Source organism: Peromyscus maniculatus, chromosome 2, assembly GCF_049852395.1.
Source record: "Peromyscus maniculatus bairdii isolate BWxNUB_F1_BW_parent chromosome 2, HU_Pman_BW_mat_3.1, whole genome shotgun sequence".
NCBI classification, from domain to species: Eukaryota; Metazoa; Chordata; class Mammalia; order Rodentia; family Cricetidae; genus Peromyscus; species Peromyscus maniculatus.
In genome coordinates, this window is record NC_134853.1 from 11,223,947 (window position 1) to 11,497,748 (window position 273,802).

The 273,802-nt window shown below is 38.2% G+C and overlaps 1 protein-coding gene across 4 annotated transcripts; it reads left to right on the forward strand.

The window, feature by feature from the left end:
* Positions 1 to 25,141: 25,141 nt before the first annotated feature.
* Positions 25,142 to 161,372, forward strand: Hnf4g (hepatocyte nuclear factor 4 gamma). Of its 4 annotated transcripts, XM_076563773.1 has the most exons (12): positions 52,931 to 53,096; positions 80,678 to 80,797; positions 92,975 to 93,094; positions 140,747 to 140,918; positions 144,217 to 144,311; positions 146,810 to 146,916; positions 148,450 to 148,605; positions 151,581 to 151,668; positions 155,234 to 155,386; positions 155,514 to 155,750; positions 156,717 to 156,839; positions 161,039 to 161,372. In XM_076563773.1, exons 4-12 carry the CDS (start codon positions 140,773 to 140,775, stop codon positions 161,158 to 161,160), a joined length of 1,227 nt encoding a protein of 408 aa, XP_076419888.1. In that variant the 5' UTR covers positions 52,931 to 53,096; positions 80,678 to 80,797; positions 92,975 to 93,094; positions 140,747 to 140,772; the 3' UTR covers positions 161,161 to 161,372. The 4 variants fall into 4 exon arrangements, with proteins under 4 accessions (XP_076419889.1, XP_042126704.1, XP_076419888.1 ...); XM_042270770.2 differs by lacking the exons at positions 52,931 to 53,096; positions 80,678 to 80,797 and adding an exon at positions 25,289 to 25,419; XM_076563774.1 differs by lacking the exons at positions 52,931 to 53,096; positions 80,678 to 80,797; positions 92,975 to 93,094 and adding an exon at positions 25,142 to 25,419.
* The last annotated feature ends 112,430 nt before the right edge of the window (positions 161,373 to 273,802 follow it).

Below are 273,802 nucleotides of genomic sequence, written 5' to 3' on the forward strand. Positions count from 1 at the left end.
AAGGCGTTAATATAACTTAACAACAGAAGCATCTGCCTGGAAATCACTCAGAGTTCCTCTGCAATGTTGGGGCATCCATTTTCAACCTACAGGCCTAGAGTATTTTGCAGACTTTTCAGTGAAGCAGGAAATTTGAAGGACTGTCCCGCCTTGCATTGCCAAAGTTCATCAATCACTTTCCTCTGTGTCCTGCAGAATGTCCAACAGACTCTTCTGTGAAGCAGGAATCTTGAAGGACTGTCCTGCCTTGTTTTGGCAAAGTTCAGCAGTTTCTTTCCTGTGGGTCCTGTGCGTCCAATCTGCACAGCACACTGTCAAGCAGTCAAGGCAAAGCAGTTTCTTGCCCAAATGGCTAATCTTGCCATAATGAAGCAAACTCCTATGGAGTTACTTCAATGTCCATCATCCTTTTATGAAGTAAATTGGTATTGCCAGAAGCAGATGTGTCTCATTGTCATGAAAAACTTTAGATTAACAAAACACTTTAAATGTCATACTCTATAGGTCTTTGAAGTATTAAGACCTTTTATCTATTTAAGACACACCTGTTTAACTTTGAGAACAAATCTAATGTGACTACAAGTTTGATTATTATAGATTAGCTACTAATCTCATTTCTTTTTTTTTTTTTTTTTTTTTTTGTTTTGTTTTGGTTTTTGGTTTTTCGAGACAGGGTTTCTCTGTGTAGCTTTGCGCCTTTCTTGGAACTAGCTTTGGAGACCAGGCTGGCCTCGAACTCACAGAGATCTGCCTGCCTTTGCCTCCCAAGTGCTGGGATTAAAGGCGTGCGCCACCACCGCCCAGCTAATCTCATTTCTTATTATACATTGCATTTTTAAATGAGCTGCACAAGCACAATACCACAAATAAGAATAGAAACATATATACGGTGTTACAAAATTAACTTTAAATTTGTATCAATATGCCAAAATCCATGCCAATGCAAAATACCTGAGATTAATAGTTGTCTTTTTATCCTATATTCATATATTCCCATAAATTATAACAAACATTGATAACTCACCAAATAACTAAAAATGTTCCACACTATCATTGGAAATGTGGTTATGTTTCCAAACTGTTTCCTATTGTCTGTGGGTGAAGGCATCTTTAGGATCCCAGAGAAAATTTGAGATAATGGCCAAGTTCTGTGAACACAAGCTATAACCTTTGCTGATAGATATCAGCTGTCAAGATTCAGGAGGTCTCCCTTGATCAAACCTGAACAATATTAACCTGGAACGAATACTTGGCCACTTGTCTCCTGGGGTAAAACAAGCAAAACTGTCTCTCCAAAGCATTTTTTATTTCTATTTGACAAATATATTTTTGAGTTCTTTTTATAAAGTTAAGATAGCCCTAAAGTATCTAGGTTGGTTAAATTTTGCAGTCCTGCTCACAAGCTCATGTCTGTCAGCAGCTGTCTTTTGCTCATCAGCATTCAAAAAATTCAAAATCAACACAAAAACACATGTGATCCAGATACCCTGTGTATTTCTCATCTTTATGTGGCTTTTTTTCTTTTATATTACTTTCACTGTCTCTTTAAAGAATTTATCTTTTTAAACTGTTAATTTCTTTCTATAATTGCCTACACGCATTTTCTTTTCTTTTTTAAGCCTATGCACATTGTAAAACACACTGGAACCAGTTTAGAGTTTTGTTTTGCTTTTGTTTCTGTTTTTATTTTTTTCATCTGGACCTCTTTTTACTGAATATCTCCAGTCTTTTTTGACCATGTGAGCAAACTTTAAACTGCTAAGCTGAAGCTGGGTCCTCTGTGCTGCTCTCTTGGCTGGTCCTGCCCATTTCTTGGTTCATGAAAGCCAAGCCTAAAGCTTGTGGCCCAGTCAGAGGTGAGTGACTAGGAAGTGCATCCAACCTTCCTAGCTGTAGGAAACTGATACTTGAGCGGCCACAAGTGGCTTGCCGTTTCTATTTAGTGCTGCCCTGCTGGCAGAACCACAGTGCCTCTCGAAGGGGCCGTATCTTTTTTATTGCTGCTATTCCAGCTTTCTCAGGCCCTACCTACGTGGATATTCAAGCCTCGCCATGTTGGTACACCAAAATGTAGTTGGTTGCTTTTTACTCTTTTGGCTCTTTGCTCTTTTGGGGGGCCTGCCACCAGCTCCCAAATAAATCACACAGAGGCTTATTATTTCCTATGAATGCCTTAGCTTGGCTTGTTTCTAGACAGCTTTTCTTAACTTAAATTATCCTGTCTACCTTTAGCCTCTGGGCTTTTATCATTCTCTATTTCTGTGTATTTTTCTTTACTTCTTTCTTCATGGCTTGATGTGTAGCTGGGTGGCTGGATCCTGATGTCCTCCTCTCCTCCTCTCATGCCTTGATCTCCTTTCTCGCAGATTTCCCCTTCTATTTATTCTCTTTGCCAGTCAGCCCTGCTTATCCTTTCTTCTGCCTTGCTCTTGGCCATTCAACTCTTTATTAGACCAATCAGGTGATTCAAACAGGCAAAGTAACACAGCTTCCTAGTTAAACAAATGCAAAATAAAGGAATGTAACACATCTTTGCATCATTAAACAAATATTCCACAGCATAAACAAATGTAATACCTCTTAAAATAATATTCTACAACACAATCTTTTGTTTTATTTAGTATGTGTAGTCTACTGTGTTTAATGTGGTTATTGCTGTAACTTGATTTAAGTCCATTTTGGTATTTGTTTCCTTTTTTCCCCTGTGTGTTACTTAGTTTTTACTTCTCTTTATTATCTTTTTTTTTTTTAATTACTAGTCCATAAGGAAAGAAAACGTGTTTGGAAGGAATTCAAATAATGTTCTTTTTCCTAGTTAGATTTCTGTTGCTCTCATAAAACATAATTATCAAAAGCAACTTGGGGAAGAAAATACTTATTTCATTTCACAGCTTGCAGTCCATCCTCAAGGGAAGTCAGGGCATGAGCCTGGAGGCAGGAATGGGTGCAAAAGCCATGGAGAAGTGTTTCTTTTTTCTTCCCTTCTTGCTTTTTTTCCAAAATGAGCTTCCATGAAGAATAGAATGTCTCAATGGCATATACATAAACAATCACAATCATTAATACAAGTGTATATATATATATATACATATATATATTCCTAACTGTAATTTGACCCTTAAAGAAAATAAGAGAAGATAGAAGATGTAAAACACAGCATCTTTTTCTTCATTCACATTTTTCATTGTCCAGTCTTCTCCACTCCTTCTGTTGGTTCCAAGGTACCATTTGGTACCATTTGAATTTTAGAGGAGTATTTCTCACTGGCTTATTTGTTTATGACTTTATCAGCTTTCTTTTTGGTAAGGCCTTCACTCCAGGGGTGGTGTCACCCACAATGGACTGGAACCTCCCACACCAATCATCAATCGAGAATGGGCACCAAAAGCTTGCCTATAGGCCTATCTTATAGAAGTACTCTCCTAAGTGAGTCTCTTCCCAAATGACTATAGCCTGGTGTCAAGTTGACATACAACTAACCAGCACACTCTTCTTCATGATTATTCCAACTTTAGTTGCAACAGTTCTGTCATTAGTCTCATGTACATGTTATGTCAGTTAGTGGAAAAGTGGAAAAACCTCGGGCCCAGACAAGAAAGCCATCATGATCCAAGGGCTTCTTCCATATTGGCCTTAACATCTACTGTTCTCTCTTGAAGACTGCTTTCCTGCCTATTCAGTCTCATCCTTATGGGTTCTAGGAATGATCTAGTGATACGAGAAATAGTGATAGGAGAATTTCACATTTGGCCTCTGTGCAAGCAAAATGTGTGGCTCTGCCAACAGAGGGACTATGACCAGCACAGGTGAAAAGCCACTACTGTGCTGAAGATTCTGCATGCTAATTGACTGGTTAAAATATTGATTGTGGAGAGTTGGAATGTTGCAGATTGAAAGGGAAAATTACCTTGAGCTACATTTGTAACCTTCTTACAGCCTCTTGATTTGGTCTAAGATCATTTTGCACATTGGACTAAAGCTTTGGAAGGTGTTCATTTAGCCAACCACTAGTTCCCACCAAACCTGAAGTAAAGAATATCATCAGATAGCACCTAGGCCCCAGATTTCCCTGCCGGGTAAGCCATCCCCATGATGTTCCCACAAAGAAATTTGGTAACACATGTATTTATGCATTTCTTTTTGTCTTATGACCATAAAAATTTCATAAAACCTCTTTCTCATCAGGGCATATCATTCAGGATAATGAGAATCCAGTTTTCCCAGCCATGATCACTCATACTTGGCTCAGGTGAAATTTCCCTTGGAAGAAACGGGGGAGAGTTTACAAAACACTTTTTCTTAGCACTTCACTTTTTGTCTCTTTATTGGATTTTTGACCGTCTGTCTCTGTTTTCAGTGAATTTTCCAAGGATTAAAATATTCATGCCTCACATACTACTTTGAATTATAATTTTTTTTCTTTCTTTTTTTTTATTATTATTATTTTACAACACCATTCAGTTCAACATAATAGCCACAGATTCCCCTGTTCTCCCCCTCTCGCCCACCCCTCCCCCCAGCCCACCCCCCCATTCCCACCTCCTCCAGATCAAGGTCTCCCCCCAGGACCGGGGTTGACCTGGTAGACTCAGTCCAGGCAGGTCCATTCCCCCCTCCCAGACCGAGCCAAGTGTCCCTGCATAAGTCCCAGGATTCAAACATCCAACTCATGCAACGAGCCCAGGACCTGGCACCAATGCACAGCTGCCTCCCAAACAGATCAAGCCAAATGACTGTCTCACCCGTTCAGGGGGCCTGATCCAGTTGGGGGCCCCTCAGCCTTTGGTTCATAGATCCTGTGCTTCCATTCATTTGGTTATTTGTCCCGGTGCTTTATCCAACCTTGGGTTCAACAATTCTCGCTCATATAAATCCTCTTCTTACTCACTAATTAGACTCCCAGTGCTCCACCAGGGGCCCAGCCGTGGATGTCTGCCTTCAGATTCCTCAGTCCTTGGATGGGGTTTATGGCACCACTATCTGGGTGTCTGGCCATCCCATCACCAGAGTAGGTCAGTTCCTGCCATCTCGCGACCATTGCCAGCAGTCTTTTGCGGGGGTATCTTTGTGGATCTCCGTGGGCCTCCCTAGCTCTCTGCTTCCTCCCCTTCTCACCTTCTCATGTAGTCTTCATTTACCATGGTCTCCTATTCCTTGTTCTCCCTCTCTTTTCTTGATCCAGCTAGGATCTCCCACTCTTTCCCTCGACTGTCGCCCTTCATTGTTCCCACTCATGACCAGGCTGTTCATGTAAATCTCGTCCATTTCTCCGTGTCTTTTTTTGGGGTCCCATTTTCCAGGTAGCCTCACTGGTGATGTGAGTAGCAGTCTAGTCATCCTTGTTCCACATCTAGCATCTTCCTATGAGTGAGTACATACCATATTTGTCTTTCTGAGTCTGGGTTACCTCACTCAGGATGATTTTTTCTAGATCCATCCATTTGCCTGCAAACCGTGTGATGTCATTGTTTTTCTCTGCTGAGTAGTATTCCATTGTGTATATGTGCCACAATTTATTTATCCATTCTTCAGTTGAAGGGCATCTAGGTTGTTTCCAGGTTTTGGCTATTACAAACAATGCTGATATGAACATAGCTGAGCAAGTGCTCTTGTGGTATGATTGAGCATTTCTTGGGTATATGCCCAGGAGTGGTATAGCTGGATCTTGGGGGAGATTGATTCCCAATTTTCTAAGAAAGCGCCATATTGATTTCCAAAGTGGTTGTACAAGCTTGCATTCCCACCAGCAGTGGAGGAGAGTTCCCCTAGTTCCACATCCTCTCCAGCATAAAGTGTCTTCAGTGTTTTTGATCTTAGCCACTCTGACAGGCGTAAGGTGGTATCTCAGAGTTGTCTTGATTTGCATTTCCCTGATGATTAGGGAAGTTGAGCAATTCCTTAAATGTCTTTCAGCCATTTGGGATTCCTCTGTTGAGAATTCTCTGTTTAGTTCTAAAGCCCATTTCTCAATTGGACTGTTGGTCCTTTTGATGTCTAATTTCTTGAGTTCCTTATATATTCTGGATATCAGTCCTCTGTCAGATGTGGGGTTGGTGAAGATCTTTTCCCATTCTGTAGGCTGTCGCTTTGCCTTGTTGACCGTATCCTTTGCTCTACAAAAGCTTCTCAGTTTCAAGAGGTCCCATTGATTGATCGTTTGTCTCAGTGTCTGCGCTACTGGTGTTATATTTAGGAAGTGATCTCCTATGCCAAGGCGTTCAAGACTATTTCCTACTTTCTCTTCTAGCAGGTTCAGAGTAGCTGGATTTATGTTGAGGTCTTTGATCCACTTGGACTTAAGTTTTGTGCACGGTGACAGATATGGATCTATTTGCAGCCTTCTACACACTGATATCCAGTTATGCCAGCACCATTTGTTGAAGATGCTTTCTTTTTTCCATTGTACACTTTTGGCTTCTTTGTCAAAAATTATATGTCCATAGGTGTGTGGGTTAATGTCAGGGTCTTCAATTCGATTCCATTGGTCCACATGTCGGTTTTTATGCCAATACCAGGCTGTTTTAATTACTGTAGCTCTATAGTAGAGCTTGAAGTCAGGGATTGTGATGCCTCCAGAAGTTGTTTTATTGTACAGGTTTCTTTTAGCTATCCTGGGTTTTTTGTTTTTCCATATGAAGTTGAGTATTGTTCTTTCCAGATCTGTGAAGAATTGTGTTGGTATTTTGATGGGGATTGCATTGAATCTGTAAATTGCTTTTGGTAAGATTGCCATTTTTACTATGTTAACCCTGCCTATCCATGAGCATGGGAGATCTTTCCATTTTCTGAGATCTTCTTCAATTTCTTTTTTCAGGGACTTAAAGTTCTTGTCATATAGGTCCTTCACTTGCTTGGTTAGTGTTACCCCAAGGTATTTTATGTCATTTTTGGCTATTGTAAAGGGTGATGTATCTCTGATTGCCTTCTCAGCTTCTTTGTCCATTGTATATAGGAGGGCTACTGATTTTTTTGAGTTGATCTTGTATCCTGCTATGTTGCTGAAGGTGTTTATAAGCTTTATCAATTCCTGGGTGGAATCTTTGGGGTCACTCAAGTATACTATCATGTCGTCTGCAAATAGGGAAAGCTTGACTTCTTCCTTTCCAATTTGAATCCCCTTAATCTCCGTATGTTGTCTTATTGCTCTGGCTAGAACTTCAAGTACTATATTGAATAAGTATGGGGAGAGTGGACAGCCTTGTCTCGTTCCTGATTTTAGTGGAATTGCTTTGAGTTTCTCTCCATTTAATTTGATGTTGGCTGTTGGTTTGCTATATATTGCCTTTATTATGTTTAGGTATGTTCCCTGTATTCCTGATCGCTCCAAGACTTTTATCATGAAGGGGTGTTGGATTTTGTCAAATGCCTTTTCGGCATCTAGTGAGATGATCATGTGGTTTTTTTCTTTGAGTTTGTTTATATGGTGTATTACATTGATGGACTTTCGTATGTTGAACCACCCTTGCATCCCTGGGATGAAGCCTACTTGATCATGGTGGATAATTGTTCTGATGTGTTCTTGGAGTCTGTTTGCCAGTATTTTATTGAGTATTTTTGCATCAATGTTCATGAGGGAGATCGGTCTGTAGTTCTCTTTCTTTGTTGCATCCTTGTTTGGTTTAGGAATCAGGGTAATTGTAGCCTCATAGAAGGAGTTTGGTAATGTTCCTTCTGTTTCTATTATGTGGAACAATTTAGAGAGTATTGGTATTAACTCTTCTTTGAAGATCTGGTAGAATTCTGTGCTGAAACCATCTGGTCCTGGGCTTTTTTTGGTTGGGAGACTTTTAATGACTGTTTCTATTTCCTTAGGGGTTATTGGACTATTTAAATAGTTTATCTGGTCTTGATTGAACTTAGGTATGTGGTATCTATCCAGAAAAATGTCCATTTCTTTTAGGTTTTCCAGTTTTGTGGAGTAGAGGTTTTTGAAATATGACCTTATAATTCTCTGGATTTCCTCAATGTCTGTTGTTATGTCCCCCTTTTCATTTCTGATTTTGTTGATTTGGATTCTCTCTCTCTGTCTTTTGGTTAGTTTGGATAAGGGCTTATCTATCTTGTTGATTTTCTCAAAGAACCAACTCTTTGTTTCATTAATTTTTTGTATTATTCTCTTAGTTTCTAATTTATTAATTTCACCTCTCACTTTGATAATTTCCTGGCGTCTATTCTTCCTGGGAGACTTTGCTTCTTCTTGTTCTAGAGCTTTCAGATGTGCTGTTAATTCACTAGTGTGCAATTTCTCCAACTTCTTTATGTGGGCATTTAGTGCTATGAATTTCCCTCTTAACACTGCTTTCATAGTGTCCCATAAGTTTGGGTATGTGGTGTCTTCATTTTCATTGATCTCTAGGAAGTCTTTAATTTCTTTCTTTATTTCTTCCTTAACCCATTGGTGATTCAGTTGAGCATTATTCAGTTTCCATGAGGTTGTAGGTTTTCTGTAATTTTTGTTGTTGTTGAAATCTAGCTTTAAACCATGGTGATCTGATAGGACACAGGAGGTTATTCTGATTGTTTTGTATCTGTTGAGATTTGCTTTGTGGCCAAGTATGTGGTCGATTTTAGAGAAAGTTCCATGGGGTGCTGAGAAGAAAGTATATTCTTTCTTGTTAGGATGGGATGTTCTGTAGATATCTATTAGGTCCAATTGGGTCATGACATCGGTTAAGTCCTTTATTTCTCTGTTAAGTTTCGATTTGGGAGATCTGTCCAGTGGTGAAAGTGGGGTGTTGAGATCTCCCACTATTAATGTGTGGGGTTTTATATGTGGTTTAAGCTTTAGTAATGTTTCTTTTACATATGTGGGTGCCCTTGTGTTTGGGGCATATATGTTCAGAATTGAAACTTCATCTTGGTCGATCTTTCCTGTGACGAGGATGTAATGTCCTTCTTGATCTCTTTTGATTGATTTTAGTTTGAAGTCTATTTTGTTGGATATCAGGATGGCTACCCCTGCTTGTTTCTTAAGACCATTTGATTGAAAAGTCTTTTCCCAGCCTTTTATTCTTAGGTAGTGTCTGTCTTTGAATTTGAGATGTGTTTCTTGTATGCAGCAGAAAGATGGGTCCTGCTTTCGTATCCATTCTGTAAGTCTATGTCTTTTTATAGGTGAATTAAGTCCGTTGATATTAAGGGATATTAATGACCAGTGATTCTTCATCCCTGTTATTTTTGGTGGTAGTGTGTGTGTACTTCTCTTCTTTGGGGTTTACTGTTGTGGCTTTATCTATTGCCTGTGTTTTCAAGTGTGTATCTGACTTCCCTCGGTTGGAATTTTCCTTCTAGTGCTTTCTGTAGGGCTGGGTTTGTGGATAGGTATTGTTTAAATCTGGCTTTGTCTTCGAATGTCTTGTTCCTTCCGTCTATGATGATTGAAAGTTTTGCTGGGTATATTAGTCTGGGCTGACATCCATGGTCTCTTAGTGTCTGCATTACATCTGTCCAGGTCCTTCTGGCTTTCAAAGTCTCCATTGAGAAATCGGGTGTTATTCTGATGGGTTTACCTTTATAGGTCACTTGGCCTTTTTCCTTGGCTGCTCTTAATATTCTTTCTTTATTTTGTACATTTAGTTGTTTAATTATTATGTGTCGAGGGGACTTTTTTGGGGGGTCTAGTCTGTTTGGTGTTCTATAGGCTTCTTGTATCTTCATAGGCATTTCCTTCTTTAAGTTGGGAAAGTTTTCTTCTATAATTTTGTTGAATATATTTTCTGTGCCTTTGAGTTGGTATTCTTCACCTTCTTCTATCCCTATAATTCGTAGGTTTGGTCTTTTTATGGTGTCCCAGATTTCTTGGACATTTTGGTTCATGACTTTGTTGGCTTTAGTGTTTCCTTCGACTGATGGAACTATTTCTTCTACTGTATCTTCAATGCCAGAAATCCTCTCTTCCATCTCTTGCATTCTGTTGGTTATACTTGCATCCGAAGTTCCTGATCTTTTACTCAGGTTTTCTATTTCCAGCATTCCCTCTGTTTGTGTCTTTTTTATTTTTTCAATTTCCCTTTTCAGTTCTTGGACTGTTTCCTTTGTTTGTTTCATTGCTTTTTCATGATTTTCTTTCAGTGCTTTATTGTTTTCTTCCAGGACTTTAATGTTTTCTTCCAGGACTTTATTGTTTTCTTGGAGGGCTTTATTGTTTTCTTCTAATTTGTTTGCCCTTTCCTCTAGTTGTTTACAGCGTTCTTCCAATTTTCTTGTCTTTTCCTCTATATAAGCCTCTACCTTCTTCATGAAGTTACTCATAAGGCTACTTTCTTCTGCTTCTTCCAATTTTTGGTGTTCAGGTCTAGATGTTGGAGGCGAGCTAGGTTCTGGTGATGCTGTATTGCTCTTCATTTTGCTGTATGTACTTCTGCCTTGACGTCTGCCCATCTCCTTGTGGTTCCTTCTTGGTCTTATCAGTGTACTTGTTTCACAAAGAGCTGACAGATTCAGGAAGACTCTCTCTCTTGTCCAAAAGGGAGTTCTCTTGTCCAACTCTTTGGTCCAGAAGGGAAGTCAGGGGCAAGCTCTGGTCCAGAATGGCAGTCGGGGACAGGCTGGGAGCTGGGGGCCGGTCTCTAAGTCTCAGGAAGTGGCTGGGGTCTCGGGCAGATGGGCGTGGGGGCAGGGCGCGGAGACTGCAGGGGCTGCCGGGGGCTTGGAAAATGGGATCCCTCCCGGTGGGGCTAGAAGGGGAGCTGCCCGGTGGCCAGAACCTGGCGCCAAGCTGGGCAGGCCTCCCCGGAGTGGCTGGTGCCCAGGGATGGGGTCCGGGTTGGACCCGGGTACTCACCTCTGGTCCAGAAGGGAAGTCAGGCTGAATTATAATTTTATGCATTAACTAAACTTAGAAAACTTAAAACACTTTAAACTTTCATCATCCCTGTCTTCACCATGTGTTAATATTGAATGCATTGTGCTTCTTTAGGTCATATATGTCATTTAAAACCTGAAGTTCTAATTCTGTTATGTCACTGTCTGTTGAGTCTGAAGGAGGTCGGATAGAGTGTGCATCATGAATGGACAACCTTCCAGGGCATGCAATTCCACGTAGTACATTCTGTCACTCCACAGATCACTGTCTTTTGCTTCTTTACTATTCTTTATCTTAAGGTGTCCTGGGTTTTAATGATACTGTTGGGCAAATGTATAGTAATCCTGAGATCTGCTGAACATTTTAAACAAGTTGGCCAGAGGAAATTAGAAGTCTAATTCATCTTTGTTCCCACAACATACCATAGCCATACCAATGCACCAATGATTGTGTAAATATTAGACATTTTTCTGCTGCTGAGTAGCAAACTGTAGTTAAGGTGATGAGTTCTATAATTTTACTAGATTTAATCCCAGGCAAATGAGCTCTCTCTTGATTAGAGGAAGAGTGAAAATAAATGCATATTCTCCATGAGTACATCCTTGCTCATCTTATAAAACAGGATAGTGTGTAAATAGGCTATGTTTTACAGGATGTCTCTAGTAGATGTCTTCTAGGGGAAAGAAGTGCCCTGAGTACAGTCATGTTTCTTCTCTTTTAGCTCATCCAGTGAAGGGCATTAAGTAGCAGGATCAGCACACCCAGGACACAGAGGCAACAGCAGCTTATGAGTTGAGTTAGGTGGTATACTGAGCAATGCTGGGTGTGGTGTGACTTAAGCAGTTCCACAGAGTGGGTACACACGTGGTGAATGGGGGACCCTAAGGTTAGTCTTGGCTGTTCTTAGCAGTACAGTAATGGCAGAGATGGTCCTCAAGCAGGGTGGGTGTCCTCTGGCTACGGAGTCTAACAGATGATAGAAATTGCTCAGGTCCCATGTCTTTCTATTTTTAACTCTCTGCTGTTAATGCATTTCACATTCCCTGTGAACAAAAGGAAAAAAGAGAGACTTTAAGTAGGGCCCCCTAAAGTCATAACTTGGGTTAGTACTGCCTTGAAAGCTTACTCACTGTTTTTTCTAGGACTAGTTATACAGCATCTGGTCAGTTTTGTTTCAGTTTCTTATTGAGTGATTGGGGTATTAGTGCATAACTTGGAATCTAATTTGGATAATAAACAGAACTAGAAAGTCTCCTTTCCTGTGATACGTGGGAAGATGTGGGCTAGGGACATACCTAATGGCTGAGGTAAGCTCATCATTCATAATCAATACAAAGAAGTCACCATGAGATCTAGGTACTTAAGTTCCCGGTGGCAAAGATGCATTTTTGTCTTTGGGTACTGTATTGTCCTTCGTGGCTAGACATAATAAGAAAAGCATGCTTTTCTTGTCACGGGGAGTTCCCTCTCACATCTGTACTCTGCTGGAGGAGAAGGAACAAGTGCCTCTTGTCTTCAGTATTTCTGTTCTAAACTAAAGGGGCCAAGGTTGCATTAAACAGACAAAGGATACAGAAAGGCTGTTGGAAAACATAGCTCGTTCCCAAGGAAATAAGCAACAGCTTGTTCAGAGTCAAATATGAGTGAACATCCTCCAGGAGCAAAACCAGATTGCTTGGTTGCCTTAAACAACACTTCTGACTGTCAATGAGGTTACAGAACAAGCGAAAATCATAAATAAGTACATTTACCAAATACCTTTGCGAGGACAATGTGGAGATGAGGTGCAGCAGACAAAAGAATCTCTGCCATAGGTTTCTGATATCTTCTGATGACTGTCTTAGCTAGAGATTAGTGTAAGTTAGTGATTGGCCTCCTCCATTAAAGCATTGCAAAGATTTTACTTGCTGGGCAAAAGCATATTAGGTTAGATTCAGAGGTTTCTGATAAATTGTTACTGTCCACATAACTTTGGGGGCAGATGAAGAGTAGGTTAGAGGGAACATGCAGTCAGGACCTAAAATGATTGAAGAGCAAAGAAGCCGTAATTGGGTAAGCCAAAGACCAAGAACATTGTAGCACTGGGCACATCTGAGGAGGAGCACATGTGGACCCTTTGCTGCTCAGTGTTTGGGCACAGAAATATCAGTGAGGTAAAAGGGAGAGGAGTTGTGCAGGATTCTGTTTAGAAAATTGATCCTTACTTGACTAAGGCTAACTTTCTGTCACAGAAAACATTAGACAATACTGGCAACAAGTTCAGTCTCAGAAAATCAATTTACAACTGACTTTGTAAACTGAGACATAATTGACAATTTTGAAAGGCAGAATTGTGTTAAGGAATCAGCGAAAAAGATAGTTATTTCAGATATTGCAATTATTTGAACTTCTAGAGTTTCTGTTATTCTGGGAAATGATTTGTAATACAGGGAGTAGATACCAGGGCTTCCTCAGCATGGAGCTCAGCCCCTCGAATGATGCGGACACTCCCAGGTCTGCATGACTGCTGAGGAGCATGGACATGCTGTTTGGAAGAGATGGATCCAGACAGAGTGGCAGGCTTTGCTCATTGTTTTCATAAAACCCCTTAGTGTCGAAGGGAACAGTGGAAAAGGCCCCTCAAAGGCTCACCCTGAAGAAAACAGAGTCCCAACCTTCCTCATAGAACAGGTTGGGGTCGGGGTGGGGCTGAGGAATTTGTGTAGAGGACCTTTTTTGTGGGGCCAGTGAAAATAAGGGGACTTATGGGAGAATCCTACATGAAAGAAGACGTGAGAACTAACAGTCAAGTTATGAAATGTGCTACACATACTCTTTACCAATAAACACTTTGGGCAAGAAAATGAAAGTGCACATATAGGGGAAAAAAAACACAGTGGCAAAATCATTTTCACATGTTCAAGCCAGGCACTGATTTCTGCTGCCTGCTATGCAGGAAGGGCAAGTTCAATGTTATCACAGACCCACTCACTGAAGGGCAAAAGAAATCTATCTGAGGAAGAAACGGCAAGCATTCCAGAAAGCAGCGGTCAGTTACAGAGACCGTGCTTGAAGACAAAGATGAGCAAGGGCTGAGGTACACTCAGCCATTCAATGATGACACACCACGTTTCCTATATTTCAGATAACTGTCTGTGTAAATGAATTTTACTCATTTTAATTCCATGACCTCTCATAGAATTGTGAAATGGTTATCATTCTGAGGCTGGGTTCATTAGCAAAAGAAGAAACCGATAGAGTTAAATGATGTGTGTTTTATATCAGAGATCTCATTGCTGAAAGAAGCCATCACTGAAGTGTATTTTAATAATGACTCAAGGATTTCCCCATACAGTTTATGGAATCAATACAGTCATAAGATTTAATTTTTTCTAAAGCAAAACACCAGATGTTACTATGAATGCTACTGTGAATTCAATTAACAAGGTCAAAGTTAAATACAACATTTGTATTGATAATTTAAAATACTATATTTTTGTGAGACTCAACATCCTGACAATATAATGTAATTTCTAAATTGGAAAACTAATGAAGCATGAATATACTTTGAATAACCGGTAGTGTAAACATATTTCATAACTGTACCTACATTCATTTCTATCATGGCTATATCAAATTGCCACAAACTTAATGCCCTAGAAAAACATGTGTCATTTTAGATTTAAATAGGCCAGAATTCCCACCTTGTTTCTCTCATACACTGCAAACCACACAAATATATAATGTGCACATTGAAGCATAACACACACACACACACACACACACACCACAAACCACATATAACACACACACGTATACCATACCCATTCCAGCACACGAACACACATACACATGTCATATATTCATATAAACATACCTCCTTTCTATATTCACACAAAACACAGAACACAGTATACACACAAATGCCACCTTCTGCACATATATCCACACATATATCACTTATACCAAACACATCTCCTGCAATATGTATAGAAAAACCACACATATACCTACACTGCACATACCATATACATACAACCCACACATTTCACATATATACCTACACCATGCACATTCCAACACCTAGTCATTCACACAAACACACACACACACACACACACACACACACACACACACACACACACACTGCAATCTACACATTCAAACATTTCCTGTGATCCTCACCACAGCACTATTTTCTCTAGAGATTGATGGTTTTCTGTTTCCAACTCTTCTAATCTATGGAGACCCCTCAACACTAAGCTCCATCTCAGAGGTCATCTGTCTCTGGATTTTGGGCACTCTCTCCCATGATGCCCTTTCAGGTACCTTTCTTTGTATCTCCGTGTAGAATGTTTTTCTCTGTCTGATTCCTGTTCATGTTAGAGATAAGGCTCTCACAAGCTTTAACCTCATGGGAAAAATTGCAAGACACCTTTACAAGCAAAAGAATATGTTTTTTAAAAACCAAACTTCCACTATTTAAGACAGAAGGTGAGATTTCTAATGAGGCAGCTTAGGGAGGTTTGAAATTCACTGTCGAAACTCTGAGATGGATAAAATAAAAATACTCAGTCTCCAAGGCTGTCACTCCATCACCCTTCACAACTCTAGAATCCTCTTTTCGTTTCCACATTAACAGCTAAGGATGTCATCACTTACACTGAGGTCACACGATGGGTAATGCTGAGCTTGGTGATGCTAATGAAAAGGTACAGTGGTGACAGGAGTTAATTGCATAGTTACCACACAATTACCAATGTATGTTCTACTGATGCTACCAGAGAATGGAAGAGAGCTGGAGAGAGCTGGCATTCTGGGCATCGTGTATGGCAAGGGATGACAGTATAATGACTATAATAATATAATATAAACAATACGACTAGGTAGTGTGTGACATTTCCATGAAAGGGTTTTTTTTGCCATAAATAAAGAGGAATAAGAAAACTAAAGCTTTCTCTACTTAACTAACTACTCTAGTCCCTGCTTGAAAATGGACTCTGTAACAATGATCAGGTCTCTAGTTTTAAACTTATGTCATCTATTTATATTTCAAGACCCTGGATAGTACATTATTTTATTACTTATGTTATTTTATTTTGTGATACATAACCCAGGCTAGATAAGAACTTGCTGTGGGGTCAAGGCTGGTCCTAAACCCCTGATTCTCCTGACTCTACTCCCCAAGTGCTGGCTTTACAGATGTACATAATTGTGCTCCAAGTTGACTGACAGATATTTTTAGTAAACTGAATTTAGCATTATAAAGTAAAAATATATTACTTCTAAGCACAAGCATCAGTTGGTTTTATTTTTCAATAGGTAGATAGCTGCATTCTACTTTGTACTCACAGATAAGTAAGTGTAACTCTCACCTTTCATCAAAGAAGTTTCTCTTAAATCAAACAGAGATCATAACAGAAACCACTACAGGCAATAATGCAGAGTCAATAAATTGTATACAGCCCAGCCCCAAATGGTACATCACAACACGCATACTGCACCTAACACTCAGGGAACATTTTGGAAGAGGGGGTAAACAGATTGTAAGGACCAGTGAGTGGAACAGGAAGTCTACCATGAGATTGTGTCTCCTAGGGAAACTATACCCATGATACCTCAACAATATGGCTGCCTAAATAAGAGTTGAACTTTTCAGTAGGTATGGAATACAGTCAACATCATCCACAGGTGACCAAGTATTTCCCTGATATTCTATGTGAACTCTGCTTTGGGGAATCCAGCTTTCCTACCCATGTATGCATACCTAAGTCCTTTAACTCCTGTCACATGCTTTAATTTGTTTAGAATCCTTGAAAGAGCACCACACTTTGTTTTTCTTTTAAAATTGCATAGTTTAATCTGGGAGTGGCGGTTCATACCTATAATCCTATCACTCTTGCAACTGAGGTAGGAAATTTGCCATGTGTCTGCAGACAACCTGGGCTAACTAGTGAGTTCCAGGCCAGCCTGGACTGTTCAGTGAAATTCTGTTTCAAAAAAAAAAAAAAGAAAAAGAAAAAATTAGCTGACTTACATAACATATCAAAGTCACACATTTCAAGCAGGTGGGGACTCTTCTATACTCACTTTTGAAACCCAAGTTATGGAGCATCCACTATCTGGATTATAGTGTATAGATCAAGTTCTTGCATATCAAATAGCCAATTCTGCATAGGTTCCAGCCAGTTGCCACTGAAACTATCAATTGTAAATGAGACTTATCCCAACTGATATAGTTTCATTGTTTTGCCTTCCCAGATAACAACAATTGAGTTTCTAATCTTTTCTGTGGATCCTAGACCTTGGTAGTACTGTATGTGCTCAAACTCTCAAAAAGGAATAAAAATGTGGAGAAATAACTGGCTGTCTATGAGCAAAACACTGGAAAACAAAAATAGAGGCTAGGTATGCAGCCCAGTAGTAGAGCACTCACATTGCATGCACCAAGCACTCAATTTCATTCCCCAGTCACATAAAAGGGAAAATAAGTTTTGGGAGGAGAGAATTTTTGGAAACGGTGAATCTAAAACTTGTGAAAATAGAGAATGGTATTTAGAAGGTGGTTAGTAACCAAAGCTTCTGTGATGATGACACTTAGGGGAAAGACTTAAGTTTGTAAAAAAAATAAAAGAAGAAGAAGAATCAACTGACAGTTTTTTGTTAAGGATGCATGAAATTGCCAGGAAGAGTATTACAAATCTTAGTTGTTCTGAGATTGCTGGGGGGAAGACGTAAGAAATTCAGACAAAAGAATGTCAAGAAGGTTGAACGCAGACTCCAGTTGGGCTTAACATAAGACTGAACATGTCCCTGTTGGATCTACCAATGAGGAGCCACTAAGGCCTTTCAGAGGGGAGCAGAGTCTGTGGAGTGGGACCAACTGAAGCAGGATTACTGGGGTGGAGGAGTAAATGGAAGATGCTGATAAGAAGATGACAGTACAGAGCCTTACCTTGTGAATTCTGGCTGTAGATGATACAAAACAAGGTAACATCAGAGTGTGTGGGGGGAGTGAGGTAGGGGGGGCTCAACAGAGACAGCAAATTTTATTTTTGCTTTTTAAACACTCTTTGGTTTGTTGGTAAGACTTGAACTTATTTATAGCCCACAGTGAAGAAGCTATTGAAGAGAGAGCATTTGAAGATATAAGAAAAAGAAATAATTGATAGAACAAGGCCGAGCATGGCAGGAGGAGACAGGATCAAGAACACAGGTGGAGGGATCAGCCTTAGACAGACGTTGAATCTCCTCTTCCTGTGAAAGCATCACTATTTCTTCCTGCAAAGGGGAAGGCACACTTAGATCTACATGGATACACAGGAGAGATACAAAGAGCCTGACCGCTGTAGTCTTTGCTTTCATCTGCTGTCTGATCTTGATTGGAGGGAGGTAGGAGATCAGGGAGGCAGAACTGGTGGCTTCACCCAGGAATATCAACCATGGCAGGAATCCTAAGCCAGCTGCTCTCAGTTTTGGAAGGCAGATTCGACTCTTTAGTTGATTCCTACAAAACACCGTGCTTCCGAATAGCCAACGTTTCTAATATGTCTGTTGAAACAAACTAAATCAAACCAACTAACCAAACAAACCAAATGCCTTTTGTCATTGACTGACTCTCACCTACCCATTCCAGGGGATGGGGACTGGTTCCCAAGACACAGAAAATAAAATCAAATTTACCAAGTACTAATTACAGTAATTGAAGATTTTTCAGTGTCTAACTTATACTTGTAAAGTAATTGTTCTTTAAAAAGGGATATATATATATATATATATATATATATATATATATATATAGAGAGAGAGAGAGAGAGAGAGAGAATAGAAAACTTGCATATAGAATAGAAAACTCTGTTGAGAACATAAATGCATTTTGAAAATAAAGCATGAAATTAGAATGAAACAATACAGGAAAGTAATTGAGCTGAATTCAAGGGTAAATCTTTGTCCTCTCAGAATTTTCAAGATCTGTCTTATCATAAATAAATGTATTAATTGCAATGGAAGCAAAAGTGGGCATGAACTACAGGATTAATCTGTGATAAAAGCTTACATTGCATTTGTTAAAAACTGTACTGAACACACAGGCTGTCTGAATATGTCATTTGCCGTTTACAATATGTTTGATTAGTACTGAATTTTACAAAGAACAAGATTACATTTCTTTTCAGTTGGGCGTCTATGATTTTGCACACTGTGTTCCTTGAAGCAAATATTTCTGTTGGAAGCACCATGCCTCTGTTTTCACCTATAACATGAATCACAGTAATGTCCTTTTGTTTCTTTTCTCTATGGGAGGCAGAATAACATAGGAGATTCTAGCAGCCTTGATCTGGAAGCTCATCATTTGTGGGCTTTCCAGCTTTAGCTCTTGGGATCTCCACCTACAAAATGGTGATAATGATGAAAATTTTCTAGGGATGTTGTAAGTACTCAATGTGCTAGCTAATTAAAGTCCCATGAGCAAACCTTTGCACGTGGTAAGCACCAATGGGAGTTGAGGGAGGTAAGCTACTATTAAATACGGAGTAATTTTCAAGTAGCTGTTGGATTCTGCAAACTTCCCTACATGTGTTATTATTTTATGATGTGATCTTTAAAAAAAATCGAAGTTGTCATATCAACTAGGTTTGAACCTGATTTGAGTAATAAAGTCAAACTTTGGAGAAAAATACGTATAAGAAGATATCAGAAGTCATTGAGCTTGGTGGCTCATACCTGTTATCCCAGCACCTGAGAGGTTGCAACAGGAGAACTGCCAAGCTCCAGGTCAGTCTTGGCTATATGGAAAGTTCAAGGTCAGCCTTGCAAATAAAGTTAAATTCTGCCTCAAACAGCAAACAAGTTAGCGTGTTGCTGGGATTAGCTATTATTATTGTTATATATGAATTATGTACTTATATATGATAAATATATAACATTATATATCTATAATGATATATAATAATTACATTAACACATATTAATATAATACTATTATCACAGTATTATAGAGACTGAACCAGGTGGACTACCTTGAGTTCCAGCATGGGCCACAGATACCAAGCCCCTATCCAAACAAACAACAGAATGAAAGAAAAAAAAATTGTAAGTGAATGTAACTTAATTCTCTCTCAAAAACAGGTGGTGATGGTTATAGTTTGATGTGCTTAAATTATAAATTCAGACAGAAAGCCCCAATCAGCTTTCTTTTAAAACTTCCGTGGCAACAAGATAGAAGCTGAATTTAATACAAAAGAAGTTAAACAGAACAAAGTCTACACAATGAAGATGTGTGGAAGAAGTAGTGTAATAGTAAATGCATTACCTGAGCAAAATGACACATTAATGGTTTCTAGACACTGGAAGGAAAATGGATAAACACAGTGTAAAACCCCCTCATAGCCTTATTTATTTGCCTTGTTTTAGCTTTAATTTTGTTGTTGTTGTTGTTAATTTTAATTTTCTTAGACTTGATTCCTAAAGAAAGAAAACAGCCAGAGGCAAGCTTGAGACCTGGAGTGGGCACTTTCTCTTGTGCCCACTAGGTGGCAGGTTTAGGATTTGGAATACCTTACTGAAGCCACATACGCCATCATTCACATCTGCAACAGCTCCACAGGAGAAAGCCCACTGGGATGAAAGGAGGAAATTTTAGAGGCAATTCTGTCTTTCCTTACCTCTTACACATAGCTGTTTATTTGTCTTTTAAATAAAAAGCAAAGGAAAGAAACACCATTAAAATTAGTAAAAGCATGTAAGGCTTTTAGGTATTTAAGAATAAGGCATTTAATTTTTATGCAGAAATCACAGTGTAAAAGAGGAGCAGCCCCGAGTATTCTGTTCCTTTAGAAAAACTGTGAAACTGCAATCCAGCAACAAATAGTCACGTGTTCTCGGGGAAATATTCATAATGTCTCTCTCCTTCCTTCCTTCCTTCCTTCCTCCCTCCCTCCCTCCCTCCCTCCTTCCCTCCCTTCCTTCCTTCCTTCCTTCCTTCCTTCCTTCCCCCCCCCCCCTGAACATTTACAGTTCCAAACAGTGTGTTGCCTCAACCTGATCTCAGTGCTTCAATTTTCTCACAGTTGAAAGGAGAAGGAACTGGGTTTTCTCTTTTGAAGGGTGTGTGCCTTTCCAATAAGGGGCCAAGGCTCTGGAAATGTAAAGGGCAGATCTTTGTTACAGAGGGGCTCATTGCAGAGAAGGGTGTGTTCTGCAAAGACAAACAGGTCTCACAGATAGTTGCCAAGGGCACCGAATACATCTTTGCATTACACCTTGAACTAGCATGCTCATATCACCTCTTTTATTGCATGCACCATAAATGACTGTAAAAGTTTGCAAATCTTGCAGAGACCTTGGCAATCAATACTTCAACAGGAAATTTACAAAGAGGATGGGGGAGGGAGGTCCATCCTAGTAATTTGCTTTTTTGGCACAAGAACTGTGTGCTGACATTGAGAATTATTAAGTGTTCGATTTTCACAGTGTCTCTGTCAGATGCATAACGTAGTCAGAGTGGTTTCCATTTAGATGCTCAATTTGAAATCTCGGCTTTGCATTTTTATGAACAGGTAAGGAGAGCTTTGAAAACAGTCTGGTGGTCTTCCTTACAGAAACTGGCCCTCCAGAGCTGTGACTTGAGTGCCAATGATAAAATTTCAATCTGGGTCGGACTGGAGATGAGTTGGATGACAGGTCTGTTCCTAATGTGATGCCTATAGCTTTAACGTTTTTAAGTTTCTGATCCATCCTGGCACCCAAAATACCAGGAAAATATCTGGATTCTTTTTCTTTGGGTAGGATGATAAGAGAGAACTGATCAGTCAGTGTGCTGGGATTCAACCTGCCTGGTGGACTGATTTTCTTTTCCTACTTTGCCTCTCTCCTTTTTCCGTTGTGCTTCCTTCTTCTTGTTTGAATTTTTAAGATTAAATGTGGAAAGATAGGGACCTGGTGGAAAGCTCAACTGGATAAACAGCAGGTGAGGGTACCCTAGATGAGAAGTATGTTCCTACTGCCTCAGGCCCAGGGACTAGCCTCTTTGTAGGTCACTGCCCCAGAGTCAGTGAAAATGAACTGGCCTCAAGCTAGCAGGCTGTGGGCTGGCCTTAGGCTGTATTGGGGGCTAAAGGATTGTGGATCCCCTCCGTAGTTAGTGGGAATTACCTAAGAAAGAGTAATGTATGGGGCCTGCATTTCAGACTGTCCACGCGCCACGTTTATCCTCACCCTCACCCTGCAGCCCCGCCCTCCTCTTCCTCCCAAGCCCAGTGACCTGAGTTCTGGCCTTCCCTTCTGATGCATAAAACATTCGAGGGTCTCCGGGGAGTTTTAGAAATTTCAGTGGACGCTGTTTTATCTGATGCTTTGCGGCAGGGTCAAACACAGCTTCCTCAGTTGAGTGTGCTCACAGACCCAGCACAGCTCAGGACTAATTTCAGCAGAGGTCTTTTACAGGCAAGTGACTTTGAGGATATTACTTGGCTTTGTCCAAATCTAGAGGGTGGAGGTGTGTGTGTGTGTGTGTAGAAATGTTTGAGCTTCATACTTTCTTTGTATTTCCTCCTGCTGCAGGTGAATGTCAGCCAGCTTGGGTTGTTATTCCCCTCCCCTGCGCCCGTGCGCCAGGCGGTGGCCAACTGAGGCTTGGGTACCACTGAAAGAGCTTAGAGGATCCTATTTTTTAATCTAGCCAGCAAAGGTGGCGGCGATATCAGCAGGACACAGTCAGAAGAAGACTTCTGCCCATCATGTGTTAGGAAGGGTTTTAGTTCTCAGTGGGTGGAGCGGGATTGTCCCTAGCAGCCATCTTCGGAAGCTCGGGGTCCTGGGGATCAAATGGTCCTCAGGTTTCAGCTGTGAGTGCGCAAAAGAAGGAGACCGTCCCCCACTCCGCAGCATCCTCACGTTTGCCTGCGCCTTCCGAAAGTCACCAACTCTCCTGGAGAGGCCACTATTTGTAAACAACTGCATCGAAAATCTGCGGGTTTTTCTTTAGACAATCTATGTGGCGTTGGCAAGAAGAATGCTGTAAAGAAGGAAGAAAACGTTCAGGCGGAAAGAGAGACCTTTAGTAAGAAACAAGTGAGAGGGTTTTGAAGTCACATTTTGAGCGTTCAGGGTTAGGTTAAAGGGGAAGATGGGACATAAATACGTGTGCATAATTTTCCTCCTGTCAGCACTAGCAAAACGAAGCTTCACGTGTCTTCCAGGACCCTTTCCCTGAAACATCCTCGCGATCTCTTCCTGCTCTTTGCCGGCCCACTCTCCACCCCTGCGGAGCATCAAGGAACAGCTCTGAATAACGGATATTTTTCACCTTCAGCAACTAAAACCCATGCCATGGAGAATCGTGATAAATTGGGTTCAGTAACAATACACATGATAATCTCCGGCTCCGGCCCCGGAGCCAGGGCGACCTTGTTGCCTTCTGTTTACCTGTTAATAGACTGCGTTCATACATTCATCTGAAACCACGCCCTTCGCGTTCTTAACACCAAACGTCGTCTCTGTTCAGTGGGTTTTCCAGTGAACGAATACAATACTTCTCTTCCACGGTATCTCAGACCTCACACACTTCTTGAGCGCTGGGCTTGGCTGTTGTCTGTCCTCATTAGTTCAAAAGTTGTTGATTAGATGGCCTGGCCAAGGTTCTACACATTGTCAGCATACTTTTGAACAGATCCCATGGTCATTTCTTGTTAGAACAGAGATTCTACCACACAGCCAGCAGGCATTGATCAAAACCAAACCCACCTATACTGTGGCTACACAGTGAAATAACTGACTCTTTTCAAGTCAAAAATGATTGCCTCGAGGGGCGCAAGAGTTTAGGTCTCAGCTTTTGTGATCGGAAATGGAGAAGTTCAGCCCCAAACTTCCAGGGTTTTATGTTAATTATACATTTACATTTTAGTATATTACTAGACAATCCTCACTATCCGAACATCTGAAAAGTTTCTTTTCTTTTTTTCTTTTTTTTAAACAATGGCCACAGGAGAGCTGTAAACAACACCCCTGTGGGCGATTTGCATAATCGATGTAATCCGTTAATTCTAACTCGCTTTAGCTGCCCTGGCCAGTATTCCTCCTGCATGGAAGCCACTTACTTTCCTCACACGTTTGCAAGGTCTCATGGGCAATGAGCACCCAAAGAATCTGTTTTGCTCTGGAAACTCCATTTAAAGAAAATTACATGTGATCTGTCTCCTTTGTTCTGATTTCTAAAACAGCTAACTCCTTGGTTTTAAAGGAGCCTTTCAGTAGGATATTCAAAAGGAGGAAACTGAGAAAGTTTAGTAAATCCCATCTAAAAAGAAAAAGAAAAAAACAAAAACAGTCCCAGTTCTTTGATCTCTCTGGCATTATTACAATACTAAAATAACAGCCACCCCCCTGGTCAGAAAAGAAAACCCTGTGGATTAAGTAACTGTTTATCTCATGAGCGTAATTACTTGTTGGACCTGAAGCCTTTCGTTTCTGCAACCACGACGTTAAACTGATGAGATTAAAAAAGACAATCACAGATCTGTCTGTTCCTGTCACAAACTCCGGACCAAGGTGACCAGCTGTAGCAGGGATGTGTCAGGCACCCTTCCATAAGGAGTAAGGAGGTTCTGGAAGGCGCAATGGAAGGGCACGGGAGGGAGAGGGAAGTTTTCCATCTAATACATATGTAAAAAGGTATTTATTGACTAGAAACCACGGGTATCTGAAAGAGAGATGTATTCTCCCTTCCCTGCACAGAACTCTTGCAGAACAGAGCACCCAGGAGGCATTCCGCTCACAGGCCCAGGGCGCAAGTTAAAGAAGTGGCCATAGGGTCCCCTAGCGGTGTGGCTGCAGTCCTGCCCCCAGGAACCCATTTAATTCCTTTTAATACTTCCGCCCTTTTCCGGACCTCTTGGGCAATGAATTAGATTCGCATCCTAGGAGCACAGGCTTCTCTTTGCCACTTGCCCTAAAGCACTTCCCAGCCCTAGTAAATGTCGCCGCAACGAGGCTTGTCTCGGAGGGGAGGGGAAGGTCCCCGGTTTTGGACCGCAGCGTGGCCCAACCTGGCGGGGCTCGGCGTCCCGGGGAGATGGAGAGAGGCCAGCTCTGGCTGGAGGCGTCAAGCCACTGGGGTCCTCCCTCTGATGGATCTCAGATGCAGCTGTGGCCGCATCTGAGGGATGTCTGCGAAGGCCCCGACGGCCCCTGCGGGCGTCGCTGGCCGGCGAGCCCCAGGGCTTGGGAACCGGGAAATGATTTCTCCCGGGCGGAGGCTGCCTTGCTGCTTTCAGTTTTCATTGAGGCTCGCTGGTTACTGTTTAACATCCCCACCCACGTTTCAGTTTGTTTAGTAAATCGATCTCACTGTGAGAGTCAGGCCCAGGCCCTGTCGCCATTGAGCAAAGCTAATACTCTCAAGGCATATGGTCCCCCAAAATCTTTGCTAGAGATCCAGGAAAACAAACAAACAACAACAAAATCCCTGGGCTACCTCTCCCAGCGCCCCACCCCACCTCCCGGCTGGCTGCAAACTTCCTGGCCCCCTGGACGGTGCACTGCGGGACACCGCGGTCAGGGCGGGTGGGGACCTGCTGCTGGGATGCGGCTCCAGCCGCGCAGCTGAGTGCGACGCGGGAGCTCCGGAGCCGCTGGCGTGGGTGAGTCTCACGCTCCGCCCGCGCCCGGTGCCCGGGGATGACCCACTCCACACCCGGCCGCTGTCCGGCACCGGGAGTCTCAGTTCCCCCAAGAAAGCAGTTGAGAGGCTGAGTACCTTGATCCCTAGGCCTGATCCTATGGAAAGCAGACCACCCCAGGCCTTCCTTCTGCCCAGGTGGGCTAAAGAAAGGCTGGAGGCTGCTGGGGCTTTGAAGTTCAAGACCTTTGCCTTGCATTGCATTTGTTTGGGTGTTGAGAAAGCTTTGGTGGCTGCCGCTGGTCACGTGATCCCAAGACCTGTTGGTGGTGTTGGGGGGGGGGGTTCCTGGAGGTTTTGGGGGCTCTAGGTCCAAGCTAGGACAGGTGTCTGGATATTAACGGACAATAGAGGTGTGAGGGTTGGTGCTTGGTGCAGAAACATCCCTCTGCCCCATGGCCTTTGGTCAAATTTCCTTCCATATATTCTTTCAGACATTTGGGGATTAGGCACTTTCTGCTGATGCTGTTGGGGGCGACTGTGCAAGTTTATAAAAGTGTCAGTTTCTTTGGGAAGATTTGACCTATTGGATGTTGAGTTAAAGCGCATTTGGATTAAGTGACAGTCATTCAGTGTCTAATGGGATAAACCAGTATGTGATAAGATCTTAGAACCAACTATGATGATCCCTACCTGAAGGGGGGTGTTTTTAAGGGTGTCTGCAAACTGAGCTCAAGTACTCTGCAATATGCAAAACAATCGTAGTTTTCATCTGAAGATAAAGGTTGGGGAATACATGTACAGGCGCTCATAACCCTGTGGGATAGTCTGCAAATTGAAAACCTCCCTGATGGCAGCATTTCCTGTTTGGGCTTTAGTTGCTTTATCCGGCTTGTTTTTGTTCACGGGCATGTACTCTTATTCCTCCACCCTGGCTATCAGCATTTGTTCACAATCATCTTCCTGCTCCTCCCTTTGGTCTCACACTTCTGACTCGAGCATTTCCTGCATCTGAAGCTCTTGACCAAGTCAATGTTGGATTCCCCTGCTTGCACTTCAAGCGATGAGATGGGAGGCAAAGGAGATGCTGATAAACCAGTCATTGACAGCTTTTCAAAGAGCGATGGAAATTGATAGCAATTTGCGTTCTCCTTGCCGGTCCCCTTCCTCTTCGTTTATGACTCTACAAATATGGGGATGTTCTCAGCAAGCTTTAGGAAGGTACAACCCTTAACCAAAACGTCACTGTAAAGGTTTCAAGAGACGAGCTACTCTGTGATCATGACTATAAGCTTATGGAATAGCACAAATTAATTTTAAAGATTGTTATTTTAAAAAAATGTGTTCAGCATGCAAATAATAACTGTATTTGGAGTGTCCTATTATTAAACTTCAAAACTGACAGATTTTCAACAAGAGAGTGGCAGCATCTTGAACACTGGCCTGAATATAGTGTTGCAAACTCAGTAGGCACATTTCCATTAGAGTGCTTCATTACTTTGAAATTCTTTGTTTTTTCTATAAATTCCAGAAATAATGCTAGTTTGTAAAACAACATGCAAATTATAGTATAATATAAAGAGAATATCTATCCTCTTGTGTATGGAACCTTTGTTGACATTGGGTTTGTGTTTCCAAAATCTTCATGTATACAGCTCATGAATGTAAATTGCTTCAAAAACCGAATAATGATTCATTTTACATCAAAGTACCCACTCTAACTATGCCTGAGTCACTGGATATCAGTTTTTAAGATGCTGCCACTTTCTGGTTGAAAATTGCTTGTTAGTTTTGAGATTGCCAAATGAGGATTATATAGACCATCCCTGGGTGGGTGAGTTCAGGAGTTTAAAAAACCGGGCTGTGGATGTGGTTGTAGAGTACTTGCCTAGCATGCCCTGTGTTCCCAACATCACCATTGTATACCCAGCTCATAAAAGATGCTCCTGTGTTTATTACTATTTACCCAGGGATGGCTGCAGATTCAGGTTCTTGGTATGTGAGAATGTCTATAGCCTGGGTGCCATTGATGACCCAGGAGTAGTTTGATCTCTGTAGCTATTGATTCCTATGCTTGCCAGGTTCCTAAAAGAGGATTCTCATCCTAGCATCAAAGTTTTTTTGTCTTCTTTGTTATATTCATCTTTTCTTCATTGTTGTTTGTTTGTTTTGAGAAAGGGTCACATTTGTCCTACACTGGTCTGGCCTTGAGATTGCTTTGTTACATGGATGACTTTGAACTGACGATCCTTCTGCTTCTATTTCTCCCATTCTGGGATTACAGGTGTGTCCCCTCGTACCTGATTTGGGTGATGATGATAGAGGTTGAACTCAGGGCTTTGTGCATGCTAGGCAAGCACTCTACATAGTGAGTGAGCTATATTCTCAGCTCTCTTTGGTTTTTTACACACAGGCTAGCCCACGTTCACAGAGATTTTCCTGTGCTGGGATTGCAACCACCATGCCCCGCCGAATTCTTTAAAATCATGTGAACAATTTTCAAAAGATGGCACTCTCCAAATCTGGCATGGCAAAATGTCTTTGATAATCCTGCACCACAACATCTACTTAAATCCTTAATTTGTATCATTCCTTCAAAGGAATAAACATGGGCCTGAGGAGATAGTTCCATTGGGAAAGTGTTTGCCACGCAAGTGTGAGGATCTGAATTTGCTCCTTAGAACCAATGTTGAAAAACCAAGCATGGTAATGCAAGACTCTTGTTATCTCAACACAGAGGATGCAGAGAAAAAAATGGATCCCTGGCATTTATAGGCCAGCCATCCCGTCCTTATCTACGAGCCCCAGGCTGAGCAGAGACCCTGACTCAAAAACACAAAGTGGATGGTACCTGAGAAACAGCAACTGTGTTTGTCCCCTGACCTCTATTCACACACATCTGTGGATACACAGACTTGTATATGTGAACTCCTGTACATAAGCACACAAAGATTGTGTATGAAGTAGCTCCATATTTAAAGCGAAGTTACCCCTGTGGGAACAAGAGTCGGTTAGTCTGTGATGCATACTTGCAACTGCAGTTACTTCTCTCCTTGTAGAGAACTGTCCTCTCGTTTGTCAACTCTGCCATTCATGCACAGGCATGTGTTGTTTACACATATGAATTACTCTCACAGCTGGACCAGTTAGGGAATCAAACACACACACACACACACACACACACACACACACACACACACACACACAAACAAACAAACAAACAAAAAACACTCTTGTTAATACTGAGTTCTTAATATGTAGGTCATATTGTTCTAAGCAATTTTCATGTATTTCTTTTTCAGATCTTTATACTAATTCTACATAATCAGTATGAATATTCTCTTTATTCTATTAACAGTGCCAATGAAGCAGAAAGAAATAGGTTGAATATGACACTCACAAGGGTCAAAGCTGGGGATTCAGGTATGCCATGTGACTGTGAGACACAAAAGCAACCATGGATGTCCCATGTAGTCATCTAGTTGTTCAAGACAGCTGTCCTCAAAGGAGGGAGTGAGGGCTGAAACCTTTGTGTCACAGGCATGGCAAGTTCCTTTGTTCTTGGTCTGGAAAGTTACTTCTAGGTCACGAAGTATATGTGAGAACTAGCAACAGTCTTGTGCCTGATGTGTCCTGGGCAAAGCTCCAGGCTGACATATTTGGGTACTGATGTAAGGAACTCAACATGCTCTTGCCCATTCACTTCAAGTACACCTTGAAGAGCAGCTCTGCCCATACTTCCCAGCCTGCATTTTAAGACACTCTGGTGAACTGTGTTCATTACCTCGTAGAATCAGCTGATGACAAGGAATGCCACCTTGTTCTGCCTACCCTTCATTTGATCATGGTGGTTTTCAGTAAAATGCATAAGTAGTTAAAGATGTATTATGAATGCACTCAAAGTGCAGCACAAAAATGATTTGTAATACTTCTTTGTTGTTTTTGTTTTTTGTTTTTTGAGACAGGGTTTCTCTGTTGTACCCCTGGCTGTCCTGGAACTCGAACTGTAAGCCAGGGAGGCCTTGAACTCAGAGATCCGCCTGCCTCTGCCTTTCAAGTGCTTGTGCGCCACTGCTTCAATTTGAAGTGCTTTTTAAAAAAAGATTATATATATATATATATATATATATATATATATATATATATATATATATATAATTTTTATTATATATATTTATATGTGTGACTTAGGGAGGGTATTATGTGGTAGCCAGAAAAGGGTGTCAGACTCCCTGGAGCTCCAGTTACAGGACTTGAGAGCTCACTGATATTGGTTGTGGGGAACCAATCCCCCATCTTCTGCAGGATCTGTGTGCTCTTTTAGCTGCTCAGCCATCTCTTCAGCCCCGATTTAAATGAAATCATTGAAAGTTACTTGTTTTTATTTGCTCTTACCTCAGAGATTGTTATATGTATACAAGCAAACAAGGGGCATATGACTTTCACAATCTCTGGACCCCTAGAAACCTGGTCAAGCCCTCTGACCAGCCGGGATCTCCCATGATGCCTGCATAGACCGTCCCCGATGTCACAGAACCAATGGCTTTCAAGTGTGAAGGAAATTTACCCAAGCATAGCTCATTAGCTTGGAACATGTGTTTGGGCTGTGACATGACCTGTGTGCAAATCTCAGTTGTGTAGATTGCCGGTCACTCCATGTAGGCGTGCATCAGTTTAAAAGAGCTGTGATCTGAGAATCACATTCTCTTACTCTCAAATTATGTGTGAGTTCTTACATTATTTTTATGAGACACTTTATTTGTTGAGGATCCAGACTTAGATATAACAGCAGGAAAGGTGGCACAAATCTAAGTAGTGTTTCTCCATCTGCTCTAATTGTGCTGGCTGAGATCATCTGGACCTGGTTATTAATTCTTGCAAGCACTTGACAACTTCTGTGTCTACACACTATACTGTACTTTGCACTTTCTTTCTCTTTCTTTCTTTCTTTCTTTCTTTCTTTCTTTCTTTCTTTCTTTCTTTCTTTCTTTCTTTCTTTCTTCTTTCTTTCTTTCATTTTTTTCTTTCTTTCTTTCTCTTCTTCTTTTTCTCCTCCTCCTCCTTCTTCTTTTGTCTGAAGTTTGTGGAATCTGTAATTTAAAAATACTATACTTCCTGGGCTGGAGAGATGGCTCCATTTTTAAGAGCTCTGTCTGCTCTTCCAGAGGACCTAGGTTCAATTCCCAGAACCCACATGGCAGCTGACAACTGTAACTCCAGCCCCAGGGGACTCAATATCTCATACAGACATACATGCAGGCAAAACTCCAATGGACATAGAATAGAAATAATTAAGTCATAAATATTTAAAGAAATATTATACTTTCTTATTTTAGCTATCATGGTTATGGCTTGCAAATGAAGCTGATTCATATTAATTTAGAAATATAAGAAGCTATAGAGCTATAGGGATAAAACCAAGTTCATAGAAGGCAAATAGAAAGAATAGGTACCTAGAAAGCAAACAGAATTCAGTATCCCCACCCTTAAACATAAATAATCTACTGGGAAGGCAAACACATACAGTAGTTAGGATGGAATACAAGGTGTAATTGCCTTAATGCTGTCGAAAAAACGGAAGTGTAAAACATGCATTTAGCTTGGATCACTCAGAGAGATTTCACGGAAGAATTAATTCTGTTCTGATTAGAACTTGTTGGGGAGAAGCAGAAAGGTGCTGGATGCAGGCAGATTTCCCCTGGAGGGGGAGATGAAGTGGGGAGGTGCCCAGGACCACGGGGTGACATCGGTTGCAACTAGTTGTTGAAGGGAAACCATCAAACTATTTCAGTAGATTGGATTATGACTAGTTTTTAGATTCACAGCATTTTGGAGTATGGATAAAAAAAAAGGGATGTGTGTGTGTGTGTGTGTGTGTGTGTGTGTGAGAGAGAGAGAGAGAGAGAGAGAGAGAGAGAGAGAGAGAGAGAGAGAAGAGTTAGAAGCTTCAGCCAGATATAAGATGGTGTATTGGTGGTTAAGAAATGAGGATGGTGCCAGGATAGGCTCCAAAAGCTACATAGAGAAACCTTGTCTCAGAGAGAGAGAGAGAGAGAGAGAGAGAGAGAGAGAGAGAGAGAGAGAGAGAGAGAGACAGACAGACAGACAGAGACAGAGAGACAGAGAGACAGAGAGGAGAGAGAATAGGAGAGGTCCAAGCCCACTGGAACCACATTCTCTAAGCTTGTGGAAAGTTAAGGTGCTGAATTCTGTTTGCTTTCTTGGCCCCCCGTCTTTCTACATATCTTCTATGCTGTGGGCCTGCTTCCGGTGCAATGGAACCTTTCATTTGATGGTGTCATCACCAATTTGTAGTTTTTCAACTCTTGTTTTCCTGCATGGGTTCATGTTAAAATCTGACCTGTTCTGCAAAGCTGAAGTTTATTCTTCTGTCTTTCAGGAAGTTCAAGAAAGGTGTTTATAAAGAACGTTGTTCCTTATTTTCGGTTAATTTTCAGCTAAGTAATTTTTTTTTTTATTTCCGACAAGAATTTTTATAACTGGCAAGGACTCTCTTTTCTGAAGCTCAGCAGCCCTCCCAGTTCTAAGGTAACAGAGCGCTGTGCAGGAAGGACATTTCCCCTGCTGGAAACCGTGTGTTCGTTTCCTATGTGCTCACTGAAACGACTGTCCTTCCAGCTTCAGACCCCTCCTATTATGACTTATAACCACCACAAGAGCGACTCTCTGTTTGATATCAGTCAGTCGAGGTGGAATGGTTTGTTTAGTTCCCCAGACGTACTTTACTAAATATGTGCCACCAGATGTGACGTTTCCACCAGTCGGGACACTCTCTTAACAGTTGCCACTGTTTTCACCCGACTCCATCCGTCCGAGCCAGTATCCACTTAGATCTTGAGTCTTCACTTACACGCCACTTTAAAAATGTTTCCCAGTGTTTTGCCCCCGCATGTCATTTTAATTGCATCTTGTTCTTTCTCTGGCCTGTTAATTTTTAACTTCATAAAGCATGGTGGTTACATGTTGGATGAGCATCAGTTGGATATTAGGTCTCTGATGGTAGGGACTGTCATTAGGAATGCCTACCTTTTGGGATGGGTGTTTATTTGAGACTCCAGGAGCGTGAATTTACTGACTGAATGTGTAACTGTACGGAGAAGTGAAGTGACGTGATGATCACAGAATTGAAACATGTATCGAGAGCCTTATTTAAAGCACTGCCTTCCACGTTGTGGAATAACCATGGCTATCTTCTAGGTTTCTCATGTCTGGGGAGAATACATGTAAGAGAATTACTATTCACTGAGATGCACATAAGTATTGAGTACTGGAAAAATATATAGACAACCTGGTGAGAGGCCCATTATCTTTTCTTGAAAGAACTTACAAAGAAATGATGTGTGAATTATATATCGTTGTATTCACTAAAATCCCTTTGTAAAAATACATTTCTATGAATTATGACATATGTACACAACCTTGTAACCATTCCCACAAGGAGGATAACACACATTTCTGTCCCTTACCCTTCAGATCCATTCCGTGTGCCCCTGGGCAGTCAGCATCCCCTGCTAGTCCCAGGCAATCTTATCTGAGCTCAGTCCACAGTGTTGCCTATTCCAGAAGACCATGAAAAGGGAGTCACACAGTATGTAGACCTCTGTGTTTGTTTGGTTGAATTTAGTACAATTACTGTGAGATCCATTCGTGTTGTTATATCTGGCAGTGTTCTTCCTTTGGAGGAACAAAATCCCAGATTTATGAGGTATAATTGCCATGTAATAAAGTGTATATATTCGAAGCACATAGTTGGAAAAATCTTGTCAGTTATATATACACATCTGAAACTGTCACCACCATAAAGATAGTACATCTAACACACTGGATGTTCTTTCATGCTATTTCTTATGTAAACCCTTGCTCCTGTTTCTCTCCTGGTCGATCTACTTTCCATCCCTAAAATTAGTTTGCCTGGTCTAGGATCTTGCCCCCATGTGATCCTACAGTACCATCTGTACCTTGTTTCTTCCATTCACTTCAGTAAGTTAAGTTCACTATTTTTATTCCAGGTGTTAGTAGTTCAGTTTTAAAGTTTTTACCGAAGAGCATGACATCTTGTGGAAATGTCACAAATTGTTTGTTTACTCAATTGCTGATGAACTTTGGCTCCTTTCCAGTCTTTGGCTACTTCAAATAAAACTACTATGAACATTCTTGTACAAAGACCTTGTGTGCACATATGCCTTTGTCTGTCTCATAAAATTATCCCGGAGCAGAATGTGGTTCTTATAGAACAAATTGTTCACTGGGTTCCAGAGTGAGTGTACTATTTTATGTTCCAATGCGCATCATTGGAAACTTACAGATTCTTCACATCCTTACCAAGCATGGGTATGGATGGTCCTGATTTTAGATATTCTAAAATCATGGTGTGATATCAAATGCAATCTTAATTTTTATTTCCCTTCTATCTAATGAGCCTGAGAATCTCGTTGTGATCTGGTAGAGAATCTGAATTTTCTCTGACAGACCTGTTCTTCAAATTTTCTTTTTTTAAATTGAGTTGTCTCATTTTTAAGTTGTAATATGTTTGTCTATCTATCTATCTATCTATCTATCTATCTATCTATCTATCTATCTATCTTTCATCTGTCTACCTATCATCTGTCTATCATTATCTATCATCTATTTATTATCTAACTATCACCTATCATTTAACTATCATTTATCTATTTATCTTACAGATATGCCATTTGATAGAGCTTTTGAAAATGTTTTTTCTTTACATGAATTAATTCCGATAAAAATGTAGAATTTAACCTAAAGAAAAAGAGAGCTGAGAATATCACCATCACAAGTGTGAATTATACATACAAGTGAGAAAAGAATAAAGCCTGTTTTATGAAGCTACAAGACGCAGTAAAGTGGGAAGTAGTAGTAGGTGGCATGTTTAAAAATATAAGAAGACTGAATATCAGGACCTTTGCACACCATCCTATAGAGTCTAGACTATTTTAGTGAGCAGTGATACAGAATAAAATCAATACAACAGTATTGATGGCAGTAATTGAGCTTCAAACTTTACAGAAGTCTTTCAGATGCACAGTCAATATTAAACAGGTTTTTGATCCAGTGTTCTCTCTCTGTCTCTCTGTCTCTGTCTCTATCTCTCTCTGTCTCTCTCTGTCTCTCTCTGTCTCTCTCTCTGTCTCTCTCTCTCTCTCTCTCTCTCTCTCTCTCTCTCTCTCTCTCTCTCTCTCTCTGTAAACATTTAAGTACATGTGAGGAAGAGTGATCTGGCTTGTACTGTCTATGCTCAGAAGGCACACTGCTGTATTTGGAAAATGATAATTCATAGTTATCATAGAATGGTTAGAAAAAAAATTCCCCAATCCCAGAGGTATTCTAGATGCTGTGAAGTTTCTTGTTGTTGTTCTTTTTAACTAACTATCGAGGAACAAAGTGGAATCAAATCTGTTTGTTAATTGGTGAAGAGGAGAAAAGAGACAGCATGACCACATCTTTTGTTTTTAGAGCAGTATTTGGTTTTGCACCTCACACACAGGTTGAAGAGCCCACTTTTTCAAACAGGGTTTGGTTCAGTGTATTTTGCTGACAAACTTCTGCTCAGGTCCCTGACTTCTTTGTCCATCCTGGGCACTGCACAGCTTGTACCTCAGGAGGCTGACTTCACAAGCACAAGAAAGTCCAGGCAGTTTGGAAACCAACTCTCTCCTCCCTTCTCTCCCTCCCCCATTCCCTCCTCCGGTCTCCCTCTGCCCTTCCTTCTTCTTTCTCTCCCTCCCTCTGCTGATTTCTTCCTTGCACTTGGAGGTTTTTTTAAACCTTCTCATTTTCTACTTATCTTTTTTATTCATGGTTTTAAATTTCATAGATCCTTTTCAAGGTAAAAATAACAAGGAGTTTATAATCCAGAATAAATGAAGTAATCATTCTCAAGTGTAGGACTTACACATATCAAAATACCTTATCTAGGCTGGAGAGATGTCCCAATGGTTAAGAGCACTGGCTGCTCTTCCATAGGACCTGGGTTCAATTCCCAGCACCCACATGGCAGTTCACAGGCATCTGTAATTCCACATTTAAGAGATCACATACCTTCTTCTGGCCTCTTGGGGTACCAGGCATACAAGTGGTGCCCAGACATCCATATAGACAAAATATCCCTACCCATAAAGTAAAATCAAAGTTATTTTTTTTATTAAGAATATAAAAATGGATTATAAATTGATTATGTGCTGTGTGTCCATATATGTTACCATATGGTATTTATTTTTCACATCTTTTGTGAAATCATATAGTATACCCAATCACATTACTTAGACATTTTGGGACCATGTAGACACTGGAATCAAGTAGACTTGACTTAGCCTGTCTGTCTCTGTGCATATCAGCTAACCTAACTGAGCATCACTTTGCCCAGTGCAGTGTGGTGAGACTTACTGGGCACTTAGAGCACCTAGTATGTCTGGCTCTGAGCAAACACTCTCAACAAATATTGAGACTGTTTGTTATCTCAACTTCTTATATTAAGTTAATATTCCCATGTATATATCTCCATTTCCATTGATTTGATAGACAAACACACTAATGTAATTATCAACTACTGTGGCTAATTATTTTCTGTGTGTCATGCAGTAAAATCTGCACATATGTGCTCTCATGTAATCTTTATGGAATAAATGGTTACTATCTCCATTTTATAAATGAGGAAACTGAGTCAGAGATAGATAGGTTCAGTTGCCATTTGAGACCTCATAGCCTGTATCAGGATTAAACATGAGTCAAGGCCCTTCAGCTCCAGGGCTCATGAAGTTCATCTAATGATTTTAAAGCCTAAGGTGTTCTGAAACTGATTAATTTCCTCTCATTTTTGTAGTGTCTTTCAAAGCTAAGACTGAAATAAGATAATTTTATTTTCTTGCTCTTTGTATCCTATCACTATTTATCTGAAATATGAATGGTTTTACTGTTCTCATTTGAATATACATTAATTTTCTGTTTCTCTCTTTAAACATTTTTGTTTGTTTGCTTATGTTTGTTTGTTTGTTGAGATAGGGTCTTGCTATCCTGTAACTCATAGCAATCCACAATTCTCCTGCTTCAGCCTACAAAGTGCTGGGATTTATGGCAGTATCATCTACGCCTGGCTTTGGAATTTCATTTACAAACAAAATTATGGCAGACTGACTTCTGCTGCATGTTAACATAGACTGCAAAACATCAGTTTTAAGCTTTTAGTAAAGAATGAACTAATTATACCAAGAATAAAAGTCATACTGGTTTTATGTTTGATGAAATAAAATCTGATGCTTATGGTATTAAAACTTATCTATTAATAGTTTTACACAATGAGTTGAAACATTTTGAATATTCATTTAATTATAAATGTGTACACACTATGATCACCTCCTCGGGGATCACAATGATTAGTTTAAATTTTCTTTGATTAGTAACTACTTAATCAAGAAACTTCTTAGGAAACAATTTAAGAAGTCTATGTATATTGAAAGCTGATTTATTTTCTTCATTTGTGTATTCAACACCTTTCCAGAAAAAGAATTAAGCTACCTGAAAGTATTGTCATCATGGGGACACTGAGTGAGAAAGGTGAATGTCTGTATGTTCACTGAACACACAAGGGTCATAGAGTCACTTTTTATTACCGAGTGGTGGATGACATAAACTCATCTCTTTACCGTCCTGGAATCTGGAAGTTCCTGGTCAATGCAACAGTAGGTTTAATTTGTGCGTTTTTTTTTTTTTTTCTGAGACTTCCCTCCCTCCTTCCCTCCTGGCCTTGAAGATGTCTGCCTTTACTCTGTGTCTTCACAAGGTTGCCTCTGGGCCTGTGTGTCTGTGTCCCAATCTTCTTTTATAAAGACAACAGGACCCATGCATACTATCTCCTTTTAACTTAATTACCTTGTTACAGGTCCTATCTGCAAGTACAGTCATTGTCTAAGGAAAGGGTGTAACAGACTTTCTTTTGGGCCACCAAACAGCTCCCAAATCATGACACAGACTGATTAGTTATGAAGATTCAGCCCTATTCTTTGTCCAGCGAGCTCTTATAATTTAAATTAACCTGCTTCTGTTCATCTCTGCTTTGCCTGGGGGTGCTTTACCTACCTTTCATTCTGTTTGTCCTTCTCCGTGTCTGGCTTACTGACTGCTGCCTGGCTGGCTTCAGACATCTCCTCCTCTTTCTCCCCAATTCTCCTCTCTTTCTGTTCTCTCCTTTAGATCTTAGATTCCTTCTCCTCTTTATTCTCTCTGGCCATCAGCCCTGCCTCTAGGCCCTCTACTGCCTAGCGGATGGCCATTCAGCTTTTTATTAGATTAGGCAGGCAAGGTGAAACAGCAACACATCTTTACAGTAGTTAAACAAAAGGAGAATAAACAAATGTAAGGCATCTTTGACTAGTTAAACAAAGGCAGCATAAACAAAAGCAACACATTTGCATAGTTAAACAAATACAACACACACAAACATAATACACCTTTACATAGGTACAGCAATGTTCCCCAACAAAGTGGCTTCCTCATATGAATGCTGCCCACACCCACCCTCAGATGACAAAGGACAGAAGAAACTTTGCCCATAACTGCAGGATAGCCCCAATGTGAGCTAGTCTCAGTACAACTTCAGATATTTTAACACTTCTTAAGTTATATGCACATATTTGTTTTAGACTATAAATTTGTTTTAGACTATAAATTAAATAAACCTAATCTAAATATTTAAATCCCAAACCAGACCTCTAGAAGGAAGACTTTCCTGTGTTTTCACAGGATCCCCTCCCAGATCCACGTGTCCCTCACCTCTGCTGACTGTACCCTCCTTTTTGAACAGAACCTCTTGCTAGGTCTAAAGGGAAAGCTGATATAGCTTGAGGGTGACACAGAATCGGGGTCATTATTTAAGGTATAAAACAAAGAGTCTCCAGGGAGCAACCCAATGATATCTGCTAGATTTACCTAATATTTCGACTGACTGCTACTTCTGTCTAATAACTCTTTCTCGTATTGGCTTGGGTGTGAAGGGTGCAGCGTTTCATCAAGAGGGGGCAGAAGGAAATGCTGTAGTAGGTGTGTTTGTGTCACTGACCGGAAAGGGAACTGAATGCCAATGGAGGGCTGACAGGATGCTTCTATTCTGGAGAAGCAGATTAAATGCATCTTTATTTCAGGCTCCGGATCCTTAGATAGGCCTTTCACCTTCTCTTTAATCTAAAGGGATGTGTTTAAGTAAAAAGTGCTGAATTAAGGTAAGCAAAAAATTCCAGGCTGCTAAACTGTACCCCTGTGGAGCTAATGAGAATTTATGCAGACCCATACAAGACCATCATCTATGGTGAGAGAAGAGCCAAGGTCTTCCACCAATTGCAGGAGAGAGCTCCCTTCTTGGTATTCCTAGTGCTCTGATTAAGAGAGATACACAAAGTTTTAAAGATACAGAGGACGCTGTCTGTGCTTAAAGTTGGGGGTGAAACAGATTGCTTCAGTGTTTTTTAAAGAGAATTCTGACAGGTCAGATGGCACGGAAACTCGCTAACTCTCTCTGCCCAATGCTTTAATGTTGTTAAAAGTAAAGGTAACTGCAAATCATGGGTGTTTGGAGCCGAGTGGTCACTTTCATGAGTGTGTTTGAAAGATGGATGATCAGTTGGGTGTGTATGTCTTTAGGTATCCTGCAAGACATACTTAGGAACAGCAGTAAATGTGTTTAGAGCTAACTGTCAAGTCTTGATCTATTGCTTTTACATTTCTCTTAACTGAAGGTTTTCTCTTTTAACCTTAGAACTGAATTCAGAGTGGTGTACTTGTAGGCAAATGGAAACCACAACTCTACTTTTTTTTCATTTTTTATTAACATTTTTCCTTTATTTTACATACTGAGCACAGTTTCCCCTCCCTCCTCTCCTCCGGTTCCCCTCCCCCACTCCCATCTACCCCCATCACCATCCACCCACTCCTCCTCCACCTCCATTCAGAAAGGGGCAGGCCTCCCACGGGCTTGAACAAAGCATGGCACAAGCTGAGGTAGGAGCTCACTAGGCTGGGCAGTGTAATCCAGCATGGGGAACAGTTCCCAAAAGCCAGGTAAGTGCCAGGGACAGGTCCTCATCTCCCTGTTAGGATCCTTACAAACAGACCAAGCTATATAAATGTCACACACAGGCAGAGGGCCTAGGTCAGTCCCATGCAAGCTCCCTAACTGTTTGTCCAGAGTCCACGTGCTCCCACGAGCTCAGGTCAGCTGTCTCTGTGGATTCCCCTGTCATGACCTTGACGCACTCTGGCTTATACACTCTCTCCTCCCTTTCGTCAGGAAGACTCCCAGAGCTTGGCCCAGTGCTTGGCTGTGGATCTCTGCATCTGCTTCCATCAGTTACTGGATAAAGGTTCTGTGATGGCAATTAAGGTAGTCACCAATCTGATTACAGCAGATAACCAATTCAGGCATCCTCTCCACTACTGCTAAGGGTCTTAACTGGGGTTATCTTTGTGGATTTCTGGGAGTTTCTCTTAGCACCAGGTTTCTCCCTAGCCATCCATCCTGCCCCCAAACTGCTTCTTGCACCCAAACTCAGGGCTGAAATCAACAAAATAGAAACTAAAAGAACAGTACAAAGAATCAATGAAACAAAGAGTTGGTTCTTTAAGACAACTTTACTTTGAAAGAAAGGACCTTCCTTTATTTTTAAGCGCACACACACACACACACACACACACACACACACACACACACACACACGTGCTCGCGCATGCCCACAGAGGCCAGATATAAAGCACGGGATCTCTTGGAGCTGAAGTTAAAGGTAGTTGTATACTGCCAGATAGATACATGTGCTGGGAAACAAATTCTGTCCTCTATAAGAACAATGCATACTCTTAACTACTGATCCTTTTCTCATGCTCTGAAATGAAGAAGTTTTAAAACTGAATTATATTAAATATTTTAGACACTCCAGTATTTTATCCATGTATATATTCATGTTGACATATCCCACCGAATGTCCAGCTTTCTAAGAAATGCTACTGGGCTCCTGTCCAGAGAGATTAGTTTGCCTAGTATACTATGTTTTGTAGTTTTTTTTTAATTTTCCTTTATCTGTGGTATGTCTTTGTATAAATATATAAGAAATAATTTACCAAACCACTATTGATGATCACTTACGTTGTTAAAAATAAAGCTGTCCTGAACATATTTTTTTTTCACTGGACTAGGCTCATTTTATTATTATGTTCCCAAGAGTAGAATTTCTAGGTCCTACTGAGATACATATATTCAGCCAACAGAAATTTGTTAATATTTATGAACAATTTGAAATATGAATATAAATATTTCTATTTTGTGAGTTTATTATGCCATTATTCAAAGGGGGAGAAAGTTATTTAGGAAGGTGATGTCAAAGTTGAATTTAGAAATTCAAACAATTTTAAATATGAATGTAAATATTTCTGTTTTATGAATTGGTAAAACCTGCTACCATTCAAAAGGGAAGGAGATTAAAGAATTAAGGAAGTAGAAACAGAGTTGAGGCTAAACATTGAAAGAATATACCCTTCCTGCTTTGGTCATTGAGTTCTGCAGGGATTTACTCTACACTCTAACTTTGTAATATTTCTACATTTCTAACATAAACCTACTTCTGAAGTGCTGGATTTTTATGATCACAATCCACATTTTGGCTGTTGATGCCTTTCACCCCCATTTCTCATGCATTTCTTTATGACACTGTTTCTGACACTGTTTCTGTTTCTGAAATCAGGTTTTGCATGGCTTCTTCCCTTCCCTTTCCATCCTAACAGGCTGTGCCATTTCTCACTTAGTAAGTACTGAGCACACATGACTCACCAACAAACAGGCATTTTTGCTAAGGAAGGAAGTGAGAATATACCCTGCCAAGATGGTTACCATGCAATTCATGCAAATATTCACGTAAGCACACCTATGATAATCCAGTGCGTCAATTTTTTTTTAATTCACTTATAATGAACACTAAGTTTTAAGGAATTTAAGCTGTTCCTGTAAGTTCATCATTAAGATCATCTCAGTATAATTTTCTTTACATTAATCTGACACTTTTTTTTTATATCCTGTCCTGTGCTTCTGAACCAGGAAGTGAGCTCAAAAAAATTCCTTTAACAGGCTGTCATGCATAGTCATTAAGGAGCTTTTATTTGTCAAGGTGTGCCAACAATAAATATTTTCTTGCTGGGACACCTACGTTAAGGTGTGAAACTTAATAATATTCTGGTAAGGCAGAAGGGATAATGTTTCCATTATTGCAGCTCTTACTTAGTGGAGGATGTACGATAGTTTAGTGAAGAGTAGATAGGAGGAGAATGATTGCTGTGTTCTGGGGAATTCCCCGACTGACGGAACTCCCTTAGTGTTTGGTGTCTTCCTTGAGGGTGTTAAAGTTAAGACAACATCATAATGCCATTTCAAGGGATAATGGGAGAGAGAAACAGGGTGATTAGCTCTTAATGTGAAACAATAATCAGATTAAACATCTATTTTAAAACATTCTTTAAAATTCTTTTTTATGTGCTTGAGCAGTTAGCCTTCATGTATCTCTGTGTGTTGTGTTGTGTGTGTGTGTGTGTGTGTGTGTGTGTGTGTGTGTGTGTGTGTGTGTTACACTTGGGGGGTCAGAAGAGCGGACTGGATCTTCTAGTCACAGACAGTTGTGAGCTGCCATGTGGGTGCTAGGAATGGAGCCCGGCTTAAATCAGCCAGTGCACTTAACTACTGAGTCATCTCTCCAGCCCCAAGTGCTTACATTTTTGAAAAAAAAAAAAGAAAAGAAAAGTTTGGTAGTTAATGTTCAAAGATACTGCCACAGCATTAGAAGTTAGAAAAAAACAAATATTCGTTTTATAGCAGTTTAATCAGCAATTTACAACATGCCATACATTGGTTATTTACAGATATTATTATTATTATTATTATTATTATTATTATTGCTATTACTATTTTGAGCCTTTGATCTGTCTAGTTGTATTTAACCTCAGTACCAGAGATTAGGGTAGATTGACCTCAGATGCTGGCCAGATACTCTACTACTAAACTACACCCCAGCTCCCTCCAGGGTGTTTTTGTTTAAAATCTATCCAAATCATTTTTCATTTCTGATAATTATTGGGTGAGTTTTGGTGTTGAAGATGTAGCATGCATCTGTACTCTAGTCAACTGTTGAAATAAAGGTCCACAAAACTGACTGTGTTTTGTACTCAGTATAGCTCCTGGCACACAGTGGGTTACTTGGTAAACGGTTGTTGAGTGAATACATATTTTAATGAAATAAGTTGACACTTTAAAGTGTAAGCTTTTTGACATAGGTGATGGTAGGGTGTGTTAAGAAAAATGAAAAATAAGGAAATATAGTATTTCTATGAATGTAAACATGCCTGTCCATAGCACATACAATAGCTCTACTTTACTAATTTAACTTATCTGTGTGAGCTTGTACCTTTTAAGTGAGCAGTTATTTTGCAGTGTATGTACTCTAGGTAAGGTTTTGAATATGAATGTGAGGGGACGTGTTCAGTGTATCAGAGGGCATGATTGTTTATTTATTTGTTTATGTATTGTTTTTTCAAGACAGGGTTTCTCTGTGTAGCTTTGGTGCCTTTCCTGGAACTCACTCTGTAGCCCAGGCTGGCCTTGAATTCACAGAGATCCATCTGCCTCTGCCTCTTGAATGCTGAGGCTAAAGGCATGTGCCACTGCCACCTGGCTGACATGATTGTTTATAACAACAAATTGGCAAACTACAGCAATGTCCAACAGTGGTTGGATGAGAAAAATATTTATTATGGATATGCAATAGAGTAAAGCCTTGAATCAAGGAGAAATGAATTGGGAGCATACCCATCAACATGGTTGAATTACAGAAACAACATCAGGTGAAAGGAATGACACACAGAAAGATATATTATTGAGTGAGTATGATGGGTGTGACCCCTTTCATATCATTTAAAAAGCTAGAAAAGAGAGGTACTTTGCTTATGTAATTAAAACATATTAAGCTCTTTACATTCTATTTATGTATTTACTGTGTGTGTGTGTGTGTGTGTGTGTGTGTGTGTGTTTTGCACACATATGGAGCCAGAAGACAGCTTTCTCTCCTTCTGCCATGTGTATCCTTGTGGAGGAACTCTGGTCTTATAGGCAAGTTCCTTTACCTGGTGACTAATCTTGTCAGCCCATGATTTATGGTTTCTAAAGGGAAGAGCAGCTACAGGCCTGTAATGATGGTTCAGTGGATGAAAGTTTTTGTCATTTGTCATAGAAGCTTGGTGTCCTGAGTTTGTGCTTCCGAATCCGCATAACAGTCCAAGGTGATGACTAAAATAACAAACTTGTGCTATATAGCAAGTGAAGGCCTCTACCACCACAAAATGGCTCCCACACAATTATAATAAATAAAGAAACAATAAGGGACTGAAGAGATAGCCCAGAAGAGTGCTTGCTGCTCTTTCAGAGAACCAGAGCTGAGTTTCATGAACCCCAGTCAGGCAGCTCAATAAACAGCTCCAGGGAACGTTCACCCTCCTCTGGCCACTGCAGATACCTGTACATACACACACACACACACACACACACACACACACACACACACACACACACACAAACTTAAAAATAAAGCATAAAAATTAAAAATAAAGAGCAAGAATAATGCTAGCTAACTAATACACTGAAGACAGAAGTTCAAATCAATAAGAAGATATAATTTTATAATATTATCCACATTTCAGAATAAACTAGGCAATTTCAGGAAATTTTACAATATACTTTTAATGAGATAAGTATGGCAGCCACTCTAATATTGATCAACAAATATCCAAGTAAGTGTATAGATACAGATGATCTTATAAATTTTGAAAGCATAATTAGTATACAACCATACTTCCTGACCATTTCATTTAAAACAATTCATTTATAAAAGAAAGATCTCCTATTTTGGAAAAGAAAATAAAAGCATTCACTAAGCAACTAATGTCTTGTAAAGAAATCAAAACAAAAATTAAAAATACTTAGAAGCACATTATTATGAAAATGCTACACACCAAGACTTTGGAATATAACTGACATAAAAAGGAAGGGGAGGGGTGGAGAAACGTTCAGCAGCTAAGAGTACTTACTGCGTTTGCAGAGGATTTCCGTCACCCACAGGGTGGCTCATAACCTGCAAATTTAGTTCCAGGAAATCCACCTTGTCTGACCTCTGGAGGTTCCTGCATGTGTCTAGTATAGATACAAACACTCAGGCAACATACATACACATAAAATATGATAGATAAATACTTTTAAGAAATTGAAGGGAAGTTTAACTATAGTATGATTACAGTAAATAAGAAAATATGTGAACCGAGATAAAATTAAACATCCAGCCAAAGTCATCTCAGAAATAGAACACAAACTAAATTAAGATAGAAGAATAAAAAGCATAATTATAAGAAATTAATGAACAAGGAATAATTATAACATAATCACGAAGAACAAACAATGAAAGAAAACTTAGAAATTTAAATCTCCCAACCAAATGAATAATGTAACATTACACACACACACACACACACACACTCACATAGAGGATTAAAGTTGGGTAGAACTATGAAGAGGTAGAGATTGCAATGATGAAACAAGTACAACATGGGTTTCTTTATAGTTAAAAACTAAAAATGTAATTATATCCTCAAAATGTAGCTTATGAAACACCAGCTGGGCATGGTGGTGCATGTGTTGATCTAGCCCTCAGGGGTGTAGCAGAAGGATCCTTAGACTGGGTCACTTTGGGTTACAGAGTGAAATCCTGTCTCAAAAGTCACATAACAAAATTTCTAAAGACACCAAAACCAAAAAGAAAAACTATCATAGGTATATTTAAAGCATTTTCCCCATAAAAGCAAAATGAAATTTTAAATTCTTTTTTGGTATAGTAAGTAGCTAATACTTATTTTAACTTGTAAAACGGTCTACTAAAATAGTGATATAAACTACAAGGTACCTCAGATCAATCAACAGGAAAATGCATTTTTTAAATGAGGAAAAATATAAAATTATATTGAAAAATTCTAGAAGTCAAACAAGCAATAAGCTGGTAGCCCTATGACACCTGGGAAGGCATTGTTAAAAGGATGCTTTTATTCGATAGGTTTATGGCCGTAAATCCCTATCAAGTCTCCCAAAGAAGGATGCTGAAAACAACTGGTTCATTTAGCAGCATCTACTAGGTCAAGTGCATGAGGACTTAACTCCTGAGCAAACAGGAAGAAAAGGCTTCCGGGCAAGTACCAAGGTGTGCTTTAAACTCACTGTACTCATTACAGTGGGCTTGGTGGTGAAGCAGAGAGCAAGCTGCTGAGTCCGTAAGCCCAGAGCTCGGGAGGCTGAGGCAGGAGGCTCATCTGACATACAAAGACAGCCTGGTCTACACAGTGAGTTTCAGACCAGCCTGGGCCAGAGTGAGGATCTGTTCCAAGGAAGAAAGACAGACAAAAGATTGCTGGGGCAACATACTTAGCTCGTAACATATACCTGTTCTCCTAAGCAGCCTTGAAAGATAGATGGGAGACGGGTTCCCTGGACAAGGGTGTTGGGGAAACTGATAATTAACAGAGAAAAGATAAACCGGACCTGACCTCGAATTTATCGTTCATTTTGGGAGCAGAGACTGAGAGCAAACCCAGACTTTCAAACATATCTGTCAAATGCTGACTACACTGAGTCTCATTCCCCAGCTCAATATGAAATTCAATGCAAATTGAATTTATAAATTAATAAAATAAGCGAAAGAGCACAGAAGAAAAATATCTTTCTGATTTCTCCACGAAAGGATTTCTTATTAAGAAGAAGTACCACCACCAAGAAATAGATTGACATTTCATTAAAATGAAGTATTTTCTTCATGGAAAGTCACCATAAAAAGAGTAAATGACAATCCCAAGGCTGGAAAGAAGCATGCACACTGTCAGTGACCAACAGACTTCAAGTTGCTTTAAGTCACCAAGCAAAACAGTCAACCAAAAGAAAATTATAACAGCTATTTCATAGAAGTCAAATTAACTAAAACCACTTGTAAGCATCTGGCCTAATCTGTAATAAGCAGAAGATCGACTTGGGCTGCAATAAATATTGAGTGGTAGTATTGTACTTAAGCCTTTAGTATGGGAATTTTCAGAGGAATTCACCCAATAGAATACCTGTGCAATGATAAGACATATCAAGTAGTTTGGCTCACATGGTCAGAGGCTGGATAGTCCCACAGTGGCCTGGGAGTCAGAGAGGCAGTAGCATCTCAGTCCCAGAAGTTGGAAGGCTCAGAATAAGAGGGGCGGGTGATGCCGCTCCGGTCCAAGGCTGAAGGCTGGAGACCCAAGAGCTGTTGCTGTGTCTGCATTCAGGATCTGCAGGATCTGGACTGTGGTGCTTCTGGACAACCACAGCAACAAAGTATGTCTTTACTAAGAGCTGACCTTGCATGTTCTTTTCCACCTGGATCATTCTGTTCAGTTGAGAGCGGGTCTTCCTCTGGGTTTGTGTATCCTCTGTCAACATGTCTTTGTGAGGTTTGTTAGTTGACAGGCATTATACATAATAATGTCCATAGTAAACCATGCACACTTAAATGGTTGATATCTGTTCTCTCAACAATCTTTCTTCCCTCTCCCCTCCCTATCCTTCTTCTTTCACCAGAACCCTGATTCCAGTATCTCAAACCATTCATTCATTCGCTTAGCCTTATATTAACATTTAAATTGCATCCAAACCACTTCTAAATAATGTTGCATTGTTTACGCGTGCAGTGATTCTTTATCTGCTCATGTGTTGATGGTTAAAGAGGTTAGTTCCTGCCGGGCGGTGGTGGCGCACGCCTTTAATCCCAGCACTCGGGAGGCAGAGGCAGGCGGATCTCTGTGAGTTCGAGGCCAGCCTGGGCTACCAAGTGAGTTCCAGGAAAGGCGCAAAGCTATACAGAGAAACCCTGTCTCGAAAAACAAAAAAACAAACAAAAAAAAAAAATAAAATAAAAAAAAAAAATAAAGAGGTTAGTTCCTATCCTGCCTCTTGTGAAAACTCTTCAGTAGTAAGCGTGGGATGTAGGTGTCTCTTTTGTACACTGATTTTACTGCTCTTAACTGCATACTTTGAATTGGGACAAGCTGGGTCAGTGGTGCATCTCCTTTCAGAGCTGTGGGGAAACACAGTGGCTGTAAAACTTTGCGTTCCTGACAGCAGTGTGTAAGACGTCTGATGACTGTGTCCTGTATCCTCCCCAGCACGGGTTTTGTTACGTCTTGTTTTGTTTTCTCGGTAATTTGTTTCCTGTTTTCCTGTTGGCTGTTGGTCCTGCCCTTGGCTTCATCAGATTGTTCTAATAGGTGTACTATGTTTTCAAAAATAAAAATGGCATTAAAAGAATTACAATGGAAATAACACTGCCTCTTGTAACATCTCCATTCTATAAGCGTCTCATTTGCTTAATTAATTAATTTCCCTGGAAATGGTTTGCCGTGGAGAGCAGCCATAAGCATATTCTTTTCTCTTTTTCTTTCTTTCCTAGATAGGAGTTTTTCTGGCATGCTTTCCTCACTTTGGTTTTTCCTCAAATCATTTGTAGCTCCTAGAATCATGCCACGCCAGGTTCCCAGACACTGTCACTACCCCTTCTAGGGTTTACGCTCCGTGCTCTCTGTGTGTGCACATAGCATAATGCGTTCATCCCGTATTCCAGGCTCAGATGCTTATGAAGTTTCTTTCTTCAGCAAGTCTTTCTTGGTGGAAGATTGCAATGCCTACAAATGCTTCTTCTGGAGCTCTGCTCTGGAACATTTGCTTGTCTCACAGCTGTGCATCAGAAAACACTCCCTAGACCTGCTAAACTCCCAGCTACTGATAGAACAGCACAATTGATTATAGTTATGGTTATTAGTGTCTGTCATTGATAAAGTTCAAAAAGATCACTTCCCTGGTATTAGCATTTTGTACAGTTTTCACACTTATCCAAAAGAATTGCCAGGTTCAAGGTGCTTTGCATTCACTATGTTATTAGCTGCATTTGTTTGGCAAGCCCATCCTCTTATTTCCATGGTGCATTTCAGTGTGATGTCATTGAAAACTTGCATGTGAACTAATGTCTTTGCTCAGGATGCTGGCTTCAAATTTGCTGACCCTCCTTCTCAGCCTCCCAGAACTCGGGGTTTACATGCATGCACCACCATGCCTTGTTTGATGTTCCAGTTTTTAAAAATGTTGTTGTTTGATTTTTGATATAGGATCTTAATGTGTATCCCTGGCTGTTCTGGAACTTGCTAAGTAGGACAGGTTGGCCTCAAATTCACAGAGATCTTCCTGTCTCTGGCCCTCAAGTGCTGGGATTAAAAGTCTGTGCTACCTATTGAGGGTGTGGCCTTGTTGGAGTAGGTGTGGCCTTGCTGGAGGAAGTGCATCACTGTGGGGGCGGGCTTTGAGGTCTGAGAAGCTCAAGCCAGTTCTCTCTCTGTTGCCTGTGGCACAAGACATGGAACTCCCAGCTCCTTCTCCAGCACCATGTCTACGTGCATGCTGCCGTGCTTCCTGCCATGATGATAAAGGACTAAAGCTCTGAACTATAAGCCAGCCCAATTAAATATTTGCCTTTATAAGAGTCGCCATGGTCATGGTATCTCTTCACAGCAATAAAACTCTAAGTCACCAACCTACCTAATGTTCCCATAAGTGTATTTGGAAAGTGACTTAATTTATGACTTTCTTTTTTCTGTTTCTATGAAAAGATCATCAAACTGTTGCCATTTTGGAACATGGAATTTGGGGGAACTCAAATCTGTGTTCCTTGCCATGACCAGTTATTTTTTTTGGGTTCAGGATAAACTCTTATTTCCTTTGAGGTGAGAGCTGTGCTTTTGTAACTACAATGTACATTATTTTAAGACAACAGTCCACTCCAGAAATTGCTGTTTTAAAATAAAATCTTCTTCTTTTTTTTGTAAGTCTGTGCCACTATGCCTTGTGTCTTAGGGTTTCTATGGCTGCAATGAAACATCACAACCAAAAAGCAAGTTGGGGAGGGGAGGGTTTTTGGCTTACACTTCCACATTACTGCTCACTATCAAAGGAAGTCAGGAAAGGAACTCAAACAGGGTAGGAATCTAGAGGCAGGAACTGGTACAGAGGCTGTGGAGGGGTGCTGCTTACTCCTTGTGGTTTGTTCAGCCTGTGTTTTTTTTTTAATAGAAGCTAGGACCACCAGCCCAAGGATGGCACCACCCCACAATACGCTGCCCTCACTATCAGTCACTAATTAAGAAAATACCCTACAGGCTTGCCTACAACCTTAGGATCTCCATATGAGCTTATGGAGGCATTTTCTTAATTGAAGTTACCCCTCTCAGATGACTTTAGCCTGTGCCAAGTTGACAAAACTATTCAGCAGACCTGGCTTATTCCCACACTTTTGATTCAGAATTGCATTAAAGTTTCAGCAATTGTTTATAGACTGTAAGTCTTGCAGCATAGACTATTTTTTTTAGTAATTGAACAGCTGAGAGCATGGTGCCCAGGCCAGCCAAGTTTACACAATGAGAACTGTCTTTTTTTAATTGAAATATTAATAGTTAAGTTAAAATATTTAATATGTGTAGTTTCATAAATTATCAACAATTATTGCTAAAGACCTGAGTCAAATACATGATAAACAGTGTATTTGAGTAAAACTTAATAGACACTGAGTCTTGATTTATTTGAAATCTCCTTGATTTCATTATTTTGGTTTATTGTTACTATATTTTGATGTTCTATCTTCATTCATTACTCCATACATTTCTCATTTTGTGGTAGAACACAATAGCCATTGCATTTTTACTTTTCAAAAATATTGAATGTGGGGCTGCAGATCTGCAGTCCTTGCACTTGGGAGACAGGAAGACTTGGAGTTCAAAGCCACTTGGCCTCAGAGTGATTTTGAGCCTGGGCTGTATTGACTCTGACTCTCAAGAAAAACATAAAAGAACAATCTAACAATGAATTATCACTAATTATAGTTACCACATGGGATATAAAATCACAGAGAGCCTTGGATAAAAATGTGTACACCCACCTCTATTTTTATACTTTGAGGTATAATTACAGTCTATCTGTGAAGTAGCAGGACTCTACTGTGCATCCCTCATATGCGCTTCCTGCTTGTTTTTGTTTTTGTAATAGGCTCTCATTGCATCACCAGGGCTGCTTTGAATGTGACCCTCTTTTGTCAGCTTCGGGAGTGCTGTGTTTACCTCCATGCACCCACAGACCTGGCCTATTATTTTTATAATTTTCTTTTTCTGATGCTAAGACTACTTAGATGAGGCTGCCATTTAGTGTGCACATTCTAAGTGTGCAGTATAGTATTCCTGACTGCAGGTACAACTTACACTGTGTACTTTAAGACCTGGCTTTTGTCATATTGTGACTCATTACAAGTTCACCACCACCAAAGTTGTAAATGCCTCATAAATGATGAATTAATGGGCTCTATGTAGAGCAAAATCACTGTCAAAGCTTCTAAATGTGTAGCCTCCAATTTTCTACTTAGTCCATCACAAATCTATAAGAAACAGTTTAGAAACTTGATGAGATCCACAGACCACATATTGATATGAATATGTGAAATATACACAACGGTATTTAGAGAAACATTATTTATAAAATTAAAGACTGCAATGCTCCAAATGAACATTGATATGAGAATGTATAAACAAAATATTGTGGTGTATTCATGGGATCCCTTACTCTAGTGTAGCTAAAAGAAAATATTCTATATCCATCAATGTAGATTAATCTCCTAAATACAATGTTCAGTGAAGAGAGTCAAAGAAGAAAATATTACTATACTATTTTATTTATATCAAGATTCCCAAAGAGAAATAGCTGAATAATACATAAATATAAATTAAATCTCAAAGAAATATCAACAATTGTTATCATATGGTAGCTCTAAGAGTGGGGATTCAACCCAGGAAAGGTACTCATCATCCTTCAAAATGATTGCTTATGTCATATTTCATAAATTAGGTACTAGCTATTGTTAGTACATATGGCTAATAAATTGAGAAGATAGTATATGGCTTTTGAATATGCACTACATTTAATAACAAAGTTACTGAGTATAGACAAGAAAGATTTAGTAACTTAAGGATTTTTTGAAAGTATTACAATAGTTTTTGAATGAGCTGATTTTCCTACATGACACAACATAGAATTATAAAGTTGTGAGTTCATCTGGATAGATACATTTGATATAGTCTCCATAATAAAAATAATAAACAAAAAATTCAAAAGTTATCTCCCATAATTATCACCAAGATCTGCAAAATGAGCAGTTATTCTCTTTTGGATTCCAATGTAAGTATTTGATCATAACAAAACATAACACAGTTTATTACATTGTGGTGGTTTGAAAGAAAATGGCCCCCAAAAGGAGTGGCACTATTAGGAGGTGTGACCTTGTTGGAGGAAGTGTGTCATAGTGGAGTTGGGCCTATCAAGATGTAGGACTGTCAGCCACTTCCCAACCACTATGTCTGCTTGTACCCTACCACTTCCCACCATGATGATAATGGACTGAGCCTCTGAACTGTAGACCCCTCCATTAAATGGTTTCCTTCATAAGAATTGCCTTGGTCACGGCGTCTCTTCACAGCAGTAGAAACCCTAACTAAAACAGATGTAACAAAATGCCCAAGATTCCAGAGACATTTTGCCATTAATACCTGAATGACAGTGCTTGGATTCAATGGAGAATAGAAGGATCCAATGCCAGTGTCTACTCCTTCTATCTGTGACTTTGTGCTCACTCTGAGTTTAATAATGATTCCTAACACCAAAAGAAAAGGTACTAGGAGGGCACTATTCTTTGGAGATGATTCAGTTGTGAGGTTTTCTACCTCATGAATTGAAGTTTTTTTGTTTTTTGCTTTTTGGACAGACTCCTGGAAATCTCTTGTAGACCAGGCTTGAACTCAGAGACTGGCCTGCCTCTGCCTCCTCTGTGCTGAGATTAAAGGTATGAACCACCACCACTCAACTAGAGATTGACTCTCTTATAACAAAGGCCCAGTGTTTAGTGCTCTAAAGGCAGTGGGACCTGGGAGAGTGATGCCTAAAAATGAGGTGGACTAAGATCTCATGTGATGGCCAATTGTATTCAAAGCATCATATAATTTCTTCTTTGAGGGTCAAGAGGTGTCACATGAGTAAAGTGTACAGTCACAAGAGCAAACCGTACATGGCAAAAAACTTGTTTTTCCACAGAGGCAGATAAACAAATACCAATAGTAATGACTAACCTGAAGGAAACTCACTCCTATCCACTACACCTGGAAAGAACACACAATCGCATTCCTAGAACAATTCTGTGTTTTTGAAGAAACTGAGGTCACAAGACTTTTTTGTCTTTTTTTAATTTATTTTTTATTTTTTTAGTTTTGTCACAAGCACTCAGAATTCTTGCAGGACTTCATTCTTAGACTGTGTCCTCACAGCCCAGGGAGCTAGAGAATAATTCCTTGATCCATGGGAGGGCACCAAAGGGCATCATGAAGAACCAAAAGCTGATTTTACCCTTCACCGAATTTGTCCTGAGAATTATGAAAAACAAACAAACAACCTCCCCTTGACTTTTATGGGTTGGTTTATGCTATTTTCTCGACTTAAACTAGGTAATTGTACTACCGGATTTTTCAGCCTGAAAATAACGGAAGTGTTAATAATTATATGAGAGCTCATATTTAAAAATGGCAATTACATGAGAAGAATACATATTAAAAGTGTAGTAACTTCTGCATTACTATATGACAATTGCGTATTGTATTATTGTTACAAAGAGTTCTACAGTGTTAAGATGAACTGAGTGATGTGTCTCCCTTACTATGTATCATAGGTATCTGCCATAGAACATATCAATCTTCCTTTGTAATTGTGATAAGCTAAACAAATAATTTCCACTCATATTTTACTTGGTTTCTACAGCACGTATTATTCTGTTTCCCTTAAAGCTAAGCTGTAAGTATGGCTGGAATGATCTTTCACAGTGAATCTTGATCTTGAATTCTAAACTACAGTAGTTAAAGCTTGATAACACTGTTTTGAAAATGTGAAAACTTGGAAACAGATCTGAATGTTTATACATTTGTAGTATATGACTATGTGTGATAAAAATGAACACATACACAACTATGTTATATAAATGAAAATAGTTAAGAACTGATGGATATTTTATGGAATATTCATTTAGAATAAAATATTATGAGTGAAATATAAAGAATTTAAAAATACTCAATTTGAATTATGGGAATCATTTAAAATACAAAAGCAGTGCAATAATTATAATAAGTAATGAGAATTTATATTGGAAGATGTACAAACATAATTTAAACAACTAACTTATGGGCATTCTTTTCTCCATGTGTATTGCAGACATGTTTAAATATCAAGCAAAGTTAAAAAATACATATTCAGTCCACATTAAAAATAACAAGAAGAACCTAAAGAGTATAATTTCATCAAAATAGATCTCTGTTTGAAACATTTTCTCTTTTACTTTATATGTGTGGGTGTTTGGCTTGTATGTGTGTCTGTTACCACTTGAGCGTTTGGTGCCTGCAGAGGCCCGAAGACCATCATATCCCAGTAACTGGAGTTACAGTGTTGTGAGTTACCTTATGGGTGCTAGGAATTGAACCTAGATCCTCTAGAAGAGCAGCCAGTGCTCTCTCTTTATGACTGACACACCTCCAGTTCCTGCGTCGCTCTTTGTAGGCAAGTTTGACAGGTGGCTGTGTTGTTCTAATGAGCCCCGGAAGAGCTATTTCAATACAGCCCTTATTTTTCCCTCATATAACCATGAAGCATTTACTCTCAGTTGGATGTTATTCTGTGATTTTGAAAGAGATTTATTTATTATTGTGGTTTGTATGTGTGTGTGTATGGGGGGTGTTCATGTCCATGTGTGTGGATGCTTGTGTAGTGTGTGTGTGTGAGGGGGTGTACATGCCAATGTGTATACATGCTTTTGCATGGGGGATGTACATGCCCATATGTGTGTATGCTTGTGTATGTGTGTGGGGGGGTATACATGTGCAATGTGTGTGCATGTTTGTATATGTGCGTGAGGGGGTATACATATCAATGTGTATGCATGCTTGTGTGGGGGGGATGTACATGCCCATTTGTGTGCATGTTTGTGTATGTGTGTGTGTGGGGGGGGTGTCAGAGGATGACTTTGTGGAATTGATTCTTTCGCTCCTTTATGTTAGTTCTTGGTGCAGAACTCAGGTCACCAGGCTTGTATCAAAAGTGCCTTTTTCTGCTTGGCCATCTCATGAACCCAGGTTGGATGCTGTTTTGTTCCAAATGATTATTCCAAAACACAGATTCTTTTATCCCTTTGCTTTTTCCTTTTGTTAAAATAGGAGTTGGTTCTCTTAGGAGGAAAGATATACAGGACCAGTAGAGTAAATACTGTATTATTGGGTTGATATGGTTTGTTTTACAATTATTTAACAACTCAGTTGTAGAAGCAAAGTAGATTTGGACAAATTAGTATGGGCATGTTTTGATAAAATTTTTAAAAGTTATTTTCAACTGACAGTACAATTACATGCATAATGTAACATTTTGATATATGTCTACATCACATAATGAGTAAATCAAGTCACTTAATACAGCACTACCTCATACTTATCTTCTTTTGGGATTCAAAACCATGCTCTTGACAGCTTTTAATTGTACAGTGTGTTCTTGCTAACTATGATCTCCATACACTTGGGATTCCTGGAACTTACTCCTCCTGTCAAAGTGAGATTTTGTCTTTCTTGACCACCATCTTTTCAGGCTTGCGATCGTCGGTCTTCGGTAACCTTATTTTACTCTCTGTTTTCAGCAGTCTGGCTTTTTAAATTACCCATTGTCTTTCTTTCTCATTTCCCTGTTGCTGTGACCAAATACCTGAGGTGAAGTAACTATAGGGAAGAAGGTTGGTTTGGCTTACGCTTTGAGAGCACAGTCCATTATGGAAGGGATGGGGGCTCCTGCCCACTGTTCTAGGCTGTGAGAGCAGAAGCATAAGTCAGCTGGCAAAAATCTGAGAGAATGAAGGAAAAGAAACCGAACAGGAGGCAGGGCTGGACTACAGATCCTAAGCTCCCTTCCATCCTTAGCAATCCTCTATCCTGTAATTAGGCCCTAGTCCCCCAAAAGGTTCCACAACCTCCCCAAACAGCACCAGCAGCTGGAGACCAAATGTTTAAGCATGTTTCCTGAGGTGGCGTTCCACATCCTGACCGTAATACACTTGAACATGAGCAGCTTCTCTCCACCATCTTTTATTGAAAATAGATTTTTCTCCCATAATATATGCTGATTATGGGTCTCCTTCCCTCTATCCCTCCCCTCCTCGCTTTGTGTCTCTCATTAGAAAACAAACAGACTTCAGAGGGATAATAACAAAATAACATCTGAAGGGTTCACAACACGACCCCACGGTCGCATATACCGGGCGCACACTTCCGCCTAGCCAATTCCAGGTCAGGATAGGCATTTCCGGGTCAAAGCGTCTCTCGTAACCAGGATACCCGGCGGACCCGGATATCTCTGCCTAGCAAGTTCCGGGCCAAGGGGTCTCGCGTGACCAGGATCCGTGACGTTACATGGCCACGTAAGCGCGCAACGTGACCATGTGATCTATGTGGAGTAGTGACGTGACCTGGCCACCCCCCCAGCTGGTTTTAAAGTGGAGCGCCATGCTTCCCAGTCTCTCTTCTTCTCCACGCACGTGTCTCTCCCACAGGCCTGCGCACTCTGTCCCTTTAACTCTAATAAACTCTATAAGCGGATTCTGTCGTGTTTCGTGACATTTCCTTGCAGGGTAAGAACACAACGCAGCTAAATAACTAACAACATCAACAATAACTGACACACCGGAGAGGAACAAAGACAAGCAAACAGAAGGAAAAGAGCCCAAGGGAAGAGACCCACTTGTTCACACACTCAGGAATCCCATGAAACACAAAACTGAAAACCATAATACACAATGCAGAAACATGGCGCAGACCCATGCAGGCCCTGTGCATGCTGCCACAGTCTCTGCGAGTTCATGTGAGCCTTGATCACTCTGATTTAGAGGACCTTGTTTGCTTGGTGTCCCCCATCCCCACTGGCTCTTAAATTCTGCATCCCCTTCTCTGGTGTTCCCTGAGTCCTCAGGGGGAGGGATTTGGTGCAGAATTTCCAAATACAGCAGAGTGTTTCAAGGTCTGGCTCTGCATAATGTCCAGCTGTGGTCTCTGCATTTGCTCCACATGCTGCAAGAGGAAGCTTCTCTGATGTCAGCTGAGCAAGGCACTCATCTGAGTATAGCAGAATGTCACTAGGAGTCATTTTATTACTACTCTTTCCTTTCTTCTCTCTCTGTTTTTCTTTTTCTCTCTCCTCCCCCTCCCTCCTTCCTTTCTTTCGTTCTATATATTTTTTAGAACAGTTGTATTTGGTTTTACCCTAGGTCCCTGGGCTATCTAGTCTCGGGTTCCTGTTCACCTTAGCAGCGTCAGGTATGGCTTCCATCTTGTGGAGGTGGAGTTGGTCTTCAGTCAAGTCAGATATTGGTTGGGTATCCCCAACAGTTTTGAGCCACCATTTCACTAGCATATCTTGCATACAAGATACTATTTTGGATCAGAGGGTTTGTATCTGGGTTTGTGTTTACATTTCTCTTTTGATAATATACAGAGTACATTCCCGTATGTACTGGCTGGTATCGATGGTCAACTTGACATGAGCTATTCATTAGAGAGGAAGGAGCTTCAATTGAGGAAATGCCTCCATAAGATCCAACTGTAAGGCATTTTCTCAATTAGTGATTAGTGGGGGAGGGCCCAGACCATTGTGAGTGGTTCCATCCCTGGGCTGGTGGTCCTAGGTTCTGTAAGAAAGCAGGCTGAGAAAGTTAAGGGAAGCAAACCAGTGATTAGCTTCCCTCGATGGCCTCTGCATCAGCTCCTGCCTCTAGGTTTCTGCCCTGTTTGAGTTCTTGTCAGTAGTGAACAGCAATGTGGAAGTGTAAACTGAATAAACCCTTTCTTCCCAACTTGCTTTATGGTCTTGGTGTTTTGTTGCAACTATAGAAATTCTAATTAAGACACTGTACCAAAGACACTAGACCCCAGGGGTGAAGGCTCTATGAAGGCACTAGCTCTACATCTCTATGTTCAACAAGTTGTGTGGGTGTTGTCTTCAGCAATGGGGTCCTGATGACAGTTTGTGGAGAGCAATCTATAGTCTTGGCAATGGCCTGGGGTGTTTGGGGATTCCCATGGGATCCCTTTGGCCATCAACTCGATTAAATGTAACCCAGTCCCAAACTGGAAGCTTCATTTAGTGACAAGAGATGGTGACAGTTTCTTTATTTTAACATAGTGTCCTCTAGGTTCAGCTGTGTTGTATTACATTGCCTTCTTTTTCAAGATTAAACAGTGTTATTGATGTACCACATATTCATTACCCATTCGTTAGCTGGCAGACACATAGGTTGATCTCATACCTTGGTTTTGCTAATAATCCTTCAGTGATCATGGGGGTGTTCATTATTTTCTCATTGTATGGATTTCAGTTCCTTTTGATCTAAATCCTGAAGTGGTATTGTTGGTTAGTCCCAGTGCATTGTATAATAGCCTTTAGTTTTTGATGATTCTCCATACTGCTTTCCATAATGGTGTGCTAATTTCCATTCCCAACAACAATGTACCAGTGTTTCCTCTTCTCCACCTCCTGGTCAATGCTTACTTTTCATCCTTTTGGGTGGTATCTTACTGTGGTTTTAATTTGTGTTTCCTTGATAAATAGGAAAGCTGGACATGTCACATAGCTGAATTCATATACCTGCTGATCATTTTTATTTCTTCTTTAGAGCAGTGCCTATTCAGGTCCTTTGTCCATTTTTAAATTAAATTATTTCAGTATTTGAATTTCTGATCTGGACTTGGCTGTATTCATTTCTAAAATGTTAATAGTTTATAATGTATGCTCCTATGCTATAGGCTTTTGCCTCCTCTGTGGTTGCTCCTTTTACTGAGAGAAATCCACTTGCCTATATTTGACTTTTGTTGCCCATGCTTTTGAATAACAGTCAAAAATCATATCCAGACTTGTACTATGAAACTACCCGCTGTTTTCCAAAATAAACTTTTTTGAAAGTTCATAATTCCAGATCTTATGTTTATGTCTGTAGTCCAGGTTAAGTGAATTTTAGTATATGGTATAAGATGAGGGGCTAATATATGTATATGTATATATATACACATAGAAACACACACAGAAACACACACACACAGAAACACACACACACACACACACACACACACACACACACACACACACACACACATATGACTAACTAGCATTCCTAGGACCTTTCTACTGAAGAGGCCATCACTTCCTCATTGTGTGTTCTTGGTACTTTTGTCAAAAAAATCAATACACCTCAACTTCATAGACTAATTTCTGGGTTCTCCATGTCTTTTTTTCCCCTCTGTGTGTCTTTTTATTCAGGCCCACACTGTTTGGATTATGGTGGCTCTACATTAAACATTAAAGTTATTTAATATGATTTTCTCAAGTATGTTTATTTTAGATAAATCTTTACTTGTATCCATTGGCAGCGCTGAAGTGTTATGACTTTTCACTGTACTTCTCTGTGTTCTGTTTATCTGAAGCCTAATTGCAGACAGGTCTGCACCCCAGCTTTGGAGAGCAGGAAAGCATAGCTTTCATACACATTGTCTGAGGGCCCAGGCACACAGGTAGCTGACTTCGTTTCTGATCACACCCTGCTCTAGCTCAAAACACTCACTGTTCCTGTTGTGGAGAGAGGAACAGGCACTAGGGAACTACTGGCTGTCTCTATCAAACTGTTCAAAGCAACCCTGCAATTTCATGCTAAATTACAGAAATAAATACTGCTAAAGAACAAAACTTCAGTGTCGGCATCATCCCATTACCTGTGGTTAGGACAGTACTATTAATAACACAATAACAACCAAGCAGTGTGATGTTAGTACATGCTAAACACCATGGTAAGTGAGTTTTATATTTTATGTCTTTTAGCCTTAGTAGAATCCCAGATTGGAAACATGTATTTCCACCGCTTCCCAGGTCTGTATCATACATTTTAAAGAGGGTAGAGACTTAAACAGACAATTAGTGTTTGGGGCAATCTCTTAGCACTCCTGTGTGAGAAAGCCTAAACTCTTCACCAGCCAATGAGACAAACAGGAACCCGTCTAGGTGGTGGTAGTACAAGCTTTTGATCCCAGAATAGGAGGCAGAGGCAGGTGGATCTCTGAGTTTGAGGCCAGCCTGGCCTACAGAGTTAGTTCTAGAACAGCCAAGGCTGCTACACAGAGAAACACTGTCACAAAAAATAAAACAACAAAACAAAACAGAACAAAAAACCGAACAGGGACTCCATTGTGGAGAGTGGATGTTTCTTTTTCCATTTCAGTGAGGGATTCTTGTAGGCACATACCATTATCGTTCATTTTAGTGCACTGACAGATACCCTGGTGTATTATTTCATGTTTATAATGAACTAATGAGGTGATGGACGGCTCGATAAGTTAAATTTTAAGAGAGTAAGTGATTGTTCCACATGGCCTCACAGAGTAGTGACACCAGTGTTGGGCTTTCTCAGTGTATCTTTCTATCCCTCTACCTGGGCGTTCTGGTACCACAAGCCAAACCCTGACTTCAGGACTGAGCTTTCCGTCAGTGCTGTTTCTTTTGGGAATCAGAGGAATCATATTTGTCCTCCTAGGGTTAGGTCCCTAGTTGGCCTGGATCTTTGGTCGTGCTGTGTTTTGCTTCACTTTGTAAAATGAAGACAATAATAGATATCAGATAGTATTAGTGTTATAGACTGCTTTGTTCCAAATGCTGAAGCCCTATTCCCAAAGTGCTAGAGTTAGGTATGGGGCATAGGAGATATTAGGGTTGGATTGGGTGGTAAGTACATAGCCTTCATAAGACAGAGCAGTGGCCTTAGAAGAGGGGAAAATCCTCCCTTCCTCTCTGCTTCTCTGGATCTTCCTAACACTACATCAGTGGTTCTCAACCCATGGGCCTCAACCCCCCTGAGAATCACATATCATATTTCCTGCATATCATATATTTACATTATGGTTCATAACAGTAGCAAAATTACAGTTATGAAGTAGCAATGAAATAATTTTATGGTTGGGGATCAACACAGCATGAGGAACTATGTAAAGGGTTGCAGCTTTGAGAACCATTGCAGGACACCAAATCCAACCTGGGCCAGGGCAAAGGTGATTCAAGGACTCAGGGAGAAGATAAAGATAGATTTCTGCAAGCTGGAAAACCATCTCACAGCAATGCAGGCATGCTGGCACCTTGATCTCAGACTTGAAGCCTCTGGAGTACAGAGAACTGATTGTCACTTCAACCATATCAGTCCAATCTGACAAAAAACGGTGCTTAAGTAAGTTAATTACGTAAGGTTAAAGTAAATTAAATAAGATAATTATAAATGGTTTAGTACACTTCCGAGTATATAATAAGTGCTTAAAATGTGATTGAGTTTTCTTATTATTGCATGTGGTAGGGGCATGTATGCCATGGTCTACATATGGTGGTCATGGGTCAGCTCTGTAGACTTGGTCCTTTCCTGCCACCTTTCTCTGGGGTCCAGAGATCAAGATCAGAATGCCGGGCTGTACAGCAAGTGCTCTAACCCGCTGAATCACCTTGCCCACTCCTTCTTTTTGAGACAGACTCTTTCTGTGTAGCTAGGTTTGGTCTCCTTTGTTTGGTCACCACAACCTGTGGTTACAGTCCTGTGTGACCACACCCAGTGTGAATGCATGTGATTCTTATTATCTGTAGAATCTCCTAGAAGCACACAGTGGGCTATTTGTTTCTGTCTCATCTCCAAAGCAAAACAGAAGCCTAAACTTCCTTGAAGCATATACATCACAGAAGTATAAATGTTCCCATTTTCTTTGGTTTGATATTTACTTTTGTTTCTTGAGGCAGAGTTTCACTATGTGGCCTGGAACTTGCTACATAGGTCGGGCTGGCTTTGAACTAACAGAGACCTCCCTGCATCTGCTTCTTGAGTGTGAAATTAAAGACTTATGTCACCATGTCCCACCTACATAGCTTTTAGATATTTTAAATATAGATATTTTATTTATTTTAATTATTTAATTCCTTATCTTTTTAGACAGGAAATGAATAATATTTGAAAATTCAGTATCATAAAGTAGTAATATCTTTACTCACATATGTGCTCAACAATGATAATCAACATAGAATGGTATCTATGCTCCAGAAAACAATTAGATCAATTGCTGGAACCTGGCACTTTATTTCATGAATGTAGGTAATTATTAATTTCTGGAAAACTCAACTTAAAATTAAGCTAACCAAAATGTACAAAAAAATTTGACAATTTACTCTGTTAATACATAGCCTAAGGAGCCATGTCTGCTCATTTTTCAGACATCTTCAAATTATTGTGTGTGAAATAGCTCAAAATAACTCATAGGAGTGACAATTGCCCCTGTGTATTTAGTAAAATGTCAAAAATTATTCAAACAAAATAGACAACAGTGAGGTGCTATGAACATAATGTCTGCTATGAATTATTTTTGCTGCTTTTAGAATATAGGAAGTTGCAATGTTTGCATACATTCTATATGGAGAAGAGTGATTCCATCTCATCTCTTTCAGATAAAAGCAAAAATCAATCAATCAAACAAAAACAAGTCCTTCCAGAGCAAATCAACCAAAGCCAAATCAAAAGGTCTTCCCCTAAATAGAACAATCATCCTGTGAAATTAGTTTTTCTAACTTGTTTGAACTTTGCTGTTATCAAGAATTACTAAGTCATCATAAGAGCTATAAAATATATTCCTTATCTAAACATAGCTGGGAACGTCTTTATTCAAGAGTGCACACAATTTTACAAGCCTCTCTAGAGCTTCATATAGCTGAAGGGTTCATTTCTACTTGTCTGAGATCTTACTCTCTATATGAAACCATAAATGAATCATTCAAAATTCAACCTATTTATTGTATTATTCCAGATGAAGCAAATGAAGAATTAGAAGGTAGATTTTGAAATATTGAAGGTTATGTGGGGTCTGAGATACAACAGGATTCTAATGGAGAGTAATGAGAATGTGACAGTGAGTGGCTGATTTGAATATGTGGCATATTATAAGCAACCCTTACTCTATTTTTCTGAAAGTATAGTCCTTTGAAAAATTTGGATTTTTCTCTGTGTGTGTTTTTAGTTATTTAGTTTTTGTTTCAAGTTCATATATAACATATCTATGTAGATTTTGGCTAATTCCTTTTTTTTTTAAGTTGAATATAATAAATTTACCCAGAAATATCTCCTTAAGAAATGTATTAGTCACTTTTCACTGGCTGTGATAAAATACTATAACTAAAAGCAACTTAAGGAAAAAAGTGTTTGTTTTAACTTATGGTTCCAGAGTGATAGAATTTATCACGGTGGTGGGGGAAGACATGGCACAGCCGCAGGGTCAGGAAGCTGAGTGATCACATTTTACCTCCACACAGGAAGCTGAGTGATCACATTTTACCTCCACACAGGAAGCTGAACAATGAAATGAGAAGTGGAGCAAAGCTGTAAATCCTGAAAGCCAACTCCCCTAGTGACATACTTCCTCCAGCAAGACTGCCCCTCCTAAAGGTTCTATAACTTACCAAAGTGTGCCATCAATGGGGACCAGGTGGTCAAGTGCATAAGCCTGTGGGGGACATTACTCATTTAAAGCACTATAGGAAGTATACCAATGATAATTCTTTTAAGGATGATAAATAACTAAAACCTCTTCTTAGTCTGCAGAAGTTGATACAATGCACTTTCTACATAAAAGCATCAGAATATATACTATTCTAATCATCTGATTTGTTTAAATGTTTGTCAGTCCCATATATATATATAACATACCCACAGACTTATTGATTCTACATCTTATTAGTCAGCAGACAGAAGCATTCAGAGCATAGCTGTAGGCTCTGTGGCCATGGGTGATGCTGTAGACCTGTGGTGAAGAGAACTTGTGTTCTTCAGTTTTCATGATGAATTAATGATACTTTCTGATGCCACTAACCTAAGAACATGTGAAGTTGTATGTATTAATGCTCTGGATCCTTGCTTCTGTATTTGGCACTATGAGGGACTGCCTTGTCAAGTATCTGTATTTTTCTTTCTTGGACTTAAACCAGAGGAGTCTTGGCCATCAATCATGTACCATACATCTTATGTTGGTCAGCTCTACAGCCCCAAGGTAAATCTTTTATTATCATTGTCCACATTAATAAACTGATAAGGTCCAGAGTGAAACAGGATGTAGCAGAGCCAAAATTAAAACTTCCATTTCAGTATGAGCTACTTGAGAAGTGACACAGTAATTTCAAAAGTGCCATAACTATTACCTTTTTTAGGTAGTGTAGGAAAAACCTCTGAAGAGGCAAGTGGGCCATAATGAGGTAGTATTACTAACTAGTTAGAATTTTAAAGTTGATAAAAACTTGCTATTAGTTAGAATTATCCAATTAGAGCATAACTGGTACAGTATATACAATGAAACAATGATTGTACCTTTTAATGTATTTAAATACAAATGCATGTGTGAATGTAAACATATATAATCTGTATGCATGTCTGTGGGCACACACATGTGTCTAATTCATATATCCATGTAACTACTGATCAGCTCTTGAAGTAGAAGACAGATTAGAGAAAAATGCCCATTTCAAAGAAAACATAATGAAATATTAAATAAATTTTAAGACTAGTAGTTTCTTGGTTTGAAATATGGCTTAGTATGTAACATGCTTGCTGTGAACATGAAGACCTGTGCTTGGATCTTTGGCGCTCACAAAAAAATTCTGGGTGTGGTGTGCATCTGTAATCCCCATGCTGGAGGGGCAGAGGCAGACAGATATCCACAGGAGTCAGCCTAGCCTAATCAATGAGCTTCAGGTACAGTGAGAGACCCCCTGTCAATCATAAGGTGTATGAAAATTGAGGACAAAACCTGATAACCTCTTACCTTAGCACACATGTATAAGTACATGCAGAGGCAGCCATTTATATAAATGCACACACTCATGCCCAATGCAGTAGATGAATCCGTTCACTGGCAAGTGATTAGAAAACATTTTAGATCCTTGATGAGTGTATATAGATAAATGAGGTGGTTAGCCACCAGGGTTTACAGTAAGGATGGCAGGAATCCTGAAGAACTCACATTGCCACTAAGGAGAAAGCAAAGGATGAAAGTACTCAAGAGGAAAAAAACCCACTCTGTGTTTGTATTTAAGACTCCAAACTTTTGTCTACTTAGCATGGAGGAAGAGCTGTCAAAATGACAGGAGCAATGAACGGCGAGGGTTGAGGGAAAGAGAGCAGGAGATCCCACCTGGATCAAGAACAGAGAGGGAGAACAAGGAATAGGAGACCATGGTAAATGAAGACCACATGAGAAAAGGAAGAAACAAAGTGCTAAAGAGGCCCACAGAAATCCACAAAGATACCCCCACAAAAGACTGCTGGCAATGGTCGAGAGACAGCCGGGACTGACCTACTCTGGTGATGGGATGGCCAAACACCCTAATAGTTGGGCCAGAAACCCCATCCAAGGACTGAGGAATCTGGATGCAGACATCCACAGCTAGGCCCCCGGGTGGAGCGCTGGGAGTCTAATTAGCAAGAAAAAGGAGGGTTTATATGAGCAAGAATTGTTGAAACCAAGGTTGAATAAAGCACAGGGACAAATAGCCAAACGAATGGAAACACATGAACTATGAACCAAAGGCTGAGGGGCCCCCAACTGGATCAGGCCCTCTGAATAGGTGAGACAGTAGATTGGCTTGATCTGTTTGGGAGGCATCTAGGCAGTGGTACCAGGTCCTGTGCTAATTGCATGAGTTGGCTGTTTGAAACCTGGGACTTATACAGGGACGCTTGGCTCAGTCTGGGAGGAGGGGACTGGACCTGCCTGGACTGAGTCTATCAGGTCGATCTCAGTCAAGGGGAGACCTTGATCTGGAGGAGGTGGGAATGGGGGGTGCGCTGGGGGGAAGGGGAGGGGGGCAGGAAGGGGGAGAACAAGGGAATCTGTGGCTGTTATGTAGAACTGAATGGTGTTGTAAAATAAAAGAAAAAAATGACAGGAGCTCAAAGAGCAAGCACAAGGGCTGATTTTAAAAGCCTTCCTAGCCCCCAAATGAAGAAGGGGTTAAGGTTTTGTAATTTCCCCTCAAACAATAATAGCAAATAAATAGAAACCTGTGCTGAACATGGATAGAAAGGATGTGTGTGATCCTACTGTCTTGTGAGCTCCTGGGAAACAGGTATTACATCTTCTTAGTTTCTTTGTTTCTTATGTGCCCAACACACGTGGTCTGTTTATCAAATTGAACTGACACCTCATGGGAAGAAGCCATAATCTTCTCTTGTGTGTTGGCATTCAGGGGCAGAGTTCACGTTGCTTCACCACAGGAAATGGGTCAAAGTTAAGAACACAGCTTTTATCTCTAGCAGGCTTTCTAAACAAAAAGAAAAAAAAAAAAAACTAAGGACAGTAATAGCCCCTCTGCTCTTTCTCATTTTCCTAATGATCTTTTGAGACTGTACTTGTAACTATTATTTTGTAGGTAGAATAGTAAGAAAAGTGTGTTGTTTTTCATGACATATGACTATTTTTAACTATATAGTATATGTTCATGGGATAAGGAGCCTGAAAAAAGAGTGGATTTGCTGAGTGATGATATGCTGGGGAATAACATGCTTTTCTAGACTTCACTTTGTATATTGTTTGCATGTTCATATTTATAAATAGCATATATGCTGTCTTCATTTTGTCAAAGAGATATAAATGCCACTATGTTCTCCTGTGAAACACAGGTAAACTCGTGTGTGTGTGTGTGTGTGTGTGTGTGTGTGTGTGTGTGTGTGTGTGTTGGAAATGTTTGTTCTCTTAGGCATTTCATCATGAAGCAATCTGTCTATCACTCCTCCCAGTCTTGATGAGACCGACCCATGGGGTGATTGTCATGGAGGTGCACTTGTCTGTAGAACAGTATCCACCTACAGACACTGTCCATTTGTAGATTGTGCTCAGAGGCCAACAGAGCTATTTCTAAATAACAGAAGTTGTGTTTAAAAGCAAATCGCATGCCAACAAAATCCACATAGATGGCAGAGGGAGAGTTACATGGTAGATCATATGTCTGTCTGTGTTTGTCCGTGTCCGTGTCCGTGTGTGTGTCCATGTGTGTGTTACAGATTCCCATCTATCCCAGGCCTGACTTGAACTCCTTATCTTCTTTCCTTTGCCTCCCAAGTGCTGAGATTACGTGTGTGCACCACCATGCCTGGCTTTTCATTAGTCATATTTTATACCAAGTTATGATGCTTCATGGGTGCTAATTCGTCCATTCTGTGCTATGATCCTGTATGTAGAAAACATAAGTCCATGTACAGCTTCTGAATAAGAAGATTAAAAATCTTTAAAAAAACATATACACAAAAAGTACTTGAAAACATCTAGTAACTAAGTAACTTAAGGGAGCTAATTAGTTCCCCACAGGCCTAATTAATGAAGACAGGAGCTACTTCTACAGTGGAAAGAAAACAACATTTTCAGTCCTATTTCAGGTCTCTTTACATGGAGACACTGGCGACAGAAATCCTGATTTTAATTTACTTTGCCATTTAATCTATAAATGTAAACCATGTTACCTTAAAGGTGCTTGGGAAAACAAAAAGATACACTTAAAAGCCAACATTACTATCCCAAACCCGCTGAAGTTACGCAAAAGATGGGAAAGGCAAAATTTCATTATACATGCTTCAAGTGGGATTTTTCAAAAACCCATAGCCCTTCCAACTAAAATGATGAATGCTTCTCTGATTCTAATTGACAAGTGTTATATATAAAAGAGTTCTTGCCTTAGTTCTTATCAAAACTGTGGGGATTTCCAATGATAGAGCAATATTATGTGGGTGGAAACTTCTCAGAAGAATAGGGAACTTATCAGTATTTACTTAGGTTCTATTACATTCAGAGCCATAAAAGCAACTACACTCATAAATTTATAGCCAGTCAAGGATATTGCCTCTTCCCCCAAAGAGGCTCAATATTAAAGGAGTGTGGTGAATGAGCTCAAATCGTGAAGAGCTTTCAACACTGGAACAGATTCCCTTCATATTTCAACTTGTAGCCAATACATTATGAAGAGTCACTGGCTAGCTTTTAAGTTTGAGAAGTAAAAATAATAAAAATGATAAGGGTTAGTATTTTTTCTTGGAGATTTTATTTCATTTTTATTTTCATTATTACAGTGCTTCATGATAATAATAATAACTACCTTTAATAGTTCTGACTGTAGGTTAATGATCACCACAGTTGTGTCAATAGATGTTTTTATGATTTCAACTTTGCAGATAAAGAAACAGAGACTGGTAGAGGTTATGAATCCTGCCCCAAATCATACAGCAGAAACAAGACTTAAGCTTATGCCATTTCAATTCCAAAGGAGATTTTGTACTAGTTTGCTATTTCTGCTGTGACAAATTGCCACACGACTGAGTTGTCCTGAAATCACAGAAATTCATCATTTTATAGCTCTGGAGGTCAAAAGTCCAAAAGGGGTCTTCCCAGGCTAAAAATCAAGGTGTCAGCAGGACTGCCTTTCTCTGGAGACTAGGGAAAAACCCTCCCCCCACTTTTTTTCTGGCTGTATGAGCCTTCCTTCCTTCCTCCCTCCCTCCCTCACTCACTCACTCACTCACTCACTCACTCACTCACTCACTCACTCACTCACTCACTCCCTCGCTTCCTCCCTCCCTCCCTCCCTTCTTCAAACTTGCCTCTGTCATCTCCTCTCCCTTCCTGACTATGCTGCCCCTCCTCCGTGTGTTAAGGGTCCTAGTCCTTCTGCAGAGCATGCCCTGATTTAAAAAAAATCTTTCATCACAGCTGCGAAGCCACTTTTCACGCATCAAGTCACCAACTCTAGGATGTCTTTGTCAACCATTATTCTGCTTACCTAGTTGTTGAAGAGCTGACCTAAGTATAGTACAGATAGTTGTATGTCTATTTCAGTATTAGACTAGTACTGAGAATTTTGTGGACTGAAAAATATAATCCCTAAGATTAAGCATTAATAAAGTGATAACACTGAAATTGAAGAAAGTTCTTACCCATCTATGTAAACAGATATATCTCTCCCCATGATCTCTTTGAGTGGACACTGGTGTGAGTTACGTCAAATTTCAAACCTTAGCAGGGGACCATACTTACACACTTAGCTGAGAGGGATTCAGTAAATGCTTGTTTCTTTCCATTCATCTTTTATAAAATAAAAGAGAAGCCTGATAAAGTAGTGTAGAATGTATTGGGTAAGTACTGTTGACAAAGTTGCTGAATTGTGTTTTCTAGGTATGGAAAATACTCTGTAGGTCTTTGGATTTTTTTTGTTTGTTTGTTTGGTTTTGGTTTTGATTTAAAAATAAGGTTTCTCTGTGTAACAGTCCTGGCTGTCCAGGAACTCACTCTGTAGACCAGACTGGTCTCAAACTCACTGAGATCCTCTTGCTTCTGCCTCTCAAGTGCTGGGATTAAAGGTGTGCACCACTACCGCCTGGCTGTAGGTCTTGTTTTTATTTAACAAATTTATTTGTTCATGCACTATTCAATACCTCATTCATTCACTTTTGTCACTAAGACTTTTATTTAAAACGTGGGCTCATATTGTAATGCAAGGTAGCCTCAACTTTTTCCATTCTCCTGCTTCAACCTCTGAGTGCTAAGGCTATAGTGGTGCACCATTATATCCTAGTTAGACTGTCTGTTATGTTTAGGCATTTGATAACTCTGATGAGTTATATGATAAGTTAAGTTAAATGATGAGTCTGATGAAGGCATTTGCCGTTATGGGGCCTTCATGTTCTATTTAGTTTTATGTATCTTTAAAAAAATGTTTTATGTACATTGATGTTTTGCCTGCATGCATGTCTGTGTGAGGGTGTGAGAGCCTGAGACCCTGGAACTGGAGTTAGGAGTTACAGACAGTTGTTAGCTGCCATGTGCATGCTGGGACTTGAACCCAGGTACTCTGAAAGAGCAAATGGTGTGCCTAACCATTGAGCCATCTCTCCAACGGTAAGGGATTATGTTTTGATCATACTTATTATATGAAAAGTAAACCTTGCTTCAGCGTTTTAGAGATCATTAAAAAATGACAATTCTTTTTCCTGGGAATGTTACTCTACAATCCCTACTGTATACAGTAGGATTTATTTCTTCTCCATCTTTGTGCTACTCTAAATCTATTGTTAGAGGCAACATGCCGCTGTTATTGTCAAAGTCTTTCTCCTGGGAATGTTACTCTCGATTCCCTGGTCTCATGCCTGTCCACTCTGAAACATCATTGACTCCTGATATGAAAGCAGAGGCTGCCTCATTTGCCGGAACTGTCCCGGCCCTCCTGTTAATATCTGGCATTCACATTTTTGGGTGTTATTTTATCCATGGTTTTTACAAAAGCTCACTTCTTTTCTCCAGTGGAGTCCGTACTCTCTCTTTACTTTCTAAGTGTGTTAGTTACACTTTTTGTCACTGGGGCCAGATACCTGACAAAAGCAATCTAGGACAGGAAGGATTTATTCGGCCCCATAAAGGGCTATGCTCCATCATGGCTGAGATGGCACGGCAGTGGCGGCTTTATGGGCGGCAGGAATGTGAGGCAGCTGTTGCTCACATCTCTGTGGACCCGTAATCAGGTGAGTCAGTACTCAGAGAGAGGACAGAAAGTAAGGCTAGGTAATAAACTTTAAGGCCTGACCCTCAGAACCCTGCTTCCTCCAGGTAGGCCCCACCTCCCAGAGGTCCCACAATCTCCCCAAATAGCATCAGCAGCAGCCAGGACCTCTACAGGCACACCTCATTTGCTGAACTCTCTTTCTGTGGCTTGCTTTGGTTTATATTTACCATGTTTTCTACAACCACTTCGCCAACTCTATTTTTATTTTATTTTACTAAGTATACACTCTAACGTCGGAAATGTGTAGATACTGTTGACACTCCACAAATATTGGCCAGTGCTGAGTCACAGTATAGTAGCCTTTGTGGCACTGGTTCACTTGTAAACCCAGGACACAGGTGGGGGAAAGGTCACCTGATCTACTCAAGTGGAATGCCTTTTCCTTTTCCCTCTCCATCGCAAGTGCTTGAAATCATTCTAAACTTAAATTCCCTTCAAATCTGTGTTTACTTTGTAGGAAATCATAGTAGATTTGTTTTGTGTGGGTTATTTGTTCTCGTATTCATGCAGTTTTCTTTTTAGTCTTGAAATTCGAAACTGACCTTTTTGTTTGTGTCCTGACTCGATTTACCTGGACGGTTGTATCCTCATCATTTTATTGTTTCTCTTGCTGAGAGAATATTGCGTTGTTTCTACCCCAACCCCCCGCCGCCCCCCCCCTCCCCCGTGCTGCTCTAAGTATCTGTCACTTAGACCTGGCTGTCTCTCTGGTGTTGTCCTGTTGTGAAATTCCTACATTTCAGAAATCCCTACATTTCATTCTTGGATGAAATTCTTAGTTTCTTCAAGTCCATGTAATTCTGTCTCTTGGTCGGTTAACTTTCCCGAGGCCGTCAAGTTACAGGTTAGTAATTTGAAATGTTATCTCCCACTCACAACTGACCACCCACCCAAGTGGGTTTAAGTCTGTTGATATCCCTGAATAACTCCTAGGTTGAAAGGTATGCATCAACATGTGAAGAGAGCTCATTGTTTAGTTTTCAGGCTTCAGGTCAATTTTATATTTTGGTTATGATATTTTTTAGCTCTAAGACTTTCTAATTCGAATTATTTGTTTAAAGTTATAAAAACTATAAAATACACCATACATTATACAAGTTTTAGCTACACTTAAGATAGCATGAGAGCCTATATTTCGCTCTATACAGGTGTGCATGTATGTATATGTGAGTGGTGTGTGTGTGTGTGTGTGTGTGTGTGTGTGTGTTTGTGTGCATGCATTTATTTTTGTTTTTGTTTTTTCGAGATAAGGTTTCTCTGTGTAGCTTTGAGCCTTTCCTGGAATTCACTCTGTAGCCCAGGCTGGCCTCGAACTCACAATGATCCACCTGCCTCTGCCTCCTGAGTGCTGGGATCAAAGGCGTGCGCCACCACAGCCCGGCTGTGTGTGTGTGTGTGTGTGTGTGTGTGTGTGTGCACATTTTTTATGTGTATGTTATGATGTGTGTGGTATACATGCATGTTTATTTCATGTTAAAAATTCCAAAGCTAAGTAAGGATGATGTCAATAGGCACATGCACACAAACACATATATCATGAGTATGAATTAATTAGCTCAACATCTCAAGGTTATCAGCTTTTACCTAATCAGTCAGTGAAGAGGGGATATTTTCAGTGAAAACTGAGGCTGATAAATTCAGTCTAAATACCTATACTAATCAAAGGGATAAAAATAGCCAAGGAGGACTGTGGGGATGACTGAGCTGCTAAAGTGCCTGCCTTTAAATAATGAAGACCTGAGTTTGGATACTCAGAACCACACAAAAACCTGGGCATGGCCTTCTGTGCTTATAACTCCAGTGTTGTTGGTGGCAGGTGGCAGAGATCGGCGGGTTACTGAAATTCATTGGTCAGCAAGCCAAGATGGAGCCTTGAACTTCAGATTCATTAAGAGACTGGTCCAGAGAATAAAGGTGGAAAGTGATGGAGGAGACATCCCCACTGCCAATTTCTGGCCTTCACAACACAAACCTATTTATGCACCAATACCTGAACACATATGTCCACACACCAATGCTAACAAGTACATATACCACACACAAACATCATCATCACACACACACACACACACACACACACACCAAAAACAAAATTTTCAAAGGAAATCTTAAGGATAATATTGTATAAATGTATGGTGTATTTTATAATTTTTATAACTTTAAACCAACAGATTTAGAAAGTCTTAGAGCCTAAAAATGTAATAACCAAAATATAAAATTCATCTGAGGCTTAAAAACTAAACAATGTAAATATTTCCTTTGTGAAAAAACAAAAAGAGAATAAAAACACGTGATAAAAGTCTAAAGGTAGGGCCAAGTATTCGGGAGCTTCATTCAGCTCTTGGGTCTGCAAACCAGGATGTAAAAGTGAAGGAAGAGACTAGCAAGTATCCTCAATGCAAAGCAGGATTCAGGTTCAACACTGATCCCTTTTCTTCTCTAGCACTGACTTTGCTCCTACACCCTTTGAGATGCCTCATCTTATTGAGACCAGAGAAGGCAGCCTGGGATAGCTGGAACTGTTACTGTTCGCCTACATTCTTGTGTCATCCTTGGGAGTTTGTGCAGTACATGCTTCCAAGGAAGTCATGTACCGCATGCAGAATGAGTGTGCGCATAGATCAGAAAACAGCTAGTATGTATTTGCTAACTCCATTTTGTGTGTGTGTGTGTGTGTGTGTGTGTGTGTGTGTGTGTGTTTGAAATATTTATTTAGTAATTTTAAAGAGATTTTAAATGACACATTTATTCAATATTCACCTTAGTTAGGGTTTCTATTGCTACGAAAAAACACCGGGACCAAAAAGCAAGTTGGGGAGGAAAGGGTTTATTTAGCTCACAATGCAGCATCATTGTTCATCATTGAAGGAAACCAGGACAGGAACTTAAAATAGGGCAGGAACCCAGAAGCAGGAGGTGATGCAGAGGCCATGGAGGGGGACTGCTTTCTGGCTTGCTTTCTATGGCTTATTCAGTCTGCTTTCTTATTGAACCCAGGACCACCAGCCCTCTTCCATTGATCACTGATTGGAAAAAAATGCCTTACAGCTGGATCTCATGGTGGCATTTCCTCAACTGAGGCTCCTTCCTCTCTGGTGACTCTAGCTTGTGTCAAGTTGACACACAAAACCAGCCAGTAAACTAGTCAAATAGGTTCTTGATTTTTAGATACCAAATTGTCTAACTCCTAGATGTTAGATATATGATCCTTTTCACTTGAGCCAACATTTTCTTTTTCCAGAGATTTTTGTTCCTTCTCTCTTCTTCGGCTATATCTCTCAAGGGATAACTTTTCATAACTTTTATAACTTCAGTTATGTCATCCAAGGGGAAACTTCCTGTAACTTTTTTTTTTCTGAGTCAAGTGTTTTCTCAAGATAACTATTTCCTAATAATCAAATACATATGATCATATTTAGTCAGTTCACTTGACTGGGCTGTGGACTGTTCACATGAACTTTACCTTGAATGACATTCTTTTGATGAAAATATGCTTCTTTGTTTTTTTGTAGGTTAGATGTATCACCATAGAGCAATCTTTTGTTTTCACTGAGCATGAATGTTAGCCTGAGTATATGTATATGAGGTTATATTTGCTTTTTTTAGCTTGCTTATTTTACATACACACCCCCCCATACAAATATACATATATTTCACATATTTAACAATTATATTCTTATTTCTGTCTATTTTCTGTCTTATCTTTTTTTTACAAAAAATTTGTCTGCATATGGGTCTAAATATATAAATATATTTAAATGAACTTATATCCTTCTCAGACTGGCAAATACTGTATATATTTATATGAATACCTTTTATGTATTTTAAATTTATGTCCCTAACATGTTTATGTGCTTGTTTATGTTTATTCCATGTTGTTGTCTATATAGTTCAGTTCATTAATTTTGTGTACATTTATAAATACTCTGCATAGAGTACTGTCATTGGATGAGGTCCTCATTCATGCTTAGCCCAACAATGAGGATTAAAGAGTAATGGCCACATCTCCCACAGCAGAAGGTTCAGGTCTTGTGCTCAGCTCATTGCTTCTGATCATCCTTCCCTATGTTTTCATTACGAAGATCCTTGGTAGAAAGTAAATATTCAGAATCCTAGTCTTAGCTTAGCATGCCTCTGGGAGTCATGGCCAGGTGTCTCTTACACTTTTTCATGATATGCATGAGTGCTCATTATGCAGCAAGCATCTTCCTCTGTCCCCCACCACCTGCACTTTGTTTTTTGGGGGACAGTGTGTGGTCATTCAGTACTTAATTTCTAACAGGCAGCTGGGTTCTCAACTTTTTCTCCTCATATTTTTCTTTCCCTTTTTCTTCACTCTTCCCCTCTCCCTCCTTCACCCACCTCTTTCTTTCTCTTCCTTCTTTTCTTTCTTCCTTTTATCCTCACTGTTGAAAGGATAAAAGCCACAGCCACTCTTCTTAAGTTGCTTTCTCAGTGACAGAAAAGGGATAAGGAAGGAAGGGTTATCCGATACAGTTACTATGTGTGAGACATGGAACACATTTCATAAAGGAAAGGCAATCGAAAATCCCAGGGCCATGAGGTGGACGCAGGGTCATCTCGCAGCTGCTGTGGCAAGCTTTGAGAGGTAAGTGTTCTCCCACTGAACTCCAGCCCTAGCCCCCTTCCCTCCTCTAGAGTAAGAAGGGAGACAGGAAGAACAAGACGATCAGCGCATGAGAGATGAGACTCGGGAGGCAGAGATGGGGCCAAAATTCACACATGTGAAAATGTCATAATGAAATCCACAGTGTATACTTGGTATATCACAGTAACGAAGAGCAGAATATCAGCAGTTTTTCGAAGCACAAATGGTTGTTGGGTCACCTTCATTCACTTTCATTAGAGCCATGCCTGTGTGCTGCTAAAACTCAGTGAGACAGAAAGTAAGAGCATTGGCTGCTCTTCCAGAGGACCTGGGTTTGATTCCCAGCACCCACATGGCAGTCTACAATCATTATTAACTCTAGTTCCGGGGGTTCTGATGCCCTCTTCTGCCCTCTGCAGGCAATATACACACACGTGCTATATGTGCATACATGATATATACATGAAAACAAACACATCCATACATATTAAAAAGAAATTCAACTAGGAGTGTACTTGAGTGGTGGAGTGCCTGTCAGCTAGTATATGTGTGGCTCTCCGTTCAATTCTCAGCACTCAAAAGAAAAATGAAAACATAAAAAAAATACATAGCCAAGTTTTCAGTCTAATTCTATCAAATCTGGGGGATCTGTAGAGTCCATATTAACAGTAGATGCTCTAGATGATGTGTATGCACACTTGAATGTACACACACATTTGAAAAACCACTATTGTCCAATAGTTCCTTTTCTTGAAATAAAAATACTGTCATATATATTTCTATATGAATGTGTATACAATACTATATAATATTTAACAGTTAGGCCATTTATAGTATAATAAGAAAATTTTATTTTATATAATTGTATGATATAATGTAATATATATTAGATAATATAATAATTGTATCTTTTCTTTAGTGATAATTATGTCTTTGGTCAGGTGCCTGAGGGGGTTAGTTTGTAATCACATTTACTTTTCTACCCATCATCCATTCTATTAACTCCTTTGTACATTTAATTTTATAATACACTGAGGATTCTCTGGTTGGACATGTATTCCTTGTGACCACTTCTGTTCCATCATATTCATTGGCTTCTTTCCCATGAACCAGTGAGTGCTGTTGTTTCCTAGAGAGGGCTCCTTTTGGTCCTTTTCACCAACACTAAAAGAGAAGACTTGCTTTTTCTGGAGAACTCCATTGCAATGGACATGTCCTAGGTTATGTAGTTTTTATGAATTAAAAAGCAACATAAAATGTACTATGTTTCAATGCTAAGACTATTTGAAAGGTTATGCTTTCTGTGTTTCCAAAGTAATTTCTTCATTGGTGACTAGCCCTTGCTCCTCATTATCACTTCTCTGTCACTGAGAAAGCAGCTTAAGATAGGAGGTTGTGGCTTCATAAAAAGCTGATATCTTAGGAAAAACACTTTTACTGGGAGAAGAACTACAGTAGTCAGGTATTACTATAATAATGCCACCTATATTTTTTAAATGGACATAAACCTCTTACTGTTTTACTCTGTTTTATCCAGCTTTATACTTACAGGGCTGTAATCTGCTTATTTGAGGCTAAGCTTTTCAAGATTCAAATTAAAGCACAGAGTTCTGATTGGGTTTCAGATTTAAGTGCTGGCTGAAGGAGCAGGAAAAACTCTGGTAAATTCTCAGGTAAATGCCAAGTGAGTCATTACATCACATTGACTCTACTTCTCAATGCAGTTGCCTGGTCTGCGGAAGTGTACTCCACCCATCACAGAAGCCCTGTAAAATATAGCACAGGGTGTGGGTATGGAGTACACCCACAAGGAATTGAATAATTGGGGAGATAATGCAATCTCTATGGGAAGGAAAGTATAAGAATGGCTTGAGTGTTGTTGCTGTACCTAATGTTTTGTTTGTTCTTTGGTCATTATCAGAAGCCGCCTTAAACTTTTTAAAGGAGCTTCACTTATTAAAATGAAAAAGTTACTCATTCACTGGCTTGGGCTTCCTCTTGAATATCTTAATTTAGTAGTTATAGAAAAAAAGGAGAATCGACTACAATCTCTCTCTAAGTGTCAGACCTGTGATTCATACTTGACATTGACTCTTCCAGACGTTTCTGATTCCCATCCAACACCAGTCATTTCAGAGATGCTTTGTTTAATAATATCTACGTTTCCTTAATGTCTCATTATCAGTTTCTCCTTGAATTACCCTGGTGTTTTTCTCCTTTCTAATCTTTAAATCAATGTATATTAATATGGTGGGATTGAGCTTAGGGCCCCTGGGCTGGATAAGTGCTCTACCGTTGAGCTCTGGTCTTAGTCCCCTTCACTTTGATTTTGAAGTAGGATCTCAGTGTGATTCTCTAGCTGGCCTCAAACTCTTTTTGTGGCCCAACCAGACCTTAGGTATGTGATCCTCCTGCTCCAACCTTCCAACAAGCAGGGATTACAGGCTTATACCACTAAATTAGGAAGATTCTGTTAGATTCAGCTCAATTTGCCTTTCAAATTTCCTCACTTCATTTTTTTTAACTAAGAAATTTCACATTTAACTAAAACTTTTTCTTATAAAACCCTGGAGGCAGAAGCATCGTATTTTAAGAGAAACACCTGAGCATGTCTGTGCTTAGAGGCCCCAGATACTGAGTTTTTGGCTTCCATTGACTAGAAGATAAACCTCAAATATCTTTAGTTAACATCTAAGTACTTTAAGACCCTACTCCATTACTTTCTTACTTAGAGAACCTCCAATCTCCAGCTTCCTTTCCCCAACCAACATTCAATATTCATAGAATATATGCTACAAAACTTATTCTTGACTGGGTATTATATATATATATATATATATATATATATATATATATATATATATTCCTAATATTCAAAGCCTAAGACAGGTAGATTATGGGTTTAGGACAAGCCTGTGCTAATCAAGACACTGATTAAAAAATAATCAAAACAAAACAAGCATATCCCCCCTTATTCCTTTTTAAAATAATCTCTTTATTTTTATTTTACATGCATTGGTGTTTTGCTTGCATGTATGCCTATGAGAGGGTATTAGATGTTAGAGTCACACCATAGACAGTTGTGAGCTGCCATGTGAGTGCTGGGAATTGAAACCCAGGTCTTCAGGAAGAGCAGTTAGTGTTGAGCCATCTCTTCAGTCAGCCTTTAGAGAGTCATAAACTGTCTTCTATATTCAGCAAATCTGTATCTGTCTTCAGGAACCAGATCAAATGTTAGCTTTGTTTTCAGGCCTTACCTGTCTCATCTCTGGAGACAGTGGCCTCCCATTGGGGGCTTCAGAGCATGCTGCCCAACTATGACTTAAAGATTTTATTTCATTGGGAAGGGGATATTGCTCTGTAATAAAATAATTTTTTAACACAAATAAGGCATGAACAACATCCTTGGTAAATTTCCAGCACTTTATTTGATATGAGTGGAAGTATGTGTGTGTGTGTGTGTGTGTGTGTGTGTGTGTGTGTGTGTGTATTATAAATATACAACATTTGTATCTAAATGTGTATTTCATGAATATCTTTATTGTAGAAACATCAAAAATCTTTTTAAAATTTAGATGTTTAAGAACTACTAAAAAGAAAACTTACCTATGGTAATTGCTGTTTTCTTTTGCTTGAAAGAATATTGTTAATATTTTGTGGTTATGTCTTGAAATAATTATTCTCTCCTTTATCCACATGGCATGGGTATTCTTTTCAAATATACTTAATTGTGGAATTTCATCTCATTGCTTCTCTCCCACTCTAGAGCTTGCATTTCCTTGAGGGTCATTTTTTTTCCTCACCTTATCCCTTGCCCAACAAATATAGATCATTGAATTAAGTTTTCTGCAACTTAATTGTAATAGAAATGCATTTTTAAGTTTAAATTATTCAGTGAACCAGGAAAGTATAATGCCTGTCAATAAAAGAAACCACAAAACAAGTTGTGTTTTGCTAATATCAGTACATGATGTTTGTGTTAAGGATATTAAATGGCACTGTCTTAACTGGATCAATGTCAACACAGCAGTTACAAGGTCATTCTCTATATAAATACTGTTTTCTTCTTTTTGCCCTTTGTGAGTGCTTTGCTATAGGGAATCCAATCCCAAAAACTACACATACTAATCAAATAATGCTGCAGTATTTGCACTGCAGAGGTGTGCAAGGTGTTAACTCACTCTGATCTTTTTTTCTTTTTTCTCCTTCTTTTAAAGGAGGGTAGCTTCTTGTCTGATCTCCTTATGGTCCTTGTCACAAGTCCATGGCTTTTAATCACTCATCCGTCCCGTGACTTACAGCACTGCGGGCACCATAATAACACTCTAGCTTGTGTGGGTGATCTCCCTGATAAAATCCCGACAATCTCTCACTATAATGGGAAGACAATCAAAATAAAAAATGCTTGAAGGGTTCAGGTGGTGGGGCATACTATTTATTTTTCACTACGTGCAAGGATATTAAAATACTGACTTTCATACTTTTGATTGAGTTCGTGATGAAATCCAAGAAAAATTGAAAATTTGAATTATTCCACTGCCAGTAGGGACTGTATATCATGACGAGAAAGCCAGCCTGTGTCACCAACTCTGCACCGTGGTGTTCAGAGTGTCAAACTGTCTGTCCTCGTTTTGTCTCAGTTTCTGTAGGGTTTCTAAGCAATTAATTTACTGTATGGTTCTTTTATATTCTAATCACCATGCGGAACTTTGTAAAGATATGTGATATTAATAATGGTGCCTGGTGTTGTTGGAGTGATTCAGATTTTTCAAGGTACTTTCCATGAAATTACCTCACTGGACTCAGTAGCTCTCGGGAGTAAACAGTGGGATTCTTAGAATTCCCCCACCTGCCCCACGCCACCTGCCACCTCTGTTCTGTCATTTCACTGCTCCCCTTTCTGTCCTTGAGAGGGGTCAGTTTGGTGCAGAGGAAAGAGCAGAGTGTGTGAATCCAGGAACTGAACTCCATCCTTGCCTTGTTGAATTAGCTTGACTAGGGCAACAATTTCCCTTCTCTGAACCTTGGTTTTCTAATTGACAAAGTAAGAATAATGATGAACTATATTTCCCAAGTTTCGAGGATTACATCATGCACAAACAGAAACCATGAACAGGACAAAACAGGCCCTTTAGCTTCTTTCAAGGGAAGCTAGAAGATTAGAAAGAAAGCAGACTTTGATATCTCTATGTCTTAGTCATAGATTTGATGAAGACAGCCAGGCTTTCTCAGCTTCATTCTCTTGTATGGAAAAATGGGCATAATACTATGTATCTTTTGTAGCTGTTGAAAATATTACATATGTGTTGATCCTATCACAGCTCTATACACAAAGACGAATGTTCTAACCTTACCGTGTTGCTTTTGTGTTCCTATAACCCTAGCCTTGGTTTGATGGACAAAGACAGGTACCCTAGGATGTTGATGACCAGTCAGCTTAGGTGAAATGGCAAGATTCAGATTCAGTAAAAGATTACATCTCAGAACATAAGATGAAGAGCAGTAGAAGACACCTGACATCCTCTTCTGACCTCTACATGCATGAGAATGTATACTCACAACTGCATACACACACACACACACACACACACACACACACACACACACACACGACTCAGCCCTGAGGTTTTATTTTTTTTCTTCAAAGCCATATATAGTCTTTAATTGTGGCAGCAGAAAGGGACCTATGGAACTGCTTGTTAGAGAGAGGAGCCCGTCCTGTTAGGGAGCACTAGCTTGTCCCTCCAGACCCTGTCTGGTAGGACCTGAGCATCACTGACATGGCTCAATCCTTTCTTTTCACAGACTAGGAAACAGAGTTTGAGAGAAGTGGAGAGGTTTGGGGGCCTGACTCCACAAAGCCGGGGAGTGGACTCCTGAGAGTGCCCCTCAGCTCCGTTCCTCTTTATTGGTTCCTGTGGTAACTGAGGGTACACAGTGCAATGTGGACAGTCAAGATTCCACACCTGGAAGTCAGCACAGTGTTCTTCAGTATATGATGGAACATGTAAAAGTTGAGGGAAGGAAAAGGGGCCTGGAGTAGCTGTGAAGAGAGTGGAAGTGATTGACACTTTGAGAAGAGCAAGGTGACCTCTGCTACAGAGTCATCTTTTGTGACTTTCCAAGGGGAACATGTGAAGAAAAGTTTGTTCACTCTAGGAAAGACTTTGACCACAACCACCTAGACAAAAATGAATAGTAAAGTTTGAGGCATATGGATAATTTGCCAAAAAAAAAAAAAAAAGCAAAAAGCCAAACATGGTAAGTTTCCCATTATTATAACTTTGTGAAACAGTGAGTGGGTTGAGGTTAGTTACAGGTGTGTGGATGAGGAGTTACAGGAATATAGGGGCCTCAAAGGTGCCTGCTTGAATGAAAACCCAATTTGCCATCATGGATGACCACTCATAAAACTTGCTTCTTTGGAATTCTCTTTTGATCTTGCAAGCAACTTGGCTATAAGGGAGTTGCCTCTCCCACGTAACTGCTACTACTCATATAACTTTGGGTAAGGACCTTGGGAATCCTGTACCTTTCAGAAGATTCCTGAGGCTTGTGAGTTTTGTGTACTTCCTGAGTACTGAAAAATTCACTTATTTCCAGAGCGTCAGTGAGCATCCCTCACAGAGGACATTTTCAACTGATAGTAAACAGTTACACAAGAGGGTCCACACTGGAAACCCCAAGAGGGCCATAACTTGCTTCTGCTCCTGGTCCCTTAAGGAAAAAGAAGTTTCTGACTTTCAACATAGACTTTACATTTTTTTGTTTGACACTTTCTTTTTAATTAATTGAGCAAACTAATAGCTGAATGAGACATGTAATTAGAATAGTCCAATAAAAAGAGCAAGGTTGGAAAATATGGGTGAGAATATTTAAATTAGGATGCTTATTAAGTTGGAGGTGAAATGGATCCAGTAGATGATGATTTGAAGACAGTCAGTGTCATTATGTCATGAAAATTATTTAGATTTATGTGATAATGGCAGAAAACCTACAAATAAACATGCTTCTCTGTCAACTTGGTCAAAATTAAAGTTATATATCTCACTACAGATCATACTTTAAAATTTTTGGATATATTGTTTTTAGGAAAAAAGCAAATACCAAGTCTTGAGACAAATGTATAAATAACTTTGCAGAAAGAAATAGTAAGCTAACCAACTTTATCTAAACTGGAATTTAGGAAAGCAGTGAAGGGGACATGAGGTCCACTCAGAAGTCTTGTTCTTTATCATGAAGGAATTGCTAAGAACCCTGCTAATCGGTCCACTGATTCTGTTTGCATAAGGGGACTTAATGAACTATGTTAGGGAGATTTTTAAAACATTAACCTGTCAGGTACAGTGAGATTGGATTGAAAAGATTAGAAAGAATTGTGAGGATACATTAGCTTCTAATTTTTATTTATGTGTTTTTATGTGGTCATCCACAAGGGTAGAAGCCATGAAACTAGAAAGTGGGTCACAATAGGTTTTGAGGAAGGAGACTGTGGAAGGCAATAATGAGGAAAGGGGTTCCTGAGAGTAGAATGTTACTGGGGTAGAGATAGAAGCTGTGAGGCACTTTCTTAATTAGTGATCCATGAGAAGAGCCCAGCCCACTGTGGGAAGTGCAACCCCATGGCTGGTGGTCCTGGTTTCTATAAGAAAGCACGTTGAGCAAAGCCATGTGGAGCAAGTCAGTAAGCGCATTCCTCCATGGCCTCTTCCGCAGCTCCTGCCTCCAGGCTCCAGCCTACAGTAAGAGCTGCTACCCTGACTTCCTTTGATGATGAACATTGAGAGATATGGAAGTACAAGCCACATAAACCCTTTCCTTCCCAAATTGCTTTGGTCATGGTGTTTATCACAGCAACAGTGACCCTAAGACAATATGCTAACCAAAAATTGTATAAAACTTTGAAAAGGGGGTTAGTCAGTTTGAGGGAACAATGTTTAATGGCCGGTTAAAGAATAGAAGCTGGGACAAATAGGACAAACATTTTGTGACGATTGGGAGAATTTCTGTAGTGAGGAGGAGCTGCCACCAGAGAACAGTGGACAGAGACTGGAAAGGAATCTTGTGAAGGCATCAGCTTACTGCTAGAAAAGCATCTTCTGTGAGAAAAGGAGTCCCTTTCCCTTGCAGGCCAGATTAAGGCTAGTGTGGAATGAAGCTGGCATTGCCTGACCATAACAGCATTATGCATCACTAAGTAGAAGGCTGTAAAATCGCAGCTCTCCCAAATGAACTGGCATTCACCTGGTGCATTTTGTGTGTAAAACAATTACTTTGCCATGAAAGAAGATAGTCTTATTGACCATATCTATTTTGAATATATTATTTTCGCTTCAGAAATTATATACTTTTGACTGTTTCTGATTTTATATATAATTTGGAAAATTGAAAGATTGAATATTGGATGAAAATATTAGATTCATGTTCTCCTTAAAATGGGTTGGATAATGATGAGACCTTTTCTGTAAACTAGAACTCTAAACACAAAGGGTCAGTATCCCTATACATTGAACATTGCTTTTTAGTTTGAATTGACTCAGTATTCATAGTAAATTAGAAAGCAGTCAAGGACTATAAAAATCACACTTATTGTTTTAAGGAATAAATGGCTTAAGTTATTCACTTTAAAAAGGAGATTATATAAGAAGTCTTTTCTGCTTATTAAAGGAAATATGTGACATCAAGCATTATAAATGTCACAAGAGCATTTATATGTAAGTTCATAGTATTAAGAGAAAAATATGAGCCTGCACAAATTTGTGTATCTTTTGTGTGTGCGTGTGTACCTGCATGCACACTCACACGTGTAAAAAACCCTCTGTTTCTAGGCATTGCTGGTACAAAGGTCCCCCATTTAAGTCTTAGAACAAAATAAACATGTGAGGTTATAATTATTTTATTGAACTTTCTTATTTTATGACCCACTAATGATTCATAGAGCAGTCATATTGATGAGTGCTAAAAACCTACAGCTTCAATGAGGTTGGTTTTTAAAAGTTATTCATTTATTATTTTTATTTTTCAATGCCAAGAAAATTCTCAGTTCCCAGTCTTATTTTCCATTTACAGTAAACCACAAAAATATAATTCTTTATATGGAGAAGGAACTAAAATATGTTGGATGTATCCAACTGGCAGTGTGTATATAGTTTTCTAAATTACTTTTAATTTCTGACCCAAATTGTACATCTAAGCTTGTCTTACTCCCAGCTACTCAATATGAGATTTATTTTACTTCCTCCACTTTTTAGGCTGAAATTACTAGAAAACTTCCCTGGTGAGGCCACTTATCTGTGGTGAGCTAATATAACTGAAGGCCTGCTTTTAAAAGTTGGCATTTCGTATACTTTCATGTGAGTTATTTGCATCATGTTTTATGCTGTACACAGTTCTATGGTAAGAATTCTTTTATTTTTACCTGTTTTTGCAAGTATGCATTCAGCTTCCTCACCAAATAAACAGCATTAGGATAGAAGTATATGTTTCTGTTGAACTTTCCAAATTGCCTAAGGTTAAGTCTCTTTGTGCTCTTCAGGTCTGAGCAATAAGTGAGTAGACAGAGGGCAGAAAGCACTTCCAGTTGCATGAGCTCAACGACAGGAATGAAAGTAGGTGCCCCATCACCCAGTATTCGCTTTTCTACTGTTCATGAGTAGATTCAATTTGAATAGCAAGCATAGAGGATTGTTTTGTTGCATCTAGTTAGTTTTAGCAAGGTACCTTAGCCCTTCCCCTGTTGACTCAGCAACTTAAGAGGATGAGGTGAATGGGAACCACTTGAGTTCATAGTTTAAGGCCAATCTTGACAACAAGGAAGCGTTATTCTTCCTAATAATAAAGGAGAACAACAGAGGTTCAGTGTAGTGATCAATAATCTGGCCAATCTGGGTTTAAAGTGCAACTGCAAACTGAAGAGTGTCAAAATTAGTCTAGCCCCTTCCAACTCCTTGCTTTATACAGGTCTTGTTCACTGACAGATCACAGCTTCATCAGAGTCAGTGTGAGTGGAAGAGCATTTGTCAGGCTGGCTTGAAGACTCTTAAATGTTTTAAGTCATGTTATTATGAAAGAGTAAACCATTTGAATTCTATGAATGTGCTCACTAAAATCATTGTCTTTGTACAGTGGATTTTCTAATAAACACATTTTTTTCTGTGAAGATAGGAAGTCTATATCAATTCAAGAGTACGTGCTTGAATGTGGAAACAAGAGTTGTGAGCCCACCTTGAATGTTAAGAAAAGTGGTGCATTCCATTCTAAAATGAAATCAAAAGAGAAATGTGTGTTGAGAGTAGGTGTCCTTGCTCAAGTTACTATAGCATTGTAGACGTCAGCTTTCTCTATTTTAAAATACATTTCTCCTAAGATGGGAACTAAATGAGAAAAGACTGAAGTAGTCATGCAAAGTATCTGGGACAGAAGTGGTCCTTAATATTTAAGTGCAGTATTATTCTGCCAATAGAACTCTTAAGATCACTGACCAAGCTAAAACCTTTGTTAAGAGTTCCATCAGCATCTTTGATTATGTCTTGGAGCTTTACTAGTGAATAGTAGAAAATTAATTGTGCAATGGGAACTCTATGGAATATACTATAGTAACTCTAGCAAAAACTTCTAGTAATGGGGGACAGGGAGCCTGAACCAGCCATCTTCTGTAACCAGCAAGGCCTCAAGTGGAGGGATTGGGATACCAACTCAGCCACAAAATCTTCAACTTGGAGGACCTACAGTTTGTTCTGTCTGAAGAGTGTTCTGGGGCCAGAGCCTAACAGAGTAATTAATCATCAAAGAGACCAGAGGGATTTCATTCAGCAACCAATGTTAGTAGATGCAAAGTCCTACAGCCTAACATTAGGTAGAGCTCAGGGAGTGTTGCAGAGAAGGAGGAGGAATGATCAGAGGAACGAAGGGGGTCAGGGACACCAAGAGAACATGGCCCACAGAATCAATTGACTGGGACTCATAGAAGCTCACAGAGATCAGGGAGCCTGTTGGGGTCTGACCTAGGTCCCCTGCATATATGTTATGGCAGATAAGTTTGGTATTGTGAGACTCCTAACAGTGGGAGTGAGGGTGGTCACTGACTCTTTTACCTACTTATGGGACGCTTTTCCTCCTACTGGGTTGCCTCATCCAGCCTTGATGTGATTGCACGTACCTGGTCTTATTGTAGCATATTATGCCATTTGTTTTTTGTCCCTGGTTGGCCTGTTCTTTTCTCAGGGGAGATGCTGGTGGGTGGATCAAGTGGAGGGGGAGGACAGAGAGGCAAAACCTGTTGTTGGGTTGTAATATATAAGAGAATAAAAACTAGTTCCATCAGCTTCTTCATCTGTATCTTGAAGTTTTACTAGCGAGTGGTAGAAAATTAGTTGTAGCAGAAATTTTCTACAGTCCAAAGATGATCAAACCTAAACATGGCCTATGTAGAACACACAGCAAACCTTTTACTTCATGCGTGTTTCACTGATAGTGTGACGATCAGATGCAGATTGACTGGATGGATGATCAGTGGCATGTCTTTAGAGAAAGAGAAGTTATTCATGGCCTCTGGAGACAATTCAGCAGAGTGGGTATTTGGACTGGGGAACACTGTCTTTGGAGCTGTGTTCGAGGGTAAAGCTAGCACAGAAATGATTTCCAGGAGCATTTTCATTCCCTATTGGATCAAAGTGACTTTTGGCTGTGTGTGTGTGTGTGTGTGTGTGTGTGTGTGTGTGTGTGTTAACTGGCTGAACAAACATTTTTCTTATTAGAAACTGGTTGGGAAGGGAGAATAAGATAAATGTTCCTTATTTACTTAGTTACTGTGTGTGAAAAGAAGATTTTATGAGATGCTAAACAAAGGGAAGAAAATGAAAAATCTAGTAAAAATAAGACAGGAAAAGGTGAAGCTCCTAATTCTGTTCCTTTTATACTGAATTTTCAACAATGATGTGTTTCTAGAAGCTTACCCTTTGCAGTGCTTTCAAATTTATTAGCATCAATTACAGGAAAATACTTTTAGTGTTACTTTCAATTGTTTAGGGTGTATATCATATTATCCAAAAAGGAAACAAAACATATCATGAAGTTTCATAATTAAAATTTTCTAATTTTTAGACTTTTTTTGATGTGTATATAAATTTTATTTTAGAGTTAAAATCCTGGATAATTAAGAATTGTGTAATTCTTAATAAATATATGCCTAATGACTCTGTAAGTAGTATTTTACTCATTTCTATTTACTTATACAAGTAATAAAAAGTTTATTAGGAATTAGTAGTAGCATAAACTTTTAGTTTGGTTAACTGGATATCTAATATATGCAGTAAAATTAAATATAATTTTGGGAAAATCATCTATCTGACTCGATTTTCAATGAAGGCATAATTTTCATTATGTAACCCAAGACTGAATAGTAAAATAGGAGTTAAAATAAAACCAAATTACGCAGTTTATAAAAATCTGTTACTGATTTATTCACATCAAAATATGACATCTAATTTTTTTTTCTGGGTCTTGATATGAAATACACTACTGTGGGATGGTCTGTATGTCAAATTACTCTGATTGGTCAATAAATAAAACACTGATTGGCCAGTGGCTAGGCAGGAAGTATAGGCGGGACTAACAGAGAGGAGAAAAGAAAGAACAGGAAGGTGGAAGGAGTCACTGCCAGCCACCGCCATGACAAGTAGCATGTGAAGATGCCGGTAAGCCACGAGCCACGTGGCAAGGTATAGATTTATAGAAATGGATTCATTTAAGCTATAAGAACAGTTAGCAAAAAGCCTGCCATGGCCATACAGTTTGTAAGCAATATAAGTCTCTGTGTTTACTTGGTTGGGTCTGAGTGGTTGTGGGACTGGTGAGTGACAAAGATTTGTCCTGACTGTGGGCAAGGCAGGAAAACTCTAGCTACAATACACCTAAGCTGTGTCATACTGTTTCACATGTTACTACACAGAAACCAGGGAAGGACTCTGTTTCCAGGGCTCCTCATGACTTGAGTGTGTGTTTCCCTGTCATCATTCTTCCTGTCAGAGGAGAGATTTAGACGGTGACTGGCTTTCAAGCAGTGTTTTGGGAGTCCTCCAGATCAAGGCTGATTTTGTCTTCCTTATAATTTAATTTGTGTTATGTTCTTGAATGTTTCTTAAAGGTTTGGAAGGTTCCTGATCTCGATTACATACATAATTCCTTCACCTCTGGCATTTTATGATTCATTTCTTTGATTCCTGTGCTTGAGCCAGACCCAGAAGTTGCCATGGAAGTGCGTTTTACATTTCGGAAGCTGTTGACGCTGGAGGATGTTTATAGATCACCATCTTCTCATTCTTCTTTGACACAGAACTCTTTTTAAAAGCTTAATTTTGTGTCTGTCTCAGACATGAACAGACATATATGCTGGGGAGGGGGGCCACTTCTTCAGAGGAGTTGTAACGACAGTGTGTCAGCATCACGTAGGGAGTGCTTACTGATTTTCACTATCCTCTCTTGTTGTGTTTGAGAAATTGCCATTCTCATCCTTCAAGGGGCAAGACATAGGGTGAAGAGAAAAGACAGTAGTAGGATTCCAGGGTCTCCAAAACACAGAGAAATGTAAGATCAACATTCCAAATTTCATAGCAATAAAAGTTACATATTACGGCCGGGCGTTGGTGGCGCACGCCTTTAATCCCAGCACTCGGGAGGCAGAGGCAGGCGGATCTCTGTGAGTTCGAGGCCAGCCTGGGCTACCAAGTGAGCTCCAGGAAAGGCGCAAAGCTACACAGAGAAACCCTGTCTCGAAAAACCAAAAAAAAAAAAAAAAAAAAAAAAAAAAAAAAAAAAAAAAAAAAAAAAAAGTTACATATTACAAGTTTTAAATGAAAAGAACCTATAAACTATCAAAATGAACAAAAAACTCAAATTATAAGTAAATAATAGTTCCTTGTGTAAAATTCCATGCTTTCCAAGCAATGCATGCCTTTGTTCTCTAACACAAAAAAAATTGTTTCAATCCATTTTTAGCAGCGAAATTTGATGAATCTTACTAGACATGACACACAGAACTTTCATGTAACTTTCAATAAAAGCATTCAGTTCACTTCAAACAGTGATACAAAGATGACTACTAGGAGGTATATAAAATGCCCTGAACATGATGACATTGTGACCCATTTTCATAGACAAAGATTTTTGGTGTGTGTGTGTGTGTGTGTGTGTGTGTGTGTGTGTGTGTTGTGTGTTGTGTGTTGTATGTTTGTGTGGTATGTGTGTGTATGTATGTATGTGTGTGTTGTGTGGTATGTGGTGTGGTGTGTTGTGTGTGCTGTGTGTTTGTGTGGTATGTGTGTATGTGTGTGTGATGTGTGGTATGGTATGTGTGTGTGTTGTATGTATGTGTGTGTTTGTGTAGTATGTGTGTGTTTATATGGTATATGTGTGTGTGGTGTTTGTGTGTGGTGTGTGTCTGTGGGGGTTGTGGTGGTGTGGGGGTGTTTGGACCTTGTCCACTGATTGGTTATTAGCATTAGACCAGAGAAGCCTCTCTGAATGGCGATGCAGTAAGGGAATATGTCACAGTTCCTTAGTTACTTAAGCAAATAAATTAGCTGGCCACAGCTTATCTGGAAATTTTAGAGTAGTTTAATGAGACTTTCTCGTGTGGATATTGAAAGAGTTTGCTAGTCTTTCCCTTAGATGCTGTTCCGTGGCATCTTCAGAGTTTTCACTGCCCACCCAAGAAAACGAGCGCAAGTTAATACATTTTTAATTATTGCTGTGGCTGGTCATCTCGCTTCTTCTTCCCGCTGGGAACACGTTTGAATTTTAAACTGTAGAAACTGCAAAGGAAGCACTCTTGGTTCGCTTCTGTATGAAGCAGGGGTAGTGTTTTAAACAGTCATTATACCATCATCTTATAATTGTTTGCTGTGTGAAGGAAAAACTAATACATTTTTCAGGCTCACGTTTAGTGCTCAGTCTTTCCTTCTGTCTGACAAGTGACAGTGTTAAGGCATATTGACTCTCTGAGGGCTGTCACTCTTCATGGTGTGAGTGTTGAGCACACATGGGCATCTGAAAGTCAGAGAGGAGCTTTACGATCCAATAAGAGCTTTTTCCAAGTGATGTGAAATACCCAGTGGCTTACCATGTTACACTTTTCTAGAATTCAAAGTTCACGCTGTTTCTAAGGAATGAGTGTTGACCTAAGATATTGATTTGTTTGTTTGAAATAGCTCATATGAAAAGTTTCCTAATTGTATTTTGCCACACCAATCAAGAGAGCTGTCTTCTAACACAAGTGACAGAGTTTTGCTGTTCCTAACTGGGCAGCAGGACTAAGCCTTGCTCTCCTTACCCAGCCTGTTGACATTGTCTTGTTAAACAGAGAACCATCTCCCTACTCTGCATGGGAAGTTGCCCAGTGGCCTGCCCCTGGGCATGTGTCCCTGGGCACAGCCACTTCCCTCTGGAAATAAATCCCTTTATTACACTGCCCCCTGGACCTCACCTGGTGCCTTTGCAGTCTCAAGCCCTGAGGTGATGCCTTGGTTTGTCTCCATGGAAACTATGTCTTCTGCCATCATTCTTCACTGAAGTTCATCGTGATTTATTTCAAGTTGGATTTATGTAATGAATCATATAATCGTTCCCTTTAAAATAAAACTAATGATGGAATTTAAGAAAGCACAGGTAACATTTTAAGTTCTAGTTCCTAGAGCTTATTATAACATCCACTAAAGGTAGAGCAGGTTTCTTTCTTAACAAATAATCTTTGTAATCATTTCTTACAGCTATTCTCTCTCTATTAATGTCTGTAAGTGAGAAATTGCATCTGCATTGATGAGTGACCTTGTAGTCTCTTATATATCAGGATGTTTTATCAGGAACTCCCCAGCTACATACATATCATGAGTACCTTATTGTTATCACTACACATATAAAAATAAAGGCATGGAATATTCAAGTAAGGAAAGTCAAATGGATGCTACTTTTTACAATGCAAATTGTTACTGCTTTAGTGAAATAAAATTTTACAAAACTGACTATATTTTCCTTTTTTGACCTGTGCATGCAAAAACCATGGCTCTCCTCTTAAAGGGTATAAGAGGTAGTTCATTTTCGAGCTGCTTTAAGTGACCATGGACTGGGAAATACATGTTACCCCAAAGTTCATCTTCCAGCATTTTCATAAAGTTATTCCATTTTACAGAGCAAGAAAAGTCATAAATCAAGGCAAATTTAAAAGACATTTAAAATGACATCAGAGAGGTCATTACAGCAGCATGGGGAAAGCTTTTCAATAAGACTTAAACATATCTGATAATATAATATGCTGAGCTTTGGGGTTGGTAGAAGTTAGTGGTCTGCCAAGTTAATAGATTTCCAAAGACTTTTACCTGTTAGTCACAGATGTTAGTTCTGACACAGAGGTGGGCAAAGAACGGCTATTTGTGGGGCTAAAGCCAGCTCAAAATGAGGTAATTTACCTCAGGAGATGCAACATCCCAACGTCTCCACAACACTGGACTTTTAATCAGTCAGTCTTTGCAGACACGGCTGCTTTCCAGGAATTCTCCCTCATAGTCCCTGTTGTAAAAAATGTCAGGAGGTATATACACACACACACACACACACACACACACACACACACACACACTCACGCACGCACGCACGCACACCGAGCCTTTGGTTCCTCTAAGGAAACACATCTCCAGTAATGAGTTCTCTGGTGCACAAAGCAGGTCAGCCCTTCCTCAGAAGTCTCTCAGTCATCCTCTGGATGCATTCTTTGCTTGATGGCCCCTCTAAGGTTCTGCTCCAATGTTCTTCTTGGAGAAACCCTCATGGGTCACTTTGACTAGGGTCTACCCCCAGCATCTTTTCCTCATTGCACTCTAATTGTATGCTAGCTCTCAGGCCCCTCACACCTCAAGTGAGGTAGGATGCTGAGGATGCTCATCAAATGGCCTGAAAAGCACAAAGAAATGCCCAGAGGCGTTTGATGGAGCCCAAGCTACAGGTTTCCTGTTGTTACTGAAGGAGCTGAGAGGCAGCCACATCTCTCCCACCTTCTCCACATATTAGGGTCCTAATCGGCACAGAACTAAACTTTGGAGGAGGAAATGGATCCCCAGACTTGTGTGTCAGTTTACTGATTAAAGGACAAATGTTTCTATATTACTAGTATCCTGCAGGTCATCTAGTAGCTTGCTGGCAGCTCTAGAACTGTTACAATTGTCTTCCTATTTACAAGATGACTTATGAACAGCATTGTAAAGCAAGGTTAAAAAGAAACAAAACCAAAGCCATTTACTTATTTTGCACAGGACAAGAGGCCTGTGTACTATCACATTTGCTGGAGGTCAGAGGACAGCTTGCTAGACTCTAGTCTGTCCTTCCATCATGTGGGCTCTAGGGATTGAATTGAGGCCATCAGGCTTAACATCGATAGCCTTTAAACACTGAGCCATCTAGCTGGCCCAAAAGGCTACATTTTAAAACCTGTCTCCATGGCTATAAGTTAGAATCTTTTCTTGTTGTTCGCCTCAGAGTCTGCCTGCTGTTTTGCCTACCACTTCCTTAATGAGATAGTTAGTGTGCTAAATTATAATGTGCTAGGACCATGCTTGAAGTTTTAGACCCTTTATATGTTTCCCACTAGGTACGTACATGCACATAGGTACAAAGTGGAAGTTTACAATTCTCATTAGTGTTCTGAGTTCAGACCACCTTTTAATCTGGTAACTGACACACAGAGAAGCTAAGCAATAAATCCACGGATCCAGTTCTCTCAATATTGGGCTTGATCCTCCAGGTAGCTAGGTGGTCCATGTCTTTCGTGTCCATGTCTCACGAAGAAATGTTTGGATAGCTCTTGTAATACTAACAGGGTTTTCTTAAGTATCAGCCATTCCCAGATCACAAGGTTATTGCCTGCCACGTTGTTCTCAGGCTATGTAGTATTCCTTTTGGGCTACTGGTATTTCAACATGCAGGTAGGGGATTAAAGTAAATCATTTAATCCATGCAACATGTCACTCAATAGTATACTTTTGGAAATTGTTTCCACAGGAGCAACAGTGAAAGCAGCCAGCCTGAGATATCGACACTAGAGAAAGAAACTGACAACTCACTCCTTGTATTGATCCCACTCTTCTCTACAAACACTGACTCTACTCCCTACCACAGCCTGTAAGTGGTGCCTGCTGAGCTTGCTAAATTGCTGTGTAAATTATTTATCACTTGGACACCTTGTAAAGATCTCGTGTCCTCTTGTTGGACTTAGCTGTGCTTTCTAGGGTCTCATCTCTATGGAAAGGTTTCAAAAGATATACTGACCACAATGATATGGTGCTCCCTGGTTCCTGTCATATACTACAGATGTGATCTGCCTGATTAGTATTATGCTTGCATCTCAAGTCAGCTTCTTAGTTTTGAAATATTGCTTATAAAAATCATCAACATTTATATACAGAGAGGCCAGACTGAGGACCAGACAGGCTGGCAACTTTGAGCCCAGTACTGGCCAATTAGCATACTTTAAAAATAAAACATGTCAAGTACTCGAATAATATTTATTGGGGGGGCAGTTCCTGTTGACAGTTTTTATCAGAGGAAACAATCTGCTTGAGCCTACATAACATAAGTACTCAGAAAAAAATTGCAAATGTGTCCTGTTATGAATTACTCTTTATCACTTAGGGATTTTTTGGTGTTTTTGTGAACCAGAATTTTTTTTAATATTTATAATTTTATTGTAAGAAATATGTTTTATCCCCAGCCAACAGGGCAGCTTGCACAGATCATGATGGCTTGCTTTTAGCTGTCTGAAGTTCACACACGTGCAAGAGTGTGCACATGCATTTGCACACACGTGCATACTAACACTCACATTGTATGCAGGAGAAACGTATTCATGTCTGGCGGCTCTCTGTCCTCCTCTATCTGATTTTTACACTGGTAGCTCAGGATGAGTGCAAACGTGGGGAGTTCAGGCTAGAGCTACTTGAGTGGCTTTTAGGGTTTAGAAATTGACAGAAGTCCTCTTCATATCCATCCTTCCAACTGATGATGGCCAGGGAAATGGCTCAGTCAGTGAGTGCCTGCAGCACAAGCCCAAGGACCCGAGTTCAAGGAGCACCTTTGTCGCTGGCCAGCCAGCCTAGAAGAATCAAGGAGCTTAAGTTTCAGTGAGACCCTGTCTCAAAAAGGCAAAGTGGAAAGGCATGCCAGGCAGGTCTGTGAGTAAAGACACCTATCAGTCCTGACAGCCTGAGCTCAGTCCCTGGGACCTTCATGGTGGAAGAAGAAAACTGACCTCTGCAAGTACATACACACACACACACACACACACACACACACACACACACACACACACACACGGGATATAATTTTAAAAGACAAGGTGGCAAGGTGGATGGTCACAGTGAAAGACTCCTGATATTGACCTCTAGCTTCCACAGCCAAGGCCACACATGTGCACATTCATCCTCATGTACTTGTATATACAAGTGAATACATACACATACCTCACCCCTCAAAAAACCCAACTGTCTCGGGCACACTTTCAGAGTGTGAGATCCTTAATTCTCTCTCTGCCAAATGAACTCTGTGACTTTAGGTATGAATACCATTCTGTCTTACTATAAAGTGAAATAATAATAGTGGTAATTATATTATCTGCACAAAGCATTAGTAGAAGCCTGCATGTGATAATAAACTTGAGTCCTAGCATAGTTGCATAAGAAGTACCTCCCCCTCCCTTATATGACAGGACTAAATACCAGGATAGTTTGGGGTTCTTCCTACACCAAGATATTTTGTACAGAAGCAGACCACAGGCTCCTCTTTCCTTAAAAGTATTTAGAGAAACAGTATTCATGAACTGCATGTTGGAAATTACCAACCATAACTCAAAATTATGCTAGTCACAATTAAAAATGTATAAAATTAATAAAAATTATTTTTTAATTTTTTAAAAAGATTCATATTATAAAGTCTAATGTATAAGCTAGGAACCATGTCACTGGGTATCTGTGATGAATGTGACATGTTGTTGATATTCAATCACAGTAGATACATGATAATAAAAGTACACTGTTAGCTCTTATACATTCATATTATAATATTTTATAGGCATATTTATTGTAGAAATTTGGATCCCTAAAACACTATACTTGTTATTTCTAATTAAAAAGGGGAATGCTCAGGTGTCATGGGTCAGGGGTTTGGATCATGAAGTCTTCTAAGTAGAGAACAGGCAGCTATTTCTAGTCAGGGTCTGTGCACAAGACACGTCATGAGAAAAGCAAATTGGAAAGAAACGTGGTTTTCAAATGAGTATTTTTTTTTTTTTTACATATTTTGGTGTTAACTCCTGGCATGTAGCACATGTTTTTTCCTCACTTTTCTTCATTTATTTTTAATTTAAAAATACATACGGATTTGTTTATTGGAGGAGGGGTTCAGAGGACACTATATGGGAGTCAGTTTTCTGCTTCCACCTTTCGGGTCCTGATAGTCATTCAGTCAGGTTTGGCAGCAGGTACCTTTATCCACTGAGCTATCTTGCCAGTCCTCATTGATTTTTTGAGGCAGGCTATGGTGTAGTGCACACTGGACTCAAGCTTGTTTCATAGTCATGGATGACTTTGAACTTGAAATTCTATTACTCTAGTCTTCCCAGTACTATGGGAATGCACCATCTTACCAGGGAATGCTTGTTTCTTTCCTTGATTGTGATGTTGCATGGTCCACATGAAGTCTCCTTTGTCCAACCAGTCATTCCCTATTACTCCCACCAAGTAGCTTCCTCCTGTTCTTAACCAGGGCCTAGCATCTGAGACTGTACACAGTATTTGTGGTCCTATGACTGTTTCCTTTAAAACTGTCAAGCTAGAAACAGACAGAGAGAGGAAAGATTCTTTCACAGTTCGGTTCTTTCGGAAGCAACATGATGGCATAGTAAAGGGGAAGCTACATGTTCTGGAGAGCAGAGAATTTTCATGTAAAATTTATGGTCCCACACCAGCTTGGAGCACTGTTGTACCCACTTGCACTTGTACACATTATACATGCCTGGCTCTCACCAATAATAACCAAATTCACTGCCTTCTTTCCTAGAATACATGATTTTTCACGTTAAATGTATCTCGTGCATTCCTCACAGTGGCTTTAAGAAATGGGTCTTGTATTTTGAAGAGCAGAATCAAAGCCTTTGAATGCAATTTGTCCCATGCCATACCAAAGTCCACTGAGTTTACATCCGCCCCAGTTGACACAGCCGCTCATCCTGTTCACACAGTAGCTGCAAGAGGAAGGCCAAAGACACATTTTTTAGTATTGATTTACAAGCAATAACACTAACTTCTTTGAGAAAAAATAATGAGAGAAAAAGCAGCCCCTACCATAGCAGACTGTGTGTATTCCCTTCCACCGTCAGAGAGACAGGGAGGTTCTCCTAACAGCAAGGAGTCTGTGTGTGCTACAGCACTGTAGAGAGCCGTGGTCCAGTTCTGGGAGTGCTTTCCTATTACATGTCCATGACTGAGAAAGAGGTCACACTTCGAAATCAAACTGGTGCTTCCACGGAAGGGTCATCACTTTTACGCCATCACAAAGTCAGAAGCTAAGGATCTGCCAGGGAAGAACTAGACTTCCGTAAACTAAGAGTTTTAGATTTTTCTCAACCATGAAGACGTCCTTTCTTTCTTATAAAATGAACCGTGAAGGGAAATGTTATGAAGTTATATCTTGAAAATTTACTTTGCAAATGTTGATACCTAGTGAGTATTTATAAAAATGGTGCAAGATTATCTATTCTATTGTATCCTTTTATGTATGGGATGTATAAAAATTGAAAAATAAGATATTGATTTGTAAAATAAAAAATAATATTCAGTTTAGGAGAAATAGTTTATTTACAAATTTAATATTTCTAAGAATCATGTATTTTCTGTCTTATCTATTTTAGCAATGGTGTTTTCAAGTCATTTTATATAACCTTCATAATGATTTTTACCTCTTGCTCATTCAAACATTTGATAAACATATATTATTCCTGTTCATACAAGAATTGGAATGTTTATTTGCAGTTTTTATTTATTTCATTAGGTTGGGTTGTGGGTTTTAAAAAGATATTGAATTCTGATTATTATTTATTTCATTGTAGTGGTGGCATTATTATTAGCACATGTGCATGCATGGTGTGTGGAGGGCATGCATGCAGGAATGAACATGAGGAGACCAGAGGTCAGCTTTGAGGACTCAGGTCTCTCCTCCTCTCTTTACTTGGGTTGGGGGAGGGACCTTGGGTCACCAGGTTTGCAGGGGTTGCTTGACCTGCTGAGCCATCTCATTAATCATTTTCAATCATTAAAATTGTACTTATGATTAGCTGTGTGCACGCGCCTGTGTGCCTGTGCTTGTACAGCACGTGCAGGCACAGTTCAGACACGGGGGTGAGAAGACAGTTCTCACGAGTGGGTTCCCTTTTTCCACTTCTGATTCTGAGGGTGAACCCAAGTCGTCAGGTGTGTATGTGCTGCAGGTGCTTTTCCACCGAACCATCTCTGCTTGGCTTACGTTTTTAATTTATTTATTTTTTTAATTTGTAAGCTTGTCCTCAGTAAGTTTCCATACATTTTTTTTCTTAATTTCCCTCTTGCTCTATTTTCCATTATTAGAAAAAAAAATGGCATTTTCAAACGTCGTATGCCTAAGGACCATTGTATTAATATTGGAATAAGAATATTAATATATATATATATATATATATATATATATATATATATACATACTTACCTATATACATGCACATCAAATAATCATGAACCTATTTGTTCATGGAAAGTATGACTCCATACTTTGTTTTAAAATGTGGGAAAGTCTGAGTGACTAGAATGCCAAACCTTCCTGTAGAAGGCAAAGACTGTAATGGGGTTTACAAAATTGTGCTCAATAATTTAGCAGGAAGTATGAGGTAAATGGCACGGGAAGATTAAGAAAATGAGGAAAATGAGGACTGGAGAAATGGATCAGGGATTAAGAGCACAGGTTGCTCTCCCCAAGGACCCAGGTTCAATTCCCAGCACCCTCATGTAGATTCACAACCATCTATATATAACTCCAATCTCAGAATATCTTCTTCTGGCCACATGGGCGCTAGGCATGCATGTGCTACACAGATACTCGTTCAGGTAAATCACCCGCACACATAATCAAATAAAATGTTTGAAATGTGGTCAAAAAATAAAATAAGGAAAAGCCGTTACCCCTCAGCTCCCTCATGCTGTGTTCAAAATATAGAAGGTGTCCAAGGAAAACTCATGTGGTAAATATGGCTAAATTTAAACGATTTTTATTGGCTGAAATAATGTGACATACACTAATAGGGTCTTTCATTATAGTTGCACAAATTGGGCTTTAATTTGTGGCCATTGAGTATGCAGCTCCTGACCAGACATCAATTTCTTTTTATTGAACATAACAAATAAAAATTGCACATTAAAATACTATGAACCATGTGCACTTGGGAACATTCTTATCAAGTGCAGGTGGCGTGCTTTATTAACCCTTGAAATTATTATCTAGACTAGTGCTTTGAATATAAGTGGTCATTATTTCTCTTGAATGAATGAATAGTAGTGGTGTGTCATCTTTAAAATACTCAATTTCATATAATTCTCCCAACTCAGCATATGCATAAACATGTATCAAAATGCAAAAATGTGGAAATATATTTTGATTTAATAATAAATACCTCTTTTTTAAATGCTAACAATAGTCATTTAAATTTAAACTGATTTAAATTGTGGCCTGCCAGTCCTATGCAAAGACCACTTTGGGGTTTGAGGAGATGGCTCTGTTTTCGAGTTTAGTTTCCATTGAGGAGTAATTTGTGTCAGGAATAAGCTGTTCATCTCATCAAGTAATAAAAAGTGCAGTCACAAAATGACGAAGACAATAAAGGAGCCAACGTGACACTGAGTTCAGAACAAAAGGAATGCTTTGCCTGTTCCATTTGTGTTTTTACACTCCACACAGCATATTTTTTTAGATTTTAATATTAAATGATCAAATAAAGCCTCCCTACCCCTTTCATCATGCCCTGTCATTAGAAATCATGGCAGTGACATGTTTATTTCCATGTGGTTAACTCCTGTAGAGTTGTAATATGTCTGCAATCTGCATTTAGAAAATACTCATGTGTTTACATATATTCTTGTCATGTTCAGTGCAGTTGGTCAGGATTAGAGTAAATTATGAAACAGGGCTTTCAGGTAGTGGGGTCAACGTTTCCACAGTCCTGAGAATTCTCCGTGGGTAGGAGCTCCTGATATGCTGGTATTTCATAGTCTTGTCCTGGACAGTTGTAAATTTGTCAAGTGTCTAAAAGTCAGCACATTTTCAATTTGTCATATAAAATTTACCACTTAGTAAATATATTGTGTCAAGAGGGACACTACAGTAATTAACGTAACTCCCATCCTATTGAAAAAGGAAAATAATATCAATATTTCATTATGTTTCTGCGTTATTAATTATCAGTTACATATCCCATTCCTTTCCAACAAAATCTTTGGCTTTTGTGAACTATATATCTGTAAAGCTGTCTTTCTGATAATCATTTAAAGACCCATGAGATAAAGGACATAACACCGAAACTAGTATCTAAGATCTATTACTTCTTCAATAATAATTTTTTTACTTTTTTTATTTTATTTTTCCTTTTATTTTATTTTACAATATCATTCAGTTCTACATAACAGCCACAGATTCCCTTGTTCTCCCCCCTTCCTGCCCCCTCCCCTTCCCCGCAGCCCACCCCCCATTCCCACCTCATCCAGGGCAAAGCCTCCCTAGAGGACTGAGATCCACCTGGTAGACTCAGTCCAGGGAGGTCCAGTCCCCTCCCCCCAGATTGAGCCAAGCATCCCTGCATAAGTCCCAGGTTTCAAACAGCTAACTCATGCAATGAGCACAGGACCTGGTACCACTGCCTAGTTGCCTCCCAAACAGATCAAGCCAATCAACTGTCTCACCTATTCAGAAGGCCTGATCCAGTTGGGGGCCCCTCAGCCTTTGGTTCATAGTTCATGTGTTTCCATTCGTTTGGCAATTTGTCCCTGTGCTTTATCCAACCTTGGTTTCAATAATTCTCCCTCCTATAAACCCTCCTCCTTCTCACTAATTAGACTCCCGGCGCTCCACCCGGGGCCTAGCCGTGGATCTCTGCATCCGGATTCCCCACTCCTTGCATGGGGTTTCTGGCACAACTGTTAGGGTGTTTGGCCATCCCATCACCAGAGTAGGTCAGTCCCATCTGTCTCTCAACCATTGCCAGCAGTCTTTTGTGGGGGTATCTTTGTAGATTTCTGTGGGCCTCTCTAGCACTTTGTTTCTTCCTTTTCTCATGTGGTCTTCATTTACCATGGTCTCCTATTCCTTGTTCTCCCTCTCTTTTCTTGATCCAGCTGGGATCTCCCGCTCTCTTTCCCTCGACCCTCACCCTTCATTGCTCCCACTCGTGTCCAGGCTATTCATGTAGATCTCATCCATTTCTCCATCATTGGGTGATGCCCGTGGTTTTCTTGGGGTCCTGTTTTCCAGGTAGCCTCACTGGTGATGTGAGTAGCAGTCCAGTCATCCTTGTTCCACATCTAGTATCCTCCTATGAGTGAGTACATACCATATTTGTCTTTCTGAGACTGGGTTACCGACACTCAGGATGATTTTTTCTAGATCCATCCATTTGCCTGCAAACCTCATGATGCCATTGTTTTTCTCTGCTGAGTAGTATTCCATTGTGTATATGTGCCACAATTTATTTATCCATTCTTCAGTTGAAGGGCATCTAGGTTGTTTCCAGGTTTTGGCTATTACAAGCAATGCTGATATGAACATAGCTGAGCAAGTGCACTTGTGGTATGATTGAGCATTTCTTGGGTATATGCCCAAGAATGGTATAGCTGGATCTTGGGGGAGATTGATTCCCAATTTTCTAAGAAAGTGCCATATTGATTTCCAAAGTGGTTGTACAAGCTTGCATTCCCACCAGCAGTGGAGGGGAGTTCCCCTAGTTCCACATCCTCTCCAGCATAAGCTGTCTTCAATGTTTTTTATCTTAGCTATTCTGACAGGTGTAAGGTGGTATCTCAGAGTTGTTTTGATTTGCATTTCCCTGATGATTAGGGATGTTGAGCAATTCCTTAAATGTTTTCAGCCATTTGAGTTTCCTCTGTTGAGAATTCTGTTTAGTTCTATAGCCCATTTCTTAATTGAACTGTTGGTGGTTTTGATGTCTAATTTCTTGAGTTCCTTATATATTCTGGATATCAGTCCTCTGTCAGATGTGAGGTTGGTGAAGACTTTTTCCCATTCTGTAGGCTGTTGCTTTGCCTTGTTGACCGTATCCTTTGCTCTACAAAAGGTACTCAGTTTCAAGAGGTCCCATTGATTGATTGTTTCTCTCAGTGTCTGTGCTACTGGTGTTATATTTATGAAGTGATCTCCTATGCCAATGCGTTCAAGACTACTTCCTACTTTCTCTTCTAGCAGGTTCAGAGTAGCTGGATTTATGTTGAGGTCCTTGATCCACTTGGACTTAAGTTTTGTGCACGGTGACAGATATGGATCTATTTGCAGCCTTCTACACGTTGATATCCAGTTATGCCAGCACCATTTGTTGTAGATGCTTTCTTTTTCCATTGCACACTTTTGGCTTCTTTGTTAAAAATTATACGTTCATAGGTGTGCGGGTTAATGTCAGGGTCTTCAATTCAATTCCATTGGTTCACATGTCGGTTTTTATGCCAATACCAAGCTGTTTTTATTACTGTAGCTCTATAGTAGAGCTTGAAGTCAGGGATTGTGATGCCTCCAGAGGTTGTTTTATTGTACAGGATTCTTTTGTCTATCCTGGGTTTTTTGTTTTTCCATATGAAGTTGAGTATTATTCTTTCCAGGTCTGTGAAGAATTGTGTTGGTATTTTGATGGAGATTGCATTGAATCTGTAGATTGCTTTTGGTAAAATTGCCATTTTTACTATGTTGGTCCTGCCTATCCATGAGCATGAGAGATCTTTCCATTTTCTGACATCTTCTTCAATTTCTTTTTTCAGGGCCTTAAAGTTCTTATCATACAGGTCCTTCACTTGCTTGGTTAGTGTTACCCCAAGGTATTTTATGTCATTTGTTGCTATTGTAAAGGGTGATGTATCTCTGATTTCCTTCTCAGCTTCTTTGTCCATTGTATATAGGAAGGCTACTGATTTTTTTGAGTTGATCTTGTATCCTGCTATGTTGCTGAAGGTGTTTATAAGTTTTATCAGTTCCTGGGTGGAATCTTTGGGGTCACTCAAGTATTCTATCATGTCATCTGCAAATAGGGAAAGCTTGACTTCTTCCTTTCCAATTTGTATCCCCTTCATCTCCTTATGTTGTCTTATTGCTCTGGCTAGAACTTCAAGTACTATATTGAATAATATGGGGAGAGTGGACAGCCTTGCCTCATTCCTGATTTTAGTGGAATTGCTTTGAGTTTCTCTCCATTTAATTTGATGTTGGCTGTTGGCTTGCTGTAAATTGCCTTTATTATGTTTAGGTATGTTCTCTGTATTCCTGATCACTCCAAGACTTTTATCATGAAGGGGTGTTGGATTTTGTCAAATGCCTTTTCTGCATCTAATGAGATGATCCTGTGTGGTTTTTTTTTTTTTTGAGTTTGTTTATATGGTGTATTACATTGACGGACTTTCATATGTTGAACCACCCTTGCATCCCTGGGATGAAGCCTACTTGATCATGGTGGATAATTGTTCTGATGTGTTCTTGGAGTCTGTTTGCCAGTATTTTATTGAGTATTTTTGCATCAATGTTCATGAGGGAGATCGGTCTGTAGTTCTCTTTCTTTGTTGTATCCTTGTTTGGTTTAGGAATCAGGGTAATTGTAGCCTCTTAGAAGGAGTTTGGTAATGTTCCTTCTGTTTCTATTATGTGGAATAATTTAGAGAGTATTGGTATTAACTCTTCTTTGAAGATCTGGTAGAATTCTGTGCTGAAACCATCTGGTCCTGGGCTTTTTTTGGTTGGGAGACTTTTAATGACTGTTTCTATTTCCTTAGGGGTTATTGGACTATTTAAATAGTTTATCTGGTCTTGATTTAACTTAGGTATGTGGTACCTATCCAGAAAATTGTCCATTTCTTTTAGGTTTTCCAGTTTTGTGGAGTAGAGGTTTTTGAAATATGACCTGATAATTCTCTGGATTTCCTCAATGTCTGTTGTTATGTCCCCCTTTTCATTTCTGATTTTGTTGATTTGGATTCTCTCTCTCTGTCTTTTGGTTAGTTTGGATAAGGGCTTGTCTATCTTGTTGATTTTCTCAAAGAACCAACTCTTTGTTTCATTATTTTTTTTGTATTGTTCTCTTAGTTTCTATTTTATTGATTTCACCTCACCCTTTGATAATTTCCTGGCATCTATTTTTCCTGGGAGACTTTGCTTCTTCTTGTTCTAGAGCTTTCAGGTGTGCTGTTAAGTCACTAGTGTGAGATTTCTCCAACTTCTTTATGTGGGCATTTAGTGCTATGAATTTCTCTCTTAGCACTGCTTTCATAGTGTCCTATAAGTTTGGGTATGTGGTGTCATTTTTGTTGATCTCTAGGAAGTCTTTAATTTCTTTCTTTCTTTCTTCCTTCCTTAACCCATTGGTGATTCAGTTGAGCATTATTCAGTTTCCATGAGATTGTAGGTTTTCTGTAGTTTTTGTTGTTGTTGAAATCGAACTTTAGACCATGGTGGTCTGATAGAACACAGAAGATTATTCCAATTGTTTTGTATCTGCTGAGATTTGCTTTGTGGCCAAGTATGTGGTCAATTTTAGAGAAGGTTCCATGGGGTGCTGAGAAGAAGGTATATTCTTTTTTGTTAGGATGGAATGTTTTGTAGATATCTATTAGGTCCATTTGGGTCATGACATCAGTTAAGTCCTTTATTTCTCTGTTAAAGTTTCGTTTTGGGAGATCTGTCCAGTGGTGAAAGTGGGGTGTTGAGATCTCCCACTATTAATGTGTGGGGTTTTATATGTGGTTTAAGCTTTAGTAATGTTTCTTTTACATATGTGGGTGCCCTTGTGTTTGGGTCATAAATGTTCAGAATTGAAACTTCATCTTAGTGGATCTTTCCTGTGATGAGTATCTAATGCCCTTCTTGATCTCTTTTGATTGATTTTGGTTTGAAGTCTATTTTGCTGGATATCAGGATGGCTACGCCTGCTTGTTTCTTAAGACCATTTGATTGGAAATTCTTTTCCCAGCCTTTTATTCTTAGGTAGTGTCTGTCTTTGAATTTGAGATGTGTTTCTTGTGTGCAGCAGAAAGATGGGTCCTGCTTTCGTATGTGTAAGCCTATGTCTTTTTATAGGTGAATTAAGTCCGTTGATATTAAGGGATATTAATGACCAGTGATTGTTCATCCTTGTTATTTTTGGTGGTAGTGTGTGTGTACTTCTCTTCTTTGGGGTTTACTGCTGTGGCTTTATCTATTGCCTGTGTTTTTGAGGGTGTATCTGACTTCCTTCAAGTTGGAATTTTCCTTCTAGTGCTTTCTGTAGGGCTGGGTTTGTGGATAAGTATAGTTTAAATCTGGCTTTGTCTTGGAATGTCTTGTTCATTATGTCTATGATGATTGAAAGTTTTGCTGGGTATATTAGTCTGGGCTGACATCCATGGTCTCTTAGTGTCTGCATTACATCTGTCCAGGTCCTTCTGGCTTTCAAAGTCTCCATTGAGAAATCGGGTGTTATTCTAATGGGTTTGCCTTTATAGGTCACTTGGCCTTTTTCCTTTGCTGCTCTTAATATTCTTTCTTTATTCTGTATGTTTAGTTGTTTAATTATTATGTGGTAAGGGGACTTTTTTGAGGGATCTAGTCTGTTTGGTGTTCTATAGGCTTCTTGCATCTTCATAGGCATTTCCTTCTTTAAGTTGGGAAAGTTTTCTTCTATGATTTTGTTGAATGTATTTTCTGTGCCTTTGAGTTGGTATTCTTCACCTTCTTCTATCCTTGTTATTCGTAGGTTTGGTCTTTTCATGGTGTCCCAAATTTCTTGGACATTTTGGTTCATGACTTTGTTGGCTTTAGTGTTTTCTTTGACTGATGAATCTATTTCTTCTACCGTATCTTCAACACCAGAGTTTCTCTCTTCCATCTCTTTCATTCTGTTGGTTATAGTTGCATCTGAAGTTCCTGATCTTTTACTCAGATTTTCTATTTCAAGCATTCCTTCTGTTTGTGTCATCTTCATTTTTTCTATTTCCCTTTTTAGGTCTTGGACTGTTTCCTTTATTTGTTTCATTGCTTTTTCATGATTTTCTTTCAGTTCTTTATTGTTTTCTTCCAGGACTTTATTGTTTTCTTCCAGGACTTTATTGTTTTCTTCTAATTTGTTTGCCCTTTCCTCTAGTTGTTTACAGCATTCTTCCCATTTTTTTTGTCTTTTCCTCTACACAAGCCTCTACCTTCTTCATGATGTTATTCATAAGGCTGTTTTTTTCTGCTTCTTCCAATTTTTGATGTTCAGGTCTAGATGTTGGAGGTGGGCTAGGTTCTGGTGATTCTGTACTGCTCTTCATTTTTTTGTATGTACTTCTGCCTTGACATCTACCCATCTCCTTGTGGTTCGTTCTTGGTCTTATCAGTGCACTTGGTTCAGACAGAGCTGACAGATTCAGGAATCTCTCTCTCTTGTCCAGATGGGAGCTCCCTTGTCCAGATGGGAACTCCAGGACAGGATGGAAGGTCTTATCTAGATGGAAAGTCTGGGCAGGAAGGGAGCTTTTGTCCAGACAGGAAGTCCATGGCAGGATGGGCGTTCTTGTCCAGAAGGGATGTCCGGGGCAGGGTGGGAGCTGAGGGCCGGTCTCTAAGTCTCAGGAAGTGTCTGGGGTCTTGGGAGGATGGGCGTGGGGGCAGGGCGTAGAGGTTTCAGGGGCTGCTGGGGGTCTTGTAGAAGGGGATCCTTCCTGGTGGGGCTAGAAGGGGACCTGCCAGGTGGCCAGAACCTGGGGCCAAGTTGGGCAGGTCTTCCCTGGAGTGGCTGGTGCCCAGGGATGGGGTCCGGGCTGGGCCTGGATACTCACCTCTTGTTCAGAAGGGAAGTCGGAGGCAGGATGGGAGCTGGGGGCTGGTCTCAATAATAATTTAACATTTTAGTCCAACTTTATTTATTTTTATGTGTATGGATATTTTATCTGCATTATGTCTGTGCACAATGTGGAGGCCAGAAGAGGGCTTCAATCCCCTGGAACCAGTGTTAGGGAAGGTTGCAAGGCTTCATGCGGGTGCTGGGAAACAAACCCAGGTCCTCTGGAAGAGCAAACTGTGCCCTCAACTGTTGAACCATCCCTCCAGAACCATTAATCTAATTTTAACATTGTGAATAGTATGAACATTTTTGGAGGATACAAAATTAAAACAAAATCTATTGTAAAATGAACGTCTCTTTCTTTGGTTTCGGGGGACAGGGTCTTGCTCTGTGTATTTGCTGTATTTTGCCTGTATTTTGCATCAGAGCTCCTGCCTCACCCTCCTGAAGCTGGTATTGCAAGCATACACCACCACTCTTGCCTCGCAATAGACTTCTTGAAAGATACAGATTAATGTTAAAGCAGCATTTTGTTCACTGTTAACTCTTTATTTCTTTCTTGCCATGAAGCTTACCTGATACCTACTTAAGGAGCTCTACTAGCCTCTTGAATATGTCTAAACATTTTAAATTATTTTCAACTCAGTCCACGGTTTATAAACTTCCTAACATTTGGATGTTTTCATTCATATCTTTATGTTTCCTGCAGCCCTCAATGTGTACTCCTCACATGGATGTTTTACATGTCTCAGTTTTTCTCTGGGAGTTTGTAACCTGGTAGTTATTTAAGTGAATTATATTAGAATTCTTCTTCTTCTTCTTCTTCTTCTTCTTCTTCTTCTTCTTCTTCTTCTTCTTCTTCTTCTTCTTCTTCTTCTTCTCCTCCTCCTCCTCCTCCTCCTCCTCCTCCTCCTCCTCCTCCTTCTCCTTCTTCCTCCTCATCCTCCTCTTCCTCCTCCTACCCCTCCTCTTCTTTCTGCTTCTCCCCCCCACATCTTTAAACTAGAGATGATCTCATATCTTTGAGTCCTCTATGCAAGTTCTCTACCTCCAAGCTGTATCCCCAACTCCGAATTTCCTGCCTTATAACATAAGGGAATTTGTTCTCCAGTATTGGAATGCATGATGATTTCTTCACCTACACTGTTTAATTTATTAAAAGAGAAGATCCTTCTGCAAAGCTCAAACACCTGTAATTCGTGTCATGAAAGAACTCATAAAACATTGATTTTTATTCCAGAAAAGTCCACAATATAAATGTCACTCCAGTCAGAGAACAAGAAAAAAAGACACAGGAAACACAGAAATAAGGCCTGCCATGATGGAGTGATCCCAATGCCTTCTTGTTTATGCAATGATATGAAAATAAAAAGTGATTTTGCTCTGCTTCAGCGTATCTGGATAAACTTTTGTGACTCTGTAAATTGCAGTTTTAGTGGAAATCAAAATCAGCAAAATCAAAATTATCTTATCAGTTTATGTTTGAATGGTGGATAAAGCTATCCAAGGGTCCTTCAAAATAGTTTGCTTTGTGTGTGTGTGTGTGTGTGTGTGTGTGTGTGTATGTGTATGTATTTATGTTTGTGTGTGTGTGTATGTGTGTGTGCATTTATGTTTGTGTGTGTGTGTGTATTTCTGTTTGTGTATACACTCACCTGCATTGTATTCCACGTAGACACTTAGACCCATGTGTGCTAGGCAAGACTGCTCCCAGAAAGTTACATTCCTAGCCTAACAGAACTTCTCTAATTCTTGAGTATTATTTCTTTCATTAAATTGCTGATACATGATCATTTTATGAAAACATATGAAGTATTTGAAGCATATCTTTCCATTCTATGCTGTGCTCTCCTTTCTTGTCCCCCAGCTTTCAAATTAGTTCTCTCTATTCCAAGACAGTTTGGATTCTATTTTCATGTCATTGTCCATGTATGGTATGTGTGTAAATATATGTATACACACATTTATTTCCCATATTCTTCTGAGTCTATGCTAATTTGATCTATATGATTATCTCTAGTTGCCTCCATTTTCTTGAAAATGACATATTTTTCTCTTCTTTATGTCTGGAAATAATTCCTTTGTGTGTATATACCAAACTATCCTTATCAAGTCTTCTGTTATAGACAAGTGTGCTTGCTGGACTCATGTTTTAAATCCAGATCTACTTTCTATAGTTGTAGAAAAACACCATCCTATTTCATCCAAACATGTCTAAGTTCACTAGGCCAAGGAAATCATGCTGGCTCTTTGTGGAAGGAAGTGCTAACTAGTGGACACAGTCCACCTAAGGGAAGGACTTTAACAGTGGAGAAATTAACATAGGTATAAACCACAGTAATGAGAAAGTGACAAATGACTTCCTGAGAAAAATATTAACATTTCATAGGTACTGAAGAGAAGAAATTTTTATCAACTGGTTGCAGAAAATATTTTATTTTAATTGCTATTATCATTTTTTTTGTTTTTTTTCCTCCTTGAGTTTTTTTCAGTCACTTTTAGATATCTGACTATGCCAAGCTTTTGTTACTTTATAATATTAGAATTATTCCTAGAATGGTTAGGAAAAACTTTTAAGGCACACATTATCAAAATGAACTCAAGACATCTATTCTATAAAGCAGAATAGATACATAGTAAGTAAAATGATTCAATAGTAACTTGAAAATTCTGATCATGAAAAGCCTTGGATTTTAAAATTACCGACAATTCATAGAAAGCTTTATAAGATGCACGGATCCTTTGAGATACTTTGGAACACTGAAGGGAAAGGGTGCACTTTTGCCTATTCTGTGTTGTGTTATTCTGATCCTCTAACTAGGTAATGATGTCAGGAATAAGTGACAGGTCACAGACCAATGCCCTTCGAGACTGATGCAAAGCCCTTAACAAAATATCAATAAACCAAATGCACCATGAACAAGGATTGCAACTGTTGTAGTTGTGAATGCCTTTAATCCCTGTACTCAGGAGCCAGAGGCAGGGGGATTGCCATGAGTTTGAGGCCAGCCTCATGGGCTTAGTAAGTTTCAGGTGAGCCAAGCTACTAGTGAGACATTGTTTCAAAACAAGAGCAACAATCACATGTCCAGCAAGCAAAAAGGGATTATGCAGCATAAGTATATAGGATTTTTTTTTCACACAAATAAAACACTAAAAAAAAAAGTCTAATAGAATTAAACTGAGCACACACACACACACACACACAAACACATACACACCTCAGTAAACATAAAGTGTGTTTGGCAAAATATACATTTTCATGTTAAATACTTTATCAAGTAGGCATAGATATTCAACGACATAAAGCTCACCTATTAGAAAAAAATCTACCTAAAATCATGTTAATAATGAAGACTGGAAGCATTCCCCAAAGATTTGGAACAAGATAAGGATGCCTGCATTTGTAATGTCAACTTAATTTTTTTTGGCAGTTCTAGACAGCATATACAGGAAAGAAAAGAAAAATAAAACTATTTCCATTTGCAGATAATAATATTGCTTATTATATCGAAAAGTTATTTAAAAAAATCCAAGAAAATTATTAAAACTGATAAATGTGTTCAACAGGTTATGGGATTCAAAGTCAATATAAAAACCATTTACATTCCTATACACTAACCATGAATAATTAGGTGTACAAGACTAACCTAGAAAATAGATACATAGATAAATGGGAAGGACTAGAACCCAGTCGTTTATGGTTAATTGATTCTTATAAGAGAAAGACCATCTATAACTCAACATGCAAATAATAGCCTTTTTCAAAATCCATGTTAGGAAACCTGGAAAATGGCAAGCAAAACAATGAAGCTAAACCCCTGCCTGAAACCATGTAAAAACAACTCAGAATGACCAGTGATGGGAATACTGCTGGAGCTGTCATGCTGAACTAGGAAATATAGCTTCACATCTCTGTGACCCGAGAGTAGGCCGTTGATCCTTACATGGTACATTAAAAGGATATCCACAAAAGAAAAAAACAAATTAGACCAATGAGATTATAAACTTTGATACTTTCAGGGACATCAAGAATGTTGAGACAATTCATAACTTGGAGATGCCATTTTCAAATCATATATCAAGAAAAGGAATCTCATTGTACTGCCATTTTGGGTAACATTATGAATAAACTGTTAGCACATATTATTAGTTATTAATGTGCAAGTATATTTGTAAATCACTTTAAAACAGTTTGACGTGTAAAGAAAATATAAAGTCAGTACCTTGTTACTCCAGGTAACACCTTACTCACACGCATTATCAGCAAGGATATTTATAGGCTATCCATGACTTCATATGCCACAGAAAAATCCTGGTGGTAAGCCAGTTGTCTATTAGAAGCATATTAAAAATGTTCTGTTCAAATCAGATTTGCAGATTGAAACAGCTTATTTATATTTTAGAAGTACAAAGCACACATATATATATATATATATATATATATACATTTATTCATACAAAGTACAAAACACATATAAAATATAGTTTTTACACATATATATATATATATTCTCTGGACAGAAGCAGAACTGGAAAACAATGAGACTTCAAAATGATGTCACTAGAAAGCATAGGGTCTTAGCACATGTTTCATAAGTATTTCAAGAGAGATCCTACATTAAAGAGAAATATTAGCTGAGAGACTTGGGCACTGGATATCTGTATTTGAATTTGTTTTGTTGTAAATTACATCTTGGGCAGTCATCTAAACTTTCTAAGTCTTAGTTTCATTTCTGTAAAATAAAGATAAAAAGTAGTGGTGACCGTCAGATATGCTAATGCCAAAAATCCCAAGAATCTGTTGGCTAGCATAAGGCTTGGTACAGAAAGCTCATTTAATCAATAGTGTATATTATTTTTACTGTGTTGATGACACACAAACACTTAAGATGATTGAACATATGATGTTCTCAGATTTCTTTGAAAGCCCCTGTCAAGATATTGTAGTGGCGACTGCCTGTCCCAATGAAAATGTCTGTCCCTGGATCACCAGAACACATGATTCATAATCATCATTTGTACTTAGTTTGTTACTTTCTAAGTCTTTGCCAAAGCCTGACGATTGAGCTGAATTGGTGCTGCTCCTATAAAACTCTCTTCCTCCGTTGAATTATGGAATTTTTGTTTTGTTTTCTTTTGAGTGGGAGAGAGAGGATTGGAATCATTTAGAGCAATAGTGTTGACAGGTATGGAGAAGTCTGGGCGTGCCAGTGTGGGTGCGTCACGTCTGACAAACGGCACAGTAACAACTATAATCCTTCAATAAGGATGAGAATAGCTTAAAGTCAGTAAACAGGAAATTCCAGGTCATCTAAGGGCCTAGGAATTACTGTAGACTGTTTTCAGAATACATGCATATAAATTGAATCCATAATCCTAAAAACCAATAAAATTCTGGGCATGATCAGGAAAGAAAGCAGAATATACAGTCTTAACCTTTGGATTATAAACAGTATTTCTGCCTTTAAAGTACCAAGAGCAGTTATGGATATTAAATCTTAAGGAAGATACATTCTTAGAATTGGGTTTACTATGACAAAAGTTGTGACTGTTTTAACAGTTTATTGCATTACACACACACACACACACACAAACACACACACAGACACACACTTTTTTGAGAAAGGCAATTTATATTGCCATCAACACTGTATAAAATATTTTGATTATCTATAAACTATGATATCTTCATATGGTGTCATTTAAAAATTAGTGAATATTCAAGGCATTAAGTTTTATTTTGAGATTAATATATTACAATTATTACAAACAACATTTTCCATGTTGGGTTTTTGTTTATAATTTTCTAAGTTGTGCATTTATGTTCTTCTGATGGTGGTAATTAGTTTATTGAGGTTTTGTTGTTTTTATTATCAATTAAAATAATGCTTTTTATTATTAACTAATAATTTTTATTATTAACAAAAATAAGCAACTTGGGGATTTTGTAGTGGGATTTATTGGAATCACAAAAGCTCATTTGAATATAACTCTCATCACAGATTTTTTGCAGATTTCAGATCTCATCGATAAAAATCTTTTGAGAACAGACCCAGTGTCTTAGTTAGGGTTTTTATTGCTGTGAAGAGACATCATGATCACAGCAACTCTTACAAAGAAAACATTTAATTAGGGCTCACTTACAGTTTCAGAGGGTCAGTCCTTTATCATCATGACAGGGAGCATGGAGGCCTGCATGCAGATGTGGTGCTGGAGCTGTGAGTCCTACACCTTCCAGGCAACAGGAAGTCAAGTGAAACACTGGGTGGTATCCTGAGCACAGGAAACCTCAAAGCACACCCCAATATGAAAGTCAGACTTTATTGTTCACAAATAGTTCACATTAGCACAACTAATTTTTGTTTATGTTTTCATTTGCTTTGAGACAAGATTAACACTGTAGCCTTAGCTTGCCTAGTACTCACTATCTAGAACAGATTAGCCTCAAACTCAGAAAATCTCTTGCTTCTGTTTCTGGAGTGCTGGAATTATAGGTAAGTGCTACCACATCCATCCTGAAAAGTTTTGTTAAAAAGAACAAGAACTTCAGTTTGCTGTGCTAAGTGGTAATGTAAAACTGAGTGTCTAATATGCTCCTGGCTGGTGACTCACAGGAGATGTTTTTAGTTCATATGGTCCCAGTAGTGAAGAAAACTTAAGTGATCAGATTTTTTTGTGGGATTTTATGAGGTGACTTCATGATGGATGAACCTATTCCAGGAGGCTGTAGAGTGCAGCCAAAATTAATTCAGTCCTTCCCTTATGACAGGAGTAATGAGTCTAGAAACTCCAAGGGGAGTCCTGTGTCTCAAGGGAAGGGCTCTTCAGTGATGACAGCAAATGTGATGGCAGATAGGCCTCATGGAAATAGTGGCAGACCTAGGCCCACCTCATAGGAGCACTGAGAGGTAATGCCTTCCTAGAAGAACTCAGGCAAAGGAAATGTTCAGCTAAGGAATGAGAAGAGATAAACCACGAACTTGGCATGAGGGAGCCAGGGAGCTTCCTCAACTTGAGGAAATCTTTGTGTATAGTTGTAACACAAATTGCTAAACGGTCTTATTAATAAAAAAAAAACCCAAAGCCAGATATTGGGGTGAAAACTGAGAGATCAGAGGAATAGAACAAGCCACAGCCAACCTCACCTTACCAACTCCTCAGCCTCCAGAGAGAGCTACTTCCTTTATACTCACACCTATATACCTTTCTCTGCCCTACTATCTTACTTCCTCTCTCTGGCCAGCTACATTACTTCCTCTTTCTGCCTAGCTCTATCACTTGTTGTCTGTCTGTACAGACCTCCAGACCTCTATGGTTAACCAGTGCTGAGATTAAAGGTGGTGTCACTACATCTCGCTCTTTTCCCAGTGTTGTAGTGGGTAGCCATTCCGAGACAAGAAGCAGGAACCTGTTTTTGGCTCTGTTTAGAATTGGTTATTAAATATTCTCAGGTTTAAGGTGGAAATGCAAGCTGTTGGGCACCATCTGTTGCTGGAGGGCTTCTCTCCAGGTTCCACCAAGCCTCGCAGTTCCACAATCCACGTATAAAATAATCACTCAGACGCTTATATTACTTATAAACTGTATGGCCGTGGCAGGCTTCTTGCTAACTGTTCTTTTATCTTAAATTAACCCATTTCTATAAATCTATATCTTGCCACGTGGCTGGTGGCTTACCGGTATCTTTACATGTTGCTTGTCCTGGTGGTGGCTGCAGTGTCTCTCCTCCCTTCTTCCTGTTTCCCCAATTCTCCTCTCTCCTTATCCTGCCTATATTTCCTGTCTGGTCACTGGCCATCAGTGTTTTATTTATATAGAGCGATATCCACAGCACAGTGTGGCCTTGAACTCACAGAGGTCTAGATGTAATCACTGCTTCCTGAATGCTAGGATTAAAGGCATGTGCTAACACTGCCTGACCTCTATATTTAATACAGTGGCTGGCTTTTTCCTCTGATCCCCAGATAAGCTTTATTGGGATATACAAATAAAATATTACCACATATAGTTAGCTCTAGGAGTCATGTCCCGCAAAGGCATTTTCCCCTGAACAAGATCAACTGAGTAGGTAGATCAAGTAATTACCATTTGCAGGACAAACCCTGTCTAAGACACAGTTACCAATTGCTGTAGAATTATATATTGTATTGAAAGATTAGAATAAACATCCAAGGTCCGTGGGTCATGAGGGAGTGGGGAGATAGGAGCAATGGTGCAATGTCTTACCTTGATTTTGCTACCAAAAAAAACCAGCCAAGGCTTGGAGTTAGTAATACCTTAGAAAGTAATAGAAGGCAGATTTAAGCACTGCAAATCAGTGACTTCCAGTTGTGCTGTGATATTATGGAGATCCCTTGGGGATTGAGACCCATAGAAAGAATTAAGAGTTAGGTGCTGAAAACTGGAGTAAAGATAGAGGCACTGTAGGTTGGTCTTGAGGATAAATAAAACAGATCATATGGTGATGGGAATTTTCTCAACCAGCCATAATGGTAGCAATGATAAATAGAATCGGATTCCCATTAACAGGGAGACAGATTCATCTTGGCAGAGGAATAGGATGTCTTAAAGAGTAAGCCTGGTCACTGTCAGGAGCCCATCAGGGGAATAAGTCTAAGTGCAGTAGCTTTGAACCATGTCCCCATAGATTTACTTATATGAAGGTTAGTCTTTGGAGTCATTGTTGGGGAGCTACCCAGGTTCTCATTTGTTTCCTGCACCTGGTAGAGTTCTCTTAGATCTTCCCTGAAACACTTTAGGAAAGGCACTTTGAATCTGGACAGGTTTATTTAGCTAAGAATGTCCTGGAGCTTGAAAGGAGTTTGTGTACTTAATAAGACCTTGTGAGGGGTGAAATATAGTTTTGAAAAGCAAGTGGGCCTGGGAACCAGAACCTTTTATGGCTGTTGGTCAAGATGCCATGGGTATCTTAGAGTCTTTGCAATGCCTCAGTATTCCTAAACAGCGTGTTTTCTGTTCTTCTTTGAGTTGCCTCCCTTCGTGATAGCTGGCCAAGGGCTCAGTCCCTTTGTAAGTCCAGTCTGGTTCCTTCTGCTTTATCACCAGATCTTCTAGTCTTCAGTGGAATGTTCCTCTTGGGTGTTTAAGACCATGTAGATATGCAGTTAAAAACGAGCCTTTTCCTGCCAAGGCCAGCCAAAGCTCTTTAGGGATTACTTTTAAGGATGTAGAATAAGCTCCTTGGCTTTTCTAGGTTTTTCCTCTACCGGGCTTGACATCTACTGGGATGGGTCAAGGCTTTCTTGATCATGTGACATTCCTTGGAATCCCTGAGGATATTTTTTTCCTTAATGGATTGCTCCTATTATGGACTCTTTACTGAGTAGAGACCAGTGCCTGAAGCCTTTGTGGGGTCTTTGATCAAGTGGATGGGTGACTTTCCAGAGTTGAAAGACCCTTTCAAAGGCGTTTCACTATTCCCTGGGACCTAACTTGTGCTGATGGTAGGGGTCAAGGGGCCTCTCCTCTTTGGCAATATTAATTGACTTTGGTCTCTGCATCCAGTTGCTGAACATCCAGGAGATCAGAACCAATGGGAACAAAGAATTTTAATTTTAGCTGTTATATAACATTCAGATAGGCTTAGCAATTTGGCACCTTTAGTTCTCAGCTGTGTGATCATTTTTAATCACACACACATAACAGTAAATTACCTTGGTGACCTAAAATAATTGTCATGCTTATTTGTTTTTTTATGACCTTGATGTTTTTATTACAAATTAAATTATTTCTTACTGCTAAGCATCCCTTGGGTCTTATAGTTATTTCTGAAAGCTTGAAAATGAGCTTGAGCCTCTTATCTGCATGATTCTATAGTGTACGGTGAGCTATACTAATTATAAAAACAGAAGGTGGGGATTTTTTTTAGTTCTCTCCAGTAATGTAGATGATTATGAAATTTTAACCAAAATCTGGATTGTATTCCTTAACACTCACTTGTTTTTAACTGCCACTGAGAAATTTCCTTTTTGAAAGATTTTATGGCTAGTGTACTTGAGTTTTTAGAGTTTTTTTTTTTTTTCAAACTGTTTTGAAAAGGTTTTGAAGACAGGCATTGACTTGAACAGCTAGATGTTTGAGGTAGTTACTGATTGGTAAACCCATTGCTCCCACTAACTTGGTAGTGGACTTTTGACAAGACATTTCACCTCTTTGCTTCCTCAATCACGGGCTGAAATGTTGCTTTAAGATGTCTCTAAGCTCCTAACTGTGTGGCCCTTCTGATTTGCATGCTGAGTGTTCCAGGTATACCTTTGGAATATGCAAATGAGTCTGAAGGCGGCTGCAGTCTCCTGTGGGTTAGAATCTTCCTACCTCATCTTCACCACTTTCCGGCAAAGGAAGACTGTTACAAAGTTTAAAAATGTGGAGATCTCAAAGCTGAGATGTTTGGAAGTTTCATTCATTCACTAAAATGAAAACAGAGCCATAGGAAAATGTTGGAAAGCATTGATTTCTTTTTCAGTTTTTAAAGCCTCAGTGTAACTGCTCTGACCTTAGGAAATAATAGAGACAGTCATATTGCAAATCTCATGGGACCTGCAAAATGCTCCCTGATACTGGGACACACGTTTTTTTTTTTTTTTTTTTTTTTTTTTAAATAGTTATTTGGTAGTTCTTCCCACTTTTTAAACAAAGCTTGAGGTTTTTGTTGTCCTTGTTGTCGAGGAAGATTGTGTTGGATCCATTTAATTATCTAGTAAGAGTTTAAGTGCTTTGTAGAAACACAAGCTCTAAATAATTAACTTTGCTCACCACTCAGTGATTGAAGTGGAATGACCCCTGACAGTCTGTATGTAATAAATAACAAAGCACATTTTAATTAAATTTTTATTAGGAAAAGCTGTCCCCAAGAATGTACTTGGAGGCAAAACTAAAGTCTTAAAATTGGTTAGTTTAGTGATAATTTTTCTCTTGATGAAAATATGTGTTTTGCATTTAAGCAATTCTGTATGTAATTTTAAGAGGATTATATAAACATTTCAATATATATGACATTGTATATATGGAGGAAATTATAGAGGTTTTTTTTCCTTTAACTTCATACCAATCTTCTAGTGCAGTGTAAAATACAGCCCAGAAAATAAGTAATTGTAGCCACCAAACCTCAAAGGAAGGTATGGTGGCTTTTAAGAACTGGGTTGGTGTGACAAGGACTAGGAAGTAATGAAGTTGAGAGGGGACACAGGGAGACTCAGGAGGAGTCGGAGTAGGGAACAGCAAGGGGTGGAAACTGGACGGTTCTCATGTAGGAATTTCTCAAAGCATACTGAACTAAATGTTTCAAAATCTGGGTTTGAAAGTTCATCCGACAAACTAATTTGATAAAAAGATGAATTTACCTTTCAAGGTAATAAAAACACAGTAGTCTCCTTGCTCTGTAAGGCTTTCTAAGCAGATCTCACAAGCAGGAACCCTGCTCCTCCATTCTGAGGAGCTGTTTATCTCATGCTTGAACTCTTCCCTCATTTTATCCTTTTGAATAATACTGTACTAAAGTGAATCTCTGATTAATATTTAAATGCACATGCAGTGAAATAGGTAACCTAATCAGAGAAAATAATTAACAAAGCACCTCATTCTCATTCCTTTTAATTCCTACAAGGAAGCATGTGTCTTGATTGCTACACTATCATTCCCTTTCACCTCCTTTCTAAGTCACAGTCTAATAAAGCTGGTGTTTGTACAGTTTCAGTGGCACCTCATTACAACTTCAGACTATTTTCTGAATGCACTGTTTATGTCCTGATTTCTCTCTGTTCTATTTCTTCTTTGCTCTTATACAAAGAAGTCACCTATAGAGATTATTTGTCATTATCTGGTAAATTTTGTGAAAGAATTCAAAGACAGAGTCCCCTAACTTAGGTGAGAAATAAGGAAAATAAGATTGTTGTTGTTGTTTGGCCAGAAAAATAAAAAGCTCTTATGCAGTACCTAAAATGTATAGTGCATCTTTACATGTTAATGTAGCGTGACAATCAGGTTCTGATGGCTGAGCACTACAATTTTATTTGAGCTGAAAATTCATGTATATATGCGAAAAGGATATGTATAAACAGGTATTACATATGTATATTTATGTGACTGTATAGGATATATTATTTATTTATATATTAGGAACCACAGATCTATTAAGACCTACTCTTGTTTACAAATATGTCTACTTATATTTTTACCTACTTTTGTCATATTCTCTATTTCTGTGGTCTTATCCCTAGAGACTAATGTGGAGAAAGGGAAAAACTTTTGTTTTCAATACTGGGGATCAAATTCTGGACCTCACATGTTCTAAGCAGTTGTTCTAGCATTGACTTATATTCTTTGTTTTAAAATTTAATTTAGAAATATTGCAAGGTAGCTTTCAAACAGATTAGAATTGTAATGCTTTTTCTTTGATTTTATTTTTATTTTATGAGATGAGATCTTGCTATGAAACTCAGGCTAGCTTAGAACTCATGACCCTTATATGTCAGGTTCCCGAGTGCTTGGATTACAAGCTTGCAACATCGTGCCCAGCTTTATTTGTAGATATTTTAATAATTTAATGGAGATATTTTTAAATTAACATAATAGAAAGTAAAGCTATTGCCTAAAAGAAAAATATTTGGAGATTAACAGAGCAAAATAAGCCCATTGAAGAAATATTTAAGCTTCCCTAGATACACAATGGAGTATTACTCAGCTCTTAAAAACATGGACATCATGAAATTTGTTGACAATGGGTAGAACTAGAAAAGATCATCCTGAGGGAGGTAACCCAGACCCAGAAAGACAAATAGGACTGGTGCTTAGCCCAACTGTCATCAGAGAGGCTTTACCCAGCCCCTGGGAAACAGATGCAGAGCCCCACAGGCTAATGTTAGGTGAGCTCGGGGAACCCTGCAGAAGAGGGGGGGGAAGGATTGTAAGAGCCAGTGGGGTCAAGGGCACCATAATAAACCCCACAAAGTCAATTAACCTGGGCTTACAGGGGCTCACAGAGACTGAACAGACAACCAGGGAGCCTGCATGGCACTGACCTAGGCCCTCTTCATGTATTTTATAGTTATGTACCTTGCTTGGTCTTCTTGTAGAATCCCAACCAGTGGAAGCAGGGACTGTCTCTGACCATGTTGCCTGTTTTGGGGGCCCTTTCCTCCTACCAGATTCCCTAGTCCAGCCTTAATAGAAGAGGGGGTACCTAGTCTCACTGCAACTTGATATATCATGGCTGCCTGATATCCATGGGAGGCCTGCCCTTTTCTGAAGAGTAACAGGGGAGGAATGGATGTGGGAGGGGGAATGAGTGGGGAGGGATTGGGAGGAGAGAAGGGAGGGAGGGGAAACTCTGGTGAGAATGTAAAAACAAAAAGTAAATGTAAAAACAAAATGTAAAAATAAAAAAGCAAACAGACAACAACAACAAAAAACATGCCCTGTGTGACATACCATTGTCATACTAGTGTGACAGTATTCATTTAAAATAATCAGTACTGAAAGTACATATTTAAAAGGCAGTACAAGTGAAATATATTTAAAAACCATAGAGTCTGGAGAAAGGATTTAGCAGTTAAGAGGGCCCCCTGCTCTTGCAGAAGACCTGGGTTCAGTTCCCAGCACCCGCACAGCAGCTCACAGCTGCCTGTAATTCCAGTTCCAGGAGACCCACCATCCTCTTCTTGCCTCCTTAAGTTCCTGCACATAAATTCAAGCACACAAACACACATATGCATAGAAAGAAGAAACAAAAAGATCTTTAAAAGTACCATCAGAATTTAATATTAATGATTATATACTCTAGGTGTAAATAATAATATGAGTAGTTGAATGATTAATATTTGCTACAATCATTAACTAATAGCAGTAATTGCTCTGACTTAGAGAAGAATTTTATTACTTATATTGAATGTTCTAAAAGATCATGCTGATCCCAGAAATTTGGGTCAGTAGAAAGCTCTGATCAAAGATAAATTTATACTCTTCATCTGAGCATTAATTAGATATACTTTACTTTACAGTTTCCTTTTGAATCTTATTATTCATTACTTGGTCAACTACAGTGATTTCAGAGGTCTGTGAATACATGGAAACACAAGAAATATACATTATATGAAAACTTTTGTACATGTATCCACTGTAGGGGCTGAGAGATGGCTTTGTCAGTCAAGTGCAAACTTGGGAGAATGAAGACCTGAGTTCAGATCCAACATAAAAGACATGGTAGCATGTTTGTAATGGGCCAGACACAGGGAGATCCCACAGCCTCACTGGCCTGCCAACCTAGTCTAATCAGCAAGATCCATATTCAGTGAGGATCCTGCATCAAAAATATAGTGGAGAGTGGGTGAAGAAAACACTAGATATCAAGCTCTAGCTTCCAGAGAGAGACACACACATATACATATTCTCATGTACATGTGTAGTCGGATATCCCCCATCAGTTGTCAGATATCTCCATGTTATCTCTATATTTTCCAATCCCCTCTGGGTAGCAATTGAGGAAGAAAAGCAAAATCATTCCTTTATGACAACCAATGATGTTACTTGTTGGCTTTCCTAATATATCATGTAAATTGGTTGATTGATGTTTCATATGTTAGTGTAAAGCAAAATTATAGCAAGTGTGTGTGATTCAAACACTTCACCTTAGATTGGATAATTTTGATATTATTAAAGAACAAAGCCTTTGCCATCAGAAGATCTCTTCTGAGTTACAGCTTTGTGTAGATGCTACAGAGGGATAATCACATCCTAACGTCAGTATGAGTATGCATTTCTTCTCCTTGTTATTTGTCCAAGATGCATACAACTCAACCTTATAGGATCAGGAAATACCAATACTGTGGCTCATAAAATTTCTCTGAAAATATTTTGAATTATTTAATTAATTTTCTTATTTCCCCAGCCATACATAGAAAATATTTCTAGATATGTACTAAACTAACTATTTTAATATTTTGGAGTTCAGTAGTGAGCAATAGTTAAGAGACATTTCTATGGAATCTCCCTGTAATGATACAGACAACACAATGGGAAACATTAATAGAAGATGTTTTACATGGGCAGCCACCAGTTGTTAGGAATAGTTCTTTAAATGCAGTCTCACAATAGAGTAATATTTTAAACTCTTTATTGAGTATAATATAGATACAGAAAAGCTATAAGCATAAAGCTTGATAAAATTTCACAACTCTACACACCCATGTATCTGATGATTAGGATTTAAACATAGAGATATGAATGTCCTTTAAAGACCTCTATTAATATGTATTTGGGAGTAATTGTTGGTGAGATTTAGCCAATAATTTGAAATTATTGCATGTCCAATTATGTCTTTATCAGTAATAAGCAAAGAAAAATATTGCTAGCTTAATCTGACTAACAGTATTCTTAAGAAATAGTGTATTTTTAATGCTCTATTGTGCATAGATTTGAAATCTACCTTATCTCTCTTATATATCCCTATAATGCATGAATTTAATGTTGTCATTATTTTTTTCAATTGAAATGACATCATTATAAAATAATTTATTTTTTCAAGGCTGGAGAGGTGGATCACTGGTTAGGAGCATTGGCCTTCCAATAGAACCAGATTTGATTCCCAGCACCCACACAGGAGCTTACAATCATCTATAACTGCAGTTGCAAGGGATTCAACACCCATTTCATGTCTTTTCATTTCACCCTTAATGACAATTGATATCATTTGTAGCAGGAATCTTAAAAGTTCTTATTAATAAAATCAAACCCAGGGTCAGGTATTGGGGTGAATGCTAGAAGATCAGAGAAGCAGAACAAGCCACAGCTACCTCACCTCACCAGTTTCTCAGCTGATCTTGTTTCCTCAGACTGGAAGCCTCTGAGTCCTTATCCAAATGAATCTCAGCTGAAATGCTTCTTGAAAGCCTGAATGCTTAACCAGCCTAGTTCCTGGTTTTCACGCCTTAAATAACTTTCTGCTTTCTGTTCTCACTTCCTGGGATTAAAGGCTCACTTTTTGGGATTAAAGGCGTGTGTCACCAAGCCTGGCTGTTTCCAATGTGGCCTTGAACTCACAGAGATCCAGACGGATTTCTGCCTCTGAAATGCTTTGATTAAAGGCGTGAGTGCCACCATTTTCTGGCTTCTGTATCTAGTGGCTGTTCTATTCTCTGACCCCAGATAAGTTTAGTAGGGTGCACAATATTTTGAGAAACACAGTACCACCACAATCATTTCCAAACCATCTCTGGTACACAGGACAACATCGTTTATAACACGCAACACCACGGCCTCTTATCCAGATACCTTACCATGCTGCCTTGTGCCATTTTGTTAACCTAAGAGGAAGGGGATTTTTTTTTTAAAGTTTTGAGTTGCACTTGTATTACTGTGGAAGAGTGTGTGAAGAAAGGTATTCTGGAACGGGGGGACTATGCACTCAACAACTGAGATGCACAGTTATGTTTTGCAGTAGAGCAATCTGTGATAAATATTTGGACTCATTTTCAAAATAACAATGATAATTTTAAACACCTGAGATTTCAAGGGAAGAGACCAAGAGCAAGCTGAAGAATGAGGCTTGGGGGATGCATACTCATGGGCATGAGGAAGATGGAGAAAGGAGTTATAGAAGAAAAGTTGAGACAAAATGATTTCACATAGAAATCACTGGAAGAAGTAAATCAGAGGGAGATTGCAAGGCAAGGTAACAGTGCGGACTTTTCAGGCCCATCCTCTCTTTGAGCACCTCTAAGCCCCTATATGATAATGCATTTCTCACTCTCTAATGGCCACTCAAAATTGTTCAAGTTTTCAATCCCAGGAAGTTAGATGAGCAACTGAAAGCACTTTTGGTTTACACTTCTTAAGTTTTACTCATTTCTGTTTTAACATGTAGCAATGTCATAAAAATGGTCTGTCGTGGTGTGCTCTGTTGTCGATCTCTGGAGCAGGAAGGGTACTGGGGATAAAGCCAGGATGGAGCTGGTCCAGTGTTTAGTGCTCAGTCCTCACTCGTTCTGCGCATTTCAGAGAAAAAGTTTGCCCCTAGCATTTCAGCACACATCTTACTGAATTTATTTACGTTCCGTGTATTTCTGGCTTAAGCCGTTCCAAAGGTCAGTATTTATGACCCAAGACATAGATGTTCACTCTTTCTGTTTCTCTTTCTTTCCCTCCATTCTTTCTCTCTATTTCCTCCCCTTCCTCCCCTCTTCTTTCCCTCGGCCCTTCCTCCCCCTCCTCCCAGTCCCCCATCTTCCTTGCCTCCCTCCCTCCCTCCCTCCCTTCTCACACACAGCTTTTCTCCCTTTCCCATGACTGCAAGGAGAACAGTTAGAACATGCTATCTGCTATCACATGTATATTTATCACTGAAAACTAAATTGCCCCAATGAATATGGGTGTAACCAAGGGACTGAACAAACATTTCATGTACTGTCACAATCCAGTATCTCAATTACACTACTGCTTGCCCTTTTTTTTTTCCTCCTTTCTTTTTTTAGACCAGGTCTCACTCAGTCACTATGTGGTTCAGGTTCGTTTTGAACTTCCAATTCTCCTGCCTCTGAAATACTGAGATTAAAGGCATGAGCCATCAAGTACAGCCCAGTGTGTGTGTGTGTGTGTGTGTGTGTGTGTGTGTGTGTGTGTGTGTGCTTTTTCTCTTTTTAGACACACACACACACACACACACACACACACACACACACACACACAGCATAGGAATACCTGATCAAACTCTCATAGCTAACAAACTATGCACAGAAGGAACTTTTAATAGTCTATGTTTGCTTTTGCAACATATTTCACTTTCCCTGTACTTAAAGAATGGAGTTCCTTCCAGTCTGAAGCCAGCATTGTGGAAAAATTATTCTTTAATTCTAAGCTCACTCAAACATATAAAAATAATGTGCCTGAAAATAATAATACAACCTATGGCTGATGAGGCCAAGGACTGTAGAGGAGAATCTATTACCGCCACTTCCTTAAACCAGTATAATTCCCACCACATTCTAAATACTTATCCTTACACCTACAGAGAGGTGCAAATCACTCTCTCAACCCTCATCCAAGAAGCTTCTTTTTCAAGGAGAGACCTCTTACAGAAAGCCACAACTGGTCAAAAGGCTGAATAATTAACCATGGGATGCCAGCCCAAATTGACCTGTAACATCTGTAACACAACTCCTATTTCTAGCCCTGAACATAGAAGAAGAGGACTGAGAGGTGAAAGAGTGTCTAAGCTAGAGGACCATGATGTCTGCTGACAGACAGTGTCTTCTCCACAGGGAGGGGAAACTACATCTATGAAATCTAAACAGTAGGGTCGCCTTCAAAGACCTGAGAAATGGCAACACCAATCGGCATGCCGACATGGATGGAGGAAATCTCCCAAGGCCCCGCCTCTAGAAGATCTACATGCTGTAGTTACAAATAGGTAGCAATACTGATTAAAGAATGGGAGGACATGAACTTGAGAAAGAGTGGCAGACAGGAAGTAGGAGGAGTTGGGGAAAGGAAAGGGAGGAAGAAATGAAGTCAATGCAGTACTCCTATTAAACTCTCAACAAAAGCATTGTTCCAATGCAAACACAGAAGGATCTGCATAGGGCAGTCTATGGGCTTGGCTCCCTGGGTCTGCTCCTCAGGTTCCATCTGGAGTGATGCTGGAGAGGGAAGGGCTTCATCATCTCCCTAGTTCTTCCTCATGCATTGTGAGCTGCAGTCAGAAGCAGAAGGGTCAGGAACTAATGTTCCATGCAGGAACCATTTTCTTCATGGGGTTTAATGATAAAAGGCCATCTTACAAGACCACAAGGTTGACAACTGGAGGCTGGGTGTCGCTGTCTACTGCAGTGAAGGTGCAGCTCTTACCTGTCACACTACTTGATTGTCGATTGTGCAAAAGAGACAATAATCATGCAAACAGTGTTAATTACATATGGGAAAATTCCACAGAAAATGGTTTGTGAGCGAACTATAGGGAGGTCCACTTTAGGTTGGATGTGAATGGCTTCTTATTAGCAACTATGACTTTGACTAGTCTTTCTCCTCATAGTATTTATTTCCTTTACTAATTTGTTTTTAAGACTTATTATTATTAGTTTTGGGGGGTTTCTTTTTTGAGACAGGGTTTCTCTGTGTAGCTTTGTGCCTTTCCTGGAACTCACTCTGTAGCCTAGACTGGCCTTGAACTCACAGAGATCTACCTGCCTCTGCCTCCCAAGTACTGGGATTAAAGTCATGCGCCACCACTGCACAGCTTTAAGACTTATTTCTTAATTCTGTGTCTTTGTCTCTCTGTCTCCTCTTATTTTTTAATTCTTTCTGTGTCTTTGTCTCTCTGTTTCCTCGTCCTATGTATCTATGTGTGTGCATGTGTGTGTGTGTATGTGTGTTATATGTATGAGTGCTCATGTTTGCAAAGGTCAAATGGGTTGAATATGCTGGAGTTGGAGTTACAAGTAGTGGTCAGTTGCTGGACATTAGTGGTTGGAACCAAAACTGATTCCTCCTCAAGAGCAGAGCTATCTCTCCATTCCCCTAATTGAAAAAAAAAATCTTTCTTCTGAATTATGTTGGAAAAGCTTCCACAGTCTTTCTCTAAACCACTGGTCCAATCATGTGTGGGATCTTTGTCTTTTTCCTCCACTTCTTCCAGTGAGTCTTTTTTTTTGGGGGGGGGGGTAGGGTTGGAAGTGTGAGAGCTTACTACGCAATTGAAGCCAGCCTCAAATTTGTGATTTTCCTGCCTCAGGCTCTTGTGCCCAGAGATTATGGGTGTAGGCCCAAATACCTGGTACCAGTGAAGCTTTTGAATCCATCACAGTTTTTGAGGATGCCGTCGTTAATTTCCTGTTTATTTCAATTTCTTACCTTTTCTTTTTAACATCTGAGCCTATTGCCATTGATTTTCACCATATTATCTTTTTACTTCAGATCATATTTTTGACTGATTAGGTAATCTTTATTTATCCTTGTCTGTTTCTTTCCACTTGACACAATATTTTGGCATATGAGTGAAACATAACAGTTTGCTAGGAAGTTTAATATTTATTGTCTATTTCATAAATTCAACATAGAATCTAACAGGCCCGAATATCATTAGGCATGATTTACTCCATCTTGGCAGCTCAGATCCTTGACTGTGACCATCCCCCCATCTCCCCCACCCTGCTTTCAATCGAGTTTCCATTTGCCTTCCTCAGGAGGAAACTGCTGAGAGTAGCTGGCAGCAGGGTCAGCAGGGTGTGAACAGAGCACAGTGGAGAGACTCTGCAGCGGCCATCAGGTCCCCGATCTAGATATGAGCCTAGGGATCTGTGCCATACAGTGCAGGGCCAGCAATCAGAGTGCTGACCAAGATATCCCGACCAGCCCCACTGCTTTCAAGGATAGGGTGTGCCTCCCTGAGTGGCTTGTCGTCTGAACAGCTCTGATCTTCTAAGCCTCTTAGGGGAACAGAGATCTGTGGTGTTAAGCTGAATTTCTTTATTCCCAAGCCCTCAGAGCAGCTCTGAGACTTCAAGTTGAGTAGAACCATGAATAATAGTAATAACTATTATTATAACTAATAAACACGCCTAATGGAATAAAGAGGCGAGAGAACAGAAACAGAGGCGGAAGAACAGTCAGAACAGAAACAAGCATTTGGTAAAGACTTTCTGCAGCTGACTGATGATCATCAGAATTACAACTAAAAAGAAACATTTCATTTTAAATTGTTTTGCATGATTTTGAGCCTAAAATTAACAGAAGAATTCAGTGAGAGTGAGGTCTTGATTGGAATCCAGATTATGGCGAGGACTGTGCCTTACAGAGTCAATTGCTAAATGAGAGCCCAGCCAGGGAGACATGGAAGCCACGAAGACATGCCTGGTGTTTCCCATGCACTTCAACTTTTCAGTCATTCATCCTTCAAGGTAGATACGTTAGAGAGATAACACAGAGTAACACAAGATTTGGAAGGAGAATAAAGGGCATAAAGATGTCATCATTGAGGACATCTCTCTCCTTTGATGAGGAGTTAGCAAGTCCTGAAAGCAAGTGCTCACCAAGTTCCACAAAGAAGAAATGAATGTAAATGGTACATTGCTAAAAATTAACGAAACTTCTGAATTCTATCAACACTCAAAATTTACATTTCATTAAATGATATTAAGACTGATAGATACTGCGATTTATTTATTGGTTTCTTAAAGAGAATTTGGTGCTGGAGGATGACTTAGCTGTTAAGTGCATTCGCTGCTCAGAGGAGAGATTTCATTCTTTGTATCCACGAGGAGGCTCACACTGTTGCTTCAGTCCCAGAGGATCTGACACCCTCTTGTTGCCTCTTTGGGCACCAGACATGCACACAGTGCACATATATACATGCAGGCAAAACACATAAATAAAAAAACTAAAAGTGATATATATATATGCAATATGTAAATATGTAAAAGGTAAATATGTACCCTAGGCTTGCCTCCTACATTCTATACAACGCAGATTGGCAATGAGTTTGTTATTCAGCCAAATCTCAGGGATTATACCTGAAGCCACCACTCCCAGTTCATAGGAAATACTTCAGACACATTACCTCTCTTCACCTAAGATATAATTAACTTATTACAATAAAAGCAAGGCAATTTCTAGTCAGTTTTCTGTGATTGTCTGTCAACCTGTTTGTTTGGTTGTTGGTTTTGGAGACAGGCTTACACTCTCTATAGCCAAGGCTAGCCTTCAACCAGGAGCAAGTCTCCTGCTTCAGTTTCCTAAACAATGACATTACAATGCTAAGTCACAACGTTGTTGTTTGTTGCTGCTGTTTAAACATATATGGAATTTATTTTTAGATGTAATGTGATAAATGAGATCACTTTTCTTTTACTCAGGAGATTAAAGATATTACAACAATTATTTGGATGCATAATAAAGGGTTTTGAGTTCTATTTTTAATCTCCTGGTCTATTTATATATTAATATTGCCATATGTTTTGAAATTATGATTGCACCATGGTTACATTTCTATTGCTATGATAAAATTATTGTACAGAAAGCAAGCTAGTGGGAAAAGATACTTATTCAGCTTACAGTTCAAAGTTACAGACCATCATCTGTTGGGAAGTCAATATAAAAACTTCAGACAGCTAGTTCATTGCACCCAAAGTCAAGAGCAGAGAGAAATGAATGCATACATTTAACGCTTAAGCAGTTCAAGGTGACCATCCTAGCGAATGGTGCTACCCACACTAGGAACTGTCTTCTCACATCAGTTAGACTTCTTATTTAAGACAAAACAATCCTCCACAGACATGTCCACAAGTCAACCTGATGTTGACAGTCCTTCATTGGGATTACAATACCCTCTTATTCTAGATTATTTAAAGTTGATAGTTAAAGCTAACCGTCACAGATGGCTTTATATTGCATTCATGCTTCAGGTAGATTATCCTTGATTTTCTTCAATTTAATATTTTTAGCTCTTTTCAAATTTTTATTCTTAAATATGTGTTTGATGATATATCATCTAAAGTCTTTCCACATTATCAGAAGTAAGTAAAGACCCAAACTACATATGCCAGTCTTGATGATAGGGATTACATACATTATTTTTAAAGAACTACATTTTTCGTAAAACTAATTTTTTATAAATTTAATTTTTGTGATTGCGTTTGCTCATCATCATTTTCTAAAGATTGTTCTCATATCATTTCCTAAAATTTAAAGCAAGCATTTAATTTCTTTACCTATTGCAAATGCTAGAATGAAATAAAAATGTTGACTAGTACTAGTGAGCTTGTAAACTTCTTCAATATTCTTAGGTTTATGGAAACAGCCTTATTGATTTTTACTTGTGAATTTCAGTAAAATTTCTTGAAAGAAAAGCTTTTTGATCCACTTTAATTTTGCATGTGTACATAAGTGTTTGCATATGGGCCGACGTATTTGTAGGTCAGAGGATAATTTATGGGAGTTAGTTCACACATTCCACCACATGAGATCTGGGGATCAAAGGTAGGTCATCACACTTGGCTGTAGACATTATTGTTTGCTGAGGCACCTTGCTGGCTCTCAGCAAACTTTCTTTGTAATATTATATAGGTGTTTGCTATTCTAGTGCTTGTTTGTTAAATTACATGAAATATGTTTCCAAAATGTTACTTCTGATCACAATTCCAGTATTATAAATGAATGAAGCAACTAGAAAAATCATTTTTATGTTTGGGAAAGTTTTAACATTGTTATCCTGATGTATACTAACATGTTAGTTACAGCATCACAATTCAGGATTGTTTTTAGTTCCCATTTAAACAAGCACTAGACTTATAATGTTACATGTGTCATCTTCAACTTCCTACTGAATCATGTAAGAATTAATAACAATGCAATGCTAGACATCATTTCAGGAGTCATCAGGGGGGCTATCACTCCTATGTACCTCTATACCAATAAATCAGCTTTGCTTCAGAAGTCTACATGGGTAGGGGATTAGATATACGTTTTCTTGGATGGCACTGAAGAATAATGGTTGGCATATCATCTATCTATCTATCTGTCTATCATTATATGTCTGTCTGTCTCATATGGAGATGTTAGTGATGACCAATGGTGATGATTAGTTGATTGACACATCTATGAAGAAAAATATTTTGAGTATTTCATGTAAAAAAAGTCTAGTAATTGCAAAGTACTCAACCCATGAACTATGTTCATGTACTCAACATAAATGTTGTACTTTGTCAAATTAATTATTTGCATAGGTCTTTTATTTACACTTTTAGTATTTATGGGGTATTTATCAAGTGTAGTATTACAAGTCCCAGAGCCACAATAATAAGTAGAAAATAGAAAGTATTTCCCCCATCAAACTCAGAAAGTCACTTCCATGACACTTATGAATCACATAAAGTTCTTTTAAGACACCAGTACCACCCAGTAGCAACAGATATATTTTTAAAAGATTTATTTTGTTTGTAATTATGCATGTGTATATATGGGGTGTGTGTGTCGGGGGGAGGGGTGTGGGCAGATATGTGCAGGTACTTGTGGAGTCCAGAAGACCCTTTGAGATTAGACTTACAGAGTTCTCTGAGCAACCTTACTGTGGGTGTTGGGAACTGTGGTCCTCTGCAAAAGTAGTTACACACTCTTAACTGTTAAGCCATGTCTCTAGTTCTGCTCTTTTAATTGTATCTGATGCATCTTGGACCTTATGTGGCCTTTAAGATTCTCTTGATGATTCTAACATACATCAGAGTCTACAAACTACTAGATTGATGTGTAAGTTAGTTGCTAAGTTTCCAAATACTTAAGGAGTGATACCTTGTGCAGAAGTTACCACCTCTGCTAAGATAATTAGTCCTTATTAGATGAATATATTTGTTCTTAAAAATTTATGCCTTTTATATTATTGAAAATATCAGCTAAACCTTTAAACATTTAATAAATGAGAGATGAAATATTAACATTTCCATTGTGAGTAAAGAATATACTTACCTTTATTAAATGCAGATGCAACTACTGTTTAGTTTTATCCAAATCAAATGTCACATTAAAGTATTGTTTTATTTTGGTATCTAAGACAGCTTCAGTGAGGAATACTGAGCAGTTCTTCACTGTATGACAGTACACACAATATATTACTTTATTTTATTTTATTATTTTTTTTTTTTGGTTTTTCAAGACAGGGTTTCTCTGTGTAGCTTTGCGCCTTTCCTGGAGCTCACTTGGTAGCCCAGGCTGGCCTCGAACTCACAGAGATCCGCCTGCCTCCGCCTCCTGAGTGCTGGGATTAAAGGCGTGCGCCACCAACGCCCGGCATATTACTTTATTTTAAAGGAAAAGTTATAACTCTTACTTATTTACTTTTTGGCTTCCAGATGCAAAAGCTCATGGTTGTTATAGCACATTTGTTTAAGATGTTTAAGCAGGAGTGTATACTCAGCATTGTAAAACTGCTGCTGATTTTTAAAACCCTGCATCCTTTGGGATATATTTGAAACCAGCACAGTGACAAACTGATCACTTCCTTCCCGTTCTTCTGTTTAATGCAGCAAGTGTGGTATTGGCGTGCCACTATAATCTTAATTATTCTGACTAGCTTTGCTGAGGTTGCAGCAGCAACAGTGATAATACACATTGTAAAAAGAAAAAAATGTGCAAAAGCAGTGCCTGCCAATGCTAACCTGTGCCTTATACCACACTTATTGCATGTTCCTCGCCAGTATAATCTGGATTCAAGTTAATAATTTAGTACTAATCATCCTCTTATCGTCAGAAAAGGAGAGTCTATTTTGAATCATAAGGCAACTGACCTTGAAGGGAAGTTTCATATATGTAGATTTTGTACATCATCCAAGGCTCTCCTCCTGTGGATTTCTTGGTTCTACCTGGGTCTCAACGTGCAGTCCTCAAGTGTCAGTCTCACATGTTTCTTGGTTTTCAGGTTTATATAGATTTGTGTGTTTTATTCCAAATAATAATCTCATGGTTTCATAGGCAAGTAGAACAAATATTAAAAAAATTAGTAGACTAAGGCAGGGGGATCAAGAACTCAAAGCTAGCTTGGGCGACAAAGGGAGACCCTGCCACAAGCAAAATAGCTAGTTAAACAAAACAACTGAGTCATATCACAACTGCAATACTGAATGTCATCTCTCTCAATCAATTCTGTTGTACCACAGAGTGCCTGGGTCTGCAATTCGTTTCTTGAAACATTACTATCAAATGATATTCTCTAGAAGCATGTGAATTACTCATTTTGTACAAAGAAAAAGCTGTGAATTAAGTGTAAAGCCAAAAGGTTTAAGTTAGTTCCTGAGACTAAACTTGTGATGTAAAACATTAGTTGATAAAGGACCTATGAAATAATTATAATTTTAAGAGAAGAATTTAAAGTATATTTAAACAAAGTCATGAGAGGTGAATTTAGACTTAAAAAATTTACTAGTACTGATGCAGAAATTGTTAGTATACAATACACAATAATAGTAATCATGATAATAATATTAATAATAAAAACAGTCATACACTTTTGTGATGTTAGGAAAGACTTTGACATATGTGTCCTAATGAGTTGATGTGATTCTGATGACCACTGCATGGATCTACTCGACCTAAGAACAAGAAAATAAGAAGGAAAAGGTGGTTTTACTTATCTAAAAATCATACATAATCTGGACTTTATGAAAAAATATTAATCTTTTTGAGAATTAAGACCATCATTATAGCTAATGTCAAACTTATTTGTGAATCAGTGACAGCAATTTGCTTTGAAGATAAATATTTAAATATTTAGCTGTCTTGCCTTTTTTAATTTACATTTTTTCTTTTCTTTAAACTTAAAGAGGCAAGCTTTTCATTTCAAAAAAGGAATAATTTAGTTAGTACAATAACAGCAAGGAAGTACAATGATCTTACTGAGTTTTTTATGAAAAGTGAAAAGTTGAAGGTTGTTTTACTTTAATTAATATGTCCTTTTGTGGAATCGATTCTAGAATCTGATGGTTTTCTGTTTACAGTGAAAATTACTGTTTTGGTGTGGATTATTAACTCCTTTCACTTAGTTTTCAGTGATTGTATTTGTGTAGTTTTCATGCTGGTAAAATAGAATATGGAAATAATGAAAATTACAGCTATACCTAGAGGATTAAATTTAAAGAACAAATTTTATTAACTATACTTGAAAATAAAATGTTTTTGTATAAATCTTAGCATCAAAATTGCTTTCATAAGAATGTTCTAATGAAAATAACCTTGATTTTTATTAGCCTGTTTTCTTTTTTAAATCACACTATGAAGGAATGATTAAATCAAATGTAAAAGTATAGAACAATTTAGCAGGCTTAATAGTCTTACAGATAAGATAGAAATGTTTCTGCAATTATCTTAAGAGTTCATGCTGAACTGACTTCTCTCCTGTAAGCACTACACTATTTTCACCTTGTTCTGTTTCTCTAAGGAAAGTTAATGTGTTTTTAAGACAGTTCATCGAATCATTGTTAAAAACCCTTGATCACACTAATTCAGTTGATACTTGAGCAACTATCATCATCCCCTTCGGAGTGACTGATCTGGACAGAGCTCAGAGAAAACACATTTTTATTTGTCAGAACACTAGATTCTCCTAAGCAACAATAGTATATTTCTCAGGCTTCCTACAGATACTAAAAAGAGGGCTCCTTTAAGAGGTATTTTCCGGCCAGGTGTGGTGGTGCACACCTTTGAATCTAGCATTCAGAAGACGAATCCTCTCTGTGGGTTTGAGATCAACCTAGTTGACTTAGTGAGCTCCAAGTCAGCCAGGGCAACAGTGAGACCCAGCCTCCAAGAAAGAGAGAGGGTGGGGGAGAATACAGATACACTATCATTTTATTTCTTATATTTTTGGTTGCAGATGGTGTTTGTATATTTCTAGTTTACAAAATATATGCTACTTACTCTCATGTATGAATCATAATCAGTGTGTTTAATTTCATTTTGCCAACAAATGCCATTAGTTTATTTTCTGAATTATATGACCTCCACGCTCACTTTTGAATAGAAAATAAAAGTAAAACCAAAGAGTATGGTACTTCTTCTGATTATAATGCATAATTAACCACTCAAAGTAATAACTTTAAGACTTTCTTTCTCTTTCGCCTTTCCTTCCCTCCTTCCAAGCTTGCCTCTCTTGCCTATAACGCATAATCATTGTTGCATGGAAAATGCAAAGAAACCAGAGCATGATACTGATTTTCATTATGTTTCACAATCATCAGGTCACCATGGACTTTTTCTGCCTTATTCCTTTCAATCCCTCCTTCCCTCTTCAGCATGCCACTTCGTCTTCCTTTCATTCTTCATGTTCCCATTCCTCTCTTTGAAGAAATAAAAATATTCTAAATATGGTGAAATAAACTTTAGAATTAGAGAGTAAGGACTGTTTGTGAAGATGATTGTGATCCAATTTATAGGTACAAATAATCTCAATTTAAAGCCAATACCAAATAAATGCTTCAATTTAGTTAACTCATATGATTAACTCAGATCTCTAGTTTCCATTAGAGAACATAATAATTATCTTCCAAGGTGGCTACATCTCACAACTTCAAACACCTATGGAGAGTTGGTTGTATTTAATATCTAGCATGTTACTTCCATTTCTTCTTGTTCCATTTCATAATATACAATGGAAATTTTTGTACTTAATAACACAAATTTTCTACAACCCAGTACAAAATGAGTATAAGAAGACTTTTGTATTTTCCCCTTAATAAACCAAAAGTAAAAGTAGGTTAAATTAAGTGTACTAAATATTTTTAAAAACTGTAAAACTGTAGAGGCTTCTGTATTCAAATTACTCCACAGATTGCTTTGTCGTTCATCTCTATTTATAAGAATCCTAGAGACCGAGGACAGTGCATGGGATTTATGCAAAAAGTAGAAGACTTAGTAACGGAGTAACACTTAGTGTGAGTCTTCATTCTACAATTAAACATTAGCATGTCTACCTATATAAGTCAAAAAGATAGGGCATGTTCATCCTTATACCATCCTTATGATTCTCTGTTCTAGTTAATTGCTTAACTAGTTCTGAAAATTATCAGTTCAAGAATTATTACAAAAAGAAGGATTTTACTGTACAAGGTTGTAATCTGAAACAACAAGGCTGAAGAATCTTTCCTTTTGTAAATTGAGGCTGACTGTATTCTGTGAGTGTTCCCACCTCTGATGTTGTTAGGAAGGCAAACTGCACTTAGAGAGATATGTCTGGCATTTTGGATTCGCTACAGCATTTGATCTTACTCTGTGAAATGCAAAAAATAATTTACAATCACCTGAGCTCGGGGGGACACATTTTCTCTCAGAAGCCATCTCCAACTAACTGGAGCAACTCCTTGAAGACCTGTGTTCAGACATTTCCACCTTGAAGAGGAATACCCTGGTCTGATTGTTACATTCACCACGAGAACAGGACAGTGAAGAACAATAATAACACCATGGGATTCCTCTAGTGAGCTGTATTTGTGTTGTTTTTAGCATTGGCAGTGTTATGAACAAAGATCATACTTACATCCTTCCATGTTGTTTAGTTACCATGTAGATGAGAAAGGTTGAGGACTGTGCACACAGTCTTTTGGTTCCCATGGGAACACAGCCCTACTACTACTTAGCACAAAAAGGACCATTTCATAGAAATAAAAACACAGTATTCACCTGCTAGCACTTCTCCAAAAATAAAATAACTGTGTTTAACCTTCAGTTAAAAGTTCTTCACTTTTTTTTTTTTTTTTTTTTTTTTTTTTTTTTTTTGGTTTTTTCGAGACAGGGTTTCTCTGTGTAGCTTTGCGCCTTTCCTGGAGCTCACTTGGTAGCCCAGGCTGGCCTCGAACTCACAGAGATCCGCCTGGCTCTGCCTCCCGAGTGCTGGGATTAAAGGCGTGCGCCACCAACGCCCGGCAAAAGTTCTTCACTTTAAAGTAATTATTAATTGTGAATTGGAAATATATTGATTATGAGGGCAAAGAGACTATTCCCATGATCAGTCTAATATGATGTGTTTGGTTAATATAATATATTTTTCACAGTACTTGATATGTTTTGAGTTTGTCTTAACATACTATATTTCTCTGGGGAAATACAATCATATCCAAGAGTATCCAGAGGAGTAGGAAATTGATTTGCAAGATTAATTTACTATAATCTTTAACAAGAATATAAAATTTCAAACTTAAAAAATAATTAAAAGGTAAGTACAGCATTCTTTTTTAGAAAAGAATAAATAAAAATCAATAAATGTATTCTCAGAAGTAAAATATTGACACTGAATATAACTTTCAAATATTTCTTGAAAGAATGTTTCTTGCCACAGTGACACATAAAAAACATGTTGTGTCATATACGTTGAAGTTAATCAGAATGCATACACCCATAAATTAGGGATAGCTTTAATTGGTTAATGCCTAGGATGTAATTAGATAGAGTCAAAGTAAATGAATCCTTATTAGTCACTGGGTTGCAGTGTACTAGAAACTCTCTGCTTGAGCCCACCAGAAATCTGCAATTGTGAAGTCATTCTGACGGTAAATTGATATTTTGGGAGGATGTGCCACTGCTCATAGTGGGACACTGCTCTACACTGCTAGAACACGTCATAAATCCTGGTGGCACAAACCGTGAATCTGTTCTACTCCAAAACAAACAAAGCCTGTTTTATTGTACATATAAAGGAAACCTGGCCCTGTTAGGTGTTCAGTATGTTAAGTGAGAAGTTACACTTTTAACTTACCTAATTATAAAAGTGATAAGGATTTGACTTTTCAAATCATATGGTCTGTGCTTTGAAGCTCCTCTTGTGGGCTACCATCCATGACAAAAACCTGACAGGGACTGCTGTCTGTGTTTTACCCTTCTCTAAGTGACGTCATTTACTGTGTCCTGGAAATCACTTCAGAAAATCACGTTAGTCTACTAAGCACTTTAGATGAGGCAATTCCATGAAGCATTCCAAGATTATCACAAGGAATTGCTCTCATGTGCCATAAAAGAAAAATGAGCAGAATATGGCCTGCTGAAGGAGTTACAGTTTGACAGCCCCTCCCACAGAAGCACTAAGGCCACCCAGTGACAGTTAGCTCTGGTTAGCACTCACGGGTTGAAAGCCTAACAGTTGCCACACTCGGGGTGCGTGGGGCCATTCGCATGTGTGTCTCTCAACCGATGATGAGGGTTTCGGAGCCGATGCTGGACATGGACATGGGAAACTACAGCGAAGTTTTGGACCCGACTTACACAACTTTGGAGTTTGACACCATGCAGATTCTGTATAATTCCAATGGTAAGTTTTCATATGTAAGAGAAGTAAGGCCCTGAGGAGAAGGAAATGGGGCTCCTTGAGGTACTGGCTTAGCTTCATTGCTGGGGAACCCAAGAATTGCTTTGAAGGCCACAAATCTGAGGCTTTGTGCATCATCATGAAATTTAAATTCATGTTGCCGTGGCTTTTTAATATTAGAGGTAGGATAGCTTATATTTGTGTTATAAAAAGTAACCTTGGAGTTCTATATGAGCCAGTGGGGTAAGAAGCATAGTTTCAAGGGCTATTTCATTTGCTGTACATAGTAGTAATAAGTAATTTTGACAGATTGGCCTTGAAAATACATATTCTATGCAATATTTCAAGAGGCTTATGGGCATCTTTACATGGGATGCTGGGGAGTTTGCCGATTTCCCCCTCCCTCTGATCCTTTTAGAACTCATGATGATGATGATGAGAAACTACACTGAAAATGATTGTGCAGTCTTGTGCCGGCCACAGATATTAAAAGAAATAAAGGTTTATATTATAACCTTAGGTGGCAGGCTAATGTTTAGCTTCACAGAACTCTTGGTGTTTATCTACTGTAACATTTTAACTTTAACTAAGACACAGATTGCTTGGGGTTTGGGTCTTTATGTAATACAGCTTACTATTCACTCTGAATGTATATTTCTTTTCTAAGGAGAAAGTTTACTCAAGGCAGGTTGTGACTGTTATAACTTAGAGTTATGTATGCTATGGGAAAGGTGTATATGTGTATGTGTGTCTCTGTGTATGCTTGTATAGTTTAGGACTTAGGAATCATCTTATGATTATCTTAATAATCTATTGAACTGTGAACTTCATTTATATTTTCAATAAACAATACCCTAATAGTGGGGAGACTTTTAGAAATTGAAAAACCCAATTCTGTAATTTCACACACATACACAAAAATAGAGTGAAGCTATATTGTAATTCTTAGGAAGACACAATTTTGATCAGTAAAGTATTTATAGTAGAATCAGAGTTTTTAATGATAGACCACAGATTCACAAGGAGTAGGTATGGATGTTCCACATATATCTATTGTATTTATCAGTGTATACTAACATAATTCACATTCATAGTTACTTATACAGTAGTGTCTAACTTGTTTGCTAGTAACAACATTGTCAACTGCATGTAAATATAGCATTAAACATGAAGCCAGAGTTGAATTTGTTTTTAATGTTATCCAATAGAGTACAGTTGATTCTAGATACTCGATTTTGAAATAATTTTTATTATTTAAAACAACTTTTAAATTTAACTATGTTATGATGATATTCTTCCCCTCTCCAAGTTTGTCCAGTCCTAGCCCCCTCCCTACCCACTCAACTTTAAATTCTTTCTTAAAGAACAAACAAAACCCCAATGTAGCAATAAAAATTCTCAAAACCAAGAAATTAAAATAAAACAGCACCCAGAAAGAAAAACAAAATAGAACAGTATGACAGCAGCAAACCCACACAACTGTAAACAAACCACAGGACACAAACACTGGGAAGTCCACTGGGTAGGTCAACTGTTCCTGAACACGAGACCTTCCCTGGAGTGCCTGATGTGCCCCCACTCCACTGGAGAAAACCGATGTTCCCTCTCCCAGCAGGCAGGCATAAATGATAGTTCAGTTGTTAACCTTTACACTAGTGACTAGATTTTCATTCAAACGTTTTTTTAAATATAACAAAATAAAACATAAGATAAAACAAAATGATCATATTGAAGTTGGACAAGGCAAACCAACAGAAGGAAAAGAAACTAAGAAAAGGCACAAGAATCAGAGACACACTCATTCCCACACTCAGGAATGCCATAACAGGACCAAACTGAAAGCCACAGTATCTACATAGAGGGCCTGGTGTAGACCTGTGAAGGCTTTGTGTATACTGCTTCAGTCTCTGTGAGTTTACAGGAGCCATGGTTAGTTGATTCAGAGGGCTTTTCTCCTGGTGTCCCCCATCCCTTCTGGCCCTTACACTCTTTCCACCTCCACTTCTGGGGAATTCCCTGAGCTCTGAGGGGAGGGATTTGATGCAGAGATCCCATTTAGGGAAGATATTCCAAGGTCTCTCACTCTCTATGTAATATCTGGCTGTAATTTCAGACACTTCTAACTTCCACATTGCTAATACCTTGTTAAAAACATTAAAACATTAAAAAACATTCCTAATATTTGTAATCTGCATTTTATGATGCCACATCATTAATTTTCAATATATTTTTATCAAGGTTTTTTCAATTTTATGAAATTACATATAATGCTATTTATCTATTAAAATAGAGCATACTCATAAGTAGAATATGTATAATATCACATAATGTAATTAACATATGCCAACTTTTAAATTTGTCCATTTTTATTATAGATACAATAATGGTTTATTATTATTCCTGTGTTATGTATTCAGTTTATGTTTCATTAATATTTTATGGTTGAATCTATGACCTTGTGCTTACTAGGCAATTGCTTTGTCATTGAAGTATATCCCTAGTCAACCAAATTTAAGTTTTAACATAATGCCTAATGTATTTAATGTCTTTGAGTTCATTGGAATTTATGAAATATTTTCAACAATTATGAAATATCAATTCATTAAAAATTTTTATGTATAAAACACACACACACACACACATATATGTATACATATATATATATATATATATATATATATATATATATATATATAGTATTTTTTCTTAAAACTGTATTAGATGTTCCACTGTGGCTGGGCACAATTTGGTGAGGTGGGACACAGTAGGATGAGGAACACAGATGAATTGTCTGGCATCATGATGTTGATATTCTGTGTAATGATGAATTCATGAGTCAACCCATTTGTAGTGTAATTCCAGGAAATGATAATGTACCTTGAAATAATAGGAGTTTGTGGAACTTTAGGCTCTGCTTGAAGGATAGATGAGAGATGACTATGAATTCTTAAAGAAGATTCATGCTGAATGTGAGAAGTGATCAGAAACCTTAGAATTAGCTTAAAGCGAGACTTGGAAAAGTCCAGGCAACTAAAAGTACAGTTTATGAAATCAGGTTTTCCATGAACACAAAAGTGTAGTGACCAGTGGACAGGATGAAAAAGACAGTGGGCAGTGAGAAGTGGAAACAGCCAGAGTAGGAAACATTGGAGTGCAGGCCATCTTGGGTTATGGTGAAATAACTTTCTAATGAGAGGTCATAGAGGTCCTGGATGGACAAAGGTGACATGAAGTGGCTGCCTGTTAGAAAATAAAGAGAAAAGGAGTCCAGGACACAGTAAGAAAATTATTTAGAAAGCTATTCTAATAACACTGGGAAAGGATGATGGTATTGGATAAAAGACTGAAGGTGAAGGTGAAAAGTGGGGTGAATACTCACCTTAAATATGGGGTCACAAAAATAAATGGTGATAGAAAGAATTCATGAAAGACACCCACAACTTTATCTCTGTTGTGGAGCCATTGACTTTTATGAGGACAACTGAATGAGGCTGAAGATCCACTGGGGGTTGTGGGCAGGAAATCTAAGTTCTCTTTTCAACTATTATGCTTACTAGGTTTCAAAATGAAATTCTTACATAGGTTCTTAAGTCTTTAACACTGTATTCTATGGTGTTATTATGGCATAAATGAAATCTGAGGATTTTTCAATCATACAGTTGATATCTCATGTCATGAGATTGCAGGAGATTCCCTTGGGGATGGTGCTAGTTAGGGGATTGAGCCCAATAGTAACCCAAAATTAAATGACCACAAATATGTGACAGAAGCTTGAGGAGGATGCTTCCAGCACTTGAAAGGAAGGCATCAGTAAGGGATCCTCCATAAAGCAAAGACTGGCCTACTGGTGCGCAGTAGAGCACTGTGCTAAGTGGTCAGCGACACTAACTCTCTCATCTTTCTTCAACAGACAGTTCTGCCCCAGAGACCACAAGTATGAATACCACAGACAGTGGTGTCAACTGTCTGTGTGCCATATGTGGAGATCGAGCAACAGGGAAGCACTATGGGGCATCCAGCTGTGATGGCTGCAAGGGATTTTTCCGGCGCAGCATCCGGAAAAGTCACGTTTACTCCTGCAGGTATTACTGGAGTGCTCATTTTAGCAAAGTTTTCTTTTCTTGTGTCTGAAGATGCCGTGGGGATGTGAGAAAAGTGAACTGAGCACTTTCATAACTCCATAACTCGAAACAAAAGTGCCAAGCTTCAAAAAAGTGTATGATTGTAGGTGCAGTTCACATTCACACCAGTAGTTCCATCCTATGAACAGTTTGCGACTTGTAAATGTGTATAAAGAAATTCATACACCTACCACCCAGTTCAGAGCAATATAGTTGAACCCTCCAGTGGACACCTCCCTGGCCACTCTGTCATTCTCCTCAATGTTCCAGGAGGAACCACCATTTAGAATTTAGGGTTAATCTTTCCCTGTGTCTCTTTATTGTTTTATCGCATGTTCATACACCACTAAACATTTGTAAATCTGTTTAAATGGTTTCTTAAGATGTGTATATAGATTGATTTTTTTCATTTCCCTTTCAGGGTTGCTATATCCTAGATCTTTAAGCACAAAACTATAAAACTACAGATGATTTTGTAACTTACCAACTCAAAGGGTGAATTTGATTTTTCACTTCAAATTAATTCTCATATTAAATCTTACATAATCGACAGTGTTTTGTCTAGATCTCATTTAATTACTTCATGTGTCCATACATTCCTAATAGTCTTTTTGATATTACTTAGTCAATATTGTAGCTCATTTTAAGTTTAGGTATTGATCATGATTGACTTCTATGGTAATTCTTGAATATAGATTGTTTAGGTTGAACTTGAACTTTTGACAGAATTCACTTATTTTAACAGAAGAAAATCTGGTTTTATTCTATCAGTAATAGATATTATCACTGGTTGTCATTGTTACTGTTTGGTTGGAATAGAGATTAAATTCAGGGCTTTCCACATGCTAGCCAAATACTCTACATTACCAGTCCAGCAATGCTGTTGTAAAAACTAGTTGGACACTTGAGAATTCCCAATCAGTAACATTAGACTGTTCAATGTTGATTGAAATTTCAATTTGAATTTTCAATGAAAAATATAGGCAGCGTTCATCTATTCTGTGCGTACGTCAAGATCTTGAACATGTGATGAGCTTAGTTTTGCTTGTAATAAATTTAATACATAACTCCACTAATATCTACCTCGTGTTGTCTTATAATAATTTTTGTAGGGGAGTTTGATGTAGGTTTATAAAAATGCAAATCCTCCACTTTTGAAATATGACAAAGAGAAGAACATTTAGATGGTATCGTGTATATACACAAGCACATTCCATAGCTAAGTATGAATCATCTCCTCCACCAAACACATTTTCACTATGGCTACATGACACACATAGAGTTCTTCACGTTAACACCTAAAGGAACAAAGGAACATAGAGGTTCCAGTGTTCTGAGTCATGTGCACTATTAAAAGTAAAACACATCAACATGAAAAGTGATGATTCTGACAGTGGAATCTGATGATTTGCACATTTCCTTTATGGGGTGAGTAGGGAAGAATACCTCCCAGAACATTTTTTAGGGTTTTCTAGTCCCCTTGGAGCAGAAGCAGGTAGATGTTTTGTGCCTGTCTGCTGTCAGCTCTCTAAGCTTCTTTACAGTTTTGAGTATCAAGAAAGCTCTGTGATCTATTTTTTAATCACTATTATATAGATGCAAATTGAGAGACCTTATGTCTCTTTAGTAAAATTTACTTGTCTCAAATGCATCACATTTCTTAGACTGATAAATTCTAATTTGACTTTATTAGTCCTATGATGCTGAAGCTGGCCTTTCCTTTCTAATGTACTTAAATCTTCTACTTCAGTACTATTCATGGATGCTTTCTATAACATTTGTTAATGTTCCTGTGTACTTGTTAGATTGCAATTTCTTTGAATGGAAAATATAGGCAGCATTCATCTATTCTGTGCCTACGTCAAGATCTTGAACATGTGGTGAGCTTAGTGATGCATGTTCTCCTACTTTTGCTGTTTGATTAATGTTAATTAGATGTACACTTCTTGCGATTTCATCTGATTTACTCTACTGAATCTCTTCATCCCCATATTAAAACAATGTCTTCTTTTCTTACTCTGAGAGGACCACCCACTTGGAGCTTTTTTCTTACTTAATGTTAAGTCACTGTTCATAAATTTTAATAGGTCACAAAACACATTCTGTTGCCCTCATCATTTAGTAATCATCTGTAAGAAATGAGGCAAGAGCATCACATGTAGCTAGGAACTTAGATTTTAGCATACACAGAATTGTGTGACTATCGCTACCATCAGTTAAGACTAGAATTTAGTTACTCTGTAAAGAAGATCCTATTAGGATGTCCTCCAGTTTCCCTAACTCTATGTCAGTGTGAAGAAACTGTTAATCTACTTTCTGTTTCTACAGATTTGCCTTTCTGGACACCACACTAATGAGCCATGCACTATGGGCCTTTGGTAGCACCTCTTCTTGGAAGTGTTTTCAAGGTTCATGAACATTGTAGCATGTCTGTGGATCCTTCATTCTTGCTTATTAACAAATAGCACTGTTCCATTGTCTGTGATTCTTATCTACTTATCACTCCAACATCTTGTTCACTAGGAAAATACTAATCTGGAAATAGGTCTTCATTTTTTCTTGGGTATACACAATAGCTTGGAATTGCTGTGTCCTATGTGTAACTCTTTGTTTAACTTTTTGAAAAACCACTAAGCATTCTCCCAAAGCAACAGCAGCATTTAATATTCTATCCCATAGTGTATAAGAGTTTCATTTTTTTTACATCTTCATCAACACATGTATCCCCCTCATTCTGGGCTTTTTAAAGAGAATAAACCAAAGCATCATTAAGAAGTTACATTTTCAGTGCTGTTCTCAATAGTCTGTAATTTGATAATTGTAGTAAATCTCAATCCAACTCAGTCATTTAAAATTAATAGAGTAAAAATATTTAAAAGGAAAAAAAGACATGAGTGTAAAAGCTATGAATCATGACACATTGTCCACCATGCTAAGATTGTTTAGCAATAAACATCAAAATTTATGTGGCAAAAATTTTAAAGCTAGGTTTGACGTTTGTGACTCATAATTATGTACACTAGCCCAAAATGATGTAGTCATTCAGTTTTATGTTAGTATAAAGACTATCTGAGGGGTGAGCTGTGCATTGCCATGTATGTGCCTACCATGAGATGTTCAATTTCTTAGAGAACTACTTTTATATGTGCTTTGTATTGAGCCTGATTTGACTGCAATTACTTAAAGTCTAATTGGTTGCTTATGTGCTTTTTTGATAAATGATGGGTTTCCGTGAACTAATGTGTGCTTCCTGTTATAGGTTCAGTCGCCAATGTGTTGTTGACAAGGACAAAAGGAATCAATGTAGATACTGTCGATTAAGAAAGTGTTTTCGAGCAGGAATGAAAAAAGAAGGTAATAATAATGATGATGATGAAAATTAACATTATTGATGAAAAGTGATAACAATGTGCAAGAATTCTCATTAATCATATAACCTACTTAATAAGCTCTGATTTCTCTCAATATATTAATGGGGAATCTGTCAAAGAGTTCCTAGAGTTAAAGAATTTAGCTCAAGGATACACACTCAGTAAGTCATAGAACTAGAGTTTATCTGCTCTGATTCTGACACCACCCTCTACATCGGCAAAATCTATAGCTCTTAAAATCTGTAGATTAAAGCTATGGATGTATTGTATACACAATTTTCATTCTTACTAACAACCCACTATCTTTACTCATCTCATGAACATCAATTACATATCATTTTTTATGCATTCCTCAATTTAATAATATTCATTGGACGTTGCTGTTTCCCAAACGCTGTTCCAGGTACTGAGATTTGAATTGAGGACTTGATAGACAAGACAGTCCTCTATCTTGAGCAGTTTGTATTCTATTCAATAACAGTGGCAGTACAGAGATGGAATTAGTGTATGTTGGTTTTATTTCTGTCATGTTAAGTCATCTCATCCTATCTTTTCTCATTATGATATGTCTAGAGACAAGAGTGTTACACATCCCCAGCATCTGGCAGATTTAGCAGCTGTAAGATTTTATGCCTGCAGTTTGTTGTGTGCCTGTGCCTGTCATATGCAAAGAGCTGTTTTCTACAAGAAGATTACAAAGTTAAAAAAATAAAGTGAAATCAAATCATGATACTGCAGAAGCATAAAATATATGAAATCCATTTTGGACATAGCTATTTTTCTCTTAACTCAGTAATTTAAAATCACAAAAATTTTGTTAGCTTTTATTGCTTTGCTGATCTTAAAAGAATATTACTAAAGAAAGTTCACTAAATTGAAGAGGCAATTTCCCCTTTCACAAATGACGTAGGTGAGGTCCCAAAAGCCCCATAGGTAGTTGATGGGAATAATTGCAATATTTATCAAATATCTTTTTGTCTTATTACCTGAAGACCAATCTTTACCTTAGAAAATTGTAAACAACACCAAGCCTGCATTTCCCCTTTGAGTCTTAGGAAATAAAATTACCTTTTAAAATAGTGAAATTACATCTTCTACTGTTAGATTAGATATTAACTTTTGAGTTTCAAAATTGATATATCTCACTCTTCAATAAATAATAGAACTTAATCTCAACATTAATTAAGTGGAAACAGAAATGTGGATTTTTGTAAAACTTGAAAACAATGAAAATACTGTAAATGCTTATGATATATTTCAATATTTTTATAAAGTTTGATCATATGGATGAAATTTAGAAAAGCAGAGAAATATCTTAGTTTTTAATTTCTGTATATGTATTTCCACATAAATTGAAAGTAATTGAAATAATTAGCTATCAGTAAGTATGATTTTTAATATAAAATGTTAAACATTTGATTTTCCCTAAAGATGTCTCTGTAGACAAAAGCCCTCTCTTTTTCTGCTAATTTAACAGAGTCAGTAGTTGCGACTTGTAGGTCTCTGTGACATTGATGTAGAAATTGGTGGATTTCTTTGCTGGAGAAAATTTTGGTAGTTTGATATCTACAGCCATACTACCCTGAATGAACCCGATCTCTTCATATTTCTCACAGAACTGATTAAAGCATTAACCTAAACAGTTGGGGGGGGGGGTATAGGTCTTGTTTTCTTGTCTTTGGTTAATGGGAGATCATTTTATATCCTTATTTTTGAAATTTAACATTGACATCTGACACTTTTTCTATGAGTATATTTATATGCAAATTTATGGAGTAACAGTTTTTTCTTCCTATGCTTAAAAATTTGGTTTTCAATAAGGGTTTTGGACATGTCCATTATTTATTTTTACCTCTCTGAATCAAGGAAGCAGGCCTACTTATCTCAGAGATATTTTCTATAATATAAGGGATGACTTTATCTGTCAGAGAAGCAGATATTCAGGCTTCCATCTTCTAGGGAGATACCTCAGATGGTGCAATGATTTCTGAAGCTAACATCAGTGGACAATGTTTTAAAAAAGTCACAGACTTGATTAAAGCCATCATAACTAAAATAAAGTTACTCTCCATTTTTGGTAGTATTTTATGCTTTAAAAGAAAATAGGAATTTCAGAATCTATGACTCACCTCTCCTGATAGTGGGTATCTTATTATCTTTGACTGAGCCAACCTGGCAGGCAGTATTCCTCATTAGTTACAGTTTTATTAGCTGTGAGAGAATAGAAGACCATCTTATGAAAAACACAGCATGTCAAAACTGGGTGACCCAATAGTTCCCAACATACAACCCATCACTAATTCCAAGTAACTGTATTTTATGAGCTATGTCCACAAGCTTGGCCATTCCTACCTTTAAAAGTGATTCAAGAAGAATCTTGAGAAACCATCTGTGAACTTCTGTGCTTTTCCTTGTTTCTAACCATGTGTCCTAGCCTACATTAGAGATATAACTAATAATAACTGGGGTTTTCTTCCTTAGCTGTGCAAAATGAGCGGGACAGAATAAGTACCAGAAGAAGCACATTTGATGGCAGCAACATCCCCTCCATAAACACTCTGGCACAAGCTGAAGTCCGCTCTCGCCAGGTACTCACCACACCTCAGCACTGGCTCTGTTCAGTAGAACCCAGTGTCTGCTGATACAAAGTGCTGTAATCTGAGTTCACTGTTTTGTGCTCATTTGTTGCTAAAGTTAACCTAGACAAGCTCAAAAGTATAACTTTGAAAGTAGTAGGAGAATCGCTGACTTAATTTTGAATTTTTTTGAACAGGACCCTGTCTTTACATTGTTGGGATGTTTATTTATGAAGCTGCGTAAAAATAAAACACCATGATGCTCTAGTGGCAATATTTTATTGGTTGAATCTGTGAAATCAACTGCCACAATTTTGAGGGACTTTGTCATCAGAGTTTCTTTCCTCAATTTATGTCTGAACTCAAGAAGTTGACTCACTACCTCCTGAGGGAGCGGGTGATTCTGAGAATTAAAGGCAGAATTCACAAAACAGGGAAGAAAGTAGATTTCTTTATTTTCAAATTTTAGAATAAGAATATCAGGTGTAAAGTTAAAATGGTAAATCATTCATTTTACACATAAAACCCAATCATTTAGGAGTCTGATATATAATCTTTTGAAGAGAGTATATTTTAGCATTGCCTTTATTGGAAGTGTTCGGGGTGTTTGTCTATGACAAAGCAAATCATGAAATAGCTAAGTAGTTAATCAGGTCCTGTAAGGAGGCAATGAGTCTCCTTTCGTTCTTGATAACACAGGAGTAAAATGATGAGGTTACCATCGCATTATCATCACTATTACTTGAAGATTACTTGATGATCCAATAAAGCATTTAGAGCATGACTTAAAGGGGAGCTGGAAGGACACCTCTGGGTTCACATGACAAACACGCACACGCGCGCGCACACACACACACACACACACACACATTCACATGTGAGTCCACGGTTAAAATTAGTTTTCCAAGACATTAATTAGGTCGTATTTGCTTTCTCAGGAGAAACCATTTTAAAGTCTCATTTATATTTTCACACAGTCAAAAGTGATGTGCAATTCAAAAATGATTATCATTGTGTGTTAAGCTTTCTACCATTGCCGAGTCAAAGGTTTGTTTCTTAATTTTGTTTTTATGGCCTTCTGTTTAATGTGGCATCACCAATATTTCTAGTTTCTTCTCTAAATATTTTTTACCTTTTATAAATTTTATCCACTAGCTATTTTTCATCAAAATCAACAAATTAAAGATGGACTCACAGTAAAAATAAGAGTTTTAACTAAAAATAAAATCACAGAGTTTATTTCTTGTGGTTACTATCAATTTCTTTATGTAACCAGTTTGAACTATAAAATTTCTCCTAAAGCCTAACCTGGTTTATAGATTTGGTATTTAAAATAAAATCATACACTCAGAGTGTGGATTTATATACATGTTTTAATTTAGCTTTAAGCCAATAAAGATTTTGTTTCTCATATCTGATATTAAAGTACTATGATAATAATAATTTTTGCTTCCATGCTGTTTACTTTATGTAGTCATAGAAAAAGGATTATTGTCTATCCAGTATTTTCAATGATAAATTAATATAATGTTCTATTAACATTAGATCTCAGTCCCAAGCCCCAGTGCCAGTACTGACATAAACGTTAAGAAAATTGCAAGTATCAGTGACGTTTGTGAATCTATGAAGCAGCAGCTCTTAGTCTTGGTGGAATGGGCCAAGTACATCCCTGCCTTCTGTGAACTGCCCTTGGATGACCAGGTAAGACTTCCAAGAAATCATGACTCCCTTCGAAAGTGCTTTTGATCTTTGCCAAGATCCTGTGCTCTTTGATTTACATTTGTAATTTGGTATATTAGACAATGGATGGACTATTTTGTGAACCAAACACAGGGTTTTTCTCATCTTTTTATTTCCTTATTCTGTCAAGAGACAGAACTGTCTTGTGTCTATTGTCAGGCTCTAGCAAAATTATTAATTGGTTAAGAGTTGATCAGGACAATCTTCTGCGGTCTTGGGGTTTAAATATTTCCATGAGGAAGAAAGATAAACAGCAAATAACTCCACTCATGAAGTTTTTTGGCTGTTAGAGGAGTAAATGTTTGGTAAGTTGGAGGAAGAAGGTGGTGTGCCTTGATGTCTTGAGTTTCCTGAAGGTACCGAATGAGGTCCTTCAGAAATGCCTGGAAACTCCTTGACAGAAATCAAGTAGGATGTGTTGGTGTCTTGGTGGATCCTTTATATAATTAACATGTAAGATTTTTCTTTTGTGCTATCAGTTTTATTCTGTCACTTACTGTATTTAAATATAGATGTGGCATAATGTCCACAGTTTCCATTCCTGAAATCTACAAAGAAAAAGAAACTAAGATATAGGCTTTTTTTATATGCATTTTTAAATTTGCCATATTTACATTAAGAAATTTTAATTAATAATTAGAAACTTAGATTTCCTCATTAGTACATAAAGATTTATTTGGATTTGATTCACTTCGAGCTTTTCTTCCTAAAGCCTGTATATCTTTTTGTAGATAAAAATAGTCTTAAAATTTGTATTTCTTTCACACTGAAAGAATTAGTAAAACGAAGAGTTTAACCCAGGATGTATACAGCCTCTGACCAGTGCAGTTACTGACACAGGAAAACCTCCCCAAATATAAGAGAAAGCAAGTGTGATTATGTAAAAATCAAGGAAGATGGAAATAGTCACATACCAGAACGGAACAGACTCATCATAGGAAGTTAGCAATTATATTTCTAAGAAGGTATTTTATTTCGTGACAGGAAAAAGTTTCATGAAAACTGAAATCACTCTTACAATGTTTTGTAACTCCCTTCCTGGAGTGAGTCACAGTTATTGACATGTCATAAAGATAGCTTGGCTCAGAAGATTATGCCAGAGTGAATAATGCTAAATTGCTAAAACCTGCCAGTCTCACCCCAAGCAATATAAGTAGGGTTGTGTTATTTATCAGCTTTATATTTTTTATAATCGTTCGTCTTTAAAACCTACTGACATATATGAAGACAATGGTCCAAATATTGGGAAATTGAAGATCAGTAACTAGTTAAACAGCTTTTGTTTACTGCTCGTTAATATTAACAACATAACATTAGTAGTTATGGTTAGTGAATGCCTGTTGTGGGTAAGGCACTGGGAATGAACTCTCAAATGTGTGATCAAGTATGTTATTCCATTTAATTCTTTTAGGAGCTCTGTGGGTTAGGTGTTATCTCCATTTTACAGTTCCTGAAACTGGACCCCACATCAGTTTATTCCATCCATAAATCCATGAGATGACTATTTTTATTAGGAGACTACTGGTTTCAGTTAGAATCTGAGGGGATCCTGCAGTAAAAGTGAAGATTGCTTCATTGGTCTCATAAACTTTGTGGTCTATTTTGGAGAGACTGATAATAAAAAATATACAAATTATGAGTAAGTTGACTCTAGGTGGGGATAAGTTCTATGAAATTCAATAAAATGGAACAGGATGAGTAGGCATGGGATGGAAGGACTTTATGGTGGGAATCAGAGAAGACATCCCCCAGACCAGAATGGCGAGGGCCAAGGTCAAAGGAGAAGAATTCTGAGTCCATGAACGCTATGCCGAAAGGTTCTCAGGCAGGTGGAGCAGCATGAACAGCGAGTGTTGTAAGATAAAGCAGGAGGAGGAGGGAAAGGAGATAATGTCCACTCACCTCGTGTCACCCCTGAGGCCACAACTGAGAAATCTAGATTCAATTTTAAGGACAATATGAAACCACTGAAAAGTCTTTAGCAGAGATGTGACATTGATTCAGCTTCTCGTATACACACATGAGCACTCTCATGTGTGTATTCGAGAAGCTAAATCAAAGATGCATGAGAAGATGTAATGAAGAAGTAAAAATAACCATGGAGTGTGCAGGAGTGGTCCAGGACACAAGTGACAGCCTGGGCCAGGGTGGAATCCCCTGAGAAGAGAAACAGCAGATGGATTCAGTTTACTCGTTAATAAGCATCCCTGAATAGTTGGAGAACACTCCAAATAGGCTCCTGTTTGGACACAAACAATCATGTTTGGAGAATGGTACCATTTCCAACTGTGCGGAAGACATAGGAGAAGTAGTCATTTGGGATGTCTTATGCTTGCCTTGTTTCCTCCGGTTTTTAGTGATGAGGCCCAGCATGTAACAGAGTGTAAGAATGAAGCTTTGTTGAATGGTCACTGCTGTGAATCAGATGCCCAATCTAGAAACAGGCAGGACCCAGCCACCTTTCCTTCTTTTTTGCAAGCCTATGGTTGGCTTTTCTTTATTTAATTTGTTATTTGCAGGAAATTATGTTTATACATATTTCACCATTTAATTTTTAGGAAGACATTTGGTAATTCATTTTATATGAAAACAAATGACATCCAAACCTCCTAGCAGGTTCATGTAAGGTTAAACAGGGAATCAAGGAGCAGGCCACCAAGCTGGGGTATGAACTCAAACCTGCTCCATTCTGCTTGCCTAAGAAACAGAAGATCTGCTTTTCTCTGCTACCCCAAAATCAAACATTTCTGATGTGCTAAGATAGAAACTTAGAAATCCTAATCATTTTAAGTATGTATGAATTTTATGTCAGAACAAAACAAGGCAGAAAAGGAGTCAGGCTTACGGAAGACTGTAAGTTAATCAGAATCACCTTGTACTGTCTTTTAATCATTATATTTTATAATTAATTGTTAAACTTGGAAACTTTCATTAAGGTGGCCCTGTTGAGAGCTCACGCGGGAGAACACTTACTGCTTGGAGCTACAAAGAGATCCATGATGTATAAAGATATTTTGCTTTTGGGTAAGATATTTTTAAAGGAGAAATTGTGCATATTTTATATTTACAATATGTAAGATCTATCCTGCATGCATAAAGCACACAGACATTGGGGAATGGTCCTCTGGTTTTCAAGGTGTATGCCGTTCATCTTGTCCTTACTCAGCTCTATTGTGGTGTGTATAGTGCATGTGTGCGTGCGTGCGTGCGTGCGTGCGTGCGTGCGTGCGTGCGTGCGTGCGTGCATATGTGCATGTTTTTGGTGCCTGGTGTGATCAGAGAACAGATTGCTGGGGTTGTTCTCTTCTTTAACTATGTGTGTCCCAGAAATGGAATCAGGTTCTCCTGCATGGATGTAACCATCTTTACTCATTGAGCAGTCTTGCTGGCCCTCCTTTTCTTTTTATACTCCTTCAATGAACACATTTATTTCCTATGATCTGGTCGTTCATAATATACTATACAATAATTTTATTAGAAGTGGTGGGCAATGTCTGAACAATTCTGGTAAGTAGAATTGTAAGAAGCCACAAAAGAATAGAGCGTTGAAGGTAAAAATACATGAGATCTGTTGTTTTCACTAAAAATTGTCTCAGCCCTGTTCTGGTAACTCAGGACATTAAGTTCTGAGTGATATTTTGGTCCCAAATGTAAACAAATGGAACTCAGTGTAACAGTAGCTAATATCTATTAAAAGTTAATATTTATTAAATACTCTGCTTTAAGTGCATTGTGCTAACATACACTCTCCCATTTAATCACTGAAACAAAACCCTACTATCCTGCTCATTCTACAGAGAAGAAATAGATGAAGGGGATGTCTTGATCATGATGGAAAGTCAGGCAGCCAAGACCTGGAATTCCAAACCATAATGGGACCACAGAATGTGCCCTGGACCTCAGCTAAATGCTTTGGTTGCATTTCTACCAAGCACTGCAACTACTGTCCTTTCTGTAAATCTTTTTACAACATATGCTGGAAAACAAGTGTTCCATACCTCATTCTTTCTTGCTTTTTCTGTAATAACTAGGTCAGATGTTTTCATATGACAGAGTAAGACACACACACACACACACACACACACACACACACACACAGAAAACTCTATGCAATGATGGATATGTTCATTTGTGTGACTATGGTAATCATTTCTCTTTCCATGTATATGTATATACAAGTATCACACTTGCACACTTTAAATAGGTACAATATTTTAATCCCTCACACATCAAGAAAGCTGATATGGGAGCTGGGAGAAAGGTTATCACTTTAGTGATTGGATACTTTTGACATACAGAGGAAAATACCCTAAATAATCTACTTATAAGGGGGAAAGGTTAAGCCAAGTGGTGGGGACACATATCTTTAATCCCAGCACTCAGAAGGCTGGCAGATCTCTGAGTTCAAGACCAGCCTTGTCTACAGCGAGAGTTCTAGGATGATATGACTACACAGAGAAACCCTGTCTTGAAAAAACAACCAACCAAACAAACAAAGGTGAAAGTCTGTGTGGCTCCCAGTTCCAGAGGTTTCAATTTATAGGTGCTTGACCCTATGGCTTGAGGCCTGTGAAAGCACAGAACACCATGGTAGGAGTGTTTTACAGAGGACACTGTTCATATCAAGAAGAGAGAGAAGGCTGGTGTCCACATATTCCCTTCAAAGGGACACCTTCAGGCCTGAAGAGATTGCTCAGTGGTTACGTGTATTGGCTGTTGTTCCAGGGGACCAGAGTTTGATTCCCAGCACCCATAACATGGCTCACAACCATCTGTTATTCCAGTTCAATGGGCTCGGGCTCTGACAGCCCTTTCTAGCTTCTGTAGGTACCCAGCATGTATGTGCAGAGAGACATGCTCACCAAACACTCGTGCAGGTAAAATAAATTTAAAATGAGAAAAAGAGCACACCTTCAGTGAAATATCCCCCTCCCTCTGGGCCCCAATTTTAAAGGATTCATCATTCCTCAGAGGTGCTGTGGGTTACAGTTCAAAAATTCAATATATAGGCCTTTAGGGGATATTCAAGATCAAACAATAATGATCACTTTACCAATAGCAGGATAATTAAAAATACATTTTCCCAATATAACACCAGGAAATAGCAATTTTGGTTTATTGTAGAAACTATGATATATATTTGCCATAGTCTAACCAGAGAATGTCTAAAGTAGAAAGACCTAGAAGGATTAACTGCTCTCTCACATTTCTGAACTCTCTTGAATTCAATTCAATAAATTGGTCAATCTACCTACCTCTATTTAAAGAAACTACGTGTCTTAGTTAGGTTTTCTATTGTTGTGATAAAACACCACCAAAAGCGATTTGGGGAGGAAAGGGTGTACTTTGCCTTCACCTCCACATCACTGCAACACCACTGCATTGCTGAAGAGTGTCAGGGCAGGCACTCAAGCAGGGAAGGGGCCTAGACACAGCAGCTGATGCAGGGGTCATGGCAGGCAGGGTGCCAGCTGATGCAGAGGTCACGGTGGGGGCGGGTGCAGGGGTGCTGCCTCCTGGCTTGCTTTCCATGGCTTGCTCATCCTGCATGGTTATAGACCCCAGGACCACAAGCTCAGGAATGGCATGAAGCACAGTGGACTGGGCCCTCCTTTATCAATCACTAATTAAGAAAATACCCAATAGACTTACCCACAGCCAGATCTTATGGAGGTATTCTTCTTAGATGACTCTAGCCTCTGTCAAGTTGACATAAAAAAAGCCAGGTGGCACAACAAGAAAGAACAGCTTGGGAGATGGCTGAGTGGGTCAAGTTCTTGTCACACAACTGTGAAGAATAGAGTTCAACTCCCCAAGACCCATGTACTGTCAGGTGCCACAGTTAGCATCTATAGTTGGGAGATGGCAGGCAAAAGAAGGAGACTCCTTGGGTGCTCATGGGCCTGCTACTCTGGCATACAGTGTGGAACTACAGAGATTTCCTGTATTAAACGAGGTGGAAGTTGAGGTTGCCCTCTGACTTGTATGCATATGCTGGGTCTATCCTAGGCCTGGATGCCTGACTGACGCCCCCCTCCCCCCAACACACACACACACAAATAAAAAAGAGAGAACCTGAAAAGATGGAGTATACTATCAGTGAGGTAACACATGACAATGCACATGCTAATTTTTCTCTTATACTTAAGCTTGTTTAAACTGCAACTGATCCGGTCTTACTCCAAGAGCACCAAAGCATGCTGGCTTTAATCCACTGTTAGCAAGAAAGATTCTTTAGGATTTGTGTTCAGCTCGTTAATGAGTGAGGCACTAATAGAGGTCTGACACAGAGGAAGGCTAATCATTATCGGTCGATTCTCCCCTGTCAATTATTAGCTGGTTATGAGTCTGTACTTTTGTGTTATCACCAGTGACTGGGGCTGTTAAAACGCACATGGGCGCATTATCGTTATCGATTCTCTGAGTGTTCGTTCTGATGTTCTTGCCTCACTAACTCAGTGCTACAGAAAGGTGCAACACCCAACACAGTCCCTGCCACAGTAAACCGTTTTGAACATCGATACATAAAAAGGCAAACAGTGTCCAACAGTCCCGCAGAGACGGTGATTAATTCTTCTTTTTCTCTCAGGAAACAACTACGTTATTCACCGGAACAGCTGTGAAGTTGAAGTCAGCCGTGTGGCCAATCGCGTCCTTGATGAGCTGGTTAGACCATTCCAGGAGATCCAGATAGATGACAATGAGTACGCATGTCTGAAGGCCATTGTGTTCTTCGACCCAGGTTTGTTTCCAAAACTGAGAAAGCAGTGGCATGCCACTTAAACTGTTCTTTTTCGTCTGTGTGCCTTTCCCTCTCACACTCCACGCTGATGACCTCCTGAGTGTGCCTGTGTCCGTTCCCTCTCCAGATGCAAAGGGACTGAGTGACCCCGTGAAAATTAAGAACATGCGATTCCAGGTGCAGATCAGCCTGGAAGACTACATCAACGACAGGCAGTATGACTCCCGAGGCCGCTTCGGAGAGCTGCTCCTGCTGCTGCCAACCTTGCAGAGCATCACCTGGCAGATGATCGAGCAAATCCAGTTTGTCAAACTGTTTGGCATGGTCAAGATCGACAACCTCCTTCAGGAAATGTTGCTGGGGGGTGAGTGCCCTGGCATCTTTTTCTTAGTGCTTAGCTTTCCTGTCCATGCGTTAGAACAAGGTGACCCCTGCGTTTCCTGTGGCCTAGATTTGTGTCATTACTTTGAGGTTCCTATTCCTCCCTGCTTTTGTTCTTCTAACAAGGCATACAAAATCTAATTTGTTACATTTAGAAAGTCTGCAGGGCCCGAGGAAGACAAAAGGTGGTCCTGAACAGATTCAAATGCCCATTCTCACTAGCCCTTGGCAATGCTTGTGGGTACAGCCCCATTGACTTCAATTCTCAGACCCTTCCATTTGTGGTAAATAGAAGGTATTCCCTGCTTTTAGGGCACTGAGAAATATAGAATTTTTTATCTTTAGTTTCTTTAAAACTCTAAAAACAAAGAAATAGCTGCTTAGCCCATGTATGAATCAAATGGCTTAAAAATGAACATTTTGCTCCTGAAGGAATTAATTGACATAAACTAATAGAAGAAGAAAATGCAACTTCAGGTTGCAATAAATGTCAGGAATAAGTTAAGGAATCGTTATTTTATGTTCTGATACAGATTAAATTTCCTTGTAAAGTCACTATATTTATTTTTGGTTTTCTGGTACTTAATGTGTTCCTAATGATATCTTTCTGAAATAAAAGTTGTTCGTGCCATTAGGGTGAATCCAAATACTATAAACTTGAGGTAAGTGATTCTTGGAATTGCCTTAACAACAGGCAGTAAACCTAATGATTCCAGGAAACAGCACACAAGGCCCATTATTAATACTCAACATTATGATATAGCATTCATTTCTCCAATGCACCATGAAAGCTGACATTGTCTATAACATGGGGGTAACTCTCTACATTTGTTTTGAATTTTCTAAAAGTACTTTGCAAATAGCACTATTTAAACTGTCATTGGAAACATGCATCAAGGTAAAGCCACAGTAAATGTCACTAATGCAAACACTTTTGTGTCTTTCGTAGGTGCTGCCAATGATGGCAGCCATCTCCATCACCCAATGCACCCACATTTGTCTCAGGATCCACTAACTGGGCAAACTATACTTCTAGGTCCCATGTCCACACTGGTTCATACAGACCAGATCTGTAAGTATCTGGGGAAAGTTCCTGTGATAGCATCTCTTAACTTTGGTTATTTGGGGAAATTGTAACTTAGGATAGGAAACTGTTAGTTCCCAGGAACTGCAGATCTTAGACAGGCTTCCCTCTGTGGTACTTAGCTCAGAGACTGAAACACTCACTTCATTACTTACTCTCTCTACATATGATTTGAATCCCAAACTGGGGATGTAAATACTTAAAACTTTCTATTCTATATGTCTGGGCAGCGTAAAACATACAGATAGTCATTGTCTTTGTGTAGGGTCATACAAATAGCCATAAAAATTGAAACCAAACCAATAAATTGTAACAAACAATAGAACAATTATGTTTGCTCATGACCTTTAAAATTGGCAAAATATTAAAAACTTTACTGCATATTGAAAATGTATAGGGAAAGTGAAAAGAACAAACTTGTGATATTGATTTGGGTAGCTCTAAGGGATCAGAAACAGTAAGAAGTACCACATTTTAATTTTGTTGTTAAAATATACCTGAGCAGTCGGAGCAATTTTGTTGTTAAAAATGTAACAGAGCAACGTGAGCTGGGCAGTTCTTGCTGTCTTCCTGCACTTGAAGGTGTCACTGTGCTAGGGGTGGGGGGACCTAGGAGAGAATGGAGCCTGTCCACGAGGTGGACTCAAGTATTCAATAGCCAACTTACTCAGAGTCTGGCCCAATTTATACTTTGAAGGTTAAGAAAGGTCAAATAAGTACAGTTCTCATGAGTTCAAGCTCTGTACAATCACAAGGACAAGTCACATGTAATCACAAGGACAAGTCACATGTGGAAAAACAAAACATGTTTTTCCATAGAGTCATATAAAGGATAGTTGAAACATTGAATTGAATAACAACAGCAAGCAATGATGAGTAATCTGAAGTAAACTCACTCCTGTCCTCTCCACCTGGGAGGAACAAAAAAAAAAAAAATTCCAAGAACAATTTCACTTGAAAGAAGCCAAGGTCACGGACTCTTGTCTTGTCTACCTGGAGTGTTCTCACAAGCACTCAGGAATCTCCTCACATGACTTCGTTCCTCGACCATGTCCTGACAGAAAAGGCATGGTTTTTGTTTGTTTGTTTTTGCCTGTGTGATAGTCAGTTTTACTCATTCAGGAGCTTGAATCAGCTTCCCATGTTTTATCTTCTCAATTTTAAATATTCTAAAGTAGCTGTGAAAATTTATTAGGACTTTTTTTCTTTGCTGATTTCACTTTCATTGTTCTTTTATTATTATTTTTTTTATCAACAATACGTCCCTCACTTACACAGACCGGCATTTCTTCCTCGGTTCCTAGATGCATGTTTATAACCTTGAACAGCAATACTATCTGCAGAGCTATTTCTGCTATGGGCCTGTGTAGACTTGAATTTCAGTTTCCAGCACTACTGTGTATTGTCTCTTCACTGCTTTTCATCACTGTTGGCCAGTTCTCCTTTCAATTGTCCAGTTTTTACATGGCTACCTGAGTTCATCATTGTGGGGCAAGAAAGAAGGCAACTCAATGCTATGTCATCTGCTTAAATAAAGAAAAGATATCAGCGGCCCATCACAGACAGAGAGATACACTGAGATCAGGGACTTGTCATAAAGGCTTCTGGTAGTTAGGTAGTGGTTTCTAGATGAAAGGTTGAGAGGAAGTTTTGTTTATGCAGGCACATTATGTGGGTAATTGTAAGTTACCATGGTAACTGGATTTTAAACCATGTTGTTGAGCATAATGCATTTTAACTAAGCCATGGTAAATAGAATTCTGGCATATAATAATTGTGCAAAATGAGGCTACTTATGAAAATTCTTTACAATTCTAACAACTGTTAAGTATTATAGGTTGTCGGTGACAATGTTAACTACACATTAGTGTAGATTTAATGCAGGTTTTACTTTTCTAAGCTGCTCTAGGGATAAAAATTCAGTTTGACATGGCATCTAGAATTGATTGGTTAATCATATGTTAGTCAGTTTTCATCACTGCGGCAGTACCTGAGAGGGACTACTCAGCAGATAAGATTTGTTTTGGTGCATGGTTTGCGTGCTTTCATTGTGTGCTCGCTAAACCCACTCCATAGGGTAGATGACAGCGCCACAGACAGGGCCTAGTGCAGCCGAGCTTCTCACTGGACAGCAGCCAGGAAGCAGAGAACAAGAGACAGGACTGGATCAGGAACAAAATGCTTTCTAGAGACAATCCGCAGAGATCTACTTCCGAAGCTGAGGTTTCCACCACTCCCAACACACCATTAGTTGGAGAGTAAGCCTTCAATATGTGATCTGAGGGAAATATCAAAACATAAAATAATTGCTTATGAATTTGTACCCATGAATCCAAAATTTACCTTTCATCTGTTTACTTTTAATACTAAACCAACTAACACACTTCACTGACTTTAATTATTGTGACATAATTTTATGCATATTTGCATTGCCTACAGAATATATAATAGTCTTTAATAACTATTTATAATGTTGGTAAACCCAGACGTTCCATGAAATTGCACAATTTGGAAGTTCCACTAGACTGTCAGTCTGTGGCAGGGAAATGGCCTGTTATCATTCTATCCTTAAGAACTAAACATTGATGGATATTTTATTGTCAGATATTTTATTGACATCATTGATGGTGTCAGAGAAAAAGTGTCAGAAAAAAACCTATGCATTCAAGAAATAATACCATGCATTTAAATCACACTTGTTATTAGCAAATATTATTTGAACAAAATGATGGTTTTATGACATTTAAACACATCTGTGTTAACAATTTACAAATATTCACCCATCCACTGCTCTCTCACCCCCTTGTAATCTTATATTTCATTTCTTAAATGCCAAAGGACAGAAAGAAGGAGAGCCCAGCACTTTGCCCAAAAAGATGTAGAATTCCATCCGTGGGAAACTGATCATTTATAAGCTCAGAAATCTATTAAACATATTAGCAAATCCTAGGCATCAGTTGGTTAGTGTTTGGAAACTTGACTGGCTGTAGATGCCTTTAAAATGCTAGTGTTCAGCATTTAAGAATTGCATGTCACTATTTCCTTTCTTTTTTCCTCTTCAGAACCACATTTGTGAGACTTGCTATGAGGGAAAAGTTGACTTTGCTTGTGCTTGCTTGGAACTGTTTGCAGTATATGCAAAGAGAAGTGTTAAACACCAACTGAAAAATTCAGTGTTTTCTTGGTCTTTAGGGAAGACCCCTAAAATTCAAAACTATTCAAATTGTCAAGGAATAATTAATAATTTGAATACCAAATTCTATATTTCTATTCAACCAAGTGATATTAAGAATGCTATATTTTGAAGTAATCGCTAATCCACACTTAGCAATAATATAAAGTATTAATGGATACCAGTAAAAAGGAGATTGTTCTTGTTTCATAAGCATTCTTTAAAAACTGAAAAATCTACAAAGTTCTTAATGTGAGCAAACATTTAATGCTAGTTCCATTAAATATTTTCTTTCTAAAATTAAAGAAATCTTTTTATTTTATAATTTGGTAAAATTTTACGATAGGAAGGAATACTTTCCTTCACAATTCCTACACAATTAAGTATTCAAACTACATTTCAAAAAAATTTTCAGTTCCATTTTTTTCTATTCAATTATGTAGTCTTGCACTTAGCATTGAAGCGGATGGACCAGGCCAGCTCAATCGTATTAGGACTGTGAAGCAACAAACTAGTGTGCTGTAAAGGCTATGGACTGAGGCTTAGATTTCAAAACTCACATAAAGTAACTGAACTTCAGTTTTTAGATCATTGAATATGTATGAACTAGTGGAATGCAAGCCACACATATTTTAATTTTATGCATTATCTTAACTGCAGATGTTATGAAGATTGCATTTTCTAATATTTGGGAGAAATCAACATACTATTAATTCTCTTCACTAACTTCTTTCTTCTGGGTGTGATGGCGAATGTATGAAAGGCAGGAAACATCTTGAAGTGAGAGCAGATTGCTTTACATGATCATCTATCATTGTTTAGCTGTATTTAGGAAGGGAGGGTAAGTGTTTCGCCATTAGCATGTCAGTGGCCTGAAAATTTCTTATAAACATTAATGCTTTACATGTGACCTGTTACTCAAAATATAATAATGCATATTGGCATTATGTAGGACTTTGTGTGGTGAGGCAGAATGACCGCTACTCTCACGTACAATTCTCTACTTTCTTTTCAGCAACTCCAGAAACCCCACTGCCTTCCCCACCCCAGGGCTCAGGACAAGAACAGTACAAAATCACTGCAAACCAAGCTTCGGTCATTTCACACCAATCCCTCTCTAAACCAAAGCAGTTGTGAAAATGTGCTTGCTGCTGACTGGTACTGTGTAAATGTGAAACACATTGGTCTGCAAATCTCTCAGGATGGTACTTTTGCCAACTTTTAGGCAAGGCTTCTTCATGGTGCTCTTGTAAGCTGGTCTCCTATTTTCTTGTTTGTAAACACATTATGTTTATTGATGATGTAAAGTAAAGCCTTTACATGCAACCTATGTATATTTGAATTTGAAATTGTTTTATAGTGTATTGTTTCAAACTATCCATGCACTGTGCCCAAACCACTGGGATCTTATGTATGACTTTCATTTTTTTTCATAATATTAATTTAAATCTGTAAATAATTGCTTTACTGTGATGTGATGCAGAATTAAGTATTCTTTTTGGTTAAAGTAGATCAGAAATACTAGGTAATAAAAAATTAACCAAATTAAAAAAATAAATTGTAAACTTGAAGATTAGAATAGGTGAGCAGTAGCTGTAGACTAGAGCATTTCTTAAAAGATAATATGTCAGGGCCTTCTGTTGCCTGCAGGAAATGTTTCCATGCTAACTTCAGAGAACTAACACCATTTTAGAGATGACTGGATAGTCTCTGCAATGTGACTGTATTTGAAGAGGTTTGCTAAGGGAGACAAGTTGCTTCTTTCAGTTAGGATTCAAGCCAAAGTAAAACAAAGACATTCTAAACAATGGCACAACCAAACGGGCATTCATTTCTCACTCCTGGGAAATGTGAAAAGTCACCCATTCATTAGAACTTAGCACATCCCCACACCAGCTCTCTGTGAAGCCAGGAGAGGCTTTTTATAGGGACCTTGGTCGGTTCAAGTTATGCAACTCTGGGAGAAAGGATACTGGGGAACAAGTCATTGAACACATTTGTGCAAACCAACTCTGGTTGGCTTTAATGAGATTAGGTAACAAAAGAACACATGAAAGTCTACGGTGTGGTTTTGAAAATTTACAGGGCTGACAATGGAGTATTATTTGCCATGGTACTCATAAGTGAAAGTGACAAATACAGAACTTCTCTCAGTATTTTCAGTGAGGATAAGAGGCTGGTTTTGTACCTTATTCAATCCTCACATCTTCCCCTAAAACACAAAGAACATAAAAACATTGGTTTTGATGACTCAGGAAAATTTGCAACCTAGGAATGTACTGAACATCTAAATCTAGACTGAGAAGTAACCCTAACTACTTGAGATTACCCACAGCTGGGGTTTCTTTTAAAAGCATTAATCATAGGACACCTCATAAAGCAGCAATGCCTCTCTGTGCTCTCTCTCTCTCTCTCTCTCTCTCTCTCTCTCTCTCTCTCTCTCTCTCTCTCTCTCTCTCTCTCCTGCCTCTGTTGTTCTTTCCCTCGACTATATTTACAGATGAAGTGAAAAATGCTTGAATATATATGTAAATATTATTATATAAGTATATAAAATTGAATATATATCAAAAGAAAAAAGCACCTGAAGCTGTAAAATTTTGGGTTAAACTTTTCCATGGCCCTTCTTAGTTTCTCAGATTATGAGTCATAATTTCCACCTACTTACAAGTGTAAAGATCATTTTAATATTAACTAACTTTGCTCCAAATGGGAAGTAATGTGGCAGCTATCAGTGGGGTTCACCAAATCAACTGTATTTATTCAGATGCTATTATCTTTATGAAACTAAAATGTAACCGTGATGGAGTGGGGAGGAAGAGAGAGAGAGAGAGAGAGAGAGAGAGAGAGAGAGAGAGAGAGAGAGAGAGAGAGAAAAAGGGGTATTCCTTAATTTTTAATATTTTTAAAATTTACTCTTGTTTCATGAAATAAGCAAGTTACTAAATTTCATGAATGCAAATATCAACTGTAGGGTTTGTCTACTTGTTTAATGTTATTCTCCTAAAAGAAAAAAAATAGTCTATCCACACCACTATAACAAAATATCGTCTACTGGGAAGAATAAACAGAAATTTATTTCTCATAGCTTTCCATGTTGCAAAGCCTAAGAGCAAAGAGTTGTCAGGTTCCCTCTCTGATCTGTAGATGGTGATTTCTGAGACAGCTCGCAGGGGACCACTTTGGTAAGAACACCATCCTCATCCATGTAGGCTTCACCCTCATGACCTCTTTACCTGCCGGCATCTCCACCTTCACATATCATCATATTTTTGACTGTATTGCAACATAAATGCGGAGGCATATGGACATTCAGACCATAGCAAATAATTTAAAAATACAAAATATAAAATTTATTTTTGGTGAATAATGTATTCATAAAGATTTACTAAAAATATATGTTTTAGAAACTATTGCTAATAATTTTTTAATAACTATGGTCAGGGAACGTGTAATATAGTATTTTTATATACCAAGTTGTCAGAAATAGTGGACAAAGAAGAATTGATGTTTTCAGTGTATTATCATGATATTGTTAAGAAAAGTCATTGTGTTTATATAATACACTTTTTCAGGTGATAGATAAAAATAATTTATTGTGAAATAACAATTCATTTTATAAATGCAAAATTATTTTTATAAATTTCATTGTTGAAAATCAGAAATGAATAGTTTTTTAAATGTTGAATTACAGTGAGATTAAAATATTTCTAAACTGTGATGCCTGTTTTACTGAGCTTTCTAAATAAAAACTGAGAAAAATATAGCTAAAATGGAATGCTTCATTAGTATTTAAAACCATTTTTATAATTTTGCAAATATTGTCATTGTGTTATATTGATATGGAGTGGTCTTTATGTAGTACTCATAGAGGCAGAAAAGATTAAATTTTTAACATATCTCCAAGTAATCAAAGATTTGGACTCTGAGGGAAAAGATAATTTTATGCATATCTCTATTCCTATAACTGTGTTTGTTTTCTTATTTGGTACCAGTAATTGACATATATGATTTAAGATGGCCTAAACATCCTGTGTGCATACCTTAGTACATAAATTGCTAGCCTAGTTAGTTTATTAGCTACTTTTCGGTTTCTGTGATAAATCACAAAAACCGAGGCAATTTATAGAAGAAATAGTTTATTTGGGCTTATGGTTCCAGAGGAGTAAGAGTCCATCACCACGATGGCAGGGGAAGCAGCAGGCATAGTGATGAGCATGATTCCTGCCACAGCAAGCTTGTATCCTCAACTGCAGCCATGAAGCCGAATAAGCAAAAGCTGAGGAATCTTTAAACTCCCAAAGCCTGCCCGGAGACATACTTCCTCCAGCAAGGCCACCCTTCCAAAATCTACCCAAACAGCGCCACCAACTGGGGACCAATTATTTGAAAGCCCTAGTCAATGGTGACAGGGGGATGGAGAGAGGATGGGCATCTAATTCAAACCATTACATCTAGGTATTTATAATTAAAGATTTGGGGTGTAAAATTTATAAATTATGATGACCAATGTGATGGTTCATATTGATTATAAATTTAGCATCACCTAGAATCACCAAAGAGGCAAGCCTCTGGATATACCTGAGAGAGATTACATGGCTGAGATCAGCCTCTGGACATACATGAGAGAGAGAGACTATATGGATTAGGTTAGCCTCTGGACATACATGAAAGATATTACATGGATTAGGTTAGCTTCTGGGCACACTTGAGAGAGATTACATAGATTAGTTTAGCCTCTGGGCACACCTGATAGAGATTACATGGGTTAGGTTAGCCTCTGGACACACCTGAGAGAGATTATATGAATTTGGTTTGGATCTGGACACACTTGAGAGAAATTATCTAGACTAGGTTAATTGAGGTGAAAAGACCAATCCTAAAGGTAGGCAGTGCAATTCCTTGGTTTGTTTCAAAATGCACAAAGAAGAGAAAGCTTGCTGAGTACAGATGTTCATTGTTCTCTCTTTATGACTGAATACAATGTAAGCAGCTACCTCAAGTTCTGATGCTTGTGATGTCCCTACCAAGATAAACTGTAACCACAAACTGTGAGCTAGAATCAATTCTTCCTTCTTAAAGTTGTTCCTGAAAAGTACTTTAGCAAAGCAATCAGGATGTTACTAACATAGAAACTGGTACCAAGCTGTAGCGCCATACTGAGGATAAGCCTGCCTATATGGTTCTTAAGCCTTTTGAACAGCTTTGTAAAGGGAATACAGAAGAGGTTGGAATGCCAGCTGTGCTCGCTAGTTTTATGTCAACTTGACACAAGTTAGAGTCACTGGAGAGGAGGGAGGCTCAGTTGAGTAAATGCCTCCGTAAGACTGGGCTGTAGACAAGCCTGTAGGGAATTTTCTTAACTGGTGATTGATGTGGGAGGGCCTAGTTCATTGTAGATGGTGCCATCCCTGGGCTGATGGTCCTGGTTTTATAAGAATACAGGCTGAGCAAGCCAGTAAGCAGCACTCCTCCATGGCCTCTGCACCAGCTCCTGTCTCCAGGGTCACACCCTGTTTGAGATCCTGCTCTGACTTCCTTTGATAACAGACATTGATGTAGAAGTATAAGCCAAATAAACCCTTTCCTCTTCAACTTGCTTTTGGTCATGGTGTTTCATCACAGCAATAGTAACCCTAACTAGGATATCAGGCTAACTAAATATTTGAATAGATTGTGAGCAGAGCTTAATAGATCATTCTGGTGGGATGTTAGAAGGAAAGAATGCTGAGAGAAATGTTGGCTGTGGAGGTCTGGATCCTGAGCTTCAAGAAGTACTTCTTAGTTTGTGTCAATTATATACAAACAAGAGTCACCTACAAATATGGAATGTCAGTTGAAGAATTTCTCCTATCTGACTGGCCTCTGAGCATGTCTGTGGGGTATTTTCTTAATGGATGATTAATGTGGGAGGGTCCAGCTCTCTGTGGACAGTTCCACTCCAGGTCAGTTGATATTAGCTTGTAAAAATAGCAAGTCAGTAAGGAGATTTTCTCCATGGCTCCTGCTTTTTGCTTCAACTTGAGGTCCTGCCCTCAGTTCTATCAAAGATGGACCATGACATAGCCGTCCAGGCCAAATAAACCTTTTCCTTCCCAAGTTGCTTTTGGTTAGTGTATAATCCCAGCAATAGGACAGCATCTAGGTCAAGAGAGGAACAGGAACCCTGTAAGAAACTGGGTTAAGGTCCATTCTTGTGATATTTTGACACAGATTCACTGATACCCAAACCACGTAAGACTCAAGAATGAATGAGAATTATAGGCCATTTTCCATTATAAACATAAATGTTAAAATTCTCAATAAATACTTGCAATCCAAATTGAAGATCACATCAAAAAGATCATCCACCATTATCAAGTAGGCTTCATTGTAGAGATTCAACAAACATAAATTGAGAAACAAAATCCATCAAATAAACAAATTAAGCCCCAAAGCAACAATAATATCCTATTTGATGTAGAAAAGTCATTTGACAAAATCCAACACCCTTTCATGATAAAAAGTCCTGGAGAGGCTGGGAAAAAAAGGGTCATATTTTGACATAGTAAAGCCAATTTGCAGCAAGCCCACAGCCAATAATAACCTAAATGGAAAGAAATGCAATGCATTTCCACTAAATCAGGAAGAAGAGAAGGATGTCCACTCTCTCCATACCTATTCACTATAGTGCTTGAGTTCTTATGTAAAGCAATAATACAACTGAAGATGATGAAGAAACAAATTGGATAGAAAAAATTCAAAGTATCTTTATTTGCAGATGATATGATATACACAGGTGCTTCTTAAAATTCCACTGGGAAACTTACAGCTGATAAACACTTTCAGCAAGGTAGTAGGATAAAAAATGAACTTACACAGAGACCACACTGGCCTCCAGAAGTCCAGGTACGTCACTGTCCACTTACCTCTCCCTACTCACTTAGTGCCACCCCAACCCTCTTCCCAATCCTCACCCCTTCCATATCTCCATGTCCCAGCCCTCAACTAGGGTAGGCTCCATTTTCCATCAGAGATGACACTGGCCACCAAAATTCCAGGCTACAGTGACCAGAAGACCCCAGAGAAAAATAGAAAATAGTGAATAAAACACCAATCCAAAAGGACAAACTCATAAATCTGTAACTTGACCTTTAATTACCCCAAACCCAGATGCCCAAGGCCAGCAGAAGAATATAATCAAAAACATCCAAGGCAATATGTCCCCACCAGAGCCCAGCTATCCTACGACAGCAACCCTTGAGTATTCCAAGACAGCTGAAGCAAGAGAAAAAGACCTTAAAACCAACTTTATGAAGATAATTGAGGTCCTTAAAGATGACATGAATAAATTCTGTAAAGAAATTGAGGAAAAGATAAACAATAAATTGGAGAAAAAAATTCCCTTAAAGAAAGCCAAGAAAAAGAAACAGTGGAAGGAAACAAATAAAACTCTTCAAGATCTAAAATAAGAAAAGGAAGCAGTAAAGAAAACACAAAGGGGGAATTCTGGAAAAGAAAAGTCTAGATAAACAAGAGGAAATAAACATGTACAAAAGAATTGTTAAATGAAAAATTCCTGACACAAAGCATCCAGGAAATCTGGGATACTATAAAAAGACCAAACCTAAGAAAAATAGAAATAGAAGAAGAATCCCAGCTCAAAAACCCAGAAAATATATTCAGCAAAATCATTGAAGAAACATTTTTAACCTAAAGAAGGAGATGCCTATAAAAGTACAAGCAGCATATAGAATACCAAATAGATGGGACCATAAAAGTAAGTATTTTTATTACATAATTATCAAAACACTAAATATACAGAATGAAGAGTATTAAAAGCTGCAAGGAAAAAAAAAGAGCAAGTAACATAAAGGCAGACCCATTAGAATTACACCCATCTTCTCAAGAGAGACTCTATTTTATTTTTTTTGGGGGGGGGGCGGTGTTCAAGACAGGGTTTCTCTGTGTAGCTTTGCACCTTTCCTGCACCACACTCTGTAGCCCAGGTCGACCTCAAACTCACAAAGATCTGCCTGGCTCTGCCTCCTGAGTGCTGGGATTAAAGGTGTGCACCACCATCGCTGGCTTATTTTATTTTATTTTTTGGGTTGCAAGAGAGACTCTAAAAACCAGAAGGGCCTGAATAGATGTCCTGTAGACTCTAAGAGACCACAGACTCCATCCCAGACTTCTATACCCAGTAAAATTTCAATCACTGTAGGAGGAAAAAAAACAAGATATTCCATAATAAAGTCAAATTTAAACAATATCTATCTGCAAGTCCAGCCCTACAAAAGGCAGTAGAAGGGAAACTCCAATATGAGGAGATTAACTCCAACCATGAAAATGCAGAAAATAAATAATCTCACACCAGCAAAACCCTTAGAAGGGGACTACACACACACAAACACACACACACACACACACACACACACACACACGTGCACATAACTGCGCGTGCACACACACGTACCACCACTACCAACAAAAAACTGCAATCAACAGTGATTGGACATTGATATCTCTCAATATCAGTGGACTCAACTCCAAAATAAAAAGACACAAACACATACTACCAACAAAAACAAAACAAAACAAAACCCCTGGAACTAACAATCATTGGACATTGATATCTTTTAATATCAACGGACTCAAATCTGAAATACAAAGACACAAACTAACAGAATGGGTGTGAAAACAGAATCCATCCTTCTGCCACACACAAGAAATGTGCCTTAAAATCAATGACAGACATTATGTCAGAGTAAGGGGTTGGAAAAATATTTTTCAAACTAATGGACCTAAGAAAATGTGGTTATTTATTCTAATATCTAACAAAATAGACTTCAAATCAAACTTAATAAAAAGAAATGAGGAAGGACTTTTCATAATCATCAAAGGAAAAAAAATCCACCAACATGATGTTTAAATTTTTGTCATCTACATCCAAATGCTTAAATCACACACATTGACCTTCACACATTGATAGTGGTTGACTTCAATACCCCACTCTCATCAACAGACAGGACAGCAGACAAAAACTAAACAGAGAAATAATGAAGCAAGCAGACATAATGAACCAATGGGATGAACAGATATCTACAGAACATTCACCCAAACACAAAAGAATATACCTTCTTCTCGGCACCTCATGGAATTTTCTCCAAAATTGGCCACATAATCAGTAACAAGCAAGTCTCAACAGATATAAGAAAACTGAAATAAACCCCACTGGATTCTATCAGACCATCACAGATTAAAGCTTGATTTCAACAACAGAATGCCTATACAAAGTAATGGAAACTGAACAACTCTCTACTTAATGAGTACTGATTTAAAGCAGAAATAAAGAAATTAAAGACTACCTAGAATTTAATGAAAATGAGTACATAACACATCCAAACTTATGGGACATGGTAAAAGAGGTGCTAAAAGCAAAGTTCATAGCACTAAGCTCTTTAAAAACATTGGAGAGATTTCATACTAGCAACTTAACAGTACACCTGAAAGCTCTAGAGCAAAAAGAAACAAACACACCCAAGAGGAGTAGATAACAAGAGTTATTCAAACTGGGAGTTGAAATCAATAGAATAGAAAAAAGAGAACAATACAAAGAATCAATAAAACAAAGAGTTGATTGTTTGAGAAAATCAAGAAGATAGATAAACCCTTATCCAAACTAACTAGGAGACAGAAGGAATATCCAAATTAACAAAATCAGAACTTAAAAGGGTACATAACAACAGACACCAGGGAAATTCAAAGAATCATAAGGACATACATTAAAAACCTATTCTTCACCAAATTGGAATATTTAAAACAACTGGTAACATTCTTGATAGGAGGTACTTACCAAACTTAAATCAAGAACAGATAAACAATTATAATTTCTAGTAAAATAGAAGCAGTCATTAAAAATCTCCAAACAAACAAACAAACAAAAAAGCCCAGGGATAGAAGGTTTAACATAGAATTCTACCTAGATTTTCAAAGAAGAGTTAAGTCCAACACTCCTTAAATTATTCGAAAAAAATAGAAATAGAAGGAACATTGCTAAACTCATTTTATGAGGCCACAGTCACCCTGTTAATCAAAATGACACAAAGATTCAACAAAGAAAGAGAATTACAAATCAATTTTCCTTATGAATATAGATGCAAAAATATTCAATAAAATACTTGCAAGTTGAATTCAAGAACATGTCAAAAAGATCATCTACCCCGATTGAGGAGGAAGATGGCCAGAGATGCAGGGACAATTCAACATACAAAAATCAGTTTATACAATCCACCATATAAACAAACTAAAAAGAAAGGGGGAAAGAAAAAAAAACATGATCATCTGTAGTCAAAAGTTTTCTCCAGTCCTGCCTGACCCCACGGTCCCACAGTCACTTATAAAATAATCACTCAGAAGCTTAATATTATTTACAAACTCTTTGACCCATATCAGGCCTCTTGCTAGCTAGCTGTTATATCTTAAATTAACCCATTTCTATAAATCTATGCTTTGACACATGTTCTATGGCTTTATCAGTCTGCTGGCATGTTGCTCCTTGGGTAGCAGGCTGGCATTTCTCCTGATTCTGTCTTTCTGTTTCCTGTATCTCTCCTTGTATTTCCTACCTGCCTCTATGCTGCCTTGCCATAGGCCAAAGCAGCTTATTTATTAACCAATGGGAATAACATATATTCACAAAATACATAATGACATCCCCCAGCACATCTGATTAGATGACAAAATAGCCTTTGACAAAATTCAAAACTCCATCATGATAAAAGTGTTGAGGGAGTAGGGATAAAAGGAACATACCTAAACATAGTAAAGAAAATTTCCATCAAGCCTATAGCCAACATCAAATTAAGTGGAGAATAACCCAAAGCAATTCCACTAAAATCAAGAACAAGACTGTCCACCCTCTGTGTCTATTCAATATAGTACTCAAAGTTCTAGATAGAGCAATAAGACAACTGAAGGAGATCAAGAGGATACAAATTGGAAAGAAAAGGCAAAGTCTTATTATTAAACGATTATATGATATACATAAGTGACCCCTAAAATTCTAGCAGAGAAGTCCTACAGCTGATGCACACCACCAGTGAAGTGGATAGATAGAAGATTAACTAAAAAAATCTATAACCCTCCTATATAAAAATGACAAAGGAGCTGAGAAAGAAATCAAGAAACAACACCCTTCACAATAGTCACAAATAATGTCAAAAATCTTGGAGTAACTCTAACCAAGCAAGTGAAAGACTTGTTTGATAAAAATTTCAAGATTTCAAACAAATAAATTGAAGAAGATATCAGAAGATGGAAAAATCTTCCATGCTCATGGATCAGTAAGATCAACATAGAAAAATGTCCATCTTACCAAAAGTAATCTATAGATTAGATGCAATTCCCATTAAAATCCCAACACAATTCTTTACATACCTTGAAAGGACAATATTCAATTTCATATGGAAAAGCAATCCAGGATAGCTAAAACAATCTTGAACTATAGAAGAACTTCAGGGGGTATCACAATCCCTGATTTCAACCTGTCCTTCAGAATTATAGTAGTAAAATCACATGACATTGACATAAAAACAGACAAGTTGATCAAAGAAATGGAATCAAAGACATGGATGTAAATCTTCAAACCTGTGGATTTTTTTTTATAAAGAAACCAGAATTATTAAATTGAAAAAAAAAACCTTCAACAAATGGTGTTGATCTAATTGGATATCTGCATGTAGAAGAATCCAAATAGATCCATATTTATTACCCCTCACAAAACTCAAGTCCAAGCGGATCAAAGACCTCAATATAAAGCCAGATACACTGAATCTAAGAGAAGAAGAAGTGGGTGAATACTCTTGAACTGATTGGCACAGAAGACAACTTCCTGAATAGAACACCAAGAGCAAGAGCACAGATGCTAAGATCGACAATTAATAAATGAGACCTCATGAAACTGAAAAGCAAAAGGCACCACTAATAGAAAAAAATCAACAGCCTAAAAAAGGGGAATAGATTTTACCAACTCCACACCCAATAGAGGGCTATATATATATCAAAATATATAAAGAACTTAAGAAACTAAATAACAAGAAAACAAATAATCCAATTTAAAAGGGGGTACAAATCTAAACAGAGAATTCTCAATAAAGGAAACTCAAATGGCTAAGAGACACCTAAAAAAATGTTCAATACCCTTAGCCACCAGGAAGATGTGAATCAAAACTACATTGAAATTCCATCTTACACCTGTTAGAATGGCTAAAATCAATAACCCAAGTGACAGTTCATGCTGGCGAGTATGTGGAACAAGAAAAATATTCCTCTTTGCTGGTGGGAGTGTAAATTTGTACAACCACTCTGGAAATCAATATGGTGGTTTCTCAGGAAACTAGGAATTGATCTACCTGAAGATACAGTTATACCATTCTTAGACATAGACCCAAAGGATGTTCCATCCTACCACAAAGACACTTGCTCAACCGTGCTCATAGCAGCTCTTTTCATAATAGCCAGAAACTGGAAACAACCTAGATGTCCCTCAATTGAAGAATGGATAAATAAGGTGTTGTATATCTACATAATGGAGTGTTATTTGGCTGTTAAAAATATGACATCATGAACTTTACAGGCTAATGATTTAAACTAGGAAAAAATCATCCTAAGTGGTGTAACCAAGACCCAGAAAAGCAAACATGGTATGCACTCACTTGTAAGTGGATATTAGGTGTTAAGTAAATGATAATCACGCTACAATCCACAGACCCAGAAAGGCTAATGGGAAAGGAGAACTCTAAGGGAGATGCATAGATTCCCTTGGGATGGGGAAACAGAATAGATTTTGTGAGTGGACTGGTGGTGCAGGTGGGAATGGGAACAGGAGGGGTCAGGTGGGAATGGCTAACAAATGATTGGTCTAATGTGAAGCCCATGCCATAAGAGGGAACTGTAGTGGGATTTCATTCCACCAATTAAGAACGGCTATGCTGGAGTCATCCATGTGGATTCCTGGGAACTTTCCTAACACCCAGTTTCTCCCTATCCCCATGATGTCTCCCTCTTTTATGGTATCTCTTTAATTGTTCTCCCACTCAGTCCCTGTTCCAGCTCGACCATCCCATTCCCTTATGTTCTCATCTGCCATCCCTTACCCTCCATTGCTCACCTTAATTCCCAGTTTACTCGTGGAAATCTTATCTATTTTCCCTTCCCAAGGTGATCTATGTGTCCCTCTTAGGGTCCTCCTTGTTAGTTAGCTTCTCTGGAGCTGTGGGTTGTAGTCTGGTTATCTTTTGCTTTACATTTAGTATCTACTTATAAGTGAGTACATACCTACATACCATGCTTGTCCTTCTGAGTCTGGGTTACCTCACTCAGGATATTTTCTAGTTCCATCTATTTGCCTGCAAATTTCATGATGTCATTGTTTTTTACTGCTGAGTAGTATTCCATTGTATATATGTGCCACATTTTCTTTATCCATTCTTCAATTGAGGGACATCTAGGTTGTTTCCAGGTTCTGGCTATTATAATAATGCTGCTATGAATATAGTTGAGGATATGTCCTTGTGGTACAATTGAGCATTCCTTGAAGTTCCCAGGAATTCACAAGGATGACACAAGCTTAGAATACTAGCAATAGTAGAGAGGGTGGCTCAACTGGTTAACCCCAGTAATCAGATCAGTGAACACCCTGTCATCATAGAGCCTTCATGCAGTAACTGATGGAAACAGATGCAGAGATCCACAGCACCAGCAGTCCAGTCAAAGAGAGAGAGAAGAGGGATTCTATGAGCAAGGGACATCAAGATCATATGGAGAAACCTACAGAGACAACCAAACCAAGCTAGTGAGAATTCATGAACTTTAGACCAACAGCTGTGGAGCCTCCATGGGACTGGAGAAGACCCTCTGCATAAGTGAGACAGTTGTGTAGCTTGATCTACTTAAGAGATTCCCTGGTAATAGGATCAGGATTCATCCCTGGTGCATGAGCTGGTTTTTTTGAGTCCACTACCTATGGTGGGAAACCTCGCACAGCCTTGATACAGGGGGAAGGGGCTTGAACTTGCCTCAACTGAATGTATCAGACTCTGCTGACTCCTCATGGGAAGCCTTACCTTGTTGGAGGAGGAAATGGAGAGTGGGTTTTGGGGGCAAGGCTAGGGGACCAGGAGGAGGGAAGTGAGGGGGATCTGTGGTTGGTATGTAAAATGAATAAAAATTAAGAAAAAAAGAGCTGGGGGTGGTGGCACATGCCTTTAATCCCAGCACTTGAGAGGCAGAGCCAAGCAGATCTCTGTGAGTTTGAGGACAGCCTGGCCTACAGAGCAAGATCCAGGACAGGCACCAAAACTACACAGAGAAACCCCATCTCAAAAAACAAAACAAAAAAGAATTGCCATGCACCACCACTCATGGAGTCAAGAAAGAGCTATAAATCTGTCAATCCTATGAGACTCTTAATCTCAGGGTCATGGGTTCATGCCCCGTGTTGGGTGCCACTTTTTATGAAAAATCCATAAGAGTCTGTTTGAGGGGTAACAAGGATTTATTAAGGCAATAAAGGGGAAGATACACTCACAAATACAGAACCAAGAGAAAGTCTACTGTCTGTTCTGCCCAGGAGCAAATGGATTCAGCTGTCTGAATCTACCCCAAGAAGAAATGGTGTGAGCCCTTCTCTCTCCTTTTAAGCTACCACTTACTCGGATCAGAAGCCAAGCCCTGAGGCTTATACCTCAAGGCCAATTGGTGGAATGAATTCCCACTACAGGGAACCATGCTGAAAACTGCCTGGATGACCAGGAACCAGAAGGTAGATAGCCCAGAGACCTGTAATAAAAAAAATGAACAAAATTTTTCCTAATTATATTTCTTATATACTCATATATTGGTGCCTAGTCCAGTTGTCATTAGAGAGGCTTCCTCTGGTAGCTGACTGGAAAAGATACAGAGAGCCACAGCCAAACTTTAGGCAGAGAGAATGCCCAAAATGGAGATCTTTATATTGGGTCCCTCTGCTTGAAGGTCAGAGAAACTCCTGGAAGACAGAGGAGGAAGAATTATAGGATCCAGATGGGGCAATGACATCAAGAGAACAAGGCCTACAGAATCATCTAAGCAGGGTTCAGAGAGACTGGAGTGACAATCATGGAGCCTGCATGGGTCTGTGATAAGTCCTCTGCATATGTGTTATGGTTGTTAGCTTGGTGTTAGTGTGGGACTCCTAACAGTAGGAGTGGAGTTGTTTCAGACTATTTTGCTTGATCTTGGAACCTTTTTCCTTGTACTGGGTTGCCTTGTTCAGTCTTCATATAAGGTTTTGTGCCTAATTCTATCACATCTTGTTATGGCATGTTTGGTTAATATCCCTGGGAGTCCTTCTCTTTTCTGAAAGGAAATGGAGGAAGAGTGAATTTGAGAGAGAGGGGAGGTGGTGGAAGGGAGGTGGGAGAAGTGGAGGGAGGGGAAACTGTGGTCAAGATGTACTGAAAACAAAAAATTAATTAATTTTAAAAACAAACACAAAAATCAGTTGCTCTCCTATATACAAATAACAAATGGATAGAGAAAGAAATGAGGGAAACACCACCTTTCACAGTTGCCTAAAATAATGTACAATTTCTTGGGGTAACTCTAACAAAGCAAGGGAAAGACTTGTGTGATAAAAACTGCATGTCATTGAAGAAAAATATTGAAGAGTATAACAGAAGATAGAAAGATCTCACATTGTATTGAATCCATAGGATTGATATAGTAAAAAAAGACCATCCTACCAAAAGCAATCTACAAACTCAGTGCAATCTCTGTTAAAATTCCGACCTAATTCTTCACAGAACTTGAAAAAAACAATTTTCAGTTAAATGTGGAGACACACACACTCACACACAAACTAACAAAACAAGATAGCTAAAACAATCCTGTAGAATGGATCACTATCCCTTACTTCAAGTTGTTCTACACAATCATAGTTAAAACAAACAAACAAACAGAAAAACAACAGCATGGTATTTCCATAAAAAGAGACACACTGACTAAAGGAATTGAATTAGAGACTGAGTTATAAAGATTTTTGGTTCCTTTCAGTACCTGAGCTTTGATGAAGACGCCAGAAACACCCTGGAAAAAAGACAGCAACTTCAAAAATGATGCTTTCAAACGTGACAGCTGCATGTAGAAGAATCAAAATAAAGCCAGGTTTACCACCCTGAACAAAGTAACTCCAAGTTGATCAGAAATAATAACATAATGCCAGATACACTGAACCTGAAAGAAGAGAAAGTGGGGAGTAGCCTTGAACTCATTGGTGCAGGAAAAGACTTCCTGAACAGAACACTGTTAATACAAGGCACTCAGAACAACAAATGCTAAATTTTCACTAAACTGAAAAGCTTCTGTAAGGCAAAGGATACCACCAATAGAACAAAACAACAGCCTACAGAAAAGAGTTTTTACCAACTACACATCAGATAGAGGCCTAACATTCAAAATATATAAAGAACTAAAATAAACTAGGTATCAAGAAAACAAATAACCCAATTAAAAATGGGGGATAGATCTAAATAGAGAATTCTGAAAAAAAGGAAACTCAAATACTGAAAACCACAAAGAAATGTTCAATGTCCTTAACCATAAAGAAAATATGAATCAAAACTTTGAGTTTTCATCTTACACCAGAAAGAATGGTTAAGATCAAGAAACAAGTGACAACTCAAACGGACATGGATATGGAGTAAGGGGAACATTCCTCCATTGCTGGTAGGAGTGGACATTTTTATAACCACCACAGTAATCTGTATGGTGGTTCCTCAGGAAGGTGGGATTTGATCCACTTCAATAACAAGCTATACCATTCTTGGTTATATACTCAAACTACCACAGAGACACTTGTTCAACCATCTTCAAAGCTACACTATGAATAATAGATGGAAATTGAAAACAATCCAGGTATCCTTTAGAAGAATAATGAATAAAGAAAATGTGGTACATTAATGCACTGGAGTATTGCTCAGCTGTTAAAAAAAAATGACACCATGGCCAGGCAGTGGTGGCGCATGCCTTTTATCCCAGCACTTGGGAGGCAGACACTGGTGGATCTCCGTAAGTTCAAGGCCAGCTCGGTCTACAGAGTGAATTAGGACAGGCTCCAAAGCTACAAAGAAACCCTGTCTCAACCCCTGTTGCCAAAATGACACCGTGAAATATGCAGGCAAGTGGATGGAACTAGAAAAAAAAATACCATTCTGAATGAGGTAACTCAGACACAGAAAGTCAACTATGATATGCATTCACTTGTATCTAGATATTGACTGTTAAATTAATGATAAGCCATCTGCATTCTGTAGAGCTAGAGAGGTCAGGTATCTCTGAAGTAGTATATAGAAATCTTTGAGGGTTGTTTTTTTTTTTTTTTTTTTTTTTTTTTTTTTTTTTTTTTTTTTTTTTTGCCACAGCGTGGTGTAGCTGGATCTTATGCTAGATCTATTTCTAGTTTTTTGAGGAACATCCACACAGGTTTCCATAGTGGCTTCACCAGGTTGTGTTCTCACTAGCAGGAAAAAAAGTGTTCCTCTTTCACACACCCACACTAGCATTTGTCAACATTTTCTGATGGGTAAAATGAAATCTCAAAGTATTTTTAATTTGCATTTTCCTGATTGTTAAGGGTGTTGACATTTTATACATGCTTCTCAGCTATTATTTCATCTACAGAGAACTCTCTGTTTAGTTCTATGACCCATTTTTAAAATTAGTTTTTTTCTTTATATTTAGCTTTTAAGTTCTTTACATATTCTAGATACATATCTCAGATGTCTAGATAGTAAAGATTTCTCCCCATTGTCTGTAGGTTGCCTCTTCACTCAAATGATGGTGTTCCTTGCTATAAAAAAACTTTTTTAGTTTCATGGCATCCCACTTATTGACTCTTGGTCTCAATGCCTATACTACTGCAGTTCAGTGAGAGACCCTGCCTGAAAAAGCAAGGTGGTGAGCCATAAAGGAAGACACCCAATCAGTCCGTCAGACATGCACACTGCCATGTGTGAGCAAGTACACCTCCACACACACATAAACACAGTACACACCAAACATACACACAAAAAGAGTAGAGCTGCTATGTAAATTTTTAAAAAATGAAAATAAACACTAAAAATATTCAATTTCTCCACACGTGGGGCACTGTCAATAATCCCTGTTATAACCCTTTATATTTTTCTCATAGGCATTTTTAAATCAAGTTCCAACTTAAATCCTTCCTGTAAAATATAAGCAAAAAGAGATAAGGTTCGTTACTGGCTCTTTCATTATAAATCATAAGTGCCCTTGGACTATTTAGAAACTCACTGAGATACAAATGAAGGATTAACCAACAAGTAAGTAAGATTTGACTTGACAAAATCTGTGGTGTCACTTGTTTAAAGAAACACTCATATTCTCCTAGAGTTGGACTGCGTTTTCTGTAAGGGAAGTTATGCTGTTGTTTCAATGCTGGAAGTCCAACCCAGTCACTGAAGGAGGAAACTCTGAAATACTTTCTCATAGCATCATAAGCCACACACCGAGTAAGATTTCAGAAGCACACGACCCCCTATAATTGAAGTTCCTCAGAAATGACTCTCTATATCTCTCTATAATACATGGGAAGAAAATATCCAATAAAAAATAGCATGGCAATTCTAGAAGAAAATGAAATTAAGAAAATTTTAACTATTCAGGCATAATTAATACTTCACAAATATTTGTTTTGTACATGCTGGGGTCAAGAAATGAATTGAAGAGATATAAGCAGAAACACAAATACACATTTTTATTGTTTTTGAGTTTGAAACCTAGTGAGAAAGACTCACTAGTCATTAATATTTATAAGATAGAATGTGATATGCATTAGGATGCACTGTGCTACAGAGATTAAGGATTTAGCCAGTCTAGACTCAAATGCGCATTCTGGTGTGCAGTGGCCATAGAATTATTTGCAAGTTTGCCCTGAATGTTAACTTCCAAAATAAGACAAAAGAGTATTTATAGTACTTAAACAAATTTTGTTATAATTAGGACAAACTGATGATTTTCTTGGGATATGGTAATTAGTAAACACTCAGAAATGATGTTTGGAAATATTAGTAATGGTGTGGACAATGGGGCATGAGAGAAAAGAGAATATAATTGTTATTTTAAAAAATGATCCACTCAAACAAGTACTGATCAAAACTGAAAAATATAGACTGAATCCCTAAACATATTACATATGCTTTTTCATATGTGGCCAAATATAAAAAATATTATGTGTATACTCTGGTGAAGCATGCAATCTTTGCATAATCTCCCTGAAGACCTATGGGTCAACAGCTTATAAACATGACTAAGAACAAGATAACTACTGGAGTATGAAATGAAAAACAAATACCTCTATGCTGTGAAAGTTAAAGCTTTTGAACTGATGAATAATAATTTCAAAGTGATGTGCAATATCTACTTCCATTCATTTTTCATTAAATGAGAAATGCTTGGCTGGAAAGGAAATCAAGATCAATGATGTGGTTAATCCCCATCCAGAAGTGGTGGTGTACCTGAAACCTGCAGCTAGAAACGCCTTGGACAAAACCAAAGGACCAAGTTCTATGTGACAGTGCTTAAGATCAGTCTGAGTGACATATTCTGAGTTCTTGCCACTCTAAGCACCACAAATAGAGAGGTACCATTGTCTGAGCAGCATACACAAGTGTCTCTCTATTTCTGCAGGTTGAGACTTTTCTACAGTTGCAGAGAGCTCAGAGTACTCATCTGCCATGGATTTTGAGGACTGGCTGAGGATTCTCAGAATTCCATTGGGACTAAGACAGCCTGTGGACTACTTGGTATTCCAGATGAAACTACATGTTGAACTAAGCCTTCCTAAGTTGGAAGTCACTAACAAAGCTGCAAAACAATTTCTTTTTTTATGTATTCTAACAACTTAAAATCCATGAAATTTTTGCAGCAATGAATATTAAAGTGAATATATTACTTTTTTTTTCCTCTTTTGTAATTAAGAGATTTTTCTATTTGTTTTACGTATCATCCACATATTCCCCTGTCCTCCCTCCTGCCACCCCCCAGCCTTCCTCCCCAGCCCACCTCCTATTCCCACCTCTCCCATGGAGAGTCAGCAGAGTCTGGTACATTCAGTTGAGGCAGGTCCAAGCCCCTCCTCTCTGCACCAAGGCTGTGCAAAGTGTCTCACAATAGCACTAGGTTCCAAAAAGCCAGCTCATGCACTAGGGACAGGTCCCAATCCCACTGCCTGGGGGCCCCCTAAACAGTTCAAGCTAAACAACTGTCTCACTTAAGATATTACTTTAAACATCATTATTAACTTTACAATATTTTTTGTTTATGTACTTTGAAAATTAAAGATATTTTTCTTTACTTGGTGCAGCAGAGGCTTTGACAAACGTGGAATTGGACTATGATGTTACTATAGAAGAAGAAAAATTGTTTTCCTGAAAAATTGAATTTGTGAGTCACAACAGAACATAAATGATCTTGTCATGCCCTCTCCTCTTTAGGACCCCATCATTACTTCTGCAGTCCAATGCCTATGATGTCATGCCACATCAAGTGCTTTATGATGAATACATCCTATTTCTTCACTCTTACCACTTCTCATGACACTAGGCTTCTGTTACTGTCATCCTCATCATTATCCTTCCTACTATAGGAGAAAGCAAAGGCATGACCTGGCCGCCAGCCTACGTGGCATACTGAGTTTCTACATAAGAAGCCTGGCACACCCTGCTCCTGAAATCATAACACTAAATTCTGAAGAAGCTTGAGTAGGCAGCAGTTGGGTCTGCACTCTTCATGTCTCCTTTAGTGTTCTTCTCCTTCACAGAGATCCTGGTGGTATGACTGCACATTATCCAACTCACAGTAGTGTGCTAAACAATCATAGGTTTCCACTCTATAAGTGGTTGATCACATGGAATAAGGCAGATGCTGTTCCCTAAAAATGTCTGGGAATAGTTTGTTTCCCAGCCTTTTACTGACCTATGGGCATTGTGAATTTTCTGGGAGATTCTGGGTAACAACTGCACCTATTACTGTTCATTGTTATCATCCTCTAGATTATTTTGGTCATGGAAACCTTGGCCTTTCTACAGTGGTCTTATTTTTTTTTCTCAAAGTACTTCCATAATGTTAAGATGGTCCAAGTTCTTTCTTTGTTTACTCTTCTGTCAGGTCTTCAGAGATGGGTCAGGACTCTCTTTACTGTTACCGAAGGTTTTGATTGTTGTATTGATGCTGTAGGGTGACACTAAGACCACTTATGCTATACATCCCTGTACCACTCAACCATATTCTACCTCTCGACTCCTGCTCTTAACCACAATTTTACCATAATTTGTAATGCAAACAATGCAAAGCTAGAACCATGATCAGAAGAATGTATATTGCCACCCCTTCTTTTCTTCATTTGATTTTACTTATATATATTGGTATGATTTTATATGTATACCACATAGAGTGAGGGTGACCGTAGAGGCCAGAGATACTTTCAGATGTCTTCGAGCTTGAGTTAGAAGTGGTTTCGAGCCTCCTGATAGAAGTTCTAGAAGGTCAACTTGGGTCCTCTGGAAAATCACCTAGTGCTTTCACCTGCTGAATGCTCTCTCTAGCCCTTGTCATCTCTTATTTTTAATTCCAGCATATAAATAAATACAGAATGCCAGAAATAGGGGTTGATAATTCTCATGGACATAACCTTTCTTTTGAACCCATGGTAATATGGATATGTAACTTCTATGATGTTTTTTGTTTAGATAACACTCTTTAGTAAATATGCTACTTTTTCAGACTCTTATTTATTCAGTATTTATTTGGTAGTATTGATCAAATAAAGTGTACAGACTCGTGCAACTTTAAAGCATTAATGTTTAATGGTTTCTAGTTTTTCCATCAAGGGGAAACAAAGCTTGAAGTCATATTGATATTTTAGCCAACTAAAAACTTAAATAAAATTTAGCAACTCATCTCATCTGTCAGCTAATTGAGGTCATAGAGTAAATTGTTGCTTCCAGAGTTGAGATATAAAGGTGGGTCCAAGGAATTTCATAATGGAGTCAAAACCTATGTGGAGAACCTCCATAGGATGTAGGAAAAAGTGAGGGAAGGCAAACTTAAGAGACAAATTGCTAGCGGCTCCTGCTGGGTAAGTCTGAGACATACAGGCTCTAAGGAGAACTCAGCTTGGGGAAAATGGCCCTTCCACCTGGAGTTCTACTTCCAGGAATTTTCAGATTCTCACAATGCCAATAAGAGATAACTGGGTCAGCTTTCCAGTAGACACTAGGGAGAATGAGCTACCAAGCTCTATGTGTTTTCTTAATAAGATGTGTCCTGACAAAGCCAAAGTTATCATGGCTATGTGAGGACCTAATTGATCTCAGGGAAATGATGTTCACTTTCACTCTGTTATAGGCTTCCTTTGTGAGAAAGAAATGTGGCCACTGAGCTACCTCTATCCATTTTACATCATCTATATGAGCAAGTAGCGCTTGGGAAGTTCAAATACAAGTTGCATGTCCACTAAGAGTCTAGGATAAAATAAGAGAATTATGGAAAGGTTTTACTCACTCTCTACCATGCATTACACTCTGCACTGCATTACTAAAGGGATGCTTGCTTTAGTTTTTCAATTAATAAATCACTACTTTCTACCTTCAGTGAAAAATTTTACAAGGCAGAACTTGAAAAACATAGTCTAAGGTTAGAACAGATAGAGATGTTGGGAATAATCAAGTGTAATTATAAAACAAAGTGTGAAAAATTCGCTAAGGGCTCTGGTGAAGAAAAGTAAATAATCCAGAATATTTGGATAGCAAAGTAGGGCATTCTCTCAAAAAGTCTGAAATAAGTTTTAGAGATGAAAAACAAGCCAGTCATAGTGGCTAATACTTGTTTTTTCCCCAACATGATAGGTTTCTTAATTATTTGGAGATTTTATACAATGCACCCTGGTCACACTTGCTTCCCATTACTCCCAGGTTCACACTCCCATCACTATGTCCCTACAAATAAACAAACGAAACCTACCAGGTCCAATTTGTGTTGCCCATATACTCATGAGCATGGTCAATCTCCAGTGGCCAGTCCCTTAAAGAGAACTGAATCCTTTCCCTCTACCCCACCCCTGTTAGAGGCCATCAACTTTGAAGAGCTACACTTCAGCATCTTTACCACAGTTTTTAAGGATTGTCTCTAATAGCTTCCTCTGTGTGTGTGTGTGTGTGTGTGTGTGTGTGTGTGTGTGTGTGTGTTTTGGTGGGGAGGGCTGTCACAGAAGCCTTCAAAGTCTTTCATTATCAGTTATGAATCTGCAGTCATTGACACCACCGTAAAAGTGCTTAATATATTTTTGTATTCCTAGCACTTGGAAGGATGAGGCAGGAGGATTTCTTCATGTTTGGGGCCACCTTGGACTGAATTCTAGTCCAGCCTGGAACACCAAGTAGACTCTTTCTCATAAAAGAAGAGAGAATGACAGAGACAGACACTGAGCCAAAAGAAAGAATGTCCTTCATGGGCTTCTTGGAGAATCAAGTATGCCCAAGGAAAGATTCTCTGAACAGAGATGCATCAATAGTAACTTTCCAAACTAAAAAGGAGACAGAAAATGACTGAATACAGATATAAAATTACATATGGGAAAGTCAAAATAGCTAATAAATTAAAATTTAAAAGTAAATAAATATAAGTGTTAATAAGTAGCAGCATATTCAAGATTGTGGATGATAACTCAGTATTGTTGTCAGTTTGACTATATTAAGTTGGTATAATCAAAGAGACATCACCTAGATTCCAGTTCATTAGTTGTGGGTATAGGCAAAACTCATTGTAAAAATTAGATGAAGTGACAAAACACCAAGATCAGTCAACACAACATGGAAGGGGAAGAAGACAACATGGAAAATGGAAGACTAACCTTTCCTGTAGAAGGGTGACAATCAATATACTGACTGATGAAAGAATGGGAAGCCCAGGGAAATAGATTGTATTAGTTGTTTCTCTATTACTGTGATAAAACACTATGACCAAAAGCAACTTATGGAAGAAAGAGTTTACTTTGGCCGATGGTTCAAGAGGGGAGTCCATAAGTGGTATAGGAAACATGGCAGCAGGCAGTCAAAGAAGGAAACTGAGAAATCAAATATTTAACTGTGATCAGGAAGCAGAAGGAGTGATGTGAAAGTAAGAGGAGGCTGCAAAGTCTCAGTGTCTGAGCCCAGTTATATACTTCCTCCAGCAAGAGTGCACCACCTCCCTAAACAGCTGAACCATTTGAAGACCAAGTACACAAATATCTGAGCCTGTGTGGGACATTCTTCTTCAAACACCATATAGATGAATGCAGCAGAACAAGGAACCCAGTAGACTCACAGAAATGACCTCAACTCATTTTTGACATGATAACAAAGTCAACACACTGGAGAAAAAAATAGTTCAAAAAATGTTGCTAAAATAACTGGATGTTCATCTACAAATAAAAAGCATGCATTTAGACACAGATCTTACATTCTCCACAACAGTAACTTCAAATGTACAATGCAAAATGATAAATCCCATTCGGTATTAATGGAGGAGGAGAAAATCTAATTAACAGTCAACTCCAGAGACAAAAAGCATGGAGTAAATACTAATTAAAATAATATATCTGACCTTACTAAAATTAAAAACCATTTGAAATATATGTTCATGCAAAATGAAAAGATGAGGCTAGAGACACAGCTCAGCAGGCAAAGGTACTTGCTGCCAAACCTGGTAGCTTGTGTTCAAACCCATTTCCCCCGGAATCCCTTGTTTCTCCCTCCAACTTTCATATCCCTTTCTTTTCTAATATTACTTTTCTTACATGCCAGCAAGTACAGTTATTGCTGCTACTTGTACATGGGTGAAGGGCCTCCGCCAGGTGCATAAGCAACCTACCTGTGGCCCTACTCCCAATTAAAATGATTCCCCTTTCCCCAGTAGCTGCCAACTGCCAATATCTCCTCAGCTAGGGGTGGAGCCACATAAGGGCATCTCTGGTCAGTGCTGGAATGTTGATTGGCTTGTGTGGATTTTGTGTAGGTAGCCATAATTGCTGTAAGGTCATGATTCAAAGGTCATGTTGTGTCAGGACAGCATTTCACAGCGTCCCTCTCTATCCTCCATATCTTACATGCTTTCTGTCTCCTCTTCCATGTTGTTCCCTGCATTTTAGAGGGATTGCTATTATGCTGGCTATTTTTTTTGTTTATTTGTTTGTTTGGTTTTTTTTGAGACAGGGTTTCTCTGTGTAGCTTTGGAGGCTGTCCTGGAACTCACTCTGTTAGCCCAGACTGGCCTTGAACTCACAGAGATCTGCCTGCTTCTGCCTCCCGAGTGCTGGGATTAAAGGTGTGTGCTGTGCTGTCTAGTTTTATACCAACTTTACATAAGTTAAGAAAATGCCTCCATATGATCAGGCTATAGGCAAGCCTGTAGGAAATCTTTTAAATTAGTGATTGATAGGGAAAAGGGCCCTGCTCACTGAGGGAGGTGCCATCCCTGAGCTGATGGTCCTCTGTTCTATAAGAGAACAAGCTGGAAAAGCCAAGGGGAGCAAGTCAGTAAGCAGTACTCCTCCATGGCCACTGCATCAGCTCCTGTCCTCCGGTCTCCAGGTTCTTGTGCTGTTTGAGTTCCTGTCCTGACTTCTTTCAGACTGTGATGTGAAAGTGCAAGCCAAGAAAACCCTTTCCTCCCCAACCTGCTGTTTGGCCATAGTGTTTCATCTCAGTGATAGAAACACTGATTAAGACGGATATAAATATCAAATTTAGGGCTGAGCACTGAACAATTACTTATTCTCTGTACTTTGGCCAGTAATTAATCTCTCAACATATTGCTGGCTACTGCAAAAAAGGAAGCTTTTCTGCCCAGGGTTGAGAACAGCCCTAATCTATCTTTGAATATTTAAAAGGCAGTTTGACAACATGATCATCTAGAAAAACAACTATAGGTTCACTGGTATGGCTTATGAACTCCTGGGCATTTTGACCAGATATATAGTACCAGACATGGAATCTCTCTTGTGAAGAAGGCCTGAAATCCAAGGAAAAAAATGATTATGGGGCTGGGTAGTTGGCAGTTAAGAGCACTGGATGCACTTTCAGAGGTTACAGGTTCAGTTCTCAGCACCCACATGGTCACTTAAAACCATCGTGTAATTCCACTTCCAGAGGATTCAACATTCTCTTCTGGACTCTCTGTGTACCAGGCATGTACATGGTACATAGACATACATCCTGGCACACCATCCATACACATGAAATAAGAACAAAGAAAAAAATAAAGAAAGGAAGAAAAGAAGAAAAAAAGGAAGGAAGGAAGGAAGACAGAAAAGAATTTGGTTGCCCCCATAATGTTGATGTCATTATCATACCAATCAGTACATCTTACCTGGCAAACCAGTGCTATAGTATGAAGGGTCCATCAGTGGATAAAGCCATTGAAAACTTTTCTCAACAGAGTATCTATCACCTTCTAAGAATATGAAAGCTGGATAGCAGGGAGAAAGTTTCTGGGTCACTTCCAGTTCGGTTTCTCTATGTTCTACTTCCAAAGCATGTGTTTTCAGGGATAAGATCTCACCATCTAACAAAAGTAGAAAATGAAATTGCAATGGCAATAGCTTAGGTCCTTTGATGGGATTCTGTATCATACCCGGCCAATGATTTGCAGGGAGGTATTCTATACCTGCTACTGAGATTTTATTTAGTAACTCATGTCTTCATGTAGAGTATTCCCATTTTAAAATTATATTTTAAATTAGCTTATGAAGCAGTGGGTTTCCATAAGACCTTTTACACATCTACATTATTGTTTTTTATAACTCATCCACATAATCTCCTCCCCCCATTAATGCTTAAAGTTTCAACCCTCAATGTTTCCCTTCACTACTTTCATATCACATGTGTTTTCCTATCCCCTTCGGGCTTAAAATCTCTTTCTTTCCTCTCTCTTATGGATGTTTTCTTCTCAGCCTCTACACACATTCCAAATTAAACACATAAATTTGAAAATTCAAAGCTAGGGTATAAAAAAGAAGAGAGAAAATGCAATGTTTGTCTTTCCAGGTCTGGGCAAACTCAGTGAAATATGTTTCCAGTTTCACCAGTTTCTTGTGTATTTGTTTTCTTTATAGCTGGATGAAATTCCATTGTGTTTATGTATCACATCTTTAGTGCCCATTCATGAGTTAGTAAATATTTAGGCCTTTTCCATTAGGAAATCTATCTTTAATGTCATATTAAAAAAATACAATTAATGGTGTTCTTGGCTAACAGAAGTTCTTCAACTAAGAATTTATAATTTTTTTATAATATCATCCTTCCACCATGTCTATTTCTTAGATCTTTTATATATTTTTCTCTTATACTGATGTCCATTTTTTGTCAAGATCATACATTGTTTCAAAAACGAGTGTGTTTGTTAGTTTTTGTTAACACAAAGAGTCACCTGTAAGAGAGGAACTCAACTGAGGAACTGTACATCTTTGGGGCATTTCCTTGATTAATGATTGATGGAGGAGATCTAGGCACTCTGAATGGTAGCTCCATGTTGTATAAGAAAGCAAGTTGAACAAGCCATGGACAACAAAGCAGTAAGCAACATACCTCCATGGTCTCTCCTTCAATTATTGCTTCTAGGTCCTGACTTGAGTTCCATTGGCTTGCCTCAATAATAGACTGTGACAATAAAACTAAATAAAAGATAACATATTCAACTAACAAAATTAGAAACAAAATAAGGGACATAACAACAGACAATGAAGGAATTCAAAGAATCATTAGGTCATACTTTAAAAATCTTAGTCCACAAAATTTGGAAAAATCTAAAAGAAATAGATAATTTTCTGGATAGATACCACTTATCAAAGTTAAATCAAGATCAGATAAACAACTTAAATAGGCTTATAACCTGAAAGAAATAGAAGCAGTGATTAAAATTCTCCCAATCAAAAATAGCCTAGGGCAAGATGGTTTTAGTGTAGAATTCTACCAGTCTTTCAAATAAGAGTTAAAATTGATACTCCTGAAATTATGCCATAAAATAGAGACAAGAGCATTGCCAAATTCATTTTATGATGTCACAAAGACTCTGATACTCAAACAGCACAAAGATTCAGCAAAGAATTACAGACCATTCCCTTGTGAATACAGATGCAAAATACTTAATGAGATACATGCACATTGAATTCAAGAAGACACCAAACATCATCCACCATTACCAAGTAGGCAAATGACCAGAGATACAGAGATGGTTCAATGTACAAAAATCAGTCAATATAATCCAACATATAAACTAACAACAAAACACACACACACACACACACACACACACACACACACACACACACACACCAGGATCATCTGATTAGACGCTGAAAAAAAGCTTTGACAAAATCCAATCTCCCTTCATGATGAAAGTATTGGAGAGATCAGGGACACAAGAAACATACCTAAACATAATAAAGGCTATTTATGCCAAGCCTATAGCCAACATCAAATCAAATGGAGAGAAACTCAATGCAATTCCATTATATTAGGAACAAGACAAAACTGTTCACTCTCTGTATATTAGTTCAAAATAGCAGTTGAAGTTCTAGATAGAATAATCAGACAACTGAATGTAGGGTAAAGGGGCCAACCAAAGAAACCCATCCTGGCCCTGAACCCAGAGCCAATGAAAGAATCACACCCTGGCTCTGAACCCAGAGCCAGTGAAAGAATCACACCCTGGCCTTGAAACTAGAGTAAAGGCTAAATTGAGCCAGTGAAAGAAACACACTTTGGCCCTGAAACTGGAGCCAATCTGTCCCTGACCAACTAAGCACAAAGCCAACCTGAGCAGAAAACCAATCAATTCCCAAGCATGAAATCTAGCCAGTCTGAGCTTGTCCAAGCTCAAGGGGATTGAAATCCAACCAATTCCCACGCTGAAAATGCTTTCCCTGGAAAAACTCTGCCCCTAAGGAGCCCTGTTCAGTTGGCAGCTGTCCTTCTCTACCCTGGCAGAGGCAGCCAGTCTTCTGGATTCTTCCTTCCAAAATAAATTTCTTGAAACAGTTTTGGGTAAAGAGCTTCTTTTCACTGGAGCAGAGCAGAATCTCTGCTGGAAAACTTCCTTAGGTGATCAGAGCAGAAGTAACACCTTTTTGCCAGAGCCAGAACAGATTGCTATATTTCTACAGGGGTTTTCCCCTTAGCAGAGTGAAGCAGAAGTAACAACTTGGGCCAGGTATCTCTGCTGGGAAACTCTCTTAGCAGAGCAAAACTCAGAGAGGAGCAGGATTGCCACAACCTGTGGGAAGACCCCCCCCATTGGAATCCAGCTTCAGGAATAGCCTGACTACCTGACAAGCCAAGATACCTTTCTCCTCACAGCTGTAGGTATCCCAGATATCTTCACTTCACAGCTGACCTGTGACAGTCAGGATATCTTTCTGTCTAGAGCTATAACACTGGCAGGTATAGCCTGACTTCCCAACAAGTCAGGATACCTTTCCTTCTAGAGCTTATAACACTGGCAAGTATAGCCTGACTTCTGGCAGTCAGGGTTCCTTTCTCTCTAGAGCTGTAATACTTGCAGGTATAGCCTGACTTCTGACAATCGGGCTATCTTTCCTCCCAGAGCTGGAACACTTGCACTGAAGGAGATGAAAAGGATATAAATTGGAAAGGAAGAAGTCAAAAGTTGCTCTTTTCAGATGACATGATAATAAAAACAAGTGACCCCCCAAATTTCATCAAGGAAGATCTAGAGCTGACAGATACCTTCAATGAAGAGACTAGATAGAAGATTAACTCAAAAAAAAATTAATATCCCTCTTATAATTTGTCACTTTTTTATAAGAGGGATACTAATTTTTTGAGTAATGGACCAAGAACGAAATCAGGGAAACTACACCCTTCACACACATTGTAAAATACTGGATAACCATAATCAAGCAAGCGAAAGACTTGTATGACAAAACTTCAAGTTTTGGAAAAAAGAAATTGAAGAAGATATCAGAAGATTGAAAGATCTTTTATGACATGGATAGGTAAGATCAGCATAGTAAATGGCCACCTACCAAAAGCAATCTACAGATTCAATGCAATCCCCTTCAAAATTCTAATACAGTTCTTTACAGACCTTGAATGGACAATACTTAACTTCCTATGGAAATATCAAGAATTCAGACTAGTTAAAACAATCCTGAACAATAAAAGAACTTTGGAGATATCACCATCCCTGATTTCAAGGTGCACTACAGAATTATAGTAATAAAAACCACATGGTATTGGCATAAAAAGAGACATGTTGATCAATAGAATCAAACCAAAAACCTATGAATAAATCCACACACATAGATAACTTGTTTTTTGATAAAGAATCCAGAAATAAAGAATGGACAAAAGAAATCATCTTACAGAAACATTTCAGGTTCTGTAAGGATACCATCAATAGGGCAAAACAGAAGCATGCAGAATGGGAAAAGAACTTCACCAACCCCACATCCTACAGAGGGCTGATTTTCAAAATATATAAAGAACTCAAGAAGCTAGATATCAACAAAACAAATAATCCAATTAAAAATGGGGTACAGACCTAAACAGAATCCTCAACAGATGATTTTCAAATGACCGAGAAACACTTAAGGAGATGTTCAACATCCTTTGCCATCAGGGAAACGCAATTCAAGATGATTCTGAGAGTCTATCTTATACCTGTCAGAATGGCTAAAATAAAAAAAAAAAACACAAGTGACAGCTGGCAGAGATATGGAGCAAAGGGAACACATTGCTGGTGGCAGTGCAAACTTGTAAAGTCAGTATGGAAATCAATGTTGTGATTCCTCAGAAAGCATTATCCAGCTATAGCACTCTTGGGCATATACCCAAAGAACACTTCACTCTACTACAAGGACACTTGCTCAGCTGTGTTCACAGTAGCTTCATTCATAATAGCCATAACCTGGAAACAACCCAGATGCCCCTCAACCGAAGAACAGATAAAGAAGTGTGGTACATTTACACAGTGGAGTACTACTCAGCTTTTGTAAAAATGACATTATGATATTTGCAGGCAAATGGATGGAATGGGCAAAAAGGGAGGATGGGGAAGGAAACAGGAGGGATGGAGAGGCAGGGCACAGGGAGAGATTTTGGGGACAGATGACTGAAATTGGGGGCATTTGGGGGGTGATATGGAAACCTACAGAAGTGGAAACTTCCTGGAACCTATGAAGGTCACCCTAGCAGATGACTACTAGTAATGGAGGATTAAGAGCCTGATCCAGCTATTTTCTGGAACCTGGGAAGGTTTCCAGTGTTGTGACAGAGAAACCAACCTGGTCAATAAACCTTCAACCCACACTTTGTCCTCCATGCAAGATGTGCTGGGGTAATGGTGGCTTAGAGCTTGTGTGAGTGGCCAACTAATGACTTGTTTGACTTGAGGCCTACACCAGGAGAGGAAGCCCATGCCCAACACTGCCTGGGTGGCTAGGAACTGTAAGCTGAATGGTCCAGAGACCGAGGGCAGAACCATACTGACCGGCAAAAAAAAAAAAAAAAAGACATTGAAATGATTCCTAATGATATTCTGCTATACTCATAGATCAGTACCTAGCCCAATTATCATCAGAAAGACCTCCTCTGACACCTGATGGGAGCAGAAGAAGTGATACACAGACAAATATTAGGCAGAGATCTGGAAACCCCACAGCAGAGGAAGAAGGATCATTGAAGCCAGAGTTGTCAAGGACTTCAGAAGAACATGGCCCACGGAATCAACTAAGGAGGCCTCCCAGGGCTCTGAGAGATGGAAGGGACAATCATGGAGCCTGCACGGGCCTGTGCTATGTCCTCTGTATATATCCTGTAGTTGTTTAGCTTGGGGCTTTTGTGGGACTTCTAACAATGGGAATGGGGGTGTCTTGGGCTCTTTTGCCTGCTCTTGAAGTTCGTTTTCTCCTACTAGGTTGCCTCATCCAGCCTTGATATGCAGGTTTGTTCCTAGTATTTTTGCATCTTGTTTTTCTGAGTTCAGGAATTGGAAGGAGTGCAGGGAGGAGAAAGTACTTCAAGATGTATTGTATGAGAGAAAAATAAACAAAAAATAGAAAAAAATACACAGAATTCCAACTGACATAAGCTTTAGTTCTTTTGTAGCTTTGGGGAGATAGTTTCAAGATCTTTCCCACCCCCACCCCCACCCCAGTATCAGAGCTTTATTAGGAGGAAGGATTGGACAGAAGAGAGCGTGGCCAGGCCTGGGTCAGAGACAAATACAGGAGAGAGATAGTTGGGCGGTGGGGGGGGGAGCAGAAGAGAGAGGGGGAGGAGTTTGTGTCTGGCTTTTTAAGGATTGCCCTGCACATGTGCTGATTGTGTGACTGCCCTGCTTGTATTTGCTCAATCATGAAGTGCACTGATGATGTAAGACCCCTTGCTTAGCTACTGAACTGCGCATGTGCGGTCATATAGCTGGAGTGGCAGAATCTTACCATTCTAGACTTTTTGCTTATTATAAAAAAAGTGGGTGAACAGGAATGGGCCATTGCTTCTCCCGAAAAACTGCTTCCAGCTAACTTGGTGGGCATCAGTTGACTCATGAGGGGTTAGGGAAGGGAGCTTCTGAGGTAGACAGGCATCATAGGATGGTGGGCTATTGTCGGCTGCCTTGGACCTCTTCATCATCCCTCTCGGCCTGGGATTCTGGCTGCTTGTGTCTGAGAGACTGAAGTAGATCCAACCTGTTCAGATGAATTTAAGTTGGTTTCTAGATCTGAAGTGAGGAACTTCAAATGATTGTAAAGATATATGTATACAATACATAGGTATATATAAATATAATTTGATATGTATATATGTGCATACATGTAGTTTGTATTTATGCTTGAGAACTAAATTTTCACACTAGCAGATCAAATGAGATTTCCTATTTGAGAGAATTTAAGCCTAACTCCATGGTGGAGAGTTTCAATTCTTTAAAAAAACAAACAAACGAGATTTATTTATATATTACTTGTGAGTGCATGTGTGCCTGCATATATTTATGTCTGTTGAGACTGCAAGTAGGTGTCAGATCCCATGAAACTGTAATGACAGGCAGCTCTGAACCACCAGAAATGAGTGGTGCAGTTTTCTTAACGAATGAGTCATTTTCTCAGAGCCACGATTTTCACTGTTCAAGCTTTATACCACTGCTCTGCATATTTCCATTCCTTTGAGATATATAGGGAGAAAAAAAATGACTGAAAGCAAAATGTGAAAGAAAATCACCCACGTATGCATCACACTGTCAAATTGCTATTACAAAACATTTTTATTATCTTGCATAAAGAATAAATGACAGATATAATTGTGTGAGATACCTCATCCCTGAAGTAGCATGTTGACCTCATTGTTGACTTCTTAACAATTCTTTTGTCAATTTCAATTCAACAATTTTTAAATTTTTCACATTCCAAGCAAGAATAAGCAGAAGTCAACAAAGCTACCAGCTTGAAAACAAGCAGGTAAATAAATGTAGCTTCAAATTGTTGCATAAATTTAAAGACAAAACTATCTCAAAATTCTTGAAAAAATAACTATCAATACATAACATACTTTGAAAAACAATATTTTTGAAGAAAATTGTCATAAAGCAATGGAGGGATTAGGAGGTAGTTAAGTTAGAAGAGTTGTTGCCTAGCATTCATGAATCCCTTAGTTCAAACCCAGCACAACATCTGCACCACCATAGTACTCAATCATGAGATAGATGCCAGAGTTTGAGACCATCCTTAGCTATATATAGAAAGTTTGAAGCCATATTGGTGTACACAAGTCCTTGTCTCAACAAACAAATTAAAAAATGAATTAATTAAAATAAATATACATAACATATTTTGGTTATGTTAGAGTTCCTGTCAAGATTTAAAAGCAGTATCCTTAAGATTTATTGATTTGTGTTTACATATAGAAACAAGAAAACATTTATGGGAATTAAGGATCTAATAAGTATTATGTTCATTGATTAGAAAATGTGGTATTTCATTGGTGACTGAAATGAGTTCTTCTGAAGAATATTTTTTGGACTCATCTTTTTCATGTAAAGTAACCTGTGATATTCCTTTATAGACAAAACAAAAACTCAGTCTCTCATTGAACAGAAATTTGATGAGAGTTGCTATACAGAGATTATGTTTTATATATCTAAAGTGAACTATGTTCTTTCAACAGTTATGGTACAAGTATATGTATATCAATTATATCAAGTTTCTTAATGCATAGTCAAACCATGATTATTTTTGAAATATTTTAGTTTAGTTTTGTCTTATTTTTTGTGCTGGCTATACTAAACTTTACTAAGAATGTGTCTTAATTTTCCCTGTATGATCATATTTTTTCTGTTTACTTTTAGTTCTATCATTTTAACTTTGTACATTATTTTATAGTACATGAATACATGCTAATATTGTTTGCATATCTTAGTGTGTTAGCAAATCTTCTGTAATTTGAAACTACCTGTTTTGGGCCTAGGGTATAGCTCAGCTTGTAGAGTACTTGGTCAGCATGCATGAAACTCTGGGATTGATCCCTAGCAAAACCAGGTGAGGTGGTACATGCTTATAGCAGGTGGAGTTAGGAGTCTCAGAAGTTCAAAAAGTTCATACCCAGTTTACATGCTGCTAGGGTTGAGCTCAGGGATTAATAAACGTTAGGTAATAGTTCTTTGAATTCAGCTAATAGGCTATACAGCAGAGCCCTGGAGATATATAAGACTCTTTTTTAAGAAAATCCATTTATGCAAAAAAGCTCTTTTAATGTTTACTGTATTAAGTATAATGTTTGAGTGAAAAGAACTGACCTTCTCACTTCTGATGGGGCATTAGATTCTAACAAGCTATGTATTTTATTTTACTACATGTTTAATAAAATTGTCCACACGTTCAAATTTCCCTTTCAGTACTACTTTCCACTTGTGTGTTTGTTTTTTCTAAATTATGCTTTCATTTTAATGATATTTTTAATGATAGATCATAATTTTAATTAGCATGTTGATGGCTAATGCTTTTGACTGGGATAATTTATCCCAAGTTTTAACTGGATTTTGATGAGGCAAACAGTTTTGGGTCAAACAGGGACCCTCATATCCAAAATAATTAGATCTAGTTTTTGTTAGAATTCTTTGGGACTCTTCATAGGCTAGGGCTGTCAAGATGCTAGAGACAATTACAAGATTGCCCCTGGTAGACTCAATAAGTCTCTTCCAAGTAGTGGAGTGTAATTTTCCTTTCTCAAGAAGGTGGCTTTTTTAAAGTTATTTTTCAGTATTTATATTGGTATTGACATACTGATGATGAAGTATTTTGAAGGTTGCAATCTTGAAATTAATTACCAGATTTACAAACTATACATTCATAATTTTGTGGCATTGTTCATAGGGGGTGATCCTACTGAAAAGGTCCATTGAGGGTTATCTTTGAAGAGCAAATCTTCTCCATCCCCTGTCTGTAATAAGTATAGTAAAAAATGCTGTTTAGACATGTAAAATTAGCTTAGTCAGGAACCCCACCACATCCAAGGCTGTATCTGATAGCCAGAACCCAGTGACATCACTCACTCAAGATAACTGGACACAGTCCTAGAACTCCATAATGCCAACCAGACAATATATAAGCAGAAACTAAGAGCAATGCTATATTTTGCAGATCTGGAGAGACACCACTTTGATCTTCTCTGTGACTGGAGAGTCTCCTCCAGGATCCTCACCCCGAATTAGAGACTTCAGGTAGAGACTGGACCTGACTGTCAGCTAAGATACTTGGCACAAGTGAGCAGTCTTGGGGAGATAGACTTGGACTGCAGTTAGGAATTGAGAGTGTGGACCATGTGTGATGACCCTCAGCAAAATAAAATATAACTTTTGTTATACTACCTATGTGTATCTGCCTTCTTGTTTGCGACACTGTCTTTGGGCTTTCTGACTACAAAGAGGTGGATATCTTCTTCCCCACATTCCTGTCAGCACAATGCCTTAATATGTACATCACTTGTAGCTTATTTCTGTTATTTGACTTTCCTTTGCCGCTGTATTTTATTTTTCTATGCTTGATCTTTTTCTATTGGATTCCAGGTGTTATATTTTAAAATTATTGAGCTAACTTGAGGTACAGGATCAGAGGGAGAGTTTCCCTTTACTTACAGTAGAGCTAAACCCCAAATACCACCATTCCAGGAGAACGTTGATGCATCTATAGAATAAGAACCAGTGAGTCTACATTTGGTTTACCCTAACTCTAGTCTGGATGTGCATGTTCTCTTCTGAAATCTTTGAGTATTTCCCTGAGTCATTCTTGCTTGTAGGGTCCTGACTTGAATGTTTGCCTTCTACATTCCATAACAAAACGTTTGCAAAGCTTCTCTGCTAACATTTTGGAAATAGTAATTATTCAAGGAAAACAAGTAAGTTCTTTGATATTCTGTAGCTTCAACTTCTGTGCTGGCTAGGTTTTTGACAATACAAGCTAGGGTCATCATGCGGAAGGGAATCTTAATTGAAAAATCTCTGTAAGATAGGCCTCTAGGCATGCCTGTAGGGCATTGTCTTCATTTTCTCTGTTAATAGTTCATGAGCAAAGGCAGATCCCATTGTGGGCAGTGCTAGCCCTGGTGAGCAGCCCCAGGGTGTGTAAGAAAGCAAATCAAGTAAGCCAGGAGGAGCAAGCTAATAAGCAACATTTCTCCGTGTTTTCTGCTTCAGGTCCTGCCTCCAGGTTACTGCCTTGAAATTCTGTTCTGTCTTCCTTCAGAGATGAACTAAGATTAAGCAGAAATCAACTCTTTCTTTACTCTCCAAGTTCGCCTTCGTCATGGTGTTTATTACATCAATGGAAACTCTAACTAAAACAACCTATAATCACATGAACACTATTATTCATAATTAGGCTGTTAATAAAGTTAAGTTTCTTGTTAACAAATAAAAACTATAGCTTTTCATTCATTTTTAAGACCAATACATTTTATTTTGCTTCTAAATCTAGCAAATTTTAATGACCATTTTACAAAGTGAGTAATTATATTTTTAGTAGAAAAATTGAATTATTGAATAAGCTACTTAATCTCTAAACTAATTTTGATAATCTAACAAATTAATTTATATGTATAATGGGCTTAAGTTATATTAAAATTTTGAAACTGTTCAGTTATAAGGTTACAACTTCAAATGTGCATATTGATCTTTATATTTTAAATTAGAATTACATGCTAATGTTATAAAGCAATATGACAAATTCTAAGCATAACAGATCTTCAAATAACAAATAATCACATTTTGCATGCTATAAAATAGGAATAACTATACTGAGTATGTTATTTATTAGCTTACATCAATGTATAATTTTAAATCTTTCTAGTTCTGATATACAATTTGATTTATAATATTTTTTTATCTAAAATAATTTTTAAGTTTCATTTTCTAGAAAATTCTTTGGGCATATTTGCAGCTTTCTGAGTGGTGTATTGACTGAAATTTTCATTTAAGTTTTAAGAGTTGTATATATAATGGCAGAAAAGCTAAGCCCCACTTTCTAGTTGCATGCAAACAGAATTCCAAAACCTATTGTCTTTAAACAAGGTGTTCTGCTGTACACATTACCAGGTAAAGAATTCTTTCATAGGAAGCTTTAAGTAATACCAAAAACAAACAAATGAGAGTGTAGCCCGCCTCCATTCCTGTAGATTTTGCATCAGTACCTCCAAAGATATATCAAAATTTCCTCAAGTTGTTTTGTTCCTATGTCAAGTTTTCTTTCTTTGTGTGTTTTTGAGGCAAGGCTTCCTTATGCAACCATAATCCAGGTTGGGTTTGAAATCATGATCTTCTTTTCTTCAATTTCCTGAATCCTGGGGTAAGTGTTTTGTGATACAGGTAAGGGGGCACACATCTCCAGTGTTCACAAGAGTTCTCCTAGAGTTTTAGGGACCTTACTACAGGCTGAACCAAGATTCATAGGTTCATTCTAAAAAAGATTTCAGCACCTTCCCAGTTATAAAACACAGTTGGAGACTAATAAGAGTTGGGGGGGAGGGATAAACGCACTCATAAGAAAGTAACTCCCTCCCCCCCCCACACACCCCCAGGCCGCATGTGGACTTCTCAAAGAGCACTAGCAGCTCATTGCTTTATGACAGTCATACATAGAATTTTACTTCTGTTTGAAGTTACTCTCTTATCAGTGGGTGGTTCCTGTGGGGTGTTTGACTGGAAAAGTCTAGCCTTTGGGGATGCTGGAAGGTAGGGTAGCTCTGCTCTGAACAAAATGAAGTTTTGTTTTTGAGACTCTCAGGTAATGGTTGTGGAAGGATTGAGGCCCTCTTCAAAGTCATAAAGATCCAGACCTTAATCATGGGTCACAACAGAAAATATCTGTGTATGAAAGGAATGTTAAACTCTGTGTCAGCAGTCTTGACTATAAATGTTAATTGTGCTGGAGTTTTTGCTTCTCAGTTATCAATGGCTGGGATGAAGTGCTCTTCTCTTTTGGTATGTTCTATAGATTTTTGTTTGTTTGTTGCCATTTTATCCTGCCTTGCTGAGATTGCATGGAGGAAGAATGAAAGTGGTACCATGAAAGTATCAGAATGCAGCATAATTCATTATCTGAAACAGACATAGGGGAGATTTCAAACAACAAGGCAATCAGTTCATCAAAATGATCAAGTCTAGATGGCTCACAGAAGGACTAAGTGTGGGGGTCACATGGGAGACCAGCACTCCAATCAGAGTGTCTTGACAAGGTAAAATCATCCCCTTGACCAAGACGATGCACTACACACAGAAATGAGGCAGCGAGCTGTAGCATGAATCTTAGATGGTCTTATGAATGAAATCAAACCTGAGCCAGGTATTGGGGTGAACACTGGAAGATCAGAGAGACAGAACAAGCCACAGATAACCTCACCTGGCCAACTTCTCAGCTGATCTTGTTTCTTCAGACTGAATGCCTCTGTGTCCTCATATCAGAATGGCTCTCAGCTGAACTGTTGCTTGAAAGCCTGAATGCTTAACCAGCCAAAAGCTTAACCAGACAAATGCTTCTAGTTTCTGGTCTTCATACCTTTCTTTCTTTTCTACCATCACACCCTGGGATTAAAGGATCAATTTCTGGAATTAAAGGCGTGTGTCACCATACCTGGCTGTTTCCAATGTGGCCTTAAACTTACAGAGATCCAGAGGGATTTCTGCCTCTGGAATGCTAGGATTAAAGGTGTGAGTGCCACCATTTTCTAGCCTTTGCATCTACTGGCTGTTCTGTCTCTGACCCCAGATAAGTTTATTAGAGTGCACAATATTTTGGGGAACACAATGCCACCACAGCGAGCACCCTGGGGTGAGGAACATGCTTGGTGTCTACTCTAAAGCTGGTGTTGACCCTTTCCTTCCTTCATTGGCTGGGGTCTGTCCTCACAGTCTTTCCAGATTTGCTCTTTTTAAGGAGGAATCTGCAGAAAGAAAATGAAGAATCACGTTTAATCACGTGGGGGAAGGATCACGTTTCTAGGAGTTGGGGAATGCAGAGGTAAAGCAGGGATGGTTTTGGGGTAGGTGGGGGGGAGGGTGTGGGTAGGAGGAGTATGGGGGTGGTGTGGGGCTGGATGGGACATTGTGTAAACAATATTTTTACAGAATGGGAAGATTAAAACATTTACATAAAGGTTTTACATGGTAAGAAAGAAAAAAATTTGTATTCTTTGTCCTAAACCAAAGCATAGTAGTGTTTAGTAGAAAAGACTAATACTTAATATTTCTTACAATAAGAAGTTGATGACATGGATTCCAAGTACATAGAATAAAATTTTGCAAAATTAAAGGATGAAAAAAATCACAATCATGTTGAAAGAATTTATTATATTTTTCAATATATCATAGATTAAACATAAAGACAGCTAATAAGGAAAAAGTAGAAAAATCTCAGCTTGAAATTCAAAAACCCATATACACATAAAAAGTGCTAGCAATAAAAGAATCTATAGTTTTGCAAATGTACACAAGACATTTAGCAATATTGACTCCCTGCATCGTAAAACATACTTCAATAGTTTCAAACGGTGGAAACAAGTCAAAGTATTATGAACTCCAGTAACAAAAATGATAATGTTGTGGAATGCTGTCCCTTGAGCAGTCAGGTAAGGCCATTGCCCTTTTACTCTCCCAGGAGCTGAGGTCACTTGCAGAAGAATACCTAAGACTGAGCCCAGGAGTATTCTGTCATTGCAGGAGGGATTCAAGAGGCCCCTCCTCTGCCTAAGGATTTCTAAGCAAAGTAAAGATTTTTTGAGGGAGGGAGATTTTCCTTCTGTGGCTTAGCTACCATAAGCAGCCCATACTTTTTAAAGGAACTCCTCCCCTGTTTTACTGTATGTTAACTAAATTAAATCCATGGGTTTGCCTAACTAGACTTGGATAGACTTGGTTTTGGTCTGGTCTAGACGTCACTCTGTATCTTAAAGGTATTGGAAGAGATGACCACCATATTCACAATTAAGAAAGTTTTAATATTGTTAAGATATAAATTCTTTTCAGCATGACTTGAGCGGGCATTGATATATACAAAATGAAACAAGACCTTTAGTCATGTAATAAATCTATTTTAGATTATGAAAAGTAAAGCATCAAAGCCATGGGGGTGGGGAAAAAAATGAGGCAAGAGTAGAAGGTTAGTTTAAATAAAAAGATTTTCCTCAAAATAAAGCAGCCAAATAAGCTACCCAAGTGTTCGAATGCATCTATAATGAATCTATCTGGCAATTATTCAGCAGAACATAAAAAGAATGGTAACAACTCAATTCAAATGTGGACAAGGTAATATAAAGTGGAGAAGTGTTATACAGGCACTTTATAAAAAGAGAGGTCCATTGGGCCAAAGCATACAAAATGCATATATCAAATCCATAGTTACCAGGAAAATGGAATTTAACAGTACCTCACCATACAAGTGCACATGAACATGAATAGCTGGAATAAAGGGCTGAAAACATCTTATGTTCCTGAGGATGTAGATGAAGTTGAATGATTAAATACTGTCAATGGACTTGTTGAAAAATTACTTTGGAAAAGTATTTTTCAGGATGATTTTTGCTAATGAATATATATGTAGATATAAAGGCCTTAATTATGATAATTTAACTTCTAGATAGCTTAACAGAATATGCACAAAATGTTTTTCAACAAACATAGGGAACTATTTATAGAAACACCATTAGCAATAGTTTCAAACCAGTGACTGCCCCACTATGATATATATATATATATATACACACACACACAATATAGTATATAAAGCATTCTATAGCAATAAGACGAATGAGCCATCTACAGGAACACAATTATCACAAAGGCATGGTTTTGAGCAAAATATGTCAAGCACAAAAGCATATATAATATACAGAAGAGAGTTCAAGAATAGTCAAAACTCATTAGTGGTGTTAGAAGTCAAAATAGTGGTTGTGGTATTTAAACTAGTACCTACAAAGGGCTTTGGGACATAAGTAATGTTTTATTTCTTGATATGACTACTTCATTTATGGAAATCCATCTGTGTTTTTGCTTCAGACACTTATGTGTATGAGGTTTGTGATTCAATTGAAAAGTTTACGGTCCAAAAACAAATGTCAGGATTTTGTCATTAGGGAGTCAATGGGAATGGTCTATGTGCCCATTATAAAGAATGACAGCACTGGAAAAATGTGGAAAACTGCTCTTTGAGACACTGAGCTGCAACAAGCATAGAATAATGTGCCACTTGAAGGAAAACAGGTGATGTGAGTCTTGGACTCATCCAGAATTTTGCCTGAAGGAAGAGTCTAGTCTTGTAGACCATGATGTAGAGAGGAGAATCCAAACCTGAGCATGGCAGTCATTAAGTTAAGAGACCAGGAGACAGAGCAGAAGGAAGGATGGTCGGGGGGCTGACATTTAATAATGTACCTTATTTCTCCTCATATAATATCTAAAAAGCATTGCTCTCTTTTTCAGATTACTTCATGCACTGAACACCCATGTAGATCATTCAATACATGCAAATACATATCATATATTAATTTCTCTTAGAAATCAATAAAGTAGTTTAAAACTGAAAATATACTCTGCTTAGACTTACATGGGAATATGTTTTAAGGTACTGAAACTGATTTGCCTTTCTAAAGATTTTTTTTTCAACATCTCTAAACTTCATAAACAAGACAAATCAATCCCTCCCTGCCCACTGTATATTGTGAGAGGTACACAGCAATGGCTTTTAATTTAGGGTCAGTGCCACTTGTAACATATGAATTAGCTGAGCTTCAGAGGGGCCCTGTGCTGGCTTCAGTCATTTTGTTCTGTAATTCTTCAAAGCAGACCAGGGGCTCACTGGTGAACACGCTTGCAATACTGATTCTTGTGTGATGGAAACTTTTAGGAAGGGAATTCTATTTCCCTGAGCGAGTTTCCAAGCACTAAACTCCCTTTCAAATAATAAAAGAGGTTAGAGACTAACTTAGGAAACAGATTCAATTTCTCAACGTGGCATTAATAGAGGCAAAACAAAGAGATAGACTTCGTGGACAAGGAAACCAAGATGGATAATGGATTTAATAGCATGTGTTCTAATGGAAAAAAAAGAACACTCTCTATAAGGCTGTGGTATGTTTTTAAAATGTAGCTACCATTAATCGGTCATATGTGGACAAAAAGTGAGCTATACAGTGGCATATAAATCATTAAAAAGTTTTCAGTAAAATCAAATAGACAAATATTTCTGTTTCTTGCTCTCTATTGTCATCGTGTATCTTCAGTGATTTCTGTGTACTCAGTGCCATTATAGAAATAGTTACACAGAATATTAAATTGTTCTTCAGCCTTCTGCCAGTTATAGAAATAACAGCAACAGAAAACGGCCCACAATCAACAATGTGGAAAATACTCAATTGTTCAGGACAGATAATTTTAGGTTATTTGTGGGTATATATGATAAATTTTTTTTGGAGTATTGCATCAGTTGGGTAAAAAAATCACAATCTTATTAATATCTCCTGTCTTTTACATAAGGATTCATAAAATATAAACCAAATGGAAGTTTTAAATTTTTCATGAAATTAATAGATTCTGGAACAATGCACATATGTATGGCCATAAACCATAATGTTGAATCTTTCTTAGGTCATAAAATGAAACTTGAAAATATTCAAACATTCTGAATTAATTTATAAAAAAATCAAGTAACTCCATGGGATGACAAAAATAGACTAAAGATAGAGATACATTTTTTTATTTTTGTCAAAAAACATGAAAATATACCTGAAGTATCACAATTGGTCCTAGCATACAAAACACCATGAGAACCCAAACATCCTGATGTATAGGAGAGCTAGAGGGAACAGTGGGGGAAAATGGAGGTAAAAAGTAGTGAAAAGAAAGCTTGACAATGGGAAAAAAGTAAAAAAGAGGAAATGCTAAAATGATGAATAATCTGAGACAGAAAGGAAAAGTTCAAATTTCCATCCTAAATTATAAATATTTGTTGAAGTACTTGTACTATTTTTTAAAGACTGATCTATGAGTAGTTCATATGATTTTCCAATGCGGCTTCTTTCTTTCCTAGCAATTGAATAAACTAATAAACACCTCAATGGAAATAGATGAAGTGTGGCATCAATTGAAGCACAGGAATCAGGGTAAACAACACCAACTTTAAACATTTCATGGTAGCCATGTATTAAAATGGTAGCCATGTATTGAATGTTAACAAGAAGTATTCCAGTGTCTGATTCTTAGGTCCATTGTTAGGGCGTGTGATAGCTCACGGTGGTTAGATCTTACAGATGTTCATGGAAGGTCTCCACAGGGCTGATGACTCCCAGAAGAAATGATATAGGTGGTTAGAACACGATTATCCTGTGACAGAGAAAGCATTTCCAAATGCTTAGTCACAGAAGCCATTCATATCTTAACACATCATGAACTGACAGGCAGGTTTTGTGCCTCATGGAATCTTGGGTACAATTTCTGCTATTGGTATTGGCTCACAGAAATAAAGATGTTTATCCTCTATGAAGAACTTGACAGGTATCCCAAATTTGCCCCCCCAAAAGAACAAACAAAATCCTTTTAATAGGTACGTTTAAAAGGAAGAAAATATAGTAAGATTATTTAATGAAATTAATAACTTCACTACAACTTTTGAGTGTAAATCAAATAATAATAAAAATATGTGATTAATTTTGATGCTAGAATACATTTTTGTGAGCTTTTTTTTTTTCAAGGTGCAGTCAGTCAAAATAACTGTATTTGGGATATGAGCAATTCACAAAAGAATAGTCTTGCAGTTAATTTTCAAACCCTGTTTTTTTTTATTTTTAAATTTTATGTGTATGGGTACTTTGCCTGCATGTATGTCTGTGTACAATGTGTGTGCCTGCTACCCCTGGGAGGGTAGAAGAGGGAGTTGGATCCCTTGAGACTGGAATTACAGACATGCATCTCCACATCGGTCATAGGAACCAAAGCTGGGTCCTTTGGATGAGGTATCAGTGCTCTTAACAGCTGGGCCATTTGTCCAGCTCCCAATCCTCTAATTTTTATGTAAAATATTTGTAGGCTTTTAACGTGCTGACAGGGTTTTCATTAGTGACAAAATTTACCTTAGCATGGCACTTGGTTGTCATCTTGCTGTAGCTTCTAGTACCCTGGGCTTGCCTTGGTTGCCGTCTCAATAAGCACAGTTTCTAAGTGTTAGGAATTCTTAGTTGTTCCGCAGCTTTTGAGAACAAAACAACTAATGAAATACACAGCCTCACCTCATCTCTTCACTCCTCAAGAATGTAAGACTCCAAACCCCAGCCGACGTTATACAAGTAGACGATCCTTAAAACGGTTTCCAATTTTTGGCTTCTCATTTTCGCTCTTGAAACCATTCACGGTGTGAGGCTTACCATCTTGTACCACTTCAGAAATACCTCTTGTCTTTTCAAGTGAGATAAATGAAAGGAGCTTCTAGACACCTGTGCCAAGGAGCGGACTTGAGGTCATGCGACAACCTATCAAGAAAATGATCTGTGCAGATAGATGTTCAGATACCCTGCTAGAATTAATGGAAAAGTAAAAAGAGTTGGATAGTCTTTCACAGGGGGAACATTTATAAATGTGAAATTCCTCTCAAAAGATCATGGGACTAAACAATGAGAGTTTAAAGGCAGTATCAATGTGATAAAAAGGAATATACCTTTTAAAACAGGAACAATACTGCGTAAAGATAAATTAAGTAATAGAAAAGGCATGGATGAATTACAATAACTACAAAACCAGGCCAAGTGTGGCAAGCATACACAACCCCAGCATTCTGGATGCTGAAACAGGACAATCCACAAGGCCACGCTGGGCTCCACAAACAGCTTCTGTCTCACGAGCACCAGGCTGGGACACACAGTGTTCTCAGTGTTGGAAAACTTGCCTAGCATCTACTTGTCCCTGATCTGATCAGCTTTGCAAAGATCGATAGTACTTTTTATTCAGCCAAGATAGAGACAACAAATGAACTGATTTAGTCCTACAAAGATCCCATGAAGGAGAAGCAGATAAGTATGGTGCTTTTCTCTTTGTGTGTGATGAATATGCTAGGTTGTATTTAATCTAGAGTTCTAATAATAACAAGCTTTTTTTTCACTCATTTATTGACTATTTATTTTTAATCTTTTGATGATGGGAAATTCACTCCATTTGTCTATTTATTGATTGTTTATTTTGTTTTTTGTCTTGAATTTTTTGAATTCTTTATATTCTAGATATTCACCTTTGGTTCATATTCACCTAGAAAACTGTCTTTCATGTCAGACGCACCTTTCAGTCAGCTCACAGCCTTCTTTTCTGTGAAGGTACTTTTACATTTTATGCAGTTTCACTTGTTAGTTCATATTATTTCCCAGGCTTCTGGGATTTTTTTTCAGAAGGTTCTTACCTAAGTCCAAATCTTAGTGTTTCTACTGTTTCATATAGAAGGACTAACATTAAGGCCTTTGTCCATTTGGAATTGACTCTGGGGAGAATGGGAAATGGGCATCTGGTTTCATTTTCCACAAGTGGAGGCTTTGCCAACATCCTTTGTTGAAGAGACTGTCTTTCCCTACTGCGTCTTTGCCATCACCGTTAAGATCAGATGTCTGTAGCTCTGTGGATTTATTTCTGTGTGTCCTCGATCTTTTCCATTCGTCTCTCTGTTTCCACGCCAGTATATAAAGCTCAGCACAATTTTGAAATAGGGTTTGCGATACTTCTAGCATTTTTTTTAAAAAAAAAATTTAGTCTTTGCTGGGGATTGCTTTGGTTTTATGAGACCTTATTGCTTCTGTATGAATCTTATGATTGTTTTTACTTCTGTGGCGAATGTCATTGGAATTTTGATGGATACTGTGTTGAGTCTATGGATTACTTTTGGTCTGATACCAATTTTGTGATATTAATTCTGCTGATCCATATGCCAGTGAATCCTTTTCATCTTCTAGTGTCTTTTTCAATCTTTTTCTTCATTATTTTAAAATTTTCACCGTGATAGACTTTCACTTCCTTGGTTGGGTTTATTCCCAGGCATTTTTAGGGCTATTGTGAATGAGATTGCCTGATTTTTTTCTCAGCATGTTCATCATTGGTTTGTGGGGAAAATACTGATTTTTATATGTTGGTTTAGTGTTTTCCTACTTTGCTGAAACTGTTTATCAATCCTAACAGTTTTTCTGTTGTGACGTCTTCAGTATCTCTTATATAAAATTATATTGTCTACAAATAGATGATTTGACTTAGCCTCCTATTTGTTTCACTTCTGTTTCAGTCATTCTTTCTCCCTACTTCTCTAGTTAGTATTTCAAATACTATTTTGAATAATAGTGGACACTGGACACCTGTGCCTTGTTCCTGAGTTTTACATGGTATGCTGGTATGCTTTGAGTTTTCCTCAGTTAGTGTAATATTGCTACAGCAGGGTTCTCTCTCTCTCTCTCTCTCTCTCTCTCTCTCTCTCTCTCTCTCTCTCTCTCTCTCTCACACACACACACACACACACACACACACACACACACACACACACACATATGTATGTATACATAAATACATCCATACCTATATATAATTTAATATATATATGCATAGACACATATGTATATATGTGCACATATATGTATATATACACACACAGATATATATTCACTTTATTTTGTTTTTATTTTTCTTCAGCCTCACTAGTTGTTATCTTGACTCCTAGTTAATAGGGCTAATTTCTTTTATTACTTTTATAAAGAATATAATATAATTACTTAATTTCCTCTTTTCCTTTCTTCTTTTCAAACCTTCGTATATACTCCTTCTTTCTCTCTTTCAAATTAATAGCCTCTTATACATACTCTGATTATTTTGGGATGATTTTCTTCACCTTTTTGTTTATTCAGGACTTTTAACTTGAAGAGATGTTATACTTTGTTGGAGGCAATTTATACTTCTCTTGAGATGATCATGTGAATTTTTCCCTTGAGTATAGTTGTGTACTGTATTAAAAATTTTTAATTTGCATATGTTGAACCATTCTGACAATCCAGAATGAAGTCCTATTGATCATGGTGAGTGATATCTCTAATGTATTGTTGAATTTGGTTTTCAAGTGTTTTGAGAAATTTTGCACATACTATTTGTCTTAGTCAATATTCTGTTGATGTGAAGACACACCATGACCATGGTAGCTCAAAAAGGAAAACATTTAATTGGGGCTGGCTTACATTTTCAGAGGTTTAGTCTATTGTCATCATGGCAGGAAGCATGGCGGCATGCAGGCAGACATGGAGCTGGAGAAGGAGCTGAGAGTTCTACACCTGGATCTGCAGGCAACCAGAACAGAGCAACACTGGGTGTGGCTTGGACATGGGAAGCCTCAAAGCCCGCCCCCAGTGACACACTTCCTCCAACAAGGCCAGACCCCCTAACAATGCTACTCCCCAGTGATAAAGCATTCAAATCTATAAGCTTACAGGCGCCACTCTTATTCAAACCACCACACTATTGTTGTTCATGCGGAAAATTAGCCTCTAGTTTCCTTTGGTTGTGACCTTGTATGGGTTTGGTATCAGAGTAATACCAACTGTATGAGAGCTAATAGCATTCTTTCTATTTTATACATGGAATATCACAAAGAGCACTGCTGTTAGTCCTTTAAAACTTAGGTAGAATTCAGAAGTGAATCCTTCCAGATTTGTTTTGATTGAGGGGTATTGGTATTATTTTGATTATCTATTTCTTCCAGATATTCCAGTATTTTAGAATATAAGTGTTTAAAATATTTCCAAGTGATGTTGTTAATATTATTTGTGTCTGTTGTAATGCCTCCCTTTACATCTCTAATGTGTTAGTTTGGATTATCTCTCTTTTTCTTGTGGTTAATTTAGCCAAAGGATTGTTCATTTTCTTTATTTTTTTAAAGAACCAACTGTTCAGTTAATTGATATTTTTGTATTTTTTGTTTTGTTTTCTGTTCTATTAATTTTGCTCTGATCTTTATTACGTTTTCTGTCAACATGCTTTGGGCTTGGTTTGTTCTTGCTTTTCTAAGCCGTTAAGGTGCTTCAAGTATTCCTGTGAGGCCTTTCTGATTTGCCATGCAGACACCTAATAGTATAATCCTTACCTCTTAGACTGTTTTCTTGTATTCCAGAGGCTCTAATATGTGTCAATTCTAAGAACTGTAGCTTTTTCTTCATGATTTCTATGACGACCAATTCTTCATTCAATTGTGTATTGTTCAATCTCATTCAGTTTGGATATTTTCTGTAATTTCTCTTGCTGTTGATTTCTAATTTTATTACATTGTAGTAAGTTTTCAAAGAAATGCAAATCAAAGCTACATTAAACATTCCATCTGACCTCAGTAGTGATGACTATCACCAAGAAAGCAAATAACAGCACACATTGGTAAAAACACAGTAAAAAGTGAGCCCTTATGGGTTTCTTGCTTGTAGGAATGTGAATTAGTCTAGATACTACAGAAATCAATCATGGAGGTGAGGTGTCTTACAAATCTAAAATTAAACTACCACACAATCTAAGCATATCTCCTTTTAGTAATATAGCTTTTGTTTAAAGGATTTCATATGAGCATCCCACTGTAGAGATCCCTGCCCATCCATGCTTATTATAACATTATATTAGCCATGTTATGCAATAAATCAACAGATAAATGGATAAAAATGTGATATATACCACATATAGGATATATATATATATATATATATATATATATATATATATATATATATATATATATGATGGAGTTTTAGTCAAGTATAAGGGGAAGAAGATGATGCCAATTGCAGGTAAGTGGATAGAATTGGACTTTATCATATTATATGAAGTAAACCAAATTCAGAAAAATGAATATTGGATGTTTTTCTCACATGTCTTAGATTTTATACATACATAAAATCATTTCTGTATCTGTCGCAGATAAGTGGAAGCGAAACTATAAGAAGAAAGGGGAAGAGCAGGAGCGGAGGGAAGGGACCTAAGGGAAGGGTGTAAGGGCTGAATATGGCTGAAACACATGGTATATTTGGATGAAAATGTCTTTATGAGAACTACCACTAGCAAGATGAATAACTATGGGGCTGGAGAGACAGCTCTGTCATTAAGAGCATTTGCTGTTCTTCCAGATGATGTGAGTTCAATTCCCATCACCCAGGTGGAGGTTCACAACTTCCTGTAACTCTAGTTCCTGAGGAACTTGATGCCCTCTTCTGGCCTCTGTGGATATCAGGTACAAAAAGGGTGCACAGACACACATGCAAGCAAAACACTCATATATAAAATAATTTTAAAACATGAATAGAAGAAATAAACCTTTTCAAAGAAAGAAAAATTAGCATTCCTGTGGATGATATATTGTGCACCCCAATAAACTTATCTGGGGTCAGAGAACAGAACAGTCACTAGATATAGAGGCCAGAAAATGGTGGCACACATGCCTTTAATCCTATCACTTGGGAGGCAGAGATCCATCAGAGTTTAAACCACACTGGAAACAGCCAGGCATGGTGACTCATGCCTTTAATCCCAGGAAGTGATGGCAGAAAGTAGAAAGGTATATAAAGCATGAGAACCAGGAACTAGGCTAGTTAAGCTTTTAGGTTTTGAGCAGCAGTTCAGCTGAGATCTATTTGGATGAGGACACAGAAGCTTCCAGTCTGAGGAAACAGGATCAGCTGAGGAATTGGCAAGGTAAGGAAGCTGTAGCTTGTTTTGCTTCTCTGATCTTCCAATGCTCACCCCAATACCTGGCTCCAGGTTTATTCTTATTAATAAGACCATTTAAGAGTCATGTTATATATTCTTTCATGTTACTTGCAATTATCTACACTAAAGTATTGGAAGTGCATCTCATTTTCACTTAGGTGTTGCAGACAGAAACAGTGGTTTTCTAGGCTGTTTTTCAAACTTGTCTGTTGGACAGACTCTGAAACAAGACCAAGCAAATATTCTTTCCCTGAGCTGCCTCTTCCATCCCTTTTCCAAAAGATCTGGTTCAAACGAGTCAAAGAACTTCTGGAGACATGCTTAAAAGGGCTACCATTTTATCTGACTCATGGTAAATTATTAAATATATATGAAAGTAATTCCCCAATTAAACAATTAAACCCTTCTCAAGAGGCATAAACACAAACTACCTTATTTAATTTACATTTCATATAGATAAATATTCCCAAGTACTTCTATGAATGGACATAATTTAAATAGAGGTCATATTATCATTGACTATCAACAAGCTGTAGAATATATCAATCATGCAATAGAGTAAAACTGACAAACAATATTAATATGGTTGCCACACAATCCCCTAGATCATTGCTTTCTTCCCAGCCCCTGTACTTTGTTGTCTGTGACCACAGGATAAAACTGTAGGATTTGAGAGGTCTGCACTCGTAAAGGAAAGAAGGGATAGGAGTGTTAGACCTCATCTTGCATTCAAAGAGGTAAAAGAACTCTGAAGTTAGAATAGCACAGAAATGTTATGAAGAATTGACTGACAGGCAGAACACACAACACTTACAAAAACGTTCCCCTCTCCAGCTCTCTGTATATTTTATGTGTACATATCTGCATATGCAAATATGTAAAAGCATCGACATGTGAAAGTGCTGCCATTTAGATGTGCGTTGGAGGTAATGCTGAATATTAAGAAAGTTATAGTTACTGAAATTCAACTTCCCATTCTTTTGAATTGATTTTTATTTTAAAAATTTGCATGCTAGGCATTAGATACCATCAGGACGTTTTCAAGCGAAGTGTATTATAGGAGGCTCTGTCTCCTCTCCCTCTCGTCTCTACACTAGTAGCTTCCCCCCTCAGTCTGCTTTCTGATTTTAACTTTTTGTTCTTACCGTACTTTGCATGTTCACCTTTTTTAAAAATTTATTTGGAAGGAAATCCTACTTGAACACTGTTGTTTTTTCTCCAATAACCTTTTAATCTCAGAGACAGCAAAGTCTTCACTTGTCTCGCTGGCTTTTACAAAAGGAGATGGAGCATGATTTTGGGAAGGGTGCATTTGGTGAGTGTTACTTCGACTCTGTTATTATCACTACTTCACACATCATCTGGAGGTGTCAAAATCAGGCTAACAAATGATTTTGTGCTAGAAGTATGAGCTAACAGCAAACCTTTAAGACCAAGGGTCAGAATGGTTGAGGTTTCACTGCTGAGAATATAATTATAACAACTTACTTTCTCTAGTACAGATTCTGCATATCTGTAAAATGAGAGTAGGCTCTGTATTCTGAAAAATGCGCTTCTAGGAGTTTAAATTATTATGTTTTAAGAAAATGTGTAAGTATATTCATGAAAACTTTCTTTGCTTTCTCTAATGTATATAAAGATTTTCTGTAGTCTGGAAACTAGTTGAATTTAATAGGTTGTTAATAGTTGTTAACTCTGTAAGATTTACATTTCTAAAACTAATATGTGGAACTGTACATATGCCTTGAAAGTGAAATATGTTGTGAATATGCAAAACAAAATCTCTAGTGTATATTTCACTTGTTTAGGGGAAAAAGTTGTATTCTAAACAAAGTTTTTTATTTAGAAAGCTATTTTATCCTATTATTATAAACTGGGAGGGCATTTTGCCCTATATCTAATTTATTTTAAACAAAATATTTAAATGTGAGATAAAATAAAATTCCATCTCTTTTAAATCTTTTATTATAGCAGAAACTCTACAAAAATTGATCATTGTAGGCCAAGTGCTGATCACACCAGAATATAACACACACTCAGTTAAAAAGTGAACAATTTTTAAACAGACATCACTGGTTGGCTCATGCAATACTGCCATTTTACAAACATTCTTTTCTTGCTAATGGAGCAGCTTGACAATTTTCGGCAACCCAGAGCACTTGAGTGAAAATTCAATAAGTAAGTTAAGAATACAAATGGTAACCAGGCCTTGGGGAAGCTGCAGAATTGAAACACAACTTTTTTTTGACAGTTTGTAGTGTAGCTCTGGTGGTCTCTTTCAAAATCTGTCAAAGAAAATGATAACTGGACTTAGGAATTTAGTTTGATTCTTAAACCAAATAATCAGACAGGCTGTCTAGCCTTACTGCCTTTGGCCATGAAGGAAAAAAAAAAGAAAAGAAAAGAAAGTTTGAATGTGGAGAAGCAAAAACACTAAAATCATTAGATTTCTGCTTTTTCCTGGCAGAATCATTTCCTAAGTTTCATGCTCTGAACATACAGCCAGGGAAATCAGATGATGAAGGTATCTTCCTCTTTGTCAACTGGACCCTGCAGCAAACACATCCTCAAAGAAATGCCCTTCAGTACTCGGGTCAGATGAAGTGGTAGTAACCATTAGCCTCCATTTATCTCGATGGTAATTCTGCTCTTACTTTGTCAGCATCAAAAAAATAAAATCACTCCACATTTGTTGTATTATACACCCAAATCACACTGAGGAAATGGATATGAATAGTCTCACTGTTTTTTTAATTCTATGGGGTTATTTCCAAAGATGGGGAAACAGAAAATTACATGCTAAGTTTGCAATAAGAATATTTTGTTTCCAAATATATTCAAAATTGGAGTTCATAATGATATCTATCACAAAGTCTTTACACACAAGTTTTAATGTATCTGAAATGTTATCTAATTTTATAGAATTTTACTTCTGTTTTCTGTAATATTTGTACATATTTACTATGTTTAGCCATGAAACCAGTGTAATAATTCTAATTATTGCTTGGGACAAATTTCAACATATGGTAGGTAATATTTCTTACATTTCTTCCTTGTTCTACTTATTGTACTAACTTATTTGCCTTTTCAATTTGCCCCTCAAACTGCTTATATGAAGTAGCTTCTATTAATAAGCGTATTTAGCAGACAGGTAAAAGGCTGAGAGACTTCCTGACTTTGAAAGAACACATAGCATTGAAGGGCTTTTAGAGGCCATTGAATCATGGCTTACCTGCATGGCATAGAAATATTTTGTAGGTATATGGAAGCATCATGTAAAGAAATGTTTATAAATTGCTATCTAATGTTTTAGAAGGCATCTGAAGTGACCTTCTCATTGTAAAATTAGAAAAAAAATAATTGTTTGTTTCCTTAGACATTTAATCAATTCAGTAATATAAACAAATTACTGAGGATGTCACGTGCCTATCATTGTGTCCTCATTCATCAGTCCCGTGGCCGGCACCGTCCAGGCAGCACATGACACTCATAAGAAGTAGGCAAATGTGTGATAAATCTTAATTTGAAGGATTAGCATGCAGAAACCAAGCCAGCAAAAGCAGGTCGGATGTGTACTTTGTGCAAAGAGGAAAAAAGGAAGACTGCTGGAAGGGAACCGGAAGTCAAGAGCTTGGAGAGCCCCTCCCGGAAGAACATGCCCCTGTTTTCCTCATGACTGGCAGTTCTCTTACCTCCACTCAGTCTGTTCTCTTTTTAGACCCATTTGGATATTGAGCAAATAAAGGAACTTAAGTAATACATGTGCGTAATCTCAAAATTCAGACGATTGAAATTAACACTGAAAATATCAGATGAGGATTCCATGGAGAGGCCAGCATGGAAATCTCTCAGTCTTCTCTAAGTTTTCAAGCACCGCCGGAAATATCAGAAGATGAAGAAAATCATAAGTCTCAGAACTCTCTGCGTTGAGGTTCCATTCATAGGAAGACAGTGGGAAACTCAAGTGGGCTTCATTTCCCAGCTCCCCCTGTCGTTTTTACTGTTCCTTAAAGGAAATGCTAGTATTCTGTTCAGTAGAAAAGTTCAGGTTCGAAGCCTAACATTCTAGACAATACAGCTTCACTACTTGTAATCCATATCTGGTAGATCCCTGTTGTGGCTTAATTCAGAAATGCCCACCACACACACATTTGTAACATTTGCTGCCAGCTGGTAGCACTGCTTGGAAAAGCTGTGTAGCTTGTGAGTGGTGGGGCCCAGCTACCAAAGGTAGATTACTAGAGTCAGGGTTTCCTAGTCAGGGATTACTAGAGTCAGCTGGATTCCTATTCTAGCTGCTCTCTTTTAGCTGCTTCCTGACACATGCTCCTGTCACCACAGACTAACCCATTCTTCCCAGGCTTCCCTGAGGTGATGGCCTGCAACCCTCTGAAACTGTGAGCCCAGACAAAGCCTTCTTTCCCAGTGTGGTTTCTGTTAGGCATTTGGCTCATAGTGATGAAAAAAGTAATTAATATGGTTCCAGGATCATCTATGTCTGATAATATTTGTTTAAAGTGTATCGGTGTCCATGTATCTTAGTGATGCCATCATTATTACTGGCTTGGGAGAGACTGAAAGAATATGCCATGGTTTTGGTAATTATAAATACACTGTATATATTATTTACATGTAATATAATATATAATTTGTAAATATAAATATATTGTAATAAAATGAAATATTCAACACAAAGAAGTAAGATGAGTTTTCAAGTGTATTTATTCACTTCCTTTGACGTATCACTTCTTGTATCTTTTTGAAATAAATAAACATTCCCTAAATAAACTATCATTTCTGCTCAATAAAGCTAATTTTATGACAATGTTAATCACCTTCTAAGTGATTAACTGTTCAAGAAGACTACATGCTGTCATTTCATACATGACTGCTTCTAATTTTTTATAATAATGAAGGAAGTTTATATAGTCTAGATAACAAACTACTTATACTTGGCCTCATATTAATGGGAAATTTTAGCTTTATCTCTTTTTTCATAGCATCACATATTTAAAACAAAATCCTAAAGTATTATTTATGCCATTTCTAAGAAACATATTCAGGGGCTGGAGAGAAGGTTCTGTGGTCTAGCTGCTCTTTCAGAGGATCCGAATTCAATTCCCAGTACATATATGGAAGCTTACAACAGCACACAATTGATGTATAAATATGTATCAAGGCAAAAACTCACACAATAAAAGAAAAAATAATTACAGATTGTGAAAGATGTGCTGTCAATGTAAGCCATATGCAACTATAAGATAGGTACACTTAAAGTTTTCTTGGATAGCAGCAGTAGTAGAGGTACTTGTAATGTGACAAGTAGCTGGGGGACTATAATGTCCTGTGCTATCAGAGCAGACTTCCGCTGGCACCTCTCAAAATCACAGCTCTGACCTGTCACAACGGGCCTGGGACTGTCTAAATCTTTCTGATGTATCCAGTGGTGAGAAGAAGCAGAGGTAGGTAGAACATTGAAAACATGACAAAAATCGTATTTAAATCAAAAGTTATATGACAAGGCTTTACTTTAAAATTATGTCTAAACATTTGCAGGCATAGGAAATCTGGAAACTTGTTACTGGTATTTCTGACAAATACTGCAAATGAAGATCAGAAGCCAATAGCTGAAAACAGCAGAGGGATCCCCACCCTAAAACTAGACCTCCAACTCCAGAAACTGAAGACATTACCAAGTGTTGTAAGACTTAGCAGTTACCATCAGAACAGCGCATTGATTCCACAGTTCATTTAGATCTATTGGTATGCTGTATGTACACATTTTACATTTATGCTTAAAAAGTCTTCTTAAAGAATGTCATATATTGCAGCTACAATTTCACCAAGAATCTACATTTAACAAGAGTATCTTGACAAATAAGGGATGGAAGACTCAGATTTTTAAAGTGATTATCTGAAAAAGAATCTTAGAAAGATAGAAAAATTTTCTCTACTGGGTATAACACAAAGAAGTATTAAATTGCATTATATGTAGTAAAAAGAAGGTAAATAATACGGCTACTGTGTTAGACCTTGTGACAGTGTTTGAATATTGATATTAAAAGTAATTTCTTTCAATTTCTTAATCAGTGCTTAGATGACTTATTTTTAACTTTGAAAGCTTATGAAAGAAGCTTCCATTCCACTGAGGACCCAGCTAAGCTGTTGCTATTCACAGGCAGGGGACTTCACCCAGAGCAGGAACCAAGGCGCCTACACCACTGGCAAACTGCTGATGAGGGAGGTTGGTTTCACTTTGTAGTGCTGAGACCTTGATCTGGAAAGTGGCTGTAACTAGGGCAAAGGGCTTCCTAGTCTAGAGCTCGGTGTGTGCTTTTCTTCCTGCTCCAGAGACAGTGGCAGAGGTTGGATGGTTAGATAACAAACCCCACTTGCCCTTTCTTCCTCTGATCTTCTCAGTACATTCCGACTTTCAAATCTTAATAGGACTTAAGTTTGTACTTGACTCAAACCACACTTACATGTTTCTCTTTGCCATGGATGGATACAGTAATTGATGTATTTCAGAGTGCATGTCTGTGAAAGGCACTGAGCCCTGTTGTTGGTTTAAGGGGTGTTGTTACAAAATAACGCCATTGACCATGGAGCTGGCAGGTTGAGGAAAGGTAAAAACTTCCTAAAATTCAATTGTTTTTTAGAATTATCAGAAGTTCTGCTGACATTAAGCACTTTTTATTTTTGGCACAAGAAGTTCATTTCATTCTAATTTACTCCAGTCATATTTCATTAACCCACAACCCATCTTTCTCTTTCTTACCCCCAGTAGTTCCCATCATGTGTATTTTACATGTGTACACACTCACGGAGTCATGTATACACAGTGTCATGCATACAGGCTTACTATTGATACCCACTGGATCATCTGTTCTCTCTATTTCCTTCTTCTCTCACTTTTCTCAGCTCAACCTTGAACTGCCCGCATTCTGCCCCAGTGAACCCTTACCTCCTGTGAACCTCTATACTGGAATTTTTAAATACTGATGTCCATGTGTCCCATCTCTCCTTAAATGATGTAATTTATTCTTCTGTCATCTTCATTTCTGAGGTCTCCTAACCACTTTGCATTTCGCCTGATCCAAGCCTCAGGTTAGGACACTCCCCGCTCGCCACTCCCTGTGTGAGACCTCTGGCTGCCCCCTCTCTCACACACCTTAGACAATGTTTACACCACCTGGTTAAGACAGAGGCTCACAGCCAGTTAGTCACCCTTAATCTTTGAGAGAATTTATTGGAAACTTAGGAGTGAGGCTTGCTTTGTTCTTCCGATGTATTTTTTTTATACTAACTTCAATGATTTTAATATCTATGTTAATGCTTCTATCAAGATGACTTTTCCCCCATTTTCCTTAATATGGATATTCTATGAATTTTTCAACTATTTTCATTGCTCATCAGATTAGATAGAAGTGAGGTGTCAGTACCATTTAGAAGGGAATCTTCCCTCACATTGCTCATGAAACAATTTTTCTGTGTCTAATATTTCAATAAATTTTAGCCCCCCCCCATTTAAAGACTCATTTTCTGACTCCATTAAAAACATTAACACATTTATAAGCATGTTCTGATATTTTTAATTATTTTTTCCTTAATTATTTTAGGCTCCTTAAAAGTTATATGTAGGGCTGGCTGGAGGGATTATTCAGTGGTTAGGTTAAGAGTGTTCACTGCTGTATCATAGGATCTGTTTAGATTCCAGCTCTCATATCTGGTAATTCACAATGACTAACTAACTCCAGCTCCTGGGGAGCCAATGTCTGGCTTCTGGCCTTGATGAACACACACACACACACACACACACACACACACACACACACACACACACACACTAAAATAGTCATATGCTATTAGAATAGAAGTTACTCATTTGGATTGCATTTTTTTACCCACTAAAACTTCCTTTTACAAATCCTGCACCCTTATTTTAAGTCCACACATCAACATAAGAGCACTTTCATCTCCACAGCCCCTGTTAGGGATGAGCTTTCACATCTGGGGACTTGGCTGAGGTGATGATCTGCTAACTCTGTTACATCTTGTGTAAATTGGTAGTGCCTTCCCTTAGCCCTATAGCCACTTCATTTAAACTTATTTTTAACTTTTCTTATTTTAAAAGAATTGAGATTATAATTTAATTACATTTCCTCTTCCTTTTCCTCCCTTCAAGACATCTCACATGCCCCTCCCTTCTCTCCTTTAAATTCATGCCAATTTTCTTTTAACCTAATTGTTAATGCATGCATCTGTATATATGCATATATTCCTAAATATAACCTATTCAGTCCATGTAATGCTACCTGTATGAATGTTTTTAAGGCATTGAACAACTGATGTTGTTCTTTGCTGGAAATAACACATATCCTATGTCTAGCTCTCCTCAGTTATCTATAGTTCTCTGTGTAGGGTTGAGACTTCATGGGCTATTCTCCATCCAATTCGGCATGTTCATTGACATTGTTTGGAAGTTATATTCAATTGCTCATCATTGAGTGAGGACTTTGGTAGGTATGAGTCACTGCCAAGCATCTTTCTAGCTTCTCTCTCTCTTCCATTGTCTGCTTCTTAAGACTTTGGTAGGTATGAGTCATTCCCAAGCATCTTTCTAGCTGTTCTATCTCTTCCATTGTCTGCTTTTTCATCATTTAATCCTTTCAATGAGGTGTGGCTCTTAGAGCAGAGCAGAAGCTCTGCCCACAGTGGTATTTAATTTTTTAATCTTTATTTGAGAGAGAGAGAGACAGAGAGAACATATGAGTGCCGTGGATCACTTGTAGAGGTCAGATTAGGTTCTCTCTTTCCACCATATGGGTCCAGGGAACAAGCTCAGGATGTCACATTTGGTGGAGATGGCTTCTATTAGCTGAGCTATCCCAGGGGGTCTAGAATGATTTTTTTTAAATCTGGTTCCACTGTGAAGGAGACTGTTTTATCTTCTGGTAGTTACATTTAAATTGTAAGCAAAATTTGATTATGGACTTAATTAAGTTAATCATTCTGGATTACTATTGAATTTAACTATTATTGTTAAATTGATTTCATGAGTTATATTCTCCTACATAATTGATCATTTTGTTTAAAATTGATTGACATACACAATTGCTTTTTCTCTTTAAAAATTTTTAATTTTTACTTATAGATTACATTTGTGTTTCTGAATTTTCCCTCCTTTTGTACAACTCTTTAGTCATCTATTTGTCATTAAAATTAATACCAGTCAGTTTAGATTGGTATAATCATCTTTCTTGTAATTTTATATTTTATCATATCATTTTTTCATTTTTTCTTATATCACATCATCAATGATTCCTCTAATATCTTGAAATGAATGCTTGGGCCACTAATGTTCAATCTTCTGTTAGTTTTAAATATAAATATTATGTTCATATTCTTAGCCTGTAAATTTTAATATTAGTTATTTAAGATATAGATATAGATATAGATATTGATATTATTCTTTAGCCACCAAGTAATTTCTAATCCTCATCACTAACTTCTTTTCTTTTTCTTTTTGGTTTTTCAAAACAGGTTTCTCTGTGTAGCTTTGCGCCTTTCCAGGAACTTGCTTTGGAGATCAGGCTGGCCTCTAATTTCTTTTCTAATAGTAGAATCAATTATTATGGGGAATTTCCCTTATAAAAATGGAGTTGTGTGAGGGAAATTCTGAATACAGGCGAGAAAACTGCAAGGAAACAAGGCAGGAGTCTCGTGACCTCCGTTTCTTCAAAACACAAAATTGTTCTTGGATATGTTTTAGCTCCGCCCAGGTGGAGCAGACAGAAGTGAGTTCACTTGAGCTGTTGTTATTCATGTGCCTCTATGGAAAAACATGTTTTTGCCATATATGGCTTATCCTTGTTATTGAACACCTTGCTCTTGTGATTCTTATTAACTTTCTGAGTATACATGATCTGATGCTCTGAGTAAAGTTGGCTATTGCATTAGACTTCAGTTGGCCTCATATTTACCTCTGCTTTCCCAGATTCACACTGCCAACTAGAACAGTAAACAAGTGGTGGTACATATTAGGGATCTGAAGTCAGCGATGAGATAAAAGAATGAGGACCCTCACAGAAGCGGGTGACTGAGAATAAAGGCACGGAACCCAGGGAAGGCTTTGTCTTATGTTGACCTTTCATAAAGAAATAAGGAGCAGCCGGGCGGTGGTGGTGCACGCCTTTAATCCCAGCACTCGGGAGGCAGAGGCCAGCCTGGGCTACCAAGTGAGTTCCAGGAAAAGGCTCAAAGCTACACAGAGAAACCCTATCTCGAAAAACAAACAAACAAAAAAAAAAAAAAGAAAAAAAAGAAAAATGAAAAAAAAAAGAAAAGAAAAGAAATACGGAGCACAAGTACCAGAATCACAACTATTAGATGGCTTAAATGTTGTTTAGGATTATAATCCCTGGTTTCCAGAAGAAGGAACTTCCGATGAAGAAGTATGGGACAGAGTCTGAAAGAATATTGAAAAGGTATAAAAATGGGGGGGGGGGAAGATCCCCATTCAATTCTGAGTCACTTGGGCACTGATTTAAACTGTTATTAAGATATTTAAGGAGGATATAGATTATGACAGAGATGGCTAATTTCTTGAATGAATATAAATTAGATGATCAGACCTTAAAATTGGTATTTCAACTGAAATTTCAGCAAAGGCAAAAAAGAAGATTTTCTCCATTCAGGCTAAAGGAAAAGTAAAATCAGTGCCACTGACAGCCATGCTGGTGACGGCTCTCTCAGCTCCCTTCCTGGAGCCTCACTTAGATACGTATCCTCCATTGCCTGAAAATGTCCCGTGCCCTGGGTGAGGAATTTGATAATCAATCTAATCTTGAATTCTCATTTTCTTGATGAAAACTTAGAAGAGCCTAAGAAAAAGCTAACCTTATGACCTAGGCAAGGCAAGGCCCGGCAGGGAAAAGGAATTTCTTTCCCACTTCCTCCCTGGCCTCGTGAGCTGTCCTTGCTATTTTCACTGCAATTTAGCAAAATCAAAATGTTTACCTAATTATGCCCTAATCATTATACTTAAAACTCTAGGATGAGAGAGAGCATTAGACAGTCCTCTCACATTATCTTGAGAGGCAAGCAAAGAACCACAGCTATTTGAATCTAGACTAAAAGAGGCATTTGTGTATTGAGTGGATTCTTCACTGCCTTAAACTTACTTATTTTCCCCCGCTAAATTGTCTCCTACAGGTATTATAGAACAAGAGGATAAACCTTGGGAATGGATTTATTTACACCATAAGGGCCATAAAATACTAATTGCTTACCTTGCTTAATTAGTAAATCAAAGGAAGATCCGATGTCATGTCAACAATTACATAGTTTTGATCCTTGTATTATATTAACCTTAATAACAATCAATTTTTAAGAGCTTTACAGAACTCTATGAATTTTCAAATTACAGTTGCAGATTACCATGGAAAGATAGGAAATCATTATCCAGCTGGTAAGCAATGGGGATTTTCTCATACAATTAAATTTGTGATTGCAGAAATTTCCCAACATTCCCATTCCACAGGCAGATATCTATTTTATTGATGGTTCACCTAAGGGTATAGGAGGAATGCATGGTCTAGATATTCATCAATCTATTAATACCTCTTTTTCCTCACCACAGCAGGTGGAACTGGATGATTTGATTCATTTATTATAGTTAATTAATAAACCCTTAAATATTATTTCAGTTTCTGCTTATGTTGTAGGATTATTTCCAGCAATAGACTCATATTTGTGTACATTCTAACCTCCCTGGTGTTATTGCAGAGGAAATAAGCAAGCTGATGCATTAACTTGCCCTATTATTGCTTTGCCAGAAGAAAGTTGGGAAGGGGTATGCATCTGTCATTGCAGGTGGATGTAATGAAGTATTATGGACTCTTCTTTAGCTCCTCTAGCCCTGGGACATCAAGGCCAGTGACAGAGGACAAGGAATCAGTGGAGGATAGCAAAGCTTCAGTTAAGGAGCAAAAGGAGATATCAACCACATCATTAGAAGTCAAGTTTGCCCACCTAGATGCCAAGTTAAGGCCCTATGTACCTAGGGAGAAGCTACTTTACTAATGACTTTGTTTATGATTGGGCCTTGGGATCATGATAACTTATGTTTTCATCTGAAGAAGGGACTGCAATTTGCTTCTTTACAGGACAATTTGATTTGTCTACAACATCTCAAATAAAAAAAAACCCTCTGCATATCCTGTTATTAAAATATAAAAAAGGGGGAAGATGTAGGAATATAGTCCAAGAATGGAGTTAAACAATTATGACATGACAATAAATCTCAGATTCTGAATTTATTATTTAACTTTAATTTTACTTAAAATTTATTACTTGTTTTTAGTATTTTAGGGAATCTTTTAACTGAGTATAGAGTTAGAGTTATCCATAGTCATATTGTGACTTTTCTTTAGCATCATTCAGTGGAACATATTCCCCCTAATCCTTCATCCTTTCCATCCCAGTTCTTGATGGTTATGTTGCTGCTTGAGTCAGGCTGAAATTTTTGTCCTCTCTTCTCTGTGTTTATTGAAATATCATTAAATGTTAAAACTTCATTGTGCTTCCCACAAAGTGAGTATTATTTTTAATGAAAATTAATATTTTCACAATTATTGTGTTGCTTCATACTTTGCATCATTACCTTAGTGATCATTATACTTAAATTCCATACTATACTCTTTAAAATTACAGAATCAATCTCAATCACAGAGAGCAACACAAAGCCTCATAGACTTTGAAGTTAGACCCTCTGCACTGCATTCTGTCCCTTGTGCTGTCTAGTACTTTACTTCTTTATTCTCTTATATTTTTCCTAAAACAATTTTTCTTTGTGTGCCCAATATGTGTTTTGAATATTAATATACAATTTTAGGATTTCAGTTTCTTTCTTAGTGAGTTGATGCTTAATATTCCAGTGTCCCAAAAGTATGTAATTTTAGGCTCTGTCTGAAATGTCTTCATTTTTTCATTTTCTTTAATAACCATTTAAATTAATATTAAATTCTAGGCTGAGAATTTTTCCTCAGTATTTGAAATATTAATTAGTTTGGCTCCTGGCATCTTTGTGTTTATAAGAATTATACTTTATCTAAGTTTCATGAACATTTTTTGTGATATTGGGGCTTTTTGGGTTGTATTTACTTCAAGATTTATAGCTTCAAAGTATAAACAATCAATTAAACATTAGCTTAGTATAGAAATTGTACATATTCACATTATTGAGGTGCCTATTATTTACTGTTCTTATATAAAACCACACTATATTCATAAGTTATCACTCTAAGGATTGGAATATAATCTCTACTTAAAAATATTATTTGGTAAATTCAGTTATAGCCAAAGTATTTGGGTCATATTTAGCACCCTCTAAATCTTCCTAGAACCCTACCTATAATCACTGCCCCTCCACCCCGTGTGTGTGTGTGTGTGTGTGTGTGTGTGTGTGTATGTGTGTGTGTCTGTGTGTATGTGTGTGTGTGTGTGTGTGTGTGTGTGTGTGTGTGTGTGTATGTGTGTTTCTCTTTAATACACTCAGCCCCTTTGGTGCTTTCTATGCATATAGATGTAAGGTCAGCCACTGAAGCACAGACAATGTACTAGGGGGCCATACCCATGAAAAAACCGAGTCACCTTTACCCAGCAGCCATTAGCTTCCATTAGCTCCTCAGCTAGGGATGAGGCCCTTTGAACCCCTCCCCATTTTTGCTGGAATGTGATTGACTTGGTCATCTGCAGGTCATGGAGAAGGCTACCACAGCAGCTGTGAGCTCATGAACACAATGCCCTTGCCATACCTTTCTACTTTTAACAATCCGTTGACCCATAATACAATGTGACTTTATTTACCATGCAAAGGTCTCTTGCCATTCTGTAGGCTCCTCATCCCTCTGCCACACAACTGTTCACACTGCAGTTGTTTCAGTCTGCAGAAGTTAGAAACCTAAGAAGACAATGATACAACACTCCAAAGGGTCACTGCAACTTTGTCTTCATGCTTGCTGAGCCAAATTTAGTTCCAGATGCTGTTGTCTTTGGATCTAGAAGGCACCTGTGATACAACAGAGATAGATGCTTCTGCCATTATCTAAAGATATTTTGTTTTATATTAAATTAAATTCTGGGATTTTTTTCTCTTTTCACTACATTTTGGCCTTTTCAGTTCATGGTAATGTGTTCATAATTTAATTGCAGTTTCCTTGTTTGTGATATTTCACTTTGCTTTGTCTGCTTTCAAGATTTTTCATCCATTTAGCTATGAGCAGATTGACTGTGCATGTCTAGCCATGATTTCTTTCCATTTATGCTGTCAGGGATGTACCTATTCTTAAATGTTTAAAAACTTTGCACCAAATTTTGGGGAATGTGTACCTATGTATCCATAGCCTTTTACTATTGTTACATAGTCTGTACAGCTCTCTCTTATTTTTAAATGTCTTTTCTTCCTCTGTGTTCTTCAACTGACTTCATTTCTGTTGATTTGTTTTCAAATTCCCTCACTTTTTGTACATTAACTTCATTCTTCTATTAGACTCATAGTGTGTATTCTAGAACATTTCCACACTATGCTGTAATTACTAAAAATATTTATTTTGATTTTGGTTGTAAATATGTGTGTATATATATATTGTCTTAGCTACTGTTCCATTGCTGTGAAGAGACACCATCAAAAAGGTGACTTATAAATGAAAAAAATTTAATTGAGGACTTGCTTAGAGTTTCAGAGAGTTGGTCCATGATCATCTTGGTAGGAAGCATGGCAGCAGGCAGGCAAGTATGGTGCTGGAGCAGTAACTGAGAGCCTGTATCTTTTCAGCAAGATGGAAGCAGAGGGAGAGACTGGGCCTTACATGGGCTTTTGAAACCCCAAAGCCCACCCCCAGTGACATACCTCCTCTAACAAGGCCATACCTCCTAACCCTTTCTAATCAATCCACCAGTTGGATATCAAACACTCAAGTATATGAACCTATGGAGGTCATTTTTGTTCAAACAACCACATTTCACTCCCTGGTGGCCATAGGCTTGTAGTCACACAATGCAAAATGCATTCAGTTCAATTGCCAAAGTCCCCTTAGTCTTTCAATATTGAGACAATTTTAAAGTCTGAGTTCAAAATATCTTCAGAGACTCAGACACTGTCTTAACTGGAAACTATAAGTGGATGTAAATACAGTAGGACAAACTCCACATGCTGAATTACATGGCACTTCAGGTCTTCTGCTCTTGCTGGCTTTGTTGACTGTAACACATGTCTCCCTCAGGCTGGTTCCATACCCTGTCTGCCCCTCATCTTGTCAGGTATCTCATGGCTCTGGCATTTCTGACATCTTGGGGTCTCCTTCAAATCCAGGGCTTCACCATCATCACTTTATGCAATGGCCTCTCTGGGCCACCATACATGTGTGGACTCAGAGGCTTTTGTCACCTTGGAAAAAGATCCCACAACCCCTTTAATTCTGTATCCTTGATGAAACTAGAGAATGCAGCCGAAGCTACCAAGTTCTGCTGCCTGCTGGGGCTGGAACCTGGGCCCATTCTTGAATTACATGGCTGTTGTTTGGAGCTTTTCCTTTGATAGTTTGCAGGATTAGTCACATGGAGTCTCACAATGAGGGTCCCACTCCATTATTTCCCTTCAGCAGCAGGCCTTTCTTTAAGCTTCTTATCTTATTGTGCATAGGACTTGGTTCCAAGATTTCATTTCCTGGTGATCTTTTCCTCCTCAAATTGTACATTTTTTATTTCTTTTTGTCTTGCTTTCTCCTTTACATGGTAGATATGCATAAGAGTAATCACTAATAACCACATGACACAGTCAAGAATAGCATCTCCTCTGCCGAAACCAGTTGTCCTAAACTCTTCAATTTAGCCTCTGGCAGATCTTTTTGGTTAGAAAATCAGACAACAGAAAGCAGCCACATCATTACCAAAATATCACAAGAAAAGTCTCTAACCCAACTGCTAGTATTGCCCCCTCTGAAACATCTTGAGTTGGACCTTCCTATTCTACACTGCTTTTAACTCTTACTATCTTCCATACTTGTTTTAGGATGGCCCATGAAGGCATACTTACACTGTTCAACTGCTATTCTAGTCCAAAGTCCTAAAGTCCTCTGTATTCCTTCAAATAACAGCATGTCAGACTTAACACAATATCCCAGGCCCTGGTACCAACTTGTATCTTAGTTACTGTTATATTGCTGTGAAGGTTGGGGCCCTTCTGATTCAAATCACCACACATATATTTCTTTGTGGGGTTATGTGGGCTTGAGTGCAGTTGGTGGCAGAGACCAGATGAGAGTGTTTGATTCCCTGGAGCTGGAAGAACAGTTTGCTCTGAGTTGTCCAGCATGGACACTGGAAACTGAATTTAGGTCCTCTGGAAGAAGATTGTCATGCTTAGATTTTGTCAACTTGATACACCTGAGAAGAGGGAAGCTCAGTTGAGGATTTGCCCCCATCCCCCTGGCCTATTAGCATGTATGGTGGTTTGAATGAGAATGACTCCACGTGCTCCGACATTTGAATACTTGGTCCACTGGTTGGTGGGCTGTTTGAGAAGGACTGGGAGGTGTGACTCTGTTGGTGGAGGTATGTCAAAGAGGTCAGGCTTGAAGTTTTCACAAGACTTAAAGACTCATCCTATCCAGTGTGTCCTGCTCTGTCTCCTACTTATGATTCAGGCTTGAAGTTTTCACAAGACTCAAGGACTCATCCTATCCAGTGTGTCCTGCTCTGCTTCCTACTATGGATTTAGATGTGAGCTCCTTGATATTCCCACCTTTGTTCCACAACCATGGACTCTAGCCCTCTGAAATTATAAGCCCAATTAAATATTTTCTTTTGTAAGTTGCCTTAGTCATGGTGTTTTGTCAGAGCAATAGAAAAGTAACTAAGATGACATGTCTATGGAGTATTGTAATGATTGATGTTTGATGTGGGATGGTCCAGTTTACAGTGCCAATTCTAGGCAAGTCGTCCTAGGCTGAATCAGAAAGCAAACTCAGTGAACTATGACAGCAAGCCAGTAAGCAGTATTCCTCTATGCCCTCTGCTTCAGTTTCTGCCTTGAGCTCCTCCTGCCCTACTTTTCTTAGATGGTGAACTGTGACCTGAAAGCCAAACAAAACTTTCTCTCCCAAGTTGCTGATAAACACAATAGAATGCAAATGAGAATAGGTAATAATTGCTCTTTTTTTAATTAAGAATTTTTTAAATTCATTTTACATACCAATCACAGATCTTCCTCTTCTCTCCTCTGACCTCTCCAGGCCTCCCTCACCCAATCACCCCCATTCCCTTCTACAAGAGGTACGGCCTCCCATGGGGAGTCAGCAGAGCCTGGTACATTCAGTAGAGGCAGGTCCAAGCTCCTCCCCCGTGTATCAAGGCTGTGCAAGATGTCCCTCCATAGGTAATGGGCTCCAAAAAGCCTGCTTGTGCACCAGAGATGGATCCTGATCCTACTGCCAGGGGGCCCTTAAGCAGATCAAGATATACAACTGTTTCACTTATGCAGAGGGCCTAGTCCAGTCCCATGGAGGCTCCACAGGTGTTAGTCTAAAGTTCATGAGTTCCCACTAGTTTGTTTTGGTTGTCTCTGTAGGTTTCCCCATCGTGATCCTGATGCCCCTTGCTCATAGAATCCCTCTTCTCTCTCTTCAACTGGACTCCTAGAGCTCTGCCTGGTGTTTGGCTGTGTGTAGCAGGAATCTTAACAGGTCTTACTAATGAAATCAAACCTGAGGCCAGTTATTGGGGTGAACGCTGGAAGATCAGAGAAGCAGAATAAGCCACAGCTAACTCACCTCGCCAGTTCCTCAACTGGTCCTGTTTCCTCAGACTGGAAGATTCTGAGTCCTCATCCAGATGGGTCTCAGCTGAACTGCTGCTAGAAGCCTAAAAGCTTAACCAGCCAAATGCTTCTAGTTTCTGGTCTTCATGCCTTATATATCTTTTTGCTTTCTGCCATCACTCCCTGGGATTAAAGACTCACTTTTTGGGATTAAAGGCATGTGTCACCATGCCTGGCTGTTTCCAATGTGGCCTTGAACTCACAGAGATCCAGATGACTCTCTGTCTCTGGAATACTAGGATTAAAGGCGTGAGTGCCACCATTTTCTAACCTTTGTATCTAGTGGCTGTTCTTTCTCTGACCCCAGATAAGTTTATTAGGGTGCACAATATTTTGGGGAGCATAATACCACCACAGCTGTGGATCTCTGCATTTGCTTCCATCAGTTGCGGGATGAAGGCTCTATGATGACAGTTAAGAAACCAGATGCTAGGGAAGTTCCCAGGAATCCACAAGAATGACCCCAGCTTAGACTACTAGCAATAGTGGAGAGGGTGCCTGAACTGGCTTACCCTAGTAATCAGATAAGTGAATACCTTAACTGTAATAATTGCTCTTAACTGCTGATCCATTGCACTAGCATGTGTGCTTTAATTTTTAAACTTTATGTTTTATTGGCTATTTTTTAAAGCCACCATAACAACTTATAGAAATGCATTCTTTTCTACCCTTGAGGCTAAGAATCTGAAGTCAAGGATGCTGCAGGACTAGGTTCCTCTACCAGTTGGAAATCCTTCCTGGACTCTCCTAGCCTTTTACAATTGCAAATGTTTGAGCTTCAATTGTTCACAATCATGTTTCTGGCACTCCCCTGCATCTGATTCTTTGTGTATGGATATCAGCTATTATTAAGTTATTACATTTATAGTTTACCTGAATCCATTCTGAGTTCCTTTTACTGAGTTACCTCTACAAAAGCTGAAATTCACATTCACAAGAATTGGGGGATATGACACAATTCTGTACAGAATTATGTTTATTTTCTGTTGAGAATTTACTGTCTTTTTCTTGATTGCTAAATCATTTTCCTTTACATTATTGAACAATTTGCAACAAAGGAGAAGGCAGCAAATACTTAGATTCATCTTGAGTTCTTGCACTAGCAGACAACTTATAGGCTACTCTTTGCATGTCAGATCCACTGGTCGGCCTGGAATGGACAGAATTTATATGCCCAAACTGGCACTCCTCTGTCCTACCCCACTTTCTGGCTTCTTGAGACCTCTTATTTCCTTCTTTTCTGAGGCCAGAGCTAACAGTTTATGAAGGGGCTCCATTAACACCATGCTAGGCTGCCATCTGTCTGCTCTCAGGTCAAGCCACAATGACAAAACTTTCACCTCTTATAGTTCCTAGTGTTGTCTATTCTCATCCAAAATAAGCTTCTGTAGCCTATGCTTCTACTCCGTGGGTAAGTAGTTTTATAGTTATGTGTTTTGCTCAGAATTTATAACAATTAAGTGTGGTGGTTTAAATGACAAGGCCCACATAGATTCATACATTTGAATGATTAGTCCTCAGAGGGTGGAACTGTTTGGGAAGGATTAGGAGGTGTGGCCTTGTTGGAGGAGGTGTGTCCCTGGGGGTGGGCTTTGATTTTCAAAAGCCCACCCCACTCACACGTCTCTGCCTCAAGCTTGTGCCTTGAGAGGTGAACTCTCAGCTACTGCTCCAGGATCATGCCTGTGTCTTTGCTGCCATGCTCTGTGACATGATGGTTCTGGATTGTAACCCTCTGAAACTGTAAGATCCAAATAAACACTTTCTTTTATAAGTCACCTTGGCTTTGATGTCTTATGACAGCAATTAAGAAGTTACTAAGGCAATGATTGTCTCAGGAAGCAGAATGCACTGACTTTCTCTACTGACCTAAGGTAAAAAGAAAGAATGAGTGAAGTTTAGTAGATAGACTAAGAACTTATGTATTCCTCCCTTGGCCTTCTGAAAGTTCTCTTTCTGGGGCTGGAGAGATGGCTCAGTGATTAAGAGCACTGACTGCTCGAGCTGGTTAGTGGTGGCACACACCTTTAATCCCAGCACTTGGGAGGCAGAGCCAGGTGGATCTCTGTGAGTTCGAGGCCAGCCTGGACTACAGAGTGAGTTCCAGGAAAGGAGCAAAGTTACACAGAGAAACCCTGTCTCAAAAAACCAAAAAAAAAAAAAAAAAAAAAAAAAAGGAGCACTGACTGCTCTTCCAGAGGACCCGGGTTCAATTCCCAGCACTCATATGGCAGCTCACAACTGTCTGTAACTCCAGTTCCAGGGTACCCTACACCCTCACACGGACAAACATACACTAATACACATAAAATAAAAATAAATAAATTATTAAGAAAGGTCTATTTCTATTTCATTCATTTATATTTCTCTATAATGCACATTGTGAAATTTGTTGTATAAAAGTTCACTTTTAAGCTAGAAAGTGGTGGTATACACCTTTAATCCCAGCACTTGGGAGGCAGAGCCAGGCAGATCTCTGTGAGTTTGAGGCCAGCCTGGTCTACAGAGCGAGATCCAGGACAGACACCAAAACTACACAGAGAAACCCTGTCTCGAAAAAACGAAAAAAAAAAAGTTCACTTTTAAAAGTCAAATTGGCAATTAAATGGAAGTTTCTGTAGTGTGGTGGGCTGAACTTCCATGAGCAACACTTCCCTTGCAAATGTGTAGATACCCTCAGTTATAGATCTTGATTTTCAAGAATAAAAATAGCTCAACATTGTAAAGTTCTCTGAGTGAAGTTGCTATTTTTATTAATTAATTAATTAATTTATTTATCTATTTATTTATTTATTCATTTATTGTGTGTGTGTTTTGAGGTCAGAGGAGAACTTGTGGATGAGCTCTCTCCTCTCACACAGGAGCAGGGCATAAGGCGCAGGTGTTGGGGTTTGGTGCCAAGCATCTTTACCCACCGAGTCACCTTGCTTGTTCAGAAGTAGCATGTTTTTAAAGACAGTTTTAGAAAAATTAAACTGAACTTCACACTAAAAAGCTGCTCTTTTTATTCTGTGAATTCTACAAAGGATAAGCTGAATTTTTGTCTTTTATGATGGCTTTTTGATATTTAAAAATAGAATAATTTGTTACTTAATGTTTTAATCAACTAGTTGTAAGTAAATATCCCATTTGTGAAGAGCCTAAAAGATTAAGGATGAATAGTTATAGAGCAGTTTTACTTTCATATTTCTTCATTTCATTTGTTGTATCACATTTGGAGAGTAGAAACGTTTGGTTTTTCCTAGAAGGTTTCTTTTATTCTTCAGTGCGTGCTTCTTGACTTCATGTATTTTCCATGCCCATAAACCAAACATTTCAAGAAAAAACAATTTATGTTTGTAAATGTTTTTATGGGAGAGTTTGTGGGTAGGGCAGCAAAAGAGGTGGTGATGTAATTATAATCTCAAAAATAAAAGAAATTGTTTTAAAAATCATTATCCTGCTACAAGTTATCATCTATGAAAACTTGTATGGCCCATCCCCCCATTTAAAGGATTGTATATATAGACAGAGAACTCCATTTCCTGTGTCCTACCCTCAACCAAACACTATTTCAGCTGGGCTCATCTGCCCATGCTCCAATAAATCACTTCACAAATTAGAGTCAGCATTCCACAATGAACATGAATTGCGTTTTGAATCCAAACAAAATAAATCATAAAGAAGAGACAGAAACTCAGGACTACAACCGCACTTCCATCACTTTTCCATCCATGGCATCTAAGGCTTCAGTTCCTCATGCAAACCCTAGCCTAATGAAAAGCCCATCTTGAATGTTTGACTGTTTCACTCTTTGCTCAGGTGATTGTCCTGCTCATCTAGAGCATCTCTCCCCCTGTCTTTGGAGCCCTGCAGGCTTTCACTCATGCTGTGCTTCATGGGTGAGGTCCAGATTTCTGTACGGGGCATTTTGTCCTAGGAAAAGGGAGTCTGGATTTAACAGCATAATATTAATCTTTCAGCTATTGCCATTTACTTTTTAAATATTCATTAATTCACTTAACATTCATAGAGTGCCTACCACAACCCATGGATTTGATAGTGAAAAATGCACAACTTTCTGCTTTTAATCCCAGAGGCAGATGATGAAGATAAATATTGATATATTTGAGTCAACTGCTAAGACCCAGGTACACCACAGCAAGCTCATTGTCACTGACTGTTGCCAACTAAAAGTCTAGTGTGAGCCTAAATCAGGTGGAGGGCTGTCAGGAACCATTGTTCACATCACGGAAGTTATCACTTCCACAGCTTCTCACATTCTGTGTTTTCTCACTGGCTGGAAATTATGTAAATTGTTTTCCCCATATGTTTGAAATGTAAGGATGATTGTTTCTCACATAAATTTTTAAACTTGTATGAGCAGTGTAAACAGCGTGAAAGGTGAGGAGTGGGAATGTCATGTGTCACAGCACATCAGGGTAATGAGATGTCTAACACAGTCTCATAGTCACACAGCCTGGAAAGCCTTTCTTCATATTCATGTTCTTAATAACCACACATTTATAACATAACATAGGCAAGGCAAACTATTTCTTTCAGTGGAATCCTGGGTCAATTCAAGGTAAACCATTATTCTACAAAACCATGGTTCAGAAATAACTTAATTAGGTCTTATAACCACATTTCAAAGGGCTACTGTTCTGTTATTGTATATAAGATATAGAAGCCTTCCCAATAAAGCAAAAATGAGGAAAACTGATATGAAATATTTAGGAGTAGGCTAACAATTTTCCAGACAACACAGTTTTATATTTTGCATTATTTTTCTGAAGACCTATAGGCCTTGATTTCTTGCGATTGCTTTTTTCCCCCTCACCCTTTCTAGCAATGCTGCAGAGTTAATTTTATCTGTATGAGAAATATGAAGCTAGGGAATTTAATAATTGTTGCGCTAGGTAAGGGATGAAGCAAATTTCATTGCCTTTCGTTTGATTACAATCTTCCCTGCTGGTTTAATTAAAAACATCCATGTGAGAAAGAAAGAAACATGGTTGAGGATCTAATTGTTTTATTGTATTGGATGTAGAGTCGGAACAATGACGCCTAGGCTTATAGTTGTAAAACTTAAATGTTTCATGTAAATCTAAAACGCAGACATAGGTCAGCAAGAGACAAATGTCACTAGACTGGATTCCAAACGCCGCGCAGACAGTAAAGATGACACTTATCCGTCATCCATACATCAGTAACTAAAACAATTTTAGGGTTGTCTAGACAGGCATGCATTATGTCCTAAATTTAAATCTTTAGTAGAAGGACAACAGCAGGCTCAGGATCTATATTTAGTTTCATCAGAAATGAGAAAAGCCTAAGGAAAAAAAATGTAAGGACATTTTCAGGGCTCTACATGTAGAAAAGCTTGGCACTGCTGCTTTCTGAGAAGATTAGCTTTCTCAGTAACCGTGACATGGACCTGCAATTTATACTAAATTCTGGTATATGTGATCCAATTTTCTGATTTTTAGATAAATTTTCAATCATGGTATTTAAAAAAAAAAAAAAAACGAAATCCTCCCCACCGTCTTTGCAAATCTTTGTCCCTTTAAAAAAGTGTTACTGAGTTTTTTTTTTTTAAATGTGTTCTTAATTGGTAATTGGGGAATTAGAAGGATCGTGAATTTACAAGCGTCATGAAATTGTGGATGAGCCCTTTCCTGAACAGGAGACAGTGTTGGAGTGAAAAATAACAAGGGAGCTGGCACTGCACAGTGCAACTGTGAATTAACCTTCAGTCCCCCAGAGCAAATAACCAGGGAGGGAATTTTACTTAATTTACTGAAATGGTTTAGCATGCTCATCTGTAACACTAGCCAACATCACAAATTCCTGAATGGGAAGACTAGCAACATGTCATGTTTTCCAAGGCTGACAAACTAAAAGTCACAATAAAGGAAGACTAACAAAGGCTGAAAATACAAGGAAAAGAACAGCCACATGGAAGTTACTGTGGTTATTTCAGGACTTTCTTCAACTCATTTCCCCTGATGCCATTGATTGAATTACTTACTGGCACCTGTAGTTTTTAGTGGTCTAATTTTCTTATTGTTTTTTTTTTGGGGGGGAGCACTTATATTAATATATTTTTCTATACAAGTAGCCTCTAGTCCTTAAATTATTAGTTTTCTATGGTTCTACTATTTGACATTGTTTAAATGTTTAAATTTTAGCTTGCCTTGAAAAAATAATTATGATATTTAAAATCATTCTGAGTTAGATTCCAGTAACTTTAAAAAAAAAAAAAAAAAAAAGATGATCCTGGTGTTCTATCAATGGTTATTCTAATGCACTTTTGTGAGAAGTCAGTGAGGGGTGTCTATTCTTTGGCTCTGCAGGATGCATATCTTTCGCCCTCCCCCCAGCCCACATCCCACATATACATCTTCAGGATGAACATCATTGTCCCAAATATATTACACAGCACAGATTACTTCAGTCCACTGCTTCTAGATCTTATGGCCGTAAATCACAGCCTTTAAATATTTATAACATTCCCTCGAACACTTAAAGGGAGAAAGACAAAATAAAATTTTTCATTTTCTCTTCGAGTGAAAATGCCTATGCAGGTTAAAAAAATACTCCTGTTGTCCTTACGAACTTAAATCATGTGTGCTGACCTCTATCTGACCATAGGTGCTAAAGAGGGTTACGTGGGTACCTACCTTCCTCCAGGTGACACAGGAATACCTGTGAGTAAGTAGGTTTTCCATAGAATCTGGGATGTCTTTTCATCTTTTCTGTTTGCTTTATTTTTAATTTCTTTTCACCTCTCTGATAATATCAATATCTTTCATTTTCTTTAGTTAGAATTTTTATAGAGCTCACCCAAATCTCTCTCAAACCAAATAAAGCCATTTTCAATACTGTTTAAAAAAAATCCACATCTTCCCATATGAGATGCAGTATAATTCACAGTTAAAATATCCTATATAAATGCACTTCTCATTGAATAGCCTTGCCAATACAGAGAGGCAAGATTTGTTCCATAATATTTACATTGAGAACAATATCGTCTTATGTAAAAATATTCACAGGATCATTTTATCATAAGATATCAGAAATAAATCGGGATTCCTTCCAAGACTTTCATGACAAGCAGGCTTTACTTTTAGTATTGAGAATTTCTTAGATTTTACTTCTCCTACCTGCTCTGTCATCATTATCCACTAGGTGGAGATATAATTATATTTTTTCTCAAGTGTAGCCTGGCTTAAACCTTTATGCTGTTCTATGGAAGGAATATTCATCTTCACAATTTGAACAAGTATCGCTTAATTGGTGTTTAGCAAATACTCTGATATCAACCTACATTAGTTTTTATAACAGATGGCACTTCCTTTTGTTTCCACTTTATTAGAGATTCTGAAATGCAGGCAACGGTTGCATTCCCTTGTGTAATTTCCATCTCCATGTGGGAATGTAGCAGCTGAATGAGAGTCTCTGTTCCTGAGTATAGTTACTGTAATCCCCAACATTACCTAGAGATGTTTTGCAACTAAGTGCAGGTTGTTGGCAGGGATTTAATTGGAGGGTTAGTGAAGGAGAGGTAGGAGATTTTCCTTTTTTCTCTAAGCCAGGTAAGAGGGATCCACTCAGCCTGGAGCTGCCAGGAAGCAGAGGATGTGAAAGCAAATGAAGTGGTTTTATGTCTTGCAAGATCTTCTCTTTGTAAAAAACCCACCTCACTCTTCTGCTTGCTTTTTCTCTTTTCTCTTTCCTACCTTTCTCTTCAATTTTTAAAAAGTCTGTCTTGCTTCCTGGCTTGTTTGCTTATCTGTCTATCTATCATCTATCATTTATCTATTGATCTATCATCTGTCTATGAGAGATGCACATACAATCACACATGTAGGGGTTTTTTTTTCACTAGCTTTTTATACAACCCAGTATGTATGCTACATATCAAATATTAACGCACACCTTAGAGCTTTACAATAACAGTAAGAGATAAAAGTGGTGTGCATTGTAAAAAGGATTCTGTTTTTTTCCTGTTCTTTTTTGTGGGACTTGTTTTATGGGACACTATTTGCCACTAATTACATATTTCTAGACACTTAAACATTTGACTTCTGTGTTCCTTTCCTCGCAAGAGGACAAAATATTTCAAATTCCTTTTGTTCCCATGCTGTCCTGGAAGTAAGTTGCAAATCTTTGGAAGAGGCAAGCAGAAGAACTCTCTTCTCTTCATAGCAACAGGCTCTATTGGAAAGTCAGGACGTAGAGTAACCTTCTTAAGTTTCAGAGTAGCCAGTTTCATGAGCGAGTTGAGTGCAAAGCTTTGAGTTTTCAGAGACAAAAACAAACATTTGGCCAGCACTTCTCCATCTATTCTCAAGAAATATAGGCCTAAAGTTCAAGGCAAAATATAAAATGGGAAGCTTTGGACAAATCTCTCCTCATTTATTGGGATTTCTGAAGAAATAAGCCATCAAAAACAGAAGGACCTCTGTTTTCCTGCTTGAGCTATTGGGCATATTAGCTACAGGTAAATACACCTGGTGTCTTTAGATTTTGAGTACATATTATACTCCTCCCATTTGTCTTTTGTTTGGGCATTTATGCCAAGGATCTTTTAATTTTAAACATCCATGTTCACAGTGACGTTAGCTGTGTTACAGGTTTTCTTCTTCTTCTAATAATAGTATTTAATATGTACTGATCAGTGAAACACAATCTTTCTCAATTTGGGTCTTTGACTAATCCTGTTGTTAAAATCATGGGCACAGTTGCCCTTAGAGTCTAAAGGCTTCCTAAACCCAAGAAATTTAATACAAGTTAAAGTTTCTCAAAATTCTCAATTACTTCCAGTTGGCAACATTACAATGATAATGTTTGATAGGTTTTGACTTTTCATTTAGTGCTAGGCTAGAATGGAAACAAATGTTCCTGATTATAAATATTACATTCTATAACTAAACAAAGTAAATCATAAAAAAAGATGGGGCAATCTTCCCTCCTACATAATAACAAATAACAACAGGCTGCTTGTTCTTTCAAAGGACACTGCACTAGCTCAGCCATAAGATTCCTTTATCAAAATTTCCTCAAAGGTTTTATGATATGGCAATAATTAAACTGAAAGAACAATAATACCTACAAACTCTGAGCCTGGTGTGATGGGACATGATCTCAATCACAACACTTGAGGGCTAGAAGGCAAAGACAGAAAAGGTGTGGGGTTGAGGCCAACCTGACCCATCTCAAAACAAAACAAAACAAAACCTAAAACAAAACACAAGACTGAGCCTGGTAGTGCACACCTTTAGTCCTAGCACTTGGGAGGCAGTAGCAAGTAGACCTTTCTGAGTTCCAAGTCAGCCTGGTCTACAAGCATGTTCTAGACCACCCAATTCCAGAGTGAGACAATGTCACAGAAACAAATATATAAATGAAACCTGCCAAACAACCCAAAGAAACACGGAAAGAACACATCTGCAGAACTCATTTATTCACTTTAAAAATTAGACTCCTATACTCAGAAGAATCTTCTAGACGCTCGCGCCTGTCTTGGTACAGGTAGCAGCTGTGGCTGTGGAAGTGGAGTCCACACTGCAGATGCAATAGCATTCCTGTTCCACAGAAGCTCGAAGCTCTGGACGACGGCCTCTGCGTTTTGATTTTACAGGTCCAGAAACCACCATGAAGTTGGAAGTTTGGTCTCAGTCCTGCTTGTGCGCCTGCGTGTGGACTTGTGCATGCTCGTTCCCCCCCCCCCCCCCCCCCCCGCTCACCTTTCTCTCACCTCCTATCAGCTCTTTCTTCTTGGGTTAGTGGAGCGGGGACCTTAATCTGTTTAAGATATTCACATTCGTACTTACCGAGCATGAGCAGGGCCATGTGAGAACGACCACATGACTCATTACGGGCATGTGGAGAAAAATTATTTCACTAGATTCTTGATTACTTTTACTGGTAAAATTAAAAATTCTCCATTATTAACTGAAAGAATATAAATTTATATATGTATACAGTCTTTAGAAACTAAGTCTGGAACTCAAGTGGAAAGTATCACTCATTCTTGTTTTAGGGAACATAGAGGATCAGGTAGAGTTTAAATATTACCTGGTTCTTTCTCTCTCTCTCTCTCTCTCTCTCTCTCTCTGAAATATTACTACATAGTATTTGATACTCTTATTAATATTTATTCTTATCTGAATGACAAAGGGTGTCTTTACATTTTTTTCAATTTATTTGTTTCTTTGTGGCTTTGCAAGCTCTGAATAACTATAAAGGAGCTTCAAAAGAGTTTGAAAACTTGTGGATAAAATAGAGCTTAAACCAGAGAGTAATGTACCAGACTCCTTTCCTACGGATTCCACCTAAACAACACTAGATGATGAAATGGAGAATATTTATCTATCCCCAATTAAGAGAGAAATATCATCACCACTATAATTATCACATGTACAGAATGACCTTGAGTGTACATATTTTTCACTTGCTTTGTTTTGCTTTGAGCACCACAGCAACTGTCTGAAGAAAGCATCATTAGTCCCAAACCAAAAGAAAAAAAAAGAAGAAGCAAAGAAAAATAAGTCACTTGAAGCTTCAAGACCTAAATAATTCGCCAAGATTCACTTAGCAGGAAATAGAGGCAGTGTATCTGGAAGGCAGGGTTCCTATCTCCAGAGCTCCTACTCCTAATAGATCATTAGGACTTCAATGGACCTTCAGATTCTCTAGTCTGAATCGTTATTTATTCAATGAGAAAATATACGACAGAGAAGAGAAAGACCTAGGCTATGTGATGGAAAGACAGGTTTGGGACTAGCGCTTTTCTGTCCTTTCAAAGTCAGTTGCCTCTTTCATGTGTCACAATGCCCCATGACCAGCATTTTAAATAGTTTTTTAATCAAGTTTCAGAATGTGTAACATTTAAAATAAAAGAAATCTCTACTATAATCCTTCTTAGTTTACTGAATCCTTTGAGTTAGAAACAATAAGCTGTTTTTCATAAACAGCAGGACTGTGTCAGCAGCTATGATTATAACTGTGTGGAACCTGTCCACGACTCACTAGCTGATGGTATAAATGACCAGACCTTTCCCAACCTGAGTAGAAACAGGACTCTGGGAGAAAATACCAGAGACAATGGAGAGAAGACAGAACACCCTAAAGTAGCAACAGACACCAGCCACAGTTTGCCACAAAACACCTTTATACTCATTTTCCACCGAGGAATTAATCTCCAGACCCTGTGCACATGAGTGGGATAGAATATGTTTTTTTTTTCTCATAGCATCCTCCTTGGAGTGCCAGATTCAAATGTGTAGCATTGAACTTGAAGCAATTACAATAGATCTCAATTTTCTGGACTGTGAAACCACCCATCAAAGGCTTTAAAGATAAGCAGCATAAACCCAAGGAGAAGACCCTGGCAGAACAAGGGCAGTACTCACAGGCTGAATCAGATGTGGTCCTTTGAAACACTGTTAGCTTCTTCCAAAAATTGATTCATGCATAATTATTCATTGAAGAGTAATTTATTAAGACACTCAAAAATATCTAGCTTTGTGCTGGGTGCAGCTAAAGAGCAAACACATAATCAAGTGTAGAGTGCTCTGTAGGAACCCAGGAGGAAACAAATATTCATAAAATCAATTACATGACAAAGCTGTAGACAGGGGAGGTTATGATAGTTCACTGTAAAGCAGGTTCATGAGAGGAGAGAAGAAGCAAGGCTGTGCTAATAGAATGAGCAGAAAATAACAAAGAGACAGATTTTTGTCAAAGAAGGAAAAAAATGGCCTGGTTATAGCTCAGTTGGTAGAATGCTTCTATAGCATGAACCAAGGCTTGGATTTGATCCCTAGCACTTCATAAATTGGTCATGCAACCCACCGATGATACAGAAGAGGAAGACAAAAAATTCAAGGCCATCCTCATCATTAACTCAGGACAAATAATATCATGCCTCCAGAAACAACAGCAATAACAACAATGGCAAAGGAAAAAAAGTGCATTTGTGGAATTGGTGACCAGCACTTCTAAAGAGACTGACACAAAATAGAAGTTAAAGGAAAAGCACATGAATAAATAAAGGGAAGTGAGGACTAATAAGTTATCTATTTTGTCTGGAACATGAAATTCAAACACCAACAGAAAAGGTTTGATACATGCATGTATGTGTGTCCATGTGTATTTGTGTGTACATGTATGTGTGTCTGTGTGTATTTGTATATGTATGTGTGTTCTTATGTGTGTATATATGTGTTTGTATGTGAGTATGTATTCACGTGTATTTTTATTTTAAATGATTTTATGCCTGGTGAATTATCTTGCACATATAAACTCCCATAAACAATGACTTATGTTAAGAATGACTATTACAGTAATGTTGTCATGTCAAATGTTTGAAACACCTAAGTGCTCCTCAAATCTATCATGAGTATGGTGACATGCCCTGATCACTAGTTCCACTTGCAAATTCTAGTATCCACATACAATAACTATAGAGCAGTGTGTAGGCTATTTCATAAAGACCAAATTTGCATCCTGTAGCCCTGCATATCCTATCAGATGCTGATACTAATGCACAGAGCACGGTGCATGTCACATAATTGTGTGACATATGCAGGCTAAACATTATGCTTCAGTATGCTTAGGCCTACTCTATAAGGAGGGATAGGAATGAAAGCAGTTATATTTGGGAAACAGATATGAACTGCTGGTGGATCTGGGAAGAAGTGTTCTCTTTCACTGAGTGTCATTTAATACATTTTGAACATATATTATAGACATTTTATAGAACATATTTTTAAAAAATTATCTAGAAAGCCCAGCTTGAATTGCATACTTGACTCTTCAAAATACAATGGAAGGAAAAAAAATCAAATATATATGACTTGGAAGTTACAATGTCTTTTCGTTTTAATAGTAAGTGTCTGGGTATGCTTGGAGGCAGAAGTGTGGAGATGGATGGATGGAGTGGAAATGAAATAGAAGGTAAGTGAAAATTATAGGATTTAGGGCAGAAGTGGAAAGCTAGAATCTTAGAAGACAAATGTCCTTTCGATGAGGCATCTAAACAGAGGCACTGAATCACATCTTTTGGACAGAAGCTGATAGACCATTCTTTTGTTTTGGTATCAATAGTAGTGATTGGGAGAAACGTGTGAGGTGAATGGTACAGCTGGTTCTCAGCGCAGGGTGCAGGCCTCGTGACAAGGACCTTAATGAGTGCAGGTGTCTTTCAGGTGATGGGTTGGAAATATATTTTAATGGCATATTCCCTAGTGATCACTTGTCTAGAGAAATGTCTGTTTATATGCAGAGGAGAAAGGGTCCATGGCCAAAGTGAGGGGGATCTGGGATGAAGTGTTAGAAGTAGACTTGCTTGGCATGCTTCAGTGTGACATTCTTCTCATCCATACACTGATGAACTGGGAGTGATGATGTAACTTATTCAGATAATTTGTTTGTTGTGAGAATGGATTTAGGTAACATGGAAACAATACACCAGAAAAAATTAAGGACATAGTACCAGGAAACATATAATTTTAAAAAGTATTTTCATTGAAATAAGTTGCAATGACAAAGTTTGCAATTGAATTATCGTCTCCTCACTCAGCATTAGATAAACAGTTTTAGATTTGGTATAACTGTGGGCATTTTACTGTCTTGACTCCAAAGACAGCTAATTAGAAAATAAATCTTAAATTTGTTCTATGGAAAGATTCATTTCATTTTCTTCCCATTAATGTGTAATTTGAAAAAAAAAGTTTGATAAATCGTTATTGAGTGAAAACTACCGCTGTTCAGGAGGGGTAATAATGCCCTTTATGATCTGCAAAGGAACTATAATGACTATGCTCGATTTCTCTTTCTTTTATTTTTTAAAAATTATTTGATTTTTTATTTAATTTTTTTCATTTTACATACCAACTCCAGTTCCCCTCCCCCTTGACCCTGAACCATGGGTTGGTATTGCTCGCATCATAGTGGGTCTTCTTGCCTCAGTGACATCTCTGTGGGAAAGCCCTCACAAACACGTCTAGAGGTAAATCTCCCAGGTAATTTTAAGTTCAGTGACGTTTGTAATGTAGATTAACCATCATCTAAGATGACTCGGTCATCATGGAGATGACATCTGGCATTTTGAAAGTGGGAATATAATGTATTTGTTGCAAGAGCACCAAAGATGAAGATATCACTCTGTTTTTTCTTCCTCTTTACCCCCTCCCTCCCTCCTTCTCTCCCTCCCTCACTCGCTCATTCTCCCCCTCTACTCTTTCCATCTTTCTTTTATTCTATCATCTGCCCATCTAATTATCTATCCATCTATCAAGCTATCCATTTACCATCTGTCAGTCATATGTGTAAACATGCATATGTTATTGTTTTTATTTGTGTTGAGGCCAGGTTTACAGTCCAGACTGACCTAGAACTCACTGCAAAGTCCAGGCTGGTTTTGCACACTGGATGATCCTCCTACCTCAGAATCTTAGGGCTGGTATTATAGGTTGTCCCATAGTGACTATTTTATATGAACGATTATGTCAGAAAATAAATAGATAAAGTCATCAGAATAAAGTTCCCGTGACTGAATTGCTGGTGGCATTACAAGAAGAGACAGAGAATCTTGAAGTTACTTAAACACAACCACTCACTGTCTTTTATCGTGACATGCCTTGCAGTTCTTCAAAAGCATATAAAGAAGGGCATCACAAGATGCAGCCTCCCAAGTTGCATGAGATAAATTTCATTACAAAATATCCTGCCTCAGACTTTTCACCTGAGCAATGCCAAATAGACTGTGGCACAGATGCTCCTCATCATCATTGGGTGCTTATGCCCAATGATGAGACTCACTCATTGAGATATTGTAAGTTGAAATAGAATATATGTAGTCCTTGCAGTATCTCTATTGCTCACCACAGTAGGCTGCAGAACATAGTGTGTTTCCTCTCGTGAGAGTGTCTCAAGAGTGGTGTAGCTTCAAGACAGTGTCATGCTATACAAAATGTCAAGCTTCAACAGTATATACTGAACATTTATTGTTTTTTCATGATACAAAAAATTAAAAGATCACAAATATCACCATTATAAACTACATATATATGCAAATTATTTATGTATTATGTGTATAAAGAAATAACAACAGGCCATGTAGTGGTGGCGCACACCTTTAGTCCCAGTACTTGGGAGGCAGAAGCAGGCAGATCTCTATGAGTCTGAGGCCAGCCTGGACTACAAAGCAAGTTCCAGGACAGGTAGAGCTGTTACACAGAGAAATTTTGTCTCAAAAATTAAAAAAGAAAGGAAGGAAGGAAGAAAGAAAAGAAAAGAAAAGAAAAGAAAAGAAAAGAAAAGAAAAGAAAAGAAATGACAGGGAAACATGCCTTACTTAGCATTTAGAACATACATTGAAACTGGGATTCTAAGCAACATAAAATTTGTTTCTCTAGGGAAGGAGTAAAGTGAGGAGAGACGGATCTGGGCATGACACATAATGAGCTTCAGGGTATACATAGTGGCCAGAGAATATTTTTTTAAAGTTTATTTTCATTGTTTTAGGTTATGTGCATCTATGTGTGTCTGTGTATGTGTGTGTACACTTGAGTACAGCTGTCCTTAGAGACCAGGGGCCTTGGATCCACTGGAGCTGGAGTTATGGGCAATTGTGAGCTTCCCAACCTGGGTCCTGGTTACTGAGCTTGGGTCCTCTGCAAAAGCAGTACACACTCTTAGCCTCTGTTATACCTCCGTAGCTCTGGCCAGAGAATATTGAGACAATGGATTATCTCTGTGAGCAAATAGGGAATCTTCTCAAGGTTATGATGCAAATTACTTTCCTACACACTCTCTAATTTTTGGTAAAGTTAATTACACTTATAGCTATTTTATATACAATATATAATATCTAAAATAATACTATATATGTATATGTGTATATTAAAAGGTATGTATAGATACTCCCAGAGTGAATGATGACTGAAAAACTCCATTCTTCCTCCTATCAGTAGAATTAATTGAGTGATTCTACTAATAGTAAAAGTCAAACCAAAGAATCCAGGGACATGTAAGATTATGCTATGCTATAATGATTTACATATTCATTCATTCATATATATATATATATATGCTGAATTTAATTATTTCTCTTTGGGATATTAAAATCTGCTAAATTACATTATGAATATTCAAGGTGGAGAAAGTAGATAAAATGTACCTGTTCTCACAATTCTTTGTTCTGGACCAACAGATTTCAGTGGACATATTATTGGTTGAAAGAAAGCATCCCATACCATGACATATTAGGTATTCTCACAGGTACATACCATTCAGGGTTACAGCTTAGCTAATCTGTCATCTTAAAGTTCCTAAATTCATCAGTGCAATGTTAGCACTAGAAACATTTATGTATGCTGAGCAGTAGTGATGTACATCTTAAATCCCAGAATTCGGGAGGCAGAAGTAGGAGGATCTCTGAGTTCGAGGCCAGCCAGGTCTACAAAGTGAGTTCCAGCTACACAAAGAAACCATGTCTCAAAAAAAAAAAAAAAAAAAAAAAGAACTATTTTTGTTCCCTTTTTAGAAATTGTATCAGGTGAACACATGGCAAGTGATGAGTATGTCAGGGGCTTGCTCAGCTGAGCATCTCTTTAGTGCTAAAGAGACAAACTATGCCATATTACTTCTTATACTTGCAATTATTTATAATTGTCTGGGCCAGATCAACTGAATTTCTCTTGAAAAATAAGAAAGGAAGGGCATCTCACTCAGTTCCAATTGAGGCAGGATTTCCTGTCACCAAGGACTCTCAACCCTCTATTTCTTTCCTACTCCTCTTTTGGTAAATCACCTTCTACTATCCTTGCTACTTTAATTTGAATTAATAAAGCCTTTAATAAAACTTCTAGTTCCTTCAACATTCTCTCAAATGGTTGAGAAGTTTTACAAGTCACAATAACATATTTGGGGGCCTTTTATCCTCTCGCCTAGACTTTACTGACACTATGAAGTTTCACACAATTTCCAGTCTGCATCTCATCAAATACTGGCAAAATTTATTCAATTCAAATTAAATAGATGTAGCACAGTGTAATCTTTCTCTATTAAATATGTCACTTTCTGCAATTGTTTCTTAATACCCCTCACAGCTTCCATCTAAGATTAGCACTTTCTTTGCTGCCAGAGTTTCACTAACCTACTGAATTATTCACTGAAGCATAACCTTCATGTAGCAGGTTAGAAGGACCTTGATTATGGCAGGAAGTGAACTGGATAAACCATTTTTCTTTAAAAGAATTTTTCTCAGCATAGCAGAGTCTGAAATGAGATAAGTATTAAATGTGTGTAAAAATTAAGTTGATAATTGACAGAAATTTAGCCAACTGCGACATCCATGCATTTTGTTTATTATAATGTATAATACCAGTCTAAGCACCCAAAGCAGCATACAGCATGTGCATTGCCATCAGGTTTATTTAGCCTAAGAATACAGCAGCTGGATGCAAGATTTAACAAACAACATTGTTGTAAGTCAACTCATATGATGTTTTACAAAAGCTCTGAATATTCAGATTATTTTTTAAATTGTGTCTCCTCTTCATTCCTTCCTCACTTTTGTTCCCTCCTCTCCAGCTTTGTTTCAGTGTCCTATAGTGGTAAAGTTCATGGTTAAGTCAGCAATTCACCATGAGCATCCCTACAGCAAATTCTATTAGTAGCATCTCCTGCTTTATCTCAACTGAGTGTTGAAAGGTCATTAGAATACTGACCAAGGAGACAACACTCTTGGAACACCTTTGCTAGTGTTGAAATCAGAAAAGTCGCCACTCACAAATCAGCCACTTCATGACCATTCACTGAGTACTCAATAGCAAAGGTCAACCTTGTCTCACAGGAGGGTGTGTACATTTTTTTCAACCAGATGAGAAGAAATGCACAGAGACAAAATTCTAGTCTATATTTATCTATATTTACTCTGCAAGACATTGAAAGAGCTTTGTTCCCTGCTACAATGTACTTGACCTCAGATACCAAATGACTTTCCTAACACATAAGTGAAAACATGCATATTTTAAATACCATCCTCTTATTAATGTTAGACTTCTCTTACCATTACTGCTATTGTGAAGTCAACACAACTTAAGAACATCAATACTGAAAGACGATGCATTATTAAAAATATACTTTGATCAGGTTTTTGACACAAATTTGCTGTTTAGATGGAGGCAATAAAGTAAGAAATATTTTTCATTATGAGTCATTGTTAATGGTTTAGAGATTTATCATTTTTTTAAAATAATGTCCATCCTTCCCTCTAATGAATGTACCAACTGTATCCTCTTTTACAATTTTTATCTGGTTGAATGATGATTTGAAAGGCTTTCTATAAGCACTTAGGGAAATATTAGATAAATACAGGAGATGACAGAAAAGTGCACTGGGAGAGACAGAAGCAAGAAATGTATTGACCAAGATATGTCTGGCAAAAGTCCTTCTTTAGGAAAATAGTGAAATCTTATTATAAGCAACAGGACCATGGTTTGCTTTGTGGTTGAGGTATAAAATTCCATTATCATCTGTTCCTCCCAATAAAGTTACAGAAAGCATCAGAAATTAGAGGTTTATAAGGAGTCGCATGTGGTTTGTTAGAGTAATAATGTATTTTTTCCAATTTCCTTTTACTTCACATATTCAAAATTTTGTCAATTTATTTTAAGTTTTGTCTGCATGTCTGCATGTGCATTAAGTGAGTGTCAATTGCCTAAGGAAACCAGAAGAGTGCTTTGGAGGTTGTGAGCTGCCAGGTGAGTGCTAGGAATCAAACTCTAGTCTTCTGAAAGAGCAGCCAATGCTCTTAACCACGGAGCCATCTCTCCAACCACTTCTTCATGTATTTTTATCCACTAAACACGTTATTATTAAGAAAGTATAGTGAAAGAACAAGGAGGAAATCCTGACTGCTTTTTATCAGATGCGTGCAATACCTTGCCAGCTTCATGTGCCTTTTTTCTTACTTTTAGCATTGCCGTGTTTTCTAAATAGAATAAGAACTGAAGAGACAGTAGCCTCGGGGCTATAAAGATGTTTCATATATTAGGAGCACTTGCTGCTCATACAAAGGACCAGAGTTCTATTCTCAGCATCCGGATTGGACTCTTCACCTACATCTACCTGTAACTCCAGTTTTAGAGTATCCAATACCTTCCTTTGACTTCCATAGGCTCACATATAAATATCACCCCAATATATTCACATAATTAAAAATAATTCCAAAAAGGTCAAGAAGAAGATAATAGCCTCAAACAATAGAGGTTGGTAGGTCATTCCTCAAGCAATTTCTCAACTTATTAAGAAAATAGAAAATATGAGAAATCGATTAATTATAACGGGGACAATTCACAGTGAAAGAGACTATCTGCATTACTCTTTGTTTACCAATGTGAAATCTCTGTAAGTGTATATACAGATAACCGCATTTTCTTCATCTCAGGGCACTCACTCCCACAGAAGGTTTTATTCATTTCCTTCACCTGTTTGTGTTTTGCCAGATTTCTTCAAGGGATTTATTCATTTCCTCTTTAAGGACCTCTATCATCTTCAGAAAGTTGGTTTTAAGGTCTTTTTCTTTTGTTTCAGTGGTGTAGAATATTCTGAGTTTGCTTTCATTGGGTACCTGGGTTCTGGTGGTGACATATCGCCCTGGCTGTTCTTGTGTTCTTACACTGGCCTCTAGGCGTCTGGGTTTAGGGGACTATAAGTCTAGCATCCACTTTCACTAGCATGCTCTTTCACCTGCACTTGAGCAGTGGTATCCACCTGCCTGTGCAGGGGCCAGGGCATGATAGTGGGGTTGGTTGGTTTTGGAGTGTGCCAGCAACTTTGGTCCTTCAGCTGTGAACCAAGGGAGTAGGAGGTTGCAAGGGTAGATGAGGCTCTTACCTGTTCTGACTGGAGTGGCTTGCACCTGAGCAGTGGATATTTGCCCAATGTGGGAGTAGTAGGAGGGGATATCAGTGGCTTGAGTCCTTGGGCTCTGACCTGAGGGAGTGGGAGGGTTCTGAAGGTAGGTGGGGCTCTTATCTGCACAAATGCTTTTATAGGCCTGTTTTCACTGATCTAAAATGTGATTCTAGACATCTTTTAAATGGAATATAGATTGATACTAGAGTATAAACTACTCTGACATCATTTAGTGACAACACTTGATTATATGGTACTTCTCCTGTGCAGAAGACTATGCATTCATGACTCATATGGAAAAGTGTCAAAACAGATTGCTGTGGGATGTTCTGTATGTCCTGTGGGAGCCCTTCTTGGGTTCTTTGTGGCGTTAGCCAGCAGGTCCGTATAGAGGATGATTAGGACCATGGGCCTGAGTGCAGGTGTTTGAGATGGTCTGCACTTGGCTGTGCTGGGGGATGGTCTGTATGTCAAGTTGCTCTGATTGGTTAATAAATAAAACCTGATCGGCCGTGGCTAGGCAGGAAAGATAGGCGGGACTAACAGAGAGGAGAAATAAAAGGACAGAAAGGCAGAAGGAGACACTGCAGCCGCCGCCATGACCAGCAGCATGTGAAGACGCCAGTAAGCCACCAGCCACATGGCAAGGTATAGATGTATGGAAATGGATCAATTTAAGATAAAAGCACAGTTAGCAAGATAAGGACAGTTAGCAGGAAGCCTGCCACGGCCATGCAGTTTGTAAGCAAAATAAGTCTCTGTGTTTACTTGGTTGGGTCTGAGCGGCTGTGGGACTGGCGAGTGACAAAGATTTGTCCTGACTGTGGGCAAGGCGGAAAACTCTAGCGACAACAGATTGCCTAAATGACAAAGGATTTGGTCACAACCATTCATTTAAAAGTTGGGAAATACACTAATATTAATCACAATTCACGGGAAGGTCCTAATTTAGATCTCCCTTGGGTCTCATTCTAATTAAAATAAACCATATTTGTTTGATAATCTTGAGTATAGTAAAAATGAGTTCCAATGAGTGGCTCTGTATTCTAACCATCAAAATACATTGCAATTTTCATTAAGTCTACTTCTATAGGATGTCAGCTGTTGTCTGAGGACAGAGTAAAGTGTCTTCCTCACTGCTTCCTGTCTAATATACCAAAGGCTGATACAGAGCTTAAGTGTTCAGTGAATATTTAGTAAGTTAAAACAATATGGAAATGGTTTTCAGATGGGTGCTAACTATATGAAAATACTACCACCCCCAGAGATAAGATGATTGTATATGATGAGTTTGTGTGGGTTGATTGGGCATTGTCTTGTCTTTCCAGAGGTTCTAAGACAGGTAAGCGGGTGCTGTCATTAAAAGTAATCAATATTTAAAGCTCAGATTCTACTAAAATTTTCTTGTGTTGCTGGAGTTTGAACACAGGGTCTCGTCTCGTACATGACAATCAAGCATTCTACCACCTATAGACATCCCTAGCCTCCAAACCACCCAATTCTTTTTTTTTTTTTTTTTTTTTTTTTTTTTGGTTTTTCGAGACAGGGTTTCTCTGTGTAGCTTTGCGCCTTTCCTGGGACTCACTTGGTAGCCCAGGCTGGCCTCGAACTCACAGAGATCCGCCTGGCTCTGCCTCCCAAGTGCTGGGATTAAAGGCGTGCGCCACCACCGCCCGGCCATCACCCAATTCTTAAGTAAACTCATTAGAGAAGGAAAAGAAAAAGGACACTGGCAGGGGTAGATATACAACAGAAAAATGCAGAAGGCATTTGGGAGATCTCATAGAAAATTAGTCAGGTATTGCCCATGTTTTGGATTAGAGAAGATCTGGGAAGAGGCGATAGGAACCAGAATCCCATGGTTCCTTTAAATTCGAGGACTGTGTTTTGTTTTGTTTGTTTTTAGAGTAAAGAGTCATTGTCTTCTTTAGTCTTTCATGCTCATTCTCATGTTTATTCCTCCTTAGAACTATAATAACAACATGTGGTGTAGAAAATCCAATATAAATGATACTTGTTCTGTGACACCAAGATTACTCATCAACCAAACCAATGCTTGTCCACAATGATTCTACTTTCTTTAAGCATATCTAAAAGAGATTTAATGGTTATGTATAAGACATTGTCGTAACAATTTGAACAGTTCTTCTTCCCAAACAATTCCTCCTCATTGAGAACTTTCACAACATCAATGACTAAGGTTAGGATACAGTCGTTTCATTTAACATCTTTCTCTAGTTTGTCTGGACACAGTGTTTACTGTGTTGTAGACACAATAGCAATTACTGGTATTTTGGAATTTTTTATTATTATTATTATTATTTATTTTACAATACTATTTGGTTCTACATAATAGCCACAGATTCCCTTGTTCTCTCTCTTCCTGCCCCCCTCCCCTTCCCCCCAGCACACCCCCCATTCCCACCTCCTCCAGATCAGGGTCTCCCCCGAGGACTGGGATCGACCTGATAGACTCAGTCCAGGCAGGTCCAGTCCCCTCCTCCCAGATTGAGTCAAGCGTCCCTGCATAAGTCCCAGGTTTCAAATAGCTAACTCATGCAACAAGCCCAGGACCTGGTACCACTGCCTAGATGCCTCCCAAACAGATCAAGCCAAACAACTGTCTCACCTATTCAGAGGGCCTGATCCAGTTGTGGGCCCCTCTGGATTTGGTTCATAGTTCATGTGTTTCCATTCATTTGGTTATTTGTCCCTGTGCTTTATCCAACCTTGGTTTCAACAATTCTCGCTCATATAAACCCTCCTCTTTCTCACTAATTAGACTCCCAGTGCTCCACCCGGGGCCTAGCCATGGATGTCTGCATCCAGATTCCTCAGTCCTTGGTTGGGGTTTATGGCACAGCTATTAGGGTATTTCAAGAGCTGAAGATTCATTGAGGCATCTTCTGCCTCTATCCCTCTGTATCTTTTGTCAACAATGAAAACTCCATCATGGTGAGCAATGGCTATGAGTTTCCCTCAAGTACAGACCACAAAGGTGGTAAATGGACCTTCTGTTTCTGGCCATTGCAAAGCACTTGCTTCAGATCATACATAAGGAATTTGAGTGATGTTGCCAAGCCATATCACAAAGTAGGTCAAATCACTCTTAGAACAGTTACTCATTGCTGTGGTCCCCTTATCACTCCCTTGACTATCCAAATGAATATTCCACTGGTGGGATATTCATGGAAACCAAATCGAGATTAGTGGCAGGTCAATAATTCATTTCAAATTTATGACTGTATCCCCAGTATATATTAAAGGAAGTAGCTTGCCCTTACTTTCCCCATCTCAGGCCACATGGTGAGGATTGTCTATGTTAGGTGACAATTTCATGATTAAATCTGGGCTGTAGGTAGATGGAGTAAGCAACCACAGGAAAATGATTTATAGATTTTCAAAAGCATCATCATGCTGATGTGTTTGTCCTCCCAAGGATTAATATCATGCCTGAAATTTTCACAAAACACCTCTCTCAGGAGGACGCTTTAGATGCTTAAAGCAGTCTACTTGGAGAAAGAACAAGATATTGAATGATTAAGACTGAATTTTCCAAACTTCATGGTTAAATGGTTGCTTCTTTATGTTTCAACCAGAACCTGATCAATGCACTAAGTAAACACTCTGTGGGAAGAGTTACATCTTGCTCTAACTACTCACTGGGCTCTAGTATTTTTCTTCTAATTTCCTAGTAAAGAAACCCCTCTTGTTGCATCAGGTGGTTCCGCAAATCTTATTTTAAAGCAAGTTGACATCTCAGCCTTTACGTGTGCTACAAAAGGTACACCACATATTCAGTCATACAAGCCCACACTTTGTAGATGGGAGGTCTTGGTATAAAAAGATGTTACTGCTTTAAGGAACAGAAAGAAATCTAAGGTAATTGATCACAAAGTTAAGTGAAACCATAGATAGCAGTAGCAGATGGTGCCAGGCAGTAGCAGTTGGTAATGGACATTAAATTTTGTTTCTATGAGGCAATATTTGGTAAATTTAAGGGGACACATGTATTTACCCAATTTACATTTTATAATCTCATTCTGGGTAAGGTACAGTTAGTGGACACATATTTGATACATAAAGACAAAAGTCATCAACAAGACAGTCAAGTGAAACAAACATATGCTCCAAGAACACCTATGCCTGAGCTTGTACTTGCCTCTTTTAATTACCAAATTACTAAATATTCTCTTTCTCACAGCTTTAGTGTCATAATAATACTGTCATCATGGCATTTATCACTTTCTCAATTAACTTATTTCCTAATTTTTTTGCCTAATCCTTGTTATGCAAGCTAAAACCTACTACACTATCTTGTTTACTATTCCTAGAACAGATATGAAACAATTATTTAAAAATATTATGCAAGCACATTATGATTGTCATTTAGAAAAATAGAGAAGGGAGAGTAGCAGCTTCCTAGTCTCCTAATGTGTGTACCATGTATTCTTTCTAGTCAAGTTGAGAACTAGCTTATCCATAGTTTTAAATGAGCCTGATGTGTGAATTAAATTATGCTATAAAGAGAAATTAACATTTGAATCTTGGCAATTAATATACAATATTCAATAATTATTTACAAGAATTACTATGTTAGTTAGCAGAATTCTTATCCCATGGGGTAACTCTTAGAAAAATGCTCACTATGTGATGTAATGTTACTCTCTTCCTGTAGGTAGCACACAGCTTTAAAAACAATTTAAAATTCATGAGTTCCCACTACTTTGGTTTGGTTGTCTCTGTGGGTTTCCCCATCATAATCTTGACGCCCTTGCTCATAGAATCCCTCTTCTCTCTCTTTTAGTGGACTCCTGAAACTCAGCCTGGTGTTTGGTTGTGTATCTCTGCATCTGCTTCCCTCAGTTACTGGAGAAAAGCTCTATGACAACAGGGTATTCACCAACCTGATTACTGGGGTAAGCCAGTTCAGGCACCCTCTCCACTATTGCCAGTAGTTTAAGCTGGGGTCATCTTTGAAAATTCCTAGGAACTTCCTCAAGGCAGGGGGAGGGGCTTGGACCTGCCTCTACTAAATGTACCAGGCTCTGCTGACTCCCCATGGGAGGCCTTACCTTCTTGTAGGAGGGAATGGAGGAGGCTGGAGGGGTAGGAGGAGGGAAGAGGGGGATCTTTGATTGGAATGTAAAATGAATAAAACATTTTCTTGATAAAAATTTATGGTATGTTATGAATAATACAATTTAAAATTTAAAATTATATATGTGTACTATATTTTTATCATTTTTCTTCACTCCCTCTGGCCCCTCCCTTGTCCCTCCATGCTGCCAACGCCCTCTCAAATTAATGGTCCTCTTTTCTTTAATTATTACAGTTTTACACACACACACACACACACACACACACACACACACACACACACACAAATATTTAAATACAATGTGCTGAGTCCATTTAGCGTTGCTTATATACACTTGGTATTGGATAACCAATTACGGGATCATCCCTGGGAAAGACTGATTCTTTCTGTTCCAATAGTCATTGGTTTCCTATAGCTCTTCTTTTAAAGGTGGGTCATTGTGAGATTTCTTCCATTCATGTTGGGATATCAACTAATTTTTTTTATTCAGTCTTGTTTGGACAATCTCATTTTTGAGAGTTGATGGCTATAGCTTCCCTGTCATATCATTAACACAATCTCTCAGCAGGTTTCCTGATCATCTTTACAATCTTGATATTCACTCTTTTGAAATGTTCCCTGAGCCTTAGTGTAATGATTGTGTTATAGATGCATGCATAAACTGGATCTAGATACCTCATGGACAGTGGTAGCTTGCTACATTTATAATATCAGTACCAGGCATGAAATCTTTCCTGTTGAGTGGGATTTATATCCTAGTAGACACCTGTTGGTTACTGCCAAAATAGATGTCTTAGGGTTTCTATTGCTATGAGGGAAGTACATGACCAAAAACAAGTTGGAGAGGAAAGCATTTATTTGGCTTACAATTCTATATTCCAGTCCATCAGTGGAGTAAGTCAGGACAGGAACTCAAACAGGGAAGGTACTTGGAGTCAAGAGCTGATACAGAGGTCATGGAGGGATACTGCTTATTGGCTTGCTCCTTGAAAATTGCTCAGCCTGCTTTCCTATAGAACCCAGCATCACCAGCCTGGGAATGGTACCACACACAATGGGCTGTAAACTTTCCCCATCATGCAGTATTAGGAAAATGCCTTACAGCCAGATCTTACAGAGGTGTTTTTACAATTGAGGTTTTCTCCTTTAATATAATTCTAGCTTGTGTCAAGTTGACATAAAACTAGCCAGAACAATATACACAATGTTATTTCTCCTTGGAGATATGTCTCCATTCTGACAATTGTGGTTTGCAGGTATCACTGCTGGGTAGGACTATGGATTATTTTTCAAGCTTTCATGGCGTGTTCTGGCATTATGAAAACTAGTCCTCAGAGAGGAGGCTCCAAGGTCAGATTCAGCTAGATTCCTGCATGTGCTGTGTGTGGTGTCTTCAGAAGTAAAGAAGCTGTCTCTGATAAATTAGCATGAGTGGAACACATCTCCTATGAGGGAGGAAGGCTATTTATGGGAGCTCACAGTATATTTTGTAAGTAGTGTTGACTCTAACATAATTGTACGCTATAAAAGTGTGGAAGTATATAAAATGGGTTAAAAATTAAAGTTAGAGAAAAAACTACCAAATAAAAGAAAGAGGAAAATATTCAAATAAACTATATCAGTGGTGTTTTCTTCATATTGACTACACTCTCCCAATACTAGTAGTAATCCCCATATATATGTAGATTATATACATCTATATATATAAATATATATATATATATAATATGTATTTATGTATGCATCTATGTATCATTGTATCTAGGTATCTATGTATCTGTAATCTGTTTATCTATCTATATTATATCTATATATCATGTCTCTATCTCTCTATCTTTATCTGTATCTATATATCTACCTATGTATTGATCTATGTGTCTGCCTGACTGCCTGCTTGTCTATCTATCTATCTATCTATCTATCTATCTATCTATCTATCTATCTATCTATCTATCTATCTTCCTACCTGCCATCTGTCTACTATTACAAAATCAGATTTTAGCTGTTGGTAACCTCATTTCCAGCTCCTGGCTTTTTTTTTGAAAGTTTGCCTTTGTATACTCTTGTTCTTCTTGATCCTTTTGCTCTACAGCATCTTTCCACCCGCAGATGGCTCCACCTCAGGCTTGCTTTTTTGTTCCACTTCACAGCTAATCATCTTAGATTAATACCAGAGGCACTTTTGCCTAATGGAGTTTCAGCTAGAGAGAGGGAGAAATGAGAAGGAAGCTCCTGCTAAGTGAATATGTCTACTCATTTTCTCCTATGTTTTACATGCTCTCTGGAATAAAAGAAATCACAGAAGTCAATGGATTAAATACAAAAGTGAAGTGAGGGACTATGTGATAAAAAGAGAGACAGATAAAATGTACTTGAGGCCAATGGGCAGACTCTATGGTGAGCTGATATAATACTTTAATTCTGGCATCCCTGTGGCTAGCCCAGGTTGACAACATTTCAAAGATGACAATTATTTGGAATAAATCCAAGATTATACTTTAAATAAAAATGTTCATAAATCATAGCTCTTCCGCTATGAATAGGATGAGCATACCAGCAATCACTTAAAGCAGTGGTATTATCTTGCAATTCAAGCTGTTTCTTAAGTTGATTTGACTAAAAGCTGATTTTTTTTTTCTCCTCAAAGTGAAAAATGAAAACATTTAACTTGTTTTGTCCTATATATGAAGTTCAGTTAGATGACTCATTTCTTTTCTCAGCTATATGAATGAAAAATTATATGAATGAATATATTGGAATTATTATTATAATGAACAATTTATATGAATGAAAACTGTGAACTGAAGAAGAGAAAAAACAAAACCAGTGTTGTTTGCAGGGTGAAGTAGACTGGACCAGTTGCTGTAAAACGAGATTTGTTACGAAAGATCAGTGCCAGTCCTACTCAAATGGAACCTTGGCTTGAGTGGTAAAGTTACTCTGTAAAGAAACACTCTTTCATTTATTGGTTCCCAAAATAACACAGCTCATCCTCCAACCTACTTCCTTCCTATCAGGCAATGCACATCTTCTTTAAGAGCCAGCAAATGTGATTTCCTTGTCCAGAGTCTGCTGTGTCCAGCCTTGTTTTGGGGGGTGAGTTTCCAGACTTGTGTGTCAGTTTCATTATTTCCAAAATGAGTGTTAAAATCTCACATGATCAACATAAATAAGATAATGAATGTGGGGCACTTAGCAAAATACTAGGCATATACTCAATGTTGATTTGAAGATTTTCCATTGATAAGAATAATCGTGTGTGTGTGTATGTGTGTGTGTGTGTGTGTGTGTGTGTGTGTGTGTGTGTGTGTGTGTGTGGTGTGATTTATACATCTTGATGGCACAGTGAGAGGAATAAAACCTATGTATATTTGGTCTTGGGGAATGATGTTTGACTTACATGTCTGTGACACAAATGCTTCATGATGCAAAGAGAAGCTGTAATTTCAGTATTACTTTGCCAAATAGGGAACAAAATTCAGAGAGATAAGAGAAGAAATCATAGAAGATAAATCTATATTATTTCAAATTTGGTTTTTATTTTGTATGGAATAATAATAAAATAAAATAAGATAAAACAAAAACTAACATATCTGACTTAGACAAAAGAAACAAACAAAAGTAAAAGAGCCTAATGGAAGGCACAAAAACCCAGAACCCACTCATTTTCACACCCAGGAATGCCATAAAAACACTACTCTGGAAGCCATAATATAAACACAAAGCACCTGTAAAATAAAAGACTAAAGAAAAATATATAAATAAAATTATATAAAAAATAAGATATTAGGCACCCCCTTCCTTGGGCTCCATATTCCAGCATGTGACTTTGGTAGAAGACTTCTGCTTTACTAGAGACCAGGCCAATTCTAGGGACCCAAATAAGACACTGCCCACTGCCTATTAATACTCCTTAAAGCCCACCCAACATTCCCCAACAGCACACTCACTGCAGGGCTCCATTTTCTGACCCACAACTTCAGTGGAAGACTTCTGCTTTGCCGAGGACCAGACCAGTTCTAGGGACCCAAGTTAAAACATTGACTATTGCCAGCTAACATTCCCTAAAGCTGGTCCAATAACCCCCAACCGCACCTCTTCCCCCAAGATTCATATCTCAGCTCACAACTTCAGAAGAAACCTTCTGCTTTATGGGGGAAACACACAGTACTAGGAATCCCAGAGACCACGCAAGTACCCCAAACCCTAGAGGCCACACAGGTCTTTGTAACTACAGAGGCAATGTTGGCACCCATAACCTCAGAGGTCTTGCTGGCTGGAAAAACCCCAGTGGAGTCAAACTACAGGGCCTGGAAACTCTCTGGTCATCAGAACCCCTGGCCAGCTAGGCTGGAAAACCAGAGAGAAAACAGAAACCAAGGAACAAAACATGAATCCAACAAAGACAATCTCAGGAATCAACACATTGACCTATAATCATCCCAAACACAGATGCCTAAACACTGATTTAAGAATGCAATCATCAACAGGGCAATGTGGCATCATCAGAGCCCTGCTACTGTAGCAAGACCTGAACATTCCAATGCAGCTGAAGCACAAAAAAATGACCTTAAAGCCAATTTTTGGAAGACGATAGATGTCCTTAAAGAAGAAATAAAAAAAAAAAATCCCTTAAAGAAATTGAGGAGAGCCGGGCGGTGGTGGCGCACGCCTTTAATCCCAGCACTCGGGAGGCAGAGCCAGGCGGATCTCTGTGAGTTCGAGGCCAGCCTGGGCTACCAAGTGAGTTCCAGGAAAGGCGCAAAGCTACACAGAGAAACCCTGTCTCAAAAACCAAAAAAAAAAAAAAAAAAAAAAAAAAAAAAAAAAAAAAGAAAGAAAAAGAAATTGAGGAGAAGACAAACAAATAATTGGAGGATTCAACAAATCCCTTAAAAGTGCCAAGAAAGCCATGAAAAAACAAACAGGTGATGGAAAATGTACAAAACCTAAAATGGAACTAGAAACAATAAAGAAAGCACAAATGGAGCAAATTCTGGAAATGGAAAATCTGGATAAGGAAACAGGAATTACAGATGCAAGCATCTCTGGTAGAATTCAAGAGATGGAACAGAGAATCTCGAGTGTTGAAGATATGATAAAAGAAATAGATTTATTGGTCAAAGAAAATCTTAAATCTAAAAGTTTCTAACACAAAACATCCAGGAAGTTTGGAACACTATGTAAAGAACAAATCATAAGAATAATAGGAATAGAAGAAGGAGATCTACAGTTCAAAGGCCTAGAAAATACTTTAAACAAAATCAAAGAAGATTTTCCAACCTAAAAAAGGACATGTCTATAAAGGTAAAAGAAGCTTAGAGAACACCAAATAGCTTGGACCAGAAAATAAAGTCCTCCCCTACCACATAATAATCAAAACACAAAACAAAATTAAAATCCAAATAGCAACCTAAAGGTAACCAAAAACATTCAGTGTGCAGACTCTTTCTACCTTGGATGTGCGCCTCCCTCAATGCTTAAGCACTACCACGATGAACATGATGAGTGCAAAGTGTAAACCCATGTCATCGGCTAAAAAATGAGAAAACTCAAGTAATAATGACAATTTTGGATCTTAACAATTCAGAAAATACATAGTTTTAGAGTTATAATATCCACTGTTCCCTAGCTGATGTTTGTTGTTTCCACATAACAACACTGTTTGAAATATGCAACATCCTGTTTAATTTTTTTTAAACCTCACAAGTAGATATAATAACTATTTCTTCTATTGACAGAACTTGTGTTTAAAGTCTGAAATAAGCTCTCTAGTCATATAGTTAATAAATAATTGAGTCAGGTACTGAAGCCAGAAAATCTGACATCCAAGCCCAGTTTCTAATCAAGACTTGCTTTTATGTACAGTATTTGAACACATGTGAAAAATACTTTAGAAGTATAAAATAGTATCATTTCTTTCTAGAGAGTATTTTTTACCAAACACCATTGGAAAACAAGAATGATGCATTCCCATTTCTACAAACTAACTCAAGATGCAGCATCAAACCTGTGCAAACAGCAAGTTACATGGGTTCCATAAAACCTTTTCAAAGCAGAAGATGAACATGAAATTAGATTGAATATTTACTAGCTGAATACATTATCTGTGGCATGTTTGTATAATGGAATACCTTTCAGAAATTGAAGTACTGCCTTTGAGTTACTGATAATGTAATAAATATAAAAACAAGTTATAAAATGGTGACTATAACATGGATTTTGCTAGGTATTGTTGATTTTACAGCTAGATGCAGTATCCATTTTTTCCCCTGCTGTTCTCTCTTCCCAGAGTGCAGATTCCATCATCATGTTTTTATCCCTATCATCTTGGATTTGTAGAATTTTAGATCTTTCTATCCAGAGGAAGAAAGCAAAAGAGCATTAACCTATGTAGGTGATTGTGTGATCCTCTCATTGACCATAATATTTGATTTCAGCTTCTAGGAAAGGAAACTGGACTGCAGCTACATAACAGAAGCAAAGAAGAATCTTTTTTTTTTTTTTTTTTTTTTTTTGTAATTTGGGTTTTTTTTTATTATTATTATTATTATTTTACAACACCATTCAGTTCAACATAATAGCCACAGAATCCCCTGTTCTCCCCCTCTCGCCCACCCCTCCCCCCCAGCCCACCCCCCATTCCCACCTCCACCAGATCAAGGTCTCCCCCGAGGACCGGGGTTGACCTGGTAGACTCAGTCCAGGCAGGTCCATTCCCCCCTCCCAGACCGAGCCAAGTGTCCCTGCATAAGTCCCAGGATTCAAACAGCCAACTCATGCAACGAGCCCAGGACCTGGCACCAATGCACAGCTGCCTCCCAAACAGATCAAGCCAAATGACTGTCTCACCCGTTCAGGTGGCCTGATCCAGTTGGGGGCCCCTCAGCCTTTGGTTCATAGATCCTGTGCTTCCATTCATTTGGTTATTTGTCCCGGTGCTTTATCCAACCTTGGCTTCAACAATTCTCGCTCATATAAACCCTCTTCTTACTCACTAATTAGACTCCCAGTGCTCCACCAGGGGCCCAGCCGTGGATGTCTTTTTTTATTTTATTACATTTACTCATTTATTTGTGTATGCACATGTGCCATGGTATCTGTATAGAGGTAAGAGGTCAACATCAGGAGTCAGTTCTTTCTTTCCACCATGTGGGATCAAACTCAGGTTATCAATTCTTGGAAACAAGTTTCTTTAGCTGCCCACTGAGTCATCTTGCCAGCCCAGAAGAATCCCTTTATAGTTTAGGGATGTTATAGACACATCTGAGGATACTCATTTCCTCAAGAAATTCTTTCAGTAGAATGATAGTCAAAAAAAGTTGATGTGACAGGGAAGCAGAAGAAAGAAATATCTTAGAGTAGGAAGGGTACTGCAAGTGAGGCTGAAGGAAGGAAATATGAGGGATTAACAAGAGAAAAACACAGTGACATTTATGTATAAAAATACCAAAGTGAAATATATTCCTTTGTATTTTAACAAATTTATAGATAATGATTACAAAATAATCAAATTTTAAGAAAAGAAATACTTTAGTGTTAAGTTCTGGATTATGTTATATGTTTAAGTGTATATTGAGGTATATTTCTTCTTCTGATTAGTAACCCTACTGAAATGTTGCTGTATTTATCCCATTTTGGGATACATTTGTTCATACATCTTAACTATTCTGTTGAGTTTCACTTAAATTCAGCTTTGATGTCATTCATTAGTTTTTGCTATGTAAATTTATTTTTCATAAAGACAAAAATAAAAACCTCACACATGTGGAATTAAAAAAAAGAAAAACAAGAAAAATGGCTTTAAATTGTACTGAGAGACTTTGGATTTATCATACCAGGTAAAATATCTTATCAAAGTATCAGTCAAAAGTAAAGAAAAAAGTGGATTGTGGAGGGAAGCCACCTTAAGGGAGTCTCTATGGTAGAGTATTTGACCAGACTGTCAGATGTCTTCTTTGGATGGTAGCTGATGATCTTTTTGGAGTACTCTGTATTAGAGACACAGAAATTCACCTGGACAATGCACAAGGGTAAATTTTGAAGAAAAAAATGGCAAATTAAATATCCTCCATTCCATGGACTGCATTATAGGGATTCTGCTTCCTCTGATTCTCTTTGGAGGTGCCCAGTGTGAAGCTCTGGGAGTAGAAAAGAAGGAAGGCACTCGAGTTAGGAAAGATGTTCTCCTGGGGCATTGCTCTGAGGCCCCTTTGCACTTGCTGTTACCTCTGGACTCACTCATGTTTCCAAATTGACTTTATACAACATTTTTGCCTTTCTAGATGCCAACGACCAAGTTTCCATTCTCATTCACTTGTAGCTGTAATTTGTAATGACTTATCTGGAACAAGCTTCGGATCATTGTGCTACTAAGCTTTGTGGGTTTTGTATATTAAAGTTTTGTAGCTTCTCCTCTTTTAATAGAAACGACCTTATATACCCATAAGAATGTGTTGTGCATTGCGTAAGATGATAGTATAGACACTGAATGCCCACTGAAGATCTTTGTGTTAAATAATGTGTTACAGGGTGATACAGTTGGAAGGTATGCTGGACTGTTGACAGGTGAGGTTTCACTGTCACGGACTGGCCCATCAGGGGTACCACAACCATAGGGGAACCAGGGCTTGGGTAGTCAGGAAGGCAAGGATTCGGCGAATAACTGACAGACAACATATTTAGAAGCGGTTTGAATCTGTTGTAATTTTACTTTTGTAAATCAGTAGTTTATATACAGAAAAGGAAACTATCAAGTCATACAAGGAACAACAAGAGCTTGGCAATAATTTAATTATACCATCTTCAAAAAAAAAACAGCAAGCTTACAATTATTTTAATTGGTGTTAGACATATCACATTATTAGCAAGAACTTTATGACCCAAAGAGTAGTCTTTGTTTTTTAAACTTAATACAGTCCCTAGACTTGTGTAGATATATTTGGGGCTGTAGTTGTGTTTATTTATCTTATCTAGTTTATTATGTATTTTTATTTTTATTTTTATTTTTTTTTGGTTTTTATGACCCATTTAGTCAATTTAGATGTTGTAGACCCTTTCTAAGTTTTTTTTTAGTTTTTTTATTATATATATATTTTTAATATAAAACCTTTTTACCTGTTGGAATATGGACTCTTGTATTTTTACACCTGTAAGGGGAAGGGGTTTTGTTGTAGTCCTTAAGTTTCTCATGATGAACTTCCTCAACAGAGGGGCCCACCATCTGTCTCCTATGAGATAACATTTTTTTACCATAAATCATTTTAGTTGGGATTCCTAAAGGATTCTTAGTGGGTGAGTGTTCATTCCCTAGAAGTGCCTGAACCTTTATATATTTTTTAATCTAGCAGCTTGGGGGGGCTTAAAAAATAGCTCATTTTGCTATATTTGATTAAGATCCATGTTCAACTTCCCCTTTCCTCCATAGTTCACAACCCAAGAATTTATTAATTTTTGTTGTGCTTTATAGATTAATTAGAACATTATCAGAAAAGCAGTTATACAGAACCCATAGCCCAGGGAGCTCACGATCTGTGAAGCACGTCTTCTGTGAGAAGGAGGCATAACACGGGCACTCTGCCAGGGACCTCCAAGTAGCTTAGTCCCATGGGACATGTATCTCCTGCCCGCTATTATAGACATAATTGTTTATGTTACACGAACGACACTGGAGTTGCTGTGGCATTTCACCTCATTGGGGACAAATCCTTAGAGAATATTGTAGATTCTTCTCCCTCATCTGTTTATCTCTCTGTCTCCCTTCCCCTTTCTGCCTCTCTATCCTGACTCATGATGTGAGTGCTTCCCTCTATTGCTCTTGCCATGAAGTGCTTAATTCCTTAGAGATATAAGGCATGGAACCACCTGGGTTTTTTTACTGGAAAGTTCTGAGATATGAACCAGAATAAATCATTTTCCTTTTGAAGTTAGTTTCCTTAGGGACTTCATTCTACTAGCTGAAACACATGGAGATTAAGAACACACCTATAAACTGGGTGGTGGTGGTACACCTTTAATCTCAGCACTCGGGAGGCAGAGGCAGACAGATCTCTTGAGTTTGAGGCCAGCCTGCTCAACAGGGTGAGTTCTAGGAAAGGCTCCAAAGCTACACAGAGAAACCCTGTCTCAAAAAAACCAAAACAAAAAAAAAGGGGGAGGAGGAGGAGGAGGAAGAGAGGAAGAGGAGGAAGAGAGGAAGAGGAGGAGGAGGAGGAAGAGGAGGAGAAGAAAGAAAGAAAGAAAGAAAGAAAGAAAGAAAGAAAGAAAGAAAGGAAGGAAGGAAGGAAGGAAGGAAGGAAGGAAGGAAGGAAGGAAGGAAGGAAGAAAGAAAGAAAGAAAGAAAGAAAGAAAGAAAGAAAGAAAGAAAGAAAGAAAGAAAGAAAGAAAGAAAACACCTATAGCCCCAATTTTAGATTCAAAATAAGGAAGGCCAAAACATAAAGAGTTTTTAATACTGATTTATTAGTGTGGTTCACTGAGAAGTCCTGGAGACCATAACTACTCCTGTAGCAGGAAGGCAGACATCATCCAATAGTACAGAGATGGAGAAGGGGCAAATTCTTGCCCCCATTCAAAAGTCAGAATGCTGTGTCTTAAATTCAGATGTAAGATTACAAGTTTCATCATTTTTTCATCTCTAACACTAACAAGCTAACAAGCTTTGAAGCCTATAGACTAAGAGTTATAGCAATGTTTGTCTGACTTATGAGGCTTCTAGACTTAGTCTGATTCATACTACTAACACTAGAGGTTCATTTGGGCACAGATGACCTATACTAGAACTGCTTATTTCCATAGAGATGTGAGCCATTTGCCTTACAAATCTCCTCCTTTAATGCTGTCTATTATCTATCTGTCTGTCTATCTATCCAATATTAATTAGATATGCATTGAATGAACCAAGCCATTTGCTTAAAACATCAGAGGAAATGGACAAATCTTTGTCTTGCTTTTTTATCTGAACTAAAACATATATTAAAGACTATCAGGTGTTGGAGGTTGAATGTCTCTGGAAATACTTCTTACCTTAAGATATTTGGGGGAAAATATCCCACAAAGCATGCTATGGTAAGGCAATTAGTTAAAGTGAAAGGGATGATACATCAAAGAAAAAAGATTCATGGGGCAGGATCTGTGGGTTTTCTTCCCACATAGGCACATGTCTCTGGATTGAATCAACAAATGCTTCATGATGAGTTTTGGCTTGAAGAGAGTAACTTCTAGGCTCTTGGCTCAAGAGAGTAACTTCTAGGAGGTTTTCTAATACATCTCTAGGTGTCCTGTGTCTATTGGTATATTTAGCCAATCATGACAGTCAAAATCATTGGTACCTAAACCAACTCTAAGATTTTAGAGGAGCTCTGTATTTCAAACAAAGTATTTTTTTTTCTTTTTTACTAATTACAGTCTTTAGTCAAAGCCAAGTACCCAAGATTCATAAAGACAAAAGAGATCTTCAGAAGGAGAATTCACATACAATTAGAAAAGTAACCTCATTTATTATTCATTTGTTATATTAAAACTGAATAACATAAGTAAAACATGACTGTTTAATAATCTCTCATAAATGGAGGATCGGAGAATTTTGTATGACAACAGTCAACACCAATAACAAAGAGATTTTTGTGCCTCTCAATGAGAAAATAATAGACTCAAAGGAATCACCCCTAAAATTGATTAAGTCTCTGGCACAAGTGTCTGTTTTCAGACCTGAGAGGAAAGTTTTCAGCTCCATTTTAAGACACCAGTAAATGCAGCCTGAAAGATTCAGGACAAATGTTGGTAGGTTGCTTTAGGTTCTTCAACTAAAAATGTATGGAAATAAAAGGGAAAAAGCAAGAAGTTTTTGGATTCTTCTTAAAAACTTAAAAGTAGAGACCGAGCAAAGAAGACCTTGAGTTCAGCAGTGCTTATCTGTAGCCAGGATGTCCCATGTTCAGGAAACTGGGCAGAAGGATCCTAAAGTCTTAAGGACTGCTTGTCTAGTGGAAATGGGGAGGGGTTGAAGAAAAGGAACTGTCTCAAGAAAAAAAAAAAAAAAAAGGACAGTAAGGGATAGAAGAAGCCACTACTCCTGGCCTCTGTACTCTGTATAGGCATCATGTGCTGCACTCCTACACACACACACATACACACACACACACACACACACACACACACACACACACACACACACAGAGTCAAATCTCTGTTGCATATGGGGTACATTGGAAAGGTTCAGGAAAATCTCAAAACTGAGGCCAACCTGAACTGCAGAGTAATTTCAGGTCAAACTGAGCTCCACAGTGAGACTTTCAAAAAAAGTCACAAAGGTTATTAACCGGAGGAAACAGATTTAAGAAAGTGGGAAGTTGGAGGGAATGGGGCAAACTGGTCAACGTCTCTTATACACTCGTATGAAATGTCCTTAAGTAATGCAGTACCAGGTATGATAAATGTATACAATACAAATTAAAAACAAAATAAAAGCCGGGCAGTGGTGGCGCACGCCTTTAATCCCAGCACTCGGGAGGCAGAGGCAGGCGGATCGCTGGAAGTTCGAGGCCAGCCTGGGCTACCAAGTGAGCTCCAGGAAAGGCGCAAAACTACACAGAGAAACCCTGTCTCGAAAAACCAAAAAAAAAAAAATTAAAAGGAATATTAAGGTTAAAGAAAACTGGTAAGCAGAGCAGAACAATAGAACTCTATACAAACACAGGGCTCAAAGGCCTCCATTGAAATGAAGCACAGGGGAGGTTTCCAGGTGATCCAGTTGTAGACTGTGTGGCTATTTACCTTCTAAGCTGTATGGAGTTATGTATGCTAAGTTTTTTTTTGTTCAAAATTTAAAATGATTGCAATTGTTAGGGCCAAGATGTGGGTTGTAAATCAAAATTTATGATGTGTAACTATCTACTGATTATCTTAAGTATAATCAGGTTTTGTAATGTAAGCCTAATCCTGAATCCCAAAGAGTCATTTGGAATAGTTGCATGAATGCACACATAATTCCAAGGGCCAACTGCAGTAGTACTTGGCCACTTTTGAAGATTCTAGAGAATATTTAACTTAGAAACTCTTGAAACAAACACCTAAGGTGGTGGATATGTCTATTATCTTGTATTAATAATATAGCAAATATGCATATAATAAACATTGTGCTCCACAAAAATATACAATTATTTTTAATTGTTTTAACTAAGAATACAAGGAAAATATTTTTTAAATGTTTAAGCATCACAGACATATATAACAGTTCACTAACAGTAAATTAGTTATCAAAAGAACCTCTGGATGCCAGGCATATTCTGTATTTTTTCTCCATAACTCATACAGTGTAACCATAGGTAACTGAGAACATGATATAAAATGTACCTTTGTTTTAAGACACTTTTTTTTCATTTATAGCTTCTCCAACAAAATAATTGCCTTGACTTAAAATGAGAGATTTGACGACATTAAAATGGTTTGATTATAAAGCAAGCAAAATTACTGTCACTGTTAGTGAATTTATTGAAAAAGATTGTTAGACCTAACGACCAACCTATAAAAACTGACAGTATTAGGTTTTCATCAATGATTTTCTGATTTTAAATGGAAAGAATAAGATGGAGATAACGAACAATGTTAGTTGAAGCAGCTGTTGCTGAATGGATAAAATTTTTTTTTTCTTTGAAGCCAGAGGAAAAGGTACACATTTGAGATAGTAGTTTGTAAGGGAAAAAGGAAAACTGTAATTTGGTGAGAAGAATGAAGCAAAGTAGGGAAGAAGAAAATGTAGAATTTATGTAAAGAAAAATGGCTTGAACTTTTGATTTCTGGACTTGGGATGAAGGCAAATCCTTCCATTCAGAAATCCACAGGTAATTTCACCACTGTTTTCTTTTTCTTCCTTTTTTTCCCCCAGAGGAGATGTGTTTTATGCAGGTAATAACAATAATTCTGCACCTTTGGCATATAAAACATATTGTTTCCTTTCCTTGAAATGATGCTCCATCTCTCAGGTGCCAAGAGCAGCACATCATGCAGGAAGCCCCATCCACAGTGCGGCTGCACAATGGCAGGCGCAAGCCTTCTGTTCTCAGCTTCAATCATTGCACTTTGCTAATATCACAGGCTGAAGCAGTGGATGGTCAGACTCAGCATATATGAAAATGGAAAAAAAAAGTTAAATACCCGCCTAGATATGCTTGTGATATGCTAAAAATGAATCCCAAGTACTAAAAGCCTGGCGTACAAGGAAACTATCAAAAACTGCCAAGTTTGAGATTTAGAAATGTCACTCACCGATGCTGTTTCCAAACAAAAAGCTTTTATTCTCCTGGCAGGTTTTCACAGCTTAACAGATAAGCCTGAGCTAGGTGTTTGCATGTTGCTACTGAGAAAGGTATTTTATGAACACGGGCTATGGCTTGTGTCAGGAAGGGAGGCGTTAATGGGTTAAAAACTGTGTAAATGTTACTCCGGTAAAATTACAGCTTGTTGTTCAGATGAATACTCTCCACTTCTCATATAGCTTTAAATTATGGACAAATGCTTGCAATTGTGAACTCCCCACATTCTGCAGCCTGTTCCCAGGCTTCATCAACCAGGGCTGTCCAATGGGATTACTGTAAGCCTTCACGGCAGTCTGCCAGCCACTGATGAGAAACTCATAGCCCTGGATGTTAGATTGCTCTCTTTATTCCGTCCCTGTGACGGCTGTGATTGCTGTCATGGTGTTAGGTTAGAAATTAGCATTGTGTAGCCCAAATTTTGCCATCCAGAACATACTCAGGGGAAGAAAAATATCAAAGAATAGCAATTTCTTCTGTAGAAAGAAAGAATGAAAGACAGGAAAGAAAAGCATTCAATGCCTCCATGATACAGATGTCTACAAAACTTGGGTCAGGAAATGTGTGGTCCTGGTTGGCAAAATTATCTGAGACAGGTGTGTTCTCCTGTTATCAGAGAATGACGCCTACCCAAAAAACTAAACAAAACAACAAAAGAACAAACAACAACAACAACAACAACACACAAAGCAAAACAAAACAAAAAAGAAGAGTGGCTTTTTTTGATAAATTAGCTGACTGAGGCAGCTATGGGTGAGTGCTTGGGAGTGTTCACAATAGCCGTAGCTTTGGCTTTTAATATTGGTTTTAAGAATAATAATCAGAATTAGTCAAGGAGGTTGCTGAGTTCTAGGCTAAAGTTCAGGTTTTTAGTGTGGTTTCAGATGCCGTATCTGGAAGCAATAAAGGCATAACATTAGTGACTTGTGATAGTTTCATTGTAACATGCAGATCTGAGTGACCTATGGAAAGATGTATGGTAAAGGCAAGGAGTCATGAAAAAAAAATAAGATACTAAATGAAAATTTTTTTTCATGTAATTTTCCTTCAATCATAATGAGAAAATGACTGACATAGTATGGCCACAATAACCAATGCTTGAAGTGATGTGGCTCTGTCTTTTCTTTTTACTTTCTGTCTGATTATTCTTATTTACTTAAAAAAATCACTAAATACTTGCTGACCTTTTAGTTTCTAATGAAACTAAATTATTGGGGAAACATTTAGTACAATCTTTTGTACTAAAGATTAATTATAGCAAAAAATTGAAATCCATTTAAATTTAGCTAAAGAAGAATATAGGGTCCTTATCTTTTGACTCTTTCTAGGCTAGCCACAGACATGCTAATTTTTTCCTGTCATTAACAGTGAACAAGCTGGAAGGATTCTGACATGTGAGGTGCCCAGACTCTGCTAGGAGTCTTGATTTTTATCCACCTACCCAAGCTTATCCGTCATCTTTAATCATGCAAAAGGGAGAATTACTTAATCATTTCATTTTATTGAAAAAGAAAGAGAAAGATTTACATTAAAATGATGACATGCACGAGAAAATAAATTGAAAATGATCATGAGGGGAAGGAAATGTGGAGCCTGAAGCTCCATTGGTTTTGTGACACTCATTTAAAGCAATGATCGAGTCAAAAACCAAGATAGAAAAGCAGTGATGGTGTTAGCGATTGGGGTATAACCACCCCATCCTCTCAATCTAAGATGCAGTCTGCAGTCTCCGTAAATTCTGTGAGAAGGCAAGACAAATCATTGAACATTTGAGCCAGTTGCCTAGCACTCTTTCATCCCACATTAGATTATACATGAGTGATAATATTACTTAGAATAATAAAATAGGATCTCAAAACCTAAGTAAAGACCCCAAAGATCTTCATTTAGAATAGCTGTTTTTATTCCAAATGTGTAAAATAAGTCAAATGCTTGGACTTTAATTACCAAGCTAAGTTTATGTGCATTCATATAAACCTATTTTATTTTTGTTTTAAGCATATTTGGGTATATGAGCATGCTTGTATGTGTATTACGTGTATTCTTTATTTTTATTAACAGTAAAGCAAGCTTTTAGTGTAATTGTGTCTTTTATGTGCTTATGTAAACTATATAAACTTGGGTTAACAAACCCAAAAAAAAAAAAAAAAGGAATGTCCAAAACATTTCCAATTTCCCTTGCCAGTCCTTTTTCTTTTACTCCCACATTTTTGTTGAAAGTTAGTAATGAATCCTTTAAAAACTAAGGAATTTCTAGGTGCTAGTGGTGCTCACTGACATTTTAAATATCCTCTTCTTGTATCACATGAAACAATAGGTAAGTCTCTTGTATTTTTATTTCTTTCTTTTGAAATGTACATTGTCTTATATATTTCAGTTACCTTTTTGTGAAAATCTATATTTGAATGGAATTATCTTTAAATATTCATTTGAGTTAAGTAAGCACAACCATATACAAGAGAAATGAGCAGAAATGTCTTTGATCTTTTTAAAAGGCCAACTGGTAATTGCATTTATTCTTGAACTTGCCTGGTAAATAGTTGTTCAATAGGAATTCTGTTCCAAGAATGGTCCTCCATATAGGTATGGCTGTGAACAGAATTCTTGATCTGTAAGATGCTTAATTATACTCCCTTCACAGTGCAAATCATTTGATAATTGAGACAGAAAGCTTTATTCTGGATTCTACTAGCAATATAATTACCTCTCTTCCACATATGCTGGATATCTTTCTATGCAGCTATATAAGAAATAGGTCATTCAGTGATGATAAACTTCAATATTTCAGCATATTTAGACAATATGAGTCCTTTCAAATACTTTGAATTTAAATAGCAAAAGTTGAGGTGATCTGGAGACATTATTTGTATATAAACATACAACCAACAAACAGCTCAATGGGATTTAATGCAAAATGAAAGATGCACTTGAGCAATTTAAATAACTTTAACCTTTAAATTACAAAGATTCTATATGATCTGAAGAGAAATTTTGATTTTATAATCCATAAAAATCTATATAAGCTTAATAAATACGTGATTGATGACACTATCCCTAATGATTGGATTGAGAATATCATGTACTTTAAAAAGGTAATCAATTTTTTCTCTTCTACTGAATCTTTAAATTCCAAACTTTATAATTACCACTTTGTGCTCTGTCCTTTGTGGAAGATGAGGATGATTCTGCTTTACTTTTATTTTACTTCATTGGCAACTTTGGTGCTAGAGATCCCAAGAACTTTTCTTAGTATTTGTAGACAAACCATTATGTGAAACCATACACAACTTTTAATAAGTAGTGCAAAATCATGAGAGTACCACATTATAAAACTATAAATTTGAAAGTTATAGATATGCAGAAATTTATTAACCAAATATATATTTTATTCATGTATATGAACAGGTAGTTGCAGTGGAAAAGTCAAAATAGCATTTTGCTTCAAAGAGACATTGATATTAAAATATGTGAACACATGTGGTATTAATTTATATGAGCATATGCTTTCAGTTGTCTTTGTATTCTTATCACAAAATAGAAAAAGAGATATAAAATATGTATTATGTTGCAATGTAAATATTCTTACGCAAATCCAAATTGAGGGACTTATCAGTTTGTTAGAGAAATTGACAGTTTTTTATCATAGCAAAGAAAATTTGATTTATGTACTCCAATGATCTTTTGAAATATATTTTTATATAGTTTGCCACAGATAAAATTAAATTCTACTTATTTATGTTAGATGATGTTAAATATATATATTAATTACAATTTTATTCATACTATACTGTAATGTAAGGTTTTGTAAAGATAGAAATTAAAATGTAAGCCTAGATTATTTTATTTTCATGTTGCTACTAGAAACATTATATATTTAAACTTTCAAACATATATTTGAAAATTTATATCGAAAATTACATACTAATCACTGTAAAAAAAACTTAGAAGTACAAATGCAGTCAGAAAATAAAAGAATTGGATCAAATACTAAGGAAATGCTAACAACCAGGATACTTTAACTTTATAGCAATAGGTGGCACTGTTACCTAAATACTCTGATTTGAATTGAAGAATTAGAAATGTGTTGTCTCTGCACGTAATTTCATACATGTAAACAAATGACAACTCATTTGAAAACTCAAAATGCTAGTGATTGGCTCAGTATTATATTTACACAGTCAGTAGTATCTAAATAGTGGAAATGGAGATTAAAATGCATGAATAAATAGGATTCGATTGGTACATAGTTAATGAAACTCATAAACATTTTGACTTTTTAGTACAAACAGCAATAATGACTGGATTTTTTCTTCCAAATTTTACTTTATAACTCTCAAATTACATGGGTTTTTGTACTAAACATTTTAAGATGTTTTAGAAGCCAAACAACAAATTACAGTGCTTAGGTACATTGATATGACACATTTTTTCCAGTGCAATATCTTTCATGGATTTTTGCGTGTGTGTGTGTGTGTGTGTGTGTGTGTGTGTGTGTGTGTGTGTGTGTAGGACCAATAAGAAAGTCCTCATATGATCTGCATGTTTGCTAAGTACACAGAGTCTTTACACTACTTCATGTACACGCTGTTTGGGCTGAAATGGCTTTCTTTGGTCACTGCCAACTTGGTCATGGGCAATATCTGAAAGAAAGAAAAATGGGCATGTGTTCACTATGATATGAAAATAAGAGTAATCAACAGGGACTCAGGTATAGTGTACTCTAACTGAGCACAGGCTAGACAATGCTATCCCTGGGGAGGGGAGCCACATTTTATTAACTACATCCCTCTTCCAACAGACAGCATGCTACTAGGGCCAGGACTGCAAAGTTGAATGCAGATGATTTCAGTCTGTATGGCTCCGTCACCATGCATCACTGTAGACCAGTATAATCCACAGTTTTCTCCATGTCTTAAAAACTAATTTGTAGCTAGAGTTTTCCTGCTTTGCCCACAGTCAGGACAAATCTTTGTCACCCGCCAGTCCCACAGCCGCTCAGACCCAACCAAGTAAACACAGAGACTTATATTGCTTACAAACTGTATGGCCGTGGCAGGCTTCTTGCTAACTGTGTTTATAGCTTAAATTAATCCATTTCCATAAATCTATACCTTGCCACGTGGCTGGTGGCTTACCGGCGTCTTCACATGCTGCTGGTCATGGCGGCGGCTGCAGTGTCTCTCCGCCTCAGCCTTCCACTTCCCAGAATTCTCCTCTCTCCTTGTCCCACCTACTTCCTGCCACTGGCCAACCAGTGTTTTATTTATTGACCAATCAGAGCAATTTGACATACAGACCGTCCCACAGCACTAATTAATGACTGGTGTGGCCTTATCTTAGAATTTGAGACATGTTGCAAGGATATAGGTTTTGGTGGTTTCTATGGCTCTGCTCTATTGTACATAAACACTCTGGCAGAAAGTTGTAAAAAAATATAGTGACCTAAGGTATTTTGATTATCAATATGCAAGCTCCTATCTAATCAGTAAGAGGTCATTGGATCACTAGACATAGTTCTTGCTCTTAACTCAGCTTGGTAAACTCGGGTATATGATCCCAACTCCCTTCAGACTTGCTTTCTGACTTGTTGTAAATACCACTTGAGGTTGACACCAGTTTCCAACAGGTTCCTAAGGAAAAGGTTTATGCTCAGCTGATGTTTTCGGCTCCAAAGTCATGTTCCTTTGCTGGGGAGATCAGCAAGCCCAGTGAATATCATGGAGGAAACTTAGCCCCAACCTGAGACAACTTGTTTCCTTTCTGCCCTGGAACAAGGATGAACAGTGGTGTCCCTCACAGTAATATCTACTATCCACACTAATATCCACTTACAAGCCTGCTCCCAAGGAGTTTAGTTAGTGCTCTGCACAAAGATAGGTACAAACTGAAGGTGGCCTTGTGATAGTCCACCACACTCCATTCAACATCCAGAACCTACATCATGACATCCACAAACATAAATTTCATAAATGAAATTTTCACCCTAAAAATAACTTTAAAGGGCAAGTGGAGGAAAACCACATCAAAATGTTTGTGGGCAGCAAGTGACATTACTTTATAAGGATGCATTTGAGGGGCTGTAGAGACGGCTCAGTGGTTAAGAGTACTGATTGTTCTTCCAATAGTTTGGCTTGATTCCCAGCATCCACAGGTTGGCTCAAAAACACCAATCAGTCCAAGGGATCTGATATCCTCTTCTGGCTTGTGAGGTCACCAAGCGCTCATATGGTGCACATGCAATTATACAGG

Coding starts and splice junctions, on each gene's coding strand:
- Hnf4g (XM_076563772.1), top strand. CDS start 136,704: ATGTGTGTCTCTCAACCGATGATGAGGGTTTCGGAGCCGATGCTGGAC. Junction 148,606..151,580: donor AACTGCCCTTGGATGACCAG/GTAAGACTTCCA, acceptor ACTTTCATTAAG/GTGGCCCTGTTGAGAGCTCA. Junction 156,840..161,038: donor GGTTCATACAGACCAGATCT/GTAAGTATCTGG, acceptor CTTTCTTTTCAG/CAACTCCAGAAACCCCACTG.